Here is a 247,307-nt window from a genome sequence, read left to right as displayed (position 1 = left end):
GGGAAGGAGGGCTCACTGTTGGCCTGTTGGGAGCTGCGGTGGGGGAAGCCTTGCACCATGTGGGCGGGGAGGCTCTGGAAGCTCTGTGTTCTGAGGGACAAGACTCAGCAGGGGCAGGCCGGGCTGGGAGGGATGGGGTGGACTTTTGTGAAGGTCTCAAGTCTCCAGGAGAGAAACTGCACCCCTCCCTGCCTGGGACCCAAAGATGCCGGCTTCCATGTGCCTGCCAACCCAAGCTGATGGGACAGGGTGTTGCTGGAGTGCCTCTGAGCTTAACAAGCCCTGCTCCCTCTGAGCTGCTCCCACCCTGCCCCTCCTGCTGCTGCCGGGGAGCCCCACTGAAGGGGCTGCTGGTCTGAGGACCTGGGACAGCCAGCACCCCAGAGGCACCACCATGACGGCTGCCGGATGCTAGGGAGGAGCAGCGGCCTGGGAACAAAGGCGGTGGGTCAACCCTGACCGACTGGGCCTGGTGCCTGGGGCTTCTGAATACCCAGGGCTGGCGCTGCAGTGGGCCCGGAGCACCTGTGACCAGGGCTTAAGTGACCCGAGGGCTTAGGCTCCCCTTGGAAGGGTTGGTGGGAAAAGGTGGAGAATGAGGGTACGGGCTTCCTGGGCACCCGAGACCTACCACCGTTCAGTGCTTTTCCGTGCCTGACCGTCTACCCTTGAAGCCTCAGTGTCGCAAACCCAACCCCCTTTCTGAGTTGGGCCCGTGAAAGAGAAGCCCCTCCTGCAGGTCACAGGTTTCAGAGGGAGTTGGAGCTCCACTCACCTTCAACCCCAGACACTGATCTGGGCTCCCCTGAAGCCCGGTTTTCCCGGGGGAGCTCGGCGTGGGCAGCAGGTGGGAGGTGCCTGCAGGGAGCTGGGAAAAATGTTTTTATGTCTTATGCTGGTTCTACTGAAAAAGAAGCACAAAAGCCAAAACAGAGTAAACAATGATGTCGTTTATTTAAAATGTTTACTCCAAGAAATATATATATAAAAAAAAGACAATTACAGCACTAAACCAGGCACCTTCAACCAAATCACAACCTCTTCTGTGTTCTCCCCTTTGCCCTGAACCCCTCTTCCAGAGCTGGAAGGGGAGTCCAGTGCCTGAAGGGTCGGCGCCAAGTACTCGCTCAGCCTGGGCCCGGGCCCCGTCTTCTCTTGGAGTGCGGGACCACCCCCCAATTCCTTGTCCTGGAGGACCTTTCCCCTTTAGGAAGTTCATTTTAAAATTCTAAGCCAAAAGGAGTGATTGTGGCAGAGAAGAGGGCCGTCTTCACGTGGGAGCCCCGTGCCTATGCTGCTCTAGTCTCCGGGCGAGGGGCCCGCCCCGACCTAGGCTGGTGGCGGGTTTCAGGCTAGTCCCCTGGAGGGTCAGTGCCCCGCGGGACCAAGGGCAGCTCCAGGGGACGAGGGGCGCGTGCGCCGAAGCCCCGTTCCAGGAAAGAGGCTTGCGTCCAGGAGAACGGATGGGATCCCTGCACGGAAGTGAGAGCCCCAGAGGGTGGCTTTGGGGGTGATTTGGACAAATCAGGTTAGTTTAGCAGAAGCTCCTCCCCTGGACTAGACACAGGACAGCAAAGACGAGTGTGGAGTCAGACTAAACCTTAGGAAGACGCGGGCCGCCCTCCTCGCGCGGCCTTGGGACCGGCCAGGACAGATCCTGTCACGTGCCTTGGAAGGCGTGACGGGGGAGGGGGGGCGGGCAGGGAAAAAAGCAACAACAACTAGATCATTTTTGGCATTTTAACATCGAGACAATGACAAGTGGTAACAACAGCAAAGCAAAGAATAAAAAAGAGACCAATATTGAACTTTCCCATCCACCCAAGTATCACACGAAGTTCTAACCCCATCTCCCCCAGAAGCACCACGGAACTAAAAAATCTATTTTAAAGCACCCAAACCAGTCCAGACCCTCTCGAAACCAAGAGCCCCAGCCAGAGCTGTCGCCTCTCCTGGGTCCTAGTGAGCGGAGGGGTCCGGGAAAGGCACCTCGTAACTCACGCAGAGCAGCGCAACGCCGGTGACGAGCTCGGGCAGAGGGCAGGTGGCGGGCATCGGGTGGCAGTCACAGATGTGCGCTGGCGCGGGGAAGGGGGCTGCTTCAGCAATCCCAACTATTTGGTACCACAGCCAAGCGATGCGACCAGAGAGCTGGGTGAGCAGAGCCGGACCCCGCGTCTCGGAACCAGGGCCCGTTCCAGCAGGATCCGGCGGGGGTACAGACAGAAGCACAGAGGTGATAAAGGCTGGTACGGAAAGGGCTGAGCCTTCCTTGCAAGGACTCCAGAATGCACTTTTTTTTTTTTTTTTTTTTAAGCTGCTGGCTGATCAATCTCTAATGGCGAGTACGGGCGGGGCGGCCCCTGCTCCTCAGAGGAGCCCCAGGGCTGCCCCTGACCCAGACACATTGTCCCCATGTCTGCCCGCCCCCCAAGTCCCCAACGGGTCCACAGTCACCTGATTTTCATTTGGACTTCGTTTACAGCTAAAGTAGATAAAAATGGCTAAACACAGACCCCAGAGCCCCCACCAGGGGGGACACGACAGATTCTAGTAATGTTGCAGCCAACAGGCGGTGGGGCGTCTAAGCAGCCAGGGGGAGAAACAGAAGGCCAGCCTCAGCTGGGCTGCAAGAAGCGGGAAAGAAAGTGACCCAGATGCTCCCGAAGCAGGCGGGCGCGATTTTGGATGGAGATCCGCCACCACGACTGTCTCTGTCCGGCTGCTGCCGGTTCCCAGAAGGGACATAACCTTCTGAGTCCACGGGGACTCCTCTCCCAGGGAGCGCCCGCTCGGATCACAACGCTAGTCACGACTGGAAAGGGCTGTTCTGAGAAGTGTATTTAGGAGCAGGAAGAAAAAAGAAAAATGACTTGAAGGAGAAAAAAAAAAAAAAAAAACACCTGGGTTGCTCAAAGTTTCTGCCTCTTTGTAGGAATGGTTAAGTCAACTATGAGCAAACACTTTAATTAAACATTAGGAGGGAAAAAAAAAAAACCACTTTGGAAAGCATACAGAAAAGGTAGTTGATGTTGAATCACTTATAAAACGGAACCTCAGGGAGTCTAATGAAAATGCACCTTCGGTCAACTTTTGTTTTCTTCAATTCCTTGTCCGACGTCCCGTCCCAGTGCGCGTGGAACTGACAGCTGCCGCGGGGGGTGTGGAGCCGCGGGAGGCTCCAGGGCCATCAGAGGGTCCGGGGGTTGTACTCTGGCAGTTTCTTGATCTTCTCCTTCTCGGTCTCGCTTTCGTCCCGGGCTATCACCAGAGAGTGTGCGTAGCCCATGGCCACCTGCGGGGGGAACCAGCGCTGGAGGTGCCAGGAGTGGACAACAGACCACCGGTCGGCCCAGGCAGGACCGCCGAGGCGGTGCTAGGGTCACCGTGACCCTGGACCCCGCGCCCTATGAGCTGGAGTGTCCCAGGCTGCCACCAAGCAGGGATTCAACGCTGTCAGCAGAGAGCAGCAGGGCCGTGAGGATCCTGCTGCCTGGGCCTCCCCGGACCACCCCGCCTGGTGTGAGGGCCCAGGGCCCAGCTGTGCGTCGGCAGACGAGGGCAGGCAGGGCGGGGCGCCCAGTGGACAGAGAAGCAGGGGCCTCACCCCGCTTCCCCCCCCGCCCCACAGCCTAACAGTGTGTCGTCTCAGCTGAAGGTTCGGAGCAGATGTGAGTGAGGCCTTTGTCCCCATGACAAATCCTTGGGAGCTGGACGGTGGCCAGTGTCACCTGGGTGAGAACGGCTACCGAGTCTGGCTGGCTTGCCCTGTGCTGCGCCTTCTGATGGCCGTCACCACCAACACCCCCAGTGAGACACAGCAGGGGAGCCCTGGGGAGACCAGCCTGCAGCGGGCTCACGAGCCCAGGAGCAGGGAAAGGTAGGCGCGGGCAGGCACCTCTTGGCGCTGCTGCTGGCTCGGGGCCCTGGCTCACCTGCTCTGTGAAAATGCCGTCCAGCGTCTTCACCTCTTGAGCCGCGGTGGAGGACTTGGGTTTGTGGTCCCCGTAGCCCTGGCAAAGTGAAAAGAGACACAGACCCGGGGTCACAGTGGCACAGTCCGGAAAAGGGACCACTGGTGATGTGCACAGGGAGCCCGCTGCCCGTGAGCCAGAGCCGACCCTGCTGGCTTGGTGACAGCCCCGGCACGCTGGACACGAGGGCCAGGCCGAGGGCGCAGCACCTACCCGCGGAAGCGCTGCTGACACGGGACTAAGTCTCAACTCGAGGACCCTGATGCCGAACAGTCACCTGTGGGAGTTTGTGTACTAACGGGCACCTTCTGGGGTTGTCACTGGGGACGTGACACCATCGCTAAGAACAGCGGCCGCCCAACACTCACCCTGCGGGCTGGGTCCTGAATGACTCCGGGACACCAGAGACCGCGGAGTCTGCTTGAGGACTGCCCAGAGGGCGTCGCACCGAGGGGGTGTGCACAGGGGCTTTCAGGGCTGGCACACCCTCGGCGGAAACGTAGGGCCTCCCTTCCCAGCACCATCGGTCGCCAGAGGTCACCGTGCACGTCCCGTATGAGAAGTGCCTCCTCCCAGCGCCATGCCATCGCCTCGCCCCCCAGACGCTGCCCCAAAGGCCCCCTCGTTCCCCTCTGGTTTCTAAACGGGAATTCGGAATCTCTGACCGGCCCTAGAAACACCTGCCCTTCTCCAAGAATAATCCATAAAAGCCGGGCCAGGTTCGGTGTCTTGATTTCAAGGCTGCACCCGGGGCTGCCGCTGTCCAGGAGCCCTGTGGGGCCCCAAAGTGTGTGCAGGACACCGAGGACGAGGCCACCGAGGCCCAGACATGGCTCCAGGGGCCAAGGAGCCCTTTCTTCCCTCCTCTGCATCACCCCTCAGCTCCCACCCACGAAGCGAGGCGGGAAGGGAAACAGACCGCCTTCCCCGCAGGAAATAACAAAGAGGCTGAGGATCAAATCGCAACTAGAACGGGCGCACCGCCAGCCGCGTCCGCAGCCAAGCTGTTCTCGACGAAGGAATTAAAAGTTAAAGACTCATCAGGCACCGTGGGCACCAGCCCCGAAGAATCAGACGGCTGGGGAAGGCCAAGTATGTGTGAGAAATCGAGGGCCGTCGGTTCTCATCAGGCAGGCGGCGGAGGTTAGGGAAGCAGCAACACAGGCTTGGACTTACTGAGGAAAATGAGGGAGCAGCGTCCCCAGGTGACCTAGAGGCTGGCCCCGTGGGGCACTGCTCTGTGGGGCCGCAGGAGGAAACCAGGGGGACGGATGCCTGCGCACCTCCGGCCACGTGGTGCCAGCGACCCGCTGTCCCTGCTGACCTAAGCCCTCCCGGAGAGAACCGGAGAAAGCACCCCCTTCCGCCTCAGGGGCACACCGCCACCTCGGCTCACACCACCGCAGGAGATGGGATCTGAACCCTCCCTGGTTCCGTATTTACAACGTGATCAAAGGACGTTCACCACGGCCTGATGGGCACAGAATCCTCTGTGGGTCTTGCCTCCCCCTACACAGGCCCCCACCTACTGGCTCCCTGACCCCCCCACACACGGGCCCCCCACCTGCTCCCTGACCTCCCCCTACTGGCTCCCTGACCCCCCCACGGCCCCCCCACCTGCTCCCTGACCCCGCACACACAGGCGCCCACCTACCAGCTCCCCGAAGGTCGGCGACGGGCCCCAGCTGATGGTGCTCTCATCGGCGGCCACGATGATACTGCTCTTCCTGCAAACAGGGAGAGGCCGTCACAGGGCGGCCACCACGGGCACTTCCTGCAGGCGGCGTGTGACTTACTTGCATTAAGATCCAGTCTGTCCCATTAAAAACTCTCCAAGGTGCTCATTTCCCACAACACGCACAGGGGGTCCTGGGCAGGCCCCGAGGCAGCGCCAGGAACCAGAGCCCCGGACCCTCCCGCCTCGCCCCGGCCTGGTTCTAGGGCTGGGGGTAAACACATCAGGGAAAGGCGTCATCAGATCAGGATGACGGAGGACTCATTCCAAAGGGGCTAGAACACAACACACAATAATCCGGACGGGCCTGGACATTCTGGCCGACTAAAGCTGAAGCACTCCAACCCCGAGACGTTGCCCCCACCCTCCCCAGCAATCGAACTCCTCACCAAGAAGTGCTAGAGAGCTCAACAGGTGTCCTCAAAATAATCTGAGGAGCACCTGCTTCCAGCAGGTCAGGGGAACTAAAATCCTATCATCCAGCTAAAGTCATTTTAAGCTGCAAGACGGGCAGAGCCCACCGAGCCTTTGAAGAACAGAAACCTTCAGGAGAACTTTCTTCCTGCGAAGGTGAGAGGACAAGCCACCTGTTCTATCTGATGCCCTGATGGGGGCTGCTGGCGTCTCACAAGGAAGAGGCCCCCGCCCCAGTGTGTCCGCTGGGCCCAGGAAGGGCCAGGAAGGGCCCAGGCATCCTGCCCACCAGGTACGTTGCCACATACCCACAAGCCAGGCTCCGGATTCTCCAGCCACAGAGGTCCTGCACGGCCTTCGGGTACATGGTGGACTCGCGGGACGTGTTGGTGGCCCCCCAGAAGAACAGGCCACCTGGGGAGAGATAAACACGTTCCCTCTCTGACCACACATGCCAAGAACTGAATTCTCCTCTCCAGCACCATCAACAAGAGAGGCAAGATGCTGCACGCTGGTGACAAGAGGAACATTCTGTCCAAAAGAACACTGGGGTTCTGGTCGGGGAACGTGGAGGACTCTGCGGCTCCCTCGCCCACCAGAGTGCTCATCTGCACACCCCCCTCCGGAGGCCCAGACGGGGGGGAATCACTAACCCACTTCACTGACAGCAAAGGAGCAGGTGTAGCCGGCGTAGATCTGGGACGCCCCGCGCCCGGGGAAGTCGAACAGCTTCACCAGGCGAGGGACCATCTCGTCCTTCTGCTCGGCGTGGCCCAGGCGGCCATAGCCACCAAAGCCCCAGGAGAAGACGCGCTTCTGAGAGTCCAGGACCAGCTGCGGGAGGAGAAACAGTGTTGGGATGGGCTCCTGACGGGAGGGGACGGGAGGGTCACGCTGTGGTCCAGAGAACTGCTGCAGCAGCTGATGGTAAAAGGCAGAAATGCTGCAGATAGGCCGAACCTGCCCCCACCCACCCCGAGGTGCAGGAGGCGACAGGGCATTTCCTCTTCCCTCTGCTGGGGACGCTACTTTCCATCCTGAATCACGACTCAGTCACAAGTCTCCCTGGTTCCTCATCACAAGCAAGAGCAGGAGTCTCTAGAGGGCAGGTCAAGGCACTGGCTTCCCTCATCACAGTGTAGACGGAACAGCAGAAAGACCCGAGGGAAGGCCTAGGGAAGGCCTGCCTGCCTGGGACTCTTAGGCGCCACCCCCACCACGCCCCATTCACGGGGGAACCTCCATCTGGTCACGTGGACTGAACACAACCTAAAGTGGATCTTCAGGGCACCTGCGGGGGCTCAGGCAGGTAAGCGTCAGACTCTTGATCTCAGCTCAGGTCTGGATCTCAGGGTCCGGAGTTCAAGCCCCACAGTGGGTGTGGAGCCTGCTTGGAAAACAACAACAAAAACCCTTTTCCTTCAGGACGTCTTCCAACGTTCAGCATCTGAACTGTGTGAACATACGACTCATTAAAACAACGTGACTAAGAGGCCTGCGCGGGATCCACCTCTGCTTCCCTGGGCTACACCGGACAGAAGAGAACCACAGATTTTAGACTCCAGGGGATGGAAATCTAGTTCTCGTCACTGAGCACTAAACAGGGAACATTCCAGGGAAGAAGTCACGCCTGACATTTCTCGCCAGTCAGCTGCACACCACACCAGTGTGGTGTCTGGACTCCCAGCCCAGTGCTCTTTCAACAGAAAAGCGAGCCAACCTTGACTCACAGGCATCCCCGGGCAAGGTAACTCCAAGAAGGCAACAAAGATAAAGACCCAGTACTGGTGTGCCTGCCGGGCTCAGTGGGTGCAGCACCCAACTCGACCTCAGGGTTGGGAGCCGAAGCCCCACACCAGGTATAGAGATTACTTTAAAATGGAAATCTTAATGGGGCGCCTGGGGGGCTCAGTGGTTGAGCGTCTGCCTTTGGCTCAGGTCATGATCCCAGGGTCCTGGGATAAAGTCCCACATTGGGTTCCCCTCAAGGAGCCTGCTTCTCCCTCTGCCTGTGTCTCTGTCTCTCTGTGTCTATCATGAATAAATAAAAATTTTTAAGAAAAAAAAAATCTTATTAAAAATCGAAACAACACACATACACAAAAACTGTACTGCCATCTGACCAAAGCCACCTCTAAGGAAACAGCCTTCACAGTTCACCATTCAGCACCCTGCCTGTATGGGACATTGCCTACGGACCTAGGACGAGGCCGGTGGTGCTCTGCTGGATAAAAGCCAAAATCAGAAAGTCACCACAGGATTCCTACCCCACACGCCTGTCCTTTAGTTACGTCTACAGAAGTTGCACAGACACTATTAAGGTAAACAGTAGGCCCCGCAGCGAACCGCCTGGTGCACAGCTGTGGGAGGACGGCGGGAGGTCCCGGGTCTCCAGGACCAGCCTGGCCAGAGCCAAGTGCTGGGACACCCGAGCAGACACACAGCTCTCCCCCCGGCCCCTCTGCAGGGGACAAGCGAGAAACCTTCAAGCCTTACCGTGTGGTTAGCGCCACAGGCCACATCTCGTACGACCACGTTGGGGACCGGCAAAATCTGCCCATCTTTCGTCTTCTCGATGAAGATGGCCACTCGCCGGGGGACCAGCTCACAGTCATATTCTATCCGCTGTGCCCTGGCGATGAACTTCCCGTCGGAGTTGTGTCCTGCGGGGACCAGAGCCAGCAGTCGGCAGCAGTCGGCAGCAGTCGAGAGCACATGCCCCTGCCCCGACCCAGCCCCTCGGGGCCTCGAGTGGCACTTCTGTGGCAACACAATGCCTTCCCATCTGGGGCACACCCCAATCCAGATCAATTTTGGGGGCTGAAACCAATTATTTTTTTAAAAAAATGAACGGGGCAGGATAGGAAACACCCAAGGGCATCATCGTCTGTAATGAGGCTGCTGTTTTGTAGAAATTCTTTGTACGGGCCTCGAACATCTGGATCCGGCCGTGACACGCACGTTTCTCACTATGAACTGTGGTCAGAGTCAGAAACCACAAATTCAAAGGAATGGCCTACAGGGTACAGTCTATGCCCCACTCGGCCCCTGGATGGGCCAAGAAAGGACGGAAAAAGTTCAACACACAATCCCAAGACTAGAGTTTTTAGGACTTACTAGTAACCTAAATATATCGCTACGGGTGTTAAAATACAGTTAATGGCACATTCTCCTCTTTGCCTTGCCTGACCCAGTAAAATGCGTCATGAGAGAGAGAGAGAGAGAGAGAGAGGGTGGGGGCGAGCGTGCGTGCCGGGAAACACTTCTCCAAGGTTACATGTCTACATTCTAACAGGGATCTCCCTGGATTTGCACAATGAGGTTCAGACGGTTTCCAAGAGAGCAGAGGAGCGTGACTGACCAGACACCCCTAAAGCCAGGATCCCAAACTACCTCTAAATTAAAGTGTACCCGGGGCACCCCGGGGCCTGTACGAAGCCCCGAGTACCCGGCACAGTCATGGCTCAAGGACCGGCCTCCTCGTCACTGCCAAGGTCACGCAGTTCTCCCCAAAGGAAAATCCACCTGCTGGTCTGCAAATCCGGGGCGGCCACAGGCAGCAGGGGAGCCACACGTTTCCGGAAGTAGACTGGAAACACACTTCCGGTGTTTTGCCCGGGGTTGGGATGGCACCAGGGCCTGTGGCCATGGAAACCGTTTCTCCAACAGTCTCCGGCAACTCCCTGGCAACCGACACCGCATGTGCGTAAGGGGCTGCTCGTTCTTATTCACTTCTGACTTGAGGTATATTTAGTTTCACAAAGTCACTGTTCCCTGAAGTCTAAGGCCAGCGCGATGCTCCTTGTTCTATTTATACCCTCTTCCATCTGCCGGCTCTTAATGACGTGGGGACCCGGCAACCCAGATACGGAGGCCGCGGGGATCCGGAGTGGCTTGCGGCTGAGGCGCCAGCAGGGGGCGCCCACTCCTCACCTCCCACTCGCCAGGGGCTGGGCCGTGGGAAGGCGCCAGGAGGGGAAAAAAACACTTTGGTGTCAGATGGGAAAAGAAAATGGAGACCTTGTAAAATCAGGATCGAGAGACATCTTCCACTTTCGGAGCACTGCTCTGAGCTTTCCCTTCCTACTCGATGAGCCAGACGGGAATGTGTTTCTGGAGGAGCGCATCCTGTTCGGGGCGGCACCGGGACGGGTCCCGGTCACGGGGAGTGGGGCTTAGGTGGGCACTGGAGGGGAGTCGCCCAGACCAGGGTTTGCACAACCACCTTTACCTCGAGTGATGTTCTCGCTTCCAAGAAAGGCAAATCTTTAAATACGAAACCGAATGAAGGGGGCTTGGTTATTTCCTTACAACTTCGAAATCCTTTTCTGCATAAACGAATTCCCCTCTTAAGAAAAAAAGATTCCTTTGTCAGACAGGAGGCCGACTTACTCATTAGGGCCAGGCCATTGTAATGCGCCACAGCCGTGGGTTAGGACGCGCTGTCCCGGTAAACGGGAGATCCACTTAATGGATCAAGGCTATTATCTGCGATCAATTACCCACATCTCCAGCACGTGTGTGCAGGCCCACACTGACTTCTGGTCCCAGATATGCAGTTAGATTACAGGGCTTTTAAAAAATGTTTCCATACCCAGCTGACCATATTCAGGGCACCCAAAGGAATAGAGGTTCCCTTTGCAGTCCATTATCATACTGAATTCAGCCCCACAGGCCATTTTGGTAATTGGCTGGCCGTTGTACATTATCTGAAAAGACAAGACAGTAGACTCTCAGACATTTTTTAAAAGACTGATAAAAAGCCTCCCCCCTCCCTCCCTGCAGATCGGTGTGAAACAATGATTCGATTACAAAAGAAACTGAACGGACCCAGCATTCTGAAGGCCAAAGCCTAGAATATCCGTGAAGAAACAGCCTTGTGACCCCCTTCCCCACCTTCCCAGCAGAGTCAAACCCCAAGACGGGGCCCATGGTGCGCCCACCCCCGCATCCCTCAAGATGCCCAATGCCGTGTCCGGGTCAGTGCAAACCCCAGCTGGGACAGGGACAGAAACTTGCCCGCACGTAACCCCCAAACCTCACCCCGTCACTAGTATGTCAACTTGGAAAGAGCAGCTTTCTCCCTTTCTCCTTGCCCTCTGCAGATACCAGCCTAGCTAGTCTTCACTGAAGGCGTGGGCAAGAAACAGAACGGTTCAAATTCAGGAAATAAGACCGCCAAGGCCCCGAGGGACTCAGCGTGGGCTCTGGAAGCACGTGTCAGCCGGGACTTAGAAACCGTGCCACGGCGCCCCTCAGTCTGGGAGAGCCCTTGCCATCTAGCCTGCGCCCTGGGCCATGCCTGTCGCTCCCGGCCTCCTCTGCAAACGGTCACTTCCTCCTTAGAGCAAATGGCAGATGCAATGGAGACATTTCAAAACTATTTCAAACTACAGGTAAACTTGCCAACTGTCTCTTTTTCAGACCAAGAATGCGGAGTCCCTCCCCCCCCCATCTTTAAGTCACTAATCAGATACCTGCTGGCACATGGCTGCCCTGCGTTCATGGTCACTCTCGGCACGATCCCCACCTGCCTAACTCCTGTCTGTGCACTAAGCCCCGGCAGGTGATGTCCCACAAGGCCCCAACTCAAAAGGTTTCTGCAGAGAAACACGGATCACATCTAACGTTTCTCCCTTTCTTTGGAACAGAGCAGGTTATGACAAGGCCCCTGGGAAAATTCTTTCAATTAGAGAACTGTTCTCAGGATATTTCTCGATGCTGGGCACCTAGTAAGCGTGCTTTAAAGACGACAGGACATGGATTCTGCTCTAAGAATTGAGACTGTTTCCACAAGGCATCAACTGAACTACAGGGAGCAGTGCTGGGTCTCGCCGCAGAAAATTGAGAGCGAAAGGAGAGAGAGACAAAGGCCCCAGAGCCAGGAGAGAGGAGTGGCACCTGAGCAGGGCTCGGGACAGCGTCTGTCTGGTTGCCGAGGCCGAGCTGCCCCATCTTGTTCTCTCCAAACGCAAGCACGGAGCCCGTTTCTGGAAGGAAAAGACAGGATCACAAAAGGGAAAAGAACACGGGGTGTGGAACTCGATCTGGATCAAAGGCTCCAAGATAATAAAAACAGCTCGTGTGCCAGGAAGAGCGCCAGTGAGACCGTACCGCAAACAGAGGTGGGACGGGCAGCTCAGGGCACGGGCCCTTCAGAGCCGAGGCTGAGGACGCAGGGAGGGTCTAGGGGCCCGGCCTCTGCCTCCCGACCACCTTCTGATGCCAGCGGGTGGGGAGGCCAGCCGTGGCTCCGAGAAGCACCCACTGGGGTCTCTGGGTGCCCCTCTGATCCTGACTCAGAGCCCCAGAGACGACTCCACCCCAATGCCCAAAGTGGACCGTGCGGCCTCCTGCCCAACTCAGCAGAAGCCAGCCATTCCTTACCTGTCAACGCCAGAGTGTGGTTCCGTCCACACGCCGCAGACACAATCACTTCGTGGCTGAGACCCTCAATGAGTTTGGGGGCTTCCACCCTCTTGGTATCACCGTGTCCCAGCTGCCCCTTCTCATTTCGACCTGCAGATCAAGAGCAAAATACAGTGGGAAGGGAGAGAGCAGCCAGGACAGCGTCCCGGGAAAAGCCAACACACCTGGGTCCCCCCAGAGGGTGCCCTCCACCCTTGACAGCCGAGAACGAGAGGCAAAAAGCCCTGCCCTGGCTCCCCTGTCAGTGGCCAACCTCTCGAGGTCGGCCTGAGCGGGGCCGGGTGACCAGGGGAGGATATACAGTGCCATCCCCAGAGACGTGTCTGCGGGCCATGGCCACCTACCTGCCTCACCTCTGACCTGCTTTTCTGGGACAGCGGCTGGGACCCACCCGGGAGCCCTTTCTGTAGCTCTGCTACCGGGGAGACGGAGCGCTCGGTTCGCCCCGGGTGTCCCGCACAAGCAGATGAACTCATGGAAACTCACAGTTCTCACTCCACCTGCCAGACAATTCCCTCGCTCCCTTCTCTCCAAGATGGATTTTAAGAGGGGAACTATTTTGGACACCTGCCTCACAGAGTTTAATTACCTCAGTGCCCTGGGCATCTTCCATGGACCATTTGGTTCATTTCTGCCCGTCGTTTCTTTCCTTTCACCTGCCCTGGAAACACTGCCTGCAGAGCAGCCAAGCCCACCTCCTGGGGGCGGCCCTCCACAAGACCCTCAGCTACGGGACCCCCAGGGGTGGACCACAAGCCCTTCCTGCCAACGGGGCCGCGCAGGCTGTGAGCTGGGGAGGCAGGAAGGCCCGAGGAGGCCGGCCTCTGCCAGAACCCTCCACAAGGCACAGGCCCTCTGGCTGCACAGCAGACATGGGGATCCCGGTGGGCCGGGAGGAGCCCCCACACTTCCCCTGCTTTCCAACTCCAGCTACCACAGTTCCCAAACCAAACAGCTCTGCAGCCTCACAGGTCCCCTGGCCAAGAGAAGAACCACATGGTGGTAACCAAACAAATCTGGGAGATTTCATGGGGCCAAAGAGTCAGGGCACTGAGGGGTCGGGGGTGAGCAGTTCACGCCCTCCCCTGACAACAAACTTCTGACCTTTCTTCAGGAGAAACACGGAGGACAGAGACACAAAGAGCAGGGCCAAGCATCCCGAGACCTGAGGAAGGAAGGGAACTGCCAGCTGCGAGAACTGTCCTCCAGCCCACACGGATTCCAGCCCTCTGGCAGGAGCGGCACACACCGGCTTCCGCCGGGAGCGAGCCGTCTGGGTTCACCGGCAAAAGCAGGCTGCACCGGGCGAGTGTTGGGCATGGTCTCTCGGCCCCTCGAGAGGCCCGAGTGGCTCTAACAGGTGCAGACCCCTCAAGAGCAACGTGCACCGATGCTCCTAGATTCCAGACGACACCCCTTGCCATTTCACGCAGCTAACTGTGGAATGGTGATGTCCCCATGGGCATGTCCCCCCCACCCCCCACCATAGCACCAAGTCACAGGGACACGAGTCCTCACTCTGGGGCCAGGCAGGGCGCATGGCCTCCAGCTCCCCTCTCTGCCCACAGTGTCCGCACAGGGCATGTTTTCAGAAGCACCACGTAAGGGAAATTCAGTAAAGAGATCAGAAGGAAGAGATGTCAAGTTCGGAGCTGTGACGCTGCCGTGTTCAGTGCTGGGACACCGCGGGGAGGGGCGCCCCGGGAGGAGCCCGGACCCCTGCACTGATCGGGGGAAACGACAGCCGTGGCAATGTCAGCGAGTCATCAAGAGACGACAAAGTTTAAATGTGGGCCAGACACACTTGTTAGCTCTTTTTTTTTTTTTCCAACAGAATTACAAAATTAGCAGAGTGCAGCAAAGACAACAGATGTTAATATATTTGGACTTTGGTACAGCAGCTCATGAAATTGCAAAAAACGGTTCAAACAGACTGAAATAAAAAAGCAGTCATATGGGCTAAAAGCTAGCCAAAGGACCAGAAACAAAGGGCGGGGACGACTGCCAACATACCCAGCTGGAGGAAGAGTCCAGGAGCTACGAGAGGGCGCGGGGCTAACCTGAGCCTCGGTCAGCACCTCGATCAACAATCTGGAAGAGGGAACGGGCAGCAGTGCGTGCAGCCCCGCGGAGGGGCCTCAGGCCAAGGCCACCACCGCCAGGGACCCGGGCGAGGGGCTCCAGCGGCAGGAAAGCAACTCAACTCAGAAAAAAGTAAACTCAGCTGTCGGGAAGTCTAATCATAGGCACCGAGCAACCGAACCTGCAGGCGGGCGGGATCCCCGGAAACAGAGGGACAGGAGCACGGAGATGCAGTGGCCGATGCCATGACGTGGCCGGCGGCATTTACAGCGGCAAGAACACAGGTCTCACGTCAATGCTGTGCCACAAAGCAAGGGGGGGTACTGTCTGCCCAGGGGACGGCGTGTCTAAAATAGAAATTCAATTCTAGGCACCTCAAGATCAGAAAGATCCAGATTCAGTCAGAATGTTCAGGGAAAGGTTGCTTAAAAGAGACACTTCAGGGGCGCCTGGGTGGCTCAGTCACTTTGGCTCAGGTCATGATCCCGGGATCCTGGGATGGATCCCAGTGTGTGTGTGTGTGTGGGGGGGGGTTGGGAGCTCCAGGGGGAGGAGCCTGCTTCTCCCTCTGCCCCTCCCCCCGCTCATGTGCATACATGTTCTCTAATAAATAAATAAAATCTTCCCAAAAGTGGAGAGAATTCAAAGAGTCCAGTGTATGTACGAGCAAAGGGGAGGGGAGGAAAAGGATGCGCTTGTGGGGAACAGACGAGACCGGCTGGAAATCAAGGAGAAGAATCCAGGCTGCAAAGGGCCGCCCCTCCAGGAAGCCAGAGGAGGAAGTCAGCCCCACGGGGGCCACCTCCATGAGTCACCCAGTCCCGCCAGGCCCGGACTTACCCCAGCTCCACAGCTTCCCTTCCGTGGTGATGAGGAGGCTGTGGGCAGCACAGGATCCCGAGACCACCGTCCGCACCCGGACCCCCGACAGGCAGCCGTATCTATGGGGCCCCCACAAATTCTGACCGAGGTTGCGGTAGGCAGCTGCAGAGGGAAGAGTGCAAATCAAACACCCAGTGATTGAGGGGCCGGCCGCGAGGGGTCCGCTCTCCCAGGACACGGGAGCCCCGGGGAACTGCAGCAGCCTGGCATCGGGAGGCTGCCCCAGGAGAAAGGAGCCCGCCCGGCAACTGGGGTTGCTTCACCTCTACCTCTGGCCCCAGCCCTCCCTCAGGGACCTCAGACCCCTGGCTACTGAGCACACCCACATGCAAGTGGCCAAAGAGGCAGGGTGCTCTCCCTCTTATTGGGAGCCCAACCCAGGAAAGCTGGCAGTGGACCCATTATCTCCTTCCCCGTCCTCCTGGCTTCCTACACCCCTTCTCACATTCCCCTCCCTGCCCTCCACCCACCTTGGCCTCGCCCCTGCAGCCAGAGGATCCCGAGGAGAGGAGTCTGAGTGTCTCCACCCTCCTCTGAACAACCTGCCCTCCTTGCACATCCACCAGGCCCTGGGGTGGGGGGTGGGGGTGGGGAGGCAGTTGACACCCCTCCCCTGCCACACCGTTTCCTTCTTAATCAGGGGCCCTGCTGTCATGGTCAGGTCACGGCCCCATGCCTTTGCCATGTATTCCCTCCCACAGAAGGCCCCTCCCTGTCACCTGCTTGTTCTTCAAAGCTCATGTCAAGCACCGCCAACCTCTGGGAAGCCCTCCAGGCCCACATCCCCCTTCAGCTCATTGTTCCCCTCACACCCTGAGGCCGACCACAGCACTCAGCCTCCTGAACTCAGGTGCCTTCCAGACCCTACCAACCCGAGGGCCTCGCCAATGCCTGGCACCCAGGAAGCACTTCGAACACTGGAGGGCCTGTGGGTCGGAAGAACACAGCTGCGTCCTTCAAAACCCTCTCCCCTCTGCTCAGGGACAGAGCATGGCCAATTTTTTTGCTTCGTATTTTCAACCTGGGGCTCTCAACAGAGACACAAGCCACGTTTCTAGGCCCGTGGGGATCACTGTGAAATGCTAGCCACTGCCACGTCCACCTCGTCCGGTCGATCTGGATGCGGGAGCTGATTAAGAGGCTGCCGGTGACCCAGCTCCAGGGGTAAAGCAGGGGGAACTGCTGGAGGCCAGTCCTGCTTGCGCCCCCCCCCCCCCAGCAGAGGGCACCAGGGGTGTCGTCACTGGGCTGCGGGGCCACCCTGGCACCAGCAGCCCAGAGCTGCTCCACTCGAAAGTGTACCCCAACGTTGAAGACGACCCAACAACTCCTTGCCAAAGAGAAGACCAAAACTGACGGCCTTTGCAGCTTCTGTCCAAGTCTTCATTGTGAAGGCGACACAATCGGTGGCATCACTGATGCTGGTCATCTCTGGGAACAGCACATGGTGCTGTGGCGAAGTGGACCTGACTCGGGTGGCCAGATGCCCCGGGCTCGCCAAAGCCTCTTCCCTAAGGCAGCGCCAGGAGGATCAATCAATGCCCAGGACACCGGGAGCCCGAGGGGCGGACCTGTCCCTGCCGGTGCCGCCACCACCGAGGAAGCCGATCAGAGTGATCCTCAAATTCAGTGGCCGGCAGCAGTCCCAACTCCCACCAGGCCGGTGGTCAGGGCAAGGAGCACGAGTCACCGTGTCAGGCTGTCCACCAAGCAGGCGTCATGCTGATTCCACGCGAGCCGTGGCAGTAGGACAAATCCCCCTCCTTTTCCTGTAGTCTCTTGGCAAGGTCACGGAGGGCCAAAAGTCACTTTAAAAATCCTTACAAAGAACCTTTTTTAATTGCATAAAAAAAAAAAAAAACCTTCATTTGTGGGGAGACCAATCAGGGAAGCCAGGGTCGGAGAGGGAGAAGACAAAAAGGCCCTCTGAAAACGCGCCCAGAAGGCCTCCAACCAGGGCGTGTAAGTGGATCTTAAACCACAAGATGGTTTTCCTTCCTCCTGTTCCTTCACGGGTGGGGGGAGCCTGGCCCAGCCTGGCGGTGCCACCCACCCTCCGTCCGCAGGCGACAGCTCGAGCTCCGCCACTTGCTCTCCTCGGGAATGGACTCCCCCACGCTGGGCCCGAGCGTGCGTAACTGGGACGGGCCCACTGGACCAGCAGCTGGGGAATCGAGGCGGCAGGTGCACAGGGCTGCCAGGGAGCCCGCGGCCATCGCAGCCGCCGGGAGGGGCTTCCAGGACACCAGCCCCGGGGGCCGAGCGCTCAGCCGGCTCCAGCTCGGCGGGACCCCAGGAGCTGCCGAACTCCTGCCGCATTCATGGAATAAGAGGATCCTCTGCCCGTCCTGAGGCACCAGGGAGTGTCAGTGTGCAAATATTTGTTCGCTGGGCAATGTTGGAAAGTACTTTGGGAATCTTTCCAAATGAAATCAAGAAGCCATAAAATGTGGCGACGTGCCAGCTTCTCTTCTCTTGGATGGGCTGGTATCCTCCTGAGGAAAGATACCGATTCTCTAAAAGCCACTGGAAACCAAAAGCGACTTCTCGGGACTTCTCTCCGCACCCCCCACTCCACTCGCTGTTACTTGCTCCCACCGACCAGTTCCTGCCACAATCTGGCCGCTTGCAAAGAGCCGTGGACTCTTCTGTAACGTCTAACAAGTTGGACCTGTGACATGTGACAAATACCTCAGACATTCGGACATCACACAGGAGGAGCCTCTTTGTTTTCGTGAAAGTAACTGACGGGAGGACGGTGGGAGGAAGGTGTCTGCGTTATCTGTGGTGACTGCTTACGCTTTTCCCATTTAATCCTAAACGGAACCTGGATTTTTCAAACACAGACTGGTGAAGCGAGAAACTGGCACAGGAACCAGGGTTCAAGTCCTGCCCCGTCACTACGGGGGCTGTGTAGCCTCGGGCAAGTTGCTTGGCCTCTCTGAACACTTCTGTCGAGGCAGAGGTTACCTACCTGGTGGGGGCTGGCCGGAACCACACCGACACCTAGCACACAGGAAGCACCCGACAAACAGTAGCTTCGTACAGTTTTAGAAACCGGGTCTCATACCTTGCTGTTTAGGCACTTCTTTTCGACCAATCAAGTCCCAGTTGGTTGCCCCAAAAATCAAAAGCTGCCCTTTGCACTTAGACCCTTCAAGTTTCTACAGAGACAGAAAGAGAGAAAGGATTAGCTTGCAATGTTGCTTCCAGCTTTCGTGGTCTGTCCCATGACAGCCAGAAACAAAAGAAAAATCGTCATTCACGCCCTCCCCTGCGGCTTGCACCGCGAGGCCAGAGGTGGGCACCCCCTCATCACCCCCTCATCAGCGTGCATGATCCCAAACCTGCCCAGAGCAGCTCGTTTGTTAGGCCCAGGCTCATCTTTATTCATGGATTTCTCTTGAAGATATCTTGGAGAACACTGACAATATCGGCCAGCCAGCGTTGCCCTCCACCCTGCGCGCTGCCTACGGAGGGGTGTGCGAGCAGCCTGGCGCGGCACACGAGGTGGCACACGGGGAGCATTACTACGGCTGACCTCGGGGCCGGTCTGCCTTGCCCACGGCCAACACAGTGCCGCACACGGCTCCAAGCCTCGGGAGCCCCGCGTCACCTGTGATTCTGGACCATCCCTCCGTGTGCTGCCCGTGGGGACGTCACCAGAGCGCCGGTGACACGGTGGAGCCCGGCTGCGGTGGGGCCGGGGCCTGGGAGGGAGAGGCTGTGTTCCCTGCCCCAGGGCCCCAGGACCCCAGAGTCCAGACCCTCAGCCTCCCAACGCAGAGGCACCCTCGTCAACGGGAGCATGCACCCCTCAGAACAGCCACCGTCCCACGGGGTAGCACACATTGGAATATTCTCAGCAGTTGACTGTATTTCTGAAATGCCCAAACACACTTGTTAAAGTCAACCATCAGGCAGAGACTCACTCCTGACCCAGGGACCCAGTTCCTGTGGGATGGGGAAGCGGGGGGGGGGGGGGGGGGACTTCCCTCTCTGCCTTCATCCTTTACCTCACCACCCCAGGACACTGAGAACGGCTTCCTGCTGTTTACAGAACTGTTCTTGGAAGGCCTGGTGAAAAAAAGCCACCCGGCCTCAGTCATGCTAACCTCCAGGAGGTGCCTGCCCTGGTGGGATGCTCGGCAACACGGGGCATGCGTTTTCAAGAGGAACACATCTCATGGGGACGCTGCGTGACCCAAGCCCAAGGCCACGGGCACCCCACGGGACAGGCCCATCACGCTCGCCCATGTTTACGTGGCTGGAGGAAGACGGTCCACCTACAGGGCACGGCTGCAGGCAGCGTGCAGAGGGAGCGAACAGCCAGGGTGGAGGACTTCTCCATGCTTCAATTATTTAGAGAACGACCTTAATCGGAGGGCAGTCCCACCCCACAGCACCCACAGACTCGGATTACTTGAATGGGAGCCTAGTTTCCCTCGGTTATCTCCCCTTCTTTGTTCAGCTGGCGAGCCTGGCTGGAACATTCTACAGATCGACAACAGAGGAGGACCAGCGGCCGGCGGTTTCTGTCAGGCTCCCCAAGGAAGGAGCGGCCCTGGGTCTCTGCCCATGTCAGCAGCCGGCCCTCCGGGGGCGACGTGACCACTGAACCACAACCCCGAGGGGCACCTGCTAGAGCCGCGGCTCGCAGGTGGCCCCCGCAGGCCCACCACGGGCCCACCACTCCAGTGCACCGTCAGAACCTCCACAATGGTCCCGGGCAGGAGCGGGTTTCCTCTGTGACCCAGAGGTGCCAGCGACAGCGCAAGGGAGCAAGGGCCTGTGGACACTGGCTCCTCAAGCCAGCTGAGCGCTTCTACACAGCTCCAACCTTAGTGCTACAAGGCTTGGGGAAAGCCTCCGCCAGTGGAGTCTACTCCAGTCCCCGTGGTCAGATTCCTCCAAAGAGACTGTTCTCTTTCTCAGGTTTTCATGTCCTGGGCCTTACGTCCTCACACATCAGATGCAAGTAACTGGCTGGACTTCATTGCTGTTCTCTGCACCGTCGTTTGCCATAAGGCACCTACTTTATTTCTCCCTAATGTAATTCTTCCCTCTACCTTCTAGGAAATAAAAAATTCAAGTAAGGGACGGAACTCCTGATACCCTTTAAATCACAGCCCATGTCCCTCTTGGCCACAGATCTGAGCTGGCCCGTCGGGTGGGAAAGACCCCGAGTCTGCTGGGCTCCCCCCAGAGGAACCCCAGGGATGGTTGTCAGGGCCGAGGGCCAGAAGCTGAGTGACCCTTGGAGGTATAATCCAGCCTTCCCTGATTGGGCCAAGAGATTGCTTTTTGTGAGTAAGGACCATGTGGCAGCGGAGCCGGTCCAATAGTCTCCCCAATAGGATGCGTGAATTTCATTACACCTGCTGCCTCCCGACAGCCCGGTCACAGAAGTGGGGCCGAGATGAATGGCCGCTGCAGAAAAATGCACTGAGCTTCTTCAATCAACAAAATGGGGTTTCTGGTTCAAAGCGATTTTTGAATTATTGCCCAAGTGCAAGGAGCATGTTTATGAGGCTGAGAGTCCACCTTTTAACATATATCCTCTTAGAAAACCACTATCCTTGGCAGAGGGGAGGCCGTTCAGAGACCGGCCAGCAACGACAAACTCCCGAAGGGGATATCAACTGGAACAGACGTCAAACTCGCTTTTCGGTGGTATTCGTTTGGCCCTTGCAGATGGGACACACTTGTCTCAGGGTCCACAAGACCTGAGCGCCCCAACACTGAAGAAACCATGAAGACCGGATGGCTGGCCACACTCCCGTTTCCCAGGACTCGGCCAAGGCGGCCTGTGTGACCTACAGGGTCCTGGAGCTCACGCGTCATCCACCCTAGACCATCATAAAATGCTCACCTGACAGCACTACACGTTAAGCCTGGGAGAGAGCACTTCCTAAGACCGAAATCCTCAGAATGTTTTCCAGAAACACACACCTTAACTCAGGGCAACCTTGCCCCCTCAACCATCTATGGGTTCCCCTTTCACAAGCCCGACTCCTGCGGCTTCAAGTTCCAGACAACCCCTGGCAGCTGCTATCACACACACTCACACACACACACACACACACACACACACACACCAGGGGAGGTCCCCAACCGTGGTGAGGTTTGCAAAATTCTCCCTCAAAAAGCTTCTCCGGAAACAAGCTGGGGACAGCTGGTGGTGGCCTGGGGCAGGACTGATGCTTCCCTAAGAAGGCAGGAACCTGGGCCAGGCAGGAGACCCACCCGAGACCGAGGCCTATGGGAAGCAGAGGGGCAGCATGGGCCTGGCCTTGACCCTGGACCAAACTCCAAAGATGCTAGTAAGAACCTAAACTTGGGATGCGCACCTTCCATGAGACATCGGAACGCTCCGTCTCCTGATGTACTGAGTTGTCCAAGGGAAAACCGCTCAACTGCTTCAGAGGCCTCCCTGTTTTTTAATGGGGTGGGGGAAGGTACGTACGGATTTGTCTACATGTAGCAAGGATGTAGGAGATACGTGATCCATTAACACAAAGCAAGTGTGAACTGCAAGGCTCGGCTGTGTCTGCTTCTGGGGGCAGGAATCTCTTGGTGAGACTAAGAAAACGCCCTTTCCATCAGACAGGCCAGCCGGGGTCCCTCTGCACACTCTCTCTGGGACTATGTTCTGGGTGAACTTTTAGCATGGGATTAAGGAGCTCTCCTTTCACTTTGGGACAAGAAAATGCATGGCTCTGATGGGCTGGCGAGGGCCCTGCAGCTGAGGGGGGCTCCCGCACACACAACCCACCAGAGGCAGAGCCCCGCTGGCCGTTCTGGTCTGGGACTGGAAGGCCAACCGGCTAGGGGCCCGCACAGAGACGTCCATCTGTCAAAGAAAAACCGTTCCTGTGCTCCAGTTTCTCAGACTGGCAGGGACACGGTCCTGGTCTCAGACCCTAGGTCGAGACATTTCAGTGACAGGGGCTCTCCTCCCCACTCTGATGTGCAGACTCCTCCGGACGGGAGGGCAGTTATAAAGCATTTCACGTGAACACCCTGCACAGGGGTGAGGGACATCGGCAGAAAACACGCAGCCCATGTGGAAATCTACTGCGATGGGCTGTTGGGACAGACCCTGCAACGCTGTGCCTCGGTTTCCTCATCTGCAAAGCAGACGAAGACATACGTTCTTTTTGACCATTTAAACTGAGCACCTCTGGGGGTGAAGAGCCCCGGCACTGCTAGTTCTCACACCCCCTTTGCGGGGGGGAAGCACGGACAGAAATAGGCTTCTCCAACGTCTACACCCTGAGTGCAAGTTCCTCCTCTGCCGGGGCTAGCTGCGATCCGGTCCAAGCCGGGATCCTCTGCTCAACAGAGGTGCAGAGGACGGCGGACCCCGGGCTGCGACCTCTGGCCCTGCGGGGCTCTGCAGGCCCCCGGAGCTGCCACGGTCATGACCCCACGGAGGATGCGCGGGCCCAAGGCGAAGCAGCGAACTGAAGCCCGTTGGGGGTGGGTGTGTGTGTGTGTGTGTGTGTGTGTGTGTGTGTGCGCGCGCGCGGGGAGGGGGGGCACCGGGAGATGCTTCTTCCCGGGGGTGCAGCCCGCGCGCGCCGAACAAAGCCCCAAGCCGGGTCTCAGCCCCGGGGGCTTCCCGGCCTCGGCCGCGGCGGGGAGGGCCCCCTCGGAGCATGCGCCCTCGCACCCGCCCCGGCGCCCCCGCCCCCGCTCCCCGGCGGCGCGAGACGGCGCAGGGCCGCACGGGGCATGCGCGGCGGCCGCCAGGCCCCGCCCCCCCGGAGCGCCGGAGCCGAGGCGGCGGGAACCTCAAAGCCCCGGCGCGAACCGCCGCTCCCCGCAGCGCCCCGGCGGCCGCCAACCGGCGGAGCGGCGGCCGCGGGGGCGGGGGGCGGGGGCGCGGGCTGGGGGCGCCGGGGGCCGCCGGGGCGTCGCCGCCGCAGCCCGAACCCCGCACCCCGCGCGCGCGTCCCCTCCTCCGGCCCGAGACAACTTGCAAAAGTCTCCCTTCCCGGGGCGGGCGGGGGAGGGGAGGGAGGGGAGGGGGGAGGGAGGAGGGAGGCGGCTCGCGCGGCGCCGGGGGCGGGGCCTTGACCCCCTCGCGCGGGCGGGCTCCGGCCGCCCCTCCCCCGGCGGGGCCCGGGGCGCGCGCCCCAACGGCCGGCGGCCAAGCAGGCGGGTAGGCCTCGCCCCGCGCCCCGCGCCCCTCGCCCCGCGCCCCTCGCCCCGCGCCCCGCGCCCGCCCCCGGCCCGCGCCCTTTTGTTGTGCGGCGGCGGCGGCGATGATTCAGCCCGCGGCCTGGTGGCGCCCGCCCCGCCGCCCCCGGCAGGACGCGCCGTGCCGCGCCGCGGCCCCCCCGACCCCCGGCGCCCCGGGCCCGCGCTCACCACGCGCTCCTTGGTGTGCTCGGGCTCCGTGATGACCACGGCCGCGCCGCCCGCCTTGGCCGCCGCCGGCCGCGCCGCGCGCTTGCCCCCACCGGGGGCCCCGTCGAGCTCCAGGCCGTCCTCGTCGCCGCTGCTGCCGCCGCCGCTGCTGCTGCTGCAGCGCTCGGGCCGCTCGCGCTTCCTGCCGGCCGGGCCGCCGCGCTTCCTGGGCCCCGCGCGGGCCGTGCCGTTGCCCGAGCTCGGCTCCTCCCAGGCCGCCGCCGCCGCCGCCTTCTTCCTGGGCATGGTCGCGCTGGAGGAGACACGGGGCAGCGGCGCACAATGGACGGGTTATAAACTGCGCGGGGGGAGGGGAGCCGCCGAGCCACCGGCCTCCACTTCCTCCCCTGCCCTCCCCGAAGTGGCGGCCGCGGGGTGGGCGGAGAGGGGGCGAGCCGGGAGGAAGCCGCGCCTCCCCCGGGGAATCCCGCACGGGAGCCCGGGTCCCCCGGCCGCAAGAGCAGGGGGAGGGGAAAAAAAAAAAAAAAGAAGAAAGAAAAAAAAAAAAAGAAAAGGAGACACCCCCCCGCCCCCCCGCAGCACCGGCACCGGCACCGGCACCACGTCTCCCCCGGCCCATCCTCAAGTTAGGTTTGCCTACGTCGCATCCCCGTTGCAGCCCGGTCCCTCCCCCTCCCCCACCCCCCCCCCCCAAAAAAAAAGTAAAGGGAAAGAAAAAGGAGCCTCCGATGGCCCAGGTGCCAATTAGAGGAGAGGCTGCGGGACACTCCGGGGACCCCCCGCGCGCCCCCGCCCCGCCCCCGGCCGCCCCACCTGCTGCTTTTGTCCGCCGCCCCCCGCCCCCCGCCCGCCGCCCCCCTCCCCGCCCCGCCCCCGAGTCCGCGCCGGCCGCGGGCTTCCGACCTCGGGGCGGGCCGGCCCCCAGCCCCAGACACCTGCTCGCACACACGCGAAAAGGAAAACTTTAATTAAAGCCGCCCCAGTCCGCCGGCCCCGCGCCCCGGCCGCCAGGCGCCCCGCTCCGCCGCCACTTCCCCGGGCTCCCCTGCGCTCTCGCCCTGCGTCGGATCGCTTTTTTTTTTTTTTTTTTTTTTATTGATTTTGAACAATGGGATCTCTGTCTGTCTCCGATTAAACCACGTGGATCCGCCTTCCTTCCCCCTGTTTTTTTTTTTTTTTATTCATTCAATCCCCCAACTCCCCCCCCCCCAACCCCGTCTCCTCCTTCCCTCCTTCCTAAGGTTTTTTTTTTTTTTTTTACCTTTTCTCCTACCCCCCCAAAAAAAAAGAGGGGTTTAAAAGAAGACAAAACAAAAAAAAAAAAAGCAACTTTCCCCAGATCCCGCGAACTGCACATTGTCGGTTTTTGATGTTTCGGTCCCTACCTGGCTGGAGTGAGGAGAAACCGGGAGAGAAAACGGAAGAGGAGCAACTAAGAGAGGAACCGGAGGGCCCCCGCGCGCCTCCCCGCCCGCCGCGCCCCCGCCCCGGGCCGCGACCCGGGCTCCAGCCCACTCACCAGATACACTTAAAATGTAAATACGAGCTTCCAGAACAAATGCTACAACACAAAACAGAAACACATGTGCTGCCGGGCGGCAAGCGAGCGCGCGGCGGAGCGGGCGGCGCGGGGCCCGGGGAGCGCGCGCCCCCTGCCGGCCGGCGGACCCCGCGGCGGCCCGGCCCCGCCCGCGGCCACGCCCCCGGCCACGCCCCCCGTCCCGAGGCCACGCCCCCGCCCGCGCCCCCGGGCCGGCCGGCCCATCCGAGCCAGCCCCGGGCGCCACGCGGCCACCCTCGGGCGCCCCGGGCCCGCGCCTCCCTCGGGCCCCGCGAGTCCCGCGCGCCACGGGGTTCTTTGGGGTTAAGGAGAACATTAGATTGCTCCCCCCCACCCCCGCCCCGGGCATGTCTAGACAGGTCACCTGAGGACACTCGCTGGAAAATAGTTACTTTGCTCACGCATCCGCCGACCGGGGACGTGCCCTAATTGAGCGATTGGAATGAACGATGAATACAGTTTGAATGATTTTTTTTTTTTTTTTCCTCTCGTGCGGAGGGAAGCCGCTCTTTATCTGCACCGACCGAGGATGTAGTGTCGGCCCCGGGATGCAGCAAGGTGCTGCTGCTACTCTCCCCGCCCCCCTGCCCCCCCGCCCTCCTCCACTGGTAGACTTGCTGGAAGAGATTGCCTGTGTTCCTGTGTTGGGGACTGGCTAGCGATGAATACGCAGGCCAAGGATGCATTCAGAAGCTGGTTCTGGTGGAAAGTTCTCGTAAATAGTGCCTGGGCGCCCCCCCCGCCCCCCCCCCCCCCCCCCCCCGGCCCCGTACCTGCGAGACACACAGCGCTTAGGTGCTGGCGGTTCAAAGCCAGAGGGTGAGATTCCTGTCTTGGTGAAACACACTGTCTGACGGGAGACAGATCATTAAACAAGTAGTCACAGGTGCGATAGGTGATGGGGTTCAGGACGCACCACCTCAAAACACGGCACCATGGTGTAGGGATATTGTAAGCTGAAGGCGTTTTGAGAAAGGCTGCAGAAGCTGGAAGGTCACTGATAACTCCCTTGCCCCCACCTACACCCCTTCACTCCCAACCCTTCTTCCCCTAGAACAGGTCATAAAACCCTCAGGTAAGGGGCACCTGGGGGGCTCAGTGGTTGAGCATCTACTTCGGCTCAGATCATGATCCCGAGGTCCTGGGATCAAGTTCCACATCGGGCTCCCCAAGGGGAGCCTGCTTCTCCCTCTGCCTATATCTCTGCCTCTCTCTCTCTCTCTCTGTCTTTCATGAGTAATATAAAATCTTAAAAAAAAAAAAACAAAAAACAAAAACCCTCGGGTAAGAGATGCCCTCCTCATCCCAGGAGGAAGGGCACATCCTCTCCAAAAACAAAGGAACAACCAGAATTCTTCTAATACAGGACCCTTCCTAAGTGTCCCCAGTCTCCTACACCTACCTCTTACTCTTTGACCTTCACTTGTCCTCCAGCACCATCCACTCTCCATCAAAAGTGACAGAAAAATGCCTGGGTCTGTTTATTTTGGTCTTCATCGCCTTATGAGGGCTCCCGTGCCACATAAAACTTCTATTAAAATAAACTCGTATGCTTTTCTCCTGTTAATCGTTGTCAGCATGATTTTGCAGACCCAGCCAGGAACCCTAAAGAGGGTCGAAGAAAGCTTTCTCCTCTCCTACACAGGTGTAGCAAAGTCATCCCCGTGTCGGACCTTTGCGGCAAGGGGAGCTCATCCTGTTCTGGGTTCAGGGAAAGCCTCTCCTCCTTTGGACAGTTAAACCGAGTGACTTTCAGCATGGGTAAGACCCACGAGATGAACAGCGATAAGACTCTAACAGGGCACGTGGAGGAAGAGTAAACACAAAAGCCCGGGAACCTTGAGAGAGACATGCCATGTGGAGGAGAAGCATCCCATGGGGCATGTGGAAAAGAGCAGTGTGGCTGGAGCCGGGATGTAGCAAGAGCTAGATCACGTAGCGCCTAGTGAACCATATAAAGGATTGATTTTTCTTAGAAGGTCTGTTTACTCATCCTGGGAGGTGGATGACTTACTGGTCTTCCCTCCCACGTTACGGCCTGAATAGCCTGTGGTCTCCTTTTTTTTTTTTTAAAGATTTTATTTATTCATGAGAGACACACACACACACAGAGGCAGAGACACAGGCAGAGGGAGAGAAGCAAGCTCCACGCAGGGAGCCTGACGTGGGACTGGATCCCGGGTCTCCGGGATCACACCCTGGGCCAAAGGCGGCACTAAACCGCTGAGCCACCTGGGCTGCCCAGCCTGTGCTCCTACGGAAGATTTTTTACCTGCTTCCCTTTGTCTTAGACTTACTGCCCCAAGGAAGTTCCTTTTTTAGACAAATTCCCAAAGATTAGGATAGAGTTCTAGGCTTTTTTTTGCAATTCATTCATTCCTTAATCATTATAGCAAGAAGCAGGATTCAGGAGGCAACAAATGTCTAGAGGAAGACAGAAACACCAAGGGACCCAAATCTAAGGTATTTGATCAGTCCAAAGTCTGTGTGTCCAGGGAGCCAAGAGCACTTATGTAAGAGAACTTTAGAAACGAGAAATCAACTGGTACTTTCCAGAGATTTTTCAGATAGGTCAAGACAAGGAATAGAGACACCCTTTGAAAGCTTCTTCTTAATAGGTCTGCATTTAAAAAAGAGATTTAGGAGATTAAACCTTGATGCTTGCATATAAAACATAAGTAGAACCAACCAGAAAAGAATTTTGCCTAAGTATGCCATCAAGTCCCCTTCAGGAAACGGCATGCTGGCGCTTGCCAGGCTTCTGTGGTTGGTTGGGTGTTTATCCTCCACAAACACCCTGTGTGGCCAATTAGGAGAAGTACAGATAGTACTTTTAGATTTCAGCCCGTGAGTATTTTTCCTTTTTTTTTTTTCCCCTCTCTCCTTCCCCATGATAAGGCTTTTTGCCAGCGCAGAAGACACATGCGTCAGGAACACTGATGCAACGAGACGCTAATATCGGATTGCGTCATGTGATCCTAGGTGTGGTGCTCCTGAAACTGGTTTTTCTGGAGGTTGTGCTGCCGTAGAAAAGCACTCTGGAGATAACACCCAAGAACTGGCCCTACTCGTCAGATGGCAGGAGTAATTTTTGCATGTACATGCCTCGGTTCCACACCACTGTTCTCCTAGGGAAAGGCGGTGTGGCTTTCCAGGCTGAACCGGGCGTGCTGGGGACAGTCATCAGGTAGGCGTGTCGCGCTGCCGCTTATGTAATGGATGCGCTACCTAGGGAGGTGCACCCACTGGGCCGGCTGGAAATGACACTTCCTCCTCCAGAGCGCGCCCTGAATTGTATCTCACTTTAATCGAGCAGCGTCTCTGGGGACAGACTGGTTCGGTGCAAAACTGGGAGAGGAGAATTGAAGACGGTGGCTGAGATTTCTCGGGCACTTCCTAGGCGGCCGGCACTGGGTTACAAGCACTTCACACGAGGAACTCTGGAAATGTGGGTTCCAGCCGCCAGCCCGCTGTCACTGAACCCCACGACAGGCTGCTTGGCCTCTCCTGGTGTTCGGTGAAGTCCTATGTCAGGTTAGATCAGAGGCATTGAAGGGCCCTCCCAGAAGTGGAATGCCATTCACCTTGGCCACAGAAAGCTGGAACTCCAGAGTCTATTAAAGAACGATCGGGGACCCTGGGTGGTTCAGTGGTTGAGCGGCTGCCTTTGGCTCAGGGCGTGACCCTGGGGTCCTGGGATCGAGTCCCGCGTCCGGCTCCATGCAGGGAGCCTGCTTCTCCCTCTGCCTCTCTTTCTCTCTCTCTCTGTGTGTCTCTCATGAATAAATAAATAAAATCTTAAAAAAAAAAATCACTGGTCATGAGAAAAATGTTAATGACGCATGGACAACTGATCCCGATGGTCAGTGTTTGTACGGCCGGGTTAGGGTAGGATGCTCTAACTTGGATCTCCACCTTCACCGTCCAGCATGCTAGCCACGGACTAGTGAGCACTGGAAATGTGGCTAATACAAATTATGACGTGCTGGAGGCATACGGACACCAAATTTCAAAATCTTAGTACGACAAAAAAGAATCTAAAATATCCCAATAATTTTATCATCCTGATTGCATGTTGAAATGGTCATATTTTTGGCATTAGGTTAAAAGACTATTAAAATTAACATCACCTGTTTCTTTCTACTCTATCCAACGTGGCTACCACAAAATTTAAAATTACTTATTTAAAATTTTGTGGTTCACATTTTATTTCTATTGGACGACCTGCCTTCGAAAGCATAGCTGGAAAACCAGTAATCGGCTCTGGACCCAACACTCTCTGCCTCTGTTCTTGAGGGTTCTCGCCGGTTAAGTGGCAAGATAGAGTTTGTACTAGATTTCTTTTGGGGTTTCATCTAGAAGAATATTCCCTGATTCGGAGAACCATAGTTGGTGGAGGAAGGATCCTTACCATAGTGTCGGGAAACATGTTTTCTAGGAGAGGAAACTCTTATAATTCAATTTCTGCCAGTCAGCCATGAAGTTTTAGAGAATCCAAAGGATCCTTAAATACTATCATTGGACTTTTAAGCAACCCAGGATGCAAAGCCCTCCCAGAAATGTGGTTTATTCATCTTTGTTTTCCCAGCAAGCACCCAGGGCAACCTGACATGAGTATGCTGTCAATTTATGTTTGTTGACCTATGTAATATCCAGATGAAGAATTGAAGCCCAGAGAGGCTCTGTGACCAATAAGGCCACACAGTGGCTGCCAGGTGAGCTCGTTCTAGGAACCCTTGGTGAGGTCCCTGGACCAGCAGCAGCTGCATCATTTGGATGTTCATTAAAAACACAGACTCTCAGGCTGAGCCCCAGATCTATTGAATCTGAATCTGTGTTTTTATCAGGATCCCACAGGTTGGGGCACCTGGATGGTTCAGTTGGTGAAGCGTCTGCCTTCGGCTCAGGTCATAGTCTCCGGGTCCTGGGATGGAGCCCTGTGTATGGCTCCCTGCTCAAAGGTGAGTCTGCTTGTCCCTCCACCTCTGCCCCTCACCCCTATTCACGCTCGCTCTATCTCAAATAAATAAATAAAATCTTAAATCCCATAGGTAATATTTATGTGTCCTAAAGTATGAAAAGTCATACACCTTTTCTCAAGGGAAGTCTCACCGTCCCCGTGGGAGTTATTCTGAGCCTAGTTCCAGGGAGAGAAGACGTAGGATGCCGGACACCAAGCCTCACATGCTGGCTGATGAAGAACAAGATTTAAGGAAATTCAACAAATATTTACTGAACCTCTGTCCTGCCCGGCACCTGGAGCCGGTGCCCCTGCTTCTCTTCCTGAGGGTTTTCAGGGCTTACGCTTTGTAGCCCCAGTCACCTACACCTTGGGGAACAAGCGGCCCCTTCATGATTTTCCTCCTACTGGTCCCAGTGTTCCTACTTTTATACAAGAGTCCAGAAGAAATGTGAAATGAAAACAGACACGCCTTGGGAGTTTGACTTTTCGGACCCAGGACCAACGGGATCGAAATGGGTTTCATGGATGTCTGCATGTGAGTTTGTAACCACCAGACCGTCCGTCCTGTGCCAGGTGCTTACACTCACATTGTGTTTCCCACCTGGGATAGAACCACAGTATATAGAATTGGACTCTCTAATCCATAGCTCTCCAGTCACTTTTTTCAGACTATCCCTCATCCACGCTTGCCAATAAAAGCCACGCTCTGCAGAGATACCATTCCCCCTGGCAGTGGGCAGTATGGATGGAAGGTTTAGGGCAGAGAGAGAGATAGAGGACACATGAGTCGCAGGCCAATGAGACGTTTGCCCAGCACCCATTGTGTAATGGAGCCAAGAAGCCAGGGAGTTTTCTGGTGAGGTCAAGACACAGGGTCTGAATAGACAAGAAAAACCAAGGCTTTGGGCTCCGGCACAGAATTGATCATGTGCCTGGGTGGCTAGTGATAAGGCAAGGAGGGCAGCCTGTTTCATGTGTCAGGTGGCCCTGGTGGCCGGACACCACTGCATTTCAGGCCATGTCATGTCATGCAGAACGATAACAACCCTCGGCAAAGTGAACAAACCCAACCGGTGTGAGCCCCCGCAGCGCCAAACACCTGGACTGTCGGTCAAGGTCTCACAGGGGAACATGGTGAGGCCACGACTTCCCCTAAGTGCTGACTCCCAATCCATTCCTTCTTGTGTGTCAGACAGACCCAGCATGGGGCCTCAGGCCGGGCAACGTCTGTGAATCCCGGGCCCCTGTGGGGGGGCAGGCACAGCCACCTGGTGGAAGGAGCCAGAGTTCCACGAAGGACTGTGGCCCAGCAGGCAGCATGCTCGCTGGCGCACAGAGGGGGAGGCAGTGGGGCTCATTTCATCCTCTCCAGGGTGTAGGCTCCTCACCTCTGGGTGAGGAGAGGGGCGGGGGGCAGCGCTTCCTGCCGGGCCTGCTCCCAGGGTCAGTGCATTGAAGCATTCCCTAAACTGTTAAGTACTGTTCCCAAGACAGAGAGCCTTGGAAACAGGGTCGGTGTGGCTTTAGGTCCATGCCGCACGGTCTGCGTCTCCTCCTCCTTGACCCTCTTGGGGGGGACTCCACAAGGTCCAAGCCTGGGGAGCACACCTGTTCGTGTCTCAGTTTCCCTGTCACGCAATCTTTAATACACCTTAACTCGTACAATGACTCGATGTCCTATTGTTCACTAGAGCTCAACATGAGATGTAACAACCTGAAGGTAAAATATAATAACGTGAGGAATGACGATATAATATTTATATAAGTTTTGCCTATTTTCAGAGGCCAAAATGAATTGTTGCTGACCTCAGGGGCCCCACCCAAGCCATTCCTGGACTTACTCCATTGTCACCCACTAGCTCTCTTTCCTTGCTCTGCCCCCTGCCCTGTGCCCTCCTTCATTTTCTTAAATCCCCCTCTTCCTAGGACCCCTTCTTTTTTTTTTTTAAAGATTTTATTTATTTATTCATGAGAGACACAGAGAAAGAGAGAGAGGCAGAGACACAGGCAGAGGGAGAAGCAGGCTCCATGCAGGGAACCTGACGTGGGACTTGATCCTGGGTCTCCAGGATCACACCCTGGGCTGAAGGCGGTGCTAAACCGCTGAGCCACTCGGGCTGCCCTAGGACCCCTTCTTTTTATGCCTTCTCTTGCTTTCCCTATAGGAGTCTTGGTTCAATTCCAAAGCTGGAAACAGCAGGTGGAAGGCAGCAATCGTGTGTGGGTTTCTTCGGGCTTTGAGTCTCAGGAAGAAGCACTGTCTTAAAAGACAATGTCCACTCTGGGCAATGGTGGTGCTGGGCATGGACCCGGGTAGGGCCAGGGCCCGACTTCTATCCAGGTCCCGCGACTCTGGGAGTGGACCGTGTGAGCTGGCAAGTCTGCACTGTGGGCTGAGCCCCGCTGTGTGCAGAACCCTCCCGCGGCCAGGCCTGTCACCCACCCATCACGGCCTTAGATTAGGCCCCTCGACAGCACCGACGTGTGATACCCGCAAGCCTCAGCTTCCTCTCTTCGTGCAGCAGATCAGGCAGTAGGAACAGCATGAGCAAAGACCCTGAGGTGAGAACACATTCTGTTCTCTTGGGCAAAGTGGAGAAGGAGGAAGAGGACGATTGTAGACCAAGTAGGTGCCAGCCCTATGAGCTGTGTGGTGTGTGGAGATAGCAGTTAATTTCGTAATGGACAGGGGGGAATGAAGGCTCAGAGAGGTTCTGAGGGTCAAGGATGCTCAACTGGTACCTTCCAAGGTGGTAATTGCGACTCCGTGATTTAGAAACCCACACTCTTTATGCCACATGGCACTGCTCCTCAACTCTGAGACCCGGGCCCCCCTCAACGAGATTGGGCTTAGGCTATAAGTCTGGACCCCCAGGGATCCTCCCTGAAAAATGAAGAGGATGGGTCTGAGCTCCAAGGATGTGCCTCTTGGACATGCACTGTGGACATGCCCTTGAATATGCTCTGTGGATGAACACCACAGACAGGCACTGCAGGTGTGCAGTGTAGATGCACACCGTTGGCACGCTCCATGGCTATGCTCCATGGACACACTCCATGGAGAGACAAGCTCCACAGATGTGCTCTGTAGACACACATCATAGACATGCCCCATGGATGTGCTCCACGGACGCGCATCATAGTCGGGTGCCACGGATGTGCACTGTGGACATGCACCATTGGCATGCTTCGACATGCTTCGTGGGCATGCATCGTTGGGTATGCACCGTGGCTATGCACCTGGTGGTGGTTTTGGCAAGTACACAGATGAACATTTTAAAAATTCCTATTGCTACAAATTTATTTCAGTGCATGTTAGAAATACGTGTGTGTGTGTGTGTGTGTATAATGAGCGATCAAATCCATGCTTTCAATAATGAATATTATGGAGTTATCTTTTAAACTGCTCAGCCACCCAAAGATCCGAAAATGGATGTTTATTTAAAGCAAGATACTCTGGGACACCTGGGTAGCTTAGCGGTTGAGCGTCTACCTTCGGCTCAGGGCGTGATTCCGGGGTCTTGGAACTGAGTCCAGCATCGTGCTCCCTGCAGGGAGCCTGCTTCTCCCTCTGCCTGTGTCTCTGCCTCTCTTTCTGTGTCTCTCATGAGTAAATAAATAAAATCTTAAAAAAATAATAAAGCAAAAAAAAATAAATAAAAATAAAAAAATAAAAAAATAAAAAAATAAAAAAAATAATAAAGCAAGATACTCAATCAGGTATTATGTAGATCTTGAGGCAAGTGGTTCCCCAACAGCTTTGTCTGGAGAGATCAGGATTCCCTGCTCTCCGACCCCTCTCCCACATCTGGGGTTCTTCAGTCTGTGATGAACCGTGGACTCTGACGATCTAGAAAAATTGGGTAGTGGCTGAGAAAGCAAGCCTATTTAAATGTACATACTGAATCACGCAGGTCTGGACCTGATCCACGGAAGACTTCTTGGCTTTGCATGTGTGACCAGGTGTGCAACCCATCATCAAACACCGGCCTGATTATGGGGCTTAGGAAGCAGGAAGCTGGCACCCAAGGAGGATGAGCCTTGCAGGTGGGAACCTGATCTTGGCGTGTCGTATCTGGTGTATATGTGTGATATATAGTCATTTCTATGCCTATTAGGTTGCGCTGGAAAGTATTATTTTCTAGCTGGAAGCCAGTCCCCTCCTTTAAGGGATGAGAAAACGGAAAGCCAGACAAGGCGAGCTGTCACCCAGCCTGAGCCGAAAGAAGCAGGGCCATGTGTTGTCTCCCCACCACTCGGCCAGGAGCCACCTTGACAACTAAACCACTCATTATATTTTATCTTCTGGATGGTTTAAATAACTATTATTATGCACATGTTTTTTTTTTTTTTTTTCAAAAGAGTGTGTTTATTACCAAACCTCATTAAATTGCCTGTGTCTCGAGCTGGTTCCCCATCCCAGCCTCGGAGGGAAGGAAGGAAGGAATTTGGCTGGACACAGAAGCATTCCCTTCCTACACGATTACCTAATGCTCTCTGTCCCAAACAGGGTGCTAGGGAATCTCTGGGCAACCAGTCTGACAGGGAGGGGGTTTCCAGATGACTCACGGGGCAGCAGTGAGCACAGGTGACCCCAGGAATGTAGGCAGGGCCCTTCTGGGGAGGCAGAAAAGGGTGGACCCCCGTGAGAGAAAGGGGGAGATGGGAAGCACAGACTCTGGAACTGGCCTGCCCAGGTTTGCATCCCAGCTCTGTCGCTTGCTGTGTGATCTCGGACAAGTTAAAGAGCCTCTCTGGGCTTCACTTCCCTCCTCTGAAAGTCAGAATTTTCTTTCTTTCTTTCTTTCTTTCTTTCTTTCTTTCTTTCTTTCTTTCTTTCTTTCTTTCTTTCTTTCTTTCTTTTTTTTTTTTTTAAAGTCAGAATTTTAACAATAAAAATCTACCTTAAAGGGGTGCCTGGGTGGCTCAGCAGTTGAGCGTCTGCCTTCAGCTCAGGTCGTGATCCCAGGTTCCGGGATCAAATCCTGCATCGGGTTCCCTGCACGAAGCCTGCTTCTCCCTCTACCTATGTCCCTGCCTCTCTCTGTGTGTCTCATGAATAAATAAATGAAAACTTTTAACAATAAAAATCTACCTTAGGGCCTCATTCTGTGGCCCAAGCGAGCTGGTCTTAGAATGGCACCCAGCATGTAGTGAGATGTGTTGCTAATATCTCAGATCTTAGATCCAAGACCCTGGTCAGGCCACAGCTGCAACTGTGCTCACGCCGGGACTTTGGGCCGCTCCTGCACTCCTCTGGACCTTGTGTTACCTCGTGTGAAATCAGGGTGATGACGGAGATTACCTGGTGGGAGGTAGGAGCAGGCCAGGACACAATCCCACAGCCTGGCACAGAGGGAGCCCTGGAGAAAGAGGAACTTGCATTAGCTGAGACTCCTGTCCACCTATCACTGGGGCCTTGTGACCTCACATGGGGAGCACTCGGACGGACCCACAGGAGTGGATGCCTGTGACCGCTTGGGTGGGGAGGGGGCAGCAGAGGAGCAGAGTGGAAAGGGCCCATGGCGAGGAGCCAGGAACACTGGGTCTGAGTCTCCCAGTGCTGCGGGCACCGGATGACCCAGGGCAGAGACCCCCACCCCCACCCCCGCCCACTTCCAGGGCCTCGGCTGCAGCAAGCCTACAGAGAGGAGCGGAACCTCATTAGTGGTCTTCCAGTGAGGCTTCCTTGAAGGTGCCACTGCCTAAGCTCCCCCAACCCACTTCCATCAGATTTTTAAAATAATAACACATCTGTTGCACCCTTACCACCTACCAGGTACTTTATATGCACCAGTGCATTATCTCAGTTAACCCTTGCAAACCCCTCAGGTGGGCACACGCTGCAGAAGGGGACATGAAGCCCAGAGCGGTGACGCAGTCTGCCTAAGGCCACACAGCAAGCTCGCCGTGGAGCTGGGACTTGTACCCGATTCTGAGTGGCTCCCGAGCCTGGACAGTTACTTATTTATTTATCCTTTAATTTTGGAAATCATTACAGATGCCCAGGCGATTGCGTCTGTAGTACGGTGTGGTTCGTACCACCCTCCACCCGGTTTCCCACAATCGTTACATGTCACACAACCACGGGCCAATACCAAGGGTACGATGTGTCTCGATGTGACACGCCGTCCTCTTCCATTTTACGTGCTTGTGCAGAGCTGCGTGACCCACGCCACCGTGAACACCCCCAGCCGCTCCCTCATTGCAAAGATCTCCCTGGGGGCTGTCCCTCGTAGTGCCCCCCTCCTTCCCTCCCACCCGCCATCCCTGACTCTCGGCCACCACCAGTCTGTTCTCCATCTCTGTAATTTTGTCACCTCGAGAATTGTTTTGCAGATGGAACCGTAGGCTTCTCAGGTCGACTTTCACACTCACCTAATCCCCCGTGATCTGTGCGCCCTGCTGTGGGTTATCAGTGGTTTGCTCCTTCTCCTTATTGTGTCGTGGTCCATGCTGTGACCGGTCACAGCCTCTTTCCCCATTCGTCCAGTTAGGGGACCTTTCGGTGATTTCTAGGTTTGGGCTATTACAAGCAAACCTGCTGTGAATATTCGTGGATCGCTTTGTGTGTGGACCTAAGTTTTTGTTTCTCAGGGATAAATGCCCAAGTGTGTAATCGCTGGGTCAAAGGGGAAGTGTATACTTAGTTTTGTTAAAGAAACTGCCAAACTCTGTCCAATAGTGGCCGTAGCATTCCCAGCGGCCGTGTCCGAGGCATCCAGCTTCTCGCCAGCACCTGGCATGGCCACTGTCTTTTTAGTATTAACTGTCCTAACAGCTACACCGGGGTGGCTCGCTGGGGTCTTGATTCTCATTTCCCTAGTGACTGGTGATGGTGACCCTCTTTTCATGGACCTATTTGGCATCTGTAGATCCTCCCCCCTGAAATATCTCATGCCTTTGGCCCATTTTCTAATTGTATTTTTTTTTTCTTTTTAACTGTTGGGGTTTGAGAGTGCTTTATATATTTTAGATACGAGTCCTGTGTCAGGTGTGTGGGTTAAAAATATTTTCTCCCGTTTGTAGCTCATCTTTCCATCCTCTTGACAGGCTTTTTTTTTCCATAGAGCAAAATTTCCTAATTTTGAGGAAGTCCAGTTTATCTATTTTTCTCTTTTGTGGATCGTGCTTTGGAGCTTGGAGCTTTGGGGTGAATGAAAAAGCGGAGATTTGGAGAGAATGGGAGGTCTGAGAGAGGGCAGGGGGAAGCCCCGTGCATCTCTCCTTCCATCTGGCTGTTTCTGAGTTATATCCTTTTTTTTTCTTTTTTCTTTCTTTCTTTTTTTTTTTTTTTTTTTTGGAGGAGGAGGAGCAGGAGGAGAAGAAGGAGGAGGGGGAGAGGGAGGGAAGAAGACAATCCTAGCCCTATGGCCCCAAGACAGTCTTCTACATTTTCTTCTAAATGTTTGATAGTTTTCTGTTTTACTTTTTTTTTTTTAAGATTTTTTATTTATTTATTCATGAGAGACGCAGACAAAGGGAGAAGCAGGCTCCCTGCAGGGAGCCCAATGCAGGACTCGATCCCAGGACCCTGGGATCACGCCCTGAGCCAACGGCAGACGCTGAACCGCTGAGCCACCCAGGTGCCCCCCCATGGCTCTTATATAAGAAATTGCAAGGGTTTTAGGGTCTCTTTGCTTGAACCAGAGGAAAACCAAATACATTTCTTTTCTTTTTTAATATTTACTTATTCAAGTAATCTCTACATCCAACACGGGGCTCGAACTCGAGGCATCCTTATGTTTTACTTTTTAAGTCTGTGATCCATTTGGAGTTGATTTTTGTAGGAGATAGGAGGTGAAGTCGAGTTCCTGCTTTGGCCTCTGGATATCCAATTACTCTGACACTATTGTTCAAAAAGCCATCCTTCCTCTTTCAAACGCGGACCTGTGATCAGGACACTTGGCCACCCCGATGCTCTATGTATTCGAGATTCCAGCAGGATATTGTTTGAAGAAAAAATGTTGCAGCTGAAATAGTTTGAAAACTGCTGAATGAGAAGATGCAGACGTTCTCCTGGCTCTAGTATCTTATCTAGTATCTTCTAAACCCTGGGGTGATGCATGGAGCCCAGCAGCCGGCTTGAAAGCCCCCCCCCCCCCAGAAGGGACTCCTGGGTTCCAGCCTCAGTGCCAGGCCCCTCCCGGGCCCTCTGTCACCATGTGGGCTCTCCTCCCCAGATGGGGCCTCTCACTGCAGAAGGAGTGGTCTGGGGCCTGCAGGCTCATTAGCAGGACTGGTGACATCCCTGGCCAGGGGGCATGAGCTTGCAGGGGGGCATGAGCCTGCAGGGAGGCAGGCGGCCTGGAGCTGGCACAGAGGGTGAAGAAGGCACAAGGGGAGACCTGCCCTGAGGACTTGGAAGGGTGGCTTCGCACGGCAGTTTTCAATCCTTGCCTCTCCTTGCAGCTCTGAGGCCGGAGAACTCCCCCAGACGTGGCAGGAGAAGCTGCAGAGGGCCGCGGGGGCACGAGGAACGCGCCTCCTGTCCCCCACCCCCAGCGCACCTCGCACGGCAGGAACGCCCCAGACTCCTTGATCCACTGGCGTCTCTCTCCTCGCTCTGCCATCCTACCGACTGCGATGAGACCTGAAGGCCACTTGTCAAAAATCTCTTATTTTAGACAAGAAAAGGCAGCTAAAAATAGTAGCATGCGGAAGGTCCCTTCTCTGATCAGTGTGGTGCTTTAAGTTAGCACAGCACGGTTATCTTCTGTCTTGGGCCTCCCAACCACCGGTGAGGCCACGGGGGCCCAGATTATTGTGCCCATTTTATAACTGGGGAGCCTGAGGCCTAGGAAAGGTCAAGTGACTTCCCGGTTCACTTTTCTGTCTCCCTCCACTAGGCCGAAAGCTTGGAGGGACAGCTGAGGTTTGGCTTGTTTACTGCTCCCTCCCCAGCTCTCAGCACGGCTTCCAGAATCTAGTAGTTGCTCAGTAAACACTCTGCAGGCGAGCACAGTAACAGGCAGCAGAGCTTAGGCACACAGTCCCCGCAATTCTCTTTTTGCAGCAAGATCTAGCAAATCACAACAAACGACAGGAAGGAGTGTCCGGTCCAAGACCTTCCGAAGAAGAGAGAGGCACCGGGAGGCCAGATCCAGCCTGCGAGTTAAGCGGAAGTGTCACCCTCTCCCTGGAGGAGCTTCGTTCTGCGGCACAAGAAAATTCTCCTTGATTATAAATGTAGGGTTTGACAACAAATCAGGAAGCGTTTGTGAAAATTCATTTTACACCTTGTTATGTAAGTAGCCACATGGTACCTGCAAGCGTGCCTCTTGGCTCACAGAGCCCGAAATAGTGACTGTCTGGGCCTTTGCAGAGAACAGTTGCCGACCCCCCGCTCTAGAAGGAGAGAAGTGGGAGCTCACTGCAAGCATTGAGGGTGATGGGAGGGCATCTGGATAAAACAAGGAGTGAGATTCTCAGAAGTCACTCAGGTAGGCAACTCCGATCCCAGAGTTCTTTCTGCCCCGTGTCACAGCTTCTTCTGGGGACCCCGTGAAACCTCACTGGGAGAATTCTCTAGTGTAATGTGGCCCCCTGGAGTCCCCCACCACCCACACGGTGGCTTCTGGGGTGACCACATGCTCTGCAGCCAATCGGCTCCCCTGGAGCTCCGCCTTCCTCCTGCCCAGCTCAGCCCAGGACACCCTGGGTGCTGGCCCCTGAGAGTTGCGTGGGCCTGTGGCTTTGAGAGTGAAAGGGAGGGGCCTTTGGAGAGGCACCAAGTTCACACCTGCTTTGCCTGGCGTGACCTTCGATGGGCGGCCCCGGCTTTCCGGCTGCCAGCCTGGCCTTGCCAGGGCCAAAGGAGGATGCTTCAGGCAAAACCCTCGCACGGGGGAGGCTCGCTCAGGTGGCTTGGGAAAGGCACCCACTGGAGGGTGGGGACCTGAGGGCTCTTCTTCCGCCAGCTGCTCTGCTCGGAGGAGGCTGAAAAATCTCTCTGTCCTAGTGTTCATCTTGAAACATGAGCCTCAACCTGAAACGCTGACGTCCTGCCACCTGGCCACGGGTCCATCCTACACCTTGCCTGAGAGAACGGCTCCTTTCCAAACCATTTCATGCGCGTATCAAACGCAGTTTCTGAGTCAAGGTCTGAACACATCGAGGCACCGTTTGTAGCGAGGAGTGTTTTATTGAGGCTGCTTTCCCGTAGCAGAGTCGCGGAGGCTGGGGACGCGCACACTGCACAGGACAAGAACACAGGTGTCGGGGACCCTGTCGGGAGCACGCGCGCCACGGCCCCGCTCACCTGGCTTGGGAGGATGCGTTTTCGATTCCTAACCCCACATGTGACTACACTCGGCACATCTTTATGGAACACGGGGAGGGGAGCTATGTGGCGACAGCACGTGCCCTGTCAAGGTCTTGACGCTTTGCGTATTTTAACTTACTTAAGCCCCACAATGATCCTACGAGGTGGGTACTGTTGTCCTCGCTTACAGATCAGGAAACTGAGGCACAGGGGCTGAGAGTCTTGGTCAGGGGCGCGCATCCAGGGCACCCTGCCCCACACGTCCACTGCCCCACCACGTCCAACCATTTCTGCTGCCCCCCAGAGGCTGATCTCTGCTCAGCAGGACCTCTGTGCTTGGCAGTGGGTTCCAGCTGCTGGCTGGTGTTTGGGGAGCTGCCCCAGGGAGAAGGTGGCAGGTGGCAAAGGGCAGGGCTTGCCTGTGCGGGTCCCTCCCCTGGATCTGGGGACCACAGGCATGTGCTGCTGGTGGTTCGATGCCCGAAAACCATGGCTTCGGGTATTTTGTTCGATATTATGGTTGCTTATGGTGGGGGCTCATACGGTGGTACCAATTACTCCCCCACAGCCATGTCACCTTGTGGGCTGATATTTTTTTTCACTAAAAGTTTTAAATTGCAGTGAAATATACAGAATATAAACTATACCACTTAAGCCATTTTAATGCAGTTTCATTAAATTAATTTATTTAGAGACAGAGAGTGCAAGTGTGGGGAGAGGCAGGGGCAGAGGGAGAGAGAGAATCATAAGCAGACTCCCTGCTGAGCATGGAGCCCGATGCAGAGCTCGATCTCACCACCCTGAGATCATGATCTGAGCCGAAATCAAGAGTCGGATGCTTATCCACCTGAGCCATCCAGGCGCCCCAGCACTTAAACCATTTTTGGGCGTATCATGCAGTGGCATTAAAGACATGGGCCTTGCTGTGCGGCCGTGGCCACCGTCCGCCTCCAGAGCTCTGTCCCGCTCCCGAAGGGAGACTCAGAACCCACCAACATCGCCTCCCGCTCCCTGCAACCCCCCGTGGCCACCCTGCTCCCTCCCATGAGTTTGAGGACTTTAAGCAGCTAGGGAAGTGGGCATGGGGATGTTTCCCCGATGTCTTTTAAAACCTGAAAACACTACAGAGCGTCACTGAAAGAAAAGTAGAGAAGAAATACAGGAAAAGAGGAGAAAGACTGTCCGACGACGTAGCACTTTGTTAAAAACACTCCTGTCCCCCATTTACAGCAGAACTTTCTGGGAGCCATCGAAGCCAAAGGCTGGGTTTGTTTCGTGGCCAGGGCCTCTAGCGAGATGAAGCTGATAAGCGATCACCGGGAACCTGGCTGCTAACGAGGGCCGGCCCGGGGCCCTAACTAGACCTACTGAAGCCATTTTCCTGGCCCGTGAACTTTGGGGCTCGTGTCCAAGTACAGACCTAGGGCCTCACGTGCCTCTCCAGGGCGCCGGTTTAAGGGCGCCCTCAGCACAACCCGAGCATCCCTTCCCGGCGCTGACACCCCCCCCAGTCTGCCCCCAGGGCCCCCTCGGAGTGTTTCTCTGCTGCCCTGGCCTCCCGGTTAGACACTCAGCCAGGCAATGTTTTCTCCCCCCAGTGGCCTTTGTTCATTTATTTTTAACACAACCGGTTACCATTTTGGAGGATTCAGCTTTGGTGGGGATCTTCTGGTATTACCGTGGCCCTGGGGCTGCACCCTTGGCAAACAATTTAGTCCCTGCCCCCAAGGAATCTAAAAACTAAATCCAGGCCATTTTTTTTAGCCAGAAAGAAAGCTGGCATACAAAGACCAGTTTGGAGAAATCATCATAATTAGAGCTACCATTTCTTATGCTTTTTCTAGGGACAATTGGGTACTTAACATGCATTATTTTATTCCTTCTTGGGAGTGGGCTTTGTTACCTCTCACCGGCTGGGGAAGCTCACAGAAGTGAATGGATTAGCCTGACCTCCCACAGCTGGTAACTGGTAAAGCCTTGATAACGCCAATTTATTACTATTATTATTATTATTATTATTATTAACAAGAATTATAGCTGGCATGTATTGAGCACTTAGTGGGTGCTGGCGAAGATTTATGCGTTCTAAGAATGTATAACTTTATATAGTTCTCATAGCGTTAGGAGGTGGGGGCTACTTTCAAGATCATCCCCATTTTACAGATGAGGAAACTGAGGAACATTCTCTCTCCCAGCAGCCTAGCCAGTCCGTGGGGGAGTCAGGACTTGAACCCAGGTCTTTCACACCACCTGTCGTTAACCCTCAGCTCACCTGCCCCCTGCCCCAAACCGCAGACTGGCTTGCGGATGCATAGCTGCCTTGTACACGAATGACGCTAGCAATTTCATTATGTGCAGACTTGGGGGCTGGGGTTTGAAATGATGCCATCTGATCTGGGGGGCGGGGGGCGGCTGGGACAGGGGACCAGACTGTGCCACCTCTTGTGAGAATGCACCCTTCCCCTCTCCTCCCCTCCCTCCCTCCCGTCCCCTCCTGTCCCGTCCTGTCCCGTCCCCTCCCCTCCTGGGGACTCCTTATCTTTTGGCAGAGCCTGAGAGATTGTGTGTGCTTAGTTCACAGGCATTTGCAAGTTTGGCCACAATCTCTGTTCGGGACTGGTGAAAACACAGGCCCCCATATGTGAATTTTATGTCTGCTTTCTCATTAAGAGAAGTTTTAGCTCTTTTTGGAAACAGCTTTTTCTACCTTCCCGTTCCTTCAGGCTGCCTGTGAAGTTAACCCTTTGCTTTACCCATCCCTCTTCCTAAAATGGAATCTTTCTTTTGTCCGCTGGCAACCCCCGCCCCTTGTTTTTTCTTTTTCTTAAGACTCTTTTCATTGAGGTGTGATTTGCATACAATGAGACTCACCGGATGCCTCTCGGATGCCTCTGGGCTGAGTCCTGCAGCTGGGTGCCTGGCCCTGGGGTGGGCGCCGTTTCTCCAGCACCCCACACCACCCACTGCAGAGGGACACCCCATCCCTTCACAGAATCAGCTGGCTTAGGGCAGAGCCCGTGAGGGGACAGGGGAACAGGTCATTTCCCTGGGTGAGGACCCAGAAAGGAGAGATGGAGAGAGCCAGCAGAGGGCCTTCCCAGCTACGGGGGAGAGAGCCGGTGGAGGAGGACCCCAGCCCGGCCATTCGGGAGCGTGTGCATCTGTGTTTGTAAATCCAACCGTACAATGTGTGCTGTCGAGGACAAAAGGATGGTGCTGGACACTCGTTAAAAGCTGCGAGGAAGGTTGTTCAGGACGACTGCGGCTGGGGAGAGGCTGTGGCACCAGTGGGGAGACCAGCCGCTGAGCTCCAAATACACCGCAGGCAGTTGGGGAGTCACAGCCAAGAAGCGGAGCGAGGGGGTGAAGGGAGGGGGTGAAGCTCCTTGCTTTATTGGTGCCTCGACGACGACAACAAGGGAGAGGCTCGCCTGATTTATTCCTGACGTTTATTTGCCTGAGGCCAGATCCAAGAGACAGACTTAGCACGTGTTTTACAAACGGGGGGAGGGGATGACCCCATTTGTAAATTAGTTTTTTTGGGGGAAGCTGGGAGGCAAAGATAGAGGGAGGGGAAAGTAGAAGGGCAAAACCCAAAGGCTCTTATACAGGGTGCAGGTGACTATTTCGGAATTAATTGGATCTTGCTTTCCTGCAGACACCCAGCCCAGCATTCCATTCTTCCAAAGAGCCACCTTTTGGAAGATTTTCCTTTTACAAATATGTACCGAGCGTTGACTGAACTGGGTACTTTTCCTGGCACTGGGGATATAGCAGGGACCAATTCAGTCTAAGAGCCTGCCCTTCTGGGGCTTCTGTCCTATTGGAGGAAGACACCCGTTAAAGGAGGTGAATTGTGACATCTGTTAGGGAAGCGTGCCATTGCAGGGAGAGGGTGCCAGTTGGAAGGTTTGCCGTTGCAAATGGGGGGGGGCAGGAAAGGTTTCACTCAGGAGGAGGCATTCTGGCTAAGGAGCTAGCTGGGAGACAGGAGGATATGTGGGGGGAAGCACGGGGCCATGAGAAAAGCAGGTGCAAAGGCCCTGAGGTAGGTCAATGCTTCCTGTATTAAGGATCCACAGGCAAGGAGGCTGGTGTGGCTGGAGCAGAGGAAGAGAGGTGAAGAAATGAGGGGGACAGCTAAGGAGTGGGGCATAGGGGAGTTCACATAGGGCTTCAGCAGGAACCCTGAGGGCACTGAGAAGAAGAGGGACACGATTCTTTTTACTTAAAAAAAATGGATCGCTTTGCCCACTCTGGAGAAAGGGCCAAGCCAGGCGGCAGGGAGATCAGTTGGGATTCCAACGTGACAGTCCAAGTGAGAAATGAGCCGGGCCAGGTGGCGAGAAATGGTCGTGTTCAGATACCTTTCAAAGGTGGGGCCACTGGATCCATTGATCGCCGGGTGGGGGAGAAAAACAAAAAGAGGGCTCTGTGATTTTCAGTCTAAGCAACTGGAAGCATGGAGCCACTGTCATCAGTGACGGGGAGGAGACCCCCTGGGTAGAGGCAGGTTGGGGCGGTGGGGGGGAGGGGAGAAGCGGGGAGGGCCACTGGGAGCTTAGGCTGGGACATGCTGACGCGAGATGCCATCGGACCCACCCCCACCCCGTGCAGAGGTGTGGGGTCTGGGTTGGGAAGCCGTCTGGCCTGGAGAGAGACACACGCGAGTCACGGAGGGTCTTGGAGGGAACAGCGTCACGCGCTCGACAGGGGAGGGGGGAGGGTCCTGGTCCCCAGTCGCCGCAGCCCGCTGATGGCAGCATTAGGAATGAGGCCTCGATTCCCTGGTCGCCAGGATCAGGGTCTTTTCCTGCCTCCAGCTTCTCAGCACCCTTTTAGTGATGAATAGGGCTCCCGGGGCTCCAACACTTTGTCCCCTGGCCACCGCCGCACGCTCATGGGGTCACCAGGGAGCAGGGGTGGCCTGCCACCAGCCGCGTGGCCAGTGAAGGCACTAGGACTTCTGCTCTTTGCTCTTTTTGATCTGTGTTGCCTCCTCCAGGAAGCCGGTCTCTCATGCCTGGACCACCTGGACCTTCGTGTCTCCTCTGCCCCTCTCGCCGGACTCTGGGCCTTTGCCACTTGGTGTCCCACAGCCCAGGAGTCAGCCCCTGGTCGTGACAAAGAGCCTCTCCCTGCCCAGACTCGACTCAGGCTCCTCTGAAAGCTCTGCTCCACCAGGCCCTGACCCCTGGGCCCTCCCACGTTCATCTCTGTGCCGTCCTGCATTCTCCGCGTGAGCCCCACGGAGCTGGCTCAGCCACGTACCCTCATCCTCCATATATGATCACTCCCTGACATCCCCCGCCACCGCCCAGGTGATGGCCCTGACCCGGCCTGCCTCTGGTGGGACTCCTTGGCAGGTGTGATAGTGCAATACATACTATGAAATGTTGGGGTGCCCGGCTGGCTCAGTTGGAAGAGCGTGTGGCTCTTGATCTCAGGGTTGGGAGTTCGAGCCCCGTGTTGGATGTAGAGATTACTTAAATAAGTAAATATTAAAAGAAAGAGAAATGTATTTGATTTTCCTCTCGTTCAAGCACAGAGACCCTAAAACCCTTGCAATTTCTTATATAAGAGCCATGGGGGCGGGGGCACCTGGGTGGCTCAGTGGTTGAGCATCTGCCTTTGGCTCAGGCTGTGATCCTAGGGTCCTGGGATCGAGTCCCAAGTCAGGCTCCCTGCATGGAGCCTGCTTCTCTCTCTGCCTGTGTCTCTGCCTCTCTGTGTGCTTCTCATGAATAAAGAAATAAAATCTTTTTTTTTTTTTTTTAAGAAATAAAATCTTAAAAAAACAAAAAAGAGCCACTGGGGCATCTTGCTGTTGTGATATTTACTGTTGTCCTCGGTTCCAGGACAATACTGGTGAAACGGAGTCTGCTGTGTGTGTAGCAAGTCCCTTCCAGCCACACCGGAGTTTACGTTAATGAGGTAATTTTTGGAAACCCCCTAAGATGGGTGCTGGTTGCTGGGGGAACCAACCAAGGTTGGAAAGTTCCAACTTTCTCACCACCTGCCCCATGCTCATGTCTCACCTGGATCGGCACATTGGAAATCTAACCGATCTCCCTGCTGCCTCCCTCGGACCCCCACGACCTCGGGGCAGGAAGAAGTACTGGAGATGGGGTTTCATCCACCCCCCCTATGTAATGAAGCCTCCATAAAACCCCCAAAGGACACAGTTCAGGGCTCGGTGGTGGGGTGGGGTGGAGAGCTTTGGGGTTGTGGAGGGCTTGGAGGTGCTGGGAGGGTGGCCCTTGGGGAGAGAGACCCCTGCCCACCCACCCCGCCCTGTGCATCCCTCCCATCTGGCTCTTCTGAGATGCGTCCTAACACTCAGCGATCTTCTGAGATGCTCTAGTAACACTCAGCGATCAAGGGGGTCCTGTCTTGCTTCTTGTAGGAGGGGTGTCTCTCTGTGACCATCTTCTAGAAGTAATCACCTCCTTGGGGGTGGGATGCACGTGCTTTGGCATTTCTGTCAAGGGTGCCAGGCCCAGCGCCGCACCAGGGAATGTGCCGGTGACCCAGGAGGATTTGGAAGGTGATGGGTGGATGGCCCTGACCCGTCGGATCCCGTGCCCCACATTCTTGTCTCAGACGTGATGCATCTGTAGCCGAAGGTAAAGGAGGCGATGTCCACTGGTTTCCCTCAACCCCAAGGCCCAGGTGTGGGTGTGAGGGTGGGGGTTTGAGCCTCTTATTGTGGACAAGCCTGGATGAGCTTGTCTTCATTCAAAACCACTCTCTTTGCTAAGGGTTTTCTGTCCCCACGTAGCTCCTGGGGGTGCAAACAGCCTGGGATTTTGAGCAGTGCAGGGTTTTTGGGCCCTATGGACAGTGGCGGACAGAAGGGGGCCCTGCGTTGTGGGGGCCATTCCGTGCACTCTAGGATCCAGCCTCTACCCGCTGGATGCCAGTAGCACCTCCTCTCCCACTCGTGTCAACCAAAATGTCTCCAGACGTTGCCAGATGTTCCCCGGGAGCTGAATTGCCTCCCCCCAGCTGAGAACCACTGAGTTACTGGACAGGATTGTTTTCATCTGTGGCAGCAGGAAGGGAGTGATGGAGAGGGGCCCCTATAGGGGAGGTGACCAGAACCAGATGTGTAGCTTTGATCGCTACGCCGAAGCCTACTTTAGGGCCACATGTTTCATATCTAGAGGGGCCTCAGAAGCAGCTTTTTTTTCACTGATATAAACTGTCCTGGGGTGGAGGAGGGTCCTAAGGGAGTTCCCTGGCTCCCTCCAGACAGTGAAAAGTGATGACATGAAAATGATGTCTTGGTAGACGAAGAAAGATCCAAATCTACCGAGGGACGGGGACGAGGGGCGCGTGCGAAATCTAGTCCTGGCCCCAGCAGAAGATGCTGTGTGGCCTCAAGCTCACCACTTAACCTCTCTGGGCAGTGAGGCTCCCAGGGACGGGAGGGGCCCCGAAGACAAGGGCCTGCCCTTGGCCGGGCCCCATAAGGGCAAGCTCTCCTTGTTAACTCTGAATAACGATGCTGAGCACGACGGCGGGTCCGACAGCCTCGTGACGCTGGACTCTGGAAAGACAAAACCCAATGTCAAGATCACGCGCCCCGTGCACCCGTGAGGGCAAACTCATGCCAGGCTGCCGTGCTGTGCAGGTCGCCCCGAGAAGCAGGGGGGCGCCCGTCTCTGGAAGGAAGACGAAGCACAGGGTTAGAATCCAGAGAGGGCTTCTGGAGGCTTCTCGCGTCGTGCTGGACGGGCTCCAGTGTTCTTAGAAAGTTGGATGTCTTCTCGCGAACGTCTGGGGGAGATTAAAGGAACACACATATGGGCGCTAACACGCGCACGAACGCACACACGGTAGCTTTTAGAGGAAGGAGCTTAAGTGCTGAACTGCACGTCCTTTGCTTGCGGCGCCAGCGCCTCGTACCCCCCGGGGCCCCCTGCAAATCCCTCACCAACCAGCCTGGCAGGTGGGGTGCGGGTGTCACACCCAGATTTGCAGGTGGCGCGGTGGCCGTAGGAAGAGTGCAAGTTGCTTTGAACAAGTACCAGACACAGAAAAAACTCGGACTCCACTTGACTAATGATGGAGAGAAGTGAGCCGGACCCGCCGGGTAACCCGACGGAGGAGGCCTCTTCTCCTTGGGGTTCTGGTAAATGGCTCAATGTTCTAGTTTGTTCTGAAAGATAATGGATTTGAAGATCTGAAGAGCCAAATTTTTCCTCCCTCCCTTCCTTTCTTTCTTCCCCTTTCCTTCCTCCTCCCTCCCTTCCTCTCGCTCTCTCTCCCTCCTCCCTCCCTTCCTCCTATCCATCCAACCAGGGGTAGCATCCGGGCAAAACACCTGCTAACTAGCCCAGTGTGACCACGTTGCCCCCGCCCAACCTCTATGCAGACAGACCTTTTAAACCGATTGCCCTCCCAGGACACAGTGTACATTCCGGGGTACACGCTACCTGTATCACGATCGAGGATCGAGTAGTCAGTTAGTTACCCTCACGGCCGGAAAGGTGTAGGTGGGCAGCTAGTCAAGACTCCGAAGGTCCCAGCCGTCTGTGATTTCTCCCTTCGCTCCCGCAGTCCTACGTCTTCCCCTGACCTCTGCTCCCTCTGTTCCAGCCACACGGCCTCCTGTGGCCCCGTACACAGGCTAAGCTCCTGCCTCAGAGCTTGCTGTCCTGTCTGAACGTGCGGCTTCCGGGAGCTCCCGGGAGTCCCTCGGTCTCTGCTCAGATGTCACCTCCTCCGGGCAGCCCACTCGGCATAGCCACGGCCACCTGTTCCCTCGTCCGCTGTATTTTTCTGCAGCACTTGCCGTTAGCCTGCGCCCTCTGCGTCGCCTCGTGGAGGTCGGCCTCCCGCTCTGCACAGTTGTGGACGGAAGGATGGAGCCAGTGCTGGGTCCCGGGCAGTGGGACCACGCTGTGTTTTGGAACTGGAAGTGGCTTTCAGACCTACTTGGCACCCCGTCATTGTGAGGACAGGGAAACCGAGAGCAGGGGAGAGACGAGCTCGACCCCATCACGCAGGGGGTCTGGTTCGGGGCCCGGCAGTGGGAAGCAGTGGGCAGGCCTGTGTTCTAGAACTTGCTGCTGGATCCGCTTCTTGCTCCGTGACTCTGGGCCAAGCGGCTCCGGCTCGGTGAGCCTGTGTCCGACGAGGCAGGTGCGCCGGGGCTGGTGCTTGGTGAAGGGACGGGGGTGAACGGCCCAGCACAGCCGCTGCAGCAAATGTTGGCCTGTTGCTGGGAACGGGCGAAACCGGTAGCTGGGGCGTTTGGTTCTCAGAGCGCAGGCGGGCCCGCGTTCATTCATCCGTTCATCCATTCACCCGTTCGTCACGCCAGATGCCGGGCTCGAACTCGCGACTCTGGGATCGAGAGTCGCATGCTCCACCCGCGGAGCAGCCGGGTGCCTGGCTTTCGACGGGGACCAGCAGGGAATGGGTTGTGCGAGTTGGATCGGAGCAGGGCTCTCTGGGGGGGGCTCGGAGCAGCGGCGCTCGAGCTGTAGGAGCACCCGGGTGCTCGGGTATCCGCGTTTCTAACGAGTCCCCAGGGCCACATGCCAGCGCCACCCCCGCTCCGGCCCAGCACCTACGCCTCGGTCTCCGGCTCTGCAGACGTCATAGGCTACCTCCCACGTGCGTTCCCCTCTCGACCTGCAAAGCCCCTCAGCCTCCTCCTTCACCCTCCCCAGCCTGACCGGATTGCCTCTCTCGTCCTCACGCGCCTGTGCGCACAGGGTGCTTCTCATCCTCTCTGGCCCCACCAGGGCGCTCTCGTTCTGCACCGGGCAGCGAGGACAATGGCCTCGACTTCTCAGGGTGGCCCTCACCAATTATTCGGGCCGCTCAAGCCTAACCTGTTTTGGCCTCCTTGAGTTGAACTCTTCCTGAATCAGGCTACCTACCCATCTCACAATGCAGAGCACCTCCTCCAGGAAGCCTTCCTGGACTGCCCAGGTGTGGTCAGGTTATTTCTCCTGAGCCTGTGCTTACCCCTCTCACTAATAGTCCATTTCCTTCCTATGCAGGGACTGTGAGCCCATGGGGGGAAGGGATGAGGTCTTAGCTGGTTGCTCAGCATCCTCAGTCCTCCCGGTGTCCTTTCCACTGAGGTCAGCAGAGGGCGCCTCAGCTCCACGATTCAGCCTTTGGAGGGTGCAGCGCCCCCACCTCCTGCCCTCAGGACGCCTCTGGACAAAGGCAGGGCTTCCCTGCCGCTTAAGAGCCCAGGACTTGGCCCAAACATTCCTAATTGCGTGACCTGGGCTTGGCGATTTGCCCATCAGACCCTCAATTTTTCTCTTCTATAAATTGGCTGTAATAATGCCTCTCAGGAATTTGCGTTTAATAAAGTGATCACGTGAAAGGCTTAGCCCAGCCTGGCCCAGGATTCGTGTGCCCACCCCGGACTAGCTGGGTGACCGTGAACCAGGGATCTCACCTCCCTGTGCCTCAGTTTCCTCCTCTGTGAAATGGGGGATAATTTTTTTTTTTTTTTAATGGGGGATCATTTTAACCACTTCCTCACTTGGCTGCTGTGCAAACTGAGTTGGTATGTACAGGACACCAGGAAGAATGTCGCGCAGGGTCGCGCCCTATGATCGTTTCCCTTTATTGTGTTTGTTACTTGGCGATGATGATAATGATCAAGCTCCGGTTTTCACCTGTCACGTTCTGGCCGAGTGTGGGTCCACCCTGCATTCCCAAGATCTCCCTGGCTCCCCCAGAGCCCAGGCTCCTGGTGGGGCTGAGATCTGTGCCCCAACTTTGTTTTGGGGAAAGGGTCAGTTTAGGCTTTTGGCCCGAGCTGGGGTGCCAGGTGGCTTCTGGAAACTTGGCTGCCCCCGAGCCAGGCTGCAGCTTACTGCAGGAGTGGGGGTCTGCGGTGTCCCCAGGACGCCCCCACGCGTTCCCCCCCAAAACCGAGGCTGCTCTGGATCCCTGAGCAAGCCCTACTCTCTGTGATGGGAAGGGAGGGCAACGGGGCAGCAGGGAGGCTGGTGGCCAGGTCAGCCTCATAAGCCAAACTGGGGAACGGCGGTGGGGCTGGACTACTGCTCTCTCTCCATCTACATAATGGGGACCAAAAAAACCCCTATTTCGTTTTTCCCCCTCAGTGCAGGCTGGTTGAGCAACATCTCAGCCCCATCCATTACAGTCAGGGGCAAAGGCCATGTTCTAGAGCCTGACGGTCTGGCTGTGAACCCTGACTTGACTTCCTACCAGCTGTGTGACATCGGGCGAGTGACTGAACCTCCCTGAACCTCAGTGATGCAGGGGGCATTGAAAACGTGATATACAAAAAAAAAAAAAAAAAGAAAAGAAAAAAAAAGAAAACGTGATATACATGCATGTTTTACTCTTGCTGTTGTTTTTGGTGTTGGAAACCAAATGCATTTCTGTGTCATCTTCAGTTAAGCAACACCAGGCCATGGCTGACCCTTGAGCCACGCAGGGGTTAGGGGTGCTGGCTCCCCTCCCTGCACAGGGGAAAATCTGCCTATAACTTTTAACTCCCCCCAGACTTAACTACTAACCTCCTACTGTTAACCAGAGCCTTACTGATAATATAAACAGTCGCCTAGCACATACTTCGTGTGTGGTATGTACTGTGCACTGCGCGCTTACAGTGCACCAGAGAAGAGGGAAAGTGAAGGAAATCATGAGGAGGTGCAGGGGCCGAGGGCAGGCCGCCCGGGATGGGCCACTTTGGCATGAAGCGTATTTTGAGCCGAAGACACCTGAGTCTCAAGAGAAACTTTTGCCCCTCCCTTAACTACATAGTAGAATCTAAATTGGGCGTCTTTCCCAGAAGAAGGGCTGTTATCAGAGACAAATTTTTTTTTTTTTTTTTTTTTTTTTGGTATCAGAGACAAATTTTATCCGAGTGACCCGTCTATACAGCAGGACAGACACCTACTTACCAAACACCTGCTCTTCTCATTGCCCTGTGAAATGCATTCCTTTCCTCTGAAATCCCAGACCCTGGCTCCCTTCTCCATAGTTCAGAACCCCATGGATACCTCATTTTGCCTGTCTTTGGAATTTCCATGTCCGTGTGGATTCCCTGTACATCCTCTATTAAATTCGATTTTCTCCCGTTCATCTGTCTCATGTCAATTTGATTCTTCCTGTCCAACTGGAAGGACTCTTTCCTTTTTTTTTTTTTTAAGATTTTATTTATTTATTCATGAGAGACACAGAGAGACAGAGGCAGAGACACAGGCAGAGGGAGAAGCAGGATCCCCACGGGGAGCCCGATGCTGGACTCGATCCCAGGACCCCAGGTGCCCCTGGAAGGACTCTTGAAGAAAGACAGGGGTTCTTGCTCCTTGACAGAAGAAAAATACAGTTCTAGTGCCAGACTGTATTTATTGAAAAAAAAAATCCACCTGTAAGTAGATACATGCGGTTCAAAGCCATGTTGTTCAAGAGTCAATCGCAGGCTCTCTGAGCCAGCGCCACGACACTAGCTGTGGACCTGACCCTGAGCTTCGCAGCTCCTCCGAGCGGAGAGGTGGAGCTGCTGCCCTCGGGATGAAGGGGGGAGGCTGCTTGGATGACTAGTCCTTTACCTCTGTGGCTTCAGCAATTCCACATAGCAACAGGGAGAGATGGCTGCATCTTCCCAAGTTAGAGGTAATAAAGCTGAGGCCCCAGGAGGTGGCAGGACTTGGTCAAGTCTACATCTGCAAGAACAGGTGGCTCAGAAGCTGCCCCTGGGATGGAGGAGGGGGCACAAGAATATGAGCGAAGGGGCAGCCCGGGTGGCTCAGCGGTTGAGCATTTGCCTTGAGCCCAGGGCCTGATCCTGGAGACCCTGGATCGAGTCCCACGTCGGGCTCCCTGCATGGAGCCTGCTTCTCTCTGCCTGTGTCTCTGCCTCTCTCTGTGTCTCTCGTGAATAAATAAATAAAATCTTAAACAAACAAACAAACAGAATATGAGCGATGTCTTGCCCTTGACACTGTCCTGACACGCTGCTCAGTCAGTGCACGACGCCAGGGGGTGCTGTGTGCATCTCAGAACTCTCCTGTGGATCCCGGCCCCCCTCCCCCCAGCCCCCCGGGGCTGTCCTGAGCTGCTGCTGCATCTGACTACTGATTTCCGTGAAGACAGTTCCGTGAGGACAGCACTGTAGCTGGTAATGACCAATTATGCCCATCACTGGCCTCTTGGGAACTGGGCCCCCCCCCCCCGCCCCACAAGCCTGTGGCTCCAGCACCCCCTCCAGCTTGCTTCCTGTTTCTGCAATGTCTTAAGTGTGTCCCAGCTGTTTGTGCTGTGAATTTAATCCCCAGGATGGCCCTGAGCTTGGCAGAAGACAGGCATGTTAGGAATCTAATAAATGTGTGGCGGGCCCGGCAAATCGATGTAAGTAAGCTGTTTCCCGGAACCTCTCGGCGGGGCACCTCAACCTTGGAATCCTGTTGAAGGGCCTGAACACGAAGAGCCTCAAGTTCAATCCCAAACAAGTGTCAGTGATTCGAGCTGGGACAAGACGTGAGGAGGACAGAATAGCGACGTGACAGGCCTGTGTTCAAATCCTGATCCAACCACTGTATAAGTGACAGGAACAGCCGTTGTGCTTCATTTCTCCCAGTGATGTGGAGTCTGGTTTTCTTTCTTTCTTTCTTTCTTTCTTTCTTTCTTTCTTTCTTTCTTTCTTTCTTTCTTTCTTTCTTTCTTTCTTCTTTTCTTTCTTTCTTCTTTCTTCTTTCTTCTTTTTTTTTTTTTTTAAGTATTTATTCACTCAGGAGAGGCAGAGAGAGAGAGAGAGAGAGAGGCAGAGACACAGGCAGAGGGAGAAGCAGGCTCCATGCAGGGAGCCCGACGTGGGATTTGATCCTGGGACCCCAGAGATCATGCCCTGAACCAAAGGCAGACGCTCAACCGCTGAGCCACCCAGGTGCCTGGAGTCTATTTTTCCACTGTTTTACTTTGACAGAACATGCTGGAAGGATGGACATGTGACTTCTACGTCAGGGTGTCAGGAGGCCTTGCCCACTGGCAGGTTCTCTCCTGGAACTTTGTAGCCATCACATGCCATGAGCCTGTGCTAGAGCACTGGTGGCTGAGCACCACGTGGAGGACACTTTTTTTGTCCCCATTTTTTTATTCATGAGAGACACAGAGAGATAGAGGCAGAGAGAGACACAGGCAGAGGGAGAAGCAGGGTCCCCAGGAAGCCCATCCTACTCCAGCAGACAGCAGCCTCGTGAACAAGCCAAGTCCAGTCGAGATCGACTTAGTGTGGTCCTGGCCAGAGGAGCCACACGACTGACCATGAGCTATAATTGAGGTATATTGCCTTAAGTCCCTAAGTTTGGGTTTGTTTATTATGCAGCAATAACTTGTTGATAGAGCCATATGAGTTAGATGATCTCGGTCAGATTGCTTCTCCTCTGAGCCTCACTTTCTTTATCTGTGAAATGGGCATGATAACAGCCTTCATCCCAGAGGACGGACATGGGGAACGAATATACATCCAATACATCAAGGACCTGGCCCGATGCCTGACGTGGAGAGGTCGGCTGGAACAGAGGCTGTTCTGCTGCCATAGAAGCAACTCCCAAATCTTTTTTGTTTTTAAAGTTGGCTCAGTCCAACACCAGAGTTGAACTCACGACCCTGAGATCAAGACCTGAGCTGAGATCAAGAGTCAGACTCTTAACTGACTGAGCCAGCCGGGTGACCATCAACTCCCCAATCTTGATGAGGAGTGAAACAACAGAGGTCCGCTTCTGGCCCTTGCTACCTGTTGCTGGCAGGTGGGTGGGGGGCGCCGCTCATCGCGGCTGGGTGGAGTCCCGGGCTGGTGAGGAGGTTCCCCACCCTGAGGGTGTGCCGGTGCACCAGGGAGACCGGGCAGGGTCTTCTTCTGGCAACTGAATGCTCTGCTGAGAAGTGACACAAGCGGCACTCGTGTTCACAGCTTCCTGCCTCCACCTGCCCGGGGCATCAGGACGCTCCATCCTTCATACCGGAGAGCGCCTGGGAACGGCAGGTGTACCTGTTACCTGTTCTTCTGCTCAAACCCAGAGGCAGGAAAACCAAACCAATCACAAAAGCAGTGCGGATAGAAGGAATACAGCAGGTCCACTTACTGAGCACCTACTATGTGTCATTGAGCCCTTAGCTCCCTCCACCTGCCAGGGGATGGGGCTGAGAGCCCCAGGACCTGCCCAGCGTGACTGGCCAGAGCCGGACCAGGCTTTCCATAAACAGGGTCCGCCAGTCAAGGCTGTGCCTGGACTCCTGTCAGCTGCGATCAGAAAAGCTGCCTGTCCTTGGCCTTTTAATCCCCTGTCCCCTCGGGTTTCATAACAGAACTTTCCCCTGAGGGATTCCAGGGTGGTGTGAGGTGAGCCGGGAGATTCGGGATCTCTTACCCCGGAGGGACTGGACGTGGGCTCCTCCCTTTGCACAGCCATTGGAGACCATCGCAGCCACTGACCGCACCCTCGCCGGAGCGGACGCACCCGCAGGCGCTAGGTGCTTCATGGGCAAGGCCTTGCGGAGTCCCCTCCTCGGCCCTCTGCTGTCACCCGCATTTTACACAAGTGAGAACAGATGCACAGAGAAGTTAAATGTCCCCTCCAAGGTTTCGCAGCTGGTGAGGAACTGGGCCTGGACACAGAGAGCGACACAGAGAGCTCGGCCCTGGGTCTACACTTGTCACCTCTGTGCTATAAAGGGCTTTCACAGGGACGCCTGGGTGGCTCAGTGGTTGAGTGTCTGCCTTCGGCTCAGGGCGTGATCCCGGGGTCCTGGGATCGAGTCCTGCATCGGGCTCCCTGCATGGAGCCTGCTTCTCCCTCTGCCTGTGTCTCTGCCTCTCTCTGTGTCTCTCATGAATAAATAAATAAAATCTTAAAAAAAAATAAAGGGCTTTCACATCCTGGGCTTGTCTGATCTTCCCCTAAACACCCAGCTATGTGCCTCCACACCCCGCCCCCCCCCCAAACCCGAGGGATGAGCAGGGCGGACTTACTACTCTAACTCTACAGGTGTGGAATTTGGGGTCTGGGGACAAGTTCCAACTCACAGGACTGGTCACCTGGTTTTAAGAGCAGTGCCCTTTCCACACCCGGGGGCTCAGGGGAGTGCGGTGTGGGCAATCACCTCTTGCTGCCTCACCACCCACCCGGAAGCTTCTACTTTGGGAGGCTAACCAACTCTGGAATTGGACGAGGTGCAGCAGGGCTGCTCATCTCTGCTCCATCATGTCTGGGGCCTCAGGGCTGGAAGACACAAAGCTGGAGGTGACTCAACGGCCCGGCCTGGGAATCCCTTGGAAGCATCTTCGCTTCCCGGCCTGGCCGTTGACCAGAGCACCTGCACACGGCCCCTCCGCATAGCCTGGGCTTCCTCATGTCCTGGTGGCCTGGGGGTCATCGGTGTTTAGACAGCGGCTCCCAGATGAGCATCCCAGCCGACAAGACGAGGTCACTGGGCCTGAGAGTGTGGGGCCCTAACGGGAACTGACGGAGGCTCCTGTTAGCACTGACCTCCGCCAGCCTCCCCGCCCCTCCCCTTAGTAAAACTGGGTGTTGGGGATCCCAGAGCTTCCCATCCTCATCCTGGAGGACGTGCTCCTGGTGGTCAGCAGGGGACGCCCAGTACCTCTTGGCGTCTGTGAGTGAGGAGGGGCCAAGGCAGGGGGACACCGGTGGCCTCTGTGGACACAGTCACCCTCCACAGCCCAGCAAGGAGCCGTCCAGGGGACCCCGGCTGTGTCCACACTGCTCGGTCCCGCCGCCTGTCTCCCCAGCGGCCTGCTGCTGGCGTGCTGGCCTTTCACGGGCCGTGACAGCTCTACAGCACCCCCTGGGGGAGCGCGTGGGCCCAGCGGGACAGACTGCCAGTCTGGACAAACCCCACTCTGCACTTGGGATCTCCCAGGCACAAGTTGAGTCTGAGGGGTCTGGACCGCAGGAGCCCCGAGTTTCCAGTACTCCAATGAGCAGCTGAATGCCTCGAGAAGTGAGGCTCCTGAAGATACCCCTTGTCTGTACACAGTGCCCCGCTGGACTGGGGCCTGTGCCCGGGCTCCCCGTCGGCCGTGTGGGCACCGTGTTGGTTGCAGCCCTAGGCGGCTCGGAGACCCAGGGGATAGGCCGCGACTTCTCACAGGAGCGGCCACCGCAACCCCTCCTGGGAGGGAACAGCGACTGTGGGCCAAGCTCCTCACTCTCCAGGCGGGGAGGGCACAGCTGTCTGGCAGCAAGAAGTTGAGTTTGTCCACCTCTCCTGTTGCCTCTCTGCTCTTCACCGCTTGGCCACACAGGAGCTGCCATCACTCCCGCCTTGTCCCTGCACTTCCCAGCCCGCTCCCCAGCGGGGACCCCACCAGGCCAGCCTTACTCACCCTCCTCTGGCTGGCTGACATTTGTCTAGATTGGGGGGGAGCAGGTAGGGTGTCATGGGGCCCCATCTAAAGAACTTTCTTGGCAATAGCAATCACTTAATCCTTTTTATTTATTTTTAAAGTCTTTAATTATTTATTCATGAGAGACACACACAGATAGAGAGAGGCAGAGACACAGGCAGAGGGAGAAGCAGGCTCCATGCAGGGAGCCCAACATGGGACTCAATCCCGGGTCTCCAGGATCACGCTCTGGGCTAAAGGCGGTGCTAAACCGCTGAGCCACCCGGGCTGCCCCACTTAATCCTTTTAAACATTCCTTCCTCTCAGGTTTGATCTGTGATCCTGGGGCCTGATTGTGTTTGAAGAAGGAACATTACCTCTGCCATCAGGACACATGGATTCAGAGGGCAGGGGTGAAGAGGGGAAGGGGACCTCTGGAAGGAATTAATTTTCAGTGAAACAGCATTTAAGCGGTCCAGGGCTTTGGGGAGCGTTGCCTTTGGTGCAGTCAGGGTGTCTGATGACAGGGAGGCCACCACATTTGGGCTCGTGGGCCAGGCGCTGTGTGACACCAGGGGCACCGTCCACAGGCTATACAAGGTGGGACCCCTCAGGATGTGCACTGTGCTCTGCTCGATGACCTCAGGCCGGTGCGGGTCTGACCCGTGTGGGTCGGCAAGTCTCTGCTTCCCACCGACAGGGAGGAAAGACCCTCCGTGTCTCCCTTGCCCTAATGGTCCTATGTACCTGGGTGCCTGCCTCAGTTTCTCTGGGCCAGGCCTACTACCCTGCTCATCTCTTACGGCAGAGAGGGACTGGATCCTCTTTCCTGGGCCCCCGGCAGCTAGAGAGATGGCCCCAAATCAGAGTGCCGCTGGCCTCCTAACGCTGAGTCAAGTGGCCACCTGGAGATCCCAGGTCTGGGATGGACCTCTAATGGGCTGACGTTTGCCCCAGTCAGGTCCAAGCTAGAACAGAACAGAAGCTTCAGATCCCAGCTCTGCCTCTTTCTCTCTGTGTGATCACAGGTATGCCTCTCAAATCCTTCTGACCCTCAATTTTCCATCTGCAAAATGGGCATAATGCTAACACACCTCTATTGAATCTGTGGGTGAATCCCGGGGGCTGTGCCATCGAACAGACAGATGGCAGTTGTCCACATCTCTTGCCCTTGGAGCACTATCCTTCGAAGTAAGTTTTCCCTGCCTCTGAGCCAACCCAGATCTTAACGTCTCTCTCCCTCACCTCCGGACAGTCGGTGCAGACGGGGCCCCTGAAATCCTGAGCTCGAGGGGGATGGCTTAATCTCTGCTGTGCTTTTTATTTTTTTTATTTATTATTTATTTTTTTCTGCTGTGCTTTTTAATTTTTTTTTAAAGATGTTATTTATTTGACAGAGATAGAGGGAGAGAGAGCACAAGCAGAGGGGAGTGACAGAGGGAGAGGGAGAAGCAGACTTCCTGCCCGGGGAATCCATCCCAGGACCCTGGGATCATGACCTGAGCTGAAGACAGATGCTTAACCCACTGAGCCACCCAGGCACCCCTCTGCTGTGCATTTTTTTTTTATTTTTAATTTTTAATTAATTAATTTATTTTTTGCTGTGTATTTTTAAAGAATGGACTTGGCCTGGTAGAGGTTTTCAGTGGATGCATTTAAACGACAGATAAGATCACTTGACATCAGCCCAGCCATCATTTATGTAAATGGGGCTTTCATGGTGTTCGCTTTTGTTCTCTTAAATTTCTGACATTTATTTATTCATTCGGTACATGTCAGTTAAAAGCCTACTATGTGCTGGGCCCTGGGTTGGGTCCTGAAGATACCGGAGAATCAGGCAGGCAGGTTCCGCGCTGGTGCAGTTTATACACACTTGAGGGCACAGATAAGATCCAAGTAAATGCACGGACATGTTACATAAATCCAAATTGCATAAATGCTTTAGAGGAAACAAACTCATTCGCTTATTCAAGCTTCACTGATACGAAGGTAAGTTTCCGCCTAAGCCCGAGGAATCTGAGTTTTTTCGAGGAGAATATAATGAACATGAAGCCACGGGACAGTCTCCCCAGGTCGCAGTGTCCTGCCGAGGCTGCGTGTATAAACGAGCGCCTTGTAGAAATGAGCTCATTCACTCCTTACAACAGTGCTCGTGGCTGAGTATCATTATCTCCATTTTACAGATGAGCACACAGAGGTCAAGGGGTCAAGCGAACTTGCCCGAGGTCACAGGGCTTGCTAAGGAAGCCGGATTTGAATTTGGGTTTGTTTGATCTGTGCAGCTGTAATTACAGACCCAGGCGGGGCAGCGTGGCTGGGCTCAGCTGCAGTGTTCGTCACGTTGGTAAGGCCGGGCAGGGAGTTCTTGAAGCTGGTGGCGGGAGGGCCGAGGGAGAGCTGGAGCAGAGAACCCCTGGGGACCAGGCCTCCCATCAGAGCCGGAAGAGGGGATGGGGGTCCTTGAGACCCGGAGCTGGAGGAGCTAAGGCCAATGCCCAGGGCAGAGGCCTGTCTCACAACAGATGGAGGCTAACGGGGTCCGTCTCCAGGATGCACTGTAGGCCGGCTTGGGAAAGGGCCTCTTGCCTCCACCTGTTTGCCAAAGCTGAATGCAGGTGATGCGGATGTGGATGGGGGCTCCCCTCTGTCTCCACAGAGCACCTGACGGCCAACATGTCTCGTGGTCTTGACTGTCAGTACTTTCAGGGCTGTAGGCAGGTGGGTTAGGAGGTTGGGAGGAGCCCCGTGCCCGGGATCTGGACACTGCTCCGGGACCACTTGCTACTGGCAGCCCCAGGCCTGTTCTCGCCGTGGGTATAAGCCTAGACTCTGGAAGTGAAAGGACCTAGATCCCAATTCCAGCTGTTCCACTCTCTAGCTGTGTGGCTTAGGACAAGTTGTTTCTCGGATCCTTAGTTCCTCATCTTTCCAGTGGGTGTGATAAGATCCGCTTCTCAGATCTCGGGAGAGGAAATAAGATGATGTATTACAGGTGCACCTGGTTCCCAGGTGATCGTTCAGTGTCAGCTGACGAGCATAAAGCCAAATCCTATTCTTCCCAGAACTTGGGGTGTCTCCATCTCCCCAGCTGATGGACAGAGTCTGCAAAACAAAGTATGACCCGCAAATGTGCTCTCTCTGGTTTTGGTCTAACGGCGTGGGTGCTTATCTGCGAGACTGTTGTCCCTTTGAAGTAGTCACCAGTCGGGAGGCTCTTCCTGGAACTTGGCTTTGCATGTGCTCAGTGGAAGTACTGCATCCTCTGAAGGTGGATCTGGCGTCTGGAATTAGCATGGAAACTTCTGGACCCGAGGCTGCTGACATGGGGTGGGGGTTTCCGCCGGGCAGTGCCGGCAAGGCAGAGAGGACGGCAAGGCAACCGGGAGGGTGGGGAAAGGTTTTCTACCGGGGAGGGCTTCAGAGCAGTTTTCAAATCCATGTGTGGAGCACGGTGTTATTATGGGCCAGGAGGAGAAGCTCGGGGCACTGAGGCAGCAAGCCTCATTGGGCCCCCAGAAGCTGGAGAGATGGCCCCAAATGGCAGAGGGTGATACCCTCCCAGAAATAACTGTCCCCAGACATCCCATTTGAGATTATTTCCTTGGCAAGTGCGGAGCCCTGCTTGAGTACATGTAGGCCAAACAGGGAATCTATTTGGAGGATTCAGGGGGATCTCAGAAACCCGGAGAGCTGCCCTGGCCTCAGGAGCGATCCCAGGAGCTGAGCATGGGATGGGGACCCAGGCATTGATTGCCTGCCCGTCTTTCCTATTCCCTATGGCCTGTCTCTATTTTTAATCGCCGTTACATAAAATCTATTATTGTAACCATTTTTAAGCTATAGTTCAGTTGCCATTTGGGTGCATTTTATGTGTCTGTCCCCACCATCCGTCTCCATTTTCATCATCCCAAACAAACTCTGCATGTGCATTACGCACATGCACCCCATGCCCCCTGCTTTAGGTGGAGCCGACTCCGCTGGTAAAATGTGGTGCATGGGGGCTCTTTGGGGCACAGGCTCAGCGAGTCAATGAACATGTGGCCTTGGGGGAGCGCAGCCCCTGTTGGCAAACAGGTGCTTCCAAAATGCTTGGGGGAAGTGCTGCCCCGCAACCTCACCTAGCAGAGCGATGTTGGGCGACCACATAGCATTGGGATGTGGGAAAAGTGGGAAAAGCAGGCAGCCCTGACCTCCCGGAGGGACCGATGGTTTGCGCGCAAGGAATGGAGGCCGATTTAGCCGATTTTTCTGAACTTGTGGCTTCTTCTCAGCTAGTCTTTGCCTCCTGTGTCACCCGGGCTTTGCGGGTGGGTGAGAAAAGGAGGGGCCAGAGAAGGGAAGACCCCAGAGAGCCAGAGAGGAAATTCCGGAGGGCTTTATACCCTGTAGAGGAGGGGAGTGGGTGGGTGCTGGTCTGGATTTCCAAAAGAAAACACCAAGGGTGACTCTGGCCCCTCCTGCCCTCATCTGACCTTGGGTGCAGCTTTCTCTGGGGGTGGAAAGCCCAGGCCAGCCCTTCCGGGTGGGTGAGGTGGGCAAGGCCACGGAGAGCTGGGGTGGGGCTTTGGGAACGAGGCTGCGGCCTCCGCATTGTGGCAGCCTCTTCCCTGGTTGGGACGAAGGGAAGGTGCTGGAATGAAGGCGAGGGTGGCCTTAGTGGACAGCACTTCTTGCAAGGCCACCGGAACCAGAACCCAGCCTTCCTGGCCCGGCACCAGGCTCCTTAAAGGGAAGTGCTCTCCCCACTGCTACTTCTGCAGGTGGAGGGGCCGCTTCTCCGCCCTCCTGCCTCTCTGCTCTCACTTCACGTCCTAATAGTAAAGACAAGGAAGCTCTAGCTACGAGGAGGGCTTCCTGCCAGCGTCAGTGACGCTGTTCTAGGTGCTTTTCATCTCATCTGATTCTTCTGCACTCCTCCTGTCCCCCCTCCCTGCTGACTCTTGCTCAGCCGCCTCCCAGGTGGGAACCCAGTGAACCCAGGCCTGTGTTTACTTTCTCCCGTGGTCCAGAACCTTTGGTCCTACCAGGGCTCGCTGAACCCTGTGTGCCTGGGGCCTGGGTGCTCCCTTGGGTAACCATTGGAACCAGAGGGTTTTGGTTTCCCTCAGCCCTTAACTCAAACTGGCCATCTTGTGCACGCTCAGTATGGCCTGGGCAAGTGTCTTATCTCTCTGAAAACTGTTTCCCTCTTTGCAAAACGGCGGCCACCTTGTTGTGAGGCTTCTGTGAAGTTATGCACAAAGAATTTTTAGATAAGGCCTGTGAGAGCCCAAACCCAGGATTATCACCATCGCCACCATCATCATCTTCATCATCCCAGGCAGGGGTCAGCCAACTGCCTCTGTAAGGCCAGAGAGCAAATATTTTTGGCTTTGCAACCCCCTATCGTGGACTGAATTCTGCTATTTTTCTCTCCAAAGCAGGCATGGACAATAAGCAAATGAGAGTGTTTGTGTTTCAGTAAAACTTTATTTGCAAAAACAAGCGACGGGCCACATTTGGCCCGAGGACTGCCGGTTTGCTGACCCCTGGTCTAAGACCTTGCTTGTCTGCCAGCGTCCCCGTAGCAGGATGTAGAGCAGGGCCCAGGCAAGGTTGGACGTGACATCCAAGTGTCCACGCGCAAACAACTGCCCATGAGTGTTTTCAGGGCAGGGGCTCATCTACTCTTGAGACCGTGTCCTGGGTTCTCAGGGGCGCATGGTAAGAGCAGAGTGTTTGTGGGTACATGGCTTTTCCCGATGACCAGGCACTCACGCTCTTAATGAACTCAACAGGTATGTGGCTAAAATCTAGGGGCGATTAACACGGGCAGTAAGAATCCAAATGGGGCCGGGCTTCTGAGTGTGCCATCCCGCTTCCCTGAACAGGTGTCCTTGTAATCAGAGCCACCCTTATCGTGTACCCCCCAGGAGCCAGGATGCCAGGGCCCTTTCCCTCTGTGCATTTAATTCCCACAAGAACCCCGAATTATGGGGACGATCGTTGTGACAGTAGGAACAAGGGGGATACCGAGGCTTGGAGACACGAGGTCATGTGGCTGGAAAGGGCAGGCATTCAAACCTGAAGCTTTCCAACTTCAAAGCATGTTCTTTTCCACCTTCCCTGGTGAAAAGAATCCCATCCCCTGGAAGAACCTGGAATCCTCCCTTGTACCATGCCCTGTGCTCCGTCCTGGGCCAGGCGGGCAGCTGTCTGTGGTTAACCCCTCTGCTGGCACCCCTGAGAGGCCCCCACCTTTGTTCACACTTCTCCTCCCTTCCCCACCCTGGCAACTTCCTGGTTCTCCCAGGCGGCTGACGGATTGCCTGGCCTGGCCTGGCCCAGCCCTGCCCAGCCTGCTGGGTCTGACTCAGGCTAGTCCTTCCTCGTGAGCTGCTGGGGCCACCTCCTGTCCTCCTGCCTGCCCGCCTGGCAGGTCTGGCAGGTGAGTGACTCACAAGCCTGGGCCTTCTGCACGCCTGGCGCAGGGAGCTAGTGTACCTGACCCCTGGGCTCCTGCCTGCCCTGCCAGCTGCTGTGACCGACGGGACCTTTTCCTGGCAGCAGGGCCCGACCCTACCACCTGCGTGCGCCTTTCCCAAAGGGCCAGATTTGGACTGCACAGAATCCAGGTCAGATTTGGGGGGTTTTAAAATCTCTGTCCCTCCCAGAGGTGGAGGAGGATCCTTTAGAGGTCACAGGGTGTGTGTGGGGCTTCTGCTCCTGTTGACACCCTCGGGCTCCGGGACCAGGGACACCTTGCTCCCTCCCTGTTGGTGGTAGGGCCCAGGGACACCTTGTGCCAGGCTCCGCAAGAGGAGCTCTGCTGGGAGCCTCGGTGGACCCGGCCCTGACCCTGGCAGCCACCTGTGGGGCAGGTCAGAGCGATGTGGGGTTGAGGAGCGCAGAGGGAGCCTGGCAGGGGTGTGGGTGCCGCGGAGGCTTTCCCTGCCTCCCTGCTCAGGGTCACAGAGTTGACCCTTGCAGCCTGCTGTGGCCTTACAGGACTCCTAGTGCAATGGCATCATTTCAAAGCTGGGGAAGCTGAGGCTCTGGGTGCAGGGAGTAGTTCTAGGTCACACGGTGAATCGGTGGCAGAGCAGGGGCCTGGGAGCTGGACCCGGCTGCCTCCTCCCTGCCCTGGGTCCATCCTCTTCCCCCAGTGCTTGCTCCCATGTTGCTGCCCCTGGGGCACCCGGTAGCCCTCTCCTGCCTCCTGCACAGGCGGGATGTTTACAGGCTTACAGGTGGCAGCATTTTAAAGGTCACCCCCGCGGTCCTGGCCCTGAGTCCCCGACAGGTGGCTGTTTAGCCACAGCTTGGGTATCCAAGCTTGCTGCTCTCGGAGGCAGCCTCTTCCCTCTGCATGGCCAGTGTCCGGCCGCGATGACATGATGCTCACTTTGTGCCCTGCGCTCTGCTAACCGACGCACGTCACTTGTGTTAACTCGTTGGGTCCTCCCAACACCCCTGCGGGGTGAGTATTAGGATTATTATTATCAGTCTTGTTCACAGCTGAGGACGCAGGCACAGAGAGGTTAAGGAACTTACGATTTCACAGCTTGGAAGAGGGGAGCTGAGATTTGCAGCCAGACAAGGCTGGCTCTGGAGCCGGCCTGAGCCCTTGGCCGCCTCGCTCTCTGCTGCCAGGGGTCCATGAGGGCACTGGGGGGCACGGCCGGGCCAGGCTTGGGAGGGGGCTGTGTGTCCCTCTGGTGGCCTCCCCAGCTCCTGGGGCTGCAAATGTCACTGCCCCAGCTTGTCTCCCCTCCCCTGCTTCAGCTCTGTGGGAGTCACTGCCCCGCGCGGTGTCCAGCACAAATGACTCTAGGGGCCCAGGGTGGGCTGTGCTGAGCCAAGAGCAGGGGTTGAAAGCAGCCGGTCCAGGACTTCAGCGCCAGACACTGCTGTCACGGGGTTGCCTGGAGCCGCCGGGGCGACGGGAGGCTGGGGGCGCGGGGGGGCCCCGGGTCGGCCTCCTTCTCTCCGCATCACCCCCGGGCCGGCCTCCGCTGGGCTCCCCCGGCTTTGTCTGTCTCCGGAGTGTCCTTCGGTGACTAACCAGGGCCGCGCCTCATCCTAAAGCGCTGGACGGTTTACAAATCGAGTCTGCATCTGTTGTCCCCACGGGTCTCACGCCGGCCCAGGGTGCCGGGCGGGGCAGGAATGACGACCGAGACTGAGGGCAGAGGCTCAGAGAGCTGCGGCGACCTGCCCGAGGCCACACAGCTGCGAGAGGGCAGAGCGGCCTGCTGTCCCCTGGGGGACGCTGGTGAGGCCTGGGCAGGCGGGAACTTCCCAGGCGACGCTGCCCCCAGCTCTTGGCCCAGGGACCAGGGGCTCCTGAGGCCCGGGCTACTCCTCCTCTGCCCCTTTGAGGGCTGAGTTCCTCCGGGAGCGATGGCAGCCGTCCCTCCCCCGGGTCTGCTCCCTTCGTGGGACTTTGAGGTCTTCAGCGGGGGTGACTGGTCTGGCCCCATGCACATCCCTACCACCCGGAGGCAAGAAGAGTCCCTGACGCCTCCGTCCGGCTCGTCCCCTTTAGGACAGTCACGTGGGTGGGAGGTTCCCAGGCTGATGCCATTCCGTCCTCTTCTCCTCCTCCTAGTAATAAATAATAATAATAATAATAATAATAACAGCAACGTTGCCTATCAGTAGTGCCACCGTGACTACGCTTCCATTTATCGGGCCCAGCTCTGTGCCAGGTGTCCTGCACCCCGTAACTCACTGCATCCTCCTGACCAGCCCGCATTTCACCAATGAGAAAGCTGAGGCTCAGAGAGGTGGAGTCACTGGCCCGGGGTCACACAGCTGGCCAATGGCATCTAAGACACCACTCAGAAAGTCGAAACAACCTGTCACCCAGAGTCACCACCCAAAGTCGTGTGCTAAGTTCCTGGTGCAGCCACCACCTGGGCCTGGCGTGGTTGCCTCTGGATTGTAAACTTCCCATCTGTGCCTCTGGCTGTGTGGGGACTTGAGACCCGTGGGGTCTGGTTGCTCTGCTTCTCCGTGCTATGGGACTTTGCGCCCGCCACTCACCCTCTTGGGGGTCACCCCATCTGGCTGCAGGGGCTAATTTCTTTCCTGTGATCTATCCGAGGGCTGTGAATGATAGTCGTGGCCGGGAATGCCTGTAAAACGTCGCCACAGTACGCATGCAGAGAATTAGCAGGAGGAGGGTAATTACCGAAGCAGCGTCTCCAAGTCCCCTCTGTGCCTGGGACAGCCTTGACCTTTAATCCCCGCAATTACCTTGGGATGAAGGAACTGGAGCTGAGCTCTGCAGCGGGAAGCGGAGACTTGAGACTCAGGGAAGCAAAGTCGCTCGCTCAAGGTCACAGGACTAGCAGGTGGGGAGGCAGGGATCTGAACTCGGTCTGTGTGTGCCCCAAAGTGAGCACCCCGACCCCTGATGAGAGACAGCCTCCTGGGCATGGCCCGAGGGGGGATCTTAGGGTTTCAGAGCTAATTCAAGGTGGGGATGCTCGTGGGGGCAGGTCCCCAGGAGCTCAGCAGGTGGGCCCAGGCAGGTGGGGCGGTGCTGCCCTGAAGTGAGTTCCTCCCTGCCCTGGTCAAGCCTCCTCCCACTTTGCCCTTCAGCGGAATGAGGGAGGACCTCCTCCCCCATCATTCCTTGTCTCAAAGACAGAGGCGGCTCTTGTACCAGGAGGACCGGAAAATAGGGAGGTCTCCTGGCCGTGCTGGGACCTGCTCGGCAGGTAACCCTGACTCTCGTCCTGGACCAGCCAACCCCAGCTCAGCCACCAGACAGAGCCTTCTGATGCCCCCGGCAGAGGGAGGGAGGCAACCGGCACCCCTGCCCCGCTCGCCCCTCCCCTCTCCCGTCTTATCCTATCCCCTGGATCTTCAGAGTATTGTCATAATTAAATCTGACAACCATTCATTCTATCTGATATAAGGGCTTCCAAAGTCATGGTTTGAGGCAGGCAGAGGGTGGGAAGGGGACCTTGGGCTACAGCCAGGAGGCTGCCCCTGCCCTTGTTCCATTCTTCAAGCCCTGTATGACCTCGAGCAAATCCTTTGTCCTCCTGGGCCTCAGTTACCCCTCTGTGGGTGGAGCGGATTGGCTTGGATCATTCCTAAGGGCCCTTTCAGCTCTGAAAGTCTCCGAATTGCTCAGGCGGAAGGCCCCAAGGTGCCCTCTGGGCTCTTTGCCAGCCATCCCTCCTCCCCAGTGGCCACAAGGCCCGAGAGCACAGGAATGCGGGAAGCTCGAGTTCACTTCTGATGCGTGGCGGACTGGCAAGGACTGGACTGACCACCATAAAAACCTGTTCCTATTGGGTCTGGCCAATCCCGGAATAAATCCGGGATGCCTGTGTTTGCCCAGCTGCAGAGAGAGCCCTCCCATGGCCCTTTCCACCTTGTTGGGGGTGGGGTGGGGGACTATGGACTTTGGAGTCAGATTGAGTTCAAATCCCGGATCTGTCCCCTCTGATGTGTGAGCTTGGGTGATTCACTTGGTCTTGGTTTGTACATCTGAAACGGCAGGTAATAATACCGAGCTCACTGTGGTGTTGTGCAGGCCGTGTAGGCTGCCGTGTGTCATCCCCGGCTGAGCACTTGGCCTGGAAGGGCATGTCGCTGACCCCAGTGCCATCCCAGTCCCTGATGTCCCACAAACAAATAAAGCTCCAGAATGGCAGGATGCCTCACCGAGCTGCCCAGAACCGTAATGCCATGTTCCACGCAGATGAGCAGATGTGTCCGGGCGTGCTTTATGATGGTGATGCAGTGCTTTATGGTCTTTTCTCTTTCTCAAAATTTCTCTGGAAGCTACAAAACTGGGCCACATGCCTCGGTAGCTGCTCTCCTGAGACTTCTGGGTTCTTCATCTGTAAGCCTTGCTTTCCAAACCACAGGAAACTGGAAACCCTAGGCTCCGGCCGGGGCATAGGGGGCAGGAGAGCAGCCTGGTTCCCATGGATCTCTCCCTAGAGTCCAGCTGAAGGGCTCTAGCCACTGAGCAGAACTCGTAAGAGATGGGGGCTGGCGGGTCAGCCTGAGATCTCTTAAATTAACTGCAGAACAAGAGCCCTAAAGCTCAGAGCTCCTGGTGGGTGCTCCAGGATTCTGAGGTAGCACCCAGGGACTAGTTTGGGGTTGACTGACCAGACCCCAGGTCTGGCACAGCTCTGTTCCTAGGCCCAGTCCTGGAGCCACAGGCCGGGGAGTTTGCTACACTGGGCACATTTTGCGGTTGCCCCTGATTCAGAGACATGTGGTTTGGGGATGGAGCAGATGAAATTCCCTGCGAAGTGGTGATTTCTGGGAAGGGAGAACATGCTTGATCAGACTACACACTCCTGATTTTATTAAGCTGTCTCAAAGCTCGTCAACTGGCACTTCTTTTTCCTTTTCCCTAAAAATCAGCATACTGTTCTCTGCTTTCCCTGGAGTCCTGGCCAGGGGATTTTCCAGTTAGCAGAGAAACTGTATCCAGCTTCCTCCTGCTTCACAGAGTGGGGGTGGTATTGTCCTCTAGCCCTTTTTTATCTTGTTTTTGTTTGTTTGTTTTAAGATTTCATTTATTTACTCATGAGAGACACAGAGAGAAAGAGAGGCAGAGACACAGGCAGAGGGAGAAGCAGGCTCCATGCAGGGAGCCCAATGTGGGACTCGATCCCAGGTCCCCAGGGTCACGCCCTGGGCCGAAGGCAGTGCTAAACCCACTGAGCCACCTGGGCTGCCCTTATCTTGTTTTTAAATTATATTTGTCCATCCCTCCATCATTCATCCGTCTATCCACCTCTCCATCATCCATCCATCCATGTGTCCATCCATCAATCACCTATCCATCCATCTGTCCATCTATCATCCAATGGTCCATCAAACCATTTGTCCATTTATCTATTATCTATCCATCCGTCTATCCAGCCAGTCATCTATCAAGCAATGGTTCACCCATCTATCCATTATCCAATGAGCCACCCATTATTCATGCATTTATGTGTCCGTCCACCCATCTCTTCACGTGTCCATCCATCCAACCATCATCCATCATTCAATAATCTATCCATCCATTTATCTGCCCATCCACTCTTCCAACCATATATCCATCCATTTACCTACAGACTGTGCACTGAGTATCTACTCTGTTCTTGGCACTGTATCCTAGGGATAACAACTTTGTGCAAAACAGACATGATCCTGCCCTCAGACAGGTTGTAGGATAGCAAGGGAGACAGACAATTTAAGAAGCAAAAGAATACTTTGTGCTCCAGCTGTATTGTCTCTGTTTATCAGTTTTCTTAGGTGCTGCATGGGATGATGGCAGTAGCTGTTTCATGGGATTATTGTGAAGATTTGATGAGGTTATATGGGTAAAGTGTTGGCTCAGTGCCTGGCATGTAATAAATGCTCAATAAATGTTAGCTATGATGATAATGTTGACCAGGGTCACAATGAAGATGATGATGATTAAGGTCACCTAAGCAGGGCCTGGCACTAACCAAGCAACCACATGTATGCTTGAGCTGTTCTGGGCAGGCCGGCTTTCTTAGCAGCCGCAGAAGGTAATAGGGGAAGGGTAATGAAGGACAGGCCCCATGCCAGCTTCTCAGGGTGGGGCATGGGTGCTGGCTGTGCCTTCTGGAGGCAGGAAATGTGGGTCTGAGGGCTCCCTGGGGGAGTCTGAGCCAAAAATAGCTGCCTGGCTGGTTTGCCCAGTTAGGAATTGGTAGTGAAGCTTCTCAGGGCAAAATAAGCCATGACACTAGCAACTGTAGTTTGCCTTTGCAGGGGCTGGGGTAGGCTGTCTGGAAGCTCCCAGAAGTGAAGGAAACCAGCAGAAGTAGGGATGCTCCCCTGCACTGGAGCTCTAGGCGGGGTGGGGGTGGGGTAGTCAAAAGTGGTCATGCCCCTGGGGCTGATGGGGGCCAGGGCACATCAGTCTTACTTGTCACTATGCCTCCAGCTCCTGCAATGGTGACAGGCACATCTCAGGCACTTATTTGAGGGCACATCTGGGAGTATTTGTCCAATGCACACCGGGACTCCATTGGGATAATCTGATTTAACAATCATGCTGGCTTACCTGGAAGAAGCAGTGATTCTGGAACCAGAGAGAAGTGGGTCATAGCCTGACACCCCCACTTACCAGCTCTGGGGAACCATGGATAAGACACTAACCCTGTCTGAGCCCAATTTCTCCATCTGCAAAATAGGAATTGCAATATTGGCATTGAGGGTTGTTGTGTAGGTGGGAGATGGTGAAAGGCTTGGAACGCCCCCAGTAAGAAGCACCTGCTGTGGTCATCATCCATGCATCTGGGGTGACAGAGTTGTGAGCCAGGACTGGTGCAGCTTGAGTATCTGCTGAACCCCACATTTGAAGTTTTGGGAAGGGGTGGTGGGATAGAGTTGGATAGACCTGGAATCCATTGCTTACTTGTGTGACCTTAGGTAAACTATTTATTTCCCAAGCTTCTGTTCCATCTGTCAGAAAGGGGATCTTTTTTTTTTAAGTATTTAATTTACTTATTTGAAAGAGAAAGCCACAGACAGAGCATGAGCAGAGGGGGAGAGGTAGAGGGAGAGGGAAAAGCAGACCCCCTGCTGAGCATGGAGCCAGACAGGATGCTGGGCTCAATCCCAGAACCCTGGGATCATGACCTGAGCCGAAGGCAGATGCTTAACTGACTGAGCCACCCAGATGCCCCAGAAAGGGGATCGTGAGAGCAGCCATTCTATAGAGTACCTGCAAGAGTAAATGGGATTGTGCATGAAGAAGAGCACAGGGCCTGGCGTGTTGTATGTGCTCAGGAAAGGGGGGTGTGGTCACCAAGGGAAGGGGCTCTGGTCCCTCCCTGATAGGCTGGGGCTCCCTTCCAACGTGGCCCACACCCACCGCAGCGTATCTCTGCTGACACATTGGGCAGGTCTCCGAAGGTGCTGATTTCCAGGAAAAAAACCTAAGGAAACCATTTGCCTTAACCTCTTGGGTTCCATGGGGGCAGGTGTCCAGTGATCATAACCGGGGGCTACGCGGTATGGGGGAAGGAACAGAGACGTAAGATTAAAATCCCAGCTTCTCCACTCTCCCACTGTGTGACCGTGGGCACGTCACCTCACTTCTCTGGGGTTTTTCTCTTTATTCATAAAATGACAAAGCTTGCAGGGTTTCCTGGAGGCCGAGCCCACAGCGGGCCTCTGTAATGGGGGTGATTTGTGCAGGCTCCTTGGAAGGCGAGGGAGTAGATGTTAATGAACGCTGGGGCTGGCCCAACAATCCAGTCTATAAACCTCCTGCCTGCAGCTTCTGGTGCGTTGCTAATGGGAGTTTATGTGAAGGACACAGTGGGATAAGGGCCCATTGTTCTGTGTGGGGACGGTTTTATGACTCTTAGAAAGCGTCTTTCATCTGGGAGACCGGGGAGCTTATGGAACCTCCCAGCCCTGGGCGGTGAAACTGGGGGACGCTGAAGGTTTCTGGGGCTGGTGCCAGGCTGCAGCCAGGGCCAGGCCCTCTTGCTGCAGCCGGGGCAGCTGGCGGGGGCTGAGGGCCCCTTGGAGTGGCACTGCAGCGCCTCCCTGTCCCCAGGCCCGCGGGACCTTCCCTCCTGCAGATCTTCTTTCTGGCCTGGCCAGGTGTGCTTGGAGAGGCTGGAGGCTCCCGGGGTCCCCTCGGGGGTTCCCTCCCTGCTCCCCCTCCTCAGCAGCCTATTTTTATCCTTATGGATGAAGATCCTTCCAGAATGGGCCTTGGGCCCTGTGTGCTGTCAGCTGACCAGCAACTCTCATGCCCGGATGCCTGGCCTGGCACCCTGAGCCTTGGGTAGGGGCAGTAACCTGATGCCAGGAAGCTAAGACCTTGTCTCCTTGTCCTCTCTGGCTCCTTGGCCAGGCCCCAAGCAGAGAAATCCAACCTCCCCTGGCTCAGCAGATGGCCCCAGGCCTTCTGTCTGTTTATCCCCGTGGAGGCGACAGATGCCCCGAGGTATGGGTGAGGCTGGCTTCCTCCTGTAGACCAGGCTGGTGCACCGCGCCCATGGGGTCTGGGCTGATGGGCAGAGGATCTGTATGGGGGTCACCCTTGCCTCGGACGCCTCTGGCTGGGACTCCCCTCCTCCCCTTTTCTACTTTGGGAGGTACACGAAGGCTAGAGCAGGGCACTGGGGTATCTCGTGCCTGAAGTGGCCCCAGAATCCCCTTCCCCCCGCTGCAAGGCCCTACCTGAATAGCAAACCCTCACTGACTTCTCTGCTTTCAAGGGGGACAAAATCCCTTCGGGCAAATACAAGTGAGGGGGCTTTGTCAGAACACAGGAGGCCACTCTGATGGACATTCAGGGCTTTGTGCCTCAGTTTCCTCATCTCAAAAATGAGGGTAAAAGTACCTGCCTTTATTTATTTATTTTTTACCTGCCTTTTTTTAATTTAACTTTTTGGTTATTTATTTATTCAGAGAAAATGAGCAGGGGGAGGGGGAGAGGGAGAGGGAGGAAGAGAATCTCCAGCAGACTCCGTGCTGAGCAGGGAGCCCGACGTGGGGCTTGATCTCACCACCCTGAGATCGTGGCCTGAGCTGAAATCAAGAGTCGGATGCTCAACTGACTGAGCCACCCAGGCGCCCCTGAAACTACCTACTTTATAAGGTTGCTGTGAGGATAAAATGAGTAAGGTGTAAGGTAACACACCGAGCCTGCTGTAGAAAGTGCTATGTTAGCATTTGCTCTTATTTTTATTGTGAACACCGTCCAGGGCTTTATGGTCTCTGCCTCACTATCTTTTACTCTATACTCCTGATTTTTTTTTTTTTTTTTGGCTTTCCTATGACATTTCTGATCCCCCTGGAGCCTGGGTTTGAACACGGCTGTGGTTCCTTGCAGCATGAATGCTGGCTCTGGCCCTGCACGATTTTTCAGGGCTCAGCATCCATGCTCATTTGACTGACTCAGTCTCTCACCTCTCCCATTTCAAATTCCTGGGAGGAACGAGCTGAGTGGCCGGGCTTCAGTCAGACGTTCACCCTCTCACCCAATCAGCCATGCTGGGCAGGAGAGCGCTGCCAGGACCCATGGGGGTGTAGGGAGGCACATCCTGGCATGTCTACCCCAGCCTCTTCAGAGGCTCTATCAGAGCAGCAGAAGAACTGTGAACAGTGGTTTGGGTTTTTTTCTCTTTTTTCTTTTTTTCCTGCCAACTCACAGGGGCGTTCCCGGGGGTGTTTCTAGGTGATCAGGACAAGCTTTCAGAACTCCTGCAGCTGGCACTTGGATCCTGTCTGGCTCACAAATTATCGGCCCTTTTACAATTTGAAATTGTCATCAGTATTAAAAATCAAGAGATAGGGATGCCTGGGTGGCTCAGGGGTTGAGCATCTGCCTTTGGCCCAGGGCGTGATCCTGGAGTTCCGGGATTGAGTCCCACGTCGGGCTCCCTGCATGGAGCCCGCTTCTCCCTCTGCTGTGTCTCTGCCTCTCTCTCTCTCTCTGTGTCTCCCATGAATAAATAAAATATTAAAATAAATAAATAAATAAAAATCAAGGGATTTGATATAGAAATCTGGACTTCTGGCTTCTCTTGGGGGGAAAAAATAAAGAGAAAACTCTGGGGACACCGAGCATAGACACACAGTATCAATTAGAATTGGAATTGCCAGGGCAGCCCCGGTGGCACAGCAGTTTAGCACCACCTGCAGCCCAGGGCGTGATCCTGGAGACCCTGGATTGAGTCCCACGTCAGGCTGTTTGTATGATGCCTGCTTCTCCCTCTGCCTGTGTCTTTTTTTTTTTTTAATTTTTATTTATTTATGATAGTCAGAGAGAGAGAGGCGCAGAGACACAGGCAGAGGGAGAAGCAGGCTCCATGCACCGGGAGCCCGATGTGGGATTCGATCCCGGGTCTCCAGGATCGCGCCCTGGGCCAAAGGCAGGCGCCAAACCGCTGCGCCACCCAGGGATCCCCCTCTGCCTGTGTCTGTGCTTCTCTCTCTCTGTCTCTATGAATAAATAAGTTAAAAATCTTAAAAAAGAAAAAGAATTGGAAATGCCCCTTCCACTGGGGGCATGTGCTTTCCAGGCACTCGGGGGTCCCCCCTTCACCTTGAGGTGTCTCCAGTCTTGAAGCTTAGTAACAGTTGTCGGGGCACATCCAGTCTGCTTCTCCCATTGCTGTTCCCTACCTGCCCCCGCAATGTGCTGGAATTTGCCACCTTACTCTATACTCCAGAAACGAGAATTGCACAAAGAAAAAAAATTACCTAGCTCTCTGAAACTTGGGAACACATGTATGAGCCCAGTTCTGTGCCAAACAGCCCACAAATAGGATCTCATTTATTCTACTCCACGACCATGAGGCAGGTATCAGTACTTTCACTCACTCCCACTCTACAGATGGTGAAACTGAGACCTTAAGAAGACACGATGTGCTAGAGATCGGCCCAGGCCATCTGGCTGTGGAAACAACTGTAAAGTGACAGACAGGCTGCGGGTACAGTGCATTTCATTTCCCTCGGAGGCATCTGAGAGGAAACTGCCGACTCGTCACTCCTTTGGGTATTTGGTGTGTATTTCCTACAGCCAAGGACATGCCCCTCCACCACCGTGATACAACCGGCCACATCAGGAAATGCACACGACGCATTCCCACCATGTCACCCTCAGCCCCTGCTGAGTCTCACCAGCTGTCCCAGTAATGGCCTTTATGCTGAAACGCTCCAGTTCAGAATGACACGTGGCATTTAGTGGTCCCGTCTCTGATTTCCTTCAGTCTGGAAAAGTTCCTTGGTCTTTCCTTGACTTTTGTGACCTGCGCATTTTGGGAGATGTTTAGAGGAACGTCCCTCAATTTGGGTTTGTGTGATGTTCACTCAGCATTGTGTTGCGTCCTTCTCCAACCACGGAAGGACGCTCACGGTGTCTAAAAATCCCCCTGCTGGTCATGTTCCCAGTTTGGCCACTTGGGTGATGAAGGATCTGCGAAGCTGCTCTTTTTCCATAAAAAAAAAAAAAAAAAAAAAAAAAGGTTGTGAGGAAGTATTTTGTGGGGAAGTGCTTTGAGACAGGGTAAATAGCCATTCCTAGCCTTCCGTGTGCTCATTTGCTTAGTTACTTGTCACATCAGTATGGACTCTTGGTTTCCCATTATATTCAATGGGAGGTAAATCCTAATCATCATTATTTTTTCTAATGGTCCAACTGCCCTCGGTTTGGTGAGTGGGAGCCTCTGTGAGCTGGTTTCTTTGTCATTCTGTTATGCTCCTGTCACTTTTTGAGCAATTTATCAGTTTCGGGCCCCCGGCTATATTACAGGCTCAAATGTCCTTCCCCTGGGGATGAGCCATTTCTCCAAGAAGCTCTGGATCCCTTGAGTGGAGAATGGTATTTAGGAACCACGATCTGGCTGCTGAGTGTGCTCATTGCTATTGGGTGTCCCTGCTCCCAGGCCTTCGTGGTGGACAGACTGAGGAGCTCACGCTAACGCTTCCCATTCCAGCCCAACACCACACAGGTCATTGGACTTTTCTTCCTTTCTGTATATGTAATTTGCTTCTTGAACAAGGAGAATCCCAACAGTTGAAGCTCTTGACCACTGCTATATTAGGCTGCCTCTCATTAATAAGAGTTGGTATCAAATAGCTTAGTTATCTAATTTTGTCAGTGGGAAGTTGAAAACTCTCTGCTAGGCTGTATTCACTTGATTCTTCAAAGTTCTGTGAAGATAGAAGAAGGCACTAGTAGGATTATTGTTCCTACTTTACGGGCAGTGGGACAGGGAGAAAGAGGTTGAGGACTGCTTTCCAGAGATCTTAGGGTGGGAGAGCTCTGTATCACATTTGTGTCCAGCCCCCTGGACATGAGCATCCATCCCCTTCCTGTGGGTGTTTTGGGAGAACTTTGAGGACACATCCCCAAGACAAGGAGCTGCCCAGACTGATCTTTCCCTGACACTCAAGCCCCGTAAAGTGATAGCTCAGAGAAGTCAAGTTTCCTTCTTTACCTGAGTTCCCAGACCCCTTCTGCCTGTGGCTGTGCCTTTGACCTCAGCTTGTTTCCCCACAAATGCAGGTCTTGGGTTGGGGAGGAACCTGGAAGGCTTGAAGAGGAGGTGGTTGCTCAGTGCATCCCAGCCCCTTTCAGGATGCCAGTCCTACCGAACAGGGGCAGGAGTCATGGGAGGGGAGTTTCATCTCAGTAAGGTAAATTGTATTGCCTTTTTTCATAATCAAAGTGTAACCCAGTCTCTCTTCGATAATAGCCTGGTCATGATTGGTTTGATGGTGTAGTACATAAGGACTGACCTCTTCCTGCACGCTCTCCATTCATACTTCCTGGGTGAGCGTGGTGTCTGGGCTTGGAAAGTCCGCTTTCCTATCTGCTCACTTCCTTTTTGACCTGCTATGGGGTTGGGCTGGTGGAAGAGGGGCCTGGGCTGGAAGGCAGAGGCAGGAGCCCTGGGTTCCCACCCTGATTTTGCTACTGACTTGCTAGGCAACCTTGGGCACATCACTTAGCCTCTCTGGCCAGTGGCAAACACCACCCCTGTCCTCCCTGCTTCCCTCTTCCCCAGGTCAACGGTGGAGACAAGGCCAAAGGGAGTCCTAGTCCCATCTGGATGTATCATTAATGGATATGCTTATACAATAAACCCTGCACCCACCAGAATGTTCAGCAAGTGGGAAATTCTGGTTAATTGAATGTTCTGGGACATGGAAATGTTCCCAGAAATTCTTTTTGTTCCTTTTGTGGCCACTGAAAACCATTCACTGGTCTATTTAGCAAATATTTGTCTCGTGCCTGTGCTCTACCAGGCTCTGTCCCAGGTGGTGGGGAGGCACCGTGAATGAGACAGCAGAGTCCCAGCCTGTGAGGACTCATAGTCTGGGAGGAAACGTGCCCAAACGCAGTGGACCCTGGAACAGCACAGGGGTTAGGGACTCCGATCCCCTGTATGGTAGAAAATCTGCATACAACTTTTTAAAAAAGATTTTATTTATTTATTTGAGAGACAGTGAGTGAGAGAAAGCAGGGGGAGGGAGAGGAAGAAGCAGGCTCCCGCTGAGCAGGGAGCCGGATGCAGGGCTCCATCCCAGGACCCTGGGGTCACGACCCAAGCAGAAGGCAGAAGGCTCAATGACTGGGCCATCCGGGCATCCCCTGCATCCGACTTTCGACTCCCCTGAAACAACTGCCAACAGCCTACCATTGACCAGGGAACAGTCATAGCGATGACATGAACTGTCAACGTATTTGGTACGTTTTATGCATTATATACTGCCTTCTTAAAATTACGGAGGCTAGAGAAAATAAATTTTTTTTTAAAGATTTTATGTATTTATTCATGAGAGAGACAGAGACACAGGCAGAGGGAGAAGCAGGCTCCACGCAGGGAGCCGATGTGGGACTCGATTCTGGGTCTCCAGGATCACACCCTGGGCCGAAGGCAGCACTAAACCGCTGAGCCACCCAGGGATCCCCAAGAAAAGAAAATGTTAATGGAAAATCATAAGGAAAAGATATTTTTACTGAAAAAATTCATGTATAAGTAAACGTGCCCCATTCAAACCTGTGTTTCGCAAGAGTCAACTGTACACCACGGGACACGGTAGGATGGTTGCCCTGAGGGGACCGTAGGATGCTGTGGGAGGCCTGGAGTCCAGCCTGGGGCCCCTAGAGAAGAGATCCTTGACCGTGAGAAGGTGTTATTGGTTGAGAGCCTCAGACAGCTTTAGCCAGTGTGTCCAGGTGGGGGTGGGGATGGGCGGTGGGAACAGCATGGGCAAAGCTTAGAACACGAAGCTGGGGAGGAGAGAGAAGGGGTGTGTGTTGGGAAGCGAGATGGTGGAGAGAGCAGGGATGCAGGAAGGTGAGGGCTGCAGGCTCACGTAGGCTCCAGGACGTGTTTCTTGATGCGGTTCTCTCTCCTAAAAGTAGAATGCAGAGGAAAAACCGAATGAAAACACTATTTCCCAGAGGAGGGGCCTCCAAGTTGGAGGGGGTGCCCCAGGGCTGGGGGTGCTGGTAGCAGGCAGAGAAACACAGCTCTGTGTAAAGGGCCACCACTCCCTAGAGCTCGCGGGGTGTGGTCCCGGGGATGGGGGCAATCAAGGGCCTGGCATTATCAGATCTTCGGGTGTTTTGAGAAGCTAGCAATCTGTTTTTTTATGGGAAATCTCCCAGTTGTGAAATATTGGTGGCCAGCGACCAAAAACAAAACCACTGTGGGCAAAACACCACGCTTCTGCAGGCTCCGTTTGCTCTATGAGCTGGGGGGTTGCGACCCTGCGTCCAGAGGGGTCTATCTGATGAGGTTGAGGGTGTCCACTTAGAGTCTCTTAGGATCCTCTGATGTCGAGTGTGTCCCTCACTGGGGTGGGGGAGTATAATAGGGCCCTAAGGTATGACCCCGGCCCTCAGGCCATCAAGCTGAAGACAGCTCGAGTTAGAATATGTGTCCAGAGCTAACAGAACAACAGAAGCACCAACCAAAGCCCCGAGTGCCGTAGAGCTCAGAGGAGAGGCGGTCAGGGGACAGGGTCCACGTGGAGAGGTTTCCCTGGGGGATTCTGGGCCTTCTGATGGTTCCAGGAGGGAGGGTAAACCTTAGTGCAACCAGAGAGGGAGACGGCATTTCCAGGCTGGAGGATTTGGGGGTGGGGGCGGGGAGGGCTCAGGCCCAGGAAGCAAATAAGACAGAAGAGGGGAGAGGTTGGAGCAGATCCGAAAGGCTGCGAATGTGGGTTCAAGAACTTGTACTTGGCTCTGGCTGCGCCAGCAGGACCCAAGCGTCTCAAGTCTGGCCCAAGGCTTTTTTTTTTTTAAGATTTTATTTATTTATTCATGAAAGACACACAGAGAGAAAGGCAGTGACTAGGCAGAGGGAGAAGCAGGCTCCAGGGAGGGAGCCTGATGTGGGACTCGATCCCAAGACCGCAGATCATGCCCTGAGCCAGGGGCAGGTGCCCAACTGCTGAGCCACTAGGCATCCCTGGCCCAAGGTTTTTTTTTTTTTTTTTTTTTTTTTTTGCCCAAGGCTTTTAATGCTATGTCACTCACTGGACACCTGAAGATGTTCTAGCTGCTTCGCTGGTGTAGGGAAGGAAAAAAATCCTTGTGCTGTTCTTCGAGCTCTAACACCAGGACTAAGAATTAAATTCACGTGAGGCAGATTAACAGGAGAAAAAACCCCAAAGTTCTTTAAATTAAATTAATTTTTTAAAAATATTATTTATTTATTTATTCATGAGAGGCAGAGACACAGGCAGAGGCAGAAGCAGGCTCCCTGTGGGGAGCCCCATGCAGGAACTCTGGGATCATGTCCTGAGCCCGAGGCAGATACTCAACCACTGAGCCACCCAGGCGTCCCTTTAAATTTTATTTTTTATTTTTCATTTTATTTTATTTTTTAAAAAAGATTTATTTATTTATTCATGAGAGACACACAGAGAGAGAAAGGCAGAGACACAGGCAGAGGGAGGAGCAGGCTCCACGCAGGAAGCCCGACATGGGACTCCATCCCGAGACTCCAGCATCAGGCCCTGGGCTGAAGGCAGGTGCTAAACCGCTGAGCCACCTGGGCTGCCCTATTTTTTATTTTTTAATTTTATTTAATTTTATTTATTTCATTTCATTTTATTTATTTATTTAATTTTATTTATTTATTTATTTATTTTATTTATTTTATTTTATTTTATTTATTTTATTATTTTTTAAAGAAATCTCTGCACCCAATGTGGGGTTTGAACTTACACTCCTGACATCAACAGTCGGGGCCCTACCGACTGAGCCAGCCAGGTGCCCCAAATAAAACTAAAGTTTTATTATGTGCCCATAGAGGCCCAGTTATGAAACTGAGACCTAAAGAAATGACCAATGCAGGCACTTTTTATACTTTTAGGTAAAGGGACAAAAAGCAAAACAAAACAAACAAACAAGCAAAAAACCCCAACCAAACCCAACAACCCCAAAACAATAAAAACTGTGAAGAATTGACTGGACAAAGAAAACTTGATTTGGGAGGGCTTCCGTTAGTAAGCAATTCTAAACAGAAATTGCGGGATGCGGTAATAGAAATTGGTAAAAAAAAATAAGCTTGTAAAAAAATAAAATTAGTAACAAGGATTGTTTATACAACCTTCTTAGCTCTCCGTTTTCCGTCTCTGGTGAGAGGGATGTCTCTTTACCTCCCATACAGGGAGGGCACCTTTCACATGGGAGATTTATTTCCTGCTTTCAAGGGGACTGAGAAGAGTCTGAGCCTCTTTCTTAAACAGGTTCTCCTTATAAGTAAATTATTTAAAATAATCAATATGGGGCACCTGGGTGGCTCCGTGGTTGAGCACCTGCCTTCAGCTCAGGGCCTGATCCTGGGGTCCTGGGATCGAGTCCCGCATCGGGCTCCCCGCAGGGAGCCTGCTTCTCCCTCTGCCTGTGTCTCTGCCCCTCTCTCTCTGTGCGTCTCATGAATAAATAAATAAAATCTTGAAAAAAAATTATCAATATGCCTAAGTAGCACATTTCGGGTTGGCCTGCCCTGAGCGCCTACCGTGGCACTCCAGAAAACGTTCCCGTCTGCTGTCACAGCCGCTATTTTTTTCACGCCTGGAGTGGGAGATCCAGCGGGGCGGAGGGCACGCCCGTTTTGTTCACCGATGTCTCGGGAGTGCCTAGAATGGAACATAGTAAGTGCTCAACCAAGATTCACCAGCTGCTCACTATGAGCCTAGTGTTACCCCAGGCCCGGGGCCGCCGACACTCTATGAACCACTCTTAGGACGGGCTCTATGGGGCTTATGTCCTTGTGTGGAGGAGACAGACAATTAACAAACACATCCACGAATAAGATGATTTCAGAGAGCGGGGGGCCTGCGTGTGGTTTGTGTCACTGCACTGTAGTGGCCTGTTTATTGCTGCGACCTCCTAGGCCGGGAGCGCCGAGGGGGGCAGGACTGGGGGCCGCCCCGCTCCTTGTCTCATTCCTAACCCCTAAGCTGGTGCCTGGCAGAGGAAGAGGGAGCAACGCGACACAATGTGTTTGCTGGCGCTGTTGCACGAGGCAAGGCTGACAAAGATCCCAGTGTACACACACCTGTGCCCTCTGGAGGCTGCAGGACTCCTAATTACCAGCCGGGGAGTCGGGGAGTCGGGGAGTCGGGGAGTCGGGGAGTCGGCGCTGATAAGCCCGAGTGTGTGCCTTTCTGGTGGCAAATAGAGAGGTTGCAGGGCACTGTTTAGTAACAACAGGGATAATCTTAATTAACGACCTGATAACTATAATTAATCGCATCGTATCCGGAGGCCCTCTTTGGGATTCTGGGAGGGAGTGACTCGTTCGCGTTTGCGGGCTCTGGGAAGGGGGGGGTGTGGATGGGAAGAGGGTGTGTGTGTGTGGGGGGCGCTGGGATCTCCGGTGCTCCGCTTCCTTGCTGGGTGAGCTTCGGCCCCATCAGTCACTCCCAGCTCGGGGAGCCTCAGTGTTCTCATCAGGAAGGTGGGGCTACACGGCTGGGGGCGTGACCTCAGGTCTCCCCGCCCCCAAGGGGGTCACAGGAGCCTCCGACCGGGGCTGGGGGGCTCCCCTCTCCCCGCCCCGGGGAATGGCTCGGCCTCCCGCGGGCGCCCCGGCAGCCGAGTCCTGGAGGGGGTCGGGGGAGCGGCGAGGGCGGGGAGCGCGCGGGGGCGGGGGCGGGGGCGGGAGGGCGCGCGGCCCCGCCCCGCGGGCCTCGGTTTCCCCTCCTGCGCCGCGCGCGGCCCGGCCGCCAGGGGTTAAGCGGTGACTTCAGCCGCGGGAGCGGGGACCGGGCGGGCGGGGGCGGCGCCGCGAGGCGCTGAGCGCGGCGGCGGGACCAGGCCGCTCGGAGGCGGCGGCGGGCGCTCTCCCGGCGGGGCCGCGACCTCGCGGGGCGGCGGGGCGCGGGGGCGCGGGGCCGGGGCCGGGGCCGGGGCCGGGGCTGGGGCTGGGGCCGCCCGGCCCTCCCTGGGCGCCCGGGCCGCCGGGGCAGCAGGGGCGCGGAGCGGCCGCCGGCGCCGTGTGAGCGGCGCGGACAACAAAGGCGCGGCCGGAGCCGGTGAGTCGGGCCGCGGGGCGCGGGAGGCCGGGGGGCGCACTGCGCAAGGCGGCCGCGCGGGGCTCGGAGGCGCCGGGGCCCCGCGGCGCGTCCCTGGCAGCGGGGCGGGTGTGTGTGTGTGTGTGTGTGTGTGTGTGTGTGTGTGTGTCTGTGTCTCCGGGCCCCTCCCCGCCGCCCCGGTGCGGCTGCGGGTGGGCCGGGCGGGCCCGGGGTGCGTGTGGGTCCCTTCGTCCCGGAGCCTGCGCGCCGTGGCCGGGACCGGGAGTGTGAGAGGCCCCCAGCCTGGGCTGCCCTGCGTGTGCGCGTGCGAGTGTGACTCTGTCCCCCCCCCCAGCAGGCTCCCTCCCTCCCTCCCTCCTTCCCGGGGACTCCTGTGTCCTCTTTGTGCAGCAGCCTGAGAGGCAGAGACAGAGGGAGGGACAGGCCGTTCCAGGGCCTTCAGGTCCTGCTGCCGCCGTGCGGTGGGGCCACCTCTCCCTGCTGCACCCTGGGGGTCCCTGGGATTCCACGGAGTCCGGGTCGCTCCCGTCACCTCTCTTCTGGGCTGGCCTCTCCCGCCCTGGACCTCAGCCCAGAGGTGGAACAGGGTCACCCTCACAAAGGAGCGGGCGTGGGAGGAGAGGATGCCCGGTCAGCCGGAAGGCCGCGGCCAGCGGGACGAGGTCAGGCCTGCACACCCCTGAGGCAGGGTAGTGAGGCCGGGGTGGGCCTGGCTGAGGATGAAGGCGAGCCTCCTGGCCCCCTGGGGTGGCCCCCGACGGGGAGCCCCCAAGCCTAAGGTAGAGTGTGGGGATGCTATCTCCTCTCTCTCCCGGGGCAGGGGTTGGGAATCTTCCTTCCTTTGGCTTCCTTAGCCTGAGGACCCGGTCTTGGGCTGCAGCAGGAGGTGGCCAGGGGTGGCCGTATTTCCCACTGGCCCTGGAGCTGAGACCTCAGAGTCCTTGGCCTTCCCCGAGGGATTCAACTGGGGGAAGGCATGCCCTGCCTGCCTGGGGCCCCATCTGTTCCCCCGCGGATGCTGGAGCGAGAGGACAGGCTGTGTGGGCTCATTAAAATGCTCAGCCCTTGCCTGCAGGCCCTGCCCGGATGGCCATCAGCTGCAGCATCCACCCACCCGTCCCTCCATCTGTCCGTCCAGCGTGACACCCCCACGGTGTCCGGGCCTCAGGCACACAGACTAGAAAGGGAGCTACAGCCTGGAGATCTCCAGGGGTGATCGTGGGGTGGGGCTAGCCCTCCCCTTCCTTAGGGTCTCAGGGTGATGCTCAGAGCCCTCCTGGTGCCCATGACCACCCCCCCTTTGTGCCCGTGTCTCTCACTCTGCTCACACTTACCTTCCTGACGTCCCCTGCCCTCCTTCTCCACCCCCCGCTCCCCCATTTCCCTCCTTCCAGTAAGTTGGCCTCATCCTTCACCTCTTCATTCCTCATTCAGGAGTCTCTTCTTTGGTCAGCCAGGCTGGCTCAAGAATTCTGGTTCCTGGGGCGCCTGGCTGGCTCAGTCGGCAAAGCCTGTGACTCTTGATCTCAGGGTCATGAGTTCAAGCCCCACATTGGGCGTGGAGGCTACTTAAAAAAAAAAAAGGAATTATCATTCATGATGCTCTTAGAACCCTCATGTCAGTGGGGATGGTTTGTTTATACCCCCCCCCCCCCCCAGAGGGCTGCATGCCTTCAGGAGCAGGGACCGTGCTTGTCCTTGATTGCCAGCCTAGTACAGGGCCTGACACACAGTAGGTACCCAATAGATCACTGCCAGTTGAGTGGATATCGGTGTCTAATGGTTCCTAAATATTGGTGTTTCAGGTTTTCTCTTGGGAAGAGTCTAGGGAGGAGGGAAAGCTAGTGAGCTCCTTAGGGCCTGGGTACCAGGTTAGTGTAAGGGGGAGGCCTCCTGTTCATTAGACAAACTCTAAATTATTTGACAGATATTTTATATTTGGTAAATGCCAGATGCTGGGCCAGCTCCTTCACCACTGCACTCAGCGGAAAGAATATAATCTTCTTAGATCAAGTTTGAAAAGATAAAGGAGGTGAGAGTTATATACGTGTATAACATAAACACATGCCACATAAAAATATATGTGTCCTACGTAAGCATGATGACGGTATATTGTTCTTTCACCTCCACTCTCTGTTTCTACGACAGCCCTGATAATTATTGGGCAGGGAAGATGGGTTTGTACCCATTTCACAGATGGCACTTAAGTGACTGCCTCAGGTCAGTGAGTGGAGCACTCAAGCCTCCGTCTCCCTGAATGCCCAGTCCTTCTTTCTTCTGCGAGCTTGTCTTCAGTGCCCTTGTATTCTCGTCACTGGGCTTGACAGGGGCGAGTAAGCCCCTGTCCTTACCCTCAAAGGGTCTGAAGACCAGAAACGAGAATCAGAGTCATCAGTAGGGCGGCAGAGTGGGCCAGTGTTCTCCTTCCATCCCACTGTGCCTCCTGGGCCCCAGCCCAGCTTCTTTGCCTCGGGGGAGGGCCTCAGCCACCACCTTCCTTTGGGGTCCTGTTCCCCAGAGTGACCTATCCTTGCAGAGCTGGTGCAGGGCGCTGAGCACTGGTGTCAGCCAGTTTGTACTGAAGCACGAGAGCTGATGGCTAAAATTTAGGAATTTTGCGAGCCGCCCATTAAACGCAGCCGTTATAAAAATTGGTAATAAGTAAATTTATAATTAAATTATACTAAAAACAAGGGTAATAAATAGTCAAAATATGGTACCTCCGTTGTTTTGCTTTTTGTTTCCTTCTCCAATAAATGATAGCGTTTTGCTCTTTTAAAAAAAATATGGTACCTCCTAGTTATTTCACGTTTTACCATCACCTGTGTGTTTGTGGCTGTGTCTTTTGTACGTGTGTATATCATACGCACATTACACACGAGTATGTGTCTACGTATGTACATACCTGTATTTATGTATGCACCGTGCACATGGGTGTGCTCCTGCACATGCCTTCCCATCTGTGTTCACTGATGTCACCTTAGTGGCTTGAAACTGGCCACAGGGAGACTATTTATACCACAGGAATCGGTGTCCTGCAAGTCTGAGGTTTTTTCCTCTGCCAGAGAGCCAATTGTTAAACATTTTACAGCAGGCCACGGGATCGAGCAGTGAGCAGCTGGGGCACAGCCTTTCCCTGGGGCCTGCATTCTGGTGTGACACCTCCCTGGTGAGTTTAGGGTCCTCATGGTACAGGGTGAGAGGGGCAGCTGCTAGGCGGGGCCGGCCCTGGTCGTAGGGATCATAGGGATCGTAATTTGCCCTCTAATGAGTTCTCCACTCCGGAAACTGAGTTGTTGTATTACAGTGCGTTGTGAGAGGGGAGACGGGATGAGGGTAGGATTCAGTTAATTGAGGGCCTGCTTTGCCATTGATTGAATAATCACACTTCAGGGTGACCCAGGCATTTGGGAGGCATTAGGGAGGTGCCCTGGGACCGTGGACAGGTCAAATGGCTCGGGGCTGGTGAAGGTGTCATGTCCAGGGCACGGGTGGCTAGAGCTGTCTGGGTCTGGTGTAGACACCAGTAGGTGTGACCCATCCGTATGGGTTCACCGACAGCGTGAGAGAGTCAGACTGTTGAAGGGACAGGCTGTGGCTCTTGTACGATCTCAGAGCTCTGGATGGGAGACGGACACGGACCCGCTTACCTGCCGTGGAGGCGTGTGCGTGCCTAGCGGGGGAATGGGGTGGGGAGAGGGGAAGGGTCTGGATAACAGGAACAGCACGTGCAAAGGCTCAGAGGTGCAGGCCGCTGGGAGGTGAGCCGGGCTCAGGCGTCAGGTGAACCCGAAGTGTGCAGGGTGGTGGCAGAGCACGGGAAGGGGGGGGAGCCCGGAGTCCGAGAGCCCTGCGTCACCTGGGAGCTGGCAAGGGCGCCCCGCCACACCTGCCAGGGGCGTCGTGCTCGGTGGACCGGAGCTGTGAGGTGTCTCAGTAGCTCCTCGCTATCCTCGGAGCTTGCTGCTGCTCCAGCCTGGTATCTGTGGCTCGTGGAGCCTTCAGGAAGGTTTTCGTTTTGATACGAGGTGAAACAAAACGGGATGGAGAAGGTGAGTGTGCTGCTCATTCCCCACCCTCCATCATACCAGAAAAGCCAAAGATAAAAGTAACCGATCTTTCCAGAATCTCTAGTTGCCTCTGCTGCTTCTACCCTTTAGATAGAAGTTAATGGAGAGTTTATTTGTTTAAAGACCACTCATGTTTATGCCTAAACGTGCCGGACATCCGTTCCTTTAATTCCCATACCGATGCTGCCGGTGGGTGCTTTTATCCCACCTTACAGATGAGGAAACTGAGTCTTAGAGAGGTGGCTTGACTTTCCCAAGGCCACGGTGTCTTAAGTGACAGGATCGGAGCAGGTAGGCAGTGAGGTCAATGGATTTCCTCCTCTGTCCTGTTTTCTTCTTCCCTTTGAGGAGGGCGGGGAGGGAATGCACCGCAGGTCTGCAATCCCAACACACTTTACTGCTCTTTGTTTGAAGTTACTGCGTGTTTTTTAACCCCGGCAGTTGGGTTCATCACCCTGTGGCTTCAGGGCAGGGCTTAGAACAGAATCAGGGCCTGGCGTCCGGAAGCAGCAAATAATAAAGGCTTGTATTTACGGAGGGAGCTGGTGCAGAGGGAGCTGGTGCGGATGGCTCAGAGGGATGGAGAGCCAGGCCTGGGGCTCTGCGAGCTTGTGGCGTCCTCAGCCACGTCACGGTGGGGGGGCGGGGGGGACTGTACCATCAACTCCGCTTGCTCCCAGCTCACAACACCCCCGCCCCTTGCTCCCAGCTCACAACCCTCCCCCACCCCCCGCCCCTGTCCAGGCCCTGGGCTGGCAGTACCTTGAGGTCTCCGGGCAGCGGGGCCCACCTGCTGCGGGAAATAGGGACGCGGAGCTGACCACCTGGCGAAGCATGGGTTGTGCCCACCTCTAGGGTAAGCATGGCACTGAGCACCCCCACCCCGGGATTTATCTTCCCACGGACCTTTCTGTCGAGAGGGTGGTCTTGACCCAGGCCCACCTCCCGCTTCTTTGCAGGTACATGCCTGTTCTGGCAGGGCAGGTGGTAGGGGTGGCTCCTCCCCAGGACGTTGTGTGGGACACTGTGGGGCGGCAGGTCTGGGTCTGGCCCCCTCCTCCTCCTCCTCCTCCTCCTGGAGAGCCCAGCCTCCCCCTCCCGTCGGTGTCCCCCTGGCAGTGGCTGCCTGATTGGTATGCATCCCGCAACTCCAGCCATTAGCACACAAGGCGGGGACCAGCTCCCGATACTTCCCTCTCTTCATTGTTTGAAGTGGACAGGCTTGGAAGCCGCTTTAAAAATGCGGGCTTTTTATTCAATTTCCCTAGAAAAACAATGGTTTAAATTAAATAGAGGAGTAACAGTCTCTGGAAATTGAAGAAAAAGGATTCCTGAACCCGGACACTACCCAGAACCTTTGAATTTCTTTTAAAGCATGGGTTCATTTTACGTTAAGTTATGCATGCCTCGCATGACCAGCGAGGAGAACTTGGGAAACACAGAAGGGAATTAGGGTCACCCTTTGCTCCACCACCCAGAGACACCCTGTCTCTACACCGCGGCGCACGCCGCTCATTTCTCCAGGGACTGGTTTGCTCATTCGGAAAGCCCTGGGTTTTCAGAGGTCAGGCCCGTGTTGGGCATGGGGTGTAGACGGGGTATAGATGGGATCCTGCTCCTGTCACGCCTCCTGTGCCAGATCTCGGACAGCTCACCTGGTCCCTCTCTGTTCCAACTTCCTCATCTGTGAGATGGGCCGGCCTGGCAGCTGTGGCCCAGGGTGGGAGGACCCAATGGGAGGGCGCAGGCAGGCCGCTGGGGACAGCGCCTGGCCCCTGGGGAGCTCAGCCTCTTTGGCTGTTGTTTCCATGGTGACCAGGCGGTAGCCTTGCCCTCTTCGGCCTTTCACAGCAGGGAGGAGACCCGTCCCCAACAGATCCAACAAATGAATGAAGTAACTGCACGTTAAGTCCAAGGCAGCAAGCTCATGTGATGTGATGGGAATCACTGGGGGATCGCGTTGGTGGTGGAGGGGGTGTGCCTGGGGGGAAGTGGTGCAAGATTGTTAGGGGGGCAGTGGGCGTCTCTGAAGAGACACCTTTAAGCTGAGACTGAATGACAAAGAACCGAGGGAGCAGTATTGTAGGCAGGGACACAGCAGATGCAAAGGGCCTGAGGCCAGGATGATCCAGGCCTGTTTGAGCAGCACAGAGCCCAGAGCCTGCAGCGGCACGGGGCGAGGGCAGTGTTGGAAGGCAAGCAGGCAGGGCGGTTACTCTAGGTGCCACGGGAAGCCACTGGAAGTTTGTGTTCTTCGTTTCACACAGATCCCTTTATTAATAGGATGCAAATCCAAGATTCCAGCTGTTAGTAACTCTGGTAGGAAATTTGCCTTTTTTCCAGATAATTTAGCAAAAAATGATGTACTGAGTGCCTATTATGTGGAAGCACTTGAGTAGGTGCCGGGAGCCGAGGGATAGTCACAAAGAGGAGCAAGACGAAGGCTGGCTTGCAGGTATCCTGTGGGGCCTGCATTCCATCTCGCTGACCCACCACGATCAGGCTCTGATTTGGGCAGGGTGCTCTGGCTGGAGGGGGGAGCCGGACGCACGGGCTGGGCCGCCCAGAGGCGCAGGTGCTGGCGGGTGGAATAAGAGGAGTGGAGTGTGTTCTAGAATCTTCTTCTTTTTTTTTTAAAAGACTTTATTTATTTATTCATGAGAGAGAGAGAGAGAGAGAGAGGGAGACACACAGGCAGAGGGAGAAGCAGGCTCCATGCAGGGAGCCCGACGTGGGACTTGATGATCCCGGGTCTCCAGGATCAGGCCCTGGGTGGAAGGTGGCCCGGAAGGCCCTGAGCCACCTGGGCTGTCCTGGCCTAGAATCTTCTTTTGAGTATGTAGGTCGGTGCTGATGGTCAAGAATAAGATGGTTAAGAGGGTGGGGAGCGCGGGGTTTTGAGGAAGCCAGAATCCAGTCGAGGACAGGTACAGGTGCACGTGAAGAGTGCTTCGCAGTCCCAGTGCCCGCCCCCCCCAGATGCGGTGGGGGTGCCATTAGCACCTAGTTGAGGCAGGTGGGACCACCCGAGGGGAGGTGTGGAGACACATCTGGTCGAGTGCATGGCAGGGAGCCAGGAGGAGAGCCGAGAAGGGGAGCCAGGAGGAGAAGGGACAGCGGGGTGTCTGGGAAGCCGGCACGGGTGACGCTTTCAGAAAAGAGCTGGTGGTCAACGGGGCTGCGGGCCCCTGGGATCCACGTGGAATGAGACAGAGTGGCCACTGGGTTTAGCACCAGGGAGGCAGCGGAGGTCTTCTGTAAGCACAGCTCCGGGGGACATGGGCTGATTCCCAAGTGACAGACAAGGTGACAGCGCGTGTGGATAGCATTTGGAGCGCCGGCGGGGTGAAGGGGAGTTGAGAAAGGCGTCTCGTCGGAGGGAAGGGCGGACCTGGGGCAATAGTTTGTGCTGCTGGCCAGGATGGCTCCCGGGGGTCAGAGGGGACGAGGGGCAGCTAGGGGCGCCGGCCCTGTGGGCTCACGAGAGGGTGATGTGATGGTGTGGGGTGGGGGGCGGCGGGGGGCACCAGCAGGAACGCTTCTCGGAAGATGGGAGACGATGGGGTAGGTGTGAGTCTGAGGACAGTCCCATCTGATGGCCTCATGCTTCTCAATGAAACCTGGACCTGGGGGGGTGGGGTGCACAAGACTGCCTGCCCCGGGGGGTGTCATTGGGAGCCACCACAGGACAGGCTGAGGTTGCTGGGCCCCAGGAGGAGGGATGCAGGTGCTCCGCAGCTGGCCTTCGTGTAGAGGGGGAGATGGGACAGGAGCAGAGGGCTCGGGGTCTGAGGTGGCACAGCCGGGCCGAGTCCTCACTGTCCCGCTCTGGGGACCTCACACTCCCCAGGGCTCTGGGCTGCTGGGGCTGGGGCTGGTGCCGGTGGGAGTGGGGAGCACCAGAGCCGGTGGGAGGGGGGAGCATTAGAGCCATCAGAGTGGAGAGTGTTGGAGCCGATCTGAGTGGGGAGCACCCAAGCTGGTGGGAGGGGGGGAGCACCGGAGCCGGCCAGAGGGGAGAGCACTAGAGCACGTGGGAGGGGGGAGCAGTGGAGCAGGTAGGAGTGGGGAGCATCGGAGCCGGTCAGTATGGGGAGCACTAGAGCACGTGGGGGTGGGGAGCACTGGGGCTGGTTGGGACTGTGGTGCGGGAGGAACTCGGCCCCTGCAGCAGAAGCTCCCAAGGCTGACCGTCGCCCCTGCCCCAGTCAGGTTCACCTCCCGGGTTCCCCCGGGGCACGGGCAAGGCAGCCCTCTCTACCTGTCAGGCCCAGAACTGGACACTCCGGAGGAGGAGCGCGCTGAGCCCTGGCCCCGAGTGCGGTACAGGGGCTACCCTCACACGCGGAGGGAGAGAGGCCCGAGAGGTGGGGTGCCACGCCGGCAGGGTGCGGGGTGCGGGTCCGAGCCCGGGCCGCCGGCCCCTCGGGCTGCATTCCCATTTGTCAGAGGAGGCCTCCAGGGCGCGGAGGAGACCTCGTGTTCTCACCTGCCTGCCCTCGTGTTCCTCCTCACACATCTTTATGGAGCACCTCCCGGGCTACGTGAGTAAAACGTGGTCACCCTCCTCCTGGTGGGGGAGGCACAGGTAACAGGGAACGACGGCAGGTCTCGTGCCTAACCAGGTGTGGGGGCTCCGAAGGCTGTGCCGGGGGAGCGTCTGGGCCAAGCAGCCGGGGAGGGGAAGCTTCCAGGCGATGGAGGCTGGGGATGAGCATATAGGAGGGTCCCGTCCTGCGGGGAGGGAGCTCTGGAAGTTGCCTGGGCTGCTCTGTGTATCTCACTAGGCGGTTCCCTTTATCTTGAGCACCCAGGGAGCCAGTCAAGTGTTTCAGGCTTGGGAGGGACCCGACCAGAACTTTTTGTTCTGGGTGGAGACTGGGCTGGAAGGGACAGGAGACATCAGGGAGGCCTTAGGAGGCCGTGACAGGCCCTCTGATTCCTAGATCATTCTGTGAACCCTGCTGTTTCTTTTTTTTTTTTTTTTTAAGATTTTATTTATTTATTAATGAGAGACACAGAGAGAGAGAGAGAGAGAGGCAGAGACACAGGCAGAGGGAGAAGCAGGCTCCATGCAGGGAGCCCGACGTGGGACTCGATCCTGGGTCTCCAGGATCATGCCCTGGGCTGAAGGCAGCACCAAACCACTGAGCCACCCAGGCTGCCTTGTTTCTTTTTTTCAAAAAAAGATTTTATTTTTAAGTAATCTCTGCACCCACCATGGGACTTAAACTCAGGACCCCGAGATCGGGAGTCGCACACTGCACTGACTGAGCCCGCCGGGCGCCCCAACCCTGCTGCTCCTTCAGTGCTCCCCAAACTTTGCTCATTTCTCTTTCCTGAGAAGGTTCCAGAGGCTCAGGGAGGTTGAGCAACTTGCCTGAGGTCACCGCATAACAGGGCATCCAAGCTGGGGGCCTGGTCCCTTGAGTGAAACAACCAGATCTCCGGGGGGTAGGGGGAGAGCAGGCGGCGAGTAACATCCGGGAGGGGTTCTCTGGAGGCTCGGGCTCTGTGTCACCATCCGCACATTCCCTTGTGCCTTCGGATCTTGCCCTTTTGCAGTCTCAGAGAATGGGCGGTGCCTCTGGGAGGGAGGAGCTGGCTTGTTGCTGGGAACTGGGAGTTGGCCTTTGGAGTCAGAGCCCCATGGGCTGTCTTAGCAGTTTCTGGGGACTGGCGTCTTCCCCAGTAAGTGACTGGAAAACCCTCTGGGGCCGGGCCAGGTCATGCGCAGCCAGCCAGGGAGGTGGTCCCCGCAGGGGGCGGGCAGCTGTGGTTTACAGCTGCAGGCAGAGGCTTCATCCTTGGGGGGGCCCCGGGAGAGATGGGGATCCATTAGCAGGGCCTGTCCCTTGTGGGCCCCAACCCTCTGGGCGGGTGTCTGTCCTCCCCGGAGTCTTGGTTAGGTCGACGGTGAAGCCGGGGATGGTGTTAAAGGTGTTAAAGGTGATTGCCAAGGCCTGAGAAAATGCGCAGTGTTTGCTGAGGGCCCAGAGGATGCCACGCACCACGTGGTGATCTTCTTTCGGTTCTTTGTGGGGTTCCTTGTGAGGTGTGCGTCGCTGTCATCGTCGTTTGACAGATGGAGCAGCTGAGGAACAGAGAGGGCAAGTGATCTGCCCCCAAACCACACGGCTAATAAATGGTAAAACTTGAACCCCGACCCACCTGACTCTGGAGCCCTCCCCTGAGCCCCCTCCGGTCCCGTCAGACTCTGTTCAGCCGAGCCCTTCCTTGGCGCATCGCCTGATAGAATCTTGTGGGGGCCCCAGCATTCTTCCCACCCCCCTCTGGGGCACCCAGTCTGGTTCTTCCCCTTAAGTGTCATCACGGAGCCTTGACCCCTTGCTCACCATCTCACCCCCACTGGTGGCGGACGTGGGATGGGAGCCCCAGCATCCCGGGCCGCTTGGCCTGCTGCTCCTCCTACTACCCCGGGACCTGATGAGGAGCCCCCAGCCGGGAGCCGGGCACCCACCTCTTCCTCGAACCAGCCTGGACAGCTTGGGCTACGCCTCGCCCTGTCCCTGACTTCACCCTGAGCCTTGATATTTCCCTCCTGCAAAACGGGCACGTTGAGAACCTGGAGTCTCTGCGGATTCTAATAACCCACGAGTCTAAGATTTCAGGTTTCTAGGAATCCACGAGTCAGACGTTGGCCCCTGTTCCTACTTCCTGTCCTCCGTCGCCTGGGGAACCAGGGCGAGATTGAACGGAAGAGACGGCGTAGCCCCAGTGAGAGCGGCTCCCGATGCAAACACTGAGCGCCAGTGTGTGTGCGGCAGGGAGGGAAATGCCGCGGGGTAGATGTGAGGAGGGGGGTGCAGGGAGGCGGGCCCACCCTCCCGTGGGCCCAGGGATAGGGTTACCTGTGGGTGAGGCGGGGCTGAGGGTTTGGGCGTGGGATGCTTCCTCCTCCACGTGCCCTCACGTGGAGCTCTCTGCAAAGCTGTCTCACTGGGCTCCAGATGGAAGGATCCAGCCCGTCCATCCATGCTTGAGACACGGCCACGAGGGGCCCATGTGGGAAGGCAGGGTGGCTGCGAGGACCGGCGAAGGGACGGCGGCGGGGAGAGCAAAGACCCTGCTTCGTCCACTGTTGGCCGCAGCTCGGGCCTGCCTGGCAGGTGGCCCGGAGAGTGGCCTCGGCTGTTTACAGAGAAAGGGACTCGGGAGCCCGGGGAGGCTGTGGCTGGCGGGGAGGGAAACAGGAGCTGAGGTAGGACGATGGAGTCAGAGACTCATTTAGGGCCGGAAGGGCCTTCTGGGATCATGTCTTCCAAGCTCCTGATTTTGTGCGTGGAGACGTCTTAGTCTGGAGACGGGCTGTGACTTGCCTCAGGTCTCACAGCCAATGGCAGCAGACCCGGGAACAGAAGAGGGAAGCTGGATCATCAGCCTCAACTCCCGGCTGCTCTTATGGGCATGACTTCCTGCCAGGTCCTGCCCACCCCCCTCCCTCCCATCGGAACAAACACACCAACAGCACTCATCAGCGAAAGGAGCCATCTCGCCGAACACTAAGCACGTTGGTCTCTGGAACGGACTCATCCCCGAGTATGAGTTACCTTATCACGGTGGGCGGAGGCTTCTGTGATCGGAGCTACCCGTGTCCTCCTGGGGCGGCAAGACCGGCCGGGAGGTCCTGGCCTGGCGGCCTGTGCCCCGCTGAAGGCTCTTCCCAGGGATCCTGGCTCACCTGAGGGCAGGTGCCGAGGATGCCAGGGAGGAGCAGGGCCCCCTGTGCCGACCCGGGCAGCCTGGGACCATGGAGGAGCCTGGGACCCGGCCACCTGGCCACTATCCTGGCCCCAGAACTCACTATTTCATGGCTTTGGGCAAGACACAGCCCTCTGTGGGCCTCGGTTTCCTCATCTGTGGGATGAGAGGCGGCCTCAGTGATCTGTTGGTTCCTCTCAAGGCTGACGTTCTGAGGGATGGGCATGTTCGGGACCTTAGCCTCCTCCTGCGGTTTGCTGGGGTTCTCGGTGTCATTGAAGATGTCCTATCAGGAACTTCCCTTCCTCCGAAGGCGAGGTGTGCGTGGAGGCGCGTGTCAGGTGGCCTTAGCACCCTGGGGAGCCCACGAGCCAGTGATTCTCATACATTTGTGTACGTCAGGCTCGTCCAGACAGCCAGCTGAGAATGCAGATTCGTGGGCCCCACCCCCAAGAGACTCTAAGTTCATAGATTGGGGTCAGACTTTAAAATCTACATTTTTTTTTAAAATAAAGATTTGTTTATTAGAGGGGGGAAGCATGGGCACGTGCACATGAGCATGGCCGGGGGGCGGGGGGGCAGGGGGGGACGGGGAGAGGGAGAGGGGCTGGATCTCACGACCCTGAGATCACGACCTGACCCGAAACCAGGAGTCAGATGCTCCACCAACTGCACCACCCAGGTGCCCCCAAATCTACGTTTTTAAAAAGCCTCCCCACTCAAGTGGTTCTCAAGTTGTAGTTCAAGGGCCACACTTTGAAAAAGGCTGTTAGACTCTCTTTCAACCAAACAGGGTTTAGGACAATGGCTGCTTGGCCCTGTTCAGACACATCCTCATCCGGGGCCACAGCCTTTAGTAGCTGGTGTTCCCTAAGCTAGTGTTCCCCAAACCTGGATCATTCCCGGAATTGCCAGGAAGCTTTTGAACAAAATAGGAATTCTTGAGTCTCGCCCTTTCAGATTTTTGGAACCAGTTAGATCTCAACTGGGACCCAGAAATCTCTATGTTGAAAAACTCCCTGGGTCTTTGTGCATTTGTGTGTCATTCATTCATGTGTCGAGCGAGGCTTGCCATGGCCCGGCCCAGGGCAGGGCGTTGAGGACATAATTGTTAGGCCAGATGCAGTCTCGGACATTAGGTCACCTATGTTGCAGCCTGGTGAAGGAGATACACAGTGATTACATGGGGATGCTTGGCCAGGTTGGGGAAACGTGTCTGGAAAATGGTTGGGCTGGACTAAATACCTGGGGCAGGGCGGCAAAGCTGGGATTCCTGGTAGCTGAGCTCCGGTAATTTCCAGATTGAAGTAGTGCCCTCGGCCCAGTGGCTTCTGGTCACTACTTATGGATTCCTGTCATTTTGTCACCACTTAGTCATTTATTTATCCATCTATCCGTCCGTCCACCCATCTACACATCCACCCACCCATCTACCACCCATTCATCCATCATCATGCACCCACCTTTCCACCCATTCATCCTTCATGCATCCATCCATTAACCACTTATCCATCCATCCATCTACCCATCTATCCATCTGTCTCTCCATCCACCCACTCACCCATTCATCCACCTTCCATCCACCTACCCATTTATCCATCATCTACCCGTCTGTCTGTCCACCCACCCATCCGTCCATCCACCCATCAATCCATTCATCATCTCTTGAATCTCTACCATGTGCTCTGTACTGTCCTGGGTACAGGAGGGACTGAAATGAAAGGCATTGTTTCTGTCCTCAAGGAACTCACATTCCTCATTGGTCAGTGGGGAGGTGAGGGTGGCCTTGTGCACCATGCTGAGTTGCTTGTGGTTGTGGGGCTCTGGACAGCATGCAGGCAGGGGGATGACACCCTCATGGGGGCTCCCTCTGCTGGGTGGGGGAGAATGGAGCGGGGGACTGAGGGGCCTCCCCAGCTCTCACCCTTCCTTGGCCTCCTCAGGCCAGGGCCATCGCACTTGGGAAACCGTGTTGAGCCCCTGACAGCTTTCCAGCAGTGGGTCTCCTGCAGCTCAGGGGCTCCGCCTCCATTTGGGGTGGGGGGTGGGGGGTGGTGAGGGGACAGCATAATGGGGAGGTGGGTAAATGCAGGCACCGCTAAGAGCCTTGGCTCCTGGGTTTGATTCCCACTTCTGCCTCTTATTTGCTGGGTGTCCTGTGTGTCCCTGGGTTCGGCTGCTTACCAGCCTCTCAAATGGGGATAGAGCAGCCTCTCCCTCGTCTAGTTGTTGGGCTGATCTGGAGAGTGGTCACACGTACAGCACTTAGAACAGTGCCTGGTGCGCAGGAAGCATCCGACGAGCACTAGCTGAGATGTGGAGCCTTGGGGGCAGTCGCGCTGGGTGGCTTGAGTAGCTGGATATTTATTCTTCTTGCAGCTGGAAGACCTGGTTGGAAACCCATCTCCACCTCTGAGTAGCTGCGGGGATCTTGGCAAGCTGACTCAGGCTCTGAGCTCAGTCTTCTCATCTGTGAAATGGGGACGGATGCGCCACAGGGCTGCTGGCAGGAGCGCTCTATCTGACAGCCCCATCTCTGCATTGGGCTTATTGAAAATCAGAGAACCCAGGTCTAAACAGGTGGAGCGAAATCTCCATTTGATGAGGGTGGTGTGGACAGCCCACAGACTCGGGGGGCCTCTGTTGGGCTGCCTCTCGGTGCTGGCCTTCCCCTTCACACGCCGTCTCCTTGGTTTCTGGGGTCATCCTATGACTGGGGGTCTGGGTCTTCCGAGTAGGGTGCAACGGGGCAGAGGGTAGCACTTGGTCTGTGGGGGCGCTGGGGGCAAGGACTGTCCTCCCCCGGCCAGGCTGGATCTGGGTGCCCTGGAGAGACCAGGGTTTCTGATCCTTGTCAGGGGGCTCAGCACCCTGCCCTCCCACCTCGTGTTCCTGCTTCCTTCGAAATCTCAGGGCTGAGGGACTCCGTCCTGCTGAGGCCCCGGGAGATTTGGGTCTCAAGCAGGTAAATATTAACCATACAAATCTAGGTCTGAATGTAAACCTCTCGGGCCCGGCTGCTTGGGGGGCTGCGGGGTCCTGAGTCCCCCACCCCCGCTGATGGCCAGGAGCAGTGGGCACCCTGCAGGGGGAGAGAGGGCACTGCTCTAAGCCAGGTGACTGCCTTCAATGGCCATTGCTGTCCAGTGGTCAGGGGCTGCCCTGTTTTACAGTGAGGAGGAAACGGAGGCACAGGGCAGGCAGGTGCTCAGCTTTACACAGCTTAATGGGATGGGCCTGGGGTTGTCTGCCTGCAGAGCCCCTGCCCCACACCCTTGGTTTCTCCCCCCGGTGGTCCCCTGGCTGCTGTTAGGATCACGCCTGCATGCCGGTGTGTTACAGGTGCTGAGATTTGCTCTCTGGCTCCCCTGAACTTGCACCTCAGATTCCCTGTTTGCGAAGCAGGGACAGATGGTTTGGGGTCCCCGGTGGGAGGGACCAAGCCCAGGACACCTGAGTGCAGTGATGCTGAGGGCACCCAGGGAGCTTTCTCTGCTCGCAGCCTGTGAGGCTCTCCTGGGGCCTGGGCTGGGGTTTCAGAGTAACCCCCCAGGCAACCAACCAAGCCTTCTCTTGAAGACCATGTATGATGCACTGCGGGGACACCCGGGGCCCAACCACAGTTTCTGTCCTCCTGGAGCTGTCACACGAGCAAGAAGGAGGATACGGATTTGGGTCTCCAGAACCTGAATTCGAATCCTGTGTCTTATTAGCTGTGGGATCTTGGGCAGGTGCCTTGGTCTGCCTGCATCTATGGCTCCCTGTGAGCCATAGGAATTCTAAGTCCTACTTCATAGGGCCATTGTGAGGATGATGCGAGATAGCATTTGCAAAGCCCCTAGCACAGTGAGCACGTAGTAGGTGCTCAGTAAGGCCCTTGCATGATTGTCTTCAGAGGCTGATGGTGACCAGCAGGTCTGCAGGGTGAGCGGAGGCTGCCTCCCCCGTGAGGCCAGCAGCCAGGAATAGCACGGGGTGGTTCTGCGGGCAGAAAGGGGCATCAGGTCCACAGTGTCGGGGGCTGGGATGTGGGGCTGAGCTTGGCTGGGGAGAGAGGGAGATGCTGGCTTGCATTCATTCCCCCCACCCTGCCCCCAGCCAGTAGGCGGAGGCCGCCCCAGGAGACTTTTCCTTGTTTGCCCACTGACGTATCCCATACTCACCCCTCCAGAACCCTGGGAGGGGAGATGACTTGCTCCATGTCGGTGGGACTTGGTGGCAGCACCAGGCTGACCCCAGCCCAAGGCCCACCCGATGCCGATGCTGCGTCTTCAGCTCCCTGGGGCAGGTCCCCGGGGCTGTCGGGCTCCCTGGCCTCCCTGGCCTGCCCTGGAGTCTGCTCTGAACAGAATATTCTGTGTCACGTGATTCACTAGACTGGTCCTTCCTCTGCCAGGAGACTTCGTTTTCCTTTCTTTCACTTTTCCCTAATAAGGTCGCGTGTGGCTCTCTTATTTCTCCTTTCTGGGGGCCGGGAGGGCCTGTGACTTTGCCTTGGGAAGGCTGTCCCAGCTCCGTTAACAGCTGCCAGGCTGCAAGGGCCCAAATGTGGGAGAGTTCAGAGGGAGGCCGAGTGCAGGCCTCAGAGCTGCACAGACCTGGCTGGCCTGCTCTCCAGCTGTGTGACCTTGGGCGAGTCACTTTGCCTCTCTGAGCCTCAGTTTGCTTACTCAGTTCAATCCAACCCGCACTTACTAGGGCCTGTCAGATGCCAGGTGATGGCACGAGCCACGTCAGGCAGAGCAGTGAACAGACTCAGCCGCTGGCCTCTGGCTTGAGGCCTCAGGATCGAGTGGAGGATTTACATGGGGACCTGGGTCTGCGTCTTGAAGCGTTGGAGACACGTGAATCACCACGCAGGGCTCCAGGTTTGAATGAAGCTAAGAAATGGTGGTGAGTGAGAGCCGAGGCCGGGCTCTCGGGGAATGACTGCCACGTGGATCTCATGCTCGCCAGCAGGAGGGCGGGGAGGCTATTTCTAGAGACTCAGTGTTGATATTTTGTGTATGTTGCTCACACGAGCAGCGTCCCCGGTTGTCTGCTGGGGCTGCCGTGTTCCCGCGTGCGTGCCCTGAACTGTGCCAGGAGGAAATGCAGCCTGGGTGATGTCCCAGGGCAGCCCGCCCCCAGCACGCGGTGGGCGCCCAAGAGGTGTTGGTTGAGGTTAGCTCAGCGGTGGCACCTGGGGCACATCCTAGCGGGGGTGGGGGAGGGATCGCGCACGTGGGAGGGTGTCCTATGTGGGAGGGTGCCGGCCTTATTCTGAGCGACTCCAGGGGAAGAACGAGGGCAGGTTTTAGGCCTTGTAATGTGGGACAAAGGAGGACCCAGGGATGAGCGTGTGATGTGGACAGTGACTCAGCTCAGCGTAGGGGCCCGAGCAGGTGGGGTACCCACTGTGTTCCAGGCCCAGTGCTGGGCTCGGCGAGCCCCACCAGGGGCAGGGGGGCTTTTCCTTGCTCGTCCGCTGATGGATCCCAAACACTCGGAACAGCGCTTGGTTCACGGAGGCGCCTCATGAGCATGGGTTGAACGAATGAAGGAGCGTATTACTTCACTGGGTCGCAGCAGTGGCGTTACGTCCAGTTTGCAGATGAGTAAACCGCGGTGTAGGGAGGTCAAGTCACACATGGGTCAGGATTCTGAGTCCGGGCTGCCCGATTCCAAAGCCCATGCTCTGAGTCACCCACTTGCCAGAGTCCTCAGGGAAAGGACTCCTGCGCCGGCTGGCGGTTGCTTTTCACCCTCGCAGAGACCCCTCTCTTGAGAGTGGCGGAGTGTGGGAGAACAGAACGCTTGATGCAGGGACAGTAGTGGGTTCGTGCTGCGGGTCCCCGTGGGTAACCCCAGCCATGAGTTTCTGCTTGGACCGGCCGGCGCTTTCAAGGAGCCAGGTCAGGAGGGGAATCGCTGCTGCCCGTTCCTCAGGTCCTTCCAGGCGTGGTCTGACGTCACGGTCATCCCGGGCCAGGGGGCAGGGTCGGAGAGCCTTGGCTCAGGCAGCAGCAGGCACACAGCCTTGCCCGCCCCGGTCTGCCCAGCGGGGCCTGCATCGGAGGCTGCCTGAGCCCCGGCGCCATCTCCAGGGTGGTGGCTGGATTGGTCTGGATGAACCCAGGCGTTCGTAGGAACACGTCCCTGCCCTCAGCTTCCGGGTGGATCCAGACGGGAATGCCTGGTGAGACTTAACGTGTTTGCATCCAGCTGCTCTGGGAACCCGGGTTTGGGATCTGGACAGAGGAAGCTGCTTGCTGGGGTCCTGCTGGGGGCAGAGCACTTAATCTGCTGGCCTCCATGGTCTCCTCCTGATGTGCTGCCCCGCCGGCTCCCCAGGGTCCTTGGGGTCCCCTCTGCTCACCCGGCTGTTGCCCCAGGCAGCCCGGGGGCCCAGCTGACTGGCTGGTGGCTGAGCAGTGAAGGAGCAGATGTTGTAGGGCTCCAAGGCACAGCCCCTGGGTTCGGACCCCAGCCCTCCCGCCTGCTGACCATGTGACCGTGAGCAATCTTCTTACCGCCTCTGTGCCTCTGGTTCCTGACCTGTACACGAGGATGCTCGTGGTTCGTCTCTCCAGGGGGTGGTTGTAAAGATTAAGTAACGATAGGAGCGAAGGGCTTGGGATAGGTCCGGGCACTTAGTGTGCGGTTAGTAGATGGGAGGTGTGGGGATGCTGATTTTGGCACTCCTTGGGGGCACGGGACAACCCGAGGAGCGGTTGCCTTTTGTCTGCACCCGGTGCCTGTGCCCTGACCCCCGTCTGTGCAGTGCTGCTGGTCGTGGGTGCATGAGCGCCTGGGCCTGGCCGCTGGGGAGAAGGAGCAATCCCTTGACCCCGCTGGAGGCTCCCTTCCTGCCTTCCTCCCTCCCTCCCTCTGTCCTGCTCAGGTGAGCCCATTGTCATGTGTCCCATGCTTCCGTTCACTGTTTGAGGCGTGTTGACTGATGGATGACCCCCCTCCACCCCCCCGTCTACCTTCAGGCCTCTCTCAGGAGTTCCCAGAGCCCCCAGAGCCCCCCACGGAAGCACTGCTGGTATCTATTGTAGGTACCCGTTCCTTCCTCCTTCGCCGGCCAGACTGAGCTCCATGGGGCAGGGACCCACGAATAAGTGTCGAGGGTTGAGCCATGCGCTAGACTAGGCTCGGGGACATCTCGGGATGGGGCACAGCCCCTGGCCTCAGAGAGCTCACAGTCTGGTTGCTAATTCATTAATGCAGAGACAGCTGCTCGGTGCCAGCCACAGTGCCGGGTGCCCAGGGCGGGAGAGGCATCAGATGTGGTCCGTGCTCGCCGAGGTCAGGGTCCTGCCTCGCTCTGTCCCCACCTTCCGTGTTGCAGAGGCTGGGCCGGGTGGCGGCAGCACATGGAGAAGCAGGTGTGTCTGCACCCCCCGGCCGGGTGGTGGGGGAGAGCCACAGAACCCAGTAAGCAACCCCAGCGAAGCAGTTTCTTTAGACTTGTAGCCTGGTGTTACCTGCCGTGGAAACCAGTGGCAGCAGCTTTGGTTTCCGTGTCCCCACGACTATTGACGGCTGCGTTAACAGGCCAGTATCTGCTCTAGATCCTCCAAGGACTTGACCAGACGCCCTACGAGCGGGGGCCTCCACCTGGGCACCATTGATGCAGAGCCAGGTAATTCGGGGTTGTAGGGTCGCCCTGTGCCCTGTAGGAGGTTGGGCAGCATCCTGCCTCCACCCACCAGGCACCAGTAGCATCCCCCCTCCCCTGCTGAGTGTGACAACTGAAATGTCTCTAGCCAAAAATCCCTGGAGCGGGGGTGGGGGGGTGGGGGGGTGGAGGGGCAGGAGACAAATCACCCGCAGTTGAGAACCGTGGCCTTAAATGGATCAAACTAACTGCCTGATTCAAGGTGGGATGGAAATTTTGAAATCCAATACTGCCTCCCCCACAAAAAGAAGCAAAAGAGGAAAAAAGAGCCCACAACATCCTGTATTCCTTGGATGCACGAATGATCTGGTTTGGCTCAAAGAGCAAACATCCGCTGGAAGGTGGGAAGGCCCTCGGTGGCCGGAGCAGCTGTGCCTTGGCCCAGGCCACCTAGAGGCGGAGCCCCTGGCCGAAGTGACCTGGTCATTGCCAGGCCTTTGTGTGCCCTGCTCTGTGGTTATGACCGAGGGCAGGTCATCAAAGGAGCACGTGGAGTACAGGGACCAGCGTGGGTCCTGGGAGACGAGAGTCGGAATGGGCGACTGTCCACTGGAGTTTCCGTAAAGCTCGCCGTCCCCTTACCTCATGGTGCATGACCTGGTTTGCGGTGATGTGCAGGTTTGCATAGTGTAGTGTATGCCCCCTTGCAGGACCGCGGCCTTCAGGAGGGCGGGAACCCAGCCTGTCTTGCTCATCAGCAAATCTCCAGAACTTTCCATGGTGCCTGGCATACAGAATGCTCAGTGAATATTTGTGGAATGATCAAGGGCTGTTTTTGGATGGCAGAGGGATCGAGAGAGATGAAGACTGGCTTTTCTGGCCCCCGCCCCTCCCCCTAGAATGCTGTTGATCTGAAAGGCTCCCAGAGTGAGGGAGCGGGGCCTGGGGACCTCGGTTCTAACGCAGACGGGACATGTGTAGATGTGCAACCTCCATCACTCACTTCCTGGTTTGCACCCGATTTGGAAGGAGATGGTGTCCCTGTCCTCTGACCAGCCCCGAGGCCACTGGGACAGACCTTGGATGGACCTGGCAAAGGCTCAGTCTTGGCACGGAGTGCCCCGGTGTCCCGGCATGCGTCTGCCCCCCGCCGGCCAGCCGTGAGCACCTGGTGGTATTCCAGCCGCCAGCAGGAAACAGGGCCCCGGATCCCATTTTCCCAGGCCTGTTCCCTTTCCGTCGGTCACTTGAGGATACTCCTGATACGGTGTGAGTGACAGCCCCGGGCAGGCTGGGCGTCACTGCAAGTTCCTGGCCTGGAGAGGGACCGTTGTCCCTGAATTTAGCAGAATACATTTGAGATCCAGCAAGCGAATGGAAGCATCCTGAAGCTTGCAGCTCTCCCCAGATCTCCAGCCCGGGGGCTCTACAGAAACGGTACAGCTGCAGCCGGCCCGAGGCCCCGCCTCCGCTTGACCACACGAATTCGGGGAATTGGCACGCCTCCCTGGCACCACACGCTGGACTTCGGTTGTTTCCATGTTTCGCACCAACTAAGGGAACTTAGCATTGCTGTCTGGTTGGGGATCCTTCCCCTTTTCTGACTTTCACCCCGTTTCCTGGAATCTTCACTTTCAAAGCAGCAGGAGGCGGTGGAGGCTTTGGGGAGCTTCCAGAGCTGAGTGTCAGCCTCAGGCTGGCTGCCCCAGAGCAAGTCACTGGTCATCCTTTGCCCCCCCACCCCCCGTGAGGGCTCCGGGCCAGACACCGCGGGAGAGGCTGCCCCCCGGAGCCTTGCTTGCACCCCAGCTCTACGGCGGCACCACCCTTGTTGGCCAGGTCTGCTGTCCGGGCTGAAGGGAGTAGCTGTGCATTAATTCTCTCAACGGACAGTTCTCGAGCACCTCCTCTGTTCCAGCCTCTCAGCGGGGCGCTTTGTGTGCACCACCTCACATGATCCTTACAACAGCCCCGTGCGGTGGGGATGCTTGGGTCCTCCTGCAGCAGCGGGGACCCGGGGCCAGGCAGTGGAATCAATCTTGCTGTCACGGCGAGGAAACGGAGAGTCGGGACCCAGCCAGGCTTGATCCCAGAGGTCCCTCTCCTCTAAACAATGCCTGGGGCATGATGGTGGCAAAAAGGGGCCCCATGAGGACCCCCACCCACCACTGCAGGGCCAGAGAGTGCTTTAGAGCAAGGGCCGCCCTGAGTACCGCGGGGTCCCCCCATTTCCCACCGGGCAAGTGGCTGCCTCCCTGGGAGCGCGAAGGAGGCCGGGTGGGCTCGCAGCTCGGGGGCACCCTGCCTGGCTCCAATGTCAAGGGCGGGAGCAGTGGGAGGAGGGAGTTTGGGAATTCTCTGTGGGGCCAGGCTGGGGGCCGCATCGGAGTTACCCATCCCTGCGTGGGTGAGCACCTGTCTGGGTCCTGGTCACACTGGTAACGGGTGCTTGGAACCAGCTCCCCTGTGGGCCAGCGTCCCGGCTCCAGCTCCACCCCGGGACAGGGCCGGTTCACGGTTGACGCCTCCCCCAGTCTCTCTGCTCCCTTCCCGCACCCCTTCTCCCTGGGGTGAGAGACCAGCCTGCTGGGGGCGGCGGCCAGGCTGCCTCCGGAGAGAAGGTCCGCACACACCTCGGGTCTAATCGTGGAGCTTCTGGACCTCACACACATCTCTGTCTGTCTCTGAGCCTCAGTTTCCTCACCTGTAGGAGGGGCTGGTCCCGCCCCCACCCCCAGGAAGGGCCGCCCCTGGGGGCTGGCAGGAAGACTCGAATTACTGCAGCCCCCTTGCAGGTTGGGAGGATGAGAGAGCAGCTGGGGGGGCAGCTCGCTGGGGGGGTTGGATCCAAGTGCTGGCTGCTTTGAGAGCTCAGCCACCAGAGCTATCCTGGGCCGCGTGGCTGAGGCCTCCGGGTCCCCTGGGACGCCTGCAGGGCTCGTGTTTCAGGAGGGCTCCGACTGCCTGGCCGGCTCGCCCTGCCTTCGTTGGGTGGGCTGAGTATTTTTAGCTCTGAGTTTGCAAAGGTTTTTTTTTTTTTTTCCTGCCTGGACCTCTCTTGTGGGACGAAACAGACGGTGCCGTCCCTGACAGAGACAGAGCTTGGGCCTGAAGAAAGGGACCGGGGCCAGACTGGACCCCAGTGGCTCCGAAAGGGAGGCCTCCTGCGCTCTCCGTGCCTGCCCGCCTCTGCAGCAGCGCTGGGCCTTGCTCTCTGCAGCCACAGCTGGAAGCTGCCGGCCCCTTCCTTGGAAAGCTGAGTGTGTGCCAGGTCCTGTCACCTGCCTGTGTGGGGAAGGCCCGCGCGTGCACCTGCCCGCCAGAGCGGCCGAGGGGGGCGGCCCTTGCGGCCCTGGCGTCCTGTCCCCTCTCCTGGCCACATGCTTCTGACTCATCAGAACCAGAACGTGGATTTTTTTTGGGAGTGAGTTTTTAAAAATAGTCCAAGTCCTTCCTCCAGCCCTGCCCCACCCCTCTTCTGATCACACCCGGTGTTGGCCCCAGACCTCGTCCCACACTGGTTTTGGGGAACCGCCTCTTGCACAGCTTGGCAGTGGATCTGTTTGTGAAGCTCTCCTGGGAGGAGCTGTCCTGGCCACAGGCTGATTTTGGAGAGGAGGCGGCACAGTGCTGGGAGTTGGGGCCCCACCGGCCGGCCGCGGCCACCTTCTCCCCGCCCCTGATGGTGGTGCTGGGACTGCCCCCAGGGCCGGCGTGGGACCAGGGATCCCTTCATTCATTCAGCAGGTGTGTGTGGAGGTGTGCTGTGTGCCAGGCACTGTTCCCGGGCTGTGGTTGGAGCAGGGAACAAAATGCTAAGGCTCCTGCCTTTGTCGAGTGCATATCCTGGTAGGAGGAAACTGGTAGAAACAACTCAAACAGCCAGGTGTCCAGAGGTGTCACATGCTGTGAAGACGGGGCAGCAGTGCGATGGGGATGTATGTGCGCTATTTCAGAGGATGGATGGGGAAGGCCTCTCTGAGCAGAGCCCTGAAGCGGGTGACAGAGCTGTCTATGGGTATGTCTGGGGGATGAGCGTTCCAGGCAGAGGAACAGCAAGTGCAAAGGGCCTGAGGTAGGAGCATGTGCGGGCGTTTGAGGGGTCAAAGTGAGGCAGAGGCTTGAGCCCCAGCCCCTGGCAGGCTGGCGCTGCCCTCAGGTGAGCTGGGAGGTTGGGAGGAGTCGGGGAGCAGTCAGGACTTGGTGTGGATGCTGACTTCAGGATGCCCGGCAGACCACGGAGCGGACGTGCCGAGCAGGCCTGTGGGGAGAAGCCTGGATGGAGTTCAAGGGAAGGTCGGGCGGAGGTGTCACTGTAGAGAAGGAGTCCAGACAGGCGAGGTGTGGACCTGGGAGGCAGCTGCAGTGGGCCAGAGTCACGAGGCCGGGAGTGGCCCAGTGGTTTGGCAGGGCAGGGGGAGGGAAGGGGGGAGTAGGAGCCTCCGGGAGGGCGGAGGGCAGACAGACGGCCGCGGGAAGGGAGACGGGGCCCAGGCACGTCCACGGGCTTTGGCATCTTGGAGCAGCGGGGGTGGACTCTCCCGGCCTTGATAGTTCGGCAGAGAATGGGGGGGTCCAGGACTGGGGTGTGGGCAGCGTTTGCCCAAGGGAAGCAGGGAATCTGGTGGTGGCTAGAGCTGATGTGGGGTTGGTGAGGTTTTTGGGGTTTTGATCTTTATATCGGCTGGGAATGATCCAGGAGTGGGGATCCGCCGTGCCCCTTGGCTTCCTCCAGAGAGACCCCCTCCTCACATCCTCCTCCTTCCCCAGCCCCCGGGTCTCTCGCATTCTGGCATCAGCTCCGAGTCCCAGGTCCTTTCTGTGGTCTAAGTGGGGCCCGTGTGTGTGTGTGTGTGTGTGTGTGTAGGGTGCAGGGGTTTCCCCATCTGAAGGCGCGTGGCCTGAAGAGATGTGGGCCGTGAGCCCCTGGGTGGGACAGGCCAGGGGAGCCGCCGGCGCCACTCCCCACGGAAGGGTGGGAGGCACACGGCCCGTAGGGGGCCCCGCTGGAATCCAGGACCAGAAACCATCTCCCTGAACCGAACCCCGAAATCTTTGCTTGTGGAAGCCCGTCCACGCAGCCCGGGGTGGGGTGGGGGCAGCATGCAGGGCCCGACAGAGGGGTGCTTGCCGGGTGCAGCCGGGAGCCTGGCACCTCCATGGGAGGGTCAGGGCCGAGAGCCGGGCATGGCAGTGTGGAGGGGGCCGTGGCTGGAGGTCGCCTGCCCCTGTGACATCTGGGGAGCACAGTGCTTTGCCTCCTTGCAGCTGCCTGTTGTATGGTGACGAGCCGCACCTTCTGGTGAGTTCCTGCCCCTACCAGGCAGTGCTCATTGCCTTATTCATCCCTCATCCTAACCCGAGATACCTCCCTCCCTCCAGTGCAGACTCAGCGAAGCAAGTTCTAGCAAGTAGTGAGGCCAGGATTGGAATACGGTTTGACCCCAGAAACCCTGCCCGAGGCTCTGATCTGGAATGGAACGCGGGCCCAGAGTCCACTGGGCTCCTGTGGGGTCTCTGCCCGGTAGGCAAAGCACGTCCCTGCTCCCGCCGAGTCCCGTGGGCCACCCCTGCTGTGCGGGACTGGTGTGGGCCCCCCGAGGACAGGAACGTGGGCCTCTCCCTTGTTCCTTTGTGCCCAGGCCCGAGCTGGGGCCCTGCAGGGAGTCGGGGCGCGGAGAAATGTTCCTCGAGTGGAGCAAGCACGGGCAAGCACCATCGCCGTGGAAGCTGCTGGAGGTGGGCCTGACTTGGGATCCCAGAGAAGCTGGGGGCCACTCAGGGACCTTGGGTGCTCCTGCGGCAGTAGCTTGATACCTGGGCGTTTGGGGGTGAAGGGTCCTGCCCCGGCTCCCCCTCTCCTGAGGCTTTAGGTCAGCTTGCTGAGTGGCCGGGAGCCACCCTGGCGATCTCGGCCCCTGCCCTTGGCTTCACCTGCGTGCTTGGGGTGGGTGGGTGGCTGGGATGTGCCCCCTGCCTGCGCCCCTACCCCCTTCCACCTGCAGGCTTCTCCGCCTTCCCGGGGAGGTGCCCGTGCCTGGGAGGCCCGGCTCTTCTGGCCCCTCTGCCTCCGCCTGGGCCCTTGCTGCAGACTGGGCGATCCGTGCTCCCCCTCCTGCGGCAGCTCTGTCGAGGTGCAGGGAGCCACACACGCCTTCCTTTCCTGCTCCTGCCTTGGGCTTCCGGGGACTTGAGGCAAAAGCTTGGCCCGTCTGAGCCCCAGCTTCCTGAAAGGGAGGGAAGGAAGCCCGCTGCTCAGGTTTGGTTCCGGCATGGAAATGCCCTGGTGCTAGAATGAGCGGATCGGAGCCTCGCTGACGCTAAGTTGCCTGAGATGGGGGCTTCAGGGGAAACTGAGGCTCAGGAGGGTGAAGGGGTGGCACAAAGTTGATGCTGCCCCCTTCCGGCCTCCTGGCTGTGGGCCGCGGGGCCCCATCACATGGACCACCCAGGACGTGGAGGAGGGTCCAGGACCCTCCAGGGGTGAGGGCAGGACAGCTCAGCCCAGAGTAGGAGGCTCTGCACCTGGCCCTTCAGCCTGGCGCCTCTTGCCTGGGCTGGGTCACTGCAGAGAGGACGGGCGGGACGGGGGCCGGTGTGGGGCAGCCCTGTTGGTACACATGGTTAGGCAGCTTCTCCAGGCAGGCGCTGGTTTCCTGCCCCCCCGCCCCCCACCGCTGCCGGAGGGGTGCCGCACAGGTGGGCTCCTCTGGCCGGAGGCCTCCTCCTGGGGGCTGCTCCCCACCTGTCCTTCCTGGACGCCTAGGAAGTCAATGGGAGACGAGGGTTAGGGGGCGGGGACGCCTACTCTGGGCTGGGACAGAGCCTCCATTGTCTGAGGCTTCGCCTTTGACCAAGCCTCACCCCTGCCTGTAGGCTGGAGGGTGCTCCTCTCAGCTCCCTCCTCCCCCTTCTTGCAGGAAGCCCATCGAGTGGCCCGGTGCCTAGTGGGTGAGAGAGCTGGCCTCCTTGTCCCTCTGGCATTTGGAGGCTGGGGCAGGGCAGGGGACAAGCTCCCCCACTCACCATGCGCTCACCCACCACTTGTTGCTCGCGGGGACCCTGGGCTGCGGATCGTGCCCTGGCTCTCCCGGCTCTCCCACCGCCCGGGACTCCCCGCTCAGCTCAGGGGCCACGTGGGCACGTCCTTCAGTCTCCACCTCGTCGATTAGGGGGACTAAATGAACAAAACTAAACTGCTCGGCATGCTTGGTGCACAGCTGCGGAGTGGCATCCGGAGATGTCAGCTGTCATTTGAAGACGATCATTTCGTGACCTCTGGGGTGATGAGGGCCACGAAGGACAGGGCCGCTAAGTCTGGTGGGCGGTCTGCAGAACGGGACGACCGTCTGTCCTCGAAGAGCAGCAGGACCTCTGGGCTGGGAACTAGCAGGTGTCAGCAACCACCGGCGCTGTCAGATGTCATTTCACTTACACCTGCGCTTGACAGTCGGGGCCAGAGGCGCAGAGGGTGAGCGGCTTCCTGCGGTGTGGCGGCCCGAGAGCTGGGCTTCGTTCGGCGTCTGAGTCCTTCCCGGGGGGCTCACGTGTCTCTCCCCAGGGCTCTGGATTCTGAACGTGTGTCGCTTGCTGTAAATCCACGGTGGTGCCTTGGAGGAGGCGCCTGTCCCTCCAGGATTGGGTCCAGAGCCTCCAGCAGGTGCGCCTGGCGCCGAGGGCGGAGCTGCAGGCATTCCCCTTCCCGCGGGGCCCAGGGTCCACAGCTTGAGTGCCCGCCGCTCCCCCCGGGGTCTGGTCTCTGGGCAGAGCAGAGCATCCCGAGGGGGCTGAGGTTTCCACCTGGGTCGCCCCCCTCTTTCCACCCAGCAGGAAGCCGAGCACCCACAGCTGCTCCAGGCCCTGCGACACGCCAGCCTTACGGGTTCCAGAGAGGGTAGGTCCCAGGCAGGTGAAGGTTCTCAGCCTCTGGGCTTAACTCAGCGGCTGTTGTCCTGTGTGTGGGCTGGTGCTCCGGACGCGGAGATGAAAAGAAGTCCCAATCCACTGAGGGGGCCGTTATAAGAGGGGCTGTACGTGTCCCAGAATCACTGTGCCCTTTGAAAATAGACTTTCCTTGGCTGCATCCCTGAAACATCAGAATTGTGGGCTTGGAACGCGTGTATATATATATTTTTTCTTTTAAAGCTTCATGAGATGGGGCTGGGAAGGAGAGACTAGATCTGGGTTTTGAAGGTTAAGTAGGAGTTTGCTTGCTGGTTGTGAGCGGGAGTTCTACTCAGAGGGAATAAACAGTCTGAGCAAAAGGCTCAGAAATATAAAAATATTTCTATTTTATAGAACTATAAACAGAAAAAAAAAAGAAATATAAAACAGGTTGGCAAGGTCATGGGTCAGAAAACCCTTCCTGAGGGCTGGAGCCGAGTTTCCAACCAGACAGGGCCTGGGAACTGCTGAGCCCTGGGAGAGGCCAGTGGAGGGGGAAGGCGCGAGTCACTGAGGCCCTTGCTTGGGTCCTGAAGGCGACAAAGAGGCTGAGGGTGTGTGTTGTGGAATGGTCCCCGTGGCAGCAGGGGGCCAGGGGGCGGGTCAGCCGAGGGTACGCCTGACAAAAGGCCAAAAGCCACAGAAACCTCTGGGAGGGCCCTGCTGCAGGAGGAGCCATGGTCCTGACCAGCCCACGCACCCCGTCTTGCTCCGGTGTCCCACACATTTCTTCCCGCTTTGAGGAGACACACACGGGTGCCTCCAGGCTTGAGGTGGGTGCGCGGGCCAGAACCTACTTGTTTGCCTCCAACCAAGGCTGGGCAGCTGTCACCTTTCCTGTAACAAGGCTGCCTGACTCGGCGATGCCAACATCTGCTGCTTCCCCAGCTTCTGGGACTGGGTTTCTTTTTTTTTTTTTTCTTTTTTATAAATTTATTTTTCATTGGTGTTCAATTTGCCAACATATAGAATAACACCCAGTGCTCATCCCATCAGTGCCCGTCACTGGGTTTGTGCCTCTCTGGACCCCTGCCTCCCCTCCCCTCCCCTCCCCTCCCCTCTCCCACGGGCCTCTCTCCCAGAGGCCAGCCCTTCCTGTCCTCCAGCTGCTGGCCCTGCTTCTACAGCCTCCCTGACTGTCAGGAGCCCTCCCGGGGACATTTCTGTAGGCCCCATCCAGGAAAGAGGGGTGGGGCCTCTCTCTTGATTGGGGTGGGGGTTGGCTCAGAGTCGGCTGAGCTAGTGAGGAGGGGCAGGTCCAGGCAGGCGGAGGGTTTCCTATTGGGCCTCTGGATGGACCTTGAACTCTAGAGGGAAGAGGCACCGGGTAAGCTCTTTGATTAAACTAGAGCCGCTGAGACACCTGTTTTAGTGGCAGGGCTGCCGAGGGGGGAGGGAGGCGCTCACACTGGCTGCTCTGAGCAAGCTGGGTGGTCGGGTCCCTGAGCTTACCCTGCTGGGCCCACCTGCTGCCCTGGCGGGAGCCCCCCCTCCCAACTCCTCTGTATCTCCCGCTGCCCCAGGGTGGCCCATGAAGGGCACAGCCTCCCGCCAGCCATTCCGCACAGCGTGGCAGGAGAGAGCCCCGTTCAGGGGGCCTGCCCGCCCGCCCAGTCTTGGCTGTCGTTGTCAACGAGATGGCCCCCAAGAGAACACAGTCCGCCAAGACCCTGCCGCCCAAGCTCAGGCCAGCGAATGTCCCAGCGATTGCGGCGGCCAGTGTTTCCCGGGAGCTCACTCCCTGGCTCAGGACCTCTGCGCGACAGGTGACAGGTGCTTGTGAGGTTACCAGCTGTGCTCCTCCGGGGACATGGTGGGGTCGGGATTGGAACTCAGATCTGGCAACACGTCCCACGTCCTTTACCCGCTGCCCTCGCGTCTCTGCCTCTGCAGCGCAGCAGTGCCGCGGGCCCTTCCCTCCGTGGCCCGGCTTCCACCCCTGAAAAGCCGGAGCGGTGCCCTGTTTAGTGTAAAGGCTCCCTGGTTCCGACCCGCTATGATGTTTTTGCCTCAATGTTCTTTTTTAGAAAGCGGGAATGGTTATTTTTGTCGTCCCTTCTTATAATGCTCACCTGAGCCTAACAGCGTTACTGTCTACGTGGGTTTCCTCTCGGGCCTCTGCCTCTGTGCAGTTCTCAAGCACAATCCGAATCGCTCCTATACTCTGCTGGGCTGCTTTTGGTTTTCCCCTGGCTCGCCTTCACCAGCCAGATGGCCTCTTTTGCCAGAGACTGTCATGGCAGGAAGGTTCTGGAGCCCTATTCAGAGAGAGGCTCACTTCAGGGACATCACAGCACCTTTCTTCCGGCTCAGGCTCCCACCTCAAGAGCTCCCAGACCATGTACAACTCAAGGAAGACTTAAAAAAAAAATTAAACAAGGGAAATAGTCAAATGACTCCACCTGTTTGCCTAAGCACGTTCACTCCCAACGACCTGGCTCCTTGCCTGTAGCAGCCTGGAAAATAGCCTGCACGGGAGCTTCATGCCCATTTTACAGAGGGGAAGCCTGAGGCTCTCAGAGGCTGAGGACAGGCCTGCAGTCACACGGGGAGGAGAGACAGAGCCCAGCCTGCAGGTGGCTCTGGCTGCCTCAGGCCACTTTCTCCAGATCCCCAGAGTGAGCCTCCCCCAGGGGTCCTACACTCCTGGGGTATGGAATCCAGACACAGGGTACGGTTTGCTGTCTCCCGTCTTGGTGGCGACAGCTCCAAGGGTGAACATCTTGGCGCTGAGTGAGCCTGCTGGCATTGTGTGCTTGGCCTCAGGTATGCTGCTGGGAGCCCCGAGGGGCAGGTAGTGGGACCCCCTTTGTACAGATGCGGACACTCACCAGGCTCACATCATCTCCTGGTGGAGATGCGACTCCAGCCCGAGTCCCCAGCTCCCAAGGCAGAGCTGTGCTCACCGCAGCCTGTGCTGTGTTAATATGAGTCGCGTACCAGTGGGTCCCAGGGACCCTTCCACAAGCTTTACCCATATTTACTCTTAATTATCTTAATAACCTGGGGAGGTGCTACTTTTTAGCCCCCATTTTGCAGACGAGTACACCGAGGCTCAGAGATGGGGGCTAAGTAACTCATCCAAGGTGTCCTAGCTACCGAGTGGTGGGACCCTGGTGGTGTCAGGTAGCCTGAACCTTTTCCTAACTGTGGCCCCATGAAGGTCTCTGGTGTCAGCAATGGGAGACACCCCTGCTCCCTCACCTGCATCCTCCTGAGGCTAGGGGCACCTGTGTACAAATGGTGGCCACAGGGCTGTGGGCGTGCATGGGGCTTGTGGGTCCGTTGTCCTTGCCTGGGGACCTCACTGCCCCAGATTAGTCTGTAGCAGATGCCCCCAGATTCCAGCCCCAAAGTCGAGAAAGGCATTGTGGTTGGAGGAGGGAGAGGGGGGGTTTGGGGCTGAGCCCTAGTGTTGTCACCTGTCCCCTTGCCTCTGTGGCCTGGGCAGATCTCTCCTCCTCTCTGTGCCTTGGTTTCCTCATCTGTAAATGCACTAATGCAGATCAAGCTTTGGGCTTGGAGCAGAGCGCAGGGATCACCTCTGCTGGGTGAGGAGAAAGGGGAGGACAGCTTTCTGGCCTGGACGGAAAGGATCCTAGGTTTCTGCATCATCAAAAAATTGTATTTGAGCAGCAGTTTGCATAGGGCCTGGGGCTAAGCGCCTCTCCTTTCCCTCCTGTACACGGGGTGTCAGTGTTCCTGCTCTTTCCTGAGGGGTTCTGGGTGAACCCCAGGGAGGAGGCACCTGCCTCAGGGCTGTGGGGCTGTTGTTGGGTCTTTCCACTGGCAGGGGAATTTGCAAACATTTTAGTTTGTTTCCCAAAGCCCTTTGCTGAAGTAACGTTTCCGTCTTGATGGCTTTGAGTGCGGGGCTCCCGGGCACAGCCACCGCCTGGGGAGAGCAGTTTGCATTCAACCGAGTGAAAGTTGCCTTCCTCCTGGACTCAGCAGCTCCTAGAGGGCTTGGGCTTCTAGGCTCACGTACGGGCTCACGTACGCACTTGCTCGAGGCCCTCCGCACGTCAGTTGCTGCTGCGTTCATAAGGCCAAAACCCCGGGAGCTCCTCAGTGTCCCCTGTAGGGAGTATATGTTCCACCCCTGTCCCCAACCCCCACACGACGCAGCCATTCAGAAAAGTGAGGCTGACGTCTGTGAAAGGTCACCAGGGTTCTTAAGCTTTAAAAAAAAGGTGGTGCAGTGTGCTTCCCCCCACGTGAAACAGGACACGTGTACAGGCACAGGGATAAGCAGCACACCCGTGGGCCGTTTAGAAGGATACCAAGGACCTAGTGAAGGCAGTTGCTTTGGGGTGGGACTGGGGGGACAGAGGTGGACGGGGGTGGGCTGAGGGGACGGAGGTGGGAGGGGGTGGGACTGGGGAGATGGGTGGATGGGGGTGGGCTGGGGGGATGGAGGTGGGTGGGGGTGGGACTAGGGCGATGGGGGTGGATGAGGATGTTGGGGATGGGACTGGGGAGACATGTGGATGGGGGTGGACTAGGGGGATAGAGGTGGGTGGGTGTGGGACCCGGGGTATAGGGGTGGATGAGGGTGTTTGGGGGTGGGACTGGGGGGATGGAGACTTTGCTCTGCACCCTTACGTTGTCTGGGTTTTGAGAGGCAGTGGAGTGTGGTTACCTAATGGGCACGGCCTCCGGGGCCCACGGCCTGGGTTCAAACCCTTAGTAGATGTGTGATCTTGGGCAACTTACGCATTCTGGGCCTCGTTTTCTCATAGTTTGTCTGATTTCTAATAGTTGGATTAAATCTGTTAATATTTGTAGAGTGCTTAGAATAGCATCTGAGACATGGTAGGCACTATGGGAATGTTTGCTGTTATTAATTAATTGCCATTTACATGCATTCTATGCTTATTGAGGAAGCCGGTTAGTAAAAAATAAAGGCTTTAGGATTGCAGAGGAAAGCAGGCACGCAGCCAGCGGGTGGCAGGGGCTGATTGGACTGTAGGGCTCGTGCTTCCCTCCAGGATCGATTCTCCCCTCCACAGAAAGGTCTAGAAGGACAGCCCCCAGCTCAGAATCGGGGGTGCCAATATGGAGGGGGGAGAGCCCTGTCCCTCACCGCCTGGACTTGTGGCAAGGTTGGCTGCAGGCCCTGGGAAGCCCAGGGAGCCCCCGCTTTGAGGCCAGGGAAAACTGTGCTCCGAGCTCCGAGCGTTTGGGATTCTCTCCCTATGTCTGGCCATCTGCCTCTCTGCATCCCTTTACTTCCCTCACGGCCATGTGCCAAGGCCAGTGGCCCCTCGCCAGCTGGCCAACCCCGTGGGGGCAGGACAGGGAGAGACAAAGAGTGAATGGCCTTCAGCGGGGCCGCAGGCGGGGCTGGTGCGAGGGGCCGGACTCCAGGGAGCTGCGGTCACTGGGCGGCCCGGAGGAGGAGGTGTCCGGCCACGTCCATGACAGTTCAGGCGTGATCCAGCTTCTGGAACACAGGAGCCCCAGCATGATCCTGGCCTCTGGGGCTGGGGTTCACCTGCAAGCCAGAAGGGATGAAGGGGGGTTGTCTAGCTGGACCTGCCGGGCTCCCCAGGGTCGCTGGGCACTGAGCAGAAGGAAGGTCTGTGGTGGCCTGGCTTTTCTGGGAAGATGGGGCGATAGCTCTGCAGCTGCTGCCTTTCTGGGTTAATGATTTATGGTGGGTGGGGGCTGGGCCCTTTCTGGCACCATCCTGTGCTCTGGGAGCTGCTGGGGAAGGAGAAGGCGAGCTGGCGGGCTGGAGTGCACAGGTGGTAAGCCAGTGACCCCTTTCTGCTTGATGAGACTTTGCCCTTGAACCCCATCTAATTAGATTTTTGGCCTTTTTTTCACAGGCGAGCGGCTGGGACGGTGCTGGTCTGAGCTGGACTTTGTCTGATGGCTTCCTCCAACCCTCCGCCACAGGCTGCCATAGGTACCGTACCCCAGGCTTCCTGCTCGTCCCTCCTCGGAACGGGCCTCGGGGCTGGCGGAGGGATGCTAGCTTTGGAGCAGGCTGACCCTGGGTGAGAATCCTGCTCTGCTGGGGGTTAGCAGTGTGCCCTGGGGCAAGTGACTGCACCCCTCTGCCTCAGTTTCCTGGTCTGCAACGTGGAAGTCATAATCTGCTTCTCAACAGAGTAGGCTCCAGACGAGGGGTGATTCTTCACCTAAGATCCCCTGGAGATTTTAGACTTTTTTTTTTTTTTTTGAGATTTTAAACTTTTAAGACACTGTCCACCTGACAACAGGAGTGTGATGTGCTTGGGGGTGAAGCTCATGGATTGAGGGCGGTGACCCTGGAGGTGGAGGGGAAGGGCCTTGGGCCGATAGACACATGTGTGGAAACATTATTGTTGTTAATCTGAAATTCAATTCACCATCCAGCAGTTTACCTGGCAACCCTAGCAGTGGGGCCTCGGACACTGCAGGTGGAGTCCAGGCCCCACCCCCCCCCCGAGGAGCTGGACACCCTTCACCCACTGGGCCCAGCTGCCTGTCTTTGTATCTTCCTCTGGGAGAGGCCGGTGGCAGAGAGGTCCCATGTGAGGTCTTCTTCACCAACCCTACCCTGCCACCGACACTGTGCGCTGAGTTGAGCCACTTGGTGTCTCTGTGGCTCCGCCTCATCACCGTACACGTGAGGACAGTAACGACACCTGCTCTGGTGCTGTTGCCAGGTTTAAATATACGGAGAGCCCTGGCGTCGGGTGATCAGTTGCTCAATGAACGGAAACTATTATCCCCTTGCGAGGTGGACCGCCAGGGACCAGGGAGGGGTCCCTTCCTCCCCGAGCCTTCGTGTTCTCCTCCGAAGGGTGGGAGACCAGCACAGCGAGTCCACCTCGTGGCACACGGTGGCTGCTTGGGTCTCCTGCCTCCCGGGCTTGCTGGGGCTGGCTCTCCCAGGGCTGGGGTGTGTCCAGGAACGTCACAGGCAGCAGGGGCCGGCTCTGGTCATGCCACCTGCCCAGATGGGTGGGAAGGGCTCAGTTCCGGGAGGGGCCTCCTGATTTGTCCTTCTGATAAGGAGCCACGTCTGGCTGCCTGGGTCTCAGGAGCAGTGGAGTGGGGCTCTGGGGACGGGGCATCTCCTGAGGCCTGACGGTGGCTTGGGCCCCTGGATGCTCCCTGCTCTGGCTTCTGCTGCTGGGGGCATTTTGCACCTTCTCCTATTCACCAGAAAACATGAACAAAATGATTTTATGATTGAATCAATTCAGTTCCTTTCACCAAACGTTTGACAGACATTTACTGTCCCAGGTATACCCCATATTGCCAGCCAGTGTCATATGGTTGAAACAGGCTCTTTGCTGTTTGCTGATTCTTTGAGAGCTTCCTGTTGTCTTTTTTTTTTTTTTTTTTAAAGATTTTATTTATTTATTCATGAGAGACACAGAGAGAGAGGCAGAGACACAGGCAGAGGGAGAGGCAGGGTCCATGCAGGGAGCCTGACATAGGACTCGATCCCGGGACTCCAGGATCATGCCCTGGGCCAAAGGGCCGATAGACACAAAGGCAGGTGCTAAACCGCTGAGCCACCCAGGGATCCCCAGCTTCCTGTTGTGTTAATTATAAAATTCAAATTCCCCCAAACACCTCTTCACGGTCCTCTAGTTCCGTCCCCCTTGCTCACGTCTTGGGGTCCACTGGGTCTCATGTTGTTCATTTCCACTCCTGCTACGGCCGCAGCCTGGGACACTAGCCCCACTCATCCTGCGAGGCTCTGTGCAGGGGTGGCCCGTGCCTGAAGCCACGCCAGTGTCTGGCCAGCGTGAGCCTCTTGCTGTCCCTGGGCGCTGGCTCGGGCCCTGGGGATCTGTGCTCACCTCTTGTGTGCAGTGAGCTCCTTGACACTGAGCGGGCGCGTCTTATTCCTCTTTGAACCTCCCGGCCCGGGAGCTGCTGGGAACAGTCCCCTGCATGCAGGCGTGACCGTACTGATTGGTGTCCCTGCACAGGGCCTGTGGCCGGTTGCTCCACGGGCCTGGCCTGTGACTGGAAAGGCCTGCACATCTCCCCCAGGGCCTGGGGCTGGGCTCTGACTCAAGGCAATAATCATAATCATCATAATCATCATGGAGATAATGGTCATGATGCAATGGCCCTGACGATAAGCAGGACCAGTATCAGCAGTGAGCACGTGCCCTCACACCAGGCAGCTTCACACGGGCAGGTTCATTCCGCCCTCCCATCCAGTGTCCCATCCTGCCCGATGGCCCGAAAGCTGCTCGCTGTTCTTGTCCTTGTCATAGGTCAGGGAGCTGCAGCCTGGGGGGGTATAGTGAGCCCCCCCCCCCCCCCCATTCATACAGTCAACATCGAGGAGAGTTGTGGTTGGAGCCCGGGGGTCTGACTGTGACACCCTAGTCATCACTCAGTACCAGCCACGTGCACAGTATCCCCACTGCCTCTCAGGTGGATTCAAGTGGGAGGGGCCACAGGCACTGAGTCCGGGGGTCAGGGTGGGGCTGTATCTGGTCGCCCTCAAATAGTGAGGGGGGGCTTTGAAGTCTTTTATCCCAGCATTTAAAACTTTTATTTTACTTATTTATTTTTTTAAAGATTTATTTATTTGAGGTGGGGGAGGGAGAGAGGGAGTAGGAGAGAGAATCTTAAGCAGATGCCCTGCTGAACATGGAGCCCAACACAGGGGTTCGATCCCACAACTCCAAGATCGTGACCCGAGTCGAAACCAAGAGTTTCAGATGCTCAACTGACCAAGCCACCCAGGCACCCCAGTATTTTTAAACTTTTATTTTTTATTTATTTTTATTTATTTTATGATGAGCTCATGAGCTTACGTTCTGGTTAGGACACAGTAAAATCAAAGCATCGGACATCACTGCTGATGAGGGCCATAGAGAAAAGTAAGGCAGGCAGGGTCATCAGGGAGTCCCAGGGTGTCTCTGTGGGCGGTTTTGGAGATGGCCTAGAGTAAGGACCTGAAGGAGGCGAGAGCGGGAGAAGATACCTGGGGAAGAACATTCTGGACCCCAGGATGGAAGGTGCCAAGGTCCCAAGGCAAGAGCACGTCGGGCACATTCATGGTGCAGCACAGAGCCCCGTGTGGCTGCAGTGGTGAGCGAGGGGAGCAGTAGAAGACTCTGTACCACCTGTGTGTGTGTACACCTGTGTCAGCAAGCAAACAGAACTGTCAGAGCCATGGCAGCAGTCATACCGAATGTGACTTTATTAATATTATGATAAAATATTTAAAAATATCTCAAGCAGTTCATAAATGAAGCAGAATACTGCCTGGGGAATCCCCTAATTGATTTTGTGACCCAGCAGCGGGTTGAGAACTGTCATTTGAAAACCATCGATCCAGCTTCCAACTCAACCCCTGGACTTCCTTTGTTAATTCATCATGTCAAGGCCCAGTGTCCAACGGCTCAGCGAACTTCCAGAAGGCAGCAGGGCTCAGTGGAGAATGTAGGAGGGGACTAAGATGGAACAGGTTCAGATCCGGCTCCCCGCTTACCAGCCGCATGACGGTGGGTGCTTCGCTTTGCTGCTCGAACCTCTGTGGCCTCGTCGTGTCCAGTGGGGGTGGTCAAGAGGCTTTACACCAGGAGCTGCGCCAGCCAGGCTCTCAACCAGGAGAAGGAGCTTGTGCCACGGGCCACATCATAGCCCAGAGGAGTCCACTCCTGCCCATGTTGACCCAAGCTGTCCCCAAGGCTCCCAGGAGGAGAGGTGGGTCCCTACCTCTGGGGCCTCCATTTGGTGGGGAGGGAGGCTGAGCTCTGGGCTTCAGCTGCACCCCAGCCCCGGAGGAAGGGGCTCTGTGGATTTGGGATTTGGTACATTGGCACCTGGAATGTTCTGCTCTGCAAACTCCCAGGTCACTGTAGGAGAGGGACTGGATTTTTCTAGTCGTCAAGAGACTGCTGGAGTTGGATACGCTCGTCAGCCCCCGTGCTGCTCCATAGAGCCGTCTCTCTGCTCCATCCACCTTCCTGCCTGCCTACTCATCCTTCCACCTCTGAGCACCTGTTGGGGCTGAGTCCACAAATACGGGCTGGGCAATCCTGTCTTCAAGGATCTCAGGCTGGGAGGGGCCGTACTTACGACAGGTGCTGTTGTGTAATGTGTCCACACACTAGGCCAAGTATTACCCTGGCAGTTCCCAACTAGGAGTGATTTTGTCCCCCAGGGAACATTTAGCAATGTCTGGAGACATTGTTGGTGTTGCAACTGCAGGGTAATATTCGTTTCTAACTGGTAGAGGCCAGGGATGCTGCTGCAGGTCCTGCAGTGGCCCCAGCATGAAGACCCCGGGGAGCCAGAGCCAGTTGATAGTGGCGAGTCAGGAAACCCTGACCTACTTCTTAGTTCACACTCACCTCGGCCTAATGGGGTGGGTGCTGTTTTTATTCTCCTGTTTACGGAGGGAGAAACCAAATTCCAAGAGGTGAAGAGACTTGCTCGGAACCACACAGCCGGTCTGGGTCCCAGGCAGGACCAGAGCTCGTGCTCTCCCTTGTGTGGTGTGAGCTACAGCAGGACTGGAGGGTTAGTCCGCTTTGCAGACTTTTTTCTCCCCCCAAGATTTTATTTATTTATTTGAGAGAGAGACAGCAAGCGAGCACGTGCACACAAGCAGGGGGAGGAGCAGAGGGAGAGGGAGAAGTAGACTCCTGGTTGAGCAGGGAGCCCGACGCTGGCTTGATCCCCGGACCCAGGACCCCTGGATCGTGACCTGAGCAGAAGGCAGGTGCTTAACCGACTGAGCCACCAGACGCCCCAGCTTTGCAGACTTTTAAAACCAGACCACATTGCCCTTTGATTTTGGAGCAGGTTTGCTTGAAGTTGGGGGATGGCGTACCGAGCCTCTGGTGGTCTGTCCAGCCCCAGGTTCGAGGAAGGGAGTCCTCCCTGGAAGAAAACTGGGGACCTAAGCTTGGTGGGGCGGGTGGAAAGGTTGAGGGCCCGTTAAGCTCTTTAGGAGAGAGAACCCGTTCCTTTTCTTGTTTAACAGAAGTTGCTAAGCTTCTACCCCGGGCCAGGCCACCCTCTGTCCCCTTAAAGGGGACAGTTAAGAGGACTCTTAGGGATCTGAGATCAGCTGGGGAATACAAAGGAGCACAAAACACATCTCTGCAGGTTAAACGGGAGTGGATGGATGGAGAAAACACGGGCTAAGAGGGGGCGTGCGGGGGGGGGCTCTGTTTCAGTTGAGCTTTGCAGGATGGCAGGAGGACGTGGCCCCACGGGGGCCTGGGGGTGCAGGCTCCTCACCCTGGTCCCCGTACGCTGCTTCCCTTCGGGCTCCAGATACTTGCAGGCAGCTGCGTGCGGTGTGCAGGACAGGGGGGTGTGCTCGCTTGCACGTGGTGAAAGCACACAGGCACACACGTACTGAACCACACATGAACCACATGCACGTGCATTTTAAAGGCCCCCTTGCAGGGCACCTGGGTGGCTCAGCAGTTGAGCATCTGCCTTCAGCTCAGGCCGTGATCCCGGGGTCCTGGGATCGAGTCCCGCCTCGGGCTCCCTGCATGGAGCCTGCTTCCTCTGCCTGTGTCCCTGCCTCTCTGTCTCTGTCTCTCATGAATAAATAAAGTCTTTTAAAAAATAAACAAATAAAAAATAAAAAGCCCCCTTTCTTACAAAACGGGGAAATGGGAAACAAGAACATGAAAGGTGTAGGTCCGGGTGCAGATGCACGCCGGCTCGCCCTTTAGCCTTGCTCCCTCCCCTCTGTCCACTGCCTACCTGCCTGGAGCCCTCACCGATGATGGGTCACCTTGGGAGCCCAGGGGGACCAGCTGGCCTGGGCAGGGGTTTACTGAGTCCCTGGGAACTGCCCTCGTGCCCTCACTCAGGCCCGCAGCAGCTCCCCCGTGGTAGCCGGTAGCCTTTTCCCTTGACCAAACCCCAGGCCCTGAGTCCACTAACTCCTCCTCCCTTCCAGAAGATCAGCTGGTTCCCGGAGGCCCCGGCCCCTCCCCCGAGGCGGAGGACGACCCTGGAGAGGCTTTTGAGTTTGACGACAGTGATGATGACGAGGACACCAGCGCCGGTCTGGGTGTCCCAGGCCTTGCCCCAGAGAAGGACATCGAGGATGCCCCACTGATCCACTTGGACTCCGCCCCCACCACTGGTAAGGTGTTTTTGGGAGCCTTGGGTCCTCCCACTCCCCCGGCCTCTGGGGCTCTAGGCTCCCAGGGATGCCTCCCAGACCCTCCACTGTCCCCAGAAGCAGGAAGAGAAAAACCATTGAGAAGTTGCATTCCAGTTGCTTCCCCTGGGAACTAGAGATTCCGAGCATTCCTGCAGCATCTGGCGCACTTTGACATGGGGTCGTGGAAGTGGTTGGCTCCGGGTCCTGCTTGGATACAGTTGCTGCCCAGGGCTCGTGTCTCCGAAGCCCCTCTTCCCCAGCAGCTTCTCCCAGGGAGTCACACAGCCAGGGGAGCCACCTCCCGGAGGGGTGGGAGGGCCCTGATAAGGCCGTGTTAAATGGCAGCTTCTGGGCTCTTGTATTGTGTCATCTGGGAGAGACTGGGGACTGGACTAGCAGGAACTTCCTGCAGGCTTGGGGACTAGGGGCTCTCCTTGAGGAGCTGGGGGTGGGAGGCAGGCCCAGAGCTGGCAGGGCGGCTGTTCTGATCGGAGCTGGGATGTGGGCCATGGAGGTGGGAGCGGGCTGGTACAGGTAGGACAGGTAGGGAGCTTAATGACAGTGCGGTGGCTGGGGGAAGGGAGGCAGGAAGCCAGCAGGCACCCAGGTTGGCCAGGCTCCGTCTCTGGCACCCCGGGGAGGCTGGGAAAGGGGGCGGGGATGGACTGAGTCCGTAGGGACCAGCCTCAGGCCTGACAGGCTCTCCTCTGCTCTCTTCCCACAGACCCAGACCCAGCAGCCTCACCACCCCAGACAGAGTAAGTGAGACTTGTTCCTTTGCTTTGGTGGTTGGTGAAAGAGGGGACGCTGGTCAGGAGGTGTCGGGAGGGTGGTGCTGGGCCCAGGACTGCTCAGACTTCGCCTAAGGATCCAGCAGCCGTTCCCTCCTGTGGCCTCCCAAGCCAGCTCGGAGGGGGGGAGTGAGTGTCGGGGCGGGGGTTGGCTGCACAGCTGGGTTTGGGTTTGGGGGCCGTTAAAGCAGAGGCCTTTCAGGGTTTTGCTCAGTGCTGCTTGCTGCCTGGCTTTGGGGACCTGGGTGCTTAGAGAGTCCTCCTCTAAGGGAATCCTTAGTGGTGGATCTAGGCCCTGGGGTCCTGGATTTAAATCCTGGCCACCATGGCAGGAGGAGGGGCGTTTGAGTCTCCCTTTCTCTTCCTGGTGTGCAGACCCAGGGGGCCTGATTCTCAGGTGGGTGTCACCCAGCTGGAGAGCTCAGAGATGCAGCTTGCCGCCCTGGGCCCCTGGGGGGGCCATCCGGAATGGGTGGGCCCTGGAGGGTTTCTGCTGGGCCCGAGGTCGGGGGTCGGCCTCTCCTCCCTGCCCAGGGACCTGAAATGAATCAGCAGCCCTGCACCTGTGCGGGGGAGTCTGATCCCCCAGGGGTTAGAGCCCTCCGGGGTGGGCCCGGAAGGAAGCTAGCCAGAAACTGGGCCTAGTGGGGGATGCAGATGCAGGAGAGTGGCCCAGAGAGGAATGCCCAGGGTGCTGAGACACCACCCATGGGAAGAGGCCTGGGGGGAGAGCTCAGAGAGAGGGGAGGGGTGGGAAGGGGTGGGAGGAAGCTACTGGCAGGGGCAGGAGGGTGGGAAGGGGAGTGGGCCGTGAGCAAGCGCACCACTGCCCTCCAGGTCTGGTGCTCTTGTTTCTCTCAGGCCACCCTCCTGGAGAACCCCGTTGCCCACTGAGGGTCGGGATCTCGGCAGCCTGGCCCGTCCCTGCCCGCCTGTTCTCTGTGAGCCCTGGAAGCTGGGTTGGGTGTCTGGCTGGTGCCGGGGCAGTGCTGAGGTGGTGACCAGTGGCCCAGAGGGCTGGTGCCGCACCATGTCGTCTTCAGCAGCCCGCTGGGGGGGTAGCTCAGAGAGTGTTTCAGGGAGAGGGGCCTGCCTCTGCCCTGAACCCGCTGCCCACCGCTCCGCAGCTCCCTTACCTGTCCTAGGACTCACCCTGGAGCAGCCCCAGCCCCCTCAAATACCATCTCCTGGCGGCGCCAGGGTGTGAGCTCTGGAGGTTCGAATCCCCACTCAGCCCGGCACTAGCTGGGTGGCTTTGGGCCGCCTGGCAACCTCTCTGAGCCTCAGTTTCTCTGTCTGTACAATGGGAGTAATACCCATGTAGGAGCATCGTGGGGAATAGGAGAGGCTGGTAGAAGGACACACCAAATACGCACCTGTGTTCGCTTCTCCGCCGCCTCCTGTCGGGGCTGGGTGTGTCCAGTGACGGGGCGGGAGGGACAGTGACTGTGTGCTCGGAGCCTCGGCCTCTTGGGCTGGGCCAGGGCTGCCAGGTGAGTCTCGCCACACCTGGCTTGAATAAATGTCACTTCTGAGTTCCCTTCTGGGCAAACAGTCATGGGACATGAGCTCCCTGCAGAGCACGGATCGTGGCAGGAGTCCTCAGGGACTCTCCTGCTCTTGGTTTCACAGAAGCGGAGATTGGGAGCAGGACTTGTCCAGGGCTACGCTGTGAGACGCCGGCAGCCTCGGACTCGTAGTCCAGTGCTCTGTGCTCCCAGCTGCACCCTCCCTTGCAGATCTCTGTTTGCTTCAGTTCCAGCTCTTTCCCTGGGTGGTGATTTTCCACTCTGGAGTCCTCGGGGAGAAGAATCAATTCAGATCATCGTCCTTCTCTTTGTTATACAAGAGAAAGGGGGAAAAAATGTTCTCTCCTATTTATTTATTTATTTTGAGACCTTCCTAAAGGTAGTCACCAAGCAAACACGGCTTTGAAAAAGCAAATCGCCAAGGGGAGGACACTTCACGGATCCTCACGGGGTTTCCTCCGTGGCCCCTGCCTGGAGGTTCAGAAATGGCCCCAGGCTTTGCCTGGCTGCCCACCTGGCCTCTAGAGGCTCCTGACGACAGGGGTAGTAACTGCCCAGATGCTGGGAGAGCTGCAGCCCCCATCAGGGCCCTGGCCCACTGCTAGGGAGGGAAGCAGGGCCCGCCCCCATCAGGGCCCTGGCCCACTGCTAGGGAGGGAAGCAGGGCCCGTCCTCATCCCCACCTCCCCGCTGGTGAGCCGCCAGGTGGGAGCGTGTGGTGGTTAAGCAAGGGCTGGAGTGGGGTCCCGGGACACCTGGGAGCTTGGGCTCGTAGCCACATGGAGCTGGCTTCAAGTCTTTCTTGGCACTGGCTGTGCGTCTCTGTGCAAGTGGCTTCTTGTCTGGAGCCTTACTTCTGATCAGTAAGATGGGGAGGACTCTGGGGAGGACTCTGAGGCATCATAAGTTAACAGGTATCCTGTGCTCAGGCTGCTGGCATGTGCCCGCTGCTCCAAAGGTATTTGCTGTTGTTATTCTGGGTCCTGGTTTAGATGTGGTTTTGTTATTTTATTTATTTTATTTTATTTTATTTTATTTTATTTTATTTTATTTTATTTTATTTTATTATTTTTAAAAAGATTTTATTTATTTATTTGAGAGAGAAAGAGAGAGAATGAGCAAGAGAGAGGGAGTACAAATGGGAGGAGGAGCAGAGGGAGAGGGAGAAGCAGACCCTCCCCTCAGCAGGGAGCCCAATGTGGGGCTCGATCCCAAGACCCTGGGATCATGACTTGAGCCTAAGGCAGATGCTTAACGAACTGTGTCCTCGGGGAGCCCTGAGGATGTGGTTTTGGAGGGAGGTGGTTGGGCTCTGTTCCCCAAGAATCAGACAGACCTGGGTTTGACCCTCCTCCCTCGGGCCAGCCACCTCCCCCCCCCCCCCAACCTGCCCCACCTCTCTGGGTCTGCCCAGGGGAGAGAATCCTGCTTGCCAGGTGGGTGATGGTGGGGCTGACTGAAGCTGATTGGCCGTCCAGGTACCTTGGCAGGGGCATTGAGGCCCGTGGACTTCCTGGTCCCTCTACCTGCTTGGCCAGGGGAGGCAGCCGGGCTGCTGTGCGTTGCTGGGTCGTCTGTGCCGAGGCCCCTGGGGTGGTTTGAGGGTCAGGCCACTCTGGTCAACAATCCAAGGCGTGAGAATGGCTGGGGGGTCTCGTCCATCCTCGCTGCTGGGCAAGAGCTACCTCCTCAGTGCTCAGCTTTGGTGCTTTCTCTTCCTGCAACGAGACGCATCTGCTACCAGACAGCAACTACAACAGCAAAAATAATAGTAACGAGAATGGTCGTGTTTACTGGGTGCCACGCACGGGGCTAAAGGCCCAGTCCCATTGACGCCTCCCAGCCTCCCACCTCCTGGGAGTGGCTGTCCTTACCCATGACACAGGTGGGGAAGCGGAGGCTCAGGGAAGCCGCGTGGCCAGGGTTACATACAGATAGTGCATGTTCATTCAGAATAGGGCCGGAGCCTGGGCCTCTTCCCCCGGGGGCTGGGTGTTTGACCCCTGCACTGCCCTCCAGGGATGTGCTGGGGACTCCAGGTCCAGAACCTCAGACTGGTGGTGGCGCGGGGTGGGTGGCTGATGGAGGTGGTGGCGGCTGCATATGGACGATCGACTGTGTGTTTATTGGGGTGCGAATTGTGCCTCCTGAGAGATCTAACTTTGCCTCTGGTTCTTAGGAGAGTAGTTTGCAAGCGGTCGGTTCCATAGACTGCCCCCTGGGGAGCCACGCAGAGTGGCCTGGGCTCCTGCCTGTGTGTGATTGTGGGCAAGGCCCCGTCCGGGAACAAGTGGGAGCAGAGTCAGGGCAGCCCCTTCCGACTGGGGGAAGGGTGTGGAGACATGTCTCCCCCTCCCCCCAGGTACCCACCCCCAGGCCAGCCCCCTAGGGCGTGGGTGTTTAAAGTGGGGACTGCCAGGCCTCAGGGGAGCCCTTAAGGCCTCGTATTGCATGAATGATGAGCACTGGACCACAGGACACGTTCAGTGTCTCCGTGAAGAAGAGTGTGGAAATGGGGTCTCCGAGCCTGGGCTCTAGGGGCCGGGAGGGAGGCCAGTGGGACGGGGGCTCTGGGTGGCGGGGTGGCTGGTCCTGCTGATCCTGGCAGTAACGACGAGCTAAGTGAGCCCCACACGTGATCTCTCCTGGATCCATAGCCCCAGGAGGTGGGGTGATTGGACTCGCCCACTTTTTTTTTTTTTTTTAGGATTATTTATTTATTCATGAGAGACACAGAGAGAGAGAGGCAGAGACACAGGGAGAGGGAGAGGCAGGGTCCCCGCAGGGAGCCCAGTGCGGGACTCCAGAGCCAGGCATTCCGGGATCATGCCCTGAGCTGGAGGCAGACGCTGAGCCCCCCAGGCGCCCCTGGGCTTGCCCACTTTTTAGGAGAGGAACCGAGGCTGGAGTTGAGGTGGCTTACCCGAGGACTTGGGGAGCTGCAGTGTGGCCGTCTGTTGGAGCCTGCGGGGTTGGCCCTTCCTGGGAGACTTTGAAGCCCATGGGCTCAAGTACCCCGACCTCTCCCGGGGGGCGTCTGGCTGAAGAAGCAGCTCAGAGCACAGTGATTGCAGGAACGAGGGTGTGTGGGTCGCTGGCTTCCTGTGTTTTCCCTGGCCTCTGCCGCACCTCTTCCCTCCGAGGGCACTGGCCCCCTCTGGAGTTGTTTGCTTTTTCTGCCCAGCTTTGCTGCCTTCCCACAGGGCCCCCTGCAGCCTTAGTATTTCCTGCTGGGTCAGGCTTTTGGCTCCTGTCTGGGCCACAGGGATTCTTAGTGGCTCCCTGGAGGTACCTATCCAGCCCCAGATGGACTGAGTCTCTCACCTGGGCCTGGCCTCTGGGGAAGCAGTTGGGCAGCTTGATTCCTGGAAGTGCCAAGGAGCCCCGTCCTCTCTGGGCACATCAGGTGCTGGGAGGGTCAGGCCAGGCACTGGAAACAGCGTTCGAGCAGAATGGAAATGGTGCTCGAGGCCTGTGGCTTCTGAGGTCCATGGGCGTGGGGAACGTGGGGGGTCTTGGGAGGGTCAGCAGGACAGAACTGGAATGCCCCCAGCCCCAGAGGAACTTCTCTGTGGCAAAGTCCGTCACTGGGTTATCACTCAGGGCTTTCCAGATTGCTGAGCCCCAGCGTGGGGTAGTTTGCAATCCCACCCAGGCTTGCCCTTACTCTCACTGTTTCTCCAAATCCGGAGCATTGCCAGCCTCCTGTGTCCTATCCTGAGGGGTCCATGTGGGACCTGAGGCCTGGCGGAGATCAGCTCCCCCCACTGGATTCCCTCGTGAGAGGGTTATGGGGACCAGACCCCTATACCATTAGAGTCCTCTCTGACCCCTTGCTAGTCCTGAAATGGGAAAAGCTGTGTTTGTTTTTGTTTTTCTTTCCTCTCCACCTGTGGTTACGAGGGGGTTTCAGCATCTGAGCTGTGGCCTTTGGGTCGCAGTATAAAAGTACCAGCACAAAAGCATCCAGGATAAAAGCCATACAGTCTCTCCTGGAAGAGGTACCTGTGTGCCCATTCGTTGCACCGAGTGCCCCGGTCAGCAACCTCGTGACGTCCGGCCCTGGGCCTCTGCAGCCATAGGATGCTGCTTTATCCGACTCTCATCCCTGATGGGGGGCACAAAGTAGGCCCAGTACTAATAGTTTACATGTGCACACGCGTTATAGTTCCTGTATATCTCACTATCTCACTGTGGTTCTCACAGCTGTGGTGGGGAGGATAGTGCCGCCCCCCCCCCCCCCAAGAGCGCCAAGTCCTGATCCCCAGCACCTGTGAACACGTTACCCTTCAATGGCAAAGGGACCTGGCAAATATAAGTTAAGGATCTGAGATGGGGAGAGTCTCCTGGATTCTCCGGGTGGGCCCAGTGCGATCACAAGGGTCCTTAGGAGAGAGGCAGGAGGGCCCAGGTCAGAGAGAGGTTACAAGGTGCCACGCTGTGGGCTTTGAAGATGGAGGAGGGACTGACCGTAGGCCAGCGGATCCTGACTGCTTCCAGAGGCTAGAAAAAGCGAGGGGTACGATCCTCCCCAGCGCCCCTAAGGGAGGAGAGCCCTGCTAACACTTTGCTTATACCCCAGCGAATCCCATTTTAGACGCTTGACCCGTGCAACTGTAAGACGATACATCTGGGTTGTTTCAAGTTACTAAGTTGGTGGTAAATTGGCACAGCAGCAGCAAGAGGAGGCTAACACACCTGGAAAGAGGCAATGTTAGGGGTCCCACTGTGCAGACCCGGGGGGGTGCAGTCCCCGGCCCAGGGGTGGTGGCGCCTGAGCTCAAAGCCAGAGGGCGGGGCTCGGTTGGCGCTTCCCCCACCCGCCCAGGACGGTGCCAGGGTGACCTTGGCCAGTACCCCGCTGGCTGGCTGGCTGCCTGGGCGCCCTCTGCCCTTCCCCTCCACCCCCATCCTTCCATCCCACACACCATCACGGAGTGCGACTGATGTGCAGTGACCCAGGCACCGGTCCCTGCCCTTGGGGAAGGGGCGCTGATATTCTGTGCCAGGCTGTATCATTTTCCTGTGCCAGATGCTGTTGCACGGGTCTACCTGCCTTATCTCGTCAATCCTGACGCCCTCGGAGGCGGCCGCGGTGACAGTGCCCACTTTATGGATGTGGAAGCAGGGCAGAGGGGACACGGCATCACCCTCACGTCGTCGCAGAGCTGAGATGACGCAGAGCCCGGGCTGATCCCCATTGGCTTCCAGAACTGGTGTTTAGCCCGCCGAGGTCTGCCGCACGGATCCGGTTTGGGTCCTTCCCGCCCTACACGTGGGCTCCACGACCTGGGACCCCCTTCTTCCCTGTAAAGCGGGACGACGGACCAGCTGCTGGAGCCATGGGGGGAGGAAAGGAGACCCAGGGATCAATGCTCAGCTGGAGAGCAGCTGCCTGCCACTGTCCCCAAGGGTGCTGGTCTGTCTGGGGCCGACCCAAGGGCATGCGGGACCCACGCTGGCCAGCGCACAGCTTAACGTTTCCAGAAATACGTGTCCTTCCCCCTTTTTCTTTCTTATCGTGGGCACACGTGTGTACTGTAGAGAAACAAGCATATAGAAGGATGACAGGGCAGCCCGGGCGGCTCAGCGGTTTAGTGCCACCTTCAGCCCAGGGTGTGATCCTGGAGACCCAGGATCGAGTCCCACGTCGGGCTCCCTGCATGGGGCCTGCTTCTCTCTCTGCCTGTGTCTCTGCCTCTCTCTCTCTCTCTGTCTCTGTCTCTCATGAATAAATAAGTGAAATCTTTTTTTTTTTTTTAAAGAAGGGTGATAGACTAACGTGACCTTTAACCCCCCCACCGTGCGTCCCTGTCTGGCCTCTTGACTGCATAGATCTGCAAGTGCATATATATATATATATATAGGTTTTATTGCACCTGCTGCTTCATGGCTCATTTTCTGCCCTAATTGCAGATCGTGAGCATTTTCCTGTGAGAACCTGTATTCTTGTTCATCGCCCCCCGGACTCTTGATAAGTTACTGCTGGGGGTGCAGTGCCTGCCCCCAGCTGCCCTGACCGCCGCACCCAGGGCCCTGCAGGTGTCAGGGAGGCGCACGCACCCCGGAGCAGAAGGCCAGAGGCGGGGTCCCCGTGGGCGTCCTCGGCTGTGTGTCGGGAGGGTGTCCCCGGGGGGCCTTGTCGCTCGCTCCGCAGGGAGGGCTGTGCTGTGGATACCCAGCTTCCCCTGGCGCCTCCTCACTACCCATTCAGGAAGTAGGTTTGTGACCATGCAGGAGGTGGCATGGGACAGACGGACTGGGTCCCGGCCCCCTTCTGGAGGAGAGTGACGGCCAGGCTGTGGCTGCGAGGAGGCGCATGCGTGCAGGTTGGGGGCGCTGGCCTGTGACCCACCGTCCGGGGCCCTGTAACTGGACCAGGGATGGAGGGGAGGGCTGGGGACAGGAAGCAGCACACCAGGAGCATTTATCAAGTGCCAGGCCTTCTGCTAAGTGTTTCGGCTGCTTTCTTTATTCTGTCCTTCCCAGCACCCCGAGAGGGAGGCATTGTTGCCCTGTTTCCCAGAGAAGTTATCTGGTTAATCCTCGCTGCGGGGAGCAGAGGCTGTTACTGCCCCCTCCGCGGTAGCTGTCCTGGCGCGCCAAGCCAGGCGGCAGAGCTGTGGTTTGGTCCCCGGCCTGTCGCCTCCGGAGCAAAGGCTCCTTCACCCCTGAAGCCCGCGAGCCTGGTTCTCGACGCTGGCTGCACGCAGGAAGCAGCGGGGAGTTTAGGAACGCGGGTGCCCGGCCTCCTCCAGCCCAGCGGCTGGGTGTCCCGAGCAGGGGCGCCGGCCGGTACCTGCTGCGGGCTTCCCGGGAAGGCAGGGCAGCTGCTCCGAGTCATCTGACCAGACGATCTTTCACACGTTACATAAACTGGAAAGTGGCCAGGGCTGAAAAGAACTCTGGCAGTGGGGTTAATCTGGGTTTAATATTTTTGTCTTTCAAAAAAAAAATATTTTTGTCTTTCTTTTGTGGCTCTTGGACTTAGGGGCAGTGGCCATGGTGGTGGTAGATTTCTGGGGGTGGGGGTGGGGGGGTGACGCTGTGACCAGGACCGTCCTGGGCAAGCCCTGCTGTCAGGGCCTCATAAGGCGGTCGTTATTCGGGTCCTTTCTCTTCCCCAAAGGTGGGATTCTTTCCTCCTTTGCATTTCCCATACGTTGTCCTGGAAAAGGCCCTGGAATGTCCCGCGTGTGCACGTGGGTGCACGTGTGTGCGTGCGCAGGGGTGTGAGCCCACCCCAGCCTGCCAGGAAATCCTCAGGCAGTTATGGTTCGGGTGGTCTCCCCCACCGTGGAGCCCCTGGGAAAGAGATCCTGTGGGATCTGCTGTCCCTAGAGATCCACAGAACCTCGGGGCTGGACCAGCAGCTGCAGGGGTGGGGGCACTGCCGTTCTCTGCAGTGGGGCTTTCATCTAACACAGGCCGGGTGGGCATCGGTCATCACTGGGCGGGGCCCCTGGGCGCCGGGGCTGACGGAGCAGGGCAGCCAGGACAGGGCGGGACCCTGCTGTCCCGGGGCACCCACTGCCTCACCATCCCTGACTTTTCTCTGGAGATCGAGGAGGTGGGCATAGCAGGCGCTTGGAGCTGCGTGGTGGCCTTCTTGACCGCGGTCTGGCAGACGGTGGACACTGGCTTTGGGGGACCAGGAGGTGTAGTTTCTTTTATCTCCCACCCGCTAGTTTTCAGCGAACTCCCTGTTCTCTGCTCCTCTCCAAGGACTTGGCTCCTTTCCCCTGCATTCCGGTGGCAGTGGGTTCACCTTGTGAGACTCATGTCGTCTTGGTGGCGGGCCTTTTTCTCAGGTGTGAGCTGAGAGGCATTGAAAGTTCAGGAAGCTCAGATAAGCCTGAGATAAAGGGCCTCTTACTGCTTTTTATGGCTCTTTGATTATCTGGAAGCTTTGGGGAGGTCCCCGGAGGAGTGTGTGCTCTTGTGGGGGGAGGAGTTCTGGCCAGGCAGCAGCTGGGAGAAGCTGCCTCCCGTGGCTGCAGAATGGGGCCGTGGCCTCGCTGGGCAGCTGGAGGGGACCAGGAGGAGGAGGCACCTGCAGCCCCATTGCCATGCGTCCTCCTCTTCCCTTGCCTGGGAGGTGCCTTTCCCCTCTCCTGTCTGCTGAGGACACCTGGCTACATCTGGCGGGCAGCAGAGCGGGTGTGGAGAGCAGGGCTTGGCGGGCGCATTGCAGCTCTGCCACCTGCTGGACCTCCATTTTCCCATCTATAAAATGGTCCCGATAATACACGTGCTTGTGCTCCAGGGGCCTTGCTCACGCATTCAGCACGGCACAGGGCAGAGAGTAGGTCCCAGCCAAGTGCAGGGCAGGGGTGGGTGGTGGTCCCCAGCAGAGCCTAGGAAGACCTGTCCACGCACAGGCCCGGGCCTTTCCCCGCCCTCGGGGCTCCCAGTCTCTCTGCTTGCCTCAGCCGTGGAGGCAGTGGGGGTCGGCACGAGGGTGACTTCTCCACGCTGTAAGATTCCCCGCTCCCCAGCCCAGGAGGGCAGAGACTAGCTCCTCTCATCGTGTAGGTGGCTTGGATCGACACTGTCCTCTTACGGAGACCATTAGCTACAGGTGGCTGTTTAAAATTAAATTACTTAAATAAAATTAAAACATGAAGTTCACTGTGTTTTGGTGACGCTTAGCCCGGAGGCTCATGTTTCAGCCACTCCTGGCTTTTGGTGTGCCATAAATTATTTCCAGATCCCTTCTAAAGCTGCCTGACCTCACCCAAAAATACCCACTGCCCTTGACGTCACCTTCAGAGTTCACCCAGGGCCTTCTCGTGTGTTCTCTGGTGGAACTGCCCTGCAGCCTCGGAGCTGGCGCTGGCTGTGAGGATTTCTCCTGGACAGAGACCCGAGCTTGCGTGTGGCCGGTGCTATTTCTCTCCTCGCCTTTAAAAGAAGGATGTCTGAATAGTCAGGCGAGGTTCAGAGGCCTGATGACACAGCAAGTCTGTGATGTAGTAGAGTAAGTGCCACTCCCCTCCCCCCAAGTGGTCTGGTGTGAGAAGCCGAGCTTTGTAGGCAGCCCGCCCGCCCGCCCGAGAGCCCAGCTCCTTCTAATGCACCGAGCGAGCGACTTCGGGGAAGTATAACCGAGTCTCTGTGGAGTCTGTTTCTCCACCTGTGGAATGAGGGTAACGCAGCCCCTGCCCCGTCTGCGTTCCCGTGGAATGAAGTCTGAAAATACAACGCACGACAGGTGGCCCGCAACAGGTGCTTCGTAATGGTCCCCGATCGTCATAGACGACAGGTCACGGCGAAGAGAGCCTGTGCTTGGGACCCTTTCAAGCCCAGCCGCCAAGCTCACGTCCACTTGGCCTGGAATGCTTTGGTTCTGTCCTGGCTAGAGGACGTGGGGGCCCAGGGAAGCCGTTGTTAGGGGTGGGAGCTTAGGTGGCTCCCTCCAGCCCAGCACCCCCTCCCGGTCTTGCCCCGTCCTGTCCCTAGTTGGCTTGGGCACAGCGTAACTGGAACACGCTGTCGTCCTCACCCCGGGGTGACACTGCTGGCTTCCAGCAGGAAGACGGGAGCAGGGGATTTGCTCCTCCAGTAGGGCGGGTCGCCTAGACCTGCGCTGTCCTGTACAGTGGCCACTACTAGCCACAGGTGGCTCTTGAAAATTCAATGACTTAAGGTGACACAAAACTCAAAGTTAAATTCTTTAGTCGTATCAGCTCCGGTAACTAACTTCCACAGGTCACATTCCCAGTGCGTAGGAGCCACAGGTGGCTCACAGGCTGGCTGATAGGACGTTCCTGTCGTCGTCATCGCCGCATCTGTGCTCTGCCACCCGAGCAGCAGTGCAGGAGGCCACTCAGGGGCCAGGCAGGCTGGCTCCGCGGTCTGGCTCTGCCACTCGAGCAGTGTGATCTGGGGCAGGATCCTCTGCCCAGGGCCCTCGAGGATGCAGGATCCACATCTCGGCCGCTCACGGGAGGTGCTCCCGCCCTGTCCTCCCTCCAGGCCCCCCGCACGTCCTGGCATGTGCCTCCCCTCCTCCTCCGGGACTCCGGGGTGCTCCAGCCGGCTCCTGGCAGCTGTGGTGGCTGACTGTCTTGGGCTATTCAAGTTGTCTCCCCTCCGATTGGCAGGTGTGGCCTTTGGTTTCTTGAGGCTGGGCTTAAAAAAATAAGCAACACCACGCTCATTCTGGAATAGTCTTAGATTTACAGAAAGGTCGTAAGGAGTTGCGTACACCCACCAGCCGGGTTTCCCCAAGGCTCACATCTTGCACGACCACGGGACATTGCTCAAAACTGAGAGAGCAGGCTGGGCGCCGAAACTCCAGGCTTTATCCACATTCCACCACGTTTTCTTCTTACCCCATTTTCTGTTTTGGGATCGTTAAGTCTCCCCTCGCTTTTCTTTTTTTTTTTTTTTTTAAATTTTTATTTATTTATGATAGTCACAGAGAGAGAGAGAGAGAGGCAGAGACACAGGCAGAGGGAGAAGCAGGCTCCATGCACCGGGAGCCCGACGTGGGATTCGATCCCGAGTCTCCAGGATCGCGCCCTGGGCCAAAGGCAGGCGCCAAACCGCTGCGCCACCCAGGGATCCCTCCCCTCGCTTTTCATGGTGTTGGGAGTGTTGGGGAGTAATGCGCCGGGTTTGCAGAGTGTCTGGGTCTGTCTGGTGCTCTCCCCATGATCAGACTGGGGATGTGGGTGTGGGGTTATAGCGCTGCCGAGGAGAGATGCCCTCTCATCACGTCCTGTCGGGCGCACGATGTCTGCACGACGCCGCTGGAGATGCTCAGTTGACCGCTTGGCCGGGCTGGTGTGTGTCGCCTCACTAGTTGCCCCAGTGTCTCTGCCGCTGGGCCTGTAGGTCCAGCCCATCCTCACATGTGGCGGGGACAAAGCTCTGCCTCCCTGTCTGGTCTAGTGAAGCTTTGCATGACCTTGTTTCTCACAAGAGGCAGGGGTCCCCCAATCCTCACCCCTATTTTGCATGGGGAGAATGGGAGATGGAGAGCCCACTGAGGCTGCCCGGGCAGAGGGATGGGCACCCTTGCTGGGAAGACCCCTGACCCTCATCACTGGTCTTCCGGTGCCTTCTCAGGATGGGGAAACTGAGAGGGGGAGAGCTGGCCTCCCCAGGTCTCCTGACTCATGGCTTTGGGGGCAAGTGGCTCCTGGCCCTCCGCCCACCCTTGTGCTTCACGTTCCCTATTACCCTGGTGAGGGGCTGCCTGAGGCTTCACGGAGCCAGCTGGCCTGTCCCTCCCCGCTCAGCAGCACCATCCCGGTCCCTGCTGGCTCACTGACACCGTTTCTTGGCCCACACGCAGGGTGCCACCAGTGGTGAGCAACGGGGATGCTGCTTTCTCCGGGGTCCGGCGCTCCAGCTGGAAGCGGAAGAGCTCCCGCCGGAGTAAGTGTCCCCTGACCCCGTCTTAGCCCAGGAGGGTGGCACGGGGATAACCTCAGAGCCCCTTCTTCAGGCCCAGAGGGCCGACGTGGGCTCACACGTGCCACAGGGTCATTCTCACTGGGCTGCTGCTCTGGGCTCGGTGGCAGCTCTGGGGTGGACCGGCCACTGCCCATGTGGGGGAGCTGCCCCCATTTGTTGCCTGATGAGAGCCGTGGTCCAGGAGCTGATCATGTATTTGACCGTTTATCTGTTCCTCAAATACTCAGAAGCTCCTACAGCAGCGCTGATGGGCTGGGGGTGGAGTGCCCTGGTGCCCAAGATGAGGTCCCTCTGGGAGCAGAACCAGCCACAGAGGCAGGCAGTTTCCTCTCAGAGGGCAAGGTGCAGGGTGAGGGGAGGGGGAGGGGGAGGGGGGAGTGAGGAGAACCCATGGGTCCTGAAGGCAGAGCGGAGGGAGCAGGGGTCAGGAAGAGAGCATCCAGGAAGGAGCCACCTGTGCAAGAGCCTGAGGCCCAGCCCGAGTGGAGAAGGGACACCTGGCACCTTGGGGAGCAGCTGGTGGAGGGTAGCCCCCAAGGGGGGATTGGGGTGAGGGACGCTGCCTTGTTCCCAGCTCCCTCCGGGCCTCCCAGCCATGCTTTTCTGAAGGCAACGGGGAACCATGAGAGCCAGAGATGCTGTGGGGTGGGGGTGAAGCGGGGTGGGCTGCAGCCCAGTGAGGAGGCTGTCCAGGAGAGGAGGCTGATGGCCCCAACCAGGGACCCGGAGAGAGGGGAGCATCTGGGGGAGGGACGGGTTGGGGGGAGGATTCACAGGGCTCGCAGTGGGGATTCCAGGGCTCATCGGCCTGTAGGGTGAAGACAGGCTCCCGTCTGGGTGGGGACTGGTTTTCCAAACCCTAGCTCTGGGCAGGGCATGTGGTGGCACATCCCTAAAGAGGGGCAGAGGTTGGCCACACAGTTTTGAGGGGTTGCACATCCTGGTAACCACTAACCGGGGGGCAGAGTGAGCACCCTGCCCTGCTCGTTGCCCACCCAGCAAAATGTTGGCACAGGGATGTGTTCATTTGCTGAATTTTTCACCAGTCAGGACCCTGCTGGCTGAGTTTTGGGGGGCTTCTCCTTAACCCCACCCTCCCACTGGGTGGGAGGTAGCTCCTTTGGGGGTAATCCTGAGGATCTGGGCCGCTGAAGATGCTCCGGGGGAAGGAGCAGAGGGATGTGTTCATTTGCTGAATTTTTCACCAGTCAGGACCCTGCTGGCTGAGTTTTGGGGGGCTTCTCCTTAACCCCACTTTCCAAATCTACCCCCCCCCATTCCCTGTACTCTGTAGGGCTGCTGTGCCCGGTCCACCTCTGGGTGGGAGGTAGCTCCTTTGGGGGTAATCCTGAGGGTCTGGGCCGCTGAAGATGCTCCGGGGGCCAGGGCACAGGTGCTGGGTGGGCTCCATGCCCCCTGCAGGTGCCGGGAGCCTGTGCAGCATCAGCCAGTGGGAGGCGGGTGGGGGTCTGCCATCCTCCCTGGGAGGATGCACTGGAGGGAGCCCTGGAGGGTGTGCTGGAGGGTGCCCTGGGAAGGTGCGCTGGAGGGTGCCCTGGAGGGTGCGCTGGAGGGTGTCCTGGAGGGTGCGCTGGAGGGTGTCCTGGGAGGGTGCCCTGGAGGGTGGTGTGCTGGAGGGTGCCCTGGAGGGTGTCCTGGGAGGGTGTGCTGGAGGGTGCCCTGGAGGGTGCGCTGGAGGGTGTCCTGGGAGGGTGCCCTGGAGGGTGTCCTGGGAGGGCGCGCTGGAGGGTGCACTGGAGGGTGCCCTGGGAGGGTGCCCTGGAGGGTGTCCTGGGAGGGTGCCTTGGAGGGTGTCCTGGGAGGGCGCGCTGGAGGGTGCGCTGGAGGGTGCCCTGGAGGGTGCGCTGGAGGGTGCCCTGGAGGGTGCGCTGGAGGGTGTCCTGGGAGGGTGCCCTGGAGGGTGGTGTGCTGGAGGGTGCCCTGGAGGGTGTCCTGGGAGGGTGTGCTGGAGGGTGCCCTGGAGGGTGCGCTGGAGGGTGCCCTGGAGGGTGTGCTGGAGGGTGTCCTGGGAGGGTGCCCTGGAGGGTGTCCTGGGAGGGTGCCCTGGAGGGTGTCCTGGGAGGGCGCGCTGGAGGGTGCACTGGAGGGTGCCCTGGGAGGGTGCCCTGGAGGGTGTCCTGGGAGGGTGCCTTGGAGGGTGTCCTGGGAGGGTGCGCTGGAGGGTGCCCTGGAGGGTGCGCTGGAGGGTGCCCTGGAGGGTGCGCTGGAGGGTGTCCTGGGAGGGTGCCCTGGAGGGTGTCCTGGGAGGGTGCCTTGGAGGGTGTCCTGGGAGGGCGCGCTGGAGGGTGCGCTGGAGGGTGCCCTGGAGGGTGCGCTGGAGGGTGCGCGGAGGGCTGGGGGCGGGGAGGAGCCGCGGAGCCGCGTTCCGGGAGAGCGGCCCGGGCGGCGGGCGGGATGGCGGCTGGTGCGGCCCTGCGGTCAGCGGTGACCCCGGCAGCCCCTCCCCGGGCGCCCCGGCCGCCTGAGCGCCCCGTCCTCTCCCTCGCTAGCAGTCGACCGGTTCACTTTCCCCGCCCTGGAAGAGGATGTGATTTACGACGACGTGCCCTGCGAGACCCTGGATGCCCATCAGCCCGGTAGGCGGATCCGCGCGCCCGGGGCCTTGGGGGGGGCGGGGGCGGGGCCTGGGAGGGTCTGCTCGTCCGCCCCCCCCCCGCCCCTCCCTGCCCCTGCCCCTTACCCCTGCTCCTCCCCCCTGCCCCTCCCTCCCGCCCCCTGCGCCCTGCCCCTCCCTCCTGCTTTCACCAACCGTTGCTGCGCCCTGGGCGGGTCCAGAGCCGGTGGGGGGGGTGGGGGAATTGTGGCTGCAGAGGAGGGGGTGGGGCAAACCTGCCTGCGCTGGGCTGGGCGCACCCCCAGCCCCCATAGTCACCCAGCCCCAGAGCATCACCCAGCCCCAGGGGGGAGGCACGGCCCCTGACTGTCCCCAGGGACAGCGGCCTTTGCCTGAACACATCAGGCCAGCGACGCTGCAGGTTTTGCTTGCTGGAATCTGCGGGTATCCTGGCCCCATTGTCCAGGAAAGGAGACTAGAGGCAGAGCTGGGATCTGAGCCTGGTTATTCAGACTCCCAAGTGTGCCGCTCTGTCCCCTGCCCCAGGAGGATTCGGGTGGCATCCTGTGACCCATGATGCCTATTTGCTCCCACTGTTCAGCCAACCCCTTGAGGTCTGCAGGGCAGGGCTGATGGCTCCGGTGACAGTTGCATTGAGAAGTTAAGCCACCAGCTGCAGATCACACGGCCTGTTTTTGAGGAGCTTCTAGTCTGATAGGGGCGGCCGTCACCATCCTTGGGCTGTGCACAGTCCAGTGGGAGAGACGTGCAGACAACATCACAAGGCCCCAGGGCCCTCAGAGCCGCACGCCTGACTCCTGTTCCTGGAACAGGGACGGGTGGGCTGACGATAAGCACATCCCTTTAGCAAGCCCCAGAGGTTCCGGGAACATCCCTGCTTGTTGCTAGTTTGAATCCAGGCAGAGGAGGGGCAAGGGCACAGTGCCTTGGGGCAGTGGGGTCTGGTCGGAAGGTCCCAGATCTCAGAGATCTGAGTGGCTTGGATTTAGCTCCCTTAGGCTGTTTCTCCCCCACCCCCGCCCCCAGAATCAAGTCAAACAACTTATCGCTAGGCCCCAGGCTTCACTGGACACTGATATGTCATCCTGCAGTTGCTAAAGGAGGTGGCCAGGATGTCGGCTCTGAGCTTTCAAACCCAGGACGGTGACCCCCATCCCAGGGCCCTCGCCCTCAGGGCTGTGGGAGGGCTGGGAGCCTGAGGCTGCGGCTGGCCCTCAGTGGGTACACTGCACAAGCAAGACTGGTGCTATTTGTTTTAGACCTGCCAGGGCCCAGCACCGACCTTCACGAACTGCTGTGGGCTCAGCGGGTGCTCGGAGAGGAGGCCATCAGGCAGGGAGCAGGGCCCCCCATACAGCCCTGGCTTCAAATCCCAGCTCTGCCATTGGTTAGGGCCTAGGGCTTGGTTCCCCTGGGCCTTGGCTTCTTCATATAAAATCAGAATATCATCCTGACCTTATGGAATATCATTCTGATGCTTTGGGGGGTGTCATACCAGAGAACTTCAGCTTCAGTCAGTTACATCTGTACAATCGGGGCAGTAGTGGGGACCTCCATGGCTTGGGAGGATGCCGTGAGATAACTGGCACAGAGCACTGAGCCGGTGGCCACGGTGTACGCTTGGGGAAGGGGAGCCATTAGTGAAGCCTGAGGCCCCAGGAAGCAGAGGGTGGGAACCAGGACCCCTGTGAGGCCCCTGAAGGCTGAGGATTTGGCTCAGATTTGGAATCTGATGACTCTTTATTGGAGATAGTCTTTCATTCATTCATTCATTCATTCACTCATTCATTTAAGAGAAAGAGAGAGTTTACAGAAGCAAGGTGGGGAGGGACCAAGGGGGAGGGACAAGCAGACTTCACTCTGAGTGCAGAGCCTGACGTGGGGCTCGATCTCAGGACCCTGAAATCATAACCTGAGCCAAAACCAAGAGTCAGTTGCTTAAGCACCTGAGCCGCCCAGGCGCCCCTGGAGAGAGTATTTGTAAATGAGCCCAGGCAATGATCGGGCTGGGAGGCCTCAGCAGAAGGCGGTGTGGTGACTGGTTGGAGCCTGGCCTAGGAGTCTGCAGCCCCTTCTCCGTGCTGTCTGACCTTGGGCCAGCCACCTGTCTTCTCCAGGCCCCTGTGTTCTTGTTTTTCTAATGAGGTGATTACTTGCACCCTATCAACCTTTCGGGCTGCAGGAAAATCCAGCAGGAGATGCGGCACCTGCAGATGTAGGTGGGTGGGAGGCCGGGGTCATGGAAGTGTAGGGAGGTAGGTACTGGAGATGCTGCCTGGGTTCTTCCTCAGAAGGAGCCCCAGGAACTGGGCTCTGCTCCTCTGCTTATGGGTCAGACAGTCAGCCCAGGCTTGTAAAGGTCACAGCCTGGTCACCAGCTGTTCCAGTCCCTGGAGACATTAGTCACTATTATTTTTGGCTTAAAAATAACCTTATGCTCCCTCCTCATCCTGAGACCTAAGTCCCCAGCTAAGCCTCATCGTGTCTGTTTGTTCTTTGGTGCCAACCTCCCAGACCCCCCACTCCCTGGCGTTCATGTGGGGTGGACGTGGGGGCCCTGGGTCAGTGGGATGACAATTGGGCTCCCCCAGAGACCCCGTGATCAAGGACCAGCTGCTCTTTGCTGAGTGCCTGCCATGTGCTAGGCTCTTTGCTACAGCTTTTGGTTCATATTTTATTTACTCGACCTTATGGCTTGCTATTATCACCATCTTGCAGAGAGGTCTCCGATAACCAAAGCTCCCTGTTCTGAGCAGATTTTTTTTTAACCCTTCATGCTATATTTCTTGTGCATGGACAAAAGCATCTTCATCTTTGCGTACCTTTTGGGGTCTGGCCTCACTTTTGTGGGACCTGCAGTTTGGTTCTTCGGGTGACAGGCCAGGAGGTGGAGCCCAGGGGGGGTGAGAGTGAAGCCCGTCTCTGGGATGGAGCTGGGGCTACCTGGACAGCGGCTTTTCCACCTCTGCTTTGAAGCAGCCTCACTCCAGAGGTGACAGGGACCATGGGAGTGGCCTGGCCCTGGGGAGGACCTGTCCCTCCTGGCCAGTGGACCTTTAGCTCTTGTCCCTACTTCCCCTGTGGGGCTTAGGAAGACAAGGGGACACTCCAGGATGCTGGGTCAGGCACGCCCCCTGCTGGACCATCCGGGACCCACACGGGAAACTTAGATTTGGGGTGAGGGGTCCTTCATCATTTAATGCTCCTGACAATTTCCATTTCGCCCCTGAGGATGCTGGGGCCAGAGCTCAGGGCCCGAGGCAGGACTTGGTTTTAGGTCTTCTCTTTCCTGCTCAGCGGGTGCTCAGAGAGGAGGCCATCAGGCAGGGAGCAGGGGCCCCCATACAGCCCTGGCCATACATTCTCAGAGGCCAGGATGAGCACTCAGATCCCAGAAGAGCAAGACTGAGGAGTGGCGGGAGGGAATTAAGGAGGTTTTTGTGTGCCCGACTCATTTCTTGTGCCTTTCCGCATTTTCTCGTGTCCTCCTCACTTACCGGGTGGATGTTGTGTGGTCATCACCTCTGTTTAATGGACAAGGAAACAGAGACGGAGCTGCAGGGCCAAACCGCGACCACCCCCCACCTCCCATTTCCCACCCCCCACCCGCCTGCCTGGGGTAGAAATTGGGTCTGGTGGGCTTGTCACTGGAGCCTCGGCTCACGAGGTCTGTCCCTCGGCCCCGCAGGGGTGGAGAGGAACCTGCTCTATGAGGATGTGCACCGGGACGGAGGGCCCAGGGAGGCGGAGGACCTAGGCTGGAGCTCCAGTGAGTTTGAGAGCTACAGTGAGGACTCGGGGGAGGAGACCAAGCCAGAGGCAGAGCCTACCAAGCACCGAGTGTCCTTCCAGCCCAAGGTAAGGGGGTGGGCTTCTCTCACCCCAGCCAGGGCGCTGGGATGCCCTGGGGAGGCGGTAAGGAGGGTGGTGAGGGCAGGCGCAGACTCCTACCCAATTAGTGACCCCCAGGAATGTGCAGTGAGAGAGGACGCAGCCCAAGTTTCCTGAAAACGGGAAATGATCCCATCAGCATTGCTGTTTGACCTCGGAGAGCCCTACACCTGGAATGGGCGTGGCTACTACCTGGCACAGGTGCTCCCCCACCCGGTTCCCATGGCAGCCCTGGCAAGGGACCATGATGCTCATGGGCTCAGGTCTGGCTGCAGAATCACAGGCTCAACACAGGCTTCAGGCAGCCCAGCCAACCGATGAGAGTTGGCTCTTAGATCAAGTCAGCTTGGTCTCCCTGCCCCGCGGGGTGCATTCTGAGAAAGGTCCTCGACCCGTACAGTCCTCCGCCCTGGGCAAGTGAGCAAGGGGGCAGGAGCTGCTGTGGTTAAGACACAGTTGCCCAGAAGGCCTCTTTCCGAGGTCTTTTAAAATGCCATCCGTGCATTGGTTTCTGCCTGGAACGGGGTTCATTCTGCTGGTTTCATGGAGGAAGCCGAGAAGGCCAAGAGGAGGATGGATCGTCTGCTTCCTCCTGAGACAGGCTGCTCCTCCCATCTGTCCTGTAGAAGCCACCAGAAAGCAGATTCTGTTCAGGCTGAGAGTTGGGGTTTAATGAGAGCACTTCTTACAGGCAGGCCCTGCCCAACCAGAGGTGACGGGGTCCCGCTCAGCCTCCTTTTGAAAAGAAACAGGCAGGCAGACACCCAAAGGAGGTACTGGGTTAGAAGGCAGGGGCCCCAGGACTAGGCTGGGGTTATGGGCACCTCCTGTCCGTTTCTGAGTTTGGGGATCCCCCCTGGAGGAGGGATGCTGGCCAGAGCAGCCCTCACACCTGAATCTTCAAATCTTCAGGCAGACTTTCCTGAGCCCAGGGGGGCCTCCCAAGGCCTTGAGAAGCCTGGGAGTTGAGCACGTCTCTCTTGAACCAGTCTTGGGGCTGAGCCTCTGTGGCTGGGGCCCTGGAAAACAGCTTTGGTGTCTTGCTGGGATAAAGTTAAGCATCTACGATACCTACTGTGTGCCCAGTCATTTCTTAGGGTGTGGGCCGGGGTGCATGGGAACGGGAAGACCCAGCCCAGGCCAGGCAAACCGGCATGGCCTAGGAGGAGATACCACATATGAAGCAGTTTGTCGAAAACAAAGCCCAAACCGCCTTTCTGTAAACATGAGCCCAAGGATGTAGGGCCACAAGCCTGACACGGGTGGGATCTAACAGCCCTGGTCAGAGCCGGGCTTCTCTGGCTCAGAAGCTGGAGGGGCTGGGAAAGCTGGCCCCAGCTGGAGTCATGGCCTGGGCGGAAGCCCAGGAATGGCCCTGTTCCTTTCCTGTTCTGGGAAGGGGCAGCCTGCACTGCTTTAGGGGGAAAGGGCTCTGGTTATGAAGCCAGCATGGCACTGGGTCACCCCTCAAGGTAAGGGCAGGACCTGCGCCTCTTGGCTTGGTTGGGGATACTGGGCGCAGGAAGTGCTTGAGGCGGGGGCCATGCCTTATTCTCAGCCTCTTGGGTCCTCCTTAGTCCCTTCTCGGAGGCTTTCCCGGCCCCTGGCCTTCTTGCTGGGTCCCGGGAGGGAGCCATAGACGTCTCCCAGGGGGCAGGGGGCACGGAGATGCTGAATTTGGGCTCCCCAGTGCTGGTCCTCTGACTTGCACGGGCATCGGGATCACGAGGGTAGCCTTGTCTGCGGTGCTCTGCCCTCCTGAGCTGCTTGGGGCCCACCTGCTTCCGTGCCTCGCACTGCAGCGGCTGCGTGTTTGGGGACTACCTCTGCTTGGCTGTGCCTTGTGTGTGCTGTGGGGCCGTGGGCAGCAGAGATCTGGTGGTGTTTTACCCTGTCCTTGGGAGTCTGACGGGGGGCCTGGCCCCCCATCCAGCTGCAAGAGAGCTAGTGTAGTCCCTCCTTCAGGTGTCTTGGAGGCCAGGCCTCAGCAGGTGGATTTTTGCCAAAGAAGGTGCCTGAGGGGTCTACAGAGGGACCTCCTGGGACGCGCCTGACCTCCATGTAGGCAGGGGCCCGATCCTGTTATGTTAATAAATACCTGCTGGTTGCAGCCCATGGTCAGTGGGATTTTTTTTTTCCAGTTATGGAATGGACTGCATCGGACTTTTCCTTTTTCTGACTATGACCTCTTCGTAATTAAGGTTACTGTGATGCAGCTGGCCAGGGCGCTGGGCAGAAATGCCAGCTCTGACCCCAGCCTTGCTCACTCCCCTGCTTGGATCTGGCCAGTCTGCAGCTGACCTCTGACCCTGGTTCTTCTAATCCTGAGCGAGGCAGAGGGGCAGTGCAAAGCCAGGGACTTTATGATTTTATTGTATCAATTTACAGATGAAACAAGACTCAGTTTGAACCCCAGCCTCTCCAGTGTTGGGGAGCCTGAGTAACTCTCCGAAGGACCTCTGTCCTGCTGTTTCTTTGCATTAACAGTAGTGAGCATCTGCTTAGTGTGGCCAGTTTATAAAGCAGTTCATAGGACTTTCCTAATACCCTAGAGTGGTTGGTATTATTTGCATTAAAAGTCATTTTACTCCTCAGAGGTCAGAGAGGATAAATGATAAGGTTAGGGTCACGTAACCAGTAAGCAGTAGAGCTACGACTCCATGTCGCATCTGATTTGAAAGAAGACACATTGTCCTTATGTCCATGCATGCATGCATCTGTCCATCCACCCCCCATCCATCCACTCACCCATCTATCCATCCGTCCATTTGACCAACTATTCATTCATTCATTCATTCATTTATTAAGATTTTGTGTATTTATTCATGAGAGACACAGAGAGAGAGGCAGAGACACAGGCAGAGGGAGAAGCAGGCTCCATGCAGGGAGCCTGATGTGGGACTCGATCCCGGGTCTCCAGGATCACACCCTGGGCTGAAGGTGGCACTAAACCGCTGAGCCACCGGGGCTGCCCCAACTATCCACTTATTTAACAAATATTGAGCACTTATAATTTGTAAGGTAGTGTAATAATAGCTTCTATTTTTTTTGAGCACTTACTAAGTTCTGGACCCTACATGTATCGCCCATTTAACCTTCTCAGTAACTCTGTGAAGTAGTTATCATCCTGGCAACTTTGCCGGTGAGGAAGGTGTCCCTCAGAGAGGTAAAGACATTTTTTTCAGCTAGTGACTCGCGCGCGTGGGGCGATTTGAACGTAGGCCTGCCTGCCTCCAGAGTTCATGCTCTAGGGCCCTTTACTCGTCTGCTCTGGAAGTAGTACTGTCTTGGCTTTCTGTATGCTTTACCAAATATCACTATTGCTCACGCTGCTGAGGCATTTCAATGTCTATGTGTTTGTCTCTCCATCCATCCACCCACCCATCCATCCATCCGTCCATCCATCCATCCATCCATCTTCCCAGATAGTATGTAAATTAGCCAGCCACCCATCCTTCCATCCAGTTGTCCACCTGCACTCCCCTATCCCCCCCCGCCCCCATTTACTGGTTCCTTCCTCCAGTGGTGTGCCAGAGCCGGCTCTTCCCAGCTCCCAAGATCTAGGAACCAACTGTGTACTCTCTTTCCAACTCCACGTTCCGCGATGTCACACTGGTAGTTTGAAGTTTGCCACGGTAGGAGTGTTCACACCATGGAAATACTACAAAGCAGGGCTCTTCCTCCCGGGGAAGCCCGCGTCAAGTATTTACCAGCGCAGCCCCGCTTCCATCCGTCCGTCCACCAGTCCCAGTCATTCATCTGACTGTTCGTCTGCCCATCCGTTTACCCAGCTCTGCAGTCATCCGACCAACTTTATCCATTTGCTCACCTATCCATTTATCTGTCCGCCCATCCCTCTATTGTCCATCTGTCTGTCCAGCCATCCCTCTGTACACCCAGCCACCTTCCTATGCATTTGCCCACCATCCCCCTGCCACCCACCCATCTCATGACTCACCGAGGACCTCCTGTGTCACCAGCCCCACGCTGGCCCCTGGGATGGGGGGATGCCTGAGACACAGTCCTTGTCTCCAAGCACTCTTCTCTTTCCCTGAGTAGGGCCTGGCCAGTCCCTTCCCCCTGTCCTTCCAGCAGCCGGGACCCACCCCCCGCTGCCTACTACGTGTTGGGGTGGGACGCTGCTGGAGCCGATCCCCGGCAGGGAGCCCTCCCCACGCCCCACACCCCACCTCACCTGGTCTCCTTTCTCCTCTGTTGCCCTGTTTGTCTCCTGCCGTCCCGCCTGCTCCTCGCACCTGCTCTCCCTCTGCCTGGCTGCTTGGGGGCTCCAGCTTTCTCCAGACCTGACTAGGCTAAAGGAGAGATGCGCCAGGACTAAGAAAGACTTCTTGGCTTTAAGAGCTGGGGGGAGAGACATGCAGGCGCTGAAGCACAAGTACGATTGTAAGGTATTGTCTGTCCCCCCCCCTCCCCGTGTCCCGGCTGGGGCCCTGCAGGGGGGTTGCTGAGCCCCTGGCTGCATCGCACATCGGTGCTGGGGCCGGGGGTGCTGGGAGTCGGCACACGTGCCCCTGCTCCCCCACTTCTTGCCTCTCTCTCTGGGCCAAACCTTAGCTGCCTTCCGGAATTCCTGGGTGGGTCTGTGGACCCGAGGGCCTGCAGAATCACCAGGGTGCTCTGGAGCGTGCAGACTCCCGAGCTCCGTCCCCAGAGATGCTGGTTCCGGAGGTCTGGACTAAGGCCCAGGGATCTGCCAATTTGATAACCATGGCGGGGGGTTAGGGTCACGGTCTGAAAACATTGGAGCAGTGAGCGATGCTGGACGTTCCTGCCCCTCTGAGCCTTTCAGAGAGATCCAGGGTAAGAAAGTCTGTAGAGAAATCACAGCACCTTCTGCTCAGAGGCGCCTCAGACTTGTGGATAATGATGACCTCGACAGCAGGAACTTCCCTTAATCGAGCACCTACTGTGTACTATGGACTTTGGAGGCCTGCAGGCCTGGCTTTGAATCCCAGTCCCACCACTTCCTGTCTGTGTGATCCTGGGCAGGCCTCTTGACCTTTCTGAGCCTTGGTTTCCTGACCTGTGAAATGGGGGCTTCGACAGTACCAGCCCCCCAGCTGGGTAGAAGAATTCGGTGAGCTCAGACCTGTAAGGTGCTCAGTGCTACGCTTGGCACCACTGAAGAGCTCAGTGGCTGGTGGCCACTGTGGTCTGTGCACCTGACGGTTCTGTCCCAGGGTGTCCGGGAGGCAGCCGTCCTACTGCTGTCACTTGGCATCAGTGAGGCTGGTGAGTGAAGTACCTGGCTGGCGGTCGTGGCGCTGGGCAGCGGCAGAGCTGGGATTCAAACCCGGGTCCGTGCATGCCAAAGCCGAGTGGGCTCCATCCTGCACCACTGCCCGGTTTGTCAGAACCCACGCCCTCCCCAGAGGAGGGGCAGAGACACTTTCTAGTTTGCACGGCCTTTGTATGGACACACCACGGGGGCCCTGTGACCCGAGGTGGGCAGGCTTCACTTCTCAGAAGGCCAAGGCCCACAGAGGAGCAGGGAGCACGTGAAGCTCAGAGTCTCCCACCAGGGTTCTCGCCCTGGCCTCCGCCCCTGGAATCAGACCCCGGCCCAGCCTCTGCACTGTGAGGATAGGTGGAGGCTGCAGGCTGACTTGGGGGCCCCTTCTGGGGTGTTCAGTGGTTGCTCTTTCTTGCCCGGGGAAATGCCAAGGGAAGACCACTTTGGGAGTTTGTAGGATAGCTTTCTGACAGGAAAGGACTGGGGTCAGAGCAGAGGTTTCTAATCTGGAGGTTGTGGACCGCCCCCCGCCCCAGCTCCCCAGAGGAGGGCGAGCATCTTTGTGCAGTCTCTGGGGTTGTCATCTGTCCTTCTCCCTAGGTTATCACGGGTGGTTATGACCCCCCCAACCCCCACCCCAAGATGCGAAGAATCACAGCTGAAAAATTGTACCATTTAGATGCAGGGAGGCCCCGAGGACTTCCCCCTTGCCCCTGCTGTTTCCAGAATGTCAGCATTGTTCCTGAAAAGCCACCACCCTGTGCCCTAGGCCTAATACCCAGTGGGTTATTTTTGCAAGGGCCCAAGGGGTGCCAGGAGTGGGGCCCCGGGGCTTGTTTGCAGGCCGGTGATAGCAAGGGCAGTGACCGGAGCCCCCCAGAGGAGTGCACCCACCTTCCTCAGGGAGCCTCAGGAAGGAGAAGAGTGTTCCAGAGAGCTGCAGGGGCCATTCCGACGGCCATGTGGCCATTTAAATTTAAGTCAGTCACAATGAAATACAGTCAGGACTCTGGGTCCTCAGTTGTACCAGCTGCTCTTCAAGTGCCAGGGGTTCCTGTGGCTGGTGGACCCCAAGTGCACACAGACGGGAGGCATTTCCATCACTGTAGGAAGTTCCGACCCATGGCACTGACCCTGTGTCGGGGAAGACCCGGAGGTTGGGGCTGGGGGCTGTGGGGTGCAGGAACCACCTAGGGGTCAGCGGCTCTGTTTGCAAGCCCTGGCTCCCCCCGGTGCTCGGGGGACCGGCTTCCCCGCGCCGGGCCCGCCGACCTCCCAAGCCTCCCATGCTGCTTCGCTTGCCGCTTGGTGTCTGTGGGTCCCTCCCCACATAGGGGCAGCTGTTCCCCACCCAGTGGCCGCTTCAGCCTCCTCTCCGCCTTCCCAGGCCTTGGCTCAGTAAGAAACTTGGCTGTTTGGGGGGCAAGGGAGGGAGGGTTCCTCACTTGGGTTTGGCAGATGGGATAGGGGTGTGTACTCACTTCCCCTAAAGTAACCACTGACATTTGCACCGGTCATTTTACTGCTCAGCATGCTTCCCTGGACTCTGTCCTTAGTCCTACAGACCCTGGCACAGCTCGGTAGGGAAACTGAGGCTCAGTGACGTTAAGTGACTTGTCCCAAGAGGTGTAGCTGGGATCTGAACCCAGGCCTCGAGTCTTTCCCCGAAAGGGAGATAGTCGGGTGAAGGCCCCTTCTTGCTGATAAAGAGGTTCCTCCAGGGTGATCCCTGGGGGCACAGATGCCCCTTCTCACCTTGTCCCAGGGTGTCTGAGCCTGGCTGTCCCTCTTGGCTTCTGCTGCCACCTCCTGGGAAGTGAAAGGGCCCTGGGGTCTTGATGTGGGCAGCTCCGGCTGGGAGGCCTGGGTGGGGCTGGTGGCCCTTGGTGGCAGGTGTCCCGGGCCTCTCTCGGCTTCTCTGATGAGCCCCTCTGCCTTTGCTCAGATGACCCAGCTCATGAAGGCTGCCAAGAGCGGGACCAAGGATGGGCTGGAGAAGACGAGGATCGCCGTCATGCGCAAAGTATCCTTTCTGCACAGGAAAGACGTGCTCGGTGAGGCGCTGTGGGGCTGGCTGGCAGGAGGCTCGGGGCTCAGCTCTGTGACCCCAGGGACGGGTGGGCAAAGTCACTTGGGGTCTGAGATCCTCTGATGGTAGGAGTTGGGGACTGACCCCCCAAATATCACTGGCTGGTCCCAGCTCGTTTCCCATCCTCTGGCAGGTATGACCCACCTCTTTTTGGGGGCGGTGGGGCCCCTCCCTTCAGCGTCCCTGCCCCTGGTCTCTGTCCTGGCAATCTTGACCTCCTGCCTCTCATGCTGCTCGGCTCACCCGGCCTCCTCTTTGAAGGCTCCCGCTCTTCCCTTCCTTTATCCACTGTCCATCTGTCCACCAGCCAATATTTATTGAACACCCACTAAGGGCCGTACCCCGTGCTGGGTGCAGGGCCACCGAGATGAACGAAGCGGCATTTCCTCTGGGACTTCCTGGCGCAGTGGGGGGCAGGCCTATAAACAGGAAGTGACCACAGTGGCTGACGAGCAGCGGTGAGGAACCATGGCAGGAGCTTGGAGGAGCCCAGTGCACGTGAAGGGTCAGGGAAGGGCTGAGAGCAGGAGGACGAGGAGACGCAGGTCAGCCAGGTGGCAGGGAGGGGGGCAGGGACCGGGTGCCCCGGGCAGAGGAGCAAGCCTGTGCAAAGGCCCGGGAGCGGGGCAGTAGGAGACATTCGAGAAATGATCTTCGCATATGTCAACATTTATCGAGGATTCGCCGTGTGCTGGGCGCTCTCGTGATCTTCCAGCTCCTTGCTTCATCCTTGTAAACACCAGACCGTGCATAGGACTGTCCTGTTCCCATTGGGAGATGAGCCAGTAGGCACAGGGAGGTGGCAGAGGCTCCAGGTGGCTGGAGTGAGGGGTGGGGGCGAGAGATTGGCTCCAGGCCAGCCCAGATATTCAAGCCAGGGAGAACTTTGAGACTCGGTGCCCTCCGTTTTCTCATCTGTACAATGGGGCTACTGTGGCACCTCTCTCCGCAGCCGTGGTGCGAAGGCCCGAGGTAGCGCGTGGAAAGACCCTGGCGTGGCTCCTGGCTGCTGTGTGGCAGATGTCATCCTCCGTAGGCGGTCACTCAGTGGAGGTGTTTGGTGCTAGGACAGCCCCTCGCGGTGTGGGTTCAGATCCCGGCTCCAGGGCCCCCTGGCTACGTGACCTTGCTTAGTCCTTTCCCTCTCAGAGCGGCTGGTTCTTCATCTGTGAAATGGGTTTAACCCCACCCTTGCAGGCACTTGATGCAGCACTAAACCTCTGGGGGAGCCCTGGCCCCCGACGAGGGAGGGGACAGGCCGAGGAGCCCGAGGAGACTTGGTGGAGCGGCCCGGAGGCAGGACAGGGTGGCCAGGCTGGTTGGCTGGGAGCTGTTCCTGGTCACCGTCCCCACCCCCAGACGGGCCGGGCTGCCGGCAGGCTCTCCCTAAGCCCTCCCCACCCCGCCCGCCAGCCCGGAGCCTTGCCTAAAGTGACCCTCCCACCAGAGGCGTTATTAATAGCCACGGCAGGGCTCGGATCACTGGCCAAGAATGTTACCCAGTGGCGCATGGGCGAAGAGGAAGCCGCGGGGCCGGCGGCTGGGGTGGGTGCGGAGTGATGCCCGGGGTACCATGTGGGCCGGGCAGGAGGGCCTTCACCACCCCCACCCCCACACTGTCGTCCGCTGTCCCTCCTCCTCCTCCTCTTCTGTCTCCTGCTCAGGTAAGGGCCTGCCTGGGTGTCCCTGCCCCCTGGGCCCTTGCTCAAGGGTCGCCGTCACTTCTTTCTTCCTGGCTCCCCCGCAGCACCCTGCTGGCCGCCACCACTGGGTTTCAGAGCACGAGCAGCTAGGGTCCCGTCTCCCTGCGCCTGCGTCTCTCTTGTGGGGACAGAGCCCTGCACTCTCCCTGGCCTCCGTCTTTCCGTCGGCCCCAGGCTCTGTCTCCTGCCCTCCGTCCCAGAGCTGCCCCCAGTCTTGTCTGCATTGTCTAGTTGAACTTTTTCCCTTTGGGTCGATCTACTTTTTTTTTTTTTTTTGGTTAAAAACACACAGCCAAACACCCCGTTCTCTTGGGGCTTTCTTCCCCCTTTGGGCATCCAGAAGAACACTATTTTTAGTGCATAGTGATGGAGACACGGACGGCCTGGCTTTTGCTGGGCCAGAAGCAGGCGGGTCTGAGCAGGGACAGTGACTTTGGCAGAGTCCTTCCTGAGAGCTGGTGCGCCAAGGCATGCTGCTTTGTGCTCCCTTGCTCTCCCCCCTTTATTTTTTTACTTTATTTTTTAGAAGATTTTATTTATTTATTCATGAGAGACACAGAGGGAGGCAGAGACACAGGCAGAGGGAGAAGGAGGCTCCCTGCAGGGAGCCCGATTCAGGACTCGATCCCAGGACTCTGGGATCATGAGCTGAGCAGAAGGCAGATGCTCAACCGCTGAGCCCCCCAGGTGCCCCTTCCCTTTATTTATGGTCGGAGGAGCACAGCAGTGAGTGACCCTCTGTGGCCCCAGGACCCTGGCCCAGGGTGGTTCCCAGCTCCTGGGGTCTGAGCAGGGTATGTTATCCTTGCTTTTGTATGTGTCACCGGCCTGTCTGACTTTCCAGGTGACTCGGAGGAGGAGGACATGGGGCTCCTGGAGGTCAGCGTCACGGACATCAAGCCCCCGGCCCCGGAGCTGGGCCCCATGCCAGACGGCCTGAGCCCTCAGCAGGTCTGTGGGCAGAGCCGGGGGTGAGGGTCTTTAGGGGAAGGGGTGGTTGGGGTCCCGCGAGTCCGGGCCTTGAAGGGGGAAGTGCCAAGCGGGGCCTCCACCAGCGTCTTCTCTCCTCACCAGCTGCACAGACTTCCAGATTAGACCCTGCAGGTCCCAAGCTCTTGTCCCCGGGGATGGTGGGCCTAGCATTTGGAGTGCTTGCTTCCCACCCCAGGGTGACCAGAGAACTCCCAGCTTAGCGTTTCACACGAAGGTGTCGTTTGCAGGAAGGGGCTGCAGTGACAGAAGGAGCGCTGAGCTAACCCAGCTGGGGAGACTCGGGAGGGGCCGGCCCGCCCTCCGTCCACGAGCTTCTCCCGGGCGCTGGGGCCTGTGGGCGAGGCATGGGGACCCGGTGGCTGGGCTCTGGGCCCACGCAGAGGCATGTCGTCAGGTCGGCTGTGCCAGCCATGAAACGGGGTGGGGAAGCCCCTGACTTGCCGCAGCTGCGGGGACGCTGAGCAAGTGGTGGCCGGGCAGCAAGCGCCAAAAGGGGTTTGCCCCTCCTGTGGTTGGCAGAAAATCCTGATGTTTGGCCTTTTTTGGACAACCAGGGGGATGAGATGTGGCCACACCTCGTGGTCCCTCTGCCTGGCCACCCCTCCCCCGGCACTGAGGTGTGACCCCTGCCCCTGCACCGCGAGCCCCTCGGAGCTGTTGGAGCCGGCGTGAGCTCCTCTTCCTGGCCTTGCCAGGTCTCTCTCCTCAGGAGCCTCTTGGTCTCCTGATCGGGCAATAGACACTGTAGGCCGGTGGCTCCCAGAGGGGAGTGTCCCCGCCGGGGTGTTCGCTGTGTCTGGTGAGGCTTGTGGCTGTCACAACTGGAGGCGGTCCTGGAGGCCTGTGGGCCGGGCCCAGGGAGCTGCTTCTGTCCTTCAGTGCACAGGACAGTCCCCACAACAGGGAGTCGCCCGGCCCGAGTGTCCACGTGCTGGGGTCAGGAACTCTGCTCTGGGAGTAGCTTGGGCACCTGGGGACCGTTGACGGAGCACCCGCTGGTGGGGGTGGCGGGAAGGCTGGTGGCCTGGCCCGTCCCAGAGCCACCGGGCTGTGTGGGCCGTGGGCAAGCCTGGGGGACAGTGGGGATTGCTGGGAAGGGCGTGCCGGGGGCAGGATGGAGGCGTCCGGGAGGAGCAGGGGGACATAGTGGTGGGGACCTGGACCGATGTTCAGGGCGGCTGTCGGGGCACGGTGGGGTCGGTCACCCTCCCAGCCACGGACCAAGTGGACAGGCTCCTGCCTCAGACACCTCTCCACGGCGCCTTTTGTGAGCTCTGTCCTGGCTTTGGGGGACAGCGGAATCCCCTGGGATGCTCTAAAAACCCCGATCCCCAGGCAGTGCCCCAGATGGACTCAATCAGGTTGTCTGGGGTGGCGGCTGGGTGACAGGAGTTTTAAAGATGCCCACATCCCCCCCACCGCCCCTGCCCCCTCGGCGCTGCCCACCTGTGCTGGTCAGGTGTGCTAGGCGGGCTGCACCTGAGGGCATGTGGGTTTGGGCAGAGGAGAGAAGGGGCCAGCGGGAGGGAGCGGGGAGGGGCGGGGTGTGTGGCTTGCAGCGGAGCCCCCTCGGTGGGTGGGAGGGCGCCCAGCCTGCCTGGGGCAGAGGGGTTGGTGGAGGGGGCATCTACTCGCAGTGGGAGCTGAGATCTCTGTTCTACCTCAGAAAGGATTTTCTCCTCGAGTTGTCCAAGGGTGGGGGTGCCGCCTGGCCCCGTGGTTCCCTGTCCCTGGATGTACGTGAGCAGAGGCCTGGTGGGGCACTCGAGCCCCGGCACCCCACAGCCCCCTCTGCGGCCGCCCGGGCTCTGGAGGGAAATGGGCGCCTGTGGGTCCCAGGGGTCCCAGGGGCCGGCTCTGGGAGGGACGGGTCCCTTCTGTCGCTGTCAGCTCGCCTTCCCGCCACACCCGGGCTCTGCACGCATCGGGTGCGGGCACTGACCGTGCTTTCTGGCCCGAGCAGGTGGTCCGGAGGCACATCCTCGGCTCCATCGTGCAGAGCGAAGGCAGCTACGTGGAGTCTCTGAAGCGGGTGCTCCAGGTACCAGTCCAGGGGCCTCTGGGGGACAGCGGGGACGACCCCAGAGGGACACTTTATTAGGGGTGCTGGGGACTGCGAGTGGTTTTAAAGGGAAGGGGCCACAGGCCAGCACTTTTGTGAGGACAGCAGGAGTTCCCGATGGGGGACATTTCGGAAGCAAAGCTGGGGGGCTGCCAAGTGAGGTGCACCCTGTAGAGTGGAGCGTGCCCCTCCGTTGTCCTCCCCTCTCCGGGAGCCCCGGGGCAGGTCGTGTCTCCCATCCTCCTGCGGCCCCACCCCAGGCCTCGAGGCTGGAGCGGATGCCGCCCCCCCCCCCCCGGCTGCAGGATGCCCAGGCGTTGCCACGTCCATGCGTGCGTGACCCGGCTAACCGTGCCCACCTGGGCTGCGGTCTGCACTCCTGACATGCTGAATCGTCTGGGATGCCGCGGCTCAGGGAGAGGCCCCCGCGGAAGACCATTGTCGGGGTGCCGGGGTGTGCGACACCCTCCTCTCCCCCTCCTGAGTTCGGGTCCACAGCAGGGGAACCCAGGGGTCAGGCAGGGAGAGACGGAAATGTCGCTGTGTTCCTGCTAGTGGCTCTGGCCCGGGGGCCGAGGGAGCGCGCTGTGACCTCGCCGCCACCTCTCCGGTCTGCAGGCTGGCTCGGTCGGAGGCAGAGCTGGACGCGGCCAGCAGGGCCTCGGGGCTGCCTCCACGGGGCTCCTTGCGGGCGTCTTCCTCCCAACCCCGCTCAGCACCCACGTCACGGGGTGGGTTGTGGGCGGGCAAAGGCTGGGCCGGGAGTGGTACGTTCACGGAGATCCTTCCAGAAGGACAGGTGACCAGTGAGGGATAAGTGCCCCCCACAAAGGTCTGCCGTGGCCTGCCGAGTTCTGATGGGCCTTTCCAGGGTGCCATAGGGCAGGGGTGGGAGGGGCTATGGCCTGCCTTTGGGGCGCTCACCCCGCTGGTCCCGCAGGATTACCGCAACCCCCTGATGGAGATGGAGCCCAAGGTGCTGAGCGCCCGCAAGTGCCAGGTGGTCTTCTTCCGCGTGAAGGAGATCCTGCACTGCCACTCCATGTTCCAGATAGCCCTGTCGTCCCGCGTGGCTGAGTGGGACTCCACCGAGAAGATTGGGGACCTCTTCGTAGCTTCAGTAGGTATCCCCACACTCTCCCTCCCCACTGCGCCCCCACAGGGTGAAAACCACAGCTCTGACCTGGGTGTCCTTTGGGCCGCTTCCTGCCGCCTCTTGGTCACCTGTCCAAGCCAGCGAGGTCGGGGGTAGCGGGGCCTGAGTGCCTGGCCGCAGCTGGGTGGGCATCACACCTCTAGTCGGTCCTTGGAGATGTCCCCGGGTGTGGTGCTGGTGAAGCCAGCTGGCTGTCCTGGCCCTGCCGCGGGGTGGGGGGCAGCACCGCACCCCTAGGAGGCCAGACACCGGGCAGCCCCCGCCGGTCTGCAGCCTCCCTGCTGAGCACTCGCACGGTGGCCACCATTTGAGCTGCTCGCCCAGACCGAGGCCTTGGCCCCCAGAGGATGCTGCAGGGCATCGGGCAAGCGCACTGGATTGTGCTCCAGGAGGCCCGGCCGGGTCCCAGCTCACTTTTGTGACCTCGGGCAGCTCCAGGGCTCTCTCTGGGCTCAGGTCCCCATCCGAAGGGGACTCTTGGGTTTTCCAAACTGATGTCTGTGAGCCCCAGAGAGATTCAGGGAGTGTGGGGGGTTATGTGAGTGGAACTCCACTTTGATCTGTTTTGGGTAGTTGGGTTCCCCTAAAAGAAAAAAATAATAGTTTGGAAAATCTCAGCACTTGGCAGATCTGGGGCCCTGGTCAGTGTGCCCAGGGCCTGGGGGTGGAGGGCCAGGGCGCTTTATTTCCTGGGGGTGGTGAGGAAGGGCGTGTGGGACGGGGGTCATGCCTGCCCCCGCCCCTTCTCCGTCCACCGTCCAGGGCTGCTCTGCTGCAGGAGGAGGGGGGTCCCCTGTCCCCTGGCTCCACCTCTTCCTCCCTGGGACCACGGGCGTCTCCCGCCTCTTGGAGCCGGTTTCCTCCCCTCAGTGGGGTGATGGGTTTCTTCACCTCCGGGCCGGCTGTGACCCTCTGGGGAGCCAGTAACCCCCTCCCCTCGCGTCGAAGTGACCCTCCCTCCCTGCCCCCGCATCCATTTCAGTTCTCCAAGTCCATGGTGCTAGATGTGTACAGCGACTACGTGAACAACTTCACCAACGCCATGTCCATCATCAAGAAGGCCTGTCTCACCAAGCCCGCCTTCCTCGAGTTCCTCAAGGTGGGCCAGCGGGGGTCCGGGGCCCCTCTCGGTGGCTTTTTCAGAGGACAGAGGGCACTGTGGCCCGGCCTTGGGTGTCACATCATTGCTTTGGCCTGGAAGCCTCCTCTCTTTTGTTTGGGACATCCCCCGTCCCATGGGAAAAGGATCCCTCTTACCCCCCAACCCCCAGGACGAGGGTAATAATGAGTCAGAGGGTCTGTGAGCAGCTTGGGAAGCTGGAGCTGTGCCAGGTGGAAGGGGGGGCTGGTGACCTCTTGGATGGGTGAGGTGACAGCAGGTGGGCCTGGCGGTGTTGGGGCTGTGTCCCTCTGTCAGCCTGGGTCTGGGTGGGTCTTCGGGTATGGCTCAGGTGGTCACCGGGCTGATCCCTCTTCCTCATCTGTGAAAGGGCGAGGGAAATCCCTCAGGGGGGTATCTTGGGGACTCTGTGGGAGAATGGAGGTAAAAGGACCAAGGTGGGGATCCCTGGGTGGCGTAGCGGTTTAGCGCCTGCCTTTGGCCCAGGGCGCGATCCTGGAGACCCAGGATCGAATCCCACGTCGGGCTCCTGGTGCATGGAGCCTGCTTCTCCCTCTGCCTGTGTCTCTGCTTCTCTCTCTCTCACTGTGTGCCTATCATAAGTAAATAAAAATTACAAAAAATAAAAAAAAAAGAAAAAAAAAGAAAAAAAAGGACCAAGGTGTCAGGTAGCCATCAGGTGAGTTAGACTCAGACCTTGCTGTGCTCAAGAAGCGTGCTGCCTAGGGAGGGTGTGGGTGGGCGAGGTGCAGGGGGAGCCAGAACCTCAGCCGAGGGACCCACTGCCCCAGGCCAAGAAGGTCAGGGGGCTTTTCAGTGGAGTGTCCTCTAACATGGGTCCTGGTGGGGGTGGGGGGGAGTGGAGGGGAGGGGACCATGGGGTTGTAACAGGTAGAGACAAAAAAGGGCGTTCCACGTCCAAGGGTCGGGGACAAAGGTTAGAGGCAGGAGGGTGGGGATGGGCAAGTCTGGTTGATCCTGGGAGCCCCGGGTGCCTATCAGGGAGTCCCAGGGGAGAAGGCCCAGACGCAGCTGAGTCAGTTTGGATGGTCCTGGGTTCTGAGGCCCCAGGGCTAGGCCCTTGTGTTTCAGGTGGTGGGAGCCACTGAGGAGTGTGGGGCCTGGGCAGTTGGAAGTGGAGGCTGGGAGGGAAGCTGAGGCAGCAGCCTGGGTGGCAGGGCATGAGGGCTGGAATCAAGGTGACAGGTGTGTGGCTGGGGCACTGGCCTGGGCTCCTTCCAGAGCTCCGGGTTCTTGGATAAACTGCTCAATCTCCCAGTTATGCTTTTGTCCAGAGGCCTTAGCATGACTGCTCCAGTCTCCCCAGGCCTAGGGGCTGTACAGGGGACCCTGGTGGTGGCAGAGAGCCCTGGCTGGGGAACCAGGGACGCTCGGGGGCTCTTCTCTCAGGCCTGAGGCTCAGCAGGGTCCTGGGTCCCGGGGAGAGCCCAGGACGGGCGGCGTCTGCCCTCTGGGCTGCTCAGCGCCCCTGCAGACCGGGAGGGGGGGGTCCGTGAATGATCCTGCCTCCTCTCCAACAGCGGCGGCAGGTGTGCAGCCCGGACCGCGTCACGCTCTACGGGCTCATGGTGAAGCCCATCCAGAGGTTCCCACAGTTCATCCTCCTGCTTCAGGTACCACTCGGGATTCCAGCAGCCGTGGACCTGCAGGGTGTGGGCTGGGCTGGCGCAGGCCTCCTGGGCTGGGGGCTTCGCATCCGTCATCCACAGCCGTCCATCTGCCGTGGACCGTGCGCAGGACCCACAGTCCCCTCTCCCTCTGCTCCTGGGGTGGAACGGGTCATGTTGGCTCCCCGGCGTGGACGGCTGGGTGACTGGTGATGGCAGGAGCCCAGCTTACAGGACGGGAGCCAGGGCCCGTGGACACCCAGGCCCTCGGGGGTCCTGGCATTGGGGAGATGCTCAGTAAGTGAGCTGACTTTGACCCGCTTCAGGCTTCTAGAGGGAGCGTTAGTCCCGTCCCAGGTCCCCAAGAGCTTGGGACACCTCCCCCGATTGCCGAGGGCCCTCAGTGGGGGTGAGGCCCCCCTCCAAGCTGGGCAGGGGCCCTGCCAGGCCGAGGACCCCCGCCGGACTTTCCTCTCTGTCCTCAGAGCTGCCGGCTGCAGGAGGGGGCTCTCACCTCAGCACACTGCTGATCAGTGAATTAGAGCTGGATCCGCATATTTATTTTATTTTTTCGTTCATTAGCTGTTTCTTGCGGCCTTGCTCTCTGCCAGGTACCATGTGTCCTGGCCCTTCAGCCCGGGTCTCTGCGGGAGGTGGGAGGGGAGGCCTTGATTCCCAGGCCAGGGGAGGGCCTGCTGGGGTGGGGTTCTCAGCCCTGGCTGTCTCGGGTCCCGGCAGGACATGCTGAAGAACACGCCCAGGGGCCACCCCGACAGGCTCTCCCTGCAGCTCGCCCTCACCGAGCTGGAGACGCTGGCCGAGAAGCTCAATGAGCAGAAGCGGCTGGCCGACCAGGTGGCCGAGATCCAGCAGCTGACCAAGAGCGTCAGCGACCGCAGCAGCCTCAACAAGGTGAGTGCGGGGGGGTGGGGGCCCACCTGCCAGCCTTCACCTGCCCTGGCAGCCTGTGGCACCTGTCGCTCCGCCTCCTCCCGCAGCTGCCCACCTGGCGGTGCTCTCCGAGGGCGGGGACTCCTGGACTCTCAGGCCGCACACCTTGCCTTGACGGTTAGAGTCCCCACTGCGCCCCGGCGGTCATTACGATTCATGGTATTTTCGGATAAAAGCCGATTTTGTCCATCGGTGTCATTGCCAGGAAAGGCACCAGAAGTGACAGTCTAGCACTGTGCTTACACACGTAGGCTCTGGGCTCAGGATCTGGGTTTGAATCTGGATTTTGCCAGTGGTGCTCACTGTGTGGCCTCGGGAATCACCCAACCTCTCTGAACCTCACTTGTTCCCTCGGAAACGAGGAGAGCTCAGCGGTGCCCACCCCAGGGCTGCTGCGAGGCCAACGGGGGAGTCCTTGAGATAAGGGGACTGTCGTCGTCACTAGAAGAAAGAGGAAAACTTTCATGCTGTGCTTTGTCTGGGGTTGCAACTCAGAACATTTTAGTACAAAAAAAAAAAAAATCTTGCAAAACTTTCAAACGAGTCCGTAGAGAACCTTGTTTTCAAAACACAAGCCCTGTGCCCAAAAACATCGTCACCTCGAGCCACCTGTTGGTCCCCATGATGTGAGGTGCTTGAAGCCGTACCCAGACCTGGAAGGCCGGCTTGTTTTCACCTGCCGGAGGGCGGAGGTTGGTGGGGATGGCTCAGGATGAGGCACGGAGGCAGGGACAGTGGCTGTTCTCTGGGGGCAGAGACATTGTACGGGGTCATCAGTGGGAGGTGTCCACATCTTTTGGGGGAAAACCGGGGGCCTCCTGGTTCTATGGGCCTCAAAAACAGAAGTAAGGCCAGTGACTAAGGCCAGTGAGATTTCAGCCACGTGGGCTGGAACTTTCTAAGAGTACAGGAAGCTCTGCCCAGAGGACAACAACCCTTCCAGGTGAACTGCACTTCACAGTGTATAGTACTAATGTGTTCCGGGATCTTTGATCTTCAGCACATGCCTGCCAAGTTGGATGGGTTCGCCTGCAGGGTCCCTTGCAGTTCTAAGCTTCAGGGGTCCTACAGCTTATTTGTTTTGTTTTAAGGTTTTATTTCTTAGAGAGAGTGAGTGTGTATGTGTGCATGAGTGGGGGGCAGAGGGAGAGAGGGAAGCAGACACCCTGCGGAGCAGGGAGCCTGATGGATGTGGGACTCGATCCCAGGACCCCAAGATCATGACCTGGGCCGGAGGCAGATGCCTAACCGACTGAGCCACCCAGGTGCCCCCAAGAGTCCTACATCTTAAGACTGTCCCTCCTCAGGCCAAATTCAGGCTCTACAGGTGCCTTTTAGCCCACACAGTATTTCTAAGAAGCTGCAATCAATTGCCATCCCTTAAAACTGGAAAGCTGTCCCATAAGATCCAGACCGGTAGGTCTTCTTAAAGGGTTGGAAGAGCTGGCACGCTGGTCCACCTTCCCGCAGGCCACTGGTCCCCTGGGTAGCAGCTGCCCATTTCCCCTTGGTCCCAGTCCCTCCTCGCCTCCAGGCAGACTTCCTAACCAGCCCCACACCAGCCCTCTGTTGCATAATGTCTCTAGAAAAACAACCTTTGGGCCAGTCTGGCACCTGCACGGATACCCCATGGTCTCTGCACTGGGGAAGTGTCTCCTGTCCCGTCCTGTGGCCCCCTTCTCTGTAGCCGAGAGGGTTTCTCTTGCTTCAGCTCGCACACCTGTGCCGCGGCCAGGGGAAGAGCTGGCTCGGCAGGAGGAAATCCTTCTCCGCGGCCCCTGCTCTGGGCAGATCCACTGTTCTCGTCTGCTCTGTCCCCCACGGGGACCTGGGCAGTAAGGAGCCGTAGTCACTGGCTGGAGGTCAGGAAGCCCTGTTTGATGTTGGGCAAGGAACCAAAAGCTCTGAGCCTCAGTTTCTCCACCTGTCAGGTCGGTGTGCGGGGGGGCATTTCCTAGACATGTGGGATGTGATGGTGGCAGCGAGGTGGCTGCACGCTGCACCCACTCCTGGCCACCCCCGTCCCTTGGGCAATCTCGGCCTCTTCTGAGACGAGTCCGGTGATTTTCCTCTTGCAGTCCATCACCCAGGGGAAAGCGGAATTGAAACTGGGTGCGCCCCAAACGGAACCCTGCCGGCTGTTTCAAAATGTGCCTGCTCAGGACCCTCCAGGGAGGTGTTTGTGCAATATCCGTTTTTTTTTTTTTCCCCCCTTTTATCTGCCTATGGGGCAGGGACATGGTTGCCAGAAGCCCGGGGGACTTTCCTTCCAAGTTTTAGGTCATGGCACACTTGGCAATCTTCGACGGGGCCTGCTGTCCAGGGTTCCAGTCTTGTTTTCATGAGCTGGCGTCTGCTTGTTGGTGGAGGCGGTGGCGTGGGGCAGCCCGGCTTTAGCAGTCACGAGAGGCCTCCTGAGGGACCCTGAGTCATTTTTGTGTTGGGAGCAGTGGAGCCTCCCGACCCCTATCACACCCAGCTGGGTGCCCAGTGCTGGGACAGCGCATGCGGCCTGGCTGCATCGTGCGCCGCCGCTTGGCAAGCCACTCTGCCTCTGGAACCTTGGCTTCCTCCCCTGGGAATGGGGGTGGCCTCGGGGGCTGCAGAGCTGGTTAAATGGGAAGTGGGGTACCTAGTGCCAAGTGCAGTGCCCGGCATGCCGTGGGCATTGGTGCCATTCAGGTTTCTGTATCAATCTGGGGAACATGGTTCTAGAAGAATGACAGGGCAGTGTCTCGGGGGAAGGGGAGGAGGCTTGGGGTGAGAAGGGAGGGGAGGATGCCTCTTGTCATTGGAGTCGTGGGTTTTGGGAATGACTCTTGCTGAAAATTCTCTTCTTTGTTTTTTTTTTTTTTTTTTTAAATCGCTGTCAGTAAAAAGCTGTTTTCCCGGGAGGTCCCTGGGTGTGATGGTGGTCCCGGTGCTGGCAGGGGGTTCTTGGTGTCCAGCCTGAGATCGGCAAACGCTTGCTCAGATGCCTGAGGCTTGAAGGTCTTCTGCGTCCTCAGAGGGTCACCTGGTTGAGTGGCGGCCGATCTGTGCGACCCCCCGTCGTGAGGCCAGGCTGCCCGGGGCTGTCCAGCTGAGGGTGCGGAGATGGGACGTCCTCCAGGCCCGCAGTGGCCCCGGGCAAGGCCGTCACAGACAGCACAGCCACGGGCAGGGCCCGCTTGCTGGGCCTGTGAGCAGGGCCACCGCCTGGGGCTGATGCTCAGGAGGGCCCCAGACGTGGCTGGATGTTCCGCTGTCACTGTCATGAAATCCTTAATGACATTTGAACGAGGGCTGCATTTTCGCCTTGCGCTGGGCTTGGAAAATGAACGTCGCCAGGCTCAGTCAGGCGTTACCTGGGTGATCTGAGCGGCGGATACCGCCCCACTTGACAGCTGAGGAAGCTGGGTTGTGGGCAAGTGCAGGGACCTGCCCGAGGGCTTTGTCGCAGGCGAGAGAGGAGCCAGGGTGGGAGCCTGCACCGCGGCGGGGAGGGTTGCCAGGCTGGCTCACCTGAGGGGGGTGCTGGCCGTGGGCGAGGGGCACGGTCAGAGAAGCCCCTGCGTGCGGCCCTCTGGCCTCCTCCCTGGGGCCCCTCATCATGCCAGGGGGGGACCCCGTCCTCTGCCTCCCCCAGCCCTGATCCCTTCTGCGCGCAGCGAGAGGATGCTGGCTCTCGGGCACGGTGACGTCCGCGGAGCGGCCCGTGCGCGGGGCTGGCGTTGACTCGGCTCCGTCTCCCCCTCGCAGCTGTTGACCTCGGGTCAGCGGCAGCTGCTCCTGTGTGAGACGCTGACCGAGACCGTGTACGGTGACCGCGGGCAGCTGATCAAGTCCAAGGAGCGCAGGGTCTTCTTGCTCAACGACATGCTGGTCTGCGCCAACATCAATTTCAAGTAAGTGCGGTAGGGACCCCCCTGTTATGCCGCGGCTCCTGGCCTGGCCTCTTGCCGGGGGACCCACGTTTCAGACATTCCGGCCTCCACCTCCGTCCCTCGCGGCCTGCTCTGTCCCTAGTCCCCAGAGCTGGAGAGCACCCGGGGGGCTCGCGGGGAGCCAGCCCCGGCCTTTGGGCCAGCAGCTGCCCGTTGTGCAGGGTGATCTGTTCTGGAACGCCGCCGCCCTTGGTACCTGAACAGCTCCCCGGGTTTCAGCCACACTGAGATTCAGGGGATTGGGCTCCCACGGCCCAGAGCATTGTGTCCCCCACAGAGCCTGGCTTCCTGGTTCTGAGACCGAGACAGTAGAAATGCCCAGAGCTGGCCTTCCAGGCTGTGCCTGAAAGCACTGCAGCCCGGACGGGTGAGGGTGATTGTGCTGTGTGGGTTTTGCACGAGGCCCCCAGAAATCTTTGATTTGGCATCACCGGGAGTTCACGCAAACATGGAGGCATGTGCGACTTCTCTGAAAACGCGCAGGTCCAGCATTCTGGGCCCACGTTGCCCAGGGCTGCCGGGCCCGGAGCCGGGTCTCGTGGCCTCCTTCCGAGGGCTCGCGCTCTGCTGTGCCCCACGGTCCCCTCCGGGCCCCGCTCACTCACTTGTGTCCCCCGCTTGGGCCTGTGGCCAAGGGCTTGTGCCCAAACGAACTTCAGCTGCGACCCGTCCAGCTGTGACTCTTAGCCACTCGAGTGGAGGGGACCCTCTGCTCTCAACATTTGACGGCGCTTAAAAAATCGTGGCGGAAACACCAGTATGGCGACAATAACCGAGACCCAGAGGGACGTCACCTGTGCACCCCCTGGCGGGAGCATATATGCGGTCGGGGATGTTTGCAGGGATTGATGTAGGCTCTGCCCCCCACATCGGCTGGTGCGGGCACTGCCATGATCTGGGGACAGTCCCCACGGCTGTGGCTCAGGCTGCCTGTCCGGGGATGCGCATGCTCCCTCACCCCCCATCCACCCATCCATCCATCTATTAGTTCATCAGATACTTCCTGGGCCCTTCCTGCCAGCTCACGGGTCTGGAGGGGACCCAGCACTGGCCGGGGACTTGGGCGAGGAAGCTTCTGCCCCAGATCAGTGTGGTGCTGTCTCCTTCCTCCGTCCCGCCCTGATTCCATCACTGTGGTTTTTAAGGCACCATATCTGATGAGCACCTGCTCTGCCCTCCCCTGTTGCTCGGGGCCCAGCCCGGTGTGACGGGGATGCTAGTGGCCCACCTTGGGGGGAGGGGAAGATCAGCTTAGGTGATTTGGGGTGAGTCACGTGACGTGTCTGAGCATCGGCATCTTTGTCTGGAAAATACAAGCTTCCTAGCAGGGTCGTTGTGGGAATCACAGGGGACTGGAGGCCAGCAGCCAGCTTGGGGAGACGGCCGTCCTGTGGTCCCCGATGCCCACGCCTGGCCCAGCCCAGGGGCTGGGCCCCACTGCCTCAGTCCCCTAGAAATCACTCAATAACAGGAATGACCTTCCCTTCTGTCTTGTCTTTTTCCTCAGGCCTGCCAACCACAGGTAGGGGTTTGGGGGCTCGGGGCCTTGGGGCGTGTGATTCTGGATCTGGGCTGGGGCCTGGGCACGCCGGGGCTTCTGCCTCCTTGACGGCTCCCTGCTCTGCCGAGCTTGTTGTGCTTGCGTGGCGAGGTGCCTGGCTGAGCTGGTGTGCTGAGGAGCGTGCTCTGGGCTGGCCCTGGGCCTGGGGTGCGGCGGGCTCTCCAGGGCTTCCTCCTCTCTGTCCTGGCAGGGGCCAGCTGGAGATCAGCAGCCTGGTGCCCCTGGGGCCCAAGTACGTGGTGAAGTGGAACACGGCGCTGCCCCAGGTGCAGGTGGTGGAGGTGGGCCAGGACGGCGGCTCGTACGACAAGGACAACGTGCTCATCCAGCACGCTGGCGCCAAGAAGGCCTCTGCCGTGGGCCAGGCCCAGAGTGAGTACCCGACGGGCACCCCCCAGGCCTGTGGGTCCCGCCTGGGAAGCCCAGCCCGACGGGCCACGCGGCCAAGAGGCTCTTGCTGGTTTGCAGCCTCACACTACACGCAGATGCACACTCAGAACCCCACCTGCTCATGTGCATTCTGGAGTCCCTGCTCCATCTCACACACCGGACACTGGCCCTGCCCACCCCACCCCTACCCCCTCCTGCATGTATGTGCCTACCCAAGCACGCGTGCACGATGCTTTTGGAGTTTGAAAGCAGGACTTCCACCCCTGCCTGACGGTTGCCTGCCTCCACTCTGTGTCTCAGTTCGCCCTTCTGCACGGTGAGGGGCCCAGGTGACACCCCCTAGGCCCCTAAGCCCTCAGGGACCAGGCTCAGGGCTGTCTGGCTCCGACTTTATGGGCACGAGAGGAATGAGAACTCGGAGCGGCATCGGGCAGCCTCTCAGCCGTGCTCCTCTGTCCGTCTCCATGTGGCCGCCACCATCACGCCTGGCGAGAGGGTGCTCTGCTCTGGCTCCCCTGCCCACCGGCCAGGCTCTGCCCAGCGCCTGACCCGGGAGGTTGCCTCACTGGGCTGCCAGCAATTCTGGGAACTGTGACGGAGGGATTGCACCAGCCAGCTGTGCCCACTCCCAGATGTCCTGCCTCTTCCTCTGGGCTATTTTGAGGTTCCCAGGAGCTCCCCAGCAAAGGGCCCTGTTTGTCTTCCCCAGAGGCACTTCCAGACCTAGCTTTGCCCCTACCACCCCAGTCCCTCCTTCACTGCCACGTATCCCAAACTAGAGGGCTATGTGGCCCTAATACCCTTCAAGGGCGAAAAATAAGAGATCTGGTTGAACCCTAGTTGGCCTTGAATGATTTTTTTTTATCATGTTATTATTCACATCTATGCAGGCATAAGAAAGACGAGGTAGGATGAACTCCTCATGCTTACGTCCCTTGAACCACCATTAAACCAAAACAAAATCACGAGTGGGATGAAAATGAAGCTACAAAACAAAAAGTTAAAATTAACAGCGTTGATTTGATGTGATGGATGATGTTGTTTTGCTGGAACCAAATTGCTCACAGTGTGGACGGGGGCGTCTGCTGGGGCAGGTTCTGAGGTCTCTGTACCCACACCATAGGGTGCCTTCCAGGGACCCGCGTGCCCCACTGGCTTACCCATGGGGGGGTGCCCCAGGGTCTGTCTTTGCTCTTCTTTCGTGTGAGTGCATCACTTACCTGCCACGCCCACCTTGCTCCCTGCTCGTTACCTGGTGGCCATTCGGGCACTCCTGCTCATTACCAGGGTCCACAGAAGCCCTGATACCGTGCAGCAAAACAAAATACCTGAAAGTCCAGGTATCCAGGTGACTCAGGATGTACATCTGGCTTCCAGATGGTCATCACAGTGAAAACCCCAAATAAGCCCTCACTTGGGATTCCATAAGACCTCAGCCTGAGAGACCACGGCCTGAGAACACGGCAACAAACTCCCTAGCACGGCATTCAAGGACTCCTCCTTCCGGCCACTGCTCCTTCCTGCTCTGTCTCTTATGCTCCCAGTACATTTGTGACGTCACGAGAGATCTGGGCACCCTCACTGGCCCCTCGCCCTGATATCTTTCTCCCTGGCCTTTCATCAGTTGTGGTTGTTAACTGACTGCAGCCCCTATGCCCCCCCACTCAGGCCAGAAGCTCCATGAGAACAGGGATCCTGTCTGTCTTGTTTACAGCTGTCTCTCCAATGCCTGGCTTAGAACCTGGTGCATAGTAGGTCCTCAGGACATCCTCGAACACCTAGCTGCTTGTGGGCTTCAAGCCACAGTGCCTTTGCACATGCTGTTCTCCTTTATGGCAGTCCCCACCACACTGCTGGCCCTGTGAAGGCTCCTCACTTCTTGCGGGCACAGTGGGCTTTTAGTCTTCTGGCCTCCTCTGACCCTTTGAGTGTGGCCCTGACCCCAGGCGCTAGACCACCTGTGATTGGCTCTGTCCCCCACTCCTGTAGACCGGGAACTCCACCAGGGCGAGAGCCTAGTAATGTTTCCTGCTGTGTCTGTGGTGCCATATCTCCAGGGCGACAGGTCTTTTTTGCAGTGACTGGATGCTCGGGTCCTTTGTTAGCCCTTCCTCCACCCCTGAAGTTGAGTTGGGTCTCTTCTCTGCCCAGATAAGGTGTATTTCGGGCCCCCGCGCCTCTTCCAGGAGCTGCAGGACCTGCAGAAGGACCTGGCTGTAGTAGAGCAGATCACCTTCCTCATCAGCACGCTGCACGGCACCTACCAGGTACACAGCGCTGGCCTGGCTTTGTCGGGCTCCAGCTCCTCCCTCGGGCAGCGCCTGGACGCAGCGGGCAGAGCGGGAGAGGGCACCTGTCCTAGCCCAGCCCCAGCCATGCTCCTGGCCTCTGAACCCCACAGGCAGAAGCAGCGGCTAACGCTCCCCATGGCTACCTAGAGCTCTGGTATGCAGCGTCTGGTTCGGGGTGAAGCTCCGGTTTGGGTTGAGCGGGGTCTGGCTGCATGGCGATTTGTCCTCTGCACAGTGACCTGTCTAGAAGCCCCTTCCTGAACCTCACCCCGAGGCTGGAGAGGAAGCTGGCTGGGAGGTTGTGTCCCTTGCAAACGAGGGATGCCATGTGGGGTCTGAGTGAGGGCCTGCAGCCCAGGGAGCCGGTGCCTGCTGTGGCTGAGCACCTCCCCAGCTCCTCTCCCCTGGGGCGCCCCGAATGCTCTGGGAGCCTGTGTGGCTCTGGGGGAGCCAGCAGGCTGGGTGGTGATCTCGCCGGTCTCCTCACCCCTAGAACCTTAACATGACCGTGGCTCAGGACTGGTGCCTGGCCCTGCAGAGGCTAATGCGGGTGAAGGAGGAGGAGATCCACTCGGCCAACAAGTGTCGTCTCAGGCTCCTGCTTCCCGGAAAACCTGACAAGTGAGATGGGGGGTGGCCACTGCTGAAGGAGGGGATGTGGAGAGGGAGCGCCTGGAGCCCACCTGTTCCTCAGTGTGGTCATGGGCGTGGGTGTGTACACACTGCGGGCCCTGCCCGGCACAGCACTTGCTGTGGAGTGAGTGCTCCTTGTCCAAGGAATGAGTGAATGAATGAATGACCAGTTCACACCCAGCTTCAGCCCATCCTCTGTTAGGAGACCCAGAACTCCTCTGATGCTCTGCTGTCAGTTGGTTCCTTTTGTTCCATGACCTTTTCCCTCCAGACCATGCGGAGCCCTGGGACCAGCCCGGGGCCCATCTCCTCGTGGACCCAGGCTCCCCCCAGCATGTCCCCTGCCCCCAAATGCCCACCCTGACGTTTGTGCTCCGTAGACGCTCAGCTCATGTTTGTGGAATTGATGACAGATTTCGCAGAGACGGGGAGAGCTGAGCCCCATTTTGCAGATGAGGATGGTGAGGCTCAAGGAGTAGTCGGATAGGCCCACAGCCACAGAGTTTGGGGGTGGAGCTGGGCTCTGACCTGAAGCCCAGGCTGGTGCAGCGCGGGGCTCACAGCCCGGGCCTGACCTCGAGGATGAGGGGACCCCGGGGGACCAGGGTGTTACAGGCACATGGGCCGCAGGACGAGGAAGATCGGAGCGCTGTTTGCAGCAGGGCCACGAGCCCAGGAGCCCCAGATACAAGGCTCCAGGCTCGAGTCTCAGAGGCAGAGACGCAGGGCTCTGAGCTGTCATCCCAAGCTGCCACTCCCCTGCTGAGTGGCCTCCCGTGGCCCCTTCCCACCCCCGCACCCCCTTCTCCCGTGGGAGAGTTAGTGACACTAGCCCTGTCTCCCCCTACCCACTGCCCCATGGCCCCAGAGGACTCTGAGAGGCCCTGCTGCTCCTGGGTGAGAGGACAGTATTGTGACAACAGTGACCTCTGGCTGCCCAAGCCTGTCACAGCCTCAGCCACTCCCGGCGTCATTCAGTCGTGTGTCTGTTCCGCAGACCGTTGCTGAGCACCTGCCCTGCTCCGGGTGCTGGGAGCGGGTCCGAGTGAGCCCGTTCCTCCCTGAGGAGGCCCCCGGTCGGATGTGGACGCGTGTCTGACAAGGCCCGTGGAAAGCTGGCCGGGGAGCCCTGGAAGGGGCCTCTCGAGTCGCTAGGCACCTGAGCCCAGGTGCCGGGGGTGGGCTGGGGAGCGTGGCCTGGTCAGTCTCCGGGGAGGCACCTTGGGCCACGGTGGGTGGAGGGACTCTTCCCCCAGGGGCCGAGGCTTCGGCGGGCCGCCGGCCTCTCTGGCCCCACTTTGTTGCCCTGAGCAGAGCTGGTGCTACAGCAGGTGCGTGCAGGTGGACGGGGGACCAGGCGCTTGCTCTGGGCGCTCAGCTCCTCGCCCTCTCGCCACAGGTCCGGCCGCCCCATCAGCTTCATGGTGGTCTTCATCACCCCCAACCCGCTGAGCAAGATCTCCTGGGTCAACAGGTTGCACTTGGCCAAGATCGGACTCCGTGAGTAAAGCGCTGGGGAGAGTGCCTCGGGACAGGGGTGCGGAGCTGGGAGGCTTGGGGTGTGCACATGTGGGTGCATGGGGGCAGGGGGGGCTTCTGATTGGGAGGGACAACCCCGGACAAGTCTCAGCCCCTGCCTGAGCCTCGGTTTCCCTGTCTGTAAGGTGATGATGTAAATATCAGGGCCCCCTCACTCCTGTAACTCGGCCTGGAGGAGGGTGGGAGGGCACGGCTGCTGAGGGGCTTTCTTTGCTGGGGGTGATGAACATGTGCTAAAAGTAGATCGTGGTGGGGACGCCTGGGTGGCTCAGCCGCTGAGCATCTGCCTTTGGTTCAGATCATGACCGTGGGGTCCCAGGATCGAGTCCTGCATCGGGCTCCCTGCGAGGAGCCTGCCTCTCCCTCTGCCTGTGTCTCTGCCTCTCTCTGTGTGTCTCTCATGAATAAATAAATAAAATCTAAAAAAAAAAAAAAAAATAGGAAGTAACAGTAGATAGTGGTGAATATGCTAGAAACCTTGACATGAACATGACATTTAAAAGGGTGGGTTTTATGGGACCTGAACTCTGTCTCAATGAAGCTGTAACTAAAAGAAAAAACCAGCACAGTGCAGGGTAGGTTCAACTGGTTCGCGGCCCGGGCCCCTTTGTTATTACTTCTTTGTCCCGTGCACGCCGTCACCATCACACAGATAAACAGGACACGCGCGTAGGGCGCTTCCTACACGGCCGACTTTTTAAAAGCATTTTTCACACGTCTCGTTCTTCCCACGTTGGCGATAACTCAGAGCCGGGTCTGTTGCGAACCCCCTTGTACAGTGAAGGGTCTGAGGCCCAGAGAGACGCGGAGCCTTGCCCGAGCTCACACGGCGGCGAGGGGCAGAGCTGGTGCTCAGACGCCGGGCAGTCGCCCCCAGAGCCCCCCGGATTGCTGTCCCTCTGCCTCCCACGCTGGCAGAGTGTCTGTCTGCAACCACGTTTGTTAGGTTGTGATTACTTTTTTTTTTTTTTTAAGACTTTTTAATTTATTCACCTTTGAGAAAGAGAGAGAGAGAGAGAGCACACCCTACCCACTTGGGGCTCAATCCCAGGACCCCAGGATCCTGACCCGAGCCAAAGGCAGGCATTTCACCGACTGAGCTAGCCAGGCGCCCACGTCGTAATCACTTTATTTGTACTTTTTTTGACTTGACAAAAGGCCGGGGTCCTTGCGCGTCAGGGCTGCTATTTTCTGTGCTGTACTAGAATTCCCATTTGCTGCTTCCAGCCAATGGCAGGGACACTTTTTTGTGTTTGTTTCACCGTTGTTCTTTCTAGCGTGATCTTTTTATAGGTTTTGAGACATTTCTGGAAGGAAATCAGGACCTTTGTCACTGGCTTTCGTCAATTAGAAAATGATTATTGAATGAGTTAAAATTTTTTTTTATTAAAGATTTTTATTTATTTATTCATGAGAGATAGATAGAGAGAGAGAGAGAGACAGGCAGAGGGAGAAGCAGTCTCCATGCAGGGAGCCCGACGTGGGACTCGATCCCGGGTCTCCAGGATTAGGCCCTGGGCTGAAGGTGGCGCTAAACATCTGAGCCACCCAGGATGCCCGAGTTAAAAAAAAATTTAAAGATTTTTTATTTATTAATGTGAAAGAGAGAGAACACACAAGCAGGGGGAGAGGCAGAGCGAGAGGGAGAAGCAGGTTCCCCGCCGAGCCGGAGCCGGAGCCCGACGTGGGGCTCGACCCCAGGATGGTGAGATCACGGCCTGAGCCGAAGGCAGACTCTTCACTGACCGAGCCCCCCAGGCGGCTGAGCGCATCACAGGCGCCCCTGAGCGAGTCTTCATCGCAATTTTAGATATTGGGAAAAGAGGACTGACAAAAGCTGGAAGATCCCTCCTCTCAAGGAAGCTGTAACTTATGAGGGGCAGACAGACATAACACGAGGAGCAAATGAACAGGGAGAGAGGGGGACAGAGTTTAGGGGACAGAGTTGGGTGACGGGACTGTCACGGAGCCTGGGGGTCAGGACTGCTGTCAGGGAGGGCCTCTGGGAGGTGACCTCTGAAGCCGACAGAGATCTATCTGGGCAAAGCAGTCTAGGCTTCAGAACAGCAAGTGCAAAGGTCCTGTGGTGGCCAGAGATGATGTATCCTGGGGAGAGAAGCAGGCAGGTGGAAGGATGGGCAGCTTTTCCAGAAAGCCTGGGGGAGACTTATGGGGCTTACCCTGAACACGATGGGAAGCTGTTGTAGCAGCGAGAGCCGGGCAGCACCCTGGTCCGGTTTTCGCTCGAGTGGGTCCCGCTGCCTGCCGTGCAGAGAGGGCACGCGGAGGCGAGAGGAAACGGGGAGGAGGCTGTGGCTTTGAGGGAGCCAGGGTCAGAGGCCCTCTTGATGCGGTGCTGACGTGGCATGAGCCTCGGCTGGATGTTTCTGGGCGGCCGAGATAGTGGCAGAGGGAGGAGGGAGGACTCCGCGCAGAGGCCCCCAGGAAGGCTGACGGCTCCGCCCCCCGTGTGAGGCCCGGCCGCCTGGCCCGGTGGGGTCGGCGTGGGGGGGCCAGCGGCTTGTGACACTCTGCCGCTTCGTCTCCATGCGGTTTCGCTGCAGCAAAAGTTTTAATGGAAGGAGAGTCGTTTGAAATCTTATTTGAATGCCTGGGTTCCCCTGGGGCTTGAATAATTTGTTCCTTTTATTTTGCCAGTTTTTTTATTTTTTTATTTTTTTTAATCCGCAGTGCCTGGTTGGGTGGGGTGGGGAATAACACGAACCTATAGTAATAGAACATGTTAGAAACATTTATTCACAAAGAATGTGATTCCTTGTTTTTTTTTTTTTTTTTTTGTATTTCTCTTTTCTTTTCTTTTTTTTTTTTTTTTTAAAGATTTTTTATTTATTTATTCATGAGAGACACACACACAGAGAGAGAGAGAGAGAGAGAGAGGCAGAGACATAGGCAGAGGGAGAAGCAGGCTCCATGCACCGGGAGCCCGACATGGGATTCGATCCCGAGTCTCCAGGATCGCGCCCTGGGCCAAAGGCAGGCGCTAAACCGCTGCGCCACCCAGGGATCCCATATTTCTCTTTTCCTATCATGTACGGAGATCATAATCCACTGAACATTGAGGAAGGAGAGTGCTGGACTGGGGGTGCCCGGGGTCCAGAATGGGGGGGATCAGTCCTGCCCCTTGGGAGGGAAGGGCAGGGCAGGGCATCCTGGGGAATCTGGGGACCCACGTCACACCCCAGCGTGGCCCCCACTCTGCCGGGGGTCCGGGGAGAGGCGGGCTCCCTCCTGTAACTCAGCCTAGAGACCCAGTGGGCCTCTCCCGTCTTGGATCTGGGATCTTAGAGCCTCATGAGATGGCCCCGGGCGGCCCGGGGTCAGTTCCTGGTCTGTCCCCTTACCAGCTCTGTGACCGCAGGCGAATCAGAAGGTGGGGATAAGGCCAGTGCCCCCCTCACGGGGAGACGGTGCGGGGAAGGCGCCTGGGCCGGCCAACACCTGGCACGTCGGAGAGCTCCTAGGACAGGGGTGTCTGCGTGCCACCGACGGCGGAGGGACCCCCTGAGGTCACATGTGATTCAGAGCAAACAGGGCCGGGCCGGGCCACCCTACCCTCCCACTCTTCTTCCAATTAGTCTCCTATTCATAAAGGCTCCAGAAAGGGGCTGCAGATGGAAGGGCCCAGAGAAGGAAGAGGCGTGGTTGGGGGCTTCCCGCGCTCCCTTCCTGTGTCCTCTCACCTGAAGCTCTTGAAGCGCGGCGTTCTGGCTCTTACACCCCACGGGGCCCTGGAGCCTCTCCCACCGCAGCCCCCCTCACTCCCACGTTCCCAGAGCACCTGGGCCTGGCGGGCCGCGGGCGGGTCCCAAGCTCACGGGGACACATCCTCGCAGGGCGCAGCGTGGGGCGCCCTCCCTCGCTGGCTGGGACTTGGCTAGTTCCCCGGTCCTCAGTCCTCACAGTGATCCCTGTGCCCCCCCGATGATGATCCAGTGACGGGGTGCAGCACAGGCAGCGTGCCACGTGGTACCGAGCGTGTTCTAGCTGTCACACGTGGGTGCTGCGACCTCCAGGCCCTCAGGCAGCAGCAGGTGCCCTGCCCTCGGGAGCTGGGTGACCATTCGCCTGGCCTCTCTGGACACCAGGGTCTCTCTCTCTCTTTCTATACGAGGGGGGTGGTTTGGAAAAGAAGGGTGCCCATGTCCTGCCAGCCCCCACCAGGCCAGGGGTGCAGCCGGTGGAGGTGGGTGGCCGCCCCCAGGCCTGCTGTCAGCCAGACTCCTCACCTCAAGGGCAGTGATCTCGCTATTTCTGGAGCACCTGGCATATACTAGGTGTTAAGTCTTTGTTCCCCCAGTGCTCACAGTGACCCTGAATGGTTGGAATAATTCCCCCCATCTTCCAGATGAGGCAGACGTACAGAGGTCCAGGATCTGGCTGTGTGCCACGCAGGGAGCCCGGGGCCCTGCTGGCACAGTCACTCCTGTGGCAGGTGGGGCGCTCTGAGGGCGCAGAGGTGGGGGCGGCCGAGGGGGACGTGGCCTCTGGCCCCAGAGCTTCTCCCCGCTGCCCCACAGGGTGCTCTCGTGTTCCACGGGGGCCGGGCGCTAAATAAGCCCCCATTTAATGTCAATTGGAAATCACGGCTCTGCCGATGGTGCCAGTTCTTAATGTCACTTATCCCAAGCGGGCTTTCAATTTTCAACTGCAACAGCCTTCTAATTTGGTCTCAGCCGCCCTGGTTTTGTGACAGGAACAATGGCAGTGGCAGATGGGGAGCTACAACTCCATTTTACTTTAACGTTCCCGATCCCAGGCAGGGAAGGCACCATCTGGAAGGAGAAGGTCAGATCATTAAAAAATATATATCATAATAAATTGCCAGGACTTGATGGGCTGTGGGTGTGGGGGAAGGAGAGGAGAGGCGCTCGGGCCGCGTGGCGACGGAGGGGGTTTATGTTCACAGGCTGAGCTCCGGGCTGGAGCTGGAGCTCCGGGGGTGGGGTGGGGGTTGCGTTGCAGGGGTCTGCTGGGCCCTGGGGGGGTAGGGGCGAGGGTCTGTGTGATCGTAAGCTCCTTGAGAGCAGGGTAGGCTCAGATCCATCCCATCTTTATTTGCTGTCCAGTGTCCATCACGATGGCGGCCCCAGCCCAGGGGAAGGATGCTGCCCCGCAGGGCAGGCTGTCTGGAGTGACAACTCCATGCTGGGGCTGATCCTGGCCTCCTGGACCTACCCTTTCACATCCCCCCCACCCCCCACCCCGGCCTCAGGTTCCCCGGGCAGGAGGGAGATGCAAGCTCCCACCTCTTCTGGCGGCCCCGAGGATGAAAGGAGCCCTCACGTGGGACACGGCTTTGTAAACCATGTAGTGTGGCGCCCGTGGGCATTCTGTTATGATGGTGCCCGTCTTGTGCCAGCTGTCCTCTCCGTGATGGCCTCACCTCCTTGGTGACGGGAAGCAGGTTTCATGTGATGCTGCCTCCAGGACCCAGTGGGGTGGAGGGCCCGATGCTGGGGCTGCCTCTGCGCCCGTTTAAGAAGTGAGCTCACCATGCAGCCGCCGGACTGATGGTGGAGTGGGTGCCCCCGTGAGCAAGCCGGTGCCGGGGGGGCTAGGGAGGGGGTTGGTGGTGGGAGCACGGGCCAGAGCCTCTGCTGAAGCAGGTTGTTCACATCGTAATGCCTGACATTTGTGGATGTCTTTTGCTTCTCAAAGAGTGTCCTCCCCTGCCACCTTGTCCCAGTGCCTCATGCCATGACCAGCACTGGGACGCCACCTTTCTCTGGTGACAGTGGCATTTTTAAAAGCCACTTTATTGGCGTATGATTGACATACCTCATACAGAACACAGGCAAGGTCAGGGAGCCGTGGGCACACACACACACACACACACAAATATGTGCAACACTCATGCATACGCACAAACACATGCACACACACAAATGGGCACACATGCTCATACAAACTCGTGCACACTCATGTACAAACATGCATACACACACAAACATGCATACACAAACGTGCACACATGCACACTCATGTCCACACACTCATGTCCACACAAACATGCATACACAAATGTGCTCATGTGCACACACTCATATATGCACACTCATGCACACCCAAACACACTCACGTACACACACGCACACACATAAACTCATGCATGCATTCATGTACACACAAACACGCACACACACACTCATGTACACACACAGAGGAAAAAACAGGTGAGCCAGTGGAAGAGCCAGAAGCTGTGTTCAGAGCATGACAGACGGACAGGGGCTGAGACAAAGTGTTGGAGGGGAGGGGTGGGTGGTGGTGGGTTGAGGCCGCTCCCGGAGGGGGCACAAGTAACCTAGACCTCGGGGAGGAGAGGAGTCAGCCCTGGGAGCGGGGAGGACGGTTCTCTGGGTGGAGGGAGCATCCCGGCTCGTTCGTATAAGCTGCAGAGGAAAGCCTAGCGCGGTGTAGCCCACGACAGGGGGATGGCGCTGGGAGGGAAGGAGCGTCCTAGCTGCTCTGGAAAAGTTCGGATTTGATTCTAAGTGGATGGGGCGCGACGGACGTGGGAATGGAGAGGTCCAGCAGAAGTTGGCGGGACGGCCCTGGACGCTGGGGGGGACTGACCGTAGGGATCAGTGGTCAGCGCGGGAAACCAGTCTGGAGGCCCCGTGTGGCTGGTGAGCCCTCTTGGGCCTGGGCTGACTCTCGCTTGGCAGGGCCAGGGTGGCCACGGAGTAGACACGTGGGGAGTGGGAAGGCTGCTGTCACGAGTGTTCTGTGGAAGACCTCTCCTCCCGTCCCTGAAGCTCCAGCCTGATGTCGTTGCGTTAGGTGGCCCCTCTCACCCAGGGTGCCCCATCCGTGCCCCTGGCTCTCCCTCTCCAGGGCAGAGCCACCTCCTGGTTGTCCAGGGCCAGTCATGCCCATGGGCCCCAGTGGGGGGCAGGTTCTCAGGAGGCGGCGTTGGAGTCCAGCAGACCTAGGTCCCCATCTGGACTCTGCCACCAGGCCGTACATGTGACCTGGTCAATCACTTCCTCCCTGAGTGTCGGTCTCATGGTCTATAAAGTGCAAATCACGGTTCTCACCGAGCTTTTTGTGAAAACGAGAACCCGGGAACCCTGTCCCTGTGCCCTGTCCCTGCTGTCGGGGTTCCTGGAAGGCGGGAGTGCTCAGAAGGATGGGCTCGCGCACGGAGAACTCTCTGGGAGGGAAGGCAGTTTCCCCGCTCACTCGCGCCCCCCTGTCATTCGTCCTTCCAACCCGTGCTTGCCGAGCGCTGCGTGCGGGCAGTGGCTGGGAGCCAGGGAGCCCGCGGCACACGAGACAGGCTGGGCCCTGCTGCCCCGAGCTTCCACTCTAGAAGCATCAGGCAGACGGCAAACAAGGAAATAGACCGAGCCATTCTAGATTGTGGTGAAGGCCAGGCGGGAAATGAGATGTGGTCCTTAGACTGTTTTCTGAGAGAGGGCGCCATCGTAGCCAGGGTGGTCAGGAGGGACTTCTTGGAGGTGGTGGCGGGTGAGGGGGCCCTGACCCACATGAAGGAGACATTGCAGGTGTGGTTTAGCAGATGCTCGTGAGCACAGCGGTGTCCAGATGTGAGTCCGGGGTCTGGGCTCAGGTCTGAGCACCTGCACGTCTCACAGGTCCCCTGGGGCCTCAGTGTCCAGCTGGCCTGGGAATCTGGAGGTAGATGACCACCTGGGCCTCAGAGTGGGTCTCAAAGGAAGCAGGAGAGAGTCACCCTCTTGAGCATCATCATCAGAGTCAGGCGTAGAGTGGCATGGCTGTGGCATCTCATTTCCTGGCTCTAGAAGCACCTCTAGACCTCTAGGTCGAGGCAGCCAGACCTGGACCGTGCTCAGCATCACAAGATGTCTTGAAACCCTTTCTCATCTCCTGTTTCACTCGATCCTCACAGTGACCTCAGGACAAAGACATTTTTATGCCCCTGTCTCATAGGTGAAGAAATCGAGGCTTACAGTTGGGGGAATTTGCACAAGGCTGCTCAGCCAGTGCGTGTGCAAGCCAGGAGTCAAGTCTTAGGTTTCCTGACTCGCTGCCTGGGACCCATGGCCCTGACCATGGAGCGAGGCTGGGTTTCATCTCGGCTGGGCAGGTGCGGGGCTGGGGGCGGCCCCCTGGGCTGGCAGGGCTGCTCACCCCCCGCTTGGTCCTCGGGCTCTGACCAGCCCCACCCACCTCCTTCCTCCTGCTGTAGGGGAGGAGAACCAGCCGGGCTGGCTGTGTCCGGATGAGGACAAGAAGAGCAAAGCCCCGTTCTGGTGCCCCATCCTGGCCTGCTGCATCCCCGCCTTCTCCTCCCGAGGCCTCAGCCTGCAGGTGAGTGGAATGGATCTTGCTGAGCCCACCACGAAGGTGTTCCCAGGTTGTTCCCAGGTTGTGCCCGCAGGAGAAGAGGGCCAGGCTGCAGTCTCCGCTTCTGCACCTCTTACCCATGGAGTTGGCCAGGACTTTTTGGCTCTCTAGGAGTCCGCTTCCCCACCCAAATATGCAAACTACGGGGATAGATGCCCTTTGTCGGTCAAGTGAATGGAAAATTCTGTGATTTTTGAGCTAATGAATCACAGTGATCTCATCAGCTGATGGCATGACTCCAGCGCAGAAGAGAGGCTGGAATACGCCCGGGGCGGCGGGGGGGGGGGGGGGCTGCCAGACTGCAGCCCCGTGGCCGCCACGCCTCCGTCTGTCGGCCGCCTACTATGTCTTCCCACGGCTTTGCCTCCACCCTCTTGTTTTGATATTTAGAAGAACCCCATGAATAGATGTCTCTAGATCCTGTTTCCCAGGTTAGGAAACTAAGGCTCAGACAGGTGACGTGATTTTCTAAAAACACAGCCAATAGTGAGGGTCTGGGAGTTGGCACCGTGTGCCTCACCACTAGGACGCTCCCTCCACCGTCATCTGTCCCTGATGTCCTGGCCCAGCTCCCCCCTCCCTCTGGAGTCCCTAGGAGAGGAGCTCGTGTGAGCTCTGGTGGGGGCTGGCGGGGAGGAGGTGCAGGCTGGGGACCTAGATACGTAAACCCTAAGGGACACGCTGATCGGGCTGCAGTGTAAAGTACGTACACTTGAGAAGTCAGTTCATTCATTGGTTTGTCTGTCCTGCCTACAATTTTTAAGCACCTACTACGCGCCAGGCCCTGTGCTGGACACTGGGTGTATGGTGGTGACCAAATCATACGAGGTCCCCACCTTCTATGGCTTTCACTCTGGAGAGAGACAGCAGTCGTCCCGCAAACAGAAGGAAACTCAGAAGAGCCATGTGGGTCACATATAGAAAATAACGCAGCTGGGATACGTGGCTGGGGCTATGTGGTTAGGGGGCTGAGAGGGCCTCCTGGAGGAGGTGATAGACCTGAGGGGCTTGAAGGCTCCGATCCCCTGAGGGCCCAGGGGAAGAACATCCCACACAGGCAGAGCAGCGCAGAGGCAGGAGCAGTCTGGGAAGCCGCAGCCCCGTGAGCTGGGAGGAGAGGCTGGGGGTCAGGTCCGAGGTGGGTGCGCTGGGCCATGCCCCAGGCTGGTCGCGGTTGGGTTTCCGTCTCAGGGCAATGACACCCCAAGGATGGCTCCACACAGGGGACCAGCACCGTCTGGTGTGTAAGATCATCAGGTCCTTCGGGCTGTGTGCCGAGGCAGGACTTGGTGCAGGTGGAGGCAGGGCCGGGCGAGGGCGAGAGGGGCACTCACCTAGTCCTAATGGCCAGGATGAGTGAAATTTTAATGCAATACTTACAAAACTTACAAAACCACAGCAAACCGTGGCTGCTTTTTTGGGATAAGTAACGGGTTGGGATTAGGGGCAGAGCCGTGCGATGCAGGGTCCATTTCTCTGTTTATTTAAAATCTTACTAATTATTCATCATGGATTTTTTTTTTGCCTTAATTTTTATTGCCAAAAATCGTGTTACAATATTCCTTTTGCTGTTGGAGTGTTTTGGCACCACTGTGCTCCCTGTCGTCCCGGTCCTAGAGGAGGGTACAGGGGCAGGGGACACGGGGGGGACACATTTGGGGAGCGTGCCGGGGTAGGGCCGGCCACGGCCACATGGATGAGAGTTCAGGTGGGGGCTGGGGGGCGGGAAGGACACACCCAGGTCTTGGGCTTGTGCCCCTGGAAGTGTCAGGGTGGTGGAATGTTCCCCGGGCCGCAGCCTGATTTAGGGGCGTGCTGAGGGAGACGGGTCAGGTTCCCAGCACTGCTCGGGGGACAGCGGCCGGGGTGGCAGCCTCACCCGTCAGTGGCAAGCCCTTTCAGGAGGCGTCCATGCCAGGCTCCGTTCTAGGCACTTCACCACCGTTAACCTTGGGCCTCCGGTGCCCTCAGAGGCGGGGCTTGCCCATAGGGGTGGGAGGGTTTTCTTGACTCCGTGCCCATCCCCCTTTTTTCTGCCTCTCACTAGGGTGTCAGGTCCCCCATCAAACGTTTCTGGCAGGGGGGCCAGACGCTGTTCATTTCTGTAGGGCTCAGGGAAGCCAGCCTTTGTAGGTCTTCAGACCTTATTGGTGGGTTAATGGGGAGGCCTGCTGAGTCTTGCGAGCTCCGGCCCAGCATGAGGTGGGGGGTTCTCATGGGCATCAGGGCGGGCGGGGGGAGGCCGGGGCAGTGGAGTCCTTGGAGCGGGGATTTTTCTGGACTCAACCTGCCTGTGGCTCACCTGGCCCTAGGACATCCCGTGGAGAAGGCTGACCCGGGGTGACCTCTGTCTCCCCCGACGGCCTTCGACTGCTCCAGAATATAGGCCCCAAGAAGTCACAGACAAGAGACTGCCTCCAGGGCCTCCCTGAAAGAAGCCGCCCAGCTGGGGAGCCGCCCTCCGTCTCACACCTGGGGGGCGGCACCTGAGCAGCTCCTCACGCGGAGCTCTCAAGGCCGGGGGATGTCTAGGCCCCTTGGGGGTCCCCCCTGCCATCTCCTGAGCAGCCCCCTATGTGAGCGAAGAGAGCCCTGAGTCAGTGTCCTGGAGCAGTGAGCCTGTGGGGCTCCTGAGGGACGTACCAGGGCCTGCCTTTCCCACTTGCTGGGTCCCAAGACACCACTTCTGCTCCGCCTGCACCTGCCTCCCACCCCACACCAGGCAGACATGCCCCCTCAACTCTGTGCGGGCGGCCAGATGAGTTAGGGCCCCGGAGCACCGGGGCCTGGTCCAGCCGCTGTGGGAACAGATGTGAGCGTGTTGGCCACTGTCCGGGCCTGCCTCCCGGCCCGCCACCTCTCCCCTGGCCCTGTCCCAGGGGCCCGGGACTTGGGCTCTGCAGCTGGCCTTAGGGAGCCCGTGACTAAGTCTGCCGTCCAAGAAAGGCTCGCTGGCCCCAGCCGCTCCCAGTGTAGACAAGGTCAGTGCTGTCCTGCCAGCCAGACCTGGGCATGTGTTGGGTTCTCTCCCTCAAAGGAGCAGGGATGTGGGGGCTGAAGGAAGGAGCGTTTCTCTTCTCTGTGCTGATGGGTGGCTGGAGCCCGGGCTGGACCACACCACCACCTTCCTCGAGAGGACATCAGCAGGGTGCACCCATCCCTGGGCTTGCGCTATAGCTCGTGAAGTGATTCACACTAAGCACTGTGCACACAGAGTGCAAGAGATGGAAGCAAAGCTCGGAGAACGTTTTGGCCTCCAGGAAGACAGGAGAGTCGGTTCCAGAGGATTCCTGAAGTCCCGACTGCCGCAGTGTCACCCCAGCAGCACCCCTGGCGGCACCCATCCAGGCTGGAGACCTATCCCTGGAGGCATGGCAGGAGGGCAAGGGGAGGGCTCAGTGCAAACCTGTCCCCCCGAGTCCAGCCTAGGGGCCTGCTCGGGGACCGGGGCTTGGAGAAAGTGGCGGGGTGCCACCTGCGCCGAGGTGCTCTACGGTGTAGCTCCTTGGGGGTCTGGGGGCTGCAGCCCAGACCTGCGGAGGGTCTGCTCCAGGCTCAGGCCTCAGCGTGCTGCCGAGTGCCTCTGTCCTGGCTGTCCTTAGCCAGAACTGCTGGCTATTTGTGGGGTCCCCTGCCTCCTGGCTCGGCCACCGCCCACCCCTCCTGGCATGGTGTTGCTGATGGGACGAGGTAGACAGTAAAGGGGTAGCCACGGGATGTCCTGGGTAAGACGTAGTGGCCGCCAGGTGCCCGGTCCTGTGCCAAGGGCTTATGTCTGCCTCTCCAGTCCCCACGACCATCCTGACGAGGTGTCAGGATCTCCATGACCATGAGGAACTGGCTTGTGGGGTCACCGGCTGGTAGCAGCTGAGCTGGGACTAGAGCCCGGGCTGGCGGCACCCACAGCCACTGTCTCCCCCGAGCCACCGTCCTCTGCACTGCCTGGGGCCCCGGGATTGGGGAGAGTCGGCTTCCTGGCACAGACGGGGCTCCTGGGCCCAAGGAGCCACTTGAGTGTTTGCCGTCACTGTGGACTGGGCTGCCATCCGGGCCCCCTGGAGCTGCCATGGAAACATCTGAGCGGCTGCAGGTGCCCCCTCCCCGTCTGTGAGGACCGGAGCAGGAGTCTGGTGGAAGGGGCTGGGCAGCCTCGGCTGCGTGTGGCCCACCCTGGGGCAGCTTGAGGGGGACCCGGGGGCCCAGGGCGAGGGCAGCCTCCTGCTCTGCGCTCCAGCAGAAGTGGGGGCTGGGAGTGCGGAGGCCGCAGGGCCTGGCCCCTGGTACAATTTAACTGGAGTGGAAAGGGCGCTGGGCTGGGACTTGGGCTCAGAATGCTAACCTGCCGTGTGACCTTGAGCCAGTCGTGTCCCCCTCTCTATCCCCGTGCACCAAACTTCAAATTTGCCAACTCCTAAATGGAGGAACTGGATGAGGTGACCTCTCCGGCTTCCTCATCTTTAGCCATTGGACGCTATTAGGACATCATCCCAGCAGGGCCGGGGCCAGCCAGGGCCTTCGGCACCAGCAGAGGGCAGCACCTGCCCAGCAAAGGTCCTGTGGTGGCTGCATTCCTCCGTGGGGCACCTCCAGCTGTCCCCTCTCAGCCTCCTTCCCCGTCCTACTGGCCAGAGGTTCCAGCAGGGTCCGTGACGGGGCCTGGCCAGCTCCTCGCACTGCTGTCCTGGCCACAGAGGTAGACTGGCGGGGTCTAGCTCAGAGAACGGGCCCCAGAGAACCATCTGGAGTGGGCAGCAGGTGCAGGAAGAGCAAGCAGCCAGTGCTTCTTGATGACAGCGGGTTGCAGATGGAGCCTCTGGCCCCCGTGGGCAGCCTGTACAAGCCACTAAGCCCTCTGGTGCCAGCAGGCTTGTCTCCAGAGCGGTTCCGTTGTTGAGTGGGGTGGAGCTAGCTGTCCAGCACCCCTTCCTTCCTCCGCTGTGCTTCTCTGGAGGAATGCAGGGACATCTAGGAGGGAGGCTGGCACAGGCCAGGCCCTGTTGTCCTCTTCCCGTGGCCTGGGGCAATCATGTGCCCTCTGTGGACCTCATTTCCCCATCTGTAAAATAAGTGGGCGAGGGGTGTTAGTGGTTTTCACCAAATCTTATCTGGATGTTGCTTAGTTTGAAGAATCGGTGGCTGGCCCAGATTCAGGCACCTCCTAGGAGAAGGTTGTAGAAGGGCACTGGTCAATGTGATGCCTAGGAACTGCCTGGAGATCCCATGAAACCTGTCACTATCCTGGTCCCACCCTCAGGGATTCGCATTCGGGGCCTGCATGAGGCCCAGAAATCTGCAGGTTTAACACGCCCACAGGTAGTTCAGACAGAGGTCCTGCTGCCGGATATCGGCATCTTGGACACCTTGATGCTTAGCCCCGTGTGTGCCTTGTGTGTCTCCACAGCTTGGGGCCCTGGTCCACAGTCCTGTCAGCTGTCCCCTGCTGGGCTTCTCAGCGGTCAGCACGTCCCTCCCACAGGGCTACCTCTGGGTAAGTCTCTCCTGAACCCAGCCAGGGATCCCGGCACCAGGAAGGTGGTGCTGGAAAATGCTGCCTGCCTGCTGGTGCCCATTATGTGCACCTTCACCCAGGAAGGTCTTTATGGGAACCTCTGTGCCGGGCTCTGTGCTCAGAGTTGGCAGCCCAGCTTTGCCGGGGACAACAGCAAACCAGGGGATGGAGAAGTGAGCATGACTCTCACAAATGGCCGTGTGCCATGAAGGAAATGAACGGAGCTGTACGGAGTACCTGGGTGGCAGGGTCTTCACCCTGGGAGCCAGGAAGCAGGGTTGGTTATTGCCCAGCTCTTGCAGAGCTCCCAGTCCACCTTTTTCTCCTGGGATTCCTGGCAAAGCCTCTCTTGATTCAAATAGGCACCCTTCGCTCTTTGTGGTGGAGACTGTGCTCATCCCACAGACTCCTTGGGCTCCCACCTCCCCACCCCTCTGGCCACCTTCCAGCCACTGCTTATGCCTGTCTCCAGGTACTCAGGCAGGAAAACTGGCTCACCCTTCAGAGTCCAAACCAAATGTCCTCTCTGAGGGTTGAATTGTTCCTGTTTCCCCAGTATCTAGCATGTGGTATATCTATCCATCAGTCAGTCCGTCAATTGATCCATCCATCCATCCATCCATCCATCCATCCATCCATCCATCCATCCACTTGCCCATAATAATCATCCATCCATCCATCTGTTCACCCATCCATCCATATAGTCATTCATCTACCAATCTACCCACTTATCCATATAATCATTCATCCACCCACCTACCCATCATGCATCCACCCATCCACCCATTCATATAGTCATCTACCTATCCATCCATACACTTGTCCACAATAATCCTCCATCCACCCATCCACTTATCCATATAATCATCCATCTATCCAGCTACTCACCTACTCATCCACCCATGCATGCATGCATTCATCCATCCATCCACCCATCCATATAGTCATCCATCCACCCATCCATATAGTCATCCATCCATCCATCCATCCATCTAGTTATCTATCCATCCATCCATACATACATACATATAGTCATCTACCCACCCATCTATCCACCTGTCCGTAATAATTGTCCATCCGTCCATCCATCCATCCATCCATCCATCCCTATAAGCATCCATTCATCTGTTCATCCATCTACCCACTCTTCTATCTCTTCCATCCATCCATTTATCCATCTGTTCATCTATTCAGCAAGTATAAAGTGCCCACCACTGCCTAGACACAGAGGTAGAGTGATGAACAAAACAGAAGACATTGTAAAGAGGCAGATGTGTGTTCACTATTCGTTTGTTGAAATTTACTCTAAAGTTGGGGAGATAGAGAGCTGACGGGGTATCTGGTCTACCTTAGCTCCTCACTTGATTTCCTTTGGGCCCTGAATCTAACTCATTGCCATGGCAACTGGGAAAGAGTGACCTTCAGTGACAGCGAGATGCTGGGGGGCAGGAGAGGGGCTACTCCTCTGGATGTCTAACCTCAGAGTAGAATTTGGGACAGGTCACCAGGAGGGCAGGGGCTGAGCTCTGTCCCTACGCTGGTAGTGGTGCCTGATGGCCTCTCTGGGTCTCTGTGCAGGTCGGAGGTGGGCAGGAAGGTGCAGGGGGCCAGGTGGAGATCTTCTCCTTGAACCGGCCCTCACCCCGCACGGTCAAGTCCTTCCCGTTGGCGGCCCCTGTGCTCTGCATGGAGTACATTCCCGAGCCGGAGGAGGGGGAGAGTGGAGACGAGAGCCACGTGGCCACTGAGCCCTCGGCCACAGTGCATCCGACCATCTGCCTCGGACTCCAGGATGGCAGGTGAGGGGCCTGGCGAGGAGGCACATCAGAGCTTTATTTCTTTTTATGGCCATGAGGCTGGCATCAGTTTTATGGGGGAAGCGGGGGTTAGTCAGCTGGAAGGCGGCCTGTCTGGGTTCCCACTTGGGTCTTTGTGGTCCTGAAAACCGTTGTCTTAGCATCTCTCCAAACCTCCACCCAGCTCTCCCTGGGCCAGGAGTGGGGAGGGCACCATCCTCCCTGGGAAAGCCCAAGGTCCCTAAGGGTGAACAGCAGCCTGTTCATGTGGCCCGGGGGCCCGGCTAAGGGCATGTGCGGTGGGGGTAGGGGCTCAGGCAGTCACTCAGGTCTCTCCCCACAGCATCCTGGTTTATGGCAGTGTGGACACAGGTACCCAGTGCCTAGCAACCTGTAGAAGCCCGGGCCTGCAGCCTGTGCTCTGCCTGCGGCACAGCCCCTTTCACCTATTTGCCGGCCTGCAGGATGGGACCCTCGCCGCCTACCCTCGGACCAGTGGTAAGGATGGCAGTGCTGGGGTTCAGGGAATCTTGGAGTAGTTGGAGACCCCTGAGCCCCACTGGGGTCCCTGCAGGAATGGGGTGCTCACTACTATACAGACAGCTCACCCCATTGGCAGGAGACTCTATAAGAGCAGGGACCCTGGTGTCACACAGACTCTGGGGTCGAGGTCATGTCATGGTCCCTTTGACAGCTGTGTCCTGTGGTGAGCTTCTTGCACCTGAGTGTCCTCATCTACAGATGGGTGTAATTTCAGTACCCACCGCTCATGGGCCCCAGTGGGTTAAACCACCGACGAAGGCAAAGCCCAGGGCCTGGCACGGTGGGTGCTTACTGGCAGAGCATATGAGCCTCTGTTATGTCATTGAGCCATGAGCCACGGATGGCACGGAGTCCGCTGCTGGAGGGCAGGTCCGGCAGCACTGGGCTGCTGTGCACGGAAACACTCGAGTGCTTGATGTGTGCACGTGCTCGGAATTCTCACCACGACCCGCGAGAATTGCCGAAGCTGAGACCACAGGAGGGGACGCGGCTCGTGCACAGCCACGCAGAGGCCCGATGTCCCTGTCCCCTTGTGGCTTATTCGGCTTCCAGTTCCAAGATGTGTGCTGGGGGAAGGCAGCCCAGTGCACCCAGGGAGGGCTGGGGAGTCTGCAGCTCTGCAGCCCCTAGGCTCCTCCCTCCCCTCCCCTCCTTCCCCCATCCCTCCCTCCCCTCCCTCCAATGAACCTCTAATTGCTGCGTCATCACTGCCTGTTGCAGGGTTATAAACGGATATTTGTACTGAGCTATTTTTTTTTTTTTGCCACTTGGCACTGTGTTGGTGTTTTTAATTAGCTTTTGATAAGGCATTTATAGTTTTTAATTAAAGGGGGAAGAGGTAGGGAAAAAAAAAACCCCCTCGCCGACAGACATGGCATGCGTGGAAATGTAAATATGGGCTCCGATCTTTGGAGATTTAGACGGGGGTTCCAAAGGGACTCCCACCCTCTGGCTCCCACGGAACCCTGAGAGCCCTGCCTTGCCCCGCTCCGGCCCCCTCCCGCCCCCTCCCGCCCCCCTACTCTGGGCTGCCCTGGACCCTTTGCTTCTTGGTTCCTGACTTGTCAGTTTGGGCACCGGCTGTGGGGAGGTGAGGGGGTGCGTCGGACAATGGGGCCACCGTAACATAGTGCCACCGAGTTTAAATAACAAATGCATCTTCTCCTGTTCTGGAGGCCAGAAGTCCAGGGTCAAGGCGCTGGCAGGGTTGATTCCTTCTGAGGGCCGGAGGGAAGGATCTGTCCCGTGCCTCTCTCCCAGTTCCGGGGCTGCCTTGGCTTGTGGCAGCAGACCCCAGTCTTCACAGGCCGTCTCCGGGGTCCTGTTGGATTCGGGATCCGCCCTACTCCAGGATGACCTCATTCTAACTAATTATATCTCCAACAACCTGACTTCCAAATAAGGTTGCATTCTGAGAGGTACCAGGGGTGAGGACTTGAACCTGTGAATTTTGAGGGAACATAATTAAACCCCTTTATAGGGGTTTTGGGGTCTAACATTGACTTTCGGCCCAGGTACTTTGTCAGAACCAGAAGGGCCACTGGGGACCACTGAGGACTCCACACCCTCATATTCCAGGTGGGAAGGGACTCCCCAAAGTCCCATGAGTGAGCCGAGACCCGAACCTAGGTATCCTCTTTCCAGGGCTGGGACCCTTTCCAGACGTTAGGGGATTTTGGCTTCTGTGGGCAGAGCCGGAGACCATCTGGCCAGGAAGACAAGGCTGAGGTACTCCACCGGCCTTCCTACAAACGTTTGTCCACTAGGTATTTACCGAGCACCTACTATGTGCCGTGGAGACGGTGGCCAGCGAAGCAGATGTGACCCTGGCCTCACAGAGTTATAGTCGGTAGCGGGAGACCAAGTTAGTCAAGTGACGAGCAGGGAGCTTATGATTACGCGCGGTGCTGAGGGTCCTCAGTGGGGAACAGGATGGTCCATGAGAACCTGATGCCCTGGGCATGGGGCAGGCTGGTCGGCAAGGGCTTCCCGAAGGCACAGGATCCTAAGGATCCTTCTCGAAGGCACAGATCCTTTGTCTGAAGAAGCAGAGGCCCCAGGCAAGTGAACAGTTAGGGGAATGGTGTTCTTGCAGAGGGAACAGCATGAGCAAGGCCTGGGGGCCGGGAGGGGCTGGCCTGGTGGGGAGCCCAGAGAGGAGGGCGTTGTGCTCGACAGCAGCCAGAGGGGGCGGCTGCAGGAGGCAAGGACGGAGCAGACGGCTGCATGGTGTGGGTTTGCCTTGGGTTTGTCTCAGTGGACAGGAAGTAGAGGGAAGCGTTGGACGTGGCCAAGGAGAAGAGGCAGGGAGGCTGGCTGGAGGCTGTCCCAGCCAGCTGGGCATGGGAGTCTGGGGTCACTCTTTTTTTCTGGAACCTACCATCTGGGGCTTTGGTTTGGCCTTGGCCGGGGAGGCCTCTGGGAGAGGTCTTGCCTTGCCCACCTCCCCCTCCTTCTGCGGTTTCCTCTGTCGGTTGTCAGGGCAGGAAGGGGGCTCTCAGGACCTGCTGCACAGTGTGGGGTTGGGGGGCCTTCTCCCCATCACCTTTCACTTAGGCTGCACGTGGCTGGGTCTGGAACCAGCATCCTGGCACGTGACAGCCTGGGGTCCACTCTGGACTCATTGAGGCCTCAGGTGCCACTCACATGCCTATGCCCCATGCCAGCCCCAGAGCTCCTGGGCCACCCTCCCCAGCCCTGTGCTAGTAGAACCTGCTCGGGTGCTCCTGGTGGCCTGGGGAGTCCGGGAATCGTGAATATTCCAGGTGAGAACACTTGGGTTCGGGTCTCGGCTCACTCATGGGACTTTGGGGAGTCCCTTCCCACCTGGAATATGAGGGTGTGGAGTCCTCAGTGGTCCCCAGTGGCCCTTCTGGTTCTGACAAAGTACCTGGGCTGAAAGCCAATGTTAGATCCCAAAAAACCCCTATAAAGGGGTTTAATTATGTTCCCTCAAAATTCACAGGTTCAAGTCCTCACCCCCGGTACCTCTCAGAATGTAACTTTATTTGGGAGTTGGGGTGTTGGGGATGTAGTGAGGTAAGAGGCGGTCGCGCCAGAGTAGGGTGGGCCCCTAGCCCAGGGCAGTGGATGTCTTTATAAAAAGGGGAAATTTCTTCACAGACCCTTACGTGGGCTCGGAGCCAGGATTGGATGAAGGACTCGCCAGTGTTTGTAGTCATAGGTTTCCTGTCCTGCGTGGGTTTGGCTGAGACCAAGACGCAGTAAAACTGGCATTCCTGGCCCACGCTTTGGCTCGTTGCAGAAGGAAAGGACCAGAAATATTAAGTAAGATGTGCAGAGCCACCCTGGGAACCTGCCCAAGTCCTGGAGAACTGCCGTGAAACCAGCAGCTGAGAGGTGACAGGACTCTGAGGCCACCAGGCCCCGCGGAGTCCCATCACATCAGAGCTGGAGGCGCCTTGGAGTCCAAGGCCTAGAGCAGTGCAGTCGTGGCGGCCAGCCTGCTGCCCCCAGGAGCCTCTGCTCACCCGCGTTCATTTGTTCATTCATTCATTCATTCAACCGTTCACTAACTCCAATGTACCCAATGCCCAGGAGGCGCGAGCACTGAGCTGGGCCCTGGGACCCAGAGGTGAGCCAGGTGGCGGTCGTCCCTGTCCAGCCCTGTGCCTGAGCAGAGCTCCTGGTGCCCTCCATCGCCACATCTGTCAGCAGGCACAGGGGCATGACCGGGCCTGGGGGCGGGCAGGGGGCCGGGTTCACCTCCTCGAGGAGGCAGATGATGGGATGCATTAGGGATGGACTGAGGAGCCAGGCTGCCTGGGATGGAGGGTCCATGAGCTCGGCCCGTGTTCTCACCTGTGACGCGGGTGTGAAGTCAGCCTCACCTCACAGCGTGGTTGTGAAGGCTGGATGTGAGGAGTCACACAGGTGCCCGATGGAGCTGGGGGTGGGGGGTGGGGGGTGGAGAGACTCGTCGTCATCATCGTCATCGTCATTCCTGTTGTCATAAGGGGGCTCGGGCTGCCCTCTGGGCCTGTCTCAGCCTCGAGGGCTTTCACTCTGTGCCCTTGCTCCTGGCTCGGGCTGGGGGTGCATCCCCGGGGCAGGGAGCAGGGGGGCGGCTGGAGGGGAGGAGCTCCTGCCTCCCGAAGGTGCCTTTGCGGGGTCTTCATCTCCCTCTGGCTGGTGTGAGAGCCGCTGCTGGGCCCAGACGGATGGGCTGTCACACGGGGTGAGTGTGTGCGTGTGAGTGTGCACCTGTGTGCCTGGACATGTGTGTGCTTACCCAGAGCCACCGCAGGGCAAGCCGGGCCGTGGGGTCAGCCCTGCCCAGAGCTCACAGTGGTGGGTGTTTAAAATCCTAGGGTAGTGGCTCGTGAGGGCTGAGACGGGCCTTGAGCTCTGGCCCCTCGTGGTGCACTTGGGGGAACCGAGCCCTGTTAGAGCCTCGTCCTCTCATCGGGGACACCTGTCTATTGTCTTTTTTGATATAAAAGTATTAATGTTATTAAATCTTACCAGTTTATGGTTCTGTTCTGGGGTCAGGACTTCTTGGGGGGGGGGGGCGTCTGGAGACGCCAGCAGGTGGAGGAGCGGTTGGCGCACCTGTGACCCCCCGGGGTATCAGTCCTGAGCCCCTGCCCCTGGCAGCCGTGACCATGCTGTGTGCCAGGAGGGCACAGGGAGGACGGTGCAGGGCTCCGGTGCTCAGTGCCGTGCCCACGGGGCGGGGCCCCCACCTCCCTGTTTCCGGGTGCCATCCCAGGGTCCCCAGCTGCGGCCTGGCCCGGAGAGGTCACAGCACCACGGAGCCGTGGTGGCTCCTGCTCCGGCCACACATGCGCTACTCGCTCGGGGCCACTGGGGGGCACCCACAGCCTTGCATCTAGTGGTTCTGGAGTCCTGGTGGGGGGTCAGCGTGCCCTGTGGGAGGCCGGGCCACCTGGTGGTCACTGCCATCCTGGTCGCAGAGCCCTTCGGAAACTCCCCGAAGCTGAGAGGGCAGCAGGGCCGGGGGAGGAGCCGAGGGCCAGTCATCCGGGTTCAAATCCCGCTGGGCCTGTCCCCTGGTTGGGTGGCATTGTGCAGCCCAGCTCCCTGGGTCGGCGTCCTCACGTCAGTCAGGTGGAGTCAACACCTGCTCCGCAGACGCCGTGTTGTGCAGAATGAGACCAAACAGGAGCTAGTGTGCACTGGATACTTGCTCTCCCTGTCACGGGGGCCCTTTATTTAAACTCGCTGTGTCTGGCTTCTCAGTGTAGAACAGGGGTAAGAATAGAATCTTCCACGGAGACTTGCCAGGAGTTAAGGAAATAATTCATGAAAAGAGTGCCTGGCGCGCCAGCGTACGGCGGCCCAGGGCGACAGCTGTCCGCGCTCGGGACCGTGAGCAGCCCCACGCGAGCTCCTCCGTCTGGTCCCCGTGGCCACGTGCAGGCGCAGTTGTGCCCATTGGACAGATGAGGCTCGGAAGGGTGAGGCCCCGGTCCAAGGTCTTGCAGACGTTTGGGGGCTGCCACCAGGGCTTCCCACGTGTTCATGTTCGCGGGCCGGGAGGACCCGGGTCCCCAGCCCCTAGCCGAGTGGGGAGTCCGCCCGTTTTGGGTAGAAGGGCCGGGGGAGACCCTGATCCAGAGCCAGGGAGGGCAGGACAAGCTGGAAAGCGGGGGGGGGGGGGGGGGGGGCGGGGGCGGCAGGCTATCTGGTCTGTCCTCCGACGGCGCCTCCCGAGGCACCCCAGGCATTGGCTTCCACTGCAGGCCCGGTGGCCTCTCCAGCTCTGCAGACAGCCGGGCCCCCCTGCCACCCCAGCGCTGGCTCCCACGGAGGGTCTGTGACATGGTTCCTGTGCGCCCCCCAGGGGCCTGCAGGGAGGACGAGGTGCCCGGGCACTGGCAAGCCAGCGGCAGGTGTGCCCCACCTTCCCTGCCAGCGCTCCCTCTCACCTGGCCCGCGGGCAGGACGGGGCGGCCGCCGGGGTTCTGGGTGGCGCTGGGTGCGACCTCAGCCCCCAAACGTCTACAATGCCCGTCTCTGGGGCGCCACTCACATGCCAGGGAACACCCCGGCACGTTCTTGGGTGGGCTGAGCCTCGGGGGATGGGTGGGGGAGCCTCGTTCAGAGCCGGGCCAGGTCCCTCGGTCTGTCCTGTCTTCAGGGCTGGTAGCCTGGGGCCTGACTGCCTCTCAGACTTTCTCTTCTGCACCTGGAGGTGGTGGCGTCTCTGGATGGGGAAAGGTCATCAGCGGTCTTGGTAAAGGGGACAGAGCGCCCTGGAGACGCCAAGGTCTCTGAGATGGCGAGGGTCAGAAAGCTGTAGTAAGGATCCTGAGGCAGTCTGGGTGGTCTCCCCATGTTACAGATGGGGACGCTGAGGCCCGGAGAGCAGGGAGAGATGTGCTCAGGGTCCTTGTTGGGTTTCTGGCAGAACCAGGACCAGGTCAAGGCGCTCCCCGCCGTGTCACGCTGCCTCCTTGGCAGGGCCCTGTGGATGCTGCGTCTTCTGGGAAGCCCCCCCGGATTGCCCCTGTGCAAGAGTTTTCCATCTGTCTCAGTGCTTCTCAAGGCCTCCCGTGCACACCTGGTCGCCTGTGCTTGGTGTCATGTGTGGGGACTGCTGATTAACCCCTGGGTTTCTCTGGCCAGTTGGAGGGCAGGGTCAGTGGTGGGTTTATTCCTGCCCTCCCAGTACCCAGTATACGGCCTGGCCTGGGGCTGGTGCTTACTAAGAGAGAGAGAGAGAGAGAGAGAGAGAGAGAGTGATGGGTGAACAGGAGAGGGGGAATCCAAGTGGGAAAGAGGAGGAGGGAAGGAGAGTGAATTGGGGGTTCAGCCCCCAGAGGGGGTGGGGCATGATGGAGGCAGGCCCTCCCCTACACCCCCTGACCTGTTTCTCTGCTCGCCCCGCAGGAGGCGTCCCCTGGGACCTGGAGAGCCCTCCCGTGTGCCTGACTGTGGGGCCGGGACCCATCCGCACCCTTCTGAGCCTGGAGGATGCCGTGTGGGCCAGCTGTGGGCCTCGTGTCACCGTGCTGGATGCCACCAGCTTACAGACTCAGGTATTGGCCCTGCTTCCTCGCTCAGGGCCGCTGGCCTGCGGGCCACCTGCTGGGCACGCCCTTGCTGCCCCTTCTCGTGCCCTACCTGGCACCGTGTTGGGCCCCAGCTATGCCTCAGGGGTCACTGAGAGTTTGTCGAGCAGCACAGCGGGCCCCGAATTGCTGCTGGACCCCGGCCTCTGCCCCAGCACGCGTCCCCGGGCTGCCTGGAGGGGAAGGGTCCCGACCACTGGGCTGAGCCGTGATCTGGACCCTGGGCTGAGTCTCTTGCTGCCCGTGGAGCCGGAACCTGCCCCACACTGTACCCAGGAGCCAGCTGTGCCGAGGGGAGGCCTGTGTGGACGCCGCCACCTTGGGGGCTGGGCTCTCTCAAGAGCCTAGAGGTGGAAACCGCCGGGTCGTCCTTGCCCTGTTGTGAGCTGAGCACTGCCTTGGCCGCCGGGGTGTGGGCCTGGTCCTGGGGCTCTGTCCTGACTCAGCCTGGGTGCATGCCCATCAGCGACCTACCGCATTGCCCGCCCTGCCTCCCCACACCCTCTTGGGGCCCATCTAGGGCCACAGGTGTAGACTTGGGCATGGTGCCCCAGTGGTACTTAGTGAGTTTGCCATCATTCGGTTTGTTGGGATTATCATCTTGGAGGGAGGCCTTGGTAACCGGGCCCGGGGCAGAGGTCTGGGTGTGGGCTCGGGGCCGGAACAGACAGGTGCCCCAGGTGAGCTTCTGTGAGGGGACGATTGCCATCTGCCCACTGGGTCATCTCTATAAATTGGCTGTGAATTGGTTACTTAATAGCCCAGCAAGAGCACCCAGGGGTTCCTGCCGGTGTGAGATCACAGGTGTTGAGGGCTGGATCAGGTGGGGAAACTGAGGCGCAGGAAGCTGTGGGCGAGCCCTGGGGCCCTGGCTTGAGTTTCAGGGACGTGGTGATTACTGTCCCAGTTTTGTTGGAACCTGAGGGCAGTCTCTGCAGCTGCGCACGCCCGGTTCTGCATCCCAGCGCTGCCACCCACCTGCTGGTGCCATTAGGGCCCCCCATTCGTGACTCCTAGTTCCCATCGGTGAAAGGGGGTTCACGTCCCCTCCCTGGGGGCCTCTCGCTCGCTTGGGAGCCACAGTCCTGGTCAGCACCAGCTTCGGGATACGTTTGATCAGAGGCTCCTCGGTGCTGGGAGGGGAGGAGGAGGGATGACGTCCCAGCCTGTCAGCCGGGAGGGGTGAGGCGGAGCTCTGGGCAGAACCATCAGGTTTAGGCTTTGAGGTCTCATCCTTCAGAGGAGAAGGATGTTGGGGGCTGAAGGTGACCCCTGGGCCCTGCTCTGGGGCTGTTTGGGCAGCAGCCTCCCCGAGTGCTGGGAATGCCCCATGAGGGCCTGTGGCTGGGCCAGGTGGAGGGGCCCCAGGCCTGGACGGGAGGGAGGCGGCTGCCTTTCTCCTGAGGGGCAGTCAGAGCTCAGGGTGGGGGAGCCTTGAGCGGCTGTAGCCACAGACCCCCTTCCCAGCCCTTGCTTTGCGTTGAGGGGCTTGCCTGCTACCTCCCACCTGCCCCAAGGGCCTCTCACATCCTTCACCTTCTGAGAGGAAGGAGAGCTGCCTCCCTCGGGCCTTCCGGATCCCCAGAGCTCCTGGGTCTCAAGCCATTTGCAGGAGGAAGGATGAGGCCCATCTATAACTCCTTGGCCTCACCCCTGTACGACCTCCCCCCCCCCCCGCCCGGTCCCTGCATCGTCCTTAGGCCAGGCCCAGGTGCCCTCTTGGCCTCTTGCTGGCACCCTGTGCAGGCTCTGACCGGTGTGTGGAGGAGAGCCGTGGTGAGGGGCGCTCAGCCAGCGGTGGAGCACTGGGGCCCAGTTGAGGGCAGCCTCCAGACTGATGGGGGAGACCCGGCCCTGCCCTTGGAGGGCCTCTGATCCAGTGGGGAGATACCACCTGCCCTTGGGAGGCCTTCAGTCAAATGGGGGAGACCCAGCCCTGCCCTTGGGGGCCTCCGTTCTGATGGGGGTGACACAACCTCTATTCTGGTGGGAAAAGTGAGCCCAGAGACATGAAGAAGGGAAGGAGCAGGCCCTCCGACTGTCCTGTTGGCCAAAGGACGCTCTCAGCACTCCACCAGGGGCAGTGGAGGGAGAGGGAGGAGGCGGCTGAGGACACTAGGAGGCAGGCTGTGAACCAAGACGTGTCTCCAAAGAAGAGGATCTTCTAAGGAAGGGCCCAGAGGACCCAGAAACCATGTGGAAGTCAGCGGCTGGTGGTTGCTGGGAGGGAGGTGTGGGCAGCAGGGCCTGAGCCCTGGTGAAGCTGGGCCCCCTGTGCCCCGCCGCCCCAGGGCCCTGAGACTTTCTGGAAGAGGGGATTGGGATGCATCACCGAGGGCAGAGGCCCCGGTCTCTGTCCTGGCCACGCCCCCCGGGTTCCCTGGGCACCCCACTCTCTTGGAGGTGTGTGGTTGGCTGGCCGGCTGCTTCTGAGGCGCTGGCTCTGTCCTGCCAAGCCGTGCACCCTTGGACAAGGTGCTGAGCCCCCCTGGGAGAATGAGGTGATAACAGGACTTTGTAGAGGGTTGAATGAGAACACTTACTTAAGGGCTGTTCCACACAGGGCCTGGCACTTAGCAAGTGCTCAACGAACCTTAGTTGTCATTGTAATTATCTGTCTCACTCGAATCCTCGTTACCATGTGTATATGGCTTATCTGGAGACTCCGGCTCCCTTTGAGTTGGGGCTGCTGGTTGGTGTGGGCCGTGCGCCCGCGTCGCAGGGCTGCCGTCCTCGCTGTGTGGGCAGGAAGGCTTCCTCTTGCCGACAGCCATCCTAGGAGCGTGAGATGGATGAAGGGAAGGACAGGGATGGGGCCGGGCCCTGGCCATCATTCACCCCATTTTGCCGCTCACCGGCCGCAGTGCAGTCCTGCCCGGGCCCCGGAGCTCAGCTCTGGCCCCACCGTCCCTGGGGCCGAGCAGCCACCAGGCTGCAGCTTGAGGCTGCGATGATTTAAGATTAGTTCTGGACCAGCTGCTCTCAAGAAGGGGATCAATATGGCCTTTTACCTGCTTGGCACACCGCGGAGGGCGTCAGGAGGGCGATGGGTGCGGGGAGGCGGGACGGAGGAAGGGGTGGCGGGTCGGAGGGAGCACGCGCCCTGCCCTGTCTGCTGCGGGGAAATGGAAAAGTTTGCGTGCTGCACGGTGCGGGCAGCTCACCTTCAGTCACACCGGCCTTCGGCAGGGAACGAGGTGAGCGGCATGCATATTTAATAAAGCTGCACCACGCGCCGCTCGCTCGAAGAGAGGAAGCCTGCCCACCTTGGCGCGGGGCTCTGGAAGCAGCCTGGCCTGGCTGCTGCCCCTGCTGCCCGGCTCATGGTCATGGGCAGCCGGGCCTGGGGGTGCAGGCTGGAGACCCAGCTGCCGTCCTGGGGCTCAGCACCCGTCTCTGCAGAGCACCTCGCTTTGGAGGGAGGGCATTGCTTATGCGCGGCGACGATGTGGTGCATCCTCCCCCCGGATGGAGAAAAGCCTCCGTGGGGATTATTTTTTTTAAGATTTTTTATTTATTTATTCATGAGAGACACAGAGACAGAGAGAGAGAGAGAGGCAGAGACACAGGCAGAGGGAGAAACAGGCTCCATGCAGGGAGCCCGACGTGGGACTCGATCCCAGGTCTCCAGGATCACGCCCTGGGCTGAAGGCAGGTGCTAAACTGCTGAGCCACCCAGGGATCCCCCCTCCGTGGGGATTTGAGACACTTGGGTCTAACTGCTCAGCGCCCCGAGCCAGGCGGCCTAGGAGTGCGCTGATGGCTGAACGCGGCCCGGCGAGGCTCTGGCCCAAATTGTGGAGCCATGGGGAGTTACTCTAGGGATTGCCTTAACTCTCAGGAGCCTCCCCTGGTTTTTCCCACACCCAGGAAATAATAACAACCAACATCTATTGAATACTGCGTGTGGATCGGGTATGGATTTTAAGTACTTTGCATAGGTGAACTTGCTCAATCCTCAGATCACCCTATGAGATGAGTATTATTTTTATTCCCACTTTATGAATGAGGAAACAGGTACAGAGAGGTTAAGTGACCTGCCCAAGGTCACACAGCTAGATCTGAACACGGGCGTCTGGCTCCCGAGTCTGCTCTCAATCTGCGTCGGCTGCCTGGGTAGGCGGAAGGCTGTCTCCTTGGGGCTGTATTTGCTCCCCGCGGGTTACGCCCTGAGATATGTCACTCCCGGGAACTCCCATTCATTTATGTACCTGCTTTTTCCAGCAACACGTCTTCCAGGCCGAGGATGGCTGCTTGTTCATCCTCATTGCCCCGGGGTCGGGCTCACATGCAGTGCTGCGAGTCAGTAGTCATGGTGGGTGGGCAGATGGGCATCCCGATTCCCAGGCCCTCTGTGTGGGATGCTGGAGGGATGGACGTGAGCAAGACCTGGCCTCAGCTCCTGGGGAGCTCAGAGTCCAGTGTGGGGAGCAGACCTGGGGCGCTCAGTGTCAGCCCCGGGTGCGGAGACCAGGAGGGGGCAAGCCCAGGCCCAACGGGAACACAGAGGGGGTACCAGGGGTGCCAGATCCAGCCGGAGAGGTTCCTAGAGGTCAGGACCCCTGAGCTGGTCTGAGCAGGTGCGTGGCTGTGGTGAGTGGAGGATGGGAGGGGGCAGGGAGGGTGCACGGTTTGGAGGCTCCCTGGGGACAGGCCTCTGTCCCCATTTAGGTCCACTTGGCCCCTGTCCGCTGCCCCCACCCTGCTGAGCCCGCCCCCTGCGGAGCCAGCACCCACCGTCCGTCTCCTGGTTTAACACTTGCCCCCACCTGCTTGTTCAGCTCCTTGATCCCAGCGGAGCAGCCGCGAGACCTGTTAAATAATAACGCAGCTCGCCAGGGCCTGTGTCAACACGGCATCCTCGTGTTCATTATCTAGATCGGCACCTTCAAAGTCTAATCCAGTCGCATGGAGTTCATTTTAACCGATCGCTGGAGGGGAAGCCGGCTGTGGGATGATTGCTGCATCTTAATTAAAAAAAAAAAAAAAACGTATTGGGGACAGGTCGCCTGGAAAGCGCCGGAACAGAGGGCAGGTGGTGCCAGTGTTTGGGCAGGGGCCTGGCTCCCGTCCCGCAGGGCTGTTGCGAGGGTTAATGGGGGCAAGCTCTCCCTCGTTAGACCCCAGCTCCCCTCCGACTGCAGAGAAGTCGGTCAGGACCACCTCCCCTCCTCCACACGCACCGGGTCACAGCCCTGTGCCCCGCTGCCGCCGCAGCACCACGCTCCTTCACAGCGCTGGCCACAGCTGCATGTTGACGTTTTGGGGACAATTACTGGATTAACCAGAGCGAGGCTGTGCAGGCAGGACCACGCCTGGTTGGCTCCCATCGCACCCCGGGTGCTGAGAGGCTGATGCGCAGCGGGTGCTCAGTGCAGGGCTGTGACGGCCTGGGCCTTTCCCGCAGGGGAGTGGGCTCTGGCGGTGGCGGGCCCCCTGGGCGGGGAGCGGAGCCCTGGACGGCGTGTGACCTGCTTCAGGGCTCAGCGCCGGGCACGTGAAGGGCCGGGGATCCCACCCCCTGCTGTGGCCGCACCCTCAGCGCCTGGGCACTGGCCTCTGAGACGGGCACTGAGGCTTGTTGTCACCAGGCGGTGCCCGGAAAGAAACTTCTCCGGATTCCTGAACACCGGCAGCCGCCGGATGTCCCCCTGCCCACCCCCACATACAGCCTTCCCCACCCTTAATTTTCACGTTTAGTGCCCAAACTTAGTTTGCATGTATTAGCTGTTGTAAATCTATCATAACAGTGTGACGTGGCATGAATAATGCATCACTGGGCTGTATTAGTTTTCTGTCTTCTATCTTATTTATGACACGAAACGGGTGGGAATTTGCAAAAGCAAAATCTAGGCGCGGGGTTTCCTGGGTAATGGTATGCAAATTGGCGTGAAGGCGGAAAGATTCACCGGGTCCTCGGGGTGCCCGAGCCCTGGGGTGCGGGCCACCTGAGCAAGGAGGGCAGGGCTCGCATCCCTGCACGGAGTCATCTCTGTCCCACGGTCTTGTCTTCATGTTTTAAGTGTGTGTGTGTCATTGCTGTTGTCATCCTGGGTTTTTCTGTTTTTGTTTTTGTTTTTTTGTTTTTTTGTTTTTTGTAAACCGAAAAGTTGGCAGGGGAAACTTGAGACGCAGATTTTCTAAAGGTTGTGGAGACTTCTCGGGAGGCTCAGACAGTGAGCATTTTCCAGCAGCGGGAGGAATTGCGGTTAGACTTACAGAAGGACTTCCTTCCAGGAGGCTTGTGAAGGACGGGGTGGGGGTGGGGTGGGTTTGGGGATCCCACGCGGGCGGGGGGGCGGCCCTGGCCCTGTATCGAGGGGCCAGGCGTGGCTCAGTGCCAGCTCTGCTCCAGGGGCCTGGGGGTGGTCGTGAGGCGTATCTCCAAGGCTAAGGGGCAGGGCTCCAGGCCCCTCCCTCCTCACCGGGAAGAGCTCACCTCTTTCCTGTATCCCATATTTCATCTCCTCCTGTCCTGGAAGATTTAGGTCGCTGGAGGGTTTCATGCTTTAAAAACAAGTGGTTTGAAGCCGTTGGCTCAGGGAGCAGGCCTGGGAGGCCGTGGAGGAGCAGGGAGGCGGTGGGGGGGCAGGCGGAAGGGGATACTGTGGAGACGGCAGGGGGGCCGGAGGGGAGGGAGCGTGGACCCCAGCGGGGTGGGGTGGCCCTCCGTCTCCGCGTGCCTGTCCCCCAGCGTCCGGTTGGCAGCCCTCCCCTCCCCGGGTCTCCCGCGTCCCCCCCCGCGCCTCTGCGGCCACCCTCCCCGCAGCCCTCCTGCAGGGGGCAGGGACCGAGCCCGGGGAGCAGCTGCCCAGCCCCCGGAACCTGGCTGAGCCACGCGGAGCCACGGGCGGCCCCCCAGTGCTGGGCCTTTCACGCACTGGAGGCCAGGGCCTGGGCCCGGAACCGGACTCCAGTGTCGCTGCATGGGCCTGGCACGCTCGGACCCTTGCACGGCGGCCACGCCAAGCCCGGCGGCCGGGCCAGAAGCTCCAAGGGCGCAGTCCTGCTGCCGCGTCTCACCACCTGCTCATGTGTCTGCTGGCGCCGTGGTCACTGTGGGCTTGGGAGCTGGGCAGTGGCTTCGGGCCCTGGCCCCGCCGACCCAGGGCCTCCGCTTCCCCGCCTGTGAAGTGGGGATGATTATGGGACCTACCGCAGGGCTAAGCAGCTTGACAGCTGTTTTAGTGCCAGCCCTTGGTCAGGGTAACGTGGGCCACCCGGTGGTAGAGCCAGAGTCTCCAGCTCCTTCTGACTCGAATGCCCGGTCCCGAGGCCCAGGGTCCTCTGTGTGGTGGATGTAGGCGCCGCATCCTCCCGCAGGCCCGCGCGTTGTCAGCGGGGGCCGTGTCTCCCTGCCTGTTTTCCTACAGTACAGGTACAGGTACCGGTACAGGTACGGGTACGGGTACAGGTGTTGGGCCCACCTGTCTGTCTTCGGCTTTCCTTCTCCCTCTCCCTGGGCCCCGCCACCCCCTCCCTCCCTGCTGCCCCAGCTCCTCTCCTCCGCCTGGGCTCCGAGCCTCCCAGGGCTCCTGGCTGCTCCAAGCCTGTCACCCATGGCCTTCACACGGCTTCCCATGGGCCCTGGGCTCCGATGGCCAGAAGCAAAGGGCCGGGTGTCCGTCACCTCCCCCAGACACCTGGGAAGAGAGGGCAGTGAGGTGGGCCGGTGGCCAGAGGAGTAGCTGTCCTGGATGCAGGGGCCTTACCCCGGCGCCCGTGCTCTGCTGTGGGGCAGACACCCCTTCCATCGAGCCGGGGAGCCCAGGAGAGGAGTGACAGCGTGGCGGGGCGGGAGCCAGGCTTCCTGGAGCGGGGTCGGTGAGGATGGGTGTGTGGGAAGAGGCTCCCGGGAGTGTGAGCAAACACATAGAGGTGAGGACAGCTTGCGTGTGCGCGTGTGTGAGCACGTGTGAGCACGTGTGTGCACGCAGGTGAGAGGGGGGATTGATGGATTACACTAACATCGTTTTGTCCTTGACTGTAGCTTGAATCCTGTTGACAGCATCCGTCGGGCTCTGGGGATCTGGGCCAAGCCTGGAATCCTTTCCCTATCCCCGCGGTTCCCGCGCCCCCTGCCCAGCAGACTTGGGAGCAGATCTGTGCCCGGAGCTGAGCCGTGACCCTTCCTGGTGCGTCCCCACCCTCAGCAGGAGGGCGGCACTGCCTCCTCGGCCTCCTGCTCACCTCTGCTGCTGTGGCCGAGGGGCGTCCAGAACGTGGAGGGTAGGGCTTATGTGCGTCGGGACAGGCAGGTTTAGTGTGGGGATTTTTAACTTTTGGGAGGAGCTAAGGGCAGTTGCAGACTCTTTTGAGGTGTTGGCAAAGGCAATTGACCGTCTTTCTAGAAAAATGTACCAAAGGTGGACATTTTTTCACAGTTAATTCCAAGACAGATTGTTAAAAGTTTGGGACAGGCTGTCAGTCTTGGAGCTGGCGGGGCCGTCCATCTGTCCGTCCCTCCTGGGTTCCCCAGGTGGCTCCAAGCTGGAAGAGTCCAGCACCGGGTCAGGTCCTGAGAGCCAGGAAAACGAGCCCTCTGCTACTGGCCATCATCCCTTGGCCGCGACCAAGTCAGACCCCAAAGGCAGCACGTGGGGACAGGAGGGAGCCCACACCGCAGTGTCTTTGCGTGGCTCGGAGACCGGGTGTGGGCTGTGGAGTCCCCCCAGGGTGACCGTCTGTCCCCGCTTGCCCGGGACAGGGCATCAGGCTCTGGTGCGACGCCTCCCCCGGGATGGCTGGTCACCCTGAGCGGAATCCTGGCGTTCCCCTCCCCGTTTCCTGCACTGTGACTTTGTGAGTGTCATTCAGCCTCTCTATTTGTTTCCTCAGCTGTGAAATGTTGATAAGAGTAAGACAGATAAAGAAAGGGAGCGGAGTTGTCGTGCCCACTGCCTTCCCGCCCACAGACTGTGCCTGCCCACCTGCCCAGGGCAGCCGCTCGGGGCGCGACCGCTGCGTCTCCATCCCCAGCCCGTCCCCTGGCTGGCGGAGTGAGCCCGCGCCATGGGTCTCCCCAGGCCTTGGTGTCGTGCCCGCTCCACGAGGATGGCAGGCTGGTGCCCTCGTCCCGGGCGGCCGGGGTGTGACGCGGAGGCAGGGGCAGCTGAGGGGCTGGCGTATGCCCTGTGGCTGAGCTCTGGAGCAGGCCACCGGCCCGGTGCCCGAGCAGGGAGGGAAGGAGAGCTCCGCATGCTCACACCCTTCTGGGGTGCTTGGTAGAGGTGCCCGGGGGGCGTCCCGGGCTTGGAGTCCAGGGGGCAGGCTCATGCCCAGCTCGGCCCCTGCCCCGTGGGGCCACCTGGGCTGGCATCCCCCTTTCTAGGTTCGGACCATCTTCTCTTGTCAAGGTCTCTGCAAGGATGAAATACGGTGGCGTGGGGAGGGCCTGGCACACAGCAGGTGCCCAGCAAGCCGCAGCCAGGCCAGCCTTCTGCCGTTTCCTCGGCAGCCCCCAGCCAGCCCCAGACGCCCCAGCGCTCATTCCCGGCTCCTTGGCATCCTCTCAGCTCTAATGACTTTGAGTGCTGAGCTGCTCACCCTGGGAATTTATAGAAACTGAGCACAGAAGCGTCACCTGGAGACACATAAATATTGTACGATGGAGGTTGGGCTGTGTCAGCAGTATTTGGAGCGGTGTCACTTACCTGAAGCCTTCTGTGCACCTGCCCGCAGCGGGGCGAGGGGCACGGGCCGTGGTGGGCCCGTGTAGGACGCCTGGTCTGGTTCCAGCTCCCGAGCAGCTCCTAACTGCGGGTGGCGTGCACAGAGCTCTGGCGGTGGCCAGCTCCGCTGCGGACCCGGGGCCCCACACGGCAGGTTCTCCTCCTGGCCCTGCTGACAGGTGAGAGAGGAGAGCCACTTACCTGGCCAGAGATGAGCCGGGGGCTGGGGTCACACCCATGCCCTTTCCTCTGGCTGCCAGCTTTTTTTTTCTTTCTTTCTTTTTTTTTTTTTTAATAATTTTGTCTCCCTCTCAACTGTTTATTTAAAGACATTTCAAACTACCTTAAAGTTGAAAGACTAGTACAACACACAAATATTCTTTAACCAACTGTCAGCATTCTGCTGTCATTTCCCCCCCATGTTATACTTACACTCCTTTTTTTGGCTGTACCACTTAAAAGTGGGTTGCAGACATTTTTATTCTTCGCCCCTAAATAGAGAAGGGCAGCATGGCTGTCCTATACATAACTTCCACAGCATTATCATACCTGGGAATTCAACGTCAAATTGTGTCTGCAGGTGCATTTTCCCCAGTCACCACCCCCCCCGAAATATAACTTTTATAGCTTCTCTCCTGACCCCATGCAGGATCCAGCTGGGACTGAACATTGCATTTGGTTTTCATGCCTCATTAGTCTCCTTTTAATCTAGAATAATCTCTCTGCCTTTATTTTATTTATTTTAATTTTATTTATTTTATTTTATATTTTATTTTATTTATTTATTTTATTTTTTGTTTTATTTATTTTATTTTATCTTATTTATTTTATATTTTATTTTATTTATTTTATTTTATTTATTTATTTTATTTTATTTTATTTCATTTTATATTTTATTTATTTTATATTTTATTTTATTTTATTTTATTATTTTATTTTTTTGTCTCCATGACACTGACTTTTTTGAGAAATCCAAGCCAGAGTCTCTTGAAAACTTCACAACCAGGAGCTAGTCAGTGTTTTCCTGGATGGACTTTGAGCCTGTGGCTAGATTCTCTGTGGGGAAGCTGTGCACTTCTCACCGGATCTCTTGGTTCAGGGGTCCCTGTCCCAAAGGCACTGGTTCCCCTTTGTAATCACTTGGTCACTGGCAGGTGATCCTTGCAGAACAGGTGTCCTGTTCCTCAGCAAACTTTCACCCCAAACTTTCATAAATTAAAGAGGAGTTCCCCTTACCCCAACCCACCCCGCTTCTAATACCACCTCTACACATTTGTAGACTCTTTTTAAAAATCCAGTGGGCTATAATCCAGGGCAATCATTACTCTTGATACTCAAATTGCCTCAAATTTGGCCAAAAGGAGCTACTTGGTTTTGGCTCTTGGGTCCCTTGGACACTTACTTCCATATTATTTGTCGGGCACGTCCTCGCTCTTCTGCCTTGGGGGAAGCTCTGGGCTCCTCTGCCACTTGCCCTGCCCGGAGGGGCCATTTCTCTGGGGTGACCCAAGCCGGTTCCCTCTCGGGAGTGGTGTCTCGTGTGCTCCCCGCCCCGGGTGTCATTGCTTCCAGACCCTTTCAGTGCGCAGGGCCAGGAACACAACTTAGGTTCACACGGACAGCTCTAACTCAGATCCGAGGCCGTGGACCTCCACCCTCACCTTCTCTCACTCCACCTTTGACTCTTCTCGCTGTGAGAACCCTGGCTCCCGAGAGTAACATCAGCGAGCTTCAGCCACACGGCAGGGTTTCCGAATCGCTGCGCCCGTCCCGCCACCCACAGCAAGCCTACTACTTAGTAGTAGGACTTCTTTGCAGATCTTTTTGTCCCTGAGGACCCAGGGTGCATAGTCAGAGTGCTGAGTTCCCAAGCTACCGGAATGGGTTCTTTCTACGTGGGCGTGGCCGTGCTCCAATAACTCGTAACTTAACCAGAACAGGTGGCAGGCGGGTGTAGTGTGAGGGCCACTCTTTGCAGACCACTGGTCTAGAATATCATCCTAACGGGGCGGCTCCCAGGACAGCGTAAGCAGCCGGCGGATCGCCCTGCAGAGGAGGGGCATGACTTTGCTGGTGGCAGCAGGGCAGAGGGCGCCTTCAGAGACAAGGCGGGTAGAGCCATCTGGGAGGGAAGGAGGCCCCCCACTCCTGGGCTCCAAGAGCGGCCAGGGACTAGAGCAGGGATCCGGAGGTGAGAAATGGGAAGCCAGCACTGAGCCCAGCGGGCAGTGAGGGCTGGGCCTCGCTGCCGCCCGCCCCCACCGGGGGTACTGGGACCCATGCTGCCGACATGCCACCTCCTCCGCCCTGTGTTCCTGGCCCGGCCTCCGAGGACCTGGCTCCAGGGACAGGCTCCCAGCACGGGGAGGGGGCCCAGGAAGCTGGGAGATCATCAAGGAGGGAGGCGCTGGAGCTGCCGGCGTGCATCCTGCCCTTTCCCCCACCCCAGTACCACTGGGCTTGGCAGGTTTGCACAGGCCCTGGTGTAAAGCCCCCTAGGCCCGGGGACAGGCTTGTTATGCCTCTGGAGAAATGAGCCCAGATCTCCACCGCTGACTTGTCTTGTAATTGGGTTCTGACAGCAGCTCGCAGGGCCGAGTGGCTGCAGACTCGGGGGGGCCTTGCACGGCCCTAAGCCCCTTGGTCCCAGCGCGGCCTGGCTGTCTCGGAGGCAGGACACATTCTGCACCCTTCCCCAGGAGCTGGGCGGCCGTCCTGCTGCACGGGGGTGAGCATGCGCACGCCTTCCCGCCGGCTGGCGTGTGTTCGTGCATTCCTGTGCAAATGCGTGCCGGCTGTCCTGGGGACAAGCTGGTGTGTTGGGTGCCCCCTTCCAGCCTGCCGCCCCCTCTGTGCATCCGTCTGCTGTGGACAGTGGGCCCTGTGGGACGTCAGGTCCAGCCTCAGTGGCTCGTCTGCGATGCGCTCAGTGGGGCCTCCGCTGGCCTGTTTGGACGTGGTGTTCTTTTTTTTTTTTTAATTTTTATTTATTTATGATAGTCACAGAGAGAGAGAGAGGCAGAGACACAGACAGAGGGAGAAGCAGGCTCCATGCACTGGGAGCCCGACATGGGATTCGATCCCGGGTCTCCAGGATCGCGCCCTGGGCCAAAGGCAGGCGCCAAATCGCTGCGCCACCCAGGGATCCCTGGACGTGGTGTTCTGCGTGGGTCTGGGCTTCAGGAATGTTCTTGAGTGCAGGCTGGTTCAGGAAGATAAGCACCCCTGAACCCCCTCGGCCAGGTTTCCAGAAGGACTAAGGAGAACAGAAGGCCAGTGCGGCCAGAGGTGTGGGGGGGAAGGGCCGGAGGGCTGGAGGGCCTGTCCCCTCGCCCTGCGTGGACTGGGCCCAGCTTGAGGCTGTGAGGGGCTTGGCCTCCCTCTGAATCCCAGAGGCTCACTGGCTGAGCCTCCAGTACCTGGGCCTCCACTGGGGCGCGGGGGGCAGGGGGCGAGGAAGGAGGAGCAGAGACCACTGCCAGCCCCTTGTCTGAGCAGGGGGCTTCCCGTCCTCTGAGTGTGCCGCACCTGACAGGAGGCCCCCTCGTGCTCCTGGGAGCCCCCACTTTGATGGGGACGACACGCCTCTGCCCTTGGTGAACTTCCTGTCTGAGAGGTAGCTGCAGCTCTGCTCTCGGGGTCCCCCCAGTGCGGGGGGTGCCCTGCCTCTCAGGAGCAGCCTGGCACACAGTGGGGGGAGAGCATGTTGCTCGGGCTCTCCCCCCCCCAATCTGGGGCCCTGGAGGCTCCTGTCCCCAGCAGCCTGTTGGGCCACCCTGGGCCACATGCAGAGCTCAGCCACAGGGACTGGCTGGGAAGAGCAGTTTTGTTGGTCGTGTCACAGTCTCGCCCTCATTGGCTTGGCTCCTGTGCAGACCCCCACCCGCCAGCTTCCTTATCTCCCTGGGAAACCCCTTGGGGATCTGAGTCCGGGGGACCGGGGGCCACTCCTCACTTGCTCAGCCCATGCGAGGCCCACAGCCCCGGCCCCTGCCACACGGCTGGCCATCGAAGCCAACGTCCTTCAGAGGCAAACCTGACCATGTCACCCACCAGCCTAGCCACTCTGGCACTTAACTGTCGCCAGCCTTCCCCATGGATGGCAGCGGCCTGGGGCAATCCGGCCCCTGCCCGCCTCCCCCTCCGTCTGACCACGGCCCCACCCTGACCCCTTTCTGATTCTCCCCACCCCAGCCCTGCTCCCCGGGACAGAATGCACCTGTTCTGTTTCTAATCTCCAGGACCTTCCCCCCCCCGCACCCCGATTCCGATGTGTCTACTCTGCTGTTTCTTTGTCCTTTTTTTTTTTTTTTTTTTTAAATCAAGCCCAGAGTCAAAACGAGAAGCCTTCAACCTAATAAGTGCCTGACATCCCATGATTGTTTTCGTTTCGTAAGTTTCAGGCGCACAGCTGTACATTTTGACATTCTGTATATGTCACAAAGTCTAGTTACATCTGTCACTGTACAGCTGACCCCTCACCTGTTCTGCCCGCGCCCCCAAACCCCCTTCCCCTCTGGTAACCGCCAGTCTGTTCTCCGCATCTGTGAGGTTTTTTTTTTTTTTTTTTTTTTTTTTGAGTTTGTTTCTGTTTTATATCATTTTTTTGTTTGGTTTGGTTTTCTAGATTCTACGTAGGAATGAAATATTGCAGTATTTGCCTTTCTCTGGCTTATTTCACTCAGCATAATGCCTCCTAGGTCCATCCATGTTGCCGCAGATGGCATACGTCATCCTTTTGGTGGCTGAGTAACATCCCATGGTATCAGCACACCATATCTTCTTTATCCACCCATCTGCCGATGGACACTGAGGTTATTACCGTATCTTGGCGATCGTAAATGCGGACTTCAGTGAGCATAGGGGTGCACGCGTCTGTTCGAACACAACAGATGGTTGTGTTCTTTGAATAAATACCCAGAAGTGGGACAGCGGAGTCATAAGGTAGTCCTGCTCTTAATTTTTTGCACAACCCTCCATACTGGTTTCCACAGCGGCTGCACCAGTGCGCATCCCCACCAACGGTGCATGAAGGTCCTCTTATCTCTGCGTCTTCAGCACCACTTGATGATAGCCGTTCTGATAGGTGTTGAGACGATAGGTTGCTGTTGTTTTGATTTGCATTTCCCTGACAACAACTGGTGATGTTGAGCATCTTCTCATGCGTCGGTTGGTCATCCGGATGTCTTTGGACACACATTTATTCAGATTCTCTACCCATTTTGAAATTGGCTTGTTTGGGGGTTTTGTGGTTGTTGTTGAGTTGTGTGAGTTCTTTATATATTTCGGACACTCACCCCCTCTCCCGTTCAGCAGGTTGCCTTTTTGTTTTGATGATGGGTTCCTCTGCTGTGCAGAAGCTTGTTAGTTCACCTTGTTTATTTTTACTTTTGTTTCCCTTGCCCCTGGGGTCGGATCCACAAAGATGTCACTAAGACCCCGGCCAGGGAGCTTACCACCTCTGTTTTCTTCTGGGAATTTTATGGTTTCAGGTCTCGCATTCAAATCTTGAATCCATTTTGAGTTCATCTTTGTGTCTGGTGCAAAATGGGCGTCCAGTTTCTTTCTTTTGCATATGGCTGTCTAGTTTTCCCAGCACCATTTATTGAAGAGATTGTCTTTTCTCCACGGTGTGTTCTGGGCTCCTTTGGCAGAGATTCATTGTCCAAATATGGGCAGGTTTATTTCTGGGCTCTCAGTTCTCTTCTGTTGACCTGCATGTCTCTTTTTGTACCAATGCCATACTGTCTTGATTACTGTAGCTCTGTGGTATAGTCTGAAATCAGGGAGCGTGATACCTCCAGCATTGTTTCTCTGTCTCAAGACCGCTTTGGCTATTTGGGATCTTTTGTGGTTCCATACACATTTTGGAATTATTGGTTATAGTCCTGCAAAGCATGCATTGGAACTTTGATGGGAATTGCATTAAATCTGTAGATTGTTTTGGATAGGATGGACATTTTTACAATATTCTTACAATCCATGAGCCTGGAAGATCTTTCCATATATTCATGTCTTCTTCAGTTCCTTTAATCAATATCTTACAGTATTCCGCGTTTATTTCACTTCCTTGGTTAAATTTATCCCTAAGTATTTTATTCTTTCTGATACAATTGTAAATGGGATTGTTTTCTTATTCTCTCTCTCTGATGAATCATTATTAGGTCCCAGAAATGCCACAAATGTCTGTATATTGATTTTTGTATCTTGCAATTGTGCTGAATTCATTTATTAGGTGTAGTGGGTTGTTGTGGTGGTTGTTGTTGGCTTTTTTTTTTTTTTGTGTGTGTTGGTATGTTCTTTATGGTTTTCTGTATATAGTATCATGTCCCCTGGAAATAGTGACTATTTTACTTCTTCCTTTCTGATTTGGATGCCTTTTATTTCTTTTGTTGCCTAATTGTTGTGACTAGGCCTTCTAGTACTATGTTGAATAAAAGTGGTGAGAGTGGGCATCCTTGTCTTGTTCCTGTTCTTACAGGAAAAGCTTTTAGCTTTTAACTGTTGAGGATGATGTTATCTGTAGGATTGTCATATATACAGCCTTTATTATGTTGAGGTACATTCCCTTTATACCCACTTTGTTTTGAGAGTTTTTCCAACATCACAAATGGATATTGAATTTTGTCAAATGCTTTCCCTGCATCTATTAAGATGATCATATGATTGTTGTCTTTCATTTTGTCAGTGTGCTCTTATGCATTAATTGATTGGCAGATGTTGAACATCCTTGTATCCCTGGAATGATCCCACTTGGTCATGGGGTATGGCCCTTTTAATGTATTGTTGGGTTCAGTTTGAGGACTTTTGCATCTATGTTCATCCAGGGTAGTGGGTGGCCTGTAATTGGTATCGGGGGTGGTTTTGATATCAGGGGTGATGCTGGCTTTGTAAAATATGTTTGAAAGCTTCCCCTCCCTTCAATTTTTGGGAAGACTTTGAGAAAGGTAGGTGTTAAATCCTCTTTGAATGTTAGTAGAATTCACAGGTGAAGCTACCTGGTCCTGGCCTTTTGTTTGCTGGCAGGTTTCGGATTGCTGTTAAAAATCTCTTTGCTAAAAAAAAAAAAAAAAAAAAAAAAAATCTCTTTGCTCTAATAATCATTTTGCTCAGATTTTCTATTTCTTCATGGTTCAGTCTTGGAAGTTTCTGATTTTATTTATTTGAGTCCTCTCTCTCTCTCTCTTTTTTCTTGGTTAGTCTGGCTAAGGGTTTGTCAGTCTAGTTTATTTTTTCAAAGAACCATCTCTTTGTCTCATTGATCTTATACATTGTCTTTTTTTTGTTCCCATTTCACTTATTTTTGCTCTAATCTTTAGTATTTTCTTCTATCTACTAATTTTGAGGTTTGTTTCTTTTTTCTAATTCCTTTAGGTATAAAGTTATATAGTTTATTTGAAATTTTTCTTGTTTCTTGGGGTCAGTCTGCATCGCTTAGAACTGCCTCTACTGCTCCCCAAGATTTTTGATGTGTTGTGTTTCTGTTTTCATTTGTCTCTAGGTATTTTGGGGGGTTTCTTCTTTGCTTTCTTTTTCAACCCATTGGTTTTCCAGTACCATGTTTTTTAACCTTCCTATTTTTGTGATTTTTCTCATTTTCTTCTTGTAATTAATTGGTGGTTTCATACTATTGCGGTTGGAAAAGATGCTTGATAAAATGTTGGTTTTCTTGAATTTATTGAGACTTCTTTTGTGCTCAACATGTGATCTATCCCAGAGAATGCTCCATGTGCCCTTGAGAAGAATGTGTTTCCTGCTGCTTTTGGGTGGAATGTTCTGTAAATATCTGTTGAGTCCATCTGGTCTAATGTGTCCTTTAAGGCAGATGTTTCTTTATTCATTGTTATTGTCTGGATAATCTATCCATTGATGACGGTGGGGCATTAAAGTCTCCTACTAGTATTGCATTGCTGTCAATTTCCCCCTTCAGGTCTGTTAAGATTTGTTTTATATATTTTGGGGCTCCCTGTTGGATGCATATGTATTAATGAAAGTTATATCTTCTGGATTGACCTCTTTATCATTGTTTCGTGCTCCTGTTTGTCTTCTATTACAGTCTTTGCAGTCTATTTTGTATGAGTATCGATACCCCAGCTTTCTTTTCATTTCTATTTGCACGGAATATCTTTTTCCATCCCTTTCGCTTTCAGCCTGTGTGTGTCCTTGTCTCGACTCGATGTCAGTCTTCTGTATAGATGGGTCTTGCTCTGTATCCATTCAGCCACTCTGTGGCTTTTGATTGGAGCATTTAGTCCACCTACATTTAAAGTAATTATCAATAAAAAAAAAAATAAAGTAATTATCAATACGTGTATACTCATTACCATTTTTTAAATTGTGTTCAGGATGTTTTTGTAGTTGCTGTCTGTTCCTTTCTTCTCTTGCTCTCTTCCCTTGTGGTATGATGGCTTTCTCCTGTTATGTTTAGATTCCTTTCTCATTTTCTTTTGTGCATTTATTATAAGTTTTTCCTTGTGGTTTACCTTGAGGTTCACATAAAATCTCCTATGACAACAGCAGTCTGTTTTAAGTTGATATCAATGTAATTTTAAGCACATTCTTAAGCTTTGCCCTTTTTACTCCTCACCCCTGTTGTTTTACATTTTTGATGACACATTTTACATTTTTACTTAACTAATGATTGTGATTTTAGTTAACTTTACCAGTTATATCATTTCATCTGTATGGTTGCTTTATAAGTGATAGGCTCACTATCTTTGCTATACATTTACCTTTTTTGGTAAGGTTTTTACTTTTGTATGTTTTCTTACTATTAATTTGTGCCATTTCTTTTAACCATAAAGGAGTCCCTTTGACATTTCTTGGGCTCGTTTGGTGGATGAACTCCTTTAGCTTTTGCTTATCTGGAAAGCTCTTAATCTCTCCTTCAGTTCTGAATAATAACCTTGTTGGGTAGAGAGTTCTTAGTTGGAAGATTTTTCCTTTCAGCACTTTAAATGTGTGTCATGCCACTCCTTTTTGGCCTGGAAAGTTTCTACTGAGAATCTGCTGATAGCCCTGTGGGATTTCCCTTATCCATAACACATTTTTCTCTTGCTGCTTTTAAGGTTTTCTCTTTATTTTTAACTTGTATCATCTTAATTACCACATGTCTTGGTGTAGATCTCTTTGAGTTCATCTTGCTTAGAACTCTCCAGGTTTCTCGGACCTGGGTGTCTGATTCCTTCTCCAGATTAGGCATATTTTCAACATGTTTCAACATGTTTTGTGTTTCATTATTTCTTCTTTTCTGGCCCTTTCTCTCTCTCCCCCTCCTTCTGGGATCCCTATAATGTGAATGTCACTCCACTCGATGTTGTTCCAAAGGTCCCTTTGGATGTGTTCACTTTTCTTTATTCTTTTTTCATTTTGCTGCTCTGTCTGGGTGTTTTTCATTCCTTGTTTTCACTGATTTGTTCGACTTCATCTGGGCTGCCACTGGACGCCCCCAGTGGTATAACTTCTGTTTGGTATTTTCTTTCTTTTTGTTGAAGTTCTCACTGTGCTCTTCCGGAATTCTCCTGAATTTAGAGAGCACCTTTATGACCATCACTTTGAACTTTTTTTCAGGTAGATTGCTTATCTCTGTTTCATTTAATTCTTTCTTTCAGGGTTTGTCTTTTTGTTTGTTTGTTTTTGTTTTGTTTTGTTTTTTGAAATATTCCTCTGTCTCTTCATTTTGCCTTACTCTGTGTCTGTTTCGATGTATTAGGTAAGTTGTGAATCTCTCCCAGTCTTTTTTTTTTTTTAGGATTTTATTTATTTATTCATGAGAGACACACAGAGAGAGGCTCAATATGGGACTCAATCCCAGGACCCTGGGATCACAGCCTGAGCCTAAGATAGATGCTCAACAACTGAGCCACCCAAGTGCCTCCTCCCAGTCTTATAGGAGTAGCCTTATGTAGAGGATGACCTATGGGGCCCAGAAGTGCACCTTAGTTACCAGAGTCACGTTCTCAAGGGGTATCTCCTTTGTGCGTGTACATGCCCTCCTGTTGTGGTGGGGCCGTGGTTGTAGCACTTTGGGGGTGGGGCTGACTCCTGGCCTGGCTGGGGGCATGTCCATGGCTGCCAGGGTACATTGGTGGACAAGACTCTCAGTGGAGTCACCCAAGGCACTAGCAGGTCATAGAGAGAATCCCAAAATGGTACCCACCAGCACCAGTGTTAGTAAGGGAGGTGGAGATGCTCCTACCAATGTCTCGGTCCTTGCGGGCGCCCCTGCTGTTTTCTACCCCTCTGGCGATCCTTTAAGATGGTTAGTAAATGGATCTTCATTATCAATGGTATATGTTTTTTTCAAATTAGTATTTTCAACTAGTTTCCAGGTTGAATGAGCAGGTGTAAGCCCCTTAAGAATGAGTTTTCTGTTCCTTCCAGTTTTCTGGTTTTCTTGAACATAATCCCCATTGATTTTCAAAACCTGGTATTTCGGGGGATCATCAGTCCTGTGGAGGATCTAAGGGTTGGGCCTGATGTGGAGCTTGAATTCCACATTCCTCAGGGAAGTTCTGTACCTTGTATGCCTCCAAATCGTGACGTGCCATGGCAGGACTTTTCCCTGGTGAGTTTGTGTCTCTGCCTCTCATCTCGTCTCGTTGCTGTCCTTTTATCTTTTGTTGTGGAGGTTCAGTTCATTCAATTTTCAGGTCCCTTTCAGAAGGAATTAATCCAAGAGCAGTTGTAGATTGTTGCGTGTAGGGGAGGAGGTGTGTTCAAGATCTTGTTACTCCACCATCCTGAACCCAACTCCCAAATGTTTCTTGGTTTATCAATTTTTGGACATTCCTGCTGTAAAAGATTAGAGTTTGAATCACACTACCCGCCTCCCTTTCCTGATCCTTCTGTTTGTTGCATTTGTAAATCTAGATAATGTACATAAGCTGTCATCTCCTCTTGCATTGACTTTTGGCCCTGACTTTCCCTTGTGTCACAGGGGCATGCTAGAGCCTGGCCTGTCAACTCCTGAGAGCGGGGTGTGTACGTTACCTCTTTCCTAGCTCCTTGTTCTGTAGTGCCATGTGGGTAGCTTGCGATGGGCCGTGTTATAAGTATTTACACCCCGGGAATCGGCAGACATGACAAACCAGGATTCCCCACCAGTTGTTAAACATTTACCAGCCTGCCCCTGCTGGGCTCCTGAGGTTCCCTTCTAGCCCTGAGTCTGGTTCAGGCAGAGGCTGGATGAGCTTGGTCCCCCCAAGGCTCAGCCAGCAGGCCCAGCCCAGCACCAACACCCTTCTTTCTGTGCCACAGCAAAGCTTCGAGGCGCACCAGGACGAGGCGGTGAGTGTGACACACATGGTGAAGGCAGGCAGTGGTGTCTGGATGGCCTTCTCCTCTGGCTCCTCCATCCGCCTCTTCCACACCGAGACACTGGAGCATCTACAGGAGATCAACATTGCCACCAGGACCACCTTCCTCTTGCCAGGTGAGTCTGCTGCTGGCCATTGCGCCCTGCCATTCCGGGCCTGTGCTGGGGAGGAGCTGACCTCCATGGAGCACCTTCCACGCCAGGCAGGGGTGTGTCCTGGTCCATTTATACCGTTAAGCCTCCTAGTGGTGTTTGGCCAGCTTTGAAAACTGGGCCTCTAAATGGGGAGGCAGCAGGGCTGGATTTGAACTCAGGGCTGTCATTCCCAAGCCTCTCTTGCCATCATCACTCACCTCTTGCGGAAAGTGAGGCTCCAAGCTCAGCAGACTCTCCCAAGTTGGGCAGCTGGGTGGGAACCCAGGCCTGTCCACACCAGCGACTCCTCAGGCTAACCAGAAACCTGGTTCTGCCTCACATCATGTACAGAGTGTGAGGTGAGGGGAACGAGAGAAGGCTGACCAGGGGTCTCTTTCTTTAGAGGTTTTTCTGAGAAAGGCGACTGGCTTGGTTGGCTGGTTGGGGTGTGGAGGCAGGGGGAGAGCAGAGGGCTAGGACGTCATCCCCTTGGGGCCCCGCTCCCTCCTGCTGGGCTGTTGGTGGTACTCAGTGGAGAGGAGTAAGACCGGAGCTCACCTAACTCTCTGCTCGCTCCTCCCTGCATCTGCCTGAGGCCTCCGTGGAATCAGCTGCAGGCAACCTCCTTCCCATCTGCTGCCCAAGATGCTGCCCATACCCTGGCGGCTGTGCTGGAGGGAGCCAGGGCTGACACCTGCTCGGAGCCTGCTCCTACCCCCAGCTGGCTTTAGAGCTTGGCCCAGCTTCCACCAGACAGACGACTGGTCTGGGACGATGCAGGGGCTCCATCCTGTCCAAGCTGGGCTGGGTTCGGCAGCTGGGAGAGCCGAGGGGCCCTGGGGCTGGGGACACAGGCCTAGCATGGCAGGTGGGGAGCTAATTGTTACAGGGACTCAGCAGATGGGCCATGTAGAGGCCAGAAGTGGCCGTGTGCTGAGCTGGGGGACTGATCGCTGGGCTGGGCTGAAGGCAGGCACCTTAGCCAGAACCTCAGGGGCCATGGGGGCCTCCGTCTTACCACAGAAGCCTGGTCCCTAACTCCACTAGGGGACCCAGACACCACCCTGGCTCCTGCTTCCTCCCAGCCAGTCAAATAGTGATCCCTGAGTCTGGACTGGTGGTGATGGTGGGCCGGTTACTAACCCCAAGATCAGCGGCGGTAGTGACAGTGAGTAACGGCTGCCTGCCGCACACCTGCCCTGGCCCTGCAGGGAGCTGGGTTCCGAGGGTTTTATATACGGGGCCTCGCTTCACTGTAACCCACAGAGTGGGGTCATCCCCGTCGTACACACACAGAAGCTGAGGTTTACTCAGCTCGTCTCTTGTCGTGCGGTGGGCCAGAGGCCGGGCCAGGAGTCACCTGAGACTCCCACCGTGTGGAATGGGGAAGAGGTGGTTTCAGAGGTGCCCGGAGTCCTGGCTCGGCCACTGTGGGGCTCGGGTGGGTCTCTCTGCCTCCTGGAGTCTGTGGTCCCTGTGAAACCAGGCAGTTCTGGCTCCAGATAGATGCCTGCAGGCCTGGGGAGACGTCTGGGCCAGGCTTGGAGTGTGTGTGAGGATGTGAGGACAGTAAATGCTTACGTAACACGCTTTCAGGCCTGTGCCGTGTGGGCTCGGGGACCTGGGTCAGGGCTTTCCTCCTCCTCTTTTTCCTCCCTCCCTCCATCCCCCCTCCCTCCCTCCCTCCCTCCCTCCCTTCCCTCATCCCTTCCTCCCTCCCTCTCTCCTCTTCCAGTTTTATTGTATTCCACAGTATTTAGCCGTGATACAGGGTAAAGCCATTTTAACTACGATAAAGATTTCTCTATATCACAGAAATGTTTCCACATTTTTGCTGATAGCTATATTATTTCAAGTTAGTGGAACAACAAAAAAAGTGGACCTTTTAAATCTCCTGGGCCTCCTCTGCAGGGCAGGGGCAGGGGAGGGGAGAGAAGGGTCAGCTTGTTGCAGGGCCAGAGGAGGGGCTGGCGGGCAGACCAGCCGCAGGGGGACAGCCGCGGCCTCTCCGGCACAGCTGTGGCTTTACCGTGTCAACTTAAGACGCACCTGCTCGTCCGCCGGCTTACTTGTCCTCCTCAGGTCTCCTTTAAGGAAGGAAGGACACTTGCTGTCCTTCTATGATGTTAGAGCCAGGGAAACGGAGACGTAGGAGGTGAAATGACCCAAGGCCAGAGCCAGGACCCTAATCATAGCCTCTCACAGGCTTCTTGTTCAGCATCCCCAGCCTCGGTTTCCCCATCTGTACAGGGAGGGGCTGAGATCTGAGCGGGATCTGGCTGTGTAGCGCAGGCAAGAGCTGGAGTCGGCCTGGCTCTGCCCCCCTCCAGCCCCGTGACAGGGTCCCCGCCTCTCAGGGAGGTCGGGTCTCACCCGAGGCAGTGCACGGACAGCAACCCACAGTCCCTGGCTGAGGGAGGCCCAGGCCACGGTGGCACCGCCCACTGGCATCATCCCTGTCCTCATGACGGTCCCTGCCCCTCACTGCGCCAGCCCTGCAGGCCACACGTGCTCCGGGGGCCCTGCTGCTCAGCCCCACTGTCCCGGCCACGTCCTTCTGGCTGCACCTGCTGCATCCAGCAGACAGATGCCACCTCTGGCTGGCCACACCTTCCTGGGCTGGGCCCTGGCACATCTGGGGGGGGTGTTAGGTTCCTGTGTGCAGGGCCTCCCCCAAGGTTCCCCAGGACTTCTGCCCCGGGCCCCCTTCCCCAAGCCCCACAGTTCCTGGTCAGCAACACCCTGGAGCCTGGAGCTCTGGCCGGCCAGGCCCCCCCACACCCGAGAGGAGGCGGTGAGAGCTGCCTTGGGGGAGGGGGGCGGCCTCAGACCACCTCACGTCGTGCCCTGGCCGGGAAACAACAGAGCGGGATCCTTCAGTTCTTTATTAGAGATATTTTTAAAAGGCTTTGAAGTATTTTTCTTCCCCCACACCACCAAATGAAATAATTGCATAATTAGTAATAAATTTGTTCCTCTTCCAAGTGTGGATTTTTTTAAGGGCGTGTTAAAAATTTATCACGCTTCCTTCCCCCGACCCCTCTTCCACGCATTCCACGCATGTACCCGCCTGGTATTAATGCGTTTTTGAACCTAAGCTCCCCCCTCCTCTTAACCAGACAGGTCATTAATAAAATGTTCTCCGAGCGCCTGAGCTTTTTAAAGTTGTATATCTCCAGATAGATGGCCTGGGTGAGCTGCTCGCTGCTGCATTAAGTCTCTGTGATAAAATATTTATCCACCATTAGAATGTTTTTTTTTTTTTCCCCCTTTCGGACTGTTTGTGAAGTATCTTGCTCTTTTCCTGGAGGCAGTCGGTGAGGAGGAGGGGCCCCAGAATGAGGTCCGCGGATGAAGTCGGTTCTCAGTTCTGCCACCTGCTTGGGGTTCCCGGCGCCCTCCTCTCGCCGGCTGCGGCTCGGTGTCCCGTGAGGGCCGGAGGGTGCGGGCGCCGCCGGGGAATGGTCTCTCCCTGGCTCAGGCCCCAGGGGCCCCGGAAAAGGAGGTGACACAGTGAGATGAAGAATCGGCCACTGTGCGCTCGCTGGGCTGAATTATTTCTGGGGGTTGGTGGCTCCGATGGAGCCGATCCCGAGCCACGGGTCTGGGTCCTTTTCCTGCTCACCGGTGTCACCCTAACGGCCTCCTGTATCCATCGTCCGCTCTGCGCTAAGGGCCGTGCCTCCCGGCCGCTGCGTCCTATACACGCGGAAAATTCTAATGATCGGAAGATGGAGCGAGGTAGGTGTGTGACACTCCCTGAGAGGTGAGACGAGGAGGACACTTGTGACGCCACACGCCGAGGATGGGCATCACGCCCGTGTCCTTTTTCGCTTTTCGGGTTTTCATTCATGTGTCCTTGAACTCCCACTCGGGCCCGGGGCACAGGCGCTCGGGAGCCGGGGAATCTGGGCCCAGACCAGCTGCGGCCCTGGTGAGGCCTCCGTCGGGGAAGGCAGGCGGGGGACAGAGACCTTGACCTGGGCCAGGCGGGGCCGGGTGGTGGCGGGGGGATGGCAGCCGGTGCCATACGCAGCACTGCTGAGCTCGGGAAGCCGGGGACCCTGCGGGCCTGGGGTGGCACCGTCTGAACCAACGCAGGTGTAGGGAGTCCCTGATCCATGAACCCAGACGCCATGGGAAATGGCTTCGGAGTCAAGACACGGACCCGCCTGTCGTCCTGGAGTTTCATTCCTGCCCCGAATCCGAGCAAAGTGGGACCCTCAGGGTTGGCATCATGCAGTCTGGCTCTTCCAGCCCCATCCTGCTGACGGGTCCATGTGCATCTGGGGCGGCACGGCCACCAGAGGGGGGGACCTCAGGGACTTCCTCTGTGCTGGGTTATTGTCCCCTGTCCCCACCCATTCTCCTCTGTGCTGGGTTATTGTCCTCTGTCCCCACCCGTTCTCCTCTGTCCTGGGTTCCTGTCCTCTGTCCCCACCCGTTCTCCTCTGTCCTGGGTTCCTGTCCTCTGTCCCCACCTGCTCTAGTCTCCTGGGTCTGTTGATGTGCATCAAGTGGATCCCAGATGGGCTGTCACCCCGCAGGCCACCATGACATCTCGCCACCTGGGTCTCTGCCCTGCTGGTCTGCTCTCTCCCCTCCCTGCGGCGAAAGCCCTCTTCCAATCTAGGTCATCCACCCTCTGCTCAGACCTTCCAGTAGCTTCTCACCTTGTTCTGAGTAACAGCCTGGGCTTCATCCTGGCCCCCCTGCTCCCCTCTGTCCTGAGGTTGCCCTCGTCTGGTGCTGGGCTGGCTGTAGTTGGTCCTGCCCCCCACCCCTCCTGCCGCAGGCCCTTTGTATGTGCTGAGCCCCCTTCCTGAGCCTGGGGCTCGCGTGGCTGCCTGTCCTGGTCCCTGGTGCTTGCATCCCCACATCTGCTTCCCCATCCTTCCAGAAAGCAGGGCGAGGCAGGAAGCTGGGGAATCCTCACACCCACTCCCTGCACCTTCCCGCATCTGAATCCTCGGCCTGGTATTTAGTTTCCTTGTTCATGTTTTTGCTTTCTCTTTCCCCCTCCTGGCCACGCTAATAAGGGAGCCGCTATTTCAATGGAAACTGAGTGAAATGGGACATTCAGTGCCTCCGTGTCCCCTGCCCCCATCCTGGGCTCTGCAGCCGCATGTGGCGAATGGCTACAGACCTGAGCGCCGTGATAGGTAGCATTTCCATCATCACGGAAGGTCCCAGAATGTCTGCTCCCCAAGGGCAGAACTTGGTGTGTGCAGCCCCCACCGTGCCCGTGCACAGCAGGTGCCCGAGCGTCCCAGGGCGCCGGCCGCGTGTGTCCGTGATGGTAGGGGCCACCGTGCGAGGCGGCGCTGCTCGGACCCCAACATGCTAACCCGGGGAGAAACCCGTTCTGCTCCGAGGAAGCCCGTTTCCCTGCCTGCGTGGAACTGCCGTGATTGCTCCAGAGCCGAGGCGGTGGCAGCGTGGACCGTCTTCTGCAGGCCTGAGCTTGGCTTCCCACCTCGCCCAGCAGCGGGTGACCTCTGGGGACCTGGGTATCCCGCCCTGGAAATGGGGCACGACATCCGCGTGTTGCATCCCTCCCAGCGGCGGCCAGGCTTCTGTCAGGCGGGAGCAGGTTGGCGTGAGCTCTAGAAACTCCGGAGCAGCGTTTCCCCAGGCCGGTCCCTGGACCAGCCCATTGAGGTCACCCGGGTCCTGGCTAGAGATGCTGTGAGCCCTGCCGGGGGTGCCCGTACCCGCCCAGGTTGACCGCCACCGCCCCAAGCAGCATTTCACACATCACGGGGTGTTGTCATCGCCCTGATACGTGGCGTGAATTTGAATTTCCCCTCAGGGAAGAACTAGCCCCTGTCCGTGGGGCAGAAGGAGTCCGGCGAGAAGGAAACCGGCCCTTTAGGGACAGGGTCTGTGCACAGGGCCTGCCTCCTGCCCCCTCCCGGTGCCCGGATCCTTGACACACAGCGACGGTCATAATGGCCCACAGCCCCTTCCTGTGGGTGCCGTGGGCCAGGCTCCGGGTTCCGCGATTCATGTCCATTCGTCGACCCATTTCATCCTCAGGATGAGGCTGTGGAATGTCGTCATCGTCCCCTTTGGCAGGGGAGGAAATGGCACAGAGAAGTTTAGGGACAGGCCTGGGTCGCGCGGCTCCAAGTGCCGGAGCGTGGGTTCGAGCCCAGCGCGGATGTGTGCCCTGCTCAGACCCCTGCCTCTGCGGCCCACATGGCGTGCCCTCCCTGCCACCCCCGGTGTCGCCGACGTGGAGAGACAGCGCCAGGGGCAGCCGCGCGAGGACTGATCTGGGCCAACAGCAGCCACACGCAGCCCCGGGCGCGGGGACCGCCTCGCTGGCGGGCCGGGGGCTGCCGGGAGCAGGGACGGCCCCCGCGGGCAGGACGGCAGGCCTGGCTGGACACCGAGGCCCGCAGCCAACCGCCGGCTCCCCTGCTGCCCGGATCCAGCCGGCCCCCGCCCCGCGTGTCCCCTGAGCCGCAACATCTGCGTCACCTGCAAACCCGCACCATCCACCGAGCTCCCCCCGCGTCCTCACGCAGCCCCACTGTATCCAGGTGGGAACTGAGGCTCGGGACCCAGGGTCCGGACCCTCCCAAACCCACGCGCTAACCACAGCCCCGTGCAGCTTCCCGCTGGTCTCCCGGGGGGAGCCGGCCCATGCCCCTTCCTCACCTGGAAGCCCCCACAACCCGATGCCGTCCCCCCGGGGGCTGTGCCGCTCACGCTGGCTTCCCTCTCTGCAGGCCAGAAGCACTTGTGCGTCACCAGCCTCCTGATCTGCCAGGGTCTGCTCTGGGTGGGCACCGACCAGGGCGTCATCGTCCTCCTGCCTGTACCTCGGCTGGAAGGCATCCCCAAGATCACAGGTGAGGCGCGGGAACTGGCCATGGCAGGTGGGGTGGGGGTGGGGTGGGGGGCTTTGAGTCAGCTGCAGGTGGCCAGGGAGGGTGGGTCGTTCTCCAGTGTCTTCTGCCATCACAGGTGGTGCAGGGCATTATGTCATCCTGCCCCAAGGTCTCCCACCTGCTTTCTGAGTCTCAGTTTCCTAATCTGGCCGATGGGCACAATAGGTGGGTCTTGGTCAAGTGGCCAAGGGTTGGTGGAGACCCATGACCCATGGCTGGGTACCCCCCCCATTGCTGCCTTCAAAATGTCCAGACTCTGGAGACCGACGTCATGTAGGGCTCCTGAGGGTGGGGTCCACGTGCAAATGTGTTCCTGTGGAGCAGCGGGAGGTCCGCCCGGATGGGTAGCACTGAGGCCAGGAGAGCAAGCGTGGGGTCGGGGAGGCCCCAGAACCCCGGGGTCCCCTCTGCCTCTGCCCTGAGAGTGACGACGAAGGGGTCTTCTCCCGCAGCTGCTGGAGGAGGGGTGGGGTGAGGTTGGGGGGGGTGGGAGGCGGAAGCCCCGCGGGTAGACCAGCCCAGCCGGAATGGGCGCCCCTGCTAGAGAAGGCCGTCTTCCTAAATCCCAAGGTCGTGATGGTCCCCCCAGCGATGGTCCTTGGGTTACTGTAGGGATGCATCGGGCAGAGACCCTGCCCCCCACGCTGACAGTCAGGTGGAGGAGCTGAGGTCCAAGGTGGCAGGTGCTTCAGGACCGCGGGACACAGAGCAGGGGTGCTTGGCAGTCTGTGCGTGGAGGCGACAAGGACGTGCCCTGGAGGAGCCGGGACTGGGCTCCAGGGGATGGGGTGTGGCCTCTGGGGGTGGGGGAGGCTCTCTGGGCAGAGCCAATGGCTCAAGCAAAGGCACAGACATGTGTGGCTGGCCCGGGAGGGGGCTGCGGGTGTTCACACTGACCGGCCCCCACATGCTTTACGAGGTCAGCCCTGTCCCGCAGTGTGGGAGAGCCCTCCCCAGACCCAAGGCCTCCCGGGAAGGTTCCAGCACAGATCGCGGTCACCAAAACAATGGCCACCACCCAGAAGGTTCTCCAAGAGAGACGCGTGGGTGCCTCCCCTGAAGCTCTGGGCCTCTGGGCCCCGACTCCCTCCGCTTTCTTGCAGGGAAAGGCATGGTGTCGCTCAACGGTCACTGCGGGCCTGTGGCCTTCCTGGCCGTGGCCACCAGCATCCTGGCCCCCGACATCCTGCGGAGCGACCAGGAGGAGGCCGAGGGGCCGCGGGCCGAGGAGGACAAGCCGGACGGGCAGGCCCACGAGCCAGCGCCCGCGCCCGCCAGCCACGTGGGCCGAGAGCTGACCCGCAAGAAGGGCATCCTCCTGCAGTACCGCCTGCGCTCCACCGCGCACCTCCCGGGCCCGCTGCTGTCCGTGCGGGAGCCCGCGCCCGCCGACGGCTCGGCCCTGGAGCACAGCGAGGAGGACGGCTCCATCTACGAGATGGCCGACGACCCCGACGTGTGGGTGCGCAGCCGGCCCTGCACCCGGGACGCCCACCGCAAGGAGATCTGCTCCGTGGCCATCATCTCCGGGGGGCAGGGCTACCGCAACTTTGGCAGCGCCCCGGGGGGCAGCGGGAGGCCGGCCCCGTGCGGGGAGACGGACAGCGCCCTCCTCATCTGGCAGGTGCCCTTGACGCTATAGCCCCCGCCTGGGCGCCCAGCCGCAGGCCTGGTGGCAGGGGTGCGCGGCTCTCGGCCCGCTGTGGGCCCCTCCCGCCGGCCGGGGACCCCCTGGAGCGCTGGGGAGACTGGCCTTCCAGGGACCTCGACGATGGGCCTGGGTCTCCTGGAACTACCTTGGCAGCACAGAGGAGAACTTCTTCCTTTTTATTTAAAAAAAAAAAAAAATATATATATATATATACATATATATATATTTCAGAGTGCTTGGGGGAGGAGTTTGGGTTTGGGGAGAGGATACCTCTGGAGGAAATGGCCTTCTTTTTAAAAGCAAAAAAACCCACAAACACAAAACCTCACGACTGCCTGGCAAGCCCACCCGAGCGGGGCTCCGAGGCGGCCACGCGCCTCTCCTGGAAGGGCGTGTGCGCGTGAGTGTCTGAGAGCGTGCGTGCGGGCTGGTGTGTGAATATGTATAAATACGTACATATGGTGTATATTATGTGTATAAATGAAGTCTGTACATATTGGAGCTCTGGGAGATGCTGGAATAAAAGGCAAGAATAACGTGAGTACCTGGGTTGACTTCTGTTTGCTGAGAGGTGACGGGGAAGAGAGAGCCGCTGTCACGAGATAGGGCTGTCCCGGAACCAGCAGCCGCGGCCCCAGGAGAGCCCGCCACCCCGCACAGGCCCCGCAACGAGCTGTCTGGGGCACTCGCAGATCGGTGGCCACGTGCAGTTTCTACTTTTGTAATTAATTCACATGAAATAAAGTCACAAATTCAGTTCCTGAGTCCCCTAGCCGCATTTCTAGTGTGTCTGGAAAAGCCCCACAGCAGCCTGTGTGTGCCGACCGTACTGCACAATACAGATCTATTTCCATCATCCCAGAAAGTTCTCTTGTGCTTGGGAAGGGACCCTGGGGAGCTTCTTTTCGGAATAGGTTTTTTTTTTTTTTTTTTGGATTTATTTATTCATGAGAGACAGAGAGAGGCAGAGACACAGGCAGAGGGAGAAGCAGGCTCCCTGCGGGGAGCCCGACGTGGGACTCCATCCCAGGACTCGGGGGTCATGGCTTGAACTGAAGGCAGACGCTCAACCACTGAGCTCCCCCCCCGCCCCCAGGTGCCCCTCGGAATGGTTTTTGAAGAGAAGGCTGCCCTCCCTGCTCTGGATGGGAGGATGCAGGTGGCCTGGGCACCTGTCACTGCCAGCCTGGAGGGAAGATACAGGAAGGGCTTCACTGCACCGAGGATGGGGGCCCTGGGGGCTGTTGCTGCAGGCGGCAGGGTGAGGCCGAGAGGAGCCCGAGGTGGGGGGTGAGCTCCAGACGGTGGCAGCAGAGCCCAGACTGTGGGTGGGCTGGGGGGTGGGGCTGCTGGGGGCCCTGGCATCCTTCTTCTGGCTCAGAGTCTCCATCCTTAGATTTCTAGAGCTGCTTGCAGGGGAAAAAAACCAACCATAGCCAATACCCACCACCCAAAAGGGAAGTGTTTTCTCCGTCTTCCCACCCACCACTTTGCTGGCACCTGTCCCGTGTCTGTCCACCCACCACCCGCCCACCTGCGTGGCCTCCCTTTCACACTGACTGCGGCTCCAGGTGGCGGGAGGTGGGGAGGCAGAGATCAGGGGGGGTGGGAGGCAGGCCTGTCAAGGCGACCCAGCTGTGCAGCTCGATGGGCCTCCGCGGATGCTCTGGGGAGCTGGGGTGGGGAGCACCGTGGAGGGGGAGGCCCCTTCAGCCAGGACCCACCCCCCGGTGGGATTTTGCCCGTGGAGGAGTCACTGGCTCGTTCACTCTTTCACCCCCAGCCCCGGCCCCCGAGCTCCCGCTATCCTCAGGCACCGCACTGGCTGCCGGGGCCGTGGAGGGGGGCAAGGCAGGGCCACCTGCGCCCCCAGGAAGTGCCGCCCAAGGAGAGGGCGGGTGTGTAGGCCAGCGGCTGAGGGCTTGGGGGACGTCAGGGGTGCTGCCGACAAAGGGGCAGGGCCTCCAGGAGGGAACAGCCTGTGCCAAGGTGGGCTGCGCGGAGGTTGGCTTAGTCCCTCTGGCAAGGGATGCAGCTCAGGTCCCCGCCCAGGAGGGGGAGCGGACAGCTCTGTCCCCACCTGGACTCCGACCCCAGAGGACACCGGACATTCCGTTCCAGATGAGCCCTTCCCTGAACCCCCGTTCCCCTTTCAGCATCGAGGGGAGACTCAGCGCTGTCCTGCCAAATGCTCGCGGGAGGGGAACTGAAGCGCTCAGCGCCCGAGTTCGCGATGGAAGGCCGCCGGGTGGGCTCCGTCCCCTGAATCAGATGCCCGGTTGAGACTTTTCCCAGGACAGTGACCGGGAAGTAGCAGCCCCTGGGGGCCCTGGGCAAGCCTGGGGACCAGGATCTCGCAGGACTGTATCCCAGTCCAGCTCCACGGAAGCCCTGCCGTGGGCCTCCCCACGCGTCCCTTTGCCGCCAGGCCTCGGTCTCCCCATGTCTAGGACGGGGACCATGACGCCTCCGTGAATCGCCGAGGACAAGTGGCCGCGTGGCAGTGATCCCTCACATCACACTAGGGACAGGCTGTAGTTAAGGAGGCCCCGGTGCGCAGGAGCGGGCGTCCGAGGACTCTGCGGGTCTGTAGGACCCACACCTACGGATGGCTCTGCTGGCGGGGACCCGGAGATCCGTCCCCGAGAAGCTGGCCGCCTTTGCGCCACCGTGACATTACCCATCGGTCCCCGGTCCCCCTCCCAACTTGAGGGCCTGGGGGACCCAGGGCGTGGGGAGCAGCTGTGGGGCCTCGCAGAGGACGGGGTGGGGGGGTGTTAGGTGCTTCAGGGGAGCCGCGCTGGGGGCGCTTGCTCGTCCTCACTCCGCTGGCGAGGGGCTGCCGCTCGCTCGTTCTGCAGGTGGGAGAGAGGCTCGAAGTTAAGTGGCTCCCAGGAGAGCATCGGGGCCCAACGCTGCCCCCCAGGTCGCCCCGCCTGACCAGGCTTCCCGGTCCACCCGGTGGCATCGGGCGAGACCTTAATGTCTGTGTCTCGGAGAGGACGACAGTCTAGGCCACGGGAGCCGAGCACTGATGCGAAGCCACCGCGTGCCAGGACGGCTGCTCCGGAGAGAGGACAGGAGGGCGGGCACAGGCCGGGGCGGGGGGTGGGTGCCGATATCAGGCATGTGTCGGGGTCGCACTGAGGAGGTGACGTCTGAGCAAAGGCCTGAGGAGGAGCAGACATCGGGCCGCAGAACATTCTGGGCCGAGGGAACAGCACCAAGGCCACCGAGGCCACCGAGGCCGGCGGTGGGGCGGGAGGGGTGCTGGTCACGAGTTACTGGGTTGGGTGGAGGAAGGACTGCCGTCCCCTCAGGGACATGGGAGGGCCCCCGAGGGCTTGGAGCAGAAGGCCCACCCGTCCGTCCTTTGTGTTTCCAACAGTCACTTTGGGCTGAGAAGTTGAGGCAGGTAGGAGCCTGGGAGCCGGAGGCCACCGAGGAAGCTGTCACATGTCCTGGGGCAAGGTGGCCATGGGGACACACTGGGTTCTGACACCGGAGCCCGTAGGGTGTGCAGGGGGCAGGCAGGGGAGAGAGAGGGGGCATCAAGGACCCCAGGTGCCTGGCCTGAGCCACTAGGACAGAGTTGCCGTTTCCTGGGGCAGGAGGTTGGGGAGGCAGGGAGGCCAGGGCACAGGGGAGGCCGGGGTTGGGAAGTGGGGAGGTCACCAGGCAAGGACCAGGGAGCCAGGGGAGGCAGAAAACCAGGAACCCTGCACATCTGGAAGCTGCGTGGGGAGCGTGGGAAGGAGGAGGGAGCCATTGCCTGTGTCCTTGGCTGGCCAGCCATGGACAGAAGCAACCTTAGGAGCAGCGGGGACCTGGGGGGTCGAGGCCCTGGTGCCTTGTGCTTGCTTGAGAGGGAGAAGGGCTCTGGCTCCCCGCCCTGGGAAGCTGGCCCAAGCCGGGGCTGGTGGTCTGGAGGCAGGCGTGCGGGATCCTGCGCAGCCGCGGATGGGGGATCTCAGGCCCAGGGTGGGTTGCCGGCCCCCACCCCGGGCACCCGTCACCTTCCGCACCCGCATCCCCAGCACTCTCAGCAGCTGGGCCTCTCGCAGCCACAGGCCCAGACCCCCTCTGCCCGGCTCTCCCGCCCAGGTGGCTGCACGCGGGGACACAGCACTCGGCCCTTGGTGCTCTGGCCCCACTCAGGCTCCCTGACTTCGTCCTGGACCATGAGGGCCAGCGGGGTGGGGTGGGGGCCCCGTCGTGTGCAACCTCAGGCTCATCCCCTCCAGTCTGTCCTGTTGCCCACTTGCCATGTAAACTGGGATTTCTCGTGGGGCCTGTGGGCATCTCTGTGCTCGGACACGGAGCTCTGCTCTTGCTTCGCGAAGGGAAGCAACTTGGCCTGTGTTCCCCCAGAAGCAGGTCCTGAGATAAGGATTTTGATTCTGGAATCATCTAGTAGGGAGGGGAGGCCAGGGACGAGCAGGAGGGGGTGCTTGGGGGACAGGGAGGGGAAGGGAGCCGGGACGGGTGCGTCACTGAGCAGGCGACCTGCCATGGGGGGCTCTGGGGACAGCGCACAGCATGCTTCCACATCACCCGGTCGCGGGGTGAGGACGCTGGGCCATTTGTCCCCCAGCTGCCATCAGGATGTCCCTGGCCGAGGCTTCAGCCACAAGCATTAGTTCCTGGTGCACCAGCCTGCCTCCCGGGTCAGCCCGAGAGTGTCCCTGTGGCCCTCGGGGACAGCACACGCTGCGAGGGGAGCATTTGGGAGAAGTGGCTTTTATGACTTTAAAGTGTTTTCTTCTCCAGTGAAGCCAGGCTTTCAAGGGGGTGGTCTTTAATTTTTTTTTAAAGATTTTATTTATTTATTCATGCAAGACACACACAGAGAGGCAGAGACACAGGCAGAGGGAGAAGCAGGCTCCCTGCAGGGAGCCCGATGAGGGACTTGATCCCGGGACCCCAGGATCACGCCCTGAGCTGAAGGCAGATGCTCAACCACTGAGCCCCCCGAGTGTCCCTCAAGGGGAGAGTCTTGCTGTGGACACAAGACTGTTGTTAATCTGGAGCGCAGAGCTGGGTGCCTGGGTCAGTCAGCTGGGGACGCTGTAACAATCCCGCAGGCTGGGCGGCTGACAAGTTCGTTTCTCCCAGTTCTGGGTGCTGGGAGTCCAAGGTCAAGGTGCCTGGCCTGCAGACGTCTGCTGTCCTGCTTTGTCCTCTAGGACGGAGACGGGGCGCTCCGGTGTCTCCTCCCTGTGTTACAGGGGCGCCGATCCCATCCTGGGCCTCCACCCTCACGACTCATCACGTCCCGAAGGCCACACCTCCAAACACTCACCGCAGGGGTCAGGACTTCAACACATGACTTTGGGGGGGGCATGAACATTCAGACCATGACATGTGCATATGCTCGTGCACACACGCACATGCACACACGTTATCCGGCTTTGGTTCGGTGGGGTGGGGACCGGGGAGACATCGGCCCATCAAGGCCTCTACGGGATGAAAAGAAACCTCAGGTTTATATTGCAAACAGATCAGCGCACTACATGCACCTCTGCTGGCTTGACGCTGGGCTCGAGTCCCTGGAGAGGTAAGTCGGCCCTGCCCCTGTGGAACGTGCAGTCCGGTGAGCAGGATGCTGGGGCGGAGGAAGCCTCCCTGGAGGCAGTGACGTGGGGGCACAGCAGATGCGGGCTTTGGAGCGATGCAGATTTGGGTTTGTATCTTGGCTCTGTCGCATACTAACCGTGTGGCCTTAAGCCAGTGACAACCTTCCATGTCTCCACGTCCTCAACAGGGCGGCTGTGGGCTCTCAGCACTTAGGTACCAATCGCACCTGTGACCCTGCTACCTCTTCCAGTCCCGCCTTGGCTCCCAGAAGCACTATTGCAGCGGCTTCTCAAAATTAGCCAGAAAGGAAGGCAGATGAAGGAACGGAGGCTCAGAGCGTGGAGTCACCCACCAGGGTGCACCCAGCTTGGGGAGGGGGATGAGGCTGGTGGGGGTGGGCTGTGCCCCGGAGACCCCCGGGAGGGGCAGGGGAGCTCTGGGTGTGGGGCTGGCCTGGCTGGTTTCCAAACCCTGGCCTCGAGGGGAGACCCCCCGCCCCGCCGTCCCTCCCTGGGGTCAGAGCAATGTCAGGCTCCTGGGGACACAGGCTTCTTGTCCTGTCTGAGAGGGACACCAACACGATTTGTGTGAGCCCCGTGTGGCCCCAGCCCTGTGAAAGCCGTGCAGGCTCACAGGACAAGGACCGGTGCCCTCGTTCTGTGGGGTGACGGCCTCCGCAGCCTGCCTTCCGTGGGCCTGATACCTGCTTTCTTTGGATTGCAGAGCGTGTGCACGTGCTTTTCCACGGGGGGGCGGCTGCACCCGAGCATCAGCTGCAGACCGGCGGCGGGTGGGGGGCGGATGAGGACGGCGCTGACCCTGCTAGTCCGACGGGTGAGACGGAGTCACTAACCCGGCACGTTCCAAGTCTGATGGGGGACAGGTCCTGGTTCTCAGGGAACCCCCAGTCCGCTGGAGGACTCAAGCCCCTATTGCCTAGGTTGACAAGGAAGCTGCTAGTCTGACGGGGGAGACCCAGCCCTACTCTCAGGGACCTGTCAGCTGGACGGAAAAGACAGCGTTTCTGCTCGGAGGAGGCCCTCGCTGGGGGACATGCGTGCCTGGCCGCAGAGGGTTGTCTAATCTGATGGTGGAGACTCTGGGGCTGCGGTGGGAGATCGGGCCCTTGGCCTTGCCGAGCTCCCAGTCCAAGAGGGGAGACAGGCCCCTCAACCGTGAAGAGACCTAATAACGAGACACACAAAGGAAACTTTTTTCTAACAATGCCTTCGTAATTACAGCGCTGCTGAACCACTCCAACTCCTCATTTACACATTCCTGGGGAAATGGCAAATAGCAAGAATGTGTAAATTGAGGAAAATTAATATAATTACCTGAGCTATTGCTTGTCATCTTTTCACATCAACAGAAACCACAAACCTTTCCCGGTGAGAAGCGTGGCCGTTTCAGGCTCTCTCCCGGCGGCAGACAGCTGGCTCCCCCTCCACAGGGAACAGGTGCTCACAGGTGCCCCGTGCACCTGTAAGCCGGTCCCGACAGATGCGCCAGGGTGCGTGCTGGAGAGGGCTCCGGGCCTCGAATCGGGAGGCGCGGTCCGAGCTGTGGCTCTGCCACCAGTCTGTGTGGGACCCGCAGGTCCCTGCACCTCCCGGAGCTCGAGTCCTGCCTGAGACCAGTCCAAGCGTCCTCGTCCCTCTACGGGGTCCAGGCCCCGTGTCAACCGCGTTGTGCCCTTGATCACAGTGCATCATCCCAGCTACGCCGAGAGGGCTTCTTTGTTACCTTCGCTTTACAGGCAGGGAAACCGAGGCTCGGGGAGGTGAAGTCACTTGCCGAGGGTCACACAGCATAGGAGAGGACCCCAGGGCTACAGCCCTAATGCCCACACCCTTAACCCTGCACTACCTGCCCCCCATCCTCGGTGGTAAATCGGGGCTCATTTCCCGGCCCCGCCCCACCCACTCCGCCCCCTTGGGGACGCTGTGCGAGGACAGGTGCACAGGTGCTGATCCAAGCCACAGAATGGTTTGCAAACCTTAGCCTTGGTCTGCTCTTCTAGAACGTGGGGGATTTTAACAGCCTTGTGCGCATGGGCTGTTTTGAGGATGAAATGAGTTAATTCAGTGAAATATTCAGAGCAGCCCCTGGCCCACAGTGAGCCCTCATTCACTTGATTATGGTCACGGCACAAGGAGCCCGGCCAGGGTCTGGGTCCCAGATGCTCCTCCTCAGAGTGGTAAATGCCCAGGCACGCCGGGAAGCCCTGACCACCCCCTTTAGAGATGCCCAGAGGCTTTGACCAGCTTGAGGAGCCCAGCAGTTTGCAGAAACTTCTATCAGTTCTGCTGGCTGAGGGAGCACAAACACCAGTGCTGCTCATCAAGCTTTTTTGGAAAATAATGGCAAGGGGCAGTAAACACCATACTAATAAATCGGCATCCCGCAGTGGGCCAATTAGTGGGTCCAGAAAATAGACCGCGTATGCTTGCAGGAAATGTGCTGTGGTTTGAGCAAGAGGTCCTGGAGCAAGCGTCTGCAGCTGCGTCCCGGCCCCCCAGGGCGGTGTGGAGCAGGTGGGGTCTGAGGCCGGGGCCACGGAAGAGCCGACACGGTCCCTGCCTTCCTGGAGCTGAGACCCCAGCCTCAAGGGCAACAAAGGTTTGAAAAGATGAGGTTCCACAGGTCCCCCGGGGGGCTCAGTTGATTAAGCATCTGACTCTAGATTTCAGCTCAGGTCATGATCTCGGGGTCCTGGGATCGAGTCCTGCATCGGGCTCTGTGCTCAGTGGGAAATCTGCTTGAGATTCTCTCTCTCCCTCCCCCTTGGTCCCTCCCCCGCCACTGCTTGCATGAGCTCTTTTTCTCTAAAAGTAAATAAATCTTTTTTTAAAAAAAGAGATGAGTTTCTTGGAGGTCCAATGTGTAGGGAAGAGAAAACTGGTTTTGGGGTCTCAGAGGCCCCACTCACTGGCCTCTGTCTCTCCGGTTGTAATGCTGACAGTCCCCTATCCCAGGCGGCTGCCCTGAGGCAAGGCCAACATGTGTCAAGTGTGTAAAGTCCAGGGTCTGCTCACTCAGGGTGGGCTTTTTTTAAAATTTTTTTTGAGAAAGAGAGAGAGCATGAATAGAGGGGAGGGCAGAGGTAGAAGGAGGGAGAGAGTCTGCAGCAGGTTCCATGCTCAGTGCAGAGCCTGACATGGGGCTTGATCCCAGGACCCTGAGATCATGACCTGAGCTGAAATCTAGAGTCGGATGATTAACCGACGGAGCCACCCAAGCGCCCCCGGGGGGAACTCTTTTTAATTGTGATGCTATTGATGTTGGGCCTGAGCAGCAGTGGGCAGGGGGCTCTAGGTGGGTGGGGGCGGCAGGGGAGCATCCTCTCCCAGGGTCCCAGGAGACAAGGGAGATTCAGGGGGCTCAGCTCCGGGGCTCCTGGGTGGTCTCACTCGAGACCTACGTGGAGCGCATCTCTCTGGAGCAGCTGGAGAGAGTCACCTTGCCGCAGGTACGGCTGGGCCCGCGTGATACGGTTCTACTGTGGCGACGCCTCTCCCCGGCCCGGTGGTGGTGACTCTCGACTTGGATCAGAGGTAGATGTAGAAGCGCCAAGAACTAAGATCTTCAAACCCTCTGCCCCAAGTCCTATTAGAACTTGTGACCTCTCCTCAGAAGGTAAGGTGATTAAAAAGGCCCAGTTTTAAAAACAAGAACAAAAACAAAAACACGGCTCCATCCACAGTGGCACCCACTGTGAAGCTAGACTCTGTTGCCAACCCCTGGCCTGGGGGCTCCTGGTTCCAGGGATTGGGGCGCCGGTGGTCCAGACACCCTGAGCTCCACTCCAGAAGGTGCCCCGAGTTCCTTCTGGCCTGACCCTAACTCAGACATGACGGACAGGCACGATCTTCTTCCCCTGTTGTTTCTGCTAAATTAGGTGACCAGGCCCTTTTCTTTGGTAAATCTGGGGACATGCATTTGCATGCTGTTTTGCATAAATCAGAAACTCATTTGCATCCATTTGCATGTTTCTCTGGATATAAGATGCAGGGAGTGCAAACTCAATGTGTGTGAAATGAAATAAGTATGTTGAGTCTGGCTCTTCGGCTCCTGTAAGCCGGTCTGCACCCCCCAGGCTGGGACGGAGGAGCTCAGAGGGCTGGCGGTCTCCTGGGGATGCTCAGGCCAGGGAAGGGCTCAGGCTAGCTCTCTCCAGGGGTGTCCGGGACTGAGGGGGAAGGGGAGCTTTGGGGACTTGGAGACGATGAAGCTAAAGAAGCTGAGATGACACCATGGGGCAGAGTGTCCTCAATGGCCCAGAGCAGCCCCTCGAACAGGTGCACCCACTGGGGAGTGACAAAAACCCTTCCACAGTGTCCTCGTCATTCGGTTGCTACTGCGTGCTGGGCACCGCGCTAGACCTCTCCTGCAGGTCGGCCCATTTTCTCTTTGGGCCCTTAGGAGGTGTGGAGAGCCCGGGTGACCCATTCAAGGCCCCGTGACTGGTCTTGGGAGGTCCTGGACTCAAACACAGTCCTGTTTATTTCCAGAACTTTCCTGCCCTGGTTAAGGAGAGCGAGAAACCCAGCCCGTGGCAGCTCCAAGAGCATCTCTCTCTCCCAAAGGCTCTCCCCTCTTCCCCGTGTTTCACTGGACTTTCTCCTGAGGAGGGAGCCGGAGGGAGGGCACCTGGGCCTCCAGAAGGGCTTGGTTTCCATAGCAACAAAGATACACAGGCCAGGCCACAGGTTGCCCCAGGGAGGGGGTGGGGGGCATCTCCCTTTGAGGGAAGGAACCTCAGCCCCTGGCACAGACTTGGCCTCGAGCAGGGCCCCCTGCGAGTGCTTCTTGAGTTCACCCACAGATGGATGGACCGTGGGGGCACCCCTGCTGCCGCTGTTTACTCCACCCTTGGGGGGCGGTGAATAAAGATGGTGAAGATTCTTTGTCACTTCCCCATTGGGAACTAGAATTTGTTTAGCTTCTTCGAATCTGGGTTTGTCTTCATGCTTTAATGAGGGAATATGATGGCAGTGACACTGCCCGTCGGCCTGGTAGCAGTGGGGTTCATGCTTTGGGGGTCTCTGAGTTACCACGTGAGAAGTCCAGCCAGCCCGATGGAGAGATCACGGGGACAGACCCGTGGAGACAGATGGGGTCTGAGAGAGCGTCCCGGCCACAGGCGCCACGCACGCCCCTGAGCCACCTCGGACGCGCTCTCTCGTGTCCCCCGGTAGCTACAGATCCAGACCATGTCTGGTCCAGCAGAAGAAGTCCCTGCTCCCGGCAACCCCCAGCATCATGAGGGATCGTAGCTTTTTTTTTTTTTTTAAGATTTTATTTATTAATTCATGAGAGACACAGAGAGAGAGAGAGGCAGAGACACAGGCAGAGGGGGAAGCAGGCTCCATGCAGGGATCCTGACATGGGAATTGATCCCGGGGCTCCAGGATCACGCCCTGGGCCGAAGGCAGGTGCCAAACCGCTGAGCCACCCAGGGATCCCTGGATCATAGCTTTCACATGGCTAAGTTTTGGGGAGGTTTGTTTCATGCAACCATACACCTGGACACTAACCCGTAAGGTGTCTGTGGTCCCATTCCCCAACCTGCCCCCATCCCCATGTCAGCTCAGCCAACCCTCCTAGCCACATCGGGACGGAGGGAGTGAGGCAGGGAGGGACAGACGAATGGTGTCATGTCATCTTTGGGTTCTTGGTGTCTCTGGGCAAGCTCTCCCTCTGGACCTCCTGGTTGCATGAGCCAATACATGTTCTCTTTCTTTTAAGGTGGTTTGAGTTGATTTCTGTCACTTGAACTGATGGGACACGCATCACCCTGACTCTATTTCCTTGCCTCATCAAACTTAGAGATAGCTCGGGCTGCTCGGTGCCTCAGCCCTGAGGTTCAGTTCTCCTGGGAAAAGTAAGGAAAAAAATGCACCTGCTCTGGCCGAGGCTGCGGCGCAAGGTGCAGGCCTCTCTTCTCCTACTGAACTCCCACCGCTGGCTCTGAGGGGGGTGGCTCCTGACTGCCTTGCAGGGTGGGGGCAGGCCAGAGGCCCAGCGATCCTCTCTCCGTGTGGCAAAGCGAGGTAGGCAGAGACCAGGCGGGGAGGAGCGGGGAGACAAGTCCCATTAATTTTCTGCAGTCCTAAATCAATTTAATGGGAGCCTCCGATGGCTCTGATTTGATTTTTCATTTTCGGTATTAAAATTATCAGCCAATAGTATCAGCAGCTCAGGCTTGCAATGGGCCAGCACAGTAGAGGCTGTCAAGAAGGGAATAGTCCCAGATTACACCAATTACCTAATATTTTGCTAATTAGACACCCAATGCATCTCTCCAGGCTACAGCAAGGAAGAAAATAAAATCAGTGGGATTTTTCACACGATCATTGGGATTCTTTGCTGCTCAGTGGTTCTCACCAACCCCAGCTTGAGGGTTTTGCATCCCGAGGAGAACTTCTGTGTCCAGGATCCTGCATCCCCATGACGCCGCCTAGTGCAAAGCTGGGGAACACTGCTGCCTACACTTGGTCCTCCTTGCTGCTCTCTGCGGGTTCGGGGTGCAAGTGGTTTTGTGCACCACAGCCGCCCCCAACCCCTGTGGGATGGCACTGTGCCAGGAGGCAGAGCACGTGGGGAGACTTTTCAGGCCGAGAGCAGGTGGTTCAGAGGAGGACCCGTGGAATGAATGGGGCTGAAAAGGGGTTCAGAGTTGGAAACCTTCCTTCCCCTTTACAGATGGGAAGGAGGCTCGGAGAGGGGTGCAGCTTGGCCACGGAGCCCGAGAGCGGGGGCAGTGCCTCAGGTCTCCTGACCCCCCATCCAACACCCCTGACGGCCGGTGCTGTTGGTCTCCTGTGTGGCTGCCTGGATAGGTAAGCGAAGCTGGCTTGGACGGAACCCAGAGCATCGGATGTGTGCAGGCAGGGGGCCGGCCCGTTGGTCTGAAAGGCTTGCTTGTCGGCACACACGCCCGTCCTTCACTTGGGGTTCACACCGTGCGCTCACTGCCTACCAGCTGGGTGACCTTGACCACATCCTTCAAATCTTTGAACCCCAAAGGGCACAGAAAGCCCAGAAGGAGAGGGGGCCTCGTGAAAATCAGGAGTTAATGATTTATCCAAAAGAACCATTTTCCAGAAGGAGACCCACGAGGTCAGGGAGTGGGGGGGCTTCCGTTGTTTTGTTTTGGACACATAAATAACTGCTATTATTTACTGAGGCTCCGCTGGGAGCTCCAGGCTCCAGGCTCTACAAGGGTCACCTCCCTGAATCAGTCCCAGGAGGCAGGGCGGTCGTGCCCATTTTACAGCTGAAAAAGCTGAGGCTGGTTTGACGCCTGCGCCATGTGGCAAAGCCAGGATTGGAACCAGTTTGTTCCCAGAGACCTTTAGGACGAGAGGCTGAGAGGCCATGGTGCAGGGCAGGGAAGGGACAAGGAGCCCTGGAGGCACCGCCCGCCCACCCCGTGGCCCCTCCCCGGATCCCGATTCCTGGAGCTCAGGCCTCAGGGCAGCTGCTCTCAGAAACGTGGTCAGCTCTGCTCTGCTGAACTTCATTATCTTTATCAAATTAATTTACACAAGCCAGTGTGGCCACCTAATGAGGACGTTTCCCAGGGCCCTGTGCCGGCTGCTTAATGAGGCGGGAGCGGCTGGACTCAGGTTCAAGCGTCCTGGGTGAGGACGGGGAGGTGCCAGAGTGTGACCTGGCTGCTGTGGGGCTCCTGCTGGGCCGCAGCCCGGGCTGGGGGTGACTGCCTCCTGCCACTCGGTCCATGCCCCTGCCACCGTGCCCAGTCTACACTCTGGCTCCCCTGGGAAGGAGGGGGCGCTGGGGCCCACAGGGCCCGGGTTCCCTGTGGTTCCTGTTGCAAGCGACTAAGATAAGACTTTCTCTGGTGCCCCATGATGGGTCAACCCTGCGGTGGAATGCCCTGGATTTGGTTAATGAACTTCTCTTCTTTCTGCAAATGAGATTTTTGAGAAGGGAGGGGAGGGTGAGCTGCTGAAGAGGCTGTGGCGGCTCCAGGGGACCGAGCGGCTGCTGCTGGGGGTCGGGTGGGGAGGGTGCTGGCTGGGGAGCTGGGATGCAAGACAGCGAGGGACGGCAGGCGTCCTCCTTTCTGGTTTGGGCAATGGGACGCAGTGGTCATTCCTTCATTTGCTCATTCATCCCCCACACACGTGCACAAGCACACACACACAGAGCTTGCTCACCTATATGCCAACCCCTGGCTGCCAGGCACTAGGGGGTAAAACCAGGAACTAAACAGACCAAACCCCTGTCCTCACAGACCTGACATTCTAGGACATTCTAGGACCGTGTGGTCTTCACCTCGTCAACATTTAGAATCTTAAATAAATCTCGAGTGTTGGCTTTGCTGAATCTTAAAGCCAGAGACTCGTCACTGTCATTGTTATTAACGTCCATCAGGTGAGTGCTGACTTCATGCAACATCCCACTCCGTTCTTGCCGCGCCCCTGAGAGGAGGTGGGTTCTGGGGTTATTACCCCCATGTGACAGATGTCGCCAGTGAGGCCCCGGAGCCCCCGGCAGCTTTGTGAGGCTGCCCCTAAGGGGCTGAGGCCAGGATGGGCCCAGGCCTATCTGACCCCTCTCCCTCCTCTGTGGTTGTCTCCCTGTGGTCACTGCCAGCAGGCATCCCGCGTGCCATTCCGAGCCCCTCTGTGGCCGGTCTCGAATGAAACTGGGCAGCCTCACTAGGTTCCCCGTACATCCGTGCCCTGGCCCTTCATCCCTCAAGGTCCCTCCTCCCCTGCTCACCACCCCCTCCTCACCACCCCCCCCTTCTCCGCCTCCCGTTGGTGGGCTGCGTCTCATCCTGTCTCAGCCAGATTCCTGTAGCCAGCATCCCCGTAGCCCCCACCCTTGGCCCCTGCTCCCCCACCCCCACCCCAACCCCTGGGTCGGCCTATGTTGGCTGGAGAGCTGTCTTGGGTCACGGTGAGGAGGGGGCGGTAATGATAAACACAGCCAGGATCGCCAGCCCCTACTGTGGGCGGACTGCGTGCTTGCCCTGCCCACTACCGGTGACTCGGCCACGCGGGTACTGCCGTTATTTCCATTCTCAGGCCTGGAATTGAGGTTCAGGGGCCTTGATTGACACCCAGAGCTCCAGAGCCCACACCCTTAGCTGGTGTTGCGCAGGGTCAGGAAGCTGGGGTAGGGATCCCAGCGGGTGAGGCTGGGCGACAGGACCCTGAGCTGTGAACACCCACTTGGTCTGCAGGGCAGGGAGGCAGGGGAGGAGGCAGGGGAGGAGGCAGGGGCGGCCTGCTGACTGGGCAGCCAGCCTGTGTCGGCCACAGACTGTGGCCAATGCCACCTCCTCCTACAGAGACTGTTGGGCTCTCACCCCACTGGGCTCCCCCGGACGAGTGTGGGCTTCCTTCAACTGAATTTTTTTTTTAGGGATTTTTTTTTTTATTTTAGAGATAGAGAGGGAGAGAGAATCTCAAGCAGGCTCCATGCTGAGCGCAGAGCCCAACATGGGACTCCATCCCACGACCCTGAGACCATGACTCTTGACAAGTCTGATGCTTAACCCACCGAGCCATCCGGGTGCCCCAGGCTGTATTCTCTTTGTTTTATTTTATTTTATTTTATTTTATTTTATTTTATTTTATTTTATTTTATTTTATTTTATTTTATTTTATTTTATTTTTTATTTTTTTAAAGATTTTATTTATTAATGAGAGACACAGAGAGAGAGGCAGAAACACAGGCAGAGGGAGAAGCAAGCTCCATGCTGGGAGCCTGACATGTGACTCGATCTGGGGTCCCATGGGGCCCTGGGCCGAAGGCAACACTAAACCGCTGAGCCACCCGGGCTGCCCCTGTATTCTCTTTGAAAGAGACAAAATATCCAACCCCCTTGACTGCAGAACCGTCTAGATGTGGGGTTGCTTCCATCCGATCCTTTCAGAGCAAATGGTTACCAACAAAGCAGAAGCAGCCTTCAGCTGGGGCCGGATCGCCCCTTCTTTCCATCCCAGACGCCAGGCTGGCAGGAGCCCCCTCCCACCTGCTGCGCGAAGCCCCGCCCCTGCTGCGATGTCAGGGCAGGTGCCCCTGCGATCCCCACCTGAGCTGCCTTTAAATTTTACAACCTGTTTACGCAGCTCAAGGCTTGTGGACCAAAGACCACATGCTTCACTGGACGTTTATGGCTGCAAATGGCTCTGGTATGGGCAGGGCCCGGGGGGTGGGGCACCCGGGAACGCCGTCCAGCAGTTGCCCGCATGGACCGGCGGCCTGTGTCTGGGCACCGCGCTGAATGTGCGGGTGGAGGTAAGCATGACACCTGCCTGGGCGGCCGCAGAGACGGGGATCTGGGTGCAGGGCAGGGTGAGAGAGGACGGCGGGGTGGGTGGGGGATGTGGGGGGCACCAGGCTGGCTTGTGGTCTCAGGCAAAGCCCCGCAGCTCCGGGGGCTCTGGAGCATAAGTCACACCCAGAGTTGTGACCTGTCTCACTGGCGACCTGTCTGTCGCTGGCCAGAGACCAGCCTTGGGGCTGTAGATTCCCAGGCGGCTCAGCCCCCGTCCCCTTCTCTGCGGAGGGGCTGCAGGTGCAGACTCTGCGGGGCTGGATGGGGGGGAGACTCGGGGCGGCTCCCGGAAGCAGTAAGAGGTCCCTGTGGGGCTTCTGGGAAACACCGGGTGGGCTTCCCCACGGGTGTGGCTGAGTTCATGGGCAGGTGGCGAAAGGGAGGTAACGGAGACAGCATCGGGAGACACTCGGGGCTGCAGATAGAAACCCCCCGGGACGTCCCCAGTGCCCGGCCGTGCGCGGGCCCGTCTCCTGACGTGTCACGGACATCCTGCCCGGCGGCCGTCGTCACCCTCGTTGTACAGGTGGGGACACGGAAGCGCACAGAGGTTGTCACTTGCCCAAAGGCAAACAGCTCATCAGTGTAGAGCTACGGCCTGAACCCTGGAGCCTATACTTTCTTCTGGACGTTTCTGGGCTTCAGGAAGCCCCTCTGAGGAGCCTTGAGCTCAGCCTGGATGGAGGGTCATCTCTGGGAGAGGCGGTTCCAGGTCGCCCCTGCCTGGACCCTGGCTTCTCTGCGGGCCGGTCCGTCATTCACTGAGTCTCCCCTGAGGTCCGAGAACATGCCAGGGCCTGCTCGAGGGCCCGGGGGACAGCGGAGGAGGCCGCTTGGACACGAGCCCCGCGGGAAACGGACGTGCCTGCTGCTGGGTTCTGGGAAGGCGAAGGGGCCTTAATTTAATTCCCCCTGGAGCCTCGCCTTGAGGCCGGGGAGGGTCACAGGCTTGGTGTGTGGAGGGGACCCTGAGCCTTCGGCTGCCTTTTTTTCCCCTCGGTGTTAGGAGCCATCCTCAGAACAGTCCGGTGGGTGTTGCCCTCTGCAGTTCCAGATGAGGGACCGGGGCTCTGAGGGGAGGAGGAGGTACCTGGGGGCTCGGCAGGCCTCTGGGCGTCCTGCTGGGAGGGCCCCGGGGTGCATCCGGGGCAGAGAAAGCCTGAGCCAGGAGGGAGCATAAAGTCAAACTGCTCTTAGAGGCGCTGGGTGTCTGCAGAGATGGTCCTGCGTCCCCAGGGCTTGTCGCCTCTGCCTCTGTCAGCCTCGGGGAAGGAGAGTCTGGCTTTACTCCCTGCCCCTCCCCCCGTGCTCCCACGTCCAGGGAAGCTCCGGGCCCTCCCCGCCTCGTCAGACCCTCAGGCCCTGCTGGGAGGTGCCTGCGGGCTCCCCTTCCTAGTGGGAGGTCAGAGTCTGGGTCACCCAGGAGGGACCAGGGGTGGGGACAGACTGGGTCCTAACATCTGTGCTGCCTCCCGCCAGCGGGGTGGCCAGGACAGGCTGTGGTCCTCTCTGATCCTCAGTGTCCTCATCTGCTCAGCTGATATCTGGGGCCTCTCAGGCCCGCTCCAGCCTCGCTGGGGGAGCAGGATCTCCCGTCTTGGGCCTTGGGGACAAATGTGGGAACTACACACCGGCAGACTTGGTGCAGGTGCCCTGGGCAAGGCCTGTGAGGACAGGACCCCCCCCCCCCCCCACACACACACATTCACACAGGTTCACATGTGTGCAAGACTTAGGGTGAATGAGCTGCCGGGAAGGGAGGCAGTGAGGCCCTGTCACAAGCCTCACCCTGCTGCCCAGCGTCCCAGGAGCCAGAGACGCAGAGCCCCCCACCGAGAGCCTTGACCCCTCACTCCCCGTTCTCCTCCGCCTGGCCCCGTCCGCACTAACACTCCTGGCCATTTGCTTTCCTCTAGCTTTATCATTTTTCTCAAGCTGCAACAACCACCTAGCGTCCTAGACATAAACCGCCACCAGCCGCAGTGCTGAATGCTATGTTGATGATTGTCCCCAAACCACAGTCCAGTCCGCTCTGGGGCCTGCCTTTGCCACTTCACCCACCGGGTGTGGCTCAGGCTCACTGGTGCCTCTCACTGACACGAATGCCAACTCATGGGCCCCGGGGTCCTACAGATCCGAGTTCAAATGCTGGTTCTCCCACTGCTGCTGTGGCCCGGGAGCCTGCGACCTCCCCATCCCCGAGGCGGGCCCCAGCGTATCATCCATCCAAAGTGGAGAACCGCCGTGACTTCCTCGGAGGTAATTGCAATTCTTAGACACGGCAGGTCTCACGATTCACTGATGCATTTGGGGCACGTGGCTTCCCCACGCGCCCTCCGCGGAGCACAGAGGGGGATCCCAGCCCCTGCTTGCGGGGAGGAGCTTGCCATCGGGTCTGAAGAGGCCAAGTGCAACGTGCAACCAACGAGTAAGTGATGACTTGGGTTGTTGCAATAGACACACAGGGCGGCGCAAACTTGGCCCTACCCCCAAGGAGCTCACCACCAAGCCTGGGAGACAGGTAGTAATAAACATAGCTGTTACAATAATACCGTTAATAAGGGATCCCTGGGTGGCGCAGCGGTTTAGCACCTGCCTTTGGCCCAGGGCACAATCCTGGAGACCCGGGATCGAGTCCCACGTCAGGCTCCCTGCATGGAGCCTGCTTCTCCCTCTGCCTGTGTCTCAGCCTCTCTCTCTCTGTGTCTCTCATGAATAAATAAATAAAATCTTAAAAAAAAAATACAACCTTCTTTATTCTAAGACTGAGCTTAAATTTCTATTTCAAGTTTCTATTCCAACCAGGGGCAGAAGCTTAATCTCTTTGGCTCGGGCTCCCCGTGGCCCTCCCCCCTCTCCGTCCCTCCCCCCGCCCCTCGTTCCTTCCTTGGGAGGCTCTTGGGCTTGTGTGGTTGTTAGTTCAATGATCCATTTAGTCACTGCCTGTCCCCTCCTCGCCCACATTCCTTTTTTTCTTTTTCTCATTTATTTTTTATTTCAAGAGTTGCACGCTCTGCCGACTGAGCCAGCCAGGCGCCCCACCCCTCCCCTCGCATTCCTGATCCTACTGGCTTCCCTGGTGGCCTTAGGTAGCCTTGGGTAGGAATCCTTGGTTAGAACCCCAAATAGCAGCTAATATGGGAGGTGGGCGCCTGGGTGGCTCAGTCAGTTGAGCATCTGACTCTTGATTTCGGCTCAGCTCATGGTCTCAGGGTCATGAGACCGAGCACCGCGTTGGGCTCCGTGCTGGGCATGGAGACTGCTCAAGACTCTCTCTTTCTCTCCCTCTGCCCCTCCCTCTAAAAAAGAACAGCCAGGGCGTACTGAGTGCTTACTCTCCCGGACTCTATTCCCAGGGGTGCTAGCTCCCCCCACTTCTGGCCATGCCTGTGAGTCCTGCAGCAGCTCCACAGGAGGGGCACAGGAGGAGGTCAGCATCCTCAGTGCGGTGAGGTGGCCCCTGCACGAAGCTGCTGGAAGCCACAGTGGCTGGAGAGGGGCTGGGGAGGGGGGGGGTCTGGAGGACCCGCAGAGAAGGAGTGCTCGGTACTGCCATCCCTGCCCCACCTCCACATCCCCTGTCCCCTCACCAGGTCCCAGGGGTACTGAGGGGGACCCTGTTCTGCCAATGCTCTGGGGTCAGAGACCATAGCTGAGCTTCTGTTATTTCTTTTCATGTGCACCTGTTCTGTCCCAGCTCCTTGCTAATTTGGTTCTCACAATTCTATGGGGGAGGCGCTGTATGCAACCCCATTATTTACAGGAGAGGAAACAGGCTCAGAGAGGTGGAGGTTTGCCCCAGATCGCTGGCTGGGAAGAGGGGGGGCCCAGTTGGTAGCCGGACTTCGTTCCTGCTGTACCCATCCACCGGCTGCCTCATGCTCCCTGCCGCTGCAGCTCAGCCTTCTGGGTCAGCACCTTCCCCCCTCTTCCCACCCCCATCCTCCCTGTTGCTGGGCCAGACCACCTGGGGGGGCAGGTAATGGATTTTTCAAAGGAAGAAGCCACAGGGGAGGCACTGGGGTGGAAGGAGGTGAAGTGGGTTGGTATGAGAAGCTGTGCCAGGTGGGGCCACATTCTCTCTGAATCCTGCCCCCCTCCCCATCCTGCAGCCCTCCATCCCACCTCCCTGTCCCCCAGCCTCACCCCCTTAGTCTCCTAGAAGGGGCTTCACGGCTCCTCTAGTCTAGGCTTTTCGCCACTTCCTGGGAAGTGGTGAAACCCGTTGTTGAAATGACATCACACATGGAGCAGGTCAAAGTGCAGTCTGGATGCTGCTGGGGATCAGGGCCAGGACCCCCCTCACTCCTTCCCCATCAGTGATGCCCCTGCAGCCCCTCCAGGGAACTTTGGGGGCCCAAGGAATGCACTTTGAAAACCCCTAGTCTGGGCCGTGCCCCCGTTGAGCAGATGGGGTGAAGGAGGCCCGGGGATGTCACCTGACTTGCTCAAGGTCGTTTGCAGAAGCAGAGGCGGAGGCGAGGCCTGGACCATGAGGCGTCCACGGCGTGTGTCCTCTGCGTCCTCTGCGCTGCCGGGGGCTCCACAGAGCCTCCCCCAGCCGCACTTTGTAAAATTCCCTATGCAAATGCCATGCGTGCCCCTGGCGCTGTGTTTGCTCAAGGCTGCGGGGGCTGGCACTGGCAAATCCTTATCACCCAAGCAGGGATCAGCTTTCTGGGCCTTCCCCCACCCCACTCTCCAGGCTGAGATAAGGGGCATTATCTGTCTCGGAGAACGGAGCTCCAGGAGCAGCAGAGGTAATAAATGGTGTTTGCTGATCAGCACCGTGTTCGGCTGAATCTCCTTGAAGAAAAGACACAGAAATAGCTGAGCGGGCCCCGATTGCCCCAAGACCTGACACTCCCTGGAGACGTGCGGCCATTGGAGACCCCAGGTTTCTCAGTGGGAGCCTGTAAGGAGGCCCCCGACGACTCCAGGAGAAGCTGGGTCACCAGCAGGCAGGGAAGTACCCCGTGCCCACTCGGCCTCCATCCGGTTGTGTCTTCTTAAGCCTCTGCACCCCCGTGAGCCTCAGTTTCCCCACCTGAACCATAAGCTGCTGGCCTGGTTCATCCCCAGTACCTTAGTGGCTTAGGCAGTCTCTGTCTTCTAAACCCCAGGCTGCCTTGGGCTCCCCGGCACCCCGCATGCAGGAGAAGCCTGCGGCTCCCCAGCCCGGCCCTCGTCAGCATGCCCAGGGGCCTGTTCCCTGCCGCAGCCTTCCCTCCACCTCCGTGTCTCACACCTGTTCCTCTCCTCCTGGAGGACCGACTCTAAAGCCCGTCCTTTGTCAGCAGAGCTACCTCGCCTGGCAAAGGGGCTTTCATCTCTGTGAGCAGGCCTTCCTGCCGCATCAGCAGAAACTTCTGGCTGGGGAAGAAACTGGCTCCTGCTCCGATGGGAAGCTCCGGGGATCCCGGGCTCTTGTCCTCTGGAATACCAGAGCTGGAGCCGGCTGCAGGAAGCTGGCACGCTGGCATGGCTCGTGATTAAGGGCATGAGCCTCGGAGCAGAACAGACCTGGCCTTGAATTCTGGCTCTGCTGCTTCCTTGCCGTGCGACCTTGAGCTGGTGGCTTCATTGTCGTATGACTTAGCTTCCCTAACTGGATCGTGGGGATCCTAACTAAATTATAGGAATGGTTCGAGAAATAAATAACAAGCATAAAATATTCAGCACGTTGCCTGAAACGTGGCAAAGACTCTGTTGTGATAGATCATTAACAACTCCGATTTTTCCATCTTTCTTGTACTTCCGTCCTTTGCGGGGAGACCCTGCAGCTGTCCCAAAAGGCAGAGTCTCTAACTCCCTCCCTCCTTTCCCTTGTTTCTGGTCTGGCTTTGGGATCTGCTTTGGGCAAATGGGAGTGACCCTGCACCAGTTCCAAGTTTAGTTCTTGCATGTTGCTCCCGCGCTTCTGACCATGACGGAAGAGCACCCCCCCTCCGCCGCCACCCCCTGGCTAGGCAGCTGGAGGATGGGAGACGCCCAGAGGGGGTGCTGAGCTGCCCTGGTTGCTCCACTAACTGGCAGCCGACCCCAGACACGGGAGTCCAGCCCAGCCCACAGCCACTCGACTGACCCACAGTCTCATGAGCTAAATAAATGCTTGTTGTTTTAAGCCGCTGGGTTTGGGGACGGTTTGTTACACAGCATTAACGTGACGCTAGCTATCACGGATACAGGCGACTGTATGATTGAACATAGAATGTCAGGCAGCCCCGTGGACTCACTTGCTGGGTGGCTTTGGGGAAGTCCCAGCTTCCTGAACTGGGCATTCTTATTTGCTAGATGGTAGCAAAAGCACCCAGGGCTGTTGTGGTTGTGGTTGTGGTCTGGATGCTGGAGTTAGGCTGAGGTTTGAACCTTAGCTCCTCTCCTCTCCTTTCCTCTCCTCTCCTCTCCTCTCCCCTCCCCTCCCTTTTTCTTCCCTCCTTTTCCTTTCTTTCTTCCCTTCCCCTTTCTTTTCCTCTTTTTTTTTTTTAAATCTTTGCAGTGTTTTTTTTTTTTAATTTTTATTTTATTTTATTTTATTTATTTATTTTTTTTGCAGTGTTATTTGTCACAGGACTCTTCACTCCTCCACTTTCTTAGCCCCTGACCTTGAAACCTCACTTGACCTGTCTGAGCCTCAGGCTCTTTCCGTGTTGAGTGATAAAACCACCTCAAGGCGCGGCCTGGCTGGCTGGGAATGAAGAGCGTGACTCCTGACCTCGGGGTCGTGAGTTCAAGCCCCAGGTTGGGCAAAGAGATGGTGGGGATAAATAAATAAACTTAAAATAATAAACCATCTCAAAAAGACTGTCGTGAAGATCAGAACTTGTATCAGAGCCTGAACTTACATGGAGTGCTTGGCGCATACGGGGGGACCTGCTTTGGTTACCTGTCGCTATGTCACAAAACACGCCCAACTCAGAGGTTAAAACAAATGTTTATTTACTGTTTCTCTTGACACCATGAGTTGATGGGTTGGTTTTTCTGCTCCATCTGTTTCTGGCAGAGTGACTGCAGCAGGGGCATGTTCCTGGGAGGGGGAGTCCTCTGGGCTGAAACCAGGAGGGTCCCAGGCAAACTGAGATGAGCCGGTCACTGCTGCTGTCCAGGTCACTCACGCAACTGCAGCCGGCGGTGGACTTGACCGGCTGGGACGTCCCGGATAGCTTCACGCACAACACGGCTGGCGGTGGCTGCTGGCTGGGGGCTGGGAGCTCAGCTGGGGTTCTCTGCTGGGGCTTCTAGGTTCTTCTCGATAGCTTGGGATTCCTTTTAGGCTGGGGGTCTCCAGGTAGCCTTCTGGGAAGGGGTGTTCCAAGAGAAAAAGCCCCAAAGAGTAAGCTCCCGTAGAGCTTCTTCTTGCTCATTCTTGCTTCTGCCCCGTTGGCCAAAGCGAGTGGCATTGGTCTCACCCAGATTTGGGGGGTGGGTGTGGGGGGAGACAGGAATACGAGGCAGGAGCACAGGAGCCAGGATCACTGGGGGCCGCCGACGTCCTGGTCTAAACACATTGGTTTGGGGGGTTGCTGCGATTCTCACAGATACAGTGTAAGGCCTGGATTGATGACCTCTGAGGTCCCTCCCACCAGCTCCCGCGTCTGTGACCCACGAGGATGAATGACTCGCCCAGGGCCACACAGGGAGGTGGGGGGCAGAAGCGGATAAATCATGGAACTCACGTGAGCGGCGCTATCGATAAAGCAATCAGAAACGACAGAAACATAAAACATCGTATGCATCGGAGCATTTGTTAAGGGGTTTAAATGGGGGCAGGGCCAGCACGGGGCCAGCCACCCTGTACCCGCATCACTGCCGACAGTGAAGTGTTGGGAAAAGAGTCAGGGGGCCTGGGGCAAGGAGGGCGGTGATTGTCACACAGACAATAGCCCCCTTCCTGGAGGGTTTGTGTTTTCAAACTGAGATTCAGAGAGGTCAAGTCACTTGCCCAAGCCCACGTAGCTAGGACAGGACAGAGCAGGGATGCGAACCAGGACTGTCTGGTTGCAGAGCCCGGGGTGTACTTGGCGAGACTTTCTCTGGGAGGCTGGATGGGGCAGACGGTTGGCGCTCAGGTGGGCACCAGGCTTCTGCCTCTCTTCTCTGAAACAAGGCCATACCCAGGGGGAGCTACAGGTCAGGAAATCCCAATTAACTGCATTTTTTTTTTTTTTTTTTTTTTGCCCCAAAGCCCTTCTGACCAGCAGCCTGGTGGGTGGTTAAGGTCACACATTGGATTGGGGTAAGTCCCTTACCAGCCGTGGGACTTTGGGCAAGCATAAGGACTCCGGGCCTCAGTTTCCCCAGACAGCTGGAAGGATGAAATGAGAGACTGCGCAGTGAGCCCTGAGCCTGACCCGACTCCCGGATAACCCTCTGTAAAGCTCGCTGCTATCCTGCATCGAACCTCCGAGATCCTACCTGGCAGCGGCGGAGGGGAC

General features: G+C 57.8%; 2 protein-coding genes and 3 long non-coding RNA genes across 22 annotated transcripts; 3 read left to right on the top strand and 2 right to left on the bottom strand.

Moving 5' to 3' along the window:
- Window positions 1-930: 930 nt before the first annotated feature.
- Window positions 931-25,519, bottom strand: RCC2 (regulator of chromosome condensation 2). Its single transcript, XM_072828172.1, has 13 exons — window positions 25,412-25,519; window positions 23,893-24,184; window positions 18,587-18,680; window positions 15,475-15,618; window positions 12,511-12,642; window positions 12,025-12,113; window positions 10,718-10,832; window positions 8,620-8,786; window positions 6,777-6,957; window positions 6,432-6,537; window positions 5,629-5,701; window positions 3,936-4,013; window positions 931-3,295 (listed from the first exon to the last, which is right to left on the bottom strand). Exons 2-13 carry the CDS (start codon window positions 24,175-24,177, stop codon window positions 3,191-3,193), a joined length of 1,569 nt encoding a protein of 522 aa, XP_072684273.1. The 5' UTR covers window positions 24,178-24,184; window positions 25,412-25,519; the 3' UTR covers window positions 931-3,190.
- LOC140634360 (uncharacterized) lies at window positions 9,618-15,230 on the top strand. Its single transcript, XR_012031875.1, has 5 exons — window positions 9,618-9,867; window positions 10,909-11,102; window positions 11,229-11,519; window positions 11,775-13,554; window positions 13,667-15,230. It is a non-coding gene; the product is annotated as an uncharacterized lncRNA (long non-coding RNA).
- A 2,052-nt stretch (window positions 25,520-27,571) lies between the features above and the next one.
- On the top strand, window positions 27,572-41,273 carry LOC140634356 (uncharacterized). Its single transcript, XR_012031866.1, has 4 exons — window positions 27,572-28,640; window positions 30,301-30,414; window positions 34,331-34,463; window positions 38,829-41,273. It is a non-coding gene; the product is annotated as an uncharacterized lncRNA (long non-coding RNA).
- A 23,223-nt stretch (window positions 41,274-64,496) lies between these two features.
- Window positions 64,497-223,515, top strand: ARHGEF10L (Rho guanine nucleotide exchange factor 10 like). 17 transcript variants are annotated; one of them, XM_072828124.1, is made up of 31 exons: window positions 83,012-83,059; window positions 85,012-85,091; window positions 86,151-86,228; window positions 116,236-116,315; window positions 122,307-122,492; window positions 123,238-123,271; window positions 136,139-136,221; window positions 138,771-138,857; window positions 142,545-142,714; window positions 147,040-147,156; window positions 149,947-150,055; window positions 152,638-152,744; window positions 154,750-154,827; window positions 155,789-155,968; window positions 156,987-157,103; window positions 158,666-158,758; window positions 159,491-159,664; window positions 163,445-163,590; window positions 165,137-165,151; window positions 165,381-165,562; window positions 167,732-167,847; window positions 168,365-168,492; window positions 169,904-170,004; window positions 178,238-178,359; window positions 183,797-183,883; window positions 185,483-185,703; window positions 186,044-186,198; window positions 193,120-193,268; window positions 214,232-214,406; window positions 221,162-221,284; window positions 222,427-223,515. In XM_072828124.1, exons 4-31 carry the CDS (start codon window positions 116,279-116,281, stop codon window positions 222,963-222,965), a joined length of 3,831 nt encoding a protein of 1,276 aa, XP_072684225.1. In that variant the 5' UTR covers window positions 83,012-83,059; window positions 85,012-85,091; window positions 86,151-86,228; window positions 116,236-116,278; the 3' UTR covers window positions 222,966-223,515. The 17 variants fall into 17 exon arrangements, with proteins under 17 accessions (XP_072684227.1, XP_072684221.1, XP_072684226.1 ...); XM_072828119.1 differs by having other exon boundaries at window positions 83,013-83,059; window positions 122,304-122,492; XM_072828129.1 differs by lacking the exon at window positions 86,151-86,228 and having other exon boundaries at window positions 83,021-83,059.
- On the bottom strand, window positions 140,578-151,451 carry LOC140634355 (uncharacterized). 2 transcript variants are annotated; one of them, XR_012031865.1, is made up of 3 exons: window positions 149,757-151,449; window positions 146,943-149,135; window positions 140,578-143,367 (listed from the first exon to the last, which is right to left on the bottom strand). It is a non-coding gene; the product is annotated as an uncharacterized lncRNA (long non-coding RNA). The 2 variants fall into 2 exon arrangements; XR_012031864.1 differs by having other exon boundaries at window positions 146,943-151,451.
- Window positions 223,516-247,307: the final 23,792 nt, after the last annotated feature.

The sequence above is a fragment of the Canis lupus genome, chromosome 5 (assembly GCF_048164855.1).
Source record: "Canis lupus baileyi chromosome 5, mCanLup2.hap1, whole genome shotgun sequence".
Classification (NCBI taxonomy): Eukaryota; Metazoa; Chordata; class Mammalia; order Carnivora; family Canidae; genus Canis; species Canis lupus.
The sequence above is the reverse complement of the archived record's forward strand: the minus strand, read 5'-3'. Positions and strand labels throughout refer to the sequence as shown.

Excerpts from the sequence above, each read along its gene's own strand:
- RCC2 (XM_072828172.1), bottom strand. The coding sequence starts at position 24,177 with ATGCCCAGGAAGAAGGCGGCGGCGGCGGCGGCCTGGGAGGAGCCGAGC. Across the intron at positions 12,114-12,510 it reads CCACACTCTGGCGTTGACAG|AAACGGGCTCCGTGCTTGCG; the intron begins GTAAGGAATGGC and ends TTTTCCTTCCAG. Across the intron at positions 3,296-3,935 it reads ACGGCATTTTCACAGAGCAG|GTGGCCATGGGCTACGCACA; the intron begins GTGAGCCAGGGC and ends TTCCCCCCGCAG.
- ARHGEF10L (XM_072828120.1), top strand. The coding sequence starts at position 116,279 with ATGGCTTCCTCCAACCCTCCGCCACAGGCTGCCATAG. Across the intron at positions 138,858-142,544 it reads CCTGGATGCCCATCAGCCCG|GGGTGGAGAGGAACCTGCTC; the intron begins GTAGGCGGATCC and ends TCGGCCCCGCAG. Across the intron at positions 165,563-167,731 it reads TGCCGTGGGCCAGGCCCAGA|ATAAGGTGTATTTCGGGCCC; the intron begins GTGAGTACCCGA and ends TTCTCTGCCCAG.